General features: G+C 37.2%; 1 long non-coding RNA gene and 1 other non-coding gene across 2 annotated transcripts; one reads left to right on the plus strand and one right to left on the minus strand.

The window, feature by feature from the left end:
* Nucleotides 1-27,653: 27,653 nt before the first annotated feature.
* Nucleotides 27,654-241,807, minus strand: LOC132681970 (uncharacterized). Its single transcript, XR_009611365.3, has 4 exons — nt 241,635-241,807; nt 132,411-132,459; nt 65,192-65,239; nt 27,654-27,715 (listed from the first exon to the last, which is right to left on the minus strand). It is a non-coding gene; the product is annotated as an uncharacterized LOC132681970 (long non-coding RNA).
* LOC132682503 (U6 spliceosomal RNA) lies at nt 59,632-59,738 on the plus strand. The gene has a single exon (XR_009611692.1). It is a non-coding gene; the product is annotated as a U6 spliceosomal RNA (small nuclear RNA).
* Nucleotides 241,808-243,793: the final 1,986 nt, after the last annotated feature.

The following is a 243,793-nucleotide window of genomic DNA, read 5'->3' on the forward strand; positions in this document are numbered from 1 at the left end:
GGTTTACTTTAAATGAAGGGGTTTTTGGTGAGTTGTTCTTTTTAATCTCCTTTTTTTTCCTCAAGGCACTTCATAAACATTAGCTCATTAATCTCACAGCACCTCCATGACAGAGGTTTGATGAAAGAAGCCAGTTATCTTCCCTGGAAGATAACCCAAGATGGGACCCAAGCATTTCTTTTTCATAAGAAAGACTGTCCTGACCACACTAGACCCCAGAGGGAACTGGTATGCCTCTGGGTCTATAAAAACAAGAACAGAGAATTTCATGTTTTCCTCTAGGGAGTAATAGCCTTGAGGAGGAGACAGATGTGGCCTTGACCCCTAGTCCTGTAGCACACTGACTAGAAAATGCCAGGCAGGCAGTTTTAGAGAGTGGGTTGTGCTAAACAATATTCCAGGAGCATCTGATGAGAAGTTATGAGTGGGAGCCTGTGGATTCAGTGAGGACAAGGACACAATTCTTGGCTGTCTTCTTCACCTGTCAAACAGTGAATGAAGAAACAGGAAGGGACTGTGCATCATGTCAGGATGGCTGGGAGGTCATACACCGCACACTAACTCTGAGTGGGAGAAATTCACTTCTCTGAAAGAGTGTGTCAAGGAATTCAGGGGCATTGCCATTAGAAAATGACAATGGAGTCAACATTCAAACTTCCTTTGATTTTCCCAACCGTCTGTTTTAAAGATAGATGAAGGAGCTTGCCCCAGGTCATATAGCTGATGGAATCTGGGTCTGGCATTTTTGCAAATCATTCACTTGAAAATAAGAAATCTATATGTAAAAGAGTAACAGCTTAATTGTGGTTACCGACAAAATACATCAATTGTGCTTGCATAGGACAGAATAAAGCACAAGCAAGGGTCTGCTCTCTTTTACCATTTAGAATGACAGGAGCTGGGTAATAATACTAGGGATAGTAAATACAAATAACACTGTCACTGTTGAAAATAGCAGAGCAACTAATAGCGATATCAATAACGACAACAGTGAGCAACATTTACTAGATAGGTTTGCTGTACAGAATTCTAAGCATTTTACAAAATTATTGTAATAAATAAGGTGCATAAATAAAAGGCATAGTATGTTAAATGGGAATATAGCCTGAGCAGAAAAGTCAGGCAAGGACAGAGTAGTGCTTTTGTGTGTGTGTGCGTGTGTTAGGTATTTTCAATTAAAAAAGGTGGCGTGGGCAGCCATATACTCAGTATTTTGAAATGAGCTACTGTTGAGAAACTATTAGGAACAAGATATTAACACTAAAAGGATGATTAAACCATATGCCTACCATTAAGGACATCACAGTCACATAGGAAACCAGAGACACAACACCATGATAATAATCTGATGTGGAAAGTGCTAAAGGAAGCATTTATAAAATGCAGCCGGAGGCACCTGGATGGCTTAGTTGGTTGAGTGTCTGCCTCTCTATTTCAGCTCTTGTTATTATCCCAGGGTCATGGGATCGAGCCCTGCGTTGGGCTTTGCACTGAGTGTGGAACCTGCTTGAGATTCTCTCTCTCCCTCTCCCTCTCTCTCCCTCGCTCTCTCTCTCTCCTCCCCCGCTCTTCGGGTCTCTCTCCCCCCCCTTCCCTCAGGCCTTCTCCCCCACTCATGTGTTCTCTCTCTCTTTTCCGAATAAAATGTACTTGGGAGCAGGTAGGACAGAGCATTTAATTAAAGGAGTGAGGATGAGTAAGAAGTCTGGAGAAATATTCTGAAGTAAAAGATTTGATCTCAGAGCTGAGATATATACAAGGAAGCAGAAAGTCATTTCAGGCAGATAGAATAGCATGTGCGCATTCTGGAAAGAGCAAGAAGGGCAACATGGCAACACACTGGATGATAGGGGCAAGGGCACATAGAAGACAGAAGACAGAGAAGGTAGGTTGGAGCCAAAGCATAGCTCAGTGTAGTATCTACAATTTTCTGAATACTTAATGACATTTACATTGAAGTACACATGTCAGCCTCATTTAACTTTTGTAACATCCATATGAATTTAGTATTGTTACTATCCTCTTTTTACAGATGAGGAAACTGAGGCACTGGAAGTTAAGTGACTTGCTTAGGGTCACTCTTTAAGGGTGAGGCCTGGATTCAAACTAAGGCTCACTTGTTCCAGAACGCTGTCTTTTCGCTTCTCATGCCATGCCGAATCCCTCTTTGATCCCTGCCACAAAGGAAGTGCAGTATAGAGGTAAGTCTATGGACCAGAAGCTAGAATCCTAGCTCATAACATCAACTTTTCCATAACATATAGGAATCTTTGTGGTACTCAGTCCCACTATGTGTAAGGTAGAAAGATGCTAAGGCTCTTTCCATTCTAGTTTATATGAGCCCTATATCAAAAGTCTCACTTGTTTTTGGCTTCAAAATAAAGAAATACCTTTTCCCATACTTGTATTATTATGACAGGAGCTCTAAGTGGTCAAATAATGAGAATTTGCCCTTCCTGCAAAGTCCCCCCACCAGCCCATGGCTCACCGTGGCTGTGTTTCTGCTCTGTGGCAGTGCCTCAGTCTTCAGTCCCCTCACGTGGCCACAGCTCAGCTGCCCCCAGTGCCTCACTGTCCTCTGCTGGAGACAGCCTCAAAGCCCTGCTCTTGCCTCAGGGAGGAAGCCCTGTTCTCCCTGTTCCCTGAAGCAGAGCAAAAACCAATCTGGGGCTTTTTAAAGACCCTTTACTGGGGGCGCCTGGGTGGCTCAGTCGGTTAAGCGTCCGACTTCAGCTCAGGTCATGATCTCGCGGTCGGTGAGTTCGAGCCCCGCGTCGGGCTCTGTGCTAACAGCTCAGAGCCTGGAGCCTGTTTCAGATTCTGTGTCTCCCTCTCTCTGTGTCTCCCTCTCTCTGTGTCTCCCTCTCTCTGACCCTCCCCCGTTCATGCTCTGTCTCTCTCTGTCTCAAAAATAAAAAATAAACGTTAAAAAAAATTTAAAAAAAAAAAGACCCTTTACTGAAGGGTTCAAGATAAGGAGAGAATAACTGTAATACAGAGTAGCATCCATTGTACAACAGACCCCAAAACCAGTACCTGAATGGGCTGTCGGACCTTCAGTCGAGGTCAGAAACTCCCAACTTGTACCACAGAGCTGTCGGTTTTCTCCTGTCCTGGGTCCTGAGGATATCTTTCCTTTGGAGCTCAAATACATAATTTTTAATTGTTTTACTCTATATCATGTTTTTGGATGGAAGCTTTAGCTCAGCTTGCCATGTTTTGCGATCCGTGAATACAGTTTTAAGTTCAACACACCACACTCCAAGAACTATTTATTATAGTTCAAAGGTTAGCTGTTTTATCTTTATTTCACCTCACCTTCTACTGCATTAAATGTCAATTCCTTCCACATGGATAAAGTTATTCAAAATCTATTGAAATACTTTAAAATTATAGTCAGCAATATTTTTCTTCCTTTTTTTTTGCCCCTTAATTTGAAAACACTCCTGATTTAAAAATAGTCAGAAAAAAAATAAGAAGAGAAACTTAAGGGGGTCTCTCCAAGTCATGATGCCTCCAGCTCTTCTGTCCTCAGCCTCCTGCAAAGTCATCATTATGTGTCAGCGACATCTAGACCTTTTCCACACAATATCCAGGGAGCTGGGTTTCGGGCACTGTCTTACTAAAACGTGACTAAATCTACCTGGTCAACACAGAAGTGTCAGACAATGACCATGAGCTTGGAATGTGCCTTTATGTTGCTGCTTTGGGGTTGGCTGGAAATAAATGACTCATGGGTTAAAAACATGAATATGTAAGTGAAATGGAAGTATTATGTGACCTTGGTCTGAGAGCAGCAGTTTGTGAAAATTTCAGCAGAGTTTTTAGCAGCAGAAGAGTGAAAAAAGGGAAACAATTCTTGTGCCAGCTTGTTGGACCTTCCTCTGTTCCTAACAAGGAAAACCATCTATTTTTTTTTTTTTACATTTATTTTTGAGAGACAGAGAGGGACAGAGCACAAGTTGGGGGAGGGGCATAGAGAGAAGGAGACACAGAATCCAAAGCAGGCTCCAGGCTCTGAGCCATCAGCACAGAGCCTGATGCGGGGCTCAAACTTACAAACCCTGAGATCAGGACCTGAGCTGAAGTCAGATGCTTAACCAACTCAGCCACCCAGGCACCCCAAAAACCATCTATTTATTGTGTTGTGCTCTCAGCCTTTTGTCTGCTCAGAAGATTCAAGCAGCTGAGCTCTGGGCAGAGCTGAGGACAAACAGATACTCGAAACGAATATTTATTAAATAATTGTACTTAGTGAGTTCCCACAGAATGCCTTTTATGCTCTAGACCCTGCGTAAGTCATTGAGAAAACTGTGTTAAGAAAAAAGCCATGATTCCTGCCCTTAGGGAGTTTGAGTCCAGTGTGAGAAACAGATGTATATAAAATGACCACACAGATGTATAACTTACCAACAAGTTAATTCATAAAATTTGGTGCCTATCAGAGGAAAGTATGATCCTATGTTCAGATCCAAAGAAGATTTTCCAATTCTCAAAAGAGAATTTAATTTTAAGTTTTAAATATTAAATTCTGAGTATACAAATACAAATGAAGAAAAAGAGAAAGTCAGAGTAGCACAGAGGGCCTTCTATTAAGTGTGTTGGTTTTTAAAGCACATGTACGAAAGATGAGAAGGAAAGTCCACATCAAGAATAAATAAACAGGAGTATTATACTTCCAAGTTCTGTCTCAGGAATGTTAAAACCCAGAATGAACTAAGACTTGAAAATAATGGCACAGAACTGAAAAGGCTTTATTTTAAATATGTTTGGGCAAGAAGAATAAAAAAGGAATAGCCTCAGTGCTTGGAACAGATGGTCTAACACTAACAGATGATAAAAATAAGACAAAACAATTCAGCTTTTCTCTACCTAAGAGAAAAATCTTCAAATTGGAAACAATAAGCCAAATAAAATAGATTAGAAAACCAAACAGTAAATGGTAAGACTTTCTAGATATTTTAGATGAATTTTTATCAGTAGTCCAATTACATTTCAAACTTTATCTATGGACAATATTAAATATTAAAGTAATTGTGTCAAATATAAGAATATAAGCAAGTGTTATCCTTACTTTGAAAGGAAGAAAGAAAATTTAAGGAAAAATAGTTCATTTGACATTACGTAAAAGTCTGGTTTAGTTATCGGTGATCAAGCAGATGGATTTTGGGTACTAATAAAAAATATATTAATAATTAGGGGTATTAATATCAGTTTTACATGGAAGAAGTTATGTTAAAACAACCACATTATTTTTTCCGCATGCTTATGACACTGATAAATCAGAGAAAGAGATCACCATTCATTCTCCTTGTTAAATATAGAAAGTAAGGAAAAATGGGGCAGGGAGGGAGAAATGAAGAAGGAAAGGAGAGAGAAATGAAGAGAGAAACAAAACCTAATTCGTGGATCCAGAAAGCAGACCTAAAACTAATTAGTAGAAGTTACCATGAGGGACACTTTGGATGAGTAAAGAGAAGGAAACAGCATTTAAGTTTTGAGGCGTTACCAGGTGTTATATGGAGCAATTATATAACTTATTTCAATCAGCCCCAACAACTTTATGATGTAGGCATTTTATCTCTTTTCTAGATGAATGAGTTAAAGTCCTAACCATCTGCCATACATGCCAAGTTTACACAAGTAGAAAGGGACAGAACCAAGATTAATAATCACGTGTCTTCAACTCCACAGTCCAGCCCTTTGCTCTTCATCACTGTGCCTCAGTGCCAAAAAGTCTTCTCACCATAAGAGAAGGCCAGCAGAACCAACAGGATTTTTGTAATTCATTTGATATGAGAAGCAAAGGAGAGGGAGGAACCAAAAAATGATATCACCATCATCTTGTATCATCAAATCAAAACGTTGTATACCTTGGGGCACCTAGCTCACTCAGTCAGTAGAGCAGGAGACTCCTGCTCTCAGGGTCATGAGTTTAAGCACACATTGCATGTGGAGCCCACTTGGGAAAAAAAAAAAACTAAAACAAATAAAAAATCTGTACACCACAAAGTTAACCTATGTGCTATGTGAATTATACCTCAATAAAGCTGAAAAAGGAAAAGAGATGGCCACCAGTGGAATGGTCTGCTCTCTGAGGAGAGGAACTTACTGAGAGCATTTTGCCTGGATGGCCACCAGTCAGAAGAAACAAAGAGGAACTTCATAGGAATTGGGTGAGGAACTGAACTAAATGCCAATGAAACAACTCTTCTAACTCTAAGGTGTTATATTTCTGTGACTGCTTTTATTAAGGTCTGTTAACTTCTTTACCGTCATAGCCCTTCTAGAATATTTAGCTGGTCTCAGATTAACCAAAAGAAGTAATAAAATTTCAGTAGAGATATTTTGGGGTAGGAAAATCTCACCATCAAATTATACCATGTAGGCAGCTACCTACATATTCTTGGTTGAGAAATGTGTGTTTTGATTCCAGCTCTGCTCTGCTTCTCTGTGTGACTAATGGCAACTTGCTGTATGTCTATTTATATACCTTCCTTGCAACATTTATTACTAATAATTTAATTTGCAATTTAAAAAAAGAAGTCTTAGGGCACAATAGGTTTTTTTAAACCTTTCTTCCTACATATAGAATAATATTTACATATAAACTACACCATCTCTTGTATGCTTAATTTATAAGTCAGTATATAAGTTACTGAGTGCTGCAACATAAAGAAAATATCAGAATCTCCTAAAAGACAGAAAAGAAAAATTCAGTAAAAGTTAAGCTGCCACTTTGTCTTAAAAGCCTGAATTTATTTTTTAGCTGTGGGTCATACACATCACTTCTTTTTGTATTAAAATAATAACTAATCTGCAAATGAACTCCACATGTCTTATTTTTCAGCTCACCTCACCAGTTTTCACTGACCATATTAGTTACTTCTGCTTACGCCCTCCTCTTATACCTAGTTACTACAATTCCATTCTCTTTCATTGCAGAAGTTCAGATGGATATAACGCTGGCAAAAATTCTTCTGGAGAGCAGCAAATGGCTAATGTTAAAACAAATTTGAATTAACCCAGTTGGAATCAAACTGGGCTCTAAAGATTTTCCTATTCTAGTTCAAGTTGGAAATCCATACTTATGAGGAGGATTCTCATCCCAAGAAGAAAGTGATACCTCCTCCCCTTTTTCATATCCTAAAATGAAGGAAGGGGAGATAAGTTTTTTTCATACTGGAAAATAAACTGTGTAATCCCTGCTAGGCACCTTTCACATGTGATCATATTTAATTATCACAATAACTCTAGCAGATGAGGACACTGAGGGGAGAGAAGATAGGTTACTTGTTGCAATTATAAATCTAATCAGTGGTAAAATTAGAACCTGGTCAGGATGAGAACTAAACCGGTGTCTTCTTTACTACACAATTCAAAAAGGCTTGCATTCAGGGCGCCTGGGTGGCTCAGTCGGTTGAGCGTCCGACTTCGGCTCAGGTCACGATCTCGCGGTCCGTGAGTTTGAGCCCCGCGTCGGGCTCTCTGCGGACAGCTCAGAGCCTGGAGCCTGTTTCAGATTCTGTGTCTCCCTCTCTCTCTGCCCCTCCCCCATTCATGCTGTGTCTCTCTCTGTCTCAAAAATAAATAAACGTTTAAAAAAAATTTTAAAAAAAAAGGCTTGCATTCTATAAAACTTGGTATATTTTATCCATGGATTCAGCAATACAGTTCTTCTTTTCTTACTGAAAGCCTACAAAACTGACAGAGCAGGAGGGAATTAGGTTCTTGGATAAGACATAAACACTGGAGTTATAATAGCTCAGAAAACAAAACTGGCTCTGGTGGTATTCTGTCAGCAATAGTAACAACCAAAAAAGTAGGCAAGTCAGTGCTGGTGTGGAATATTAGTATAGAGACAGACCACAGCAAAGAGCTGAGGTGGGACTCCCTTATCAGAGTCAAGTGAGAGGCCCTCAGGGTGGTGGAGTCAATGCTCTAATTCCAGGGAAGGAGGGGGACAAAATTAAGTCACTGCTGCAGGGCTCTGTTAACTTACTGGTGGGTTCAGACAGGGTCTCAGGACTAGACAGAGACCCAGAACTAACAGGGAAAGAATGTTACCAGAGCAAGAAGGTTATGTATCAGTTCCACAGTGGCATAAAAAGGTACAATGGAAGGTGAGCTTTTGGGGAATGATCTAGGAGCATGACCTACTTCTGAGGCACATCAATATGAAGATGGGGAGTTAAGATGGAGGTAAACCTTAGTGTGTACCTTTGCAGGGGGCTAGGGGTTAAAGAGAGAGGCGGTGGCTCTAAAATCAGAACTAAGGCCAAAATAAAATCTACTTCAAATCTACTCCTAGGAAGTCCTTTAAATTAGCTATAATATATAGTGATATTTACACACTGTAAGTCTTAGACTCACTAAACTAGAATTGAGGAAGTGAAAGAAAACATTCAACAATCTGAACCAGACAAAAGTGTTCTTGCTCACCTTTACAATTTACTCAAATTTGTTTTAGTTTTAACCTCCTGTGATTTTAAAATATGTTAACAGATTTGCTGGTTGTTGAAAGAATTAAATGTGATTGTGGTATGATAGCTTTCCTCATATTGAAATCTTAAATTTTAAATCACATAGGGAACATGTGGTATTGCATCAATATGTCAAGACTGTCTCAGAGACAGATGTGTTGGTGAATTGTGGGAGCTGTCAGGAATATAGTCTTCAAAGAGCTAGCTGAGGATGACTGAAACAGGGAAAACAAGGTACTTGAAGAAGATGGATGGTAGATCACATTGGTGGTGATAAATTTGGTCATAATCTCTTTGCAGAAAGTAGAGAACCTTTGTAGCTTTGGCAAAAAAGTTCTTGAATCACAAAGCACTCCCCTATAATAATCACAGGATATAACATTCTAGATATATTTGTTCTCTAATAATTGTATCACACCTATCAATTTCTCATCATGAACATATATAAAAATGAGACTATAAAGTAATGGTAATAAGTGGATGAATTAACACGCCAAAATATGCACAATCCAAATAAACATAGTGACTTGACAGATAATGTACAAATTGTTTTTTTAATGTCACATGTCATTAGAGAACTACTTAGCTTTTAGCCAAAATTATTTTAAAGGTGATATAATTCAATATTTTGTTCAGGTGGATTTTGGCCAAGAAAAAAAATCAATCTTCTCTCAAATACTAAGGATACCGTACCAATTGGAATACTCCAAAAAATGTGTGAAGGCATTTTAAAAAACAAAATCCCAAAAATGATCATTAGAATTGGTGTTCCTAAGGAAAATACTTTCACAAAGCCCTGGAACAAAATCCAACTTCTTATCTTCAGAAACAAATACATGATTTTATGAAATGCTTCTATGATGCCAACTAGGAAACTTTCCAAAAGCTATCTCAAGTCAAACCACAATTGAATTATGTTCTCCTCCAATCTACCCCTGCTTCAGGATTTTGAATGCCGGGAATGATAGACTTTCAACCTCTATGAGCAATTGGACTCAACGACTGGCTCAAATCATTAGCCTTGGCCGACTACTATGGGCACACAGAGACACTATTCTATATCATTATTTATATTCACTTGACCTTTACCTTATTCTGCTTTATATTAGAGGTGAATTTCAATTTTCTTTCTACTTGATCATATATCTTAGAGATCAGGATCTACGATTAATAGCAAAAGCAATTATTTGTTGAGTGTCTAGTCATGTTGCAGAGCAGATCACATGAATTTTCTCCTTTAATTTCTTAAGTTGACAAGGTTGTATTATTATTATTCCCTTTTACTTGTGGAAACTGATGCTTGGTTAACTATTTTGTCCAAGTTTACATAGCTGGTCAGGAGGAGCAGAGATTGAAACTAGGACTTCTGTCTAGAATAAATGCATGCATGATAGAAACTTTCCCGCTGTCCTTATCTTGCCTTAGGGAGAGGCTGTGAATATATTAGATAATAAAATGTGATTACTGTAGAAATCTACCTTTCTCTGCTTTTAATGAACAATTTTAGCTAGAATGTGTTATATGATAATGGGACATGTCTGGAGTCTGGATTTTGTCTGACACAGACACCCTCAATAGTCAAGCTCAGTATTTTACAACAATATTTTATTTCCATTTTTTAGGTCTTTTAAATACTTATTTTAAGGCATTTTTTTCTTTTTCACAGAATGCTGCCCTCAATATTTAGTTCTTGGTTCATTTCTTTCTTGCTTTTCCCTCTGAGGATTTTCTAGGCTTTCGGAAATTCTTAAATCCTGGTTTAGCTCTGCTCACACTAGGCCTAATATTATTTTTCTTTCCAATTTGCAAGTGGCAGCTGTGTTGGGGAGTGCACCTGCTGACATCTCCATTCCTACTTTATCGCTCTTGTTAGCATGCCAAAAGCTACCCATCATTCATACAAAGTGATCCCATTTCTACACCCTGCCCCCTCTACACACACTTAAAATTAATTGAGTGAGTTATTTTAAGATAACTGCAATCATGGACTCGGCATTTATCAAAGTCTTAAGATAAATCTTTTAAGATCTAAATGACATAATCCTTATTACTGCTTAGACTTATCAAGGATCAAGTAAAAATACATTACAGCATGTTGTATTCACTGTTTAAGTCATTCGTCCATGTTTCCAATTCCACTTTTTAACTATATTTTATGTGAAGGTCTAAAAAAGATTTTAAATTCGTACTTAGCCATCACATTAATGGCATTCCCCAGGGTAGCATAGTGGCTAAGACTATATAGCCTTTTGTACTTTTCAGCACAGTTGATCTAATTCTCACCCTACTCAATCACAAACTGTAGGTCAAGCTTCCACTTTCCTAAATCTCTATTTTCATCTCAGATGTGAGCACATTGAGGCCTTGTATGAGATAATGAAACCAAAGGGCCCAGTGCCTGGAGTACTCACCGCTATTTTTCCCAAGTCTACACATTTCTCCCAGACCTATGGCATTAATATCATTTGATTTCTGTGGATCCTAGAACTTATGTGTCTTCCCTGAGTTCAAGATTCACATATCCACCCTCTACTTGAGATCTCCACTCTGGTGTTGAAGGGACATCTCAAATTACATATCAAAACAGAACTGATATCCAATCTCCAGTCCCCATTGTGCTAATTTACCTCCTCGATTCAGCAAATTAACATCATTCATTGTTGCTCCAGCCCATGTCCATAATTTCTTTTCCCCTGTATTCCTTATTCACTTCCCCAGTAAGTCCTGTGAGCACTACCTCTAACATATCCCTAATCCTGGTCACTTCCCATTTTTTCTGTCACCACCCTTTGGCTTGGACTGCTATGACACTCACACAACTGTTCTCCCCGCTCCCCCACAGAAGACAGAAGAAAGCTTTAAGATCATTAAGCTGAAGCAAAGAGAATGACAAGCTCAATGCTATGGATTAGGTCAGAGGTTCTCAAAGTGAGAAATGCTATATTTAAAGGTCTGGATTTGGAGTCTCATCTCCTAGGCAACTGAACCTACCCCAGACCTACTGAATGAGAATATCTGAGGGTGAAGACCAGCAGTCTGTGTTAACAAACCTTGCAGGTAATTCTGATGCATGATCCAGTTTGAGAACAGCCAGCTTAGACTGCAAGAGATGGGTCATGCTATTATACTAGAACAATGCCAGAGAGGAGGTGAGAACACCAGAGGTTGTGTTGGCTTCCATGCTGCAGTGAGTGTGCAGTGTAAGGAAGGACCTGTCATGGAGCACATGCCCAGCCCTCTGTCTGTCCTGTGTGGTATAGTGGCCAGGCCACAGGGACAGAGACCACAGAATGGGGAGTGCCTTACACAGGGGACATAGCATCAGCTTCCCATTCTGCATCACAAGCAGTTCCACAGGGGAAGCAGTCTGGCAAGGTAGAAGAGAATCATGTGGAAACAGGAATGATACTCAACTGTCAGCTCACAGCTATGAAGAAAATAGTCAACAGGGTTGACAGCTGCCTGAGGAATAATTCCTGAGCCCCACAAGAACCCTACTGCAGACAAAATTGTCTTGGGGAAGGCAAGAGTTTCACCAATTATTCTGGTTGAGGCTGAAAGAGCAGTTCTTTATCTAAGGAAACAGTTTTGAAATGTTTCCCAAGTGCCCTGCATTTCTAGCTCAAGCACCTGCAACCTTCTTCCCATTCTTTCTTTACCTTTTCTCTTTCCCCCCACCCTCCCCCTTTTGTTTATTGGTCTTTTTCTTTCTCCCTCCCATCCTTTTCTCATAATATTATTAAGTTGAACATCAGGCAAGGAAAACAAATGCTTGACATTAGATGATTCCATTTGGTGTTGCTAGAAGATGACCCCAAACTTCCTCTCCTTGAGGGGGCTCAGGTGGTCTTCCAACATCATGGCCAGCAGGTATCAGTGCCGCTCATGAACCTAGTCTGACCACTCTGCTTATAAATCTGGTCTGTCATCAAGGTGAGATTCTGTCCTCAAGGCCAACAAAATGATGTATCTCTTCTACCAGATCCTCAGTGTTTACATGGATAGAGAAGGGAACACCTGAAGTTGAAAGGGAAAGTTATTCTTCATATTTAAGGGACAGGGGAACCTCAGGATAAACCTGAAACCACAAAACCACAAGGATCATTTACCACAGTTTAATGGGAGAATGTTTAATCTATTTTTTAAAACGGTGGTAAGAACATGTCACCTCGCTTTCTTCAGTATGCCTTCTATCCTAACACTTATTTGTGTGACCTACTGCAATGTTCCCGAAGAAACCTGCAGGCGTTCTAAAGGTGCCTCCACTTGACACCGCATAGATGTGGTTTTCCCCAAATTCTCTCACTCTCCCACCAGAGCCTTCCAGAAAATGGACCTAGCTTTGCTTATCTTTGAATGTTTAGCCCAATTCCTGGCAAATAGTAAATGGTCAATAAATATTTGAACTTAAAGGTCGTTTTTGTGAGGTGTGTTTTTTTAATAAATTCCAAAAGTAATTGATTGTCTGGAGGCAGATTACTTGACTTTGTCCCCATTTTGTACCCTCTACTCTAGACAGGCTGACATTCACCCACTCAGCAAACACGATCCTCTTTTCCACTTCCTGACTATCCCTCATATTTTTTACCCCTATTAAGAGACTGTGCAAGGTATTTTATAATTAATCTGCTAGTCAGCTATTTTACTTACAAAGTAATTTTGCAAAGAAGAATAACTTTATAGATGTGCTTAAATTTAAGTTAATCTATATAATTTTTTGAAACCATTTGAATCTGTTACAACAAAATGGGTAAGATCTTAGTAAGGAGGTGAATTTCACACTGGTTATATTTTATTTAAATTAAGCTCCTATGGCAAAAATAATATGATGTATTATTTATTTTTTGTAATATAAATTAACTCAAAACTTAGCAGATTAAAACAATAAATGTTTGCTATCTGACACAATTTCTGAAAGTAAGGAGTCTGGGAGTGGCTTAGGGGAGTGCTTCTGGTCCAAGGTCTCACATGGAGTTACAGTTAAGATGGCAGCCAAGACTGTGGAAGGCTGAGGGCAGCTGGTGTGCCTACTTCCCCAGAATGCTCTCTCAGCATGGTAGGAGGTTTCATTTCTTTGCTGGCTATCAGAGGGAAGCCTCAGTGCCTTATCAGATGGATTTGTTAGAAGGAGAAGGTAGATATTTTTGCGTGGTAGGGTCTATTTTCTCTGAAATAAGAAACAAAGTTACCAGGTAAGAATCAAAGCAAGGAAAATGTGGTGGAAATTAGAGAGAGGATAAAAGGTATACATGATTGATCTATAAAAGTAGGAGAGTGAATATAATGGGGAAATGGAGAAAATTATTTAGGTAACCCTGGGCAGATGACTTAAGGTGAATTATCGCAGATTTAAAGATCTGTCAGAACAGTTGTGTGATTTTCTGTCTTCATAGTCATCTGCTCAGGTGCAGGTACAGAGTACATGAAAGACCAGATTTAAATGGGTTGTTTTTGCTAGTCCACAGTGAGAGGGAGGGAAGAGCTGGGGGTATACATGAGATGTATTTGTAATGACTGGCCATGGGGATTAAAATGGTTAAGTAGGTGACTGAAAATATGAGAGAGATGAGGAAAAGTGAAAAGTAGGGTAGGATCAGGAGTTTGTGAAAAGGTACTAAGGGCTTTGAGAAATCCCTGGAGTTGGGGCAGTAAAGGAAGAAAGCTAAAAGGATGACAGGTATGTGTTAAAGATTAGAAAGGTCTAGACTGATCATGGGAGTGGATGTCTCAGAGTGGAGAATGAGACATTTGGACAAGAGTCAAGGATCTGGAAGCCAGTTTAAATTTTTTTTTAATGTTTATTTATTTTTGAGAGAAAGAGAGACAGAGCATGAGCTGGTGAAGGGGCAGAGAGAGGGAGACACAGAATCCAAAGCAGGCTCCAGGCTCTGAGCTGTCAGCACAGAGCCTGAAGCGGAGCTTGAACTCACAAGCTGCGAGATCATTACCTGAGCCAAACTCTGATGCTTAACCGACTGAGCCACCCAGGCGCCCCTGGAAGCCAGTTTATTGGAGAAATCATTAGTAAGGATGTCAAAGTCCCAGCATCAAGTTTTGGGAGTGAAGATATCAATGAAGGGAGAAATGGGAATATTGACCAAAGCACTTAGAGTTCAGTGGGTCTCCTTAGTAACCAGACGGTGGGTTCCAGACTGATGGAGAGTTGGCAATACACAGTGGGAGCAGGTACAGAGGGAATAATGTTCTTTTCATTTAACACACAGTCTGATGAGGCACCTGTGAGACATCCAAGTGGAGATGTCTAGGAGGCAGCTGGATAAACAGGACTGGTGTTCAAAGGAGATCATCACAATGGAGTCATATATTTGAATATCCCCAGCATAGAGAAGGCAGTGGCAGTTATGAGAATAAACAAGGTCAACATGGGAAAACACACAGACATGGGAGAGACAAGAAAGAAGGGAAGAATGCTGAAGGACAAGAACATTTCAATGATATGCAAAGGAACAGGGAGAAAAAGTAGGAATAAATGAACAGAGGTAGGAGAAGTCTCAGAAGAGAATGGCTTCATAAAAACTAACACTTGGCTCTCTGTTGGGGGATACCAAACCAAAAGGCTAAGGTGAGTTTGAGGGGATAATAAGGACACTTAAAAAAAAGGTAAGTGAGAAGAAACTGGTTTTAAGCAGTCAGGAGTGACTGAATAAGTAGATGGATAATTTGAGAGTCTCACCATCTTCATTTTTTTTCCTGATCTTTCCTTTGCAAAAGCTAAATCATCAGCCTATATTAGAAAGACGAGTGATGAGGCTGGCTATGACATACTGTTGTAGCCACGACTTGTCACACTTAGCGACCAGGTGGATTTCCACAGTGCTGGTGTCTAGAAATACGGTGCTGAGTTTCATCAGACCATGTCATCTCAGCAAACAGTGATGCTGTCATTTGTTTCGGAGCACTGAGTTCAGTGTGTGTTCCCTTATGAATCCTGCTGAGGTGCTCTGAAATGTCAGCATAAACTGGTGACAGAAGGCCATAGATATCCGTTCCCTGCTGTATTTCTTTAGTATTTCATATGCTATCACATAGTCTGAGTTATGGATTAAAACCCAATAAACTCCAGTTTTCAGATTGTCATGAATACTAATATTCAAACATGGATGCATAACATTCTGAAGAAGGTCTAAGGAGATTATTAGGGGTTAATAGGCAAAGCCAATTTGTTTGGGGTCTGTAAGCTCCATCTTTCTCAGGTGTCAGATTTGGTCTTAAAACTTCACATATTTCAGGGGCACCTGGGTGACTCAGTCGGTTGAGCGTCTGACTTCGGCTCAGGTCATGATCTCACGGTCTGTGAGTTCCAGCCCCATGTCAGGCTCTGTGCTGACAGCTCAGAGCCTGGAGCCTGCTTCAGATTCTGTGTCTCCCTCTCTCCTTGCCCCTCCCCCACTCATGCTCTGTCTCTCTCTGTCTCAGAAATAAATAAACATTAAAAAAAACAACCACATATTTCAGGTTTACTGACACTATTCTCTTGGAACTCTTGTTCAAAGGTACTTTAGGATATATAAACAAATATGGTTTCAATTTGAAGTCAACCTAAAATATCTGGAAAAGTCCTGTGAATTCTCCAGGAAGTCCCCAGACAAACAAACTAGTTCAAGTTAGGACAATAACCACACTAAATTCACTCATAAACCTGAAGTACATAAGAAAACATAGCTTGCAAATTTGTTATGTCATTACCATATGAAACACTGACAATTGCCTTCCAAATAAAAGGTGCACCACAGGATAACATTCTTTAATGAAAGATTAATACCAGACATTAAAGCGTTAATATCATTTAACAGATACACATGTAAAAACTATTTAAGGAGTTAGTGGCCTTTCTAATTAATAAATGTATTTTCAAGTAGTGCAGTCCATGGAAAATATTTCTATTTTAAACCCATGGAAAACAATGTTTTTAAGTATTGGAGAAAACAATTTGACTCACTTTCTTTGACATGTAGAAACTGAACAACACGTCTTTCCTTTTTAAGAAATTACTGTTGTATTTACTCAAGAGAATTATTTGACCCTGAATTTTGCTCAGTTTTTGAGTAGATTCTCAACATATAAGCATTTTCCTTACAATTGCACTGATTTTTCAAGACTAAATTTCTTGGAGTCTGCATATTTTCATCTGCACAGTCATAAGACACACAACTCAGATTCCCTTTTTACTGAATTTTGATGAAAAACAAAACGTTTTTATGTGGAAACTTGAACTAAACTGTCTCTACAATCCAGTTTTACTAAAAACAGTCTGTATCCTACAGAACAATATTATTCTTGATTAACAGATACAGCTGTCTGATTAGGCTGGTTTCTAAAAGTCGGGCTCCTCTCTGATGGGATATGGCAAGTGAGACATTTTCAGAGTGCACTGCACTCTTAAAAGTAGGTAGAAGGAGGATAGACAAGAAGCAGGAAATCCTAAGTGCTGGATCAATATAATGACACCAAAGTGATCTCACACATACATTTTCTACAACAGCTCCAGGAATGTTCTGCTATTTATAGGCTGGAGTTCTAATTACTGTCCATTAACTTGAAGATCCCTACCTTGACCAATCACTGGTCCTATCCTGCACTCCATTATAGTTAATCCTCTTTGTCCTTCAAGTAGCTGACAGAGCTTGAAAGTAGCAAGTCTCATTTTACAATGTATTTATCTGTTTTTATGTCTACCACCCTGACCAAAATGAGATCCCCTACAGCAAAAAGATGGCCTTACTAATTTTGTATCGCCAGAACCTAATAGGGTTTACATTGGGAAAACCTCCATAATGCCTGTATGATAAGACACATATTATGTCTGTGGGGGGAGGGGAGGTGCCTGGGTGGCTCAGTCGGTTAAGCATCTGACTTTGGCTCAGATCATGATCTCACAGTTTGTGAGTTGGAGCTCCGGCGTCAGGCTCAGTGATGACAGCTGCTTCAGATTCTGTGTCTCTCTCTCTCTCTGCCCCACCCCCACTTGTGCTCTGTCTCTCAAAAATAAATAAATGTTGAAAAAAAAAAAAGCAAATTGTGTCTGTGTGTGTATGTGTATGTGAGAGAGAGGGCATATACACACACATATATGCATACACTCAAGCATACACATGTGCACACATTATATAACAATATATGTAAATATATTTATAATGGGATACTAAAATACAGAACTTTCTGACTCAATTTTAACTAAAGCTATAAGACAACAGGTAGCAACAATCTCCTATGCTAAATCACCTTAAAAGGACATTCAGAAACAATCAAAAACTCTAATTTCCCGAGACATGGCCCCTTATAGCCACATTAAGTCTATTTAAGCACTAAAGCAGGAGAGAAGAAGAAGAGAGAAATTAAGGAGAAGTTTACTTTAGAGGGAGTCCTCAGGGTTTTGCGTCCACATAGGGAGGATGATGGAGACTTTTATCTCATCTCACACATTGTGAGGGGACCTTTGAAGAAATCACTCGGAGAAGAGGATATGTGGTGCCTGGATTTTGAGGATGCAATGGAGGGATGTCTGGCTCATGGGTGCGGTGTTGGCTGAAGACTTATGTGGCACTGGAGCAGAGGACACCATTTGGGAATAAGTGCATTTCCACAAGGTCAGGCTAAGGTGTGTGTTCACCAGCTGTATAAATCGCAGGAGGGACATCAGGTGAGGATTGTTTTCAATACTACTCTCCAGGAGGGCTTCCTGTACAGGGCAAGGGGACCTTGGCAAAAAGAGGCATAATATTAAGAGTAGGCATCTTCTGATGTCAGCCAAGGCATGGCACCCTGATATCAAGAGTATTGTAGTCAGAGACATGAAGAGGGAAATCTGAAGAGGCTCACCAAGAAGGCGAGTATCAGCCATGGCCAAAGACATTCAACGCCGGATACATGAGTTTCAGTCAAGTGTAATCTGTTTTGCCAGACTGCAAACAAGAAGGAGCCCAGGGAGGCCAAAAGCTGGGCAAATAAAGTCAGAAGCAACAGGTAGGGATGCAAAGAATTGGAAAAGAAGCTTACCAAGGCCCTTTTTCTCCCCTGCAGGAATACAACTGGAAGCAAGCCCTATAGTTAGGACAGAGAGAACCTTGAACTTGGAATAAAGCTGAGATATTCAATTATCACTCTGAACTGCATATTTTAATTACTAAATGGAGACTTTTTTGACAACACACATGACCAGAGGATTCTGATTTTTCAAGAAGCCCCAAAAGTCATGAAACCACTCCAAAATGTTATATGAGAGGGAAATAAAACAGTCTCCCACAGTAGGTTTTAGCAGTCAAGAGGGGAAAAATAAATTTGCATTCTGATTGTATCCTAGGAGTCCTAACTGCTCAGTGTAAACTCTACACATATGATTCTCACTCAGTGTGGGGAGATACATTCCTGTGTAGTCCTAGAACTTAAGAAATTTACTTAAATTATTTCTCCTCCAAGAAGCTATTCATAATTATGTTTAATCTCTCCACTAGCCCTCTACAGACAAACTACTCTTACATTTGTATGTGCATACTAATAAGTTTTTAGAGCATTACTATCATCTGTAAAATCTACCTGTGTTTATTTTATTCGTGAATCGAATAACATAAATTATTTTAAAATAAAAATTTAATTAACTATTAAGAGGGAGGACCAAGACATTCTCTAACCAAAACCTTGGTCCTCTTGATCCTGAATAAGTGGCTTCAGATAATTATAGGGTGCTCACTACAGGAAATGTTTTGTAGAAAAAAATATTCAGGCTGACACACTTCCTACAATACTGCTTTCCTAGATTCTGAGCTCACACTTTCTTATCACTGCTTACCATCCTGTGTTTGGTTTTTTTCCTCCTAATTCACACATTGTTATCATTTAATGAAACAAATCTATAACCCCAAAACATTTGAGATAAACAAAGCTGATAATTCCAGAACTTAAAAAAAACTTGAATCTTAACATGATTTTAGGATACGAATTTTGATTCCTTTAAAACATTATACACACAATACACACACACACACACACACACACACACACACACACACACTTTGCCAGAGAATGTAACTACAAACATTCTGTTTTAAAGTATTTCTCAAAGGATTTGTTTCATAAAGAAAGCATCTACTTTGCATATAATCTTAGCGCTGAGGCTACATGTCTTCCCTGGGGAAATAATTCTAATACACAATTCACTTCCCAGACATGTTTCTTGTGTTTCATCTTTTAATTCAATCTTTCTGTTTTCTGTCCCATTGTAACAATACGAATCCAGCTCCCCCTGGTTTTTATATCACTTAAGTTAACCTTACAGTTGCTTCATAAAACTTATCATCTCCACAAACTTTCTCCAGCCCAACTACCTCCAATTTCCAACTAAAGTGAAAAACTAGAAATAAACAAAAATTTATCTGCAGGCAGACAGAAATATAGTTTAGCCACAGAACAAATCTCCAAACTAAAGAAATAGGTTAAATATTTTGGGGGAAGAAGCTTATCATGATGCTGAAAGACCACTCTAATTTCTCAGGGGTTCAGGCTTCATGCAATATGGAGTATACTAACACATCTGCCAGACTTATGCCTCTTAAATATTTCTCTGTTAAATGCCCCTAGATTACAATGAATCTCTCTGAGGTTAAACAATCATTATTGCTCATGATTCTCAGTTATTGAAAATGATACATGTTAATGAGGGAAAAATTATATCTGCTCTTGCTTTATTTTGTATATTTAGGGTATAACACAATGCCTGGTATATACTGTTGCATTTTTGAATTATTTTTTTTTTTAATTAAAGGAAAGCAAAACAGCGTAATAAAGAAAACAATGTAATAAAAGCTTTCAAATCCCAATACACAAAATAATCAGTTATATTTTAGAGAATTGCCCCCTAGGCATCTCTTCATGTATTTTTATGATATGTATATTTTATATCACATTTAAGAATGAAATTGCATAAAGTGTATATACATTTATACTGTTTCCACAGTTTCATTTAAACAGGATCTCATTACACAAAGGAGCCACTTTTACTCAACAATGGACGATGGTCAAGTTTTTGGCATCCCTAAGGCAGGGTTGGACCTAGGCAAAACTGTAAATTTCTCCTGAGGTTTTTCAGCTTCTCTCCTTTCCTTCTTTCTCTACTGTCCCATATAAACCTAGTGTCACATAAGGATCTAATATAGACACTGTTTTGTCATTGCTGTTGTTTAAAAAACAGAAGTGATGTCATACCCTTACGTGACAAATAGTAACATGCCTCTTCCAAGCCTTCATTTTTTGGGCCTTCCATACCTCTTAGAGCCTTGCTTATTTTTGTCTTCAATGGCACATACAATATTCTTTCTCAATTAGTCTTTAGAGATGAGGATAACAATTTGTTTAAGCAAATGAACTTTATAAATAGAATATCATTTTAAAAGCAGTTGTCCACATGCCTCATCATTACTAAAAGAAAATAGGTATAGGTCAAATAGCTAATTATATCTACGTCACCTATCCCTTAGATTAAGTAAAATTGTATTCATGTGACTTTGGTCATTCATATTTTCAGCCTTATTTAATTGTAGTGTTAAAGTGTCTAACCATCACCACCCATCCCATTGAGGGCATGTCAGGCAACAGCAGCCTTCGGTCTATTCTTAGGGTACTCGATACATACACTATTACTGCAGACCCACTATGCTGTGTGCTCTTCCATTCTAGTACCTTTCTCTCTTCACTACAGCTTTTTAAAATTTTTTTAAACATTTATTTATTTTTGAGAGACAGAAATAGACAGAGTATGAGCAGAGGAGGAGTAGAGAGAAAGGGAGACACAGAATTCGAAGCAGGCTGCAGGCTCTGAGCTGTCAGCACAGAGCTGGAGGCAGGGCTCAAACTCACAAACTGCGAAATCATGACCTGAGCCAAAGTCAGACGCTTAACCGACTGAGCCACCCAGATGCACCCCTTCACTATAACTTTTGACAGAACTAGTGCTTTATTCTTCTTTGTTTCTCAGCATCTAACACAATGCCAGGTCCAAAATACATACCAGAAATGTTTTTGCTAAATGGATGAAATCACCTCCCAAAGACGTATACATCTCATGTATAAGCTGACTGTTTTCAGTGAAATGCGTATATTCTCTTATTATCTTATTATCTTAAACTGGGACCACTACTATGTAGTATATTCCACTGAGAATACAGCTGTTTTCCTTCTGGCAAACAGGTAAAATGACAAACTAGGCAGAATTCCTGCAATAATTTGAGAGATGATAAATATTCACCAAAAAAGAGAAAAAGCAATGCACTAACAGAGGCAAATATGCCATGATTAAAGTGAAAGCCAAAGGTGTTTTAAGGTGACCTCAAGGGAAACATGAGCCCTCAAAGAGGGAAAATTGATCTTTTCTGCACTGAAGCTGAAAAATCAAAGGGAACTACGGAAAGTTAGATCATTCAAAACCACGGCAATCCTGAAATAATCATGAAGATAGAAATTCTGCAACAGAAAAAAAAAGTGCAGCATTGATTCTTCTGAACCTTAATTAAAGTCAGTGGGGCTGATTTGGGAAAGACATGGTAGCATTTCTGTAGTGGAAGTGTGTCCCTAACTAAGACGCTTCATGAAAATGAAAAGTTGAAGATCAGTTCTGAGAACTGCAAACAAAAAGCTTGACCATTTTAGCTTTGGAAATCTGTTGAGCAAAGAATTGGCCCATGCCCACTAGAAGGCAAAGGTATACCCTATGGAATATTCTCATACCTCAGACCTTCACCTAGTGAGTCTCAATCTGAGATGAAGCAATCGAGGACTCCAGATAGAAATCATTTCTCGCCAATGAAAGGCACTGATTCCACAGTTGAGATTTTGCCCTCAACACATGATGGTCTCTAGATTAGTTCCTTATCTCTTGAGAATTGCCTGCAAGAGCTCTTTTACCTTAGATTTACTATTAGCTATGCAAATCTACATAGGTCAACAAGCTCTAAACCTGACAGAAATTGGATGAGCCCTAATGAAATCAAATTGTGGAAAAATTACTTTATGTCTTAAATGATACCCATGGCACTGGGAATGTATTTTTTCAAAATCCTCTGCTCTCTGCCCAGAATGTACCATGATGTGAATAATGAAAATGAATAATGCGAAGTGAAATGCAATACACCATTTGCACATCAGTAACAGTTTTCTTCCTCAGACTGCTTGAGTTTGGAAATTACAGACAAGGCTGTTTAAAATCCAGACCAACAGTAGCATTAAATTGGAATAGAGGCAAACTGGAATTGGTGCCCATGAGTAATGGTGCTATGTTGAGTCATCAGAAGAGAAACAATAATGAAGATTCATAATGAATGGTGGCAACATACATGGCAAGTGACTAGTTTGAAAGATACCATGACAGACAGCAGTGAAATTTCTTGGTTCACCCCAGGACAACACATTTGGGAGGTGCTGTGAACTTAATATTTGAGCTAGCATTTTCAAAGAGTTTGGAACTAAAAACTTGAAGAGACTTTTTGATTATGAGCAAGACTTTTCCTGACCTGTGAGCCCCTTCATTATAATTTGGTCAACCACTTCAGCAAGGTCATGCTCCTAACGTTCTTTTTATGCTCAGGTGAGAAAAGGGCTTTGATGGCACAGCTTATTTTAATCTTAGTGAGAGAGCCAAGAAATACTGGAGACTGGAGGTTAAGTCCTTCTTTGAACAAAATGAAAACTCCAAAATCTATTTTTACAATTAATGATTTCATTGTCCCATAGACTTATAAAATGATAGCTATCCTCAACTGCTCTTCTCTACATGTCCTTTCAAACATGTAGCATATTCCGTAAAGAACACTGCACATCTGCTCTTAAAAGAAATGACTTTAATTGCTGAGCTGCTAATGGGGCGTTTTCTCCTGTTGAATTTCCATCCATCTGCACACTCTGATTATCACATCCTCTTCAGATCTTGTCTATTTCAACCTCTTTTCCTAAATGACCATCATTAATCCTATCCATGGTCTCTCTAAATATGGGAAATGAGTCTGGAGTAATAGCAGTGCCTGATTATGCTGCCATCATCCCTTAGGGGGAAAAAGATTAAAGTTTCAAACTTCTCCCCCAAACAAACAAACAACTGCCACCACCACCACAACAATAAAACCTCCAAACTGGGCAGACAGACACTGGAACCTGGTGGGGAAAAAAAAGCCTGCAGACAGCTTGAAATTACAAAGACAAGTTTACACTTGGTAGACAATTCTAGACTCTAAGAGAATATGAAACTATTTCCTGGAGTATAGGAACTTCTCTGCAGCTTGTGGCAGAGAATTATACAAATCACATACCCAAGGGAATGCTCTCACTTCTTTTGGAATAGAGAGTGCACAGGTCAAAGCAAAATAAACACTAACGTAAATTTATTATATCCTTACATGCCCTAACCCTTAAGTGTCATGGACAAATTGTGAATCAACTAGAGTTTGTAAAAGTCACAAATAGAAGAGGTTGAGACAGACAGGCAGAAAGAAAGAAAGAAAGAAAGAAAGAAAGAAAGAAAGAAAGAAAGAAAGAAAGAAAGAAAGAAAGAAAGAAAGAAAAGAAAGAAGAAAAAAGAGGGAGGAAGACTTTTATTAGCTGCTCTTTGACATGTAGTTTAGTTTTTATGGTAACTGCTAAAGTGAGTATTTCAGGGGAAATGGCACCCTGTTCATATGCAATTTTTACCTAAGACCTACATTATTTTTCTGTATTGATAATGAAAATAATACATTTACATGACAAAAAAGAACTTTGGACACTTGTACCAGGATTCCAATAAGAAAGTATGTTAATGCAAAACTGTTGGGAAGAACTGTGGGAGCAAATGTTAGTGAAGTTACTTCCACCAATGCTGGATGCCTGCAGCACCAAAGTGGTTGATCCTTACCAGTTCAACGGGAGTTTCTGTGAACTTGACTTCTGCTTTGCACCCGTGAGGTCCTTGGTAATTTGCTGGAGAATTATGACTTCTATGCCACCTTCCAAATCTCATGAGAGTCTGTCTCACTGGCAGACACTAAACCAAAAATTAGGGAAGAGATTCTGGCAAATAGAGATATAGCTTCTTTCCCTGCAATCCAGAAAAGGATACAGGAAAATTTGGAAATAAGTATTTGTTGTATAGAAATGCAGGTGGTTGAGTAAATAATTAAAGAATTCTTGCCTTGTCAGTATAGAGCATTTCCAACCTACATGGAAAATAAAAATGTAAGTAAAACAAGATTTTTTGTTTTAAAAGAAGATTTTGCTGTGTTATTTGAACATTTAGCAGCTCTAAGCTAATGTAGCCTCAATGACTGACTTCATGAAAGGTTCCTACCAGTATGAGCTATGACTGGCTAGACATTTAGCTAGGTTCCAATTTTCTCATCTATATTGATCATAGTCTTTCTCTGAATTCTGTAGTGATTTTGACTTGTCTTTCCCTTAACATATTGAAATTACAATCCAGTTTTGCTTCCTTAAGATTGTTTACCCTAATAAGCTTGATTTTGGGTTCCCAATCTTTTCACTCATGTGTTATACAGATCCTGGGTCTATTCTAAAGATGGTTAATGACACTTCTGAGAATGGGTCTTAGCAATTTAACTCTCAAGCCTGATTCTCCTTATTTCTTAGATTATTGCTTCTTCATGTGCATCAGTATCTTGAAGCATTCTGTTGACTGATTCTGCAACATTCCTAATGTTTCCATATTTTCACTGGTTTTCTTTAATTAGCAATTATGCTCTTAAGACATAAGCAACTGATATAGTCCACAGACTGGAAAAAAAAAAGCTATGTTCTAGTTTCTCAATAAAAGGTAATAAAATTTCTGGAACTGTGATTAAAATATCCTGCCACCAAAAAACAGTGACAGTTCTAAAATATAAATAGTCAATTAATTTTTTGGTGTAAGGAAATATCATTGTTTTAATACTATAATAATTTTCCATGAAAACTCCACTGTATATTTTATTGCTGTATAAATTTCAGCTAATGCAATACTTAGGATAAAATATAAGTGTACCATAACAATTAATTTCAAGTACCTCTGATACTGGAAGTTTCTGTTAAAACTATAACTACTAATAACATACTCCAATAACAATGCTGTTGGCTGGAAAGCACCCTATGGTAAGCATGGCCAAGGACAGACTGATGTTCCTTGGTTTAGAGCTCACAGAGGTCATGACGTCACTCCACATCACTGGTTTTCCTTTGCCTGGCTAAAAAAATCACATCAAAACTCATGAGCATATGGCACCTCAACAGGAATTGTGCTGATGTGCTTTGCACAACAGCCTGGAAGTTCAGCAGGTACAACATTGTGTGGAATTATTTTTTATCAACTACATAAATAGCTGTAACTAGCTAATAACTAGCTGTAGCTAGTACTGATAACTAGCTCCTTCATTTCTCTCATTCAGCACATGGGGCCCCAAGGGGGCTTGTAAAATATAGAATTAGACATGGACTCCATAGCCAGTAATAAAAAATTGGGGTTTATTATTTGTAAAAACCTCATACTTATTTTTATGAATTTTTTAAAAATAGGAACAGCAGCTTTTATAAGTATGAGAAGAAAGGGCATCTGAGAGGTACTCATTCGGAAAATGTAGGCCATAATGTACATCTATGAGATATGTAAATTTCTGCCTACATTTACACTTCTCACCATTTGGTTCACTTCTTTTACTAAGAGCATGCTCTTTAGGCTTCTGTTAAAGAGATTCTCAAGGCCACAGGAGCACAGTTTGCTAGGAATTGGGATCCCTGAGGGAATAAGATTGAGCATGAGTAACTTTTAAAAGTCTGAGCATCTAGGATGTTGGCCTGAGCTCAAGGATATGATGCCTGGGTAGATCCCCAGATTGAAGGCAGCCTGAAAACTGGGGTCACCCAGATGAGCTCATTTAAGGTAAGAATGGAGGGGAAAGGGGCTGAAGAAGAGTTCAATTCACATTTCTGCCTACAGCCAACGCCGAGTGAAGAAAATACTGAAAAAAGGAAAAGTTGAATGTGACAAAGGAGAAGATATAAGAAGAAGGCGATCATGAAAATACCATACCCTATTTTCTAGAGCCCTTAACTTATCCATATTCTATTTGCAGACATCAACTTGTAATTCAATGCTTGTGCCTCTAGCAAGATTTCACAGTAGAATGCTTAATAAGAATCTTATTACTGGGGCACCTGGGTGGTTTAGTAGGTTGACTCTTGATTTCCGCTCAAGTCATGATCTCACAGTTCATGAGTTCGAGCCCCACATCAGGCTCTGTGCTGACAGTGCAGAACTTGCTTGGGATTCTCTCTCTTTCCCCCTCCTCTCTCTGCCCCAACCCTGCTTGCAAGCTCTCTCTCTCTCAAAATAAATAAACTTAAAAAAAATTTAAAAATAATCTTATTACCCAATAGGTACTGTTAACAGCAATTTTAATAAAGTAAATGTCATTATTTATACCTTGAGCACATTGTAATGCATGTTTAGGGACAGAATATTTGATTATGAGCTTATAGCTATGCCTTATACATATGTATTCACATCCAGAATGAAAGTGAGCATTGCCATTGATTAACTAGTTAAAATGCAATTAAGTTTCTATGCTTGCTAATTAACTATATTGATCAATACCTCATTAACAGTTCCAAGTACAGCAAACAGGTACTCTTAGGGAGCTGAGCTGGGAAGGGCATAGAGTGGGCATTTAATGACTAAACATCAAAACCTTGCCCAGATTAAAAAAAAAAAAAGACGATCTGCATCTCCAGTAAAGCAGCTATTATCACTTTAGAGGAAAGGGCTTGAGTCGGGCTGAAAGGGTCAGCCATATTTGAGCTTGACTAGAACACAGAGTAGGTTTTTATTTTTCTTAATGAATATTCTTGTTGATACGTCCAAATTTACAAACAGCAGATTTTAAAAATGAATCTCACTACTTTCAAAGAATCGTGCAAAAGGGCCTCACCCTGTTTGTAGTACTGTGATGAATTGTGCAAGTGTCATTGGAAATAGAAAGGGCACTTGTCCTGGAAATGGAATCACTCATCTCTATTTCATCAGTACAGAGCTCTGAACGTGAGAATAGGAAATCTGAAATATGAAAGGTCTCAGGCTCTCATTGACTGCCAAGGGTCTAGCTACTCTCCTAGCTTCCCAGTCAGGGACACCTAGTTATATTATAGTTACCTCAGGATACTATTTTCACTTAGCTGGAAGAAGCTCAGAGTTCTTACGGGGTTAGGATCTGTAAATATAAACAAATAAGCATCTCATAATACAGGTTGTGTTCCTTTAACTAAATTATTTTAATATATGTCTTTGTGAAATCTAAAGGCAAAAAGAACTTTTTATAGGTTTACTTAAAGACAATCATATTAACCAGGTGAGCTTGATCTGGACATTGAGTCATTATCTTGGTGCCCTAACTAAGTAAGCAAAGTTTTTAAAAATAGCACCCAAACTAGGACACTTTCCATCTTAAGTGACACAGTACTGTTTGATGTGTGTTAAAAAGACAACAATAAAAAAAAACTAATAGGAGCAATAATGGTCCAAATTTACAACTACATTTTAAACAAGTGGGTCACAGTTACCATTGGATATGATTCATTGGCCCTCCAAAAAGGTCTTATGTCTAAACTAATAAACTGACTTGTACCAGCCCAAGCTCATCTGGTTGGTATCTCATAAATTCCTCCTGACTTTCCATGGGTTTTCCACCTTTGCCTGAGACCTGCACACCGACCCTGTTTAGTTACGGCTCTCCACAGTCTGTGCCTGGTCCCGTCCATACTCACTGGCCAGGACTGGGTCCTCTCATAACCTCCTGGCAGGGAATTATTGGCCCATTTCCAAGATTTGGTCAGGCTACTCCCAGTTCAATGCTAGGAATGCCCTCACCCTAATTCACACTCATACTAGAAAATAAATTCTACTTTTGCCAGTCAGGTTTCAAGGGCCACATTGTTTTAGAATCTTACCACATTCTTACGGTTAAAATATTTAATGTTATCATACTCTTGACTTCTCAAGAACTTGGCGAATGCACAGAAAAATGTATATAACTATCAAGGTTCATCTGTCTTTAATTTAACTTTATTAACAAGCTTGAGTGACAGAATTATTATGCTTTTGTGCTAATAAATCCTACCTGGCAATAGCAAAGTACATATTAATTAGACTATAGCATAATATTGATTTAGATAATCTGCCGCTAACAACCCTTATTTTCCCTGCTACTTTGTCAGCATCGGAATTGTTTTGCTAGTCTAACTTCCAACACAACAGATTGCTTTTGTAGTCATTGAAAAAAGACTTTACAATGCATTTATTGCCATCTAAATAACCCCTTTGTGGTCTTTAAAAATTGGATTCAAACAGAAAGAAAATAATAATGTCTCTCTTCTAATTGGCTTCAGGTGCAGCATTTATTTTAAACTTGAACTTCCTTGTACTGAACACAGTAATCGGTTATAAAAAAAGTATAGGATTATTATCCTGGTGGCATCTTTTATTTTTAAATCCTTTTAAAGAATAGCTCATCTTGAATGATGCAGATACACCCAGCGGAGGTAGTCTGAAGCCAAACTCCTATATCTCAAGGAAATCACAGACTAGCACACATTTAATTGCAGGACTAGATCCTCAGGTCACCATCAGAATTCATCTTTCATCCCATCCCAAGCACACATGTTTAGTTAAGAGATTCCTTGAGGGGAGCCTGGGTGGCTCAGTTGACTGAGCGACCAACTCAAGATCTTAGGTCATGATCTTGCAGTTTGAGCCCCATGTTGGGCTTTGCACTGACAGTGCAGAACCTGCTTGGGATTCTCTCTATCCCTCTCTCCCTCTCTGTCCCTCCCCTATTATCTCTGTCTGGCAAAATAAATAAATTAAAAAAAAAAGATTCCTCTATAATTATGAGCCATTTAAATAGACTGATATTCAAAGTGCTTAGGGAATGGTTGACCCAACCTACATGCCTTTCCTCATGCAGACAGGAGCACAGGCAGGGTGAGTGCCATTCTCTTCTCCACTGTTCTTGTCATCAGAACTGGAGATCACCCAGGCACAGATGGGGACAGTGATTTTCACTTTCTTATATTAACCTCTCCTTAACTCCTTACTTTTCAAACACAAAGGAAATATTAATCGTCTCATTCTCTTTCTAAATAATGTGGCTATGAAATTGACATTCTATCTTATGACTATTCAGAAATACCTCCCCCATATGCAAAGAGTATTGTGAAAAATAATACTTGGACATTCTGTAAATGTTTCAGTGAAAAGACTACATTTAGGAAAATAAAAAAGGCAGCATTTCTCATAACAACATTAGAGCGAATACACTACCATATTAAAGGCTCTTTTTAGTATGCTGTTGAAAATCCTATACATGTGCCATGTGGGCGAGTTCACACTGCTAGAGGAACTTTAACAATCATATTTTCTGGACTTGCTTGGTTTGACATTAAGCAAAATCCACAAAAAATCATATGAATTCATTTGGATATATTAGTTTAAATTGTTTACTTCACCAATTGAACCCTTTGGCTCTCTTAAACTTTAGTAAGATTCTCAAGGGAGAGCTTTGCTGTCTCTATGGATTTCAACACGTGATATAATGCTCCATTTGACAAAATGTGTGACCTAGGTCTCCTTTCAAAGTAATGTACAGCATGAATGAAACACCATTTCTGTAAGGACTTACATTAAGTTTTTACTTAAGGACTGTATATTTCAGAAGTAAAATATATATACCCCAGTGATTTCAGTATAAGACAGTATAATCCCTTAGAAAATATAAAATTTTACAGCTGTATCACACAGGATAAAAATCTAAATTCCTTAGCAAAGAATACTAAATTCTTTATGATATTGTATATTTCTACCTCCCTAGTCTTATCAGCATCCACTTTCTGCTTTATCCTACATCAAGCCCTAAAGGGTAACTATTCTAAGTCCCCTTAGAAATTTGGGCTTATCTCTAACACGTGTATGACATGTTTAATAAATATTGTTTGATCATATAAGTAAATGATGTTTAGAGAAGTGATCATTTACATATGGTGTGAGTAGAGAAGAGTTAATGGAGGGTGTGGAATTTAGGCAATAAATGGTAGAATGTTGATATAGATGAGGCTAGAGGGCATTTTGAGATATGTCCCAAAAGGCTGGAAATTTCAGTTGCAAAAATTAGACCAAGTCTGGTTTCTGCAGAAGAACAAAAGCCAGACTGAGAAAACAGATTGGAACCAGAAAGAGATCATTTATTTTGAAATGTTAGAAATCATCATTGTTGGTATAGTTGCAATATGAGATTATTTTTTTAAGTGCAAAAATTGTAAGCTTAGCTCAAGATTTTGAAAGATTGGATTTTCTTGTATCCAAAAGAAATGGATTCACAAAAAATGCTATTGAGTATAAGGAAATGGATTTTATAATTGGAAAAGTTGGTCAGGGGATTTCAGCAGCCAGGCTATGCATTGCTTTATTTGTCTATGAATTTTTCCCTGGATGTTTCATGCATACATCCTGCTTCCCCACAACATGGTTTGTAATTGTTTCAAAGGCAAAGCCTTTAAATTTCCCATGATATTATGTGCCAAATAAGTGTGTGCTTTTAGTAATAATTAGATATATAATAATGTCATAAGAAGCCATGAAATAAGTTCTTGCTTTTTACACAAAACCATAAACTTTCAAAGAAGGCATACATTTTATAACCATTAACATCAGAAAGGATGAATGAATGAAGTAGGATAAAGATACCTCTAGTTTCTCTTTTTGTAAATTTCTTCTTTATGGCTTCTTTCCCAAAGATGGGGCAGAACTGGATGTGACAAGATTCTGTCGGACTAAGGAAATTTGACCAGACTAGGGGACTAAGTTGATTTGGAGAAAGTTGAGGTTTCCATCTTCTGAACTGTCCTGATAGCCTCAAGAAGAATATCATCAATTCGGAAATTGATTTTCACAAATTCTAGAAAGTCCAGCCAAGTATGCAAAATCTACCTTTGTTGTCTGACCACTAACCTTTTTGATTTTTTTTCTAATTTCTTCTTTCTATTGACCCATATGTATTCATGTTCCTTCTGGTTATGGAATGTTCTCCTGTTCAACCACTCCTTCCTTTCCATTCCCAATTATCAATAGGCATTCCTTACTCCAATGAAAAAAAGTTCTACTCTGATTAAAGAGATGGATACTAACATTAAGCAATAATCATTCTTTCCAGAAGACTCTGTATTATAAAAGATTGGCCACTGGTGTAGTCTATGGGGGACAGAGGAGAACAAATAGAACAAGTTTCCCATGGCAGTTCTGTTACCTACTAGAGAGGCAGTTTTTGTTTGTTCACACAAGCATTTTCTCAGATGCTTGGCTACCACACAGTTTTTATGTTTATTTATTATTTCCTGCTTATGTAGCAATAAGTACAAGAATATGAATTTAATATATATATATAATTGTATAAATCATTATGTTAACTACATACACAATTAGAAGAAACATCCATGTTAACTAGCCGCTGCAAAATAAATTATAAACATATCCTATTATATTCACCGTTTTTGTGTATTACAACATTTCCTTTAACACATCATTTGATTTTTATAAATTTTTCAGTTAATAGACTTTTTAAAAGTCAGTTTGTTTATTTCTTTTGAGGGAGAGAGAGAAAGCATGTACATGCAAGTAAGCACAATTGGGGGAGGGGCAGAGAGATTGGGAGAGAGAGTCCCAAGCAGGCTCTGTGCTGTCAACGCAGAGCCCCATGTAGGACTCAATCTCATGAACCGTGACAGCATGACCTAAGCTGAAATCAGGTGTCAGACACTTAACCACCTGAGCCACCCAGGGATTCTTCAGTTAACAGACTTTTCGATTAAAAGCTTTGCATGTTTTGTAAATCAAAAAGTTATTTTTCCCCTAAAACGTATTTGAATATACTTTCTGTTTCACCTTCTCTGTTTCTATACACAAATATTAGTTGTATACCTAAATATAACTTTTTTGGGTCTTTCTTTTTCTTCTGTATTCTGGAGACTTTAGAAAAGATAGGTTTATTGATGTATTGACACAATAAACTGCACTTCTGTAAAGCATATAATTTGATAATCTTCAACATACGTACACACCTGGGAAATCTTAACCATAACCAAAATAATAAACATGCCCTTTACCACCAAAGTTTCTTCGTGTCCCTTGGTAATCCTTTCCTTTCCCTTTCTTCATTTTCCTCTTTTCTTCATGTTCAGACAATCACTGAACTTTTTCCATAATGATAGATTAGTTTACATTTCCTTTTATTGAAATCACATGATATGTTACCTTTTGTTATCAGACTTCTTGGACTCATCATAATCACTTATGAGATCTATGTACACTGTTGTGTATATCAATATACACAAGTCTTTGTGGCTGAGTAATTTTTATTATATGAAGATAGCGTAACTGGTTCCACTTCCTTGTCCTCCGGGACTCATTATTGGCTCTCTTCTCTTTCCACCCACAGTCCTATGTCATACGTATTGATCACTCCCATGTCTGATGTCATGTCCCACGTCATTCTCCCCTAACCTGGCCCACAATTCCCATTGTCTATTCAATACATCTTTCTGAATGTACAATGGGTTGATCAAACTTAACATAACCAGGATGAGTACCTCCCCCAAACTGACTGCTCTCCCTCTGTTCCCTTATACTGGATGGATCATGTCGCTACCTGGCCTAAAACCCTCCAAAGTTTTTCTCATTGTTATTGGAACGAAAACCAAACTCCTTACATTTGACTACAAGGCTGTATGACCAGGTCCCTGTATATGTCCCTAGATTCATCACATCTTATCTTCTCTTCTTCTCACATTAAGCATCCTCAAAGAAATTCCATTTCTAAGCATCCTCAAAGAAATTCCATTTCTGTACCAAGGCATCCATCCTACCCCAGGGCTTTGGTGCTCACTGTTTGCTTTGTCTCAACCCCTCTTCCACTGGGTGTTTGCAGGGCTGAGTTCTTCTCATCACTCAGTTTTGAACTTAAATATTCCCTCCCCAGATAGCTCTTCTTTGTTCCTGCCCTCCAAACTAAAATGATCTCCCCTTTCTCATCCTGTTTATTTCTTTAATGGCACTCACTGCTGTAACCATTATTGAATTATCTGTTTACTTCATTACATGCTGTTTCCAACTTCTCTAGGATGTGAGACCCTAAAGACAGAGACTCTGCCTGGGCTGTTCAGTGTCATATCCCAACACTTCACACAGGGTCTGTCACATGAGCGCACATGATAGATTATCTATTACATATCTGTATGTATGAACGGGTAAGTATCTCCACCATCTACTCAATAATCCTAGACTGCTATCTTTTCCCTATCCCCATATCTGATTTGTCACTGAGAGTCTGAGCCATAAATTCTAGTTATGGAGCATATTCTATTCATCTTCCCTTCTTCCTCTCCACTATCCTGGCCTTAATTCAGACCTCTTCTCTCCAAAGTGCCTTAATTCAAGATTCTGCTAATTGATTTCTCTAATGCCATTGCAACTCCCTGCAGTTCATTCCTCTATGTTTCTAACACACAAAACAGACTGAGCTCTGCCCTATTTAGATTCGTTCAAGGTACGTGCATTTCAGATTAAAATTCAATTTCAGTACCAGTATATACAATTTCCCATCATGGCTATGTTTTCTTGCTGTGTTTTCCCACCAACCTGTAGCTCTCCACTTAATTCATGTGTAATTCCTAACAGACTAAAACCCCAAAAAGTGCCTTAATTCTCTTTTGTCTTTTTCATGAAGCTTTTTCTTCCTGAATTGCACCTGTCACTTACATTATCCAGAAAAAAGGACTTTCTCCTCATGAAGTCTTGCACATATACATATTATCAGGCACTGGAGCCCAATAGCATAAACCTAACCCAGAGGCCCAATAGCCTTGGTTTATCTGCAGTTGTAATAAGCTGTGTGGTGCTCATTAAGATTCATATACTCTCTGTACCTCAGTTTCCTCTTCTGTAAAATATAAATAAAAAGAACACGGGCTTCATGAGCTAACAGCAAGCATTTGACACAGGACAGTTATTATTATAAATGTGACCACTTCCTCTTTGGTGTCCCCTCTACTCTCTTCCATAGCATCTGCCATCTTCTCCCCACATCAACCTGCAAGACAGCAAATGCTTCCAGAACAGGACTCCTGTCTTTGTATCTCATCATGAAGATAGGCTCAATGAATAATCTGTTAGATAGTGGATACAATTAGCAACGAAATTGCTATCTCAATCTAACTGCTTTGGCACAGAAGGAAGGATTCCTCCCCAACATCAAAAGGATTGCCAAAACTTCTGGCTTATTCCAGGTAATCCCAATTACCTTGTCTGGAAATAGAGCCCAATGAATCCATCTTATGGAAACAAATGGAGCATGCCTTTTCTGCAAATACCCTATGGCACTATTAAATCCATGGGATTCAAATATACAGAGCTTCCTCCATATGCTTTATTAATGAATAAATTTGATGAATGAAGTGGGACTAATTGGGGCAGGTGCTATTTGTGTCTCTATTTTCCCCAAATTTCTGTCTTGGCCCCTAGGGGATCCCTCACTTGCCCCGGCTCAGGATGGCTGTTGGAGGAGCACTTTGGGGCCCTTACTAGCTCCTCTCCTCAGGAGTAGTGGTTCCTAAACTAACTGGTTAGACCCAGGCAACAACTGGTTCCATTTAACTGGAGGTCGGAATCACTGTACCTTAATGGCAGAGTCTGAGGTTGAAGCATTGCTCATCTCCAGCATCCAGGTGCAAAAGTGAAACTCATTCAGGCAGAAGCTACCAATGTCTTATTCCTACCCTGGTTTCTGCTTCATGTAAGTGGCAGAATAAACTGAGATAAAATTATGCTTCTCAACATTTGCTTTATATTAGATTCTCCTGGGGAACTTTATAATTCCAAAGCCAGGGCCACTCCACAATTAAGTAATTCACTGTTACTTAGGAACTAAGTCAGTCTCTGCAGGTGGAACATAGGCATCAGTGGTTTTTAAAGGCCCCCAGATGATTCTGATGTGCAGGCAAGTTTGAGAAACACTGCCCTAAGAGAAATTAAGCGATATGGTTCAAACCAGAAGACCATTCAAACGTGGCAAAATTGCTTTGTCATTCAAAGTTCAGGAATTGCTAAACTTGGGGTGCCTTAGCCATAGTCAAAGAGAACTCAGGTTCAAGAAGAGCACTTTCAGCATTCTCTCCAGTTACCTGGTGCCTCCAGGGTCCAGAGAAGCCCTAATAACACTACCTCTGCCTACACTGGAAACAGTGATGTCTTCCCTCGGACTTCTCCTAACACAGCGCAGGCAGAAAGTGATGTGGCATCATGGGGGGGGAGGGCAGAGAGAAAACACTATGGAGGTTCCTCAAAAACTAAAAACAGATCTACCATATGATCCAGCAATCCCTCTCCTGGTAGATATCCAAAAGAACTGAAATTGGGAATCTGAAGCGATATCCGCACCCCCAGACTCACTGCAGCACTATTCACAATAGGATGTGGAAACCACCTAAGGGTCTATCAACAGATGAATGGATAAAGAAGTGTGGTATATACACACAATGGAGTATTATTCAGCCTTAAAAAGGAGGAAACCCTGCCACCTGCAACCGCATGGATGAACCTGGAGGACCTTATGCTCAGTGAGACAAACCAGACACGGAAGGACAAATACTGTATGATTCCACTTGTATGAGGTATCTAATAGTCAAATAAGTAGACATAGACAAACAGACCCAGAGTAGAATGGTGGTTGCCAGACTCTGGCAGAAGGGAGAAAGAAACGGGGGCTGCTGTTCAACCAGTTTCAAGTTTTAGCTATACAGGATGAATAAGCTACACAAAATGAATACATGCTGACATTTGCTGTATAACATTAGTGCCTGTATTAACAATACTATATTATGCACTTAAAAAACTTTGAAAGGGTCAATCTCAAGGTAACTGCTCTTACCATACACAAAAAAATACTTTCTAAAAGATTTTTTTAATGTTTTCTTTATTTTTGACACAGAGAGAGACAGAGCATGAGCAGGGGAGGGGCAGAGAGAGAGAGAGACAGAGAATCCCAAGGCAGGCTCCAGGCTCTGAGCTGTCAGCACAGGCCTGACGCGGGGCTCGAACTCATGAACCATGAGATCATGACCTGAGCCGAAGCCAGACGCTTAACCAACTGAGCCACCCAGGCGCCCCCCCCCCCCCAAAAAATACTTTTTTTAAAGAAAGAAGTGTGTCCATATGCTGTCTACTTGGGTACATGGAGTCTGAATGTGGAGTGTAGAAAATCTGTCTAACAGAGGTTTGCTTTGTTTTATTTTTCCAAAATACTTAAATAAGATGCTGGCCCATTACTAAAAGAAAAAAAAATCTGCTTGTGTCATTTACTCAGAGGGAACAAGCCTGAGAAATAAATGAAGAACAGCTGGGGCAGACATGCTAGGTTATCTGCTTTCTCTTTTAAGAAGCAGTTAGAGCTGCTAGGGAAAAGCAGCAGAGATGTCTGGAGAAAGAGGGATTATATTGGGAGAAACAAAGAATCACTTGAGGGACTTTTGTGCTCAGAGCAGTAGCTGAAACGTGCTAATGATCAATTTAACACCTGCCATTTTAATTAGCACCTAAGGATAAGCTGAAATTGAGAGAGAGGGCTGGAAACAGTAAAATGGCCTGAGAGGTAGCCCAAGGTCAGAGGGAAAATAAAGAACCATGGTTTATAGAAGCAGGTGATTCTAGTTTGTTAGAGGAAGCACAATTTGTATTTAGGTGTTGTTTTGTTTATTAGTATACCTTTATGGTGGAAAATTTGGAATTTGCAACAGAAGCTAATCTGTGAATTGTCTGAAGAAAATTAGATTCCATGTAAACTTTTTCAAAGATTTCCCTTATATAACCAGAGGTTAAAGAATCAAAATAGCAAAGACTGAATGGGACCCAGGCTAGTGTTTCAGGAGTTACACTTCTATGAATTTGAGCTACTATCCAGCTGTGTGGTAGTAGCTAAATATAAACTCCCATTACTTAGAAGCTTGGTGGCTAAAATGTAGCAAAACTCAAATTTAAATAAATCAAATCACATGGAAATAATTATGTGTGTGTGCAGGGGGGTATGTATCACAGTAATTCAAAGTCACATCATAAGCATTCCCAGTGTCACAGACTTTGGGACATATCCTATGTTAAGACTATCAAATGAAGGTCTTAGTTTTGGCTAGTGGGACTGGTCACTTATCTGCTCCAATCTTCCAGGGTCTGTGCAATATTAAACCACCCTGATTGGTACCAAGTCCATTCACACCTCAGTTAAACCGTTCCATGTGGAAATGTGTCTGTCTGAAATCAGGGATCTGTCACCAACTGTGGACCTATACTTAGGAGAGATCATCAAAGCAATATCATGGTCCTCAGGCTTTCCAAGATCATAAGAATGGAATTGAACCCCCAGTGGGGTTTGGAAAGTCCCTGCTACGCAGCACATATAATGTATGATATGTTCATTGATAAAGTTAAAATGAGAGAATGGTATCAGACACTATCTGAGGACCAAATCCTGGGTGGAGTTGTTCTCCATGTACATTCCTAGGAAAACTAAAATAGATTGATAGACATTCATAAATGCAGAGGAAGAAAGTGAGACCTGCGGTCACAAAACCACTGAGGGCAGAGCCAAGACTGAACACTTCTCTCTATGCTCATTTCCTAACTCAGACTCTATAGAAACACATCTGGTAGGGTACACATGGCAAGGTTCCTAAATCTATCAATAATTAAAATACACATTGATCATAAATACCACAGAATTTGAGACATCTAAATAAACCATTACTGTAATCATTTTCTAAGAAGACTATCTAAACAAAAAGCAATTAATAATCAAGGCTAAACCTAGTTCTGTAGAAAAATATATGCTTGAACGTGTGATTAAATGTATCTTAAATATATAATGACTGTGTGTCTGATATTGATTTTAAACTTGTTCTACAGTTGCATTTTAATTCAGGTTTTCAGCGTGTTAATACATAGTCTGATGATGGGATACTGACACATTTACATGTGAGTCATATATTTAAAGTTCAGTAAAGGTTGTAGAAGATTGTTCCTTATGAATTACGCTGATCTTTCCATGTACAAGGTGTCCTGGGGCTTTTGTGTTCATTTGTTTGCTTGCTTGCTTTGCTTGGTCAAAATAAGGCAGAAGGCCATTAAAGAAAAAAATAAATATATGCTGAGCAATAAGAAAAAATAAAAGAGAGAGGTAAGAAAGGAAGGCCCTTGCTTTCTGATCCAGGTAAAAAGCATAGAGCCAAGCACACTAAAGTTAAATTCTGGTCTGTTAACCAAAATAAAATAAAACTCTAAGACCTTTTAATTAATTTTTAAAAACATAACTATCTAGGTAACTTGTACCATTTCCTTTTCTTGAGCTGTTTTAAATATACAGGACATGCTTGGAAGACTCAATACTGCTTCTTGTTCTAGTATCTATGTGATACTCAATAATTGCCACAATTTTCTTTGTAAGAATAAGAATGAGAGCAGTAGGACTCCAGAGTTTACAAAGGCATATCTCATCATATTCTTTGTGAGTGATGCCCTTGTTTGCTTTGGCTCAGATCCAGACATATCAGGAATTTAGAAGAACAATAATAGATCATCTAGTAGAGTTCCTTGTTCTCAATTTATTTTGCTTCTGTTTTATTTTTCAAAGACAATACCTGAAATGAGCAAATAAATCAATATACAGGAATCAAAAAGTTATCTGTTAGTATAATTTTATATAATAAATGTTGCCAAAAAATGGTGATATATATTTGTATATATATTAAAATTTTTAATACTATATATATGTATATACTGTATAATATGTATATACATGTATGTACTGTATAATACTGTATATATATATATATATATATATATATATATAACCTGTTACAATATGAAAGTAAAAGTCCTTTTCCAACCCTATAATTTTGAGAGCTCTTTTCTGTTCTTTGATTCATTTTGACCAGAGAAATTCTTGCTTATAACAAGTAAGTCTAGTGGAAGTGAAAATTCCGTATTTTTGGGTGAATCATTTGTTTAAGAAATTACCTTAAAAAAATAATAATTGTACACAACAAAGACTTACACAGCACATGTTTTACTTAGGTCAAAGTGCAGGTAATTTTTTACTAAAACGAGAAAAAAGAATAAGTGTTTTAAAAATATTGGAAAGAAATGCTTTGGCCCAGCATTTATGTGCTCTGTAAGTAGAAATAACACATCTTCTCTTTCAACAATGGAGGTGCCATATGGATTAGTATATCTAAGAAGATTCTGAAAGCGCCAAAAATATTACAAAACTCTTTATTGCTCTAGGTATTAGTTAATAGGGGATAACTCATTGAAATAATATTCTATACCCATGAGTATTACTTAAAATATATAGGTAAAAATTACTTTTTATTTCAATTTATAACATTCTTACAATAAACATTTTATGATATTATACTTTGAGTCAAGAAGATCTCACTTTAGTGTTCTCTTATTAAAGGTTGTGAAGCTGGCCCAAAGTTACTGGGGATTTTGTAAGGAACAGTTAAATTGTTCTTTAAAAGTTTTATGTAAGTTCAAGAATCCTATTTAAAGTACATAGTGCAAGAAACAAAGATCAATAAGGCATGATCTTTAGCCTAAAAGATTTATAGTCTAGTAATCAAATATATATAACAAAAGGAACCACAAATGTATATGTATATATATGCACACACACATATATAAATGATTATATATTAAATATATAGTATATAAATTATATAGTAATACATAATTTGATAATATATTTATATAATAAATGATATATATACATATACACATATATAATATATACACACACACATATACATATATATAAATGATTATATATTAAATATACAGTATATAAATTATATAGTAATACATAATTTGATAATATATTTAGTATAATAAATAAAAGATAATTAAAATACATTTGATGTATATTTTAATTATCTTTCATTTTAAATACCTTTTATTTTATCTTTTATTTTAATTATCATATAGATAGATAGATAGATAGATAGATATAAAATAAACAGAACCAGAAGAGTGGCATAAACAAAACACGATGAAGTTAGTGCAGAAAGAATGACATCTGGTAGAAAGAAATCAAAGCAGTTCTCACAAAGGCTGTGGGATCTGATAGTGATCTTCAAGACCTTCCAGATGGGTAAATTATCAACAATAGAGATGAGTTCATATTTAAGGTGCAAAAAAAGGAAAAAAATAAGGCACACACTAAGCAGCTAAAATTTTCAAATACAGAAAATGAAAATACACAATAGTCCAAGATAACCATGACAAGACGATGTAGTGTGGTATGGATAAGCCTGGACATAGAGCCTGGTACCAGTGCATGGGGCGCATTTGAAAGCCAGCCTAAGGTTTTATCCATTTGGCTGAAAGCACTGGAAGTTGTTGTAAGGAAATGACAAAATGAGAGCTAAGATATGTGAAGTTTATATTTAATATATATGACTGAAGAGATACAGGAAACAGGATGGCTACTCAGAGAACCTTTGTACAATAGCCCAGAGGAGAAATAATAAGGAGCTAAACTGAAGTGTTGGGAGGGGAAGGGACAGAGAAAAGGGAGAAAAATAAATGCAGGAGATGTTTCATGGGCAGCTGGTGACTGAAGAATGTATGGAGCCAATGGTGAGAAATAACAGACTCTGGGAGCCAAAATCACCATGCAATGAATACAAATGCAACAAAGTCAGCCCAACAAATGTCTTCTGAGCATTTGCTGCACAGAAGGCCCCATGAAGTGTGCTGAGTTCTGGGCCCACAAGATAGGTTAGACAATACAGACAGTGTACTCAGGGGGTTAGTAAGCTCGTGAAAGAGGAAAGCCAAGTAAAGAACTATTCCTGCAATTCAAACTTAATCCAAAGAGTGGTTTTTGTGGACATGTGATGAGGGGTATAAGCCAGAGATATTGAGGTGGAAAAATAGGGAACGTTCCGGAAGTGTGGCACAAAGAAAGAAAATTAGCTCAGCAAGGAGGAATGACCAAACCAGACAGATATGAAAAGTACAGGAAGAGAGGGCAAGTAAGAGGTTTGCACTTGGGTAATGTAGAAGGTGGGATGAGTGACACAGGATGTGGACAGAAGTAGCAGGCTGGAGGCAAAAACTGCCCATATAAAGGAGAAATGCCAAGAAGGCAGAAATGTTGTTACTGAATGAATATGCAACAGAAACCAGCCCAAAGCCAGTTTCACTTGGAATGACCCCTTAAATATGGTCTTTATCTGCCTGTTCTCCTGCCAGATGGTGAAACTGAAGGCTTCCAGTACTTCTAGGGGGTTGGGGGGGTGGGGTGGGGAGGTAAACTACGAACAATGGGAGTCTCTAGTGGATCCCTGTAGTGTGCGCAAATCTAATTAGCTTCTTAATATCAATGGCTGATGTAAAAACATGATTTTATAAGCCTAGCTTGTTGACATCTGAAATATAAGTATTTGGGTGGCATTTAAAACTATTCCTCCCAAGAATAAAGCAAAGTATGATAACCTCAAATTTTTTATCCACACCATGAAACTCAATGCAGTCATTAAAAGGAAAGGATGAGAGGTAAACCATTTGACTTGGACTGATTTCCACAAAGAAATGGTGAGTGGAAAAACGAGATCGAGAAGTATGATTTGCATGAGGCTAGTTTTTGTGTACAATAAACCAGTGCAAAACACCCTGTACAGGTATATTTGTACATATGCAAATTATGATTATATGAGCTTGCAGCAAATAGGGTCTACACATACTAGGTGCTCACAAGGATTAGTTTGAGTATTGGGTTACGTAGGTGGAAGGAAGACTGGGTGGTGGTGAAGTCAACATAAAAAGAACAAGAAAGACAAAGGACTACACTTGAAAAAGCTCATGCAAAAATTACACTTATGAATACATGAAATGTTTCACATTAAATCAATGTAAGTGCACATGGGATATATTTATACAGAAATTAGTTTTCATAAATCGGTAAAAACACAAAGAAATTTAGTAAGGGTGTATACTGAATTTCAAATAAGATGAAGGGGAACCAGAAATCTGGATTCACTTTCAATTTATTACCCCATTAGAGACTATTTCTGTTTCTTCTGGTGTTCAAAGTCAAGTCTTTGGAAACAGCTCCCTGAACACGTCGATTTTGTTTCACATATGAGCTATTCCTGGGATATCTCCTTTATACATCAGCTATGATGGAAGAAAAATAGCTTTTTTTTTTCAACTATCACTCTTTCAGAGTAGCTATTCTCTCTGTCTGGCTAGTTCAACTGTTATTTGCTTTCCTCCAGAAAAACTTTAGCTGTGGTCAGCTTATTACTTAACTGCAGATTTTTAAAGATTTCCTCCAAAACTGGATGCCACACTGATTTGTATTCTAAGCTATGCTTCTGAGATAGGGTAGAGCCTTCATTAATCTGGTTTTTTCTAGCAGTTATCAGGAAAGTAGTTAGAAGCATCAGCCTGCATTAATGAAGAATTCCCCTTGGTCCCTGCTGGCGTTGCCAATCTGGGGCTAATCACTGAGAGAGATGAGTGAAGCAGAGTTAGGACAGAAGAAATGACATGCAGCTTAGCTAAGGCAAACACACAAACGTTGTGCTAGAGTTCCCGAGGTCCTCTGGGTTATGCCTTTGCGAGGGTGTTAGAATCCACTGTCCTCCATCATTGCATATTCCAATCCTTCTCATTCTCTAGGCTCACCTCAGTGGCTTTCCTCATGTCAAGCCCTCCCTGATTCCTCTCCAGCTAGACGGTATCTTTCATCTTCTATTCCCTTTGTATGTGTAATAGATCAATCTGTACCTTTTTTCTGGCATGTATCACCTTCTACCTTATATCACCTTATATACCAATTAAGTAGCTTGTTGTCTCCACTTTTACTTAACTACTGAAAGACTGAGAGTCCCTTCCCAGCAATTATGTTATGCCACCAGCACGTTGCTAACATGATCAATATTTGCTGACTGAATCATCTCTCAGCTGAGAAAGACCCAGGGCCACCATCTTCAAGAAAATCATTAGGATTCCACAAACAACTGGATGTACACTCACAACAATGTTCCCAATCCAGAGAGATTTTGATTGGAACTTTCCTCTTGATCTTTGGTCAATTCTACCCAGGCAGAGACAAGAGGAGGAAAAGCCCACTCCTTCTCATGGAGCAGAAGAAGATTCTGTTCATGCTGTGTCTTTCCCAACCTGGCAGCATAATCAGTGTTGTGTTTTTACAATCTGTTGGTATTCTAAAAATGAGAACAATGACCTTTGTGTTAATTAGTTGAAACAAGAGCCTGCTGAGACTAGAAGAAAAAGACTTAATGGGACTTGAGATTATATATTCCAATCATAATTACGGAGGTAATAACTAATGTTAATGATGAGATCAAATAAACATGCATCCATACAAATGTGCATTTAATCCCCTTCCTATGACTGAGATGTTCTCAGGACTACCTAGCAGTATAATACACACACTTAAGACTGCCCAAAAAGTCTAGAAATATAAAAAAAATTTCATTGTCCTTTTTTAGATGAGCAAGTAGACCATTGCTTTAAATTCAAAAGTACATCACCTGAAAGGTTGTTTAAAATTTGAAGGAAAACATATTGAGCATATTATTTGAAAATATAACTAACATATTTTAAAAATAAGCATAGGCAATGCTTCCCAAATTTTTGAAGACACTTTTTATCTGATAACAATAAGTGTTTCTGAAGAAGAAGTAGTGAAAGGGTAGAGAAACTTAGATTATCCCTGCCTCTAGATTATCCCTGCTCCAATACCACACACACCTCTATCAGAGATACCTGGTATCTCTTGCATTGCTTTTCTTGAGCAAGGATGGCTCCCTCTATCAGGGTTCTTGAGCTGGGGTCCACTGAACCCATCTTCAGCCCATCCAGAGACCTCTGGGAATTGTAGGTGAGATTTTTCCATGACTGTACATGGGAATTTTTCTCAGGAATATAAAAAAAAGTTTAGGAAGCAACAAACTAGATGATAAATACTTATTTTGTATCCCGCTGTATAAAAAAGGGAAAATGATCAGGCAGCACACAAACAAAGCCTTCTAGAACAATATCCCTGGGAACAATCATAGAGACAAGAAGATGTGAGTATCTTCCACTGCCCACTGCATTCCGGAGCAGCAGAGAGGGGTGTCTGGGCTCTCGAGATCAGATACAGTCCATGTGTTGTTGGCTTTCAGCTGCATGATTAGGGAAGTACCAGTACTCCCCAGTAAAATCAGGGTTTGGGATCAAGCCTTATGGTCATAGCTGAGTGCCCTGGTAACTCCTTAGACTCCACTCTGTTCTGCTACTACATTCTTCATTTGTTGGGAGACAACTGATCCTTCTTCTAATGCAGTCAGGGACCTGGGGTCCTTGCCTTCTGGTTGCAGCTACAACAGAATCAGCTATAACAGTAAGGAAGGCTATAGCACAAAAAGGAAAAACTCTGGTTCCCTGTTTCTGACTCTAACATTTAATACCTGGCTGGGAATGAATAGGCTTTGGGGGAAAGCAGGTTGTCCAAGAAATTACCTGACTTATTCTTCATCCCAGGTAAACATTGACTGCCCTCCATTATCATTTTGATGCTGTTAGGATCTAGGCATGTATCAACTTAAGAGAGAAGACCCAGGCTCTGCTCTTTCTACTCGCACAGTCACAGCCACTAATGTCATCACCAAACAGCTGTGGATTATTTATTCATTTGTTTGGTTATGTTTGTTTGTTTATATCCTGATTTAGTTCATGAGGAATTTGTGATGCCCCAAGGGAGCTATTGTGATAAGAGCTCACTTCCTAGCATCTCTGTGTTCAGACAAAAAGAATGAGAAGGGCCGAGGAAGCAGGAGGTGTTTCTGGGGAACTATCATAGGGAGCAGAATCCCGCAGGACCTGCATGCATGGCTCTGGTGGTGCTCTTGCAACTCTGCCCCCAACCTCTTGGATTTGCCCCTCACTTCATTCTCTGCTAACAGGCTAGTTGCAGGCACCCTTTTTAAAAAAAGTATAATTGATTAAGTATCTGGAGGAGGGTTAGAGATTAAGTCATTCTCATTTAGGCATTAATTAATTAGTTAAGTATCTCCCAACTTGCAGCTGGACTCAGATATGTGAGGAAAGAGAGGAGATTTTCAGGTATGGGGACTCTTGAGGGGAGGGCACACCTAAGGAGGGTGGGAAGATTAGAACATCAGCTAGACACTGTTCATCTGGATATCTGTAGAGAGCATGGGAGCTGGGAACTGAATTAATACAGAACGGTGAAAAGTACAAAGATAAACCATGGGTATTTCATAGTATCAATGTGAGGCCAGTACTGCTCCATGGCATCTAAAGGAATCTTCCTTTTCCTTCTCCCTCTTCCTATCCATTTCTTCCTCTTCTCCCGCATCTTCCTCTCCCTCCTCCTCTTCTCCCTTCCCCACTTTCCTGAACCATTTGACCTCTGCTAGATCTCAGAAGAGAACTGTTGATACCATAATCGTTCTACATTATTGATTAAATAAAATCATTAGTGTGTTGGCAATGAAAAGAGGAACCAGAGAGCATCAACTCCTTCAAGTAGCAAATAAGGAACATAAAAATTCCAAGATGGGAAGTCACCTCATTAATCCAAGGTCATTCTGGAATTATAACCCAGGATTCCTGACTCCCAATTAAATGGGGTGGGTTTTTTTGTTTGTCTGTTGTTTTTGGTTTTGTTTTTTTGTTTTGCTCCATAATAGAATTTCCTAGGCAAACAAAGAACCATATACCACATAAAATACTATTTTACTCATGAGACAGACTATTTAACTGCCTGTTTTGCATCACCTTTGTGCTTAAAGCTGGAAATTAAGATGGGCACGACCTTAATTTTAAAAGTACTTTCTAGTGCTTTGTTCATTACACTTAAAATTATGGAATTGGCTGTAATTTTTCCATTTTACAGCTGTGGAAACAAAAGGAGGTCAAAGACATTTTGCGGATGACCCAGAATACAATTTCAGTTTGGATGACCTGCATTTATTTTTCTATTTGAGTTTGCCTGTTCTTCATTCTACTTAAATTTCAGGATGAACCAATCTCACCTGTGAAAATGAAAATTCTAGAGGGAGAGACAGGAATACAAAATAGAAAGCCTATTGTTAATTTCAGGAAATCATACGATTTGACTTAATTATCCAATCTTTCCTTTTTATAAGAGCTCTATGGCCAAAACAGTGGCTGTACATAAAATAACTAAGGATAGACTCAGATAAATAGATATGTAACAGGTGTTTCATAGGCCACAACAGCCCTGGGTGTATATACCATAAAAGCTAACATTCGTAATAGTCAAAAGACAGTAGGTATTTGGCTTCATCCTCATTTGCATTACATTCTACCGGCAACTAAAACTTCTCCCAAATATTTCTAATAAGAGGATGCTGGCTTGGTTGAGTAGGGATAGCTAGGGTTTTACAAATCTTCCGGTTCATATGTGTGCTAACCCCATTTGTTCTTGTCTGCTCAGCTCTTTGTAGTAACGCTGCTGGTGGCCACATTCACAGCCATGTGGCAGCTGGAGCCAAGGCTTCCAGTCTGTAGTGAGAGGACCACGTATCTACGGTACTTTGAGAGCCTAACACCCTCCATTGCCACAGTCTACGGGATAGAAATTAGGGCCTCTGTTTCCAAACTGGGCTTAGAGAGTTTAATAACTCAGCCAACGTCACACAGCTAGTACCACGGAAGGGTTTGAAACCAGCCGCAGTGACTCCAGAGCCTGCATCCTAACTTCACACTAAACGTTTCTGGTTTGTGAGGCAATTGGATATCAGCTGCTGTCTGGAGCCAGTCTTCGTCTAGCAAACTGGCTCTCTGGAGAAGGCCTGCTGGTGCTAGGAAGTTAGGAGAGCTCTGGATACGTGTGAGCCTTGCCAGCCTCACAAAGTTTTCTGACTGAGTGAAGCACTAGTGAAGGGAATCACCCTTTGCAGAAGAAGAGTTAGACAAAGAAAATCTCCTTAATTCACAAGTTGGGAGCAAGAAGAGATGATTCGGCCCCAGTTTTATTGATTTGGCAGGATAATGATGCTTGATTTCAGTAAAAACTTCTTCATTTTAACGAAAAAGAAAGATGTGAAAGATCTCTAACCACACAAAAGATTTCAGTGCAAATTGGGCATGGTGCTGCACCAAATATAGCACCAGAAGAATATGATAGATTACTGTTGTCCCCCTATCCCGGAGGCCACCAGCTTAAGCAGGTAGAAAAGTCCCGCCAGACTTCCTGTGGGAAGCCCCAAATCTAATTCCCCAGCCAGAAGATTCGACAACCTGGCAGGCTATTCACGGTCCGTCTCTGGGGGCAGTATGACCTTTGCCAGGTTCAGGAAGCATACTCCGAGTGCTGAGTCAGTAAGGGGATGCAGGAGCTAGAAGTATTCCCTCACCTCTACCCCACACCCAAACACCTGTGAAAGTGCATCTCGGGGGCGGGGGGATCCTGAAGGCTGAGACATGAAGCTTTGAGCATTCATTTCAGGACGTAAGACTGATTCTTTAAGACATGCCAGATACATGCACGGATGTGATATACAACTGTCCCTATCCAAAAATCAAGGAGGCAAATGTTCAAAATTTCTGACTTTTTCACAACCTGGCTGCCATGTGGCGTCTCATCTCTTTATTGGGAAGCGAGACGACCATAAAAACAAATTCTTAGGTTGCAGTTTCACCTTATAGATTACATTTCCAAGAATGACTTTAGGTTCCCTTTAGAACATTAATGACACTTTCCACATACCCGCTGCTATTCCACTTTGCTTCAGCATTATTTTAATTTATCATCATCATTCCTTTTGCCCCAACTCACTTCCTTCACACGTGTGCCAGGAATCTCATTCCTGCCCAACTGTCACTGGCCTAGGCTTTTGGTTGCATCCTGACAGCAGGTTTCTCCTTAAGTGTGGGTATAAAGTCTCTATAGATAAAAAGAAGAGGAAGCTGAGGCAAAGGACAGAAAGGGATTATAGTTACTGGCTCCTGGCTCTCCCTGAAAGAAAGAATGTCAGCGATTTGCAACAGGAAGGCCAGGTGGGTGGAAACATGAAACCAGTGATTATCTGATGCTGATGAGAAGGCCAGCACTTCTGATAGAGCTGAAGGCCCTCGGTGGGTGAGTGCCCTAAGCAGCCTGGCAGAAGACAGAAGAACACAAAGAATTCTAGCCCTCCCTGAAGGAACTGTTCCTGTTATAAACTTCCATCGTTTTTTCAGCTCACTTCATTAATAAGTACTAATCACACTGAAGTATCTCAATGGAAATACTGTTTTGACACTGAACTACAAAAAGACTTGATGAAATCTGCCTCTTAAGTAAGAGAAACAGAAGTCGTCTTGGTCATTCACTGTCCAATTAGATTAAAATAAAGCTTTGAGAGACACTGAACTGTGGTACCATAGTGTAGTGTAGTTACATGAATTTGGGTTTTGGAGTCAGGCTGACCTGGGTATAAATGATTGTGTGACCTTGGACAGGTAATTTAACCTCTATTTGCCTCAGTTTCCTCATCTGTAAAATGGGACCATAGTACTACTATGTCATGGAATAGTTAAGAAAATTAAATTAGATGGGATTAGTAATATACTTAGCAACATGCATGGTACCTTGCAGAAACTATAAATGCCTACTTGTCTCTCTGTCTTTTGAAGGCTAAAGGTACCTATTGTTTCAACATACATAGTATGTTCCCTAAGTTACTTACAGAGCTTAAAATGTGACCAAGAACCTTGTAAAATTAGAAACTTGGGAACACAGAGGAAAAAAAGAGTAGAAGTAGCTGCAGTGTCATGGGAAGAGCCATGGACCAGAGTCTGAAGTCCTGAATGACAATCCTGGCTTTGCTCCTCACCAGCTATAGGATTATGGGCACATTGCTTAATGTCTTAAAGCCTCAGGTTTCTTATCTACATCAAGGAGATAACAATATCTCCTTTGCAGGTATCTTTCCTATGCACAGACACTGGGCTTATGATTGGGTTTCCCACAATATGAACATGACACATTCAATGCCCTCAAAAGAGCTTGCAACCTAGTGGAGGAATCAGACACTTGTTTTAACAAAAGCACACTAACTGATCCGCTTTTGGACTCCTTCTCAGAAACAGTAGAATATGGTAGGCACAGATTTATGCCAGATAACTTTCAGTCCAGGCTTTTCTACTTCCTAGCTGTGTGAACTCAGACACGTTATTTCACCTAACTTTGGAAATGAGGAAAATAATAGAATTGTTGTGAAGATTAAACAAGATAATGTATGTGGCTCAGTCGGTTAGGCCTCCAACTCTTGATTTTGGCTCAGGTCATGATCTCAAGGTTTGTGACATCAAGCCCAATGTCGGGCTCTGCACTGACATCATGGAGCCTTCTTAGGATACACACTCTCTCTCTCTATATATATATATATATATCCTCTCTGCCCCTCTCCTGATTGCACACACACTCTCTCTCTCAAAAATAAGTAAACTTTAAATAATAAAAAAAAACCCAAGATACTGTATGGAAATGTGAGGAACCCTGTAAATATTCAATAAGATGTTAGTGTTTTTAGTGGCCCTCGGTATCCCCTGTACATGGGATCAAAGGTTTGAGGGGCCCTCTTGTGAATCCTATGTGTCCCCTCACACCAATGATCCATATGAAAATGTTTCCTGGTCTCTGCTCTGAGAAATGCAATTGTTTTGATACTGTTAGTTATGGCTACAATTTCAAAAGTCCAGACTCTAACATCTGAACTTTATTTCTTGAAGAAAAAAAAAATGATAGAATTTACTTTTTCCCCATTTTTTTCATAGAAATTCCATCTTGCATAATTTAACTTGCCACTTTTTATTTTTAAGATGACTTCTACTTTCTGTGACACAGTTTCTATAAATTATGGAGAAAAGCACAAACTTTGCATGTTACCAGGAAATTATGAGATGACAACGAGCCTCAGAGAGAATCATCACACAGAGAATCAATTATGGAAGGAAAATGTTCAGGCTCTCATTCTCAAGGTTCTTGAACAGAAACCCTCTTCCAAAGTAAGAGGAATTATTTTCCCAAATGATAGTTTCAGTCCCTGAATCCTACTCTAAGCTAAACCCCAGCTGTGTTCATTTTACTTAATTTTCCCTCAAAGTGGAGATCAATAAGGATGAAATACTGTGCATATGTAGCACCTTGTTTCGAAAGAGTCCAACAGGCTTTAAGCATATTATGCCATTAATCTTCCCAGCGGTCTGAGAGAAGGAAGTGACAAGTGTAATGTCCCTGTGCTTGCAAATGAGGAAACCAAGGAATGACAAAGGGGATTGAATGTCCAGGAACACAGTGGAATCGGTGGCAAAGCTGGAAGAAAGAAATTGGGTATTGGGAATTGTGATTATTTTAAGGGCGTAAGAATACCCATAAATTAAATAATAAGATAAAACCCAGCTGCTGATTGCTGAGTGTGTTGAAACCAAAGTAGGGAACATGTGGGCCTTCCAATATGCACAATAGACCTAATGCTCCCAAGGTGCCTAGGATGATGCTAACAGATGCCCTGTTGAGTTTCCTCTCCCTTTGGGCCCCACAGTTGCAGTCACTTCTCACACCACGAGAAATCGTCTGACTGTAATTGGCTACAGATTTCCAACCCTAACTTCAGAGTTTTATTTCTTTCATGTTTGTCTCCTCTCATACTCCAAGTCAAATTATCCACCTATTTTCTTTCCTCTCCAAAGTCTACCTATATAAGGGTTGATTAAATTCCTGTCATTTTTCTTGTTTTAAAAAAGTAAATGGCCTAGAAGACCATATTTTCTCAATACAGGCATTGGTGAAATGAAATTTAAATACAGTATAAAGTCTTCTAAAGCTATTCATCAAATGAGGGTAGTTTTTTTTTAATACACTTGAATCATATTTATGGCTGAGAATATTGTTATAACAGCTGTTAGGAAAGCAGGAGTTCAAATTTTTGTAAGTCATCAGCCAATTAAGAATGTCAAAGTATCTCTTAAACACTTTAAGGTTAGTCGATGAGCAAGTTACTTTGATATCAAAATCACGTCTCTTAGGGCGCCTGGGTGCTCAGTCAGTTAAGCATCTGACTTTGGTTCAGGTCATGATATCACCATTCATGAGTTCAAGCGCCACATTGGGCTCTGTGCTGACAGCTCAGAGTCTGGAGCCTGCTTCAGATTCTGTATCTCCCTCTCTATGTGCCCACCCCCTGTTCATGCTCGCTCTCTCTCTCTCTCTCTCTCTCTCTCTCTCAAAAATAAATAAACATTAAAAAAATAAAAAATAATGATAAAAAACATCAAGCCCTGAGAGAAGAGTGGGGTGACTTAGGAGTGAACACCAGAGGCAGCTGCTTACTTAGCATTTTCCCCTCTTCTCATCCTTCCAGAGTTTTGTTTCCAGTTTAATAATTATAAATTTCAATTAATAACCTGGTTCAAAGCAAGCACTTCATAGCATTAATGGGGTTAAAGGAAGAACATGAATTAGTGTATAAGAACTTTTCTAGGAGATCTCATCACCACCTGGGGTGAAGGAGTGAACTTTTGCTGAATACTGACTGTTGCCGTACATGAATGAGCAGTTATATCTCTACTGATTGAGGGGGGGGGGGGGGGGGGGGCGGGGTATGCGTGTGTGTATAGGGTAGAGTGAATAGAAGAAATCAGTGACCTGTGCCTAGTTCAGATAGTTCTTGTAAAATCTGTTATAGTAGTAGGAACAGGAAAGGAGTGTAAAGAACTACTATGAGCTAGTAGTAGTTATTACTAGAGTCCATGGGCATGAACCCTAGAGGCTTTGAATGTGAACTTCAGAAGTATTGTGGTAGGTAGTTGTTTGTTCGTCATGCTAAAATAGTGCCATCCAGGGAACAGCACTGGGGAGCAGAGTCTCCTTCCTGCTGCCTTTGAATTTAGACAAATAAAAGAAGGAGCAGTCTACTTTCTCTTGCCCATTAATGGAGTTTCTCTAGCTTGCATCTCTTTAGGAAAAGCTACCTTGGATGAAATGTTACTGTTTCACTTTCTACAAAGTGATTAGCATCTCCAATACCTACCTATAGTAACTGCTGCAAGTTTCAGGTGTCATGGGCCTATAGTTTCAGAAAGCTTCCACAAGGTAGAGGATTTACACTGTTTCCATGCATAAGATTTGTAAGCCAACTTCTGTATCTGCATAAAACATTAGGAAACACATATCCTTAAAAAAGAGCTTGATTGATAAAACATTGTTATGGGCTGAATTGCAGCCTCTCAAAAAAAGATATGTTGGAAGTCCTAACCTCCAGCACCTCTGTCAGGCAGTTAGTTAGGCAGAAGCGAGGAGATCCTGGCCATCCCCTGGGAGCCACCCTGGAAGGTTAACAGCCACACCTTCAGAGCCACCCGTAAGAGCCTAGCACAGGAAAAGCCTAGCACAGAACTGGCTCAAAAGCCACAGGGGACTTCTAAGAGCTAAGCATGCACACAAAGGGTCCAAATTGTCCTTAACTACCTTTAAGGTCACAACAACAGCTCATTAGACACTCATCAATATACAATACATAAATAACTACAATTATAACAGAATGCATCACGGGTAGGCACATGCGCAGAGGCCAAAATGTTATATAACAAAGAGCTGTCAATCAAACCCAAATTTACATATGCGATAAGCAGGCTTACAAGGATGCAGCTAGAGCTTTTCGGTGCCATTGCCACTCTTGCTCCAGCAGTGGTCCACTTGCACACTTGAAATGCACTATACTTATCTATTCAATAAACTCTATCTCCCCATTCTGGTCTTGGGTCTCCAATTCTTTGGTGTATCTGGGACAAGAACCCAGTGACCTGGTAACACCTCAGAATATAAACGTATTTAAAAATAGAGTCATTACAGACAGAGATAATCAAGTTATAATGGGGTCATGAGGCTGGGCTCTAATCCAATATGACTGGTGTCCTTTTAAAAAGGGGGCATTTGGACACAGAGACAAACATGAGTAAAGAAAGACAATATATGAAAAGACAGAAGAAACACAGGGAGAACACTATGTGAGGTAAAAGTGGAGATAGGAATTACGTGTCTACGAGCCAAAGATTGTCAGTGATCCATCAGAAGCTGCAGGAGAGACACAGAAAAAACTTCCTCGTACAGTTCTCAGAGAGAATCAACCCGCCAGTTTTGAACCTCTAGCATTCAGAAGAGTGAGACAATAAATTTCTGTAATTTTAAGCCACCCAGTTCTTGTTACTTTATTATGCAGCCCAAGGAAACCAATGTGCACATTATTATCTCATTTTATTTTATTTACTTTTAAAAATTTTGTTTTTAAATATTTTCTCCATGCAGCGTAGGGCTCAAACTGACAACTCTGAGATCAAGAGTCATGCACTCCACTGACTGAGCCAGCCACGCATCCCTAATATACCATTTTAATTACTAGTTTCTAATATATAAGAGAAAAGAACTAGACTTGGAGCAAATATTCCAAATAGCGTTTTTATTCCAAATAGAAGCAACTGCTTTTAGTCTCTCAGAGAAAATGTCTTTATGTTTGAGCAAATACCTTCATGTCCATAGGTGATATTCTTAGTTAAGACTCATCACCAAAGTTTTCTAGAGATCATAATCCCTCTCCAACTTATATCTCAGCTTACACCATCATACATTAACTCCTTAATTAGGTTTATAGCCTATATGGATCAGTAATCCTGCTTGCCACAGACCCCAATGCAGCAAGTATGTCAATACCCAATTCAGACTAGAGTGGATTTGATATCCTTATGTTTTAAATTTTCTATGGTTATGAAGGACAAACCTCAGTAAATCTTGCTTCATTTTAATCTGTGACTTTTCTTTTTTTTTTTTCTTTTTTTTTTTAATGTTTATTTATTTTTGAGACAGAGAGAGACAGAGCATGAACAGGGGAGGGGCAGAGAGAGAGGGAGACACAGAATCTGAAATGGGCTCCAGGCTCTGAGCTGTCAGCACAGAGCCCGACGCGGGGCTCGAACTCACAGACCGTGAGATCATGACCTGAGCCGAAGTCGGACGCTTAACCGACTGAGCCACCCAGACGCCCCAATCTGTGACTTCTTTTCGACATTAGTTATTCCCAGTTAGACTCCAATGGAAAGTCACTAATTATGACTCCTATCAAAACTGGAAGCATTTTTGCCACCTAGTAACCAAATGGAATTTCTACTGAAAGAAATGCTTAAACATGTGGTCTATTCTGAGAAAAAAAAAGGTACAGCTTTCACTCTATAACAGTTTACTCATTTTTGTCCTCTTGAGAGTAATAAGAGTATTACCAAAAGTGGTGTCTGAATGTTTCAAATCAGAAGATGAGAAAGCAAATTCTTCTTTTTGAATGGCCTAAATTTGATTGTAAATCTCACTATTGTTTCTCTTCTGCAGGACTAGGAAGAGGAGAAAGTTATTTTGGTCTTAATTCACTCACAAGAGCATCTTTGTTGAGCCAACCAGAGCCAGTTACTGTTGTGTGGGTAGTGTCTGTGGCAGTTGAGTGAAACTGAAGACATTTGACACATCGTGAAGAAGTTTAATCTCTTGCCAACCACAAGTAACTAATTGCCAGAGAGAGTTCCTTCCACAAATTTGAGATTTCAGAGCACTCTCTTTGCAAGAAATCTTGGCTTCAGTGAAAGGACATCTGAGCCTATATTTTCTTTTCATTTTTCTATGGAGGTTGTCTCTGTCTTTGTCTCTACCTTTCATGCATATTTGATCACTCTTTCCATCTGTTAAAAAAGAATTCCTTTTTTCTTTAGAAATAGAATTTCTATTTCTTTCTGGCATATACCGCCAAAAGTTTTGTTTTGTTTTAGTTGACACACACTGTAACTTTAGTTTAGGTGTATGACTTAGTGGTTTGACAAGTTTATCATTTTTTTATGCTCACCACAAGTATAGCTATCATCTGTCCCATTATATCATTATTATAATATCACAAACAGTATTTCTTATGCTCTATTTTTTTTTTATTTTATTTGAATTCCAGTATAGTTAATATACAGTGCTGTATTAGTTTCAGGTATAAACTACAGTGATTCAAAATTCTACGTATTACTCAGTGTTCATCACGATAGTACACTTTTAATCCTTTTCACCTGTCTCCCCCCCACCTCCCATCCGGTAACCATCAGTTTGTTCCCCATAGTGAAGAGCCTATTTTTTTCTGGTTTGTCTCTTTTTCTCTTTGTTCCTTTGGGTTTTTTTCCTTCAAATTTCACATACAAGTGAAATCATATAGTATTTGTCTTTCTTTGACTGACTTATTTCACTTAGCATTATGCCCTCTACATCCCTCCATGTTGTTGCAAATGGCAATATTTCATTCTTTTTTTGTACCTGAATAATATTCCATTATATATAATGGAATTATCCATCTACTGATGGACACTTGGGCTGTTTCCATATCTGGGCTATTGTACATAATGTTGCAATAAACATTTGGGTACACATATCTTTTCCAATTACTGTTTTCATACTCTTTGGGTAAATACCCAGTAATAGAATTACTGGATCATATGGTAACTCTATTTTTAATTTACTGAGAAACCTGCATACTCTCTTCCACAGTAGCTCCACCAACAGTGCACAAGAGTTCCATTTTATCCACCTCCTCACAAACATTTTTTTCGTGTGTTTTTTACTTTACATTCTTACAGGTGTGAGGTGACATCTCATTGTGGTTTTGATTTGCATTTCTCTGATGGTGAGTGATGTTGAGCATGTTTTCGTGTGTCTGTTCGCCATCTGTATGTCTTCTTTGGAGAAATATCTGTTCATGTCTTCTGCCCATTTCTTAATTGTTTATTTTTTGGGGTTGAGTTGCATTTTGGATACTATCCCTTATTGGATATGTCATTTGCAAGTATGTTCTCCCATTCAGTAAACTGTCCGTTAGTTTTGTCGATTATTTCCTTTGCTGGGCAAAGGTTTTTTTTTTTTTTTTAATTTTGATGTAGTCCCAATAGTTTATTTTTGCTTTTGTATCCCTTTCCTTAGGAGACATATCTAGCAAATTGTGGCTGAAATCAAAGAAATTACTGCTTGCAGTCTCTTTTAGAAAATTTTTGGTTTCAGTTCTCACATTTAGATCTTTAATCCATTCTGAGTTTATTTTTGTGTATATAGTAAAAAGTGTTCCAATTTTATTCTTTTGCAGGTAGCTGTCCGGTTTTCCCAACACAGTTTTGTTGAAAAGACTGCCTTTTCCCCATTGCATATTCTTGACTGTGTTGAAGATTAATTGACCATATAATCATGGGTTTACTTCTGGATTTTCTATTCTTTTCTATTAAACTATGTGTCTATTTTTTGTGCTAGTACCATAGTTTTGATTACTATAACTTTGTAGTATATCTTGAAATCTAGAATTATGATACCTCTAGTTTTGTTTTTCGGGGCTATTTGGGGTCTTTTGTGGTTCTATACAGATTTTGGGATTATTCTAGTTTAGTGAAAAATGCTATTGGTAATTTGATGGGTATTGCACTAAATTTGTAGATTGCTTTAGGTAGTATGGACATTTTAATATTTGTCTTCCGTTCCATGAGCATAGAATATCTTTCAATTTGTGTCATCTTCAATTTCTTTCATCAATGTTTTATATTTTTTCAGAGTACAGTTATTTCACCTCCTTTGTTAAGTTTATTCCTAGGTATTTGATCATTTTTGGTACAATTGTAATGGGATTGTTTTCTTAATTTCTCTTTCTGTTACTTCGTTATTAGTGTATAGAAATGCAGCGGAGTTCTGTATATTGATTTTGTATCTTGCAATCTTACTGAAATCATTTATCAGTTTTACTTGTTTTTGTAGAGTCTTTAGGGTTTTCCAAATACAGTATCATGTCATCTGTGAACAGTACAAGTTTTACTTCTTCCTTACCAGTTTGGATGCCTTTTATTCCTTTTTCTTTTCTGAATGCTGTGGCTAACTATTGCAGTACCATGTTGAATAAACCTGGTGAGAATGGACATCCTTGTGTTGTTCCTGACCTTAGGAGAAAAGTTCCCAGTTTTTCACCATCGAATATGATATTATCTGTGGGTGTTTTCATATATGGGCTTAATTTTGTTGAGGTATGTTCCCTCTAAACCTACCTTGCTAAGAATTTTTATCATGAATGGATGTTGTACATCATCAAATGCTCCTCAGCATCTATTGAAATGATAAGATATTTATCCTTTCTCTTGTTGATGTGATGTGGCACCTTGATTGATTTGTGAATACTGAACCACTCTTGCAACCCAGCAATAACTCTCACTTGATCATGGTGATTGATTTTTTTTAAGTTTATTTATTTACTTTGAGAGAGAGAGAAAGAGAGAGTATGGGAGAGGAAAGAGATAGAGGGAGAGACAGAGAGAATCCCAAGCAGGCTCCACACTGTCAGTGTAGGATGATTTTCTCCTGCATTTTGTTGATGTGGTGTATGACAATTGATTAGTGAATACTGAACCATCCCTGCATCCCTGGAATAAATCTCACCTGCTTATGGTGAATATTATTTTTAAAGTATTTTTGTATGTGTTTTGCTAATATTTCATTGAGAATTTTTGCATGTAAGTTCATCAGGGATATTGACCTGTAGTTTTGTGTGTGTGTGTATGGCATGGGGGGGGGGGGGGGTCTTTTTCTGGTTTTGGCAATGTTGTCGTTTTAGAATGTTATCTGGAAGCTTTCCTTCCTCTTCTATGTTTTGGAATAGTTTGTGGAGAATAGGTATTAACTCTTCTTTAAATATCTGATAGAATTCACTTGTGAATCCATCTGATCCTGGACTTTTGGGGCTTTTTTTGTAGTTTTTTTGATTTTTGAATCAATTGTGTTACTTTTAATTGGTCTGTTCAGATTTTCTATTTCTTCCTGCTTCAGTTTTGAAAAATTTTATGTTTCAAATATTTGATCCATCCCTTCTAGGTTGTGCAGTTTGATGTCGTATAGTCAAAATTCTCTACTTCACATCATTTTCTAGACATGCTAACTTGGTTCTAGCATAAGTGAAGTTCTCCAGAGAGAAGAACATGAATGATCAAATACTTAAAAGAGACTTGTCTACATTTAAACATGTTATTAAATCAAATCTGTAGGCTAAGAAAAATGACTAATAGTTCATTTGCAAGCTGAATTACTGCATTTGCATAATTTTTTAAATCCCAAAGTTTTTGTTCTTGATCTGACAAGATATGTGAATAACTGAAAACATAACATACAAATTCCTGTTTTACGTTTTCAGAAAAATATTGTTTCTCCAAGTGTTTCTAAAGTTTCCTAATCCACAAGGCACAACCTTAAGCAAATGCAGATCCATGTATCTGAGAGCTAGAGGAATTTATACAAATTAGGAAGTGGTAAGACGAGCCCCAGACAAAGTATGGTCTCAGGTAGCAATACAAGAATGAGGTGACTGCACATGTCAATCAATCCACTAAAATTAATTAGGCAATGCTATACACGTTTGCAGCATAAGACCTACAAAAGTGATGGTCATTATCCTAAAGGCTCTCATATCAACTTGATATTGAAGTGTTGACTTCTTTGTCCTAGGCTGGTCAAGCTTTTATGACTGTCAGACACTGGGGAGAAGAAAGGTTCTAACGTTTTTCTTTAAAGGAAGAGAAACACTTTAGGATTTACTAAGGTCTTACTAACAGGAGTTAGTGTAAAAATTAATACCCTGAGGTGGCCTGCACTTACTAAGTACATTTCCAAGTGCCTAAATTCTCATGACAGAGAATATTCCATATATCCAACTGTACCGAATGACAGAGAAATACTCAGAAGACACGTGAAAAATACTGCTAAAAACTTTTAATCCCTGGTCAGTTTAGGGATTTGAGAAGAAAGACATAGATGATAAATGTATCCTATAAGTCAAATGGTCTTGTATTCCAAACCTGGCTCCATCATTTATAAATGATATGACCTCAGTAAAAGTGTCCTTATTTCTTTTTGCACCTCAGTTCTGTCACCTATAAAAAGTGGAAAGTATTGTGCTCACTTCAGCAGCAGATATACTAAAATTGGAACAATCCAGGGAAGATTAGCAAGGTCCCTGCACAAGGATGACACACAAATTTATGAACCATTCCATATTTTTTTTAAGTGGCAAATGTACTACTGCATAAGGTATGATCTTTAAATGAGATAACACCTCTTTTAATACTACTTAATTTAGAATTAGGCTCACAGTAAGCATTTGATAAATGTTAACTCTTATGTACTAGCAAATAAATATATGTAATATATATTACTGTGCATATAATATATAGCATGCATATATATAGTGCATATGATTTAAATATATAATTCAGTTCTGTAAGTGAATAGGTACCCTTCAATTAATCTACAAAAGGCAGTTTGCCTGGACATGATGATCATCTACTCTAATCCAGCAAGTATATCTTTCTTTAGAAAAGTCAATCTACAGGGAATATAGTCAATTTTGTATAACTTTGTAAGGTGACAGGTGGTAACTATACTTTTTGTGGTGAGAATTTTGTAATATATATAAATGTCAAATCACTATGTTGAACACCTGAAACTAATACTGTATGTCAACTGTACTGTAATTTAATAAAATCAGGGGCACCTGGGTGGCTCAGTTGGTTGAGCATCCGACTTGATTGTGGCTCAGGTCACTATCTCACCAAACATGAGATGGAGCCTCACGTCAGGCTCTGTGTTGACAGCATGAAGCCCGCTTGGGATCCTCTCTCTCTCTCTCTCTCTCTCTCTCTCTCTCTCCCTCCCTCCCTCCCTCCCTCCCCTGCTCAGCTCTCTCTCTATCAAAATGAATAAACTTCTGTAAAAAAGTATCAATCTTATCATTATTTGTCAAAGAAATAGATAAAATCCTGTGCTTATTTGACTCAGAAAGAGCTAAGTTAGAACCCTGACTCAACCATTTAATATATAAGTGACTTTGGGTGTAATGTTTTTTCTCCCTGTGTCCACAGGGAAAATTAGGATAATAAAAGAGCATTTATCTCATATACATTTTTTAAGAGATAATATATACACAGTGCTTAACTCAGAGCTTGGCATTTATCTAAAACTCGCTATCAGTTACTATTACTGATTGTTATTAGTTTAAAAAGGTCTGTGTCTACCAATTTATTAGGTTGGTGGCATAGGTGTTTCTTTAGTTGCAGCTCTCTTAGCTGAGATCAACAGTCCATGTACATAAGTGGAATTGGTGGACTCTAGTCAACTAAAACACATTACCAATGTCTAGGGGCCAACAGGAAGAAAGTAAGTTATTTTCAAAATGTTCTGCTGCAATGACATATGTTTTATAAGTGAGACAAAAGGATACAGGTTGTTGTATAACACATGCCAGCATTCCCCACTTCCCTTTGTAGCAGAGTAACTAGCAAAACTCCTAATTATTGAGCAGGTACTTTGTAAGTATAGTGCTAACCACTGGAGACAAAAGATTAAGAAATAGATATCCCCTGTTCCCTTGTGGGGTTATAATCTAATAAGGACGGTAAGCACTTAAAAAGTATCTCACAACTAAATATATAATTATAAATTGTGTAGGTGCTGTAAAGAAGAAGTAAAATGTGTAGCTGGAGAGAGGGAAACAGAATCTGAAGCAAGCTCCAGGCTCTGAGCTGTCAGCACAGAGCCCAAGGCGGGGCTTGAACGCATTATCCGTGAGATCATGACCTGAGCTGAAGTCGGACGCTTAATGGATGAAGCCACCCAGGCGCCCCGGGAAAGGTATTTAAAATACAGTTTGGGGGCACCTGGGTGGCTCAGTCAGTTAAGCATCCGACTTTGGCTCAGGTCATGATCTCGGAGCTGGTGGGTTCGAGCCCCGCGTCAGGCTCTGTGCTGACAGCTCAGAGCCTATGTCTCCTTCTCTCTCTGCCCCTCCCCCACTCATGCTCTCTCTGTCTCTCTCTCTCTCTCAAAAATAAATACACATTAAAAATATTCTAATAAGAAATAAATTACAGTTTGAAAGGCAAAGACAAAAAATAAATTTAAAATTTCTAATTACTAGGTAAAATGATTGTTACATGAAAAGAAAAACCATAAAGCAGAGAGTTTCCATGCAAACTCAGAATTCCTTCTAATCCTGTATTTCTGTGATTCCATGAACAGCAAGAGAATTTAAAAAAAAAATTTTACTATAGTTGACACAGTTGACACACAATGATGTTACATTATTTTCATAGTGATTCGACATCTCTACACGTTATGCTAGGATCACCACAAGTGTAGCTACCATCTGTCACCACACAATAATACTGCGATACCATTGACTATATTCTCTACACGGAAAGAGAATTTTAATTGGCAGTTAACTCTTTAGTAATTAGACCCGGATGATTATATCTGAATATTCAAAATCCCAGGCTAAAATTTCTATCTCAATTTTAAAGCCAAAGAAGTACACATGAACAGAAAGATATTATTGAAACTTGATGGGATGAGATTCATGATGTGCAACAGTGAAAGGGCACAGCTTATCAAAAAGAAACAGATGCAATAGAAAAAGGAAGGCACTCTGCACTGTATGGGGATTCAAAGTTGAGAGTAGACATATGGTAGGAAAAAATTTATGTGTCAAAAAGAAAACCAAATGTGAGAGTAACAAGAATCCTTGAAACGTATAGACCAGAGAGAGAATATAGATGACATTTTCCTTAAATAAATAAAATACTTGGAGAGTCAAGCTGTAGTAGTGATGAAGAAGAACTCCAATCATCCTTACAACTCTTAGAGGGCTTAACTCATCAACAGAGTATAAAATATGTTTTCTTGCCTTGATACCAATTTAGTTCTTCAGATGGGAAAAGAAGAACTTGAGAATCTATTACTCTGAGTCTAATTTTGACCACCAGAGAAGTGATTTGTTATGTAATGTATTCCAAATTTTGGGACAGACCATTTTGCTTCAGGGATTTTAATAATGAAGGAATAAAAAAAATATTCACAACATATTCCTTGGAAGAGCACTAACTTTCGGATGTGAACCTTTATGCCATGTAACTCATTACTCTTGGAAGGCTCTTAAAATAATAAAATGTCATCTAGGTCTACTACTATATTCTCATGATGAAGCTGTTTATTCATCCAGGTAAGATGTAGGTCTCATTGATCAGGTACTTTCCATTTAACTGAACTCTAAATGGGTGATTAGTGTGGAGAGCTTCAATTGTTGGCCTCTAAATACCTATGTTAGCCAAGACTTTACTGAAAACGATGGTTCTCAAACGTTAAGATATATTGGAATCAACTGGAAGACTTTTTAAAACACAGTGCTCTATGCTCCATCTCCAGAGTTTTTGTTTTAGAAGGTCTGAAAATTTGCATCGCTAACTAGTTCCCAGACACTGATGTTACCAGTCTTCTGACCACTTTGGGAACCTCCTATCTAACAGAAGAAACAATATCATGTTGAAATGTCTGTAATCAAAACCTTCTCTTAAGGCAGGTGAAATCAGTGGCTCAATTCTCTTCTTTCTGCCAGAAAAGGAGCCACTCCCCAGTTTCTCAATCCTGTCTACACAATAGGAACCGTCCCTGGGAAGTTTTTAAAAAATATTTCTGTCCAGGCTTCCTCTACCTCTGGCTCTGATTAAATGAATCTGCACTTCCAACCCGATCATCCCACCCAGTTAAGTTTCCAGGTGATTCTATTCTGCAATCAGTGTTGAGAATCACTGACTTTCATGTTGACAGGTCTTGAGTATTTAGCTCCTCAACCTGATCCTGTTGGCATCACCAGTTAACAGCTGTCATCTAAGCAACTTACCCTCAAACCTTGAGTTAATTAGGCATCATGCATTAGTGAGGAGCTAAACACAAAAAGGGTTACCACCATCTAGAAACCTTAATTTTGAGTTGACGGGTCAAATACTAAACATTTTTACTACCATGGGCAACAACAAACAAGCATGTCTTGAATAGTTACAGCATACTAGGGGAAAACAACCCTTCGTGTTCATTCCACAAGTAAAGAGGGAGCCCTGGTTCTCACACACAGGAACTTAAGTTGTTAGCTTCCTATCAGCATGTTCAGAGACGATAATCTTACCTATTGCCCTGGAAAATCCCTTTGCAAAAGTCAAGGCTGGGGGGAGGATAAAATTGTTGTAATAGACGGTACACAGTAGCTGCTCAAATGTGACTCACTTAAAGCCTGATAATTTTATGCAAGTGAAATTTTTAGAAATGTAAGCTCTTCTTTCAAATAACAATATTTCCCTTTGTTTTAAAATCATTGACTGTCAATTCTACCTATATTCTTTGTATCCAATACCTAATGCTTTTTTTTTTACCTCTGAAACCAATGACTGAATTGCTGCACATGAAAAAGAATGGGAAGTGAATTTTAATTCTACATTGTTCATTTGAGTTTCATTCCTTATTTATATGTCCTAAAAAACCACTCCCCAAATCAATGGACTAGCATATATGGACACATGTTCATTATATTATTTTTTTTCTCAGGACTGTGTTCAGGAACAAACTGATAGATATGGATAGAAGTTACGGATATTGCTCATATATTATCTATCTTCTAAGCAATGAAAAAAGATTATCTACAAAGTTACGGATATTGCTCATATATTATCTATCTTCTAAGCAATGAAAAAAGATTATCTACATGATAGCTGTATACGTTATCAGTGATAATTTCATCTGCATGCAAGTGAAATATTTAACCATTATCATTATAAGAATATCATATAGTTTACTAAAACAACTGATCATATTTGCCTCTAGATTAAAGAAAACATATTACTTTATATTTGCAAAGGTAAGTAGGCATTTTCATAACTACCATGACGAATATTTAAATATATGTAACTAAATTTTCAACCACAAGTTCTCAATGTTTATTGCTTCTGAACATATTTTCCTCAATTCAATAACTTTTCTAATAACAAATAATTTGTGCAAAAGATTTAGTGTGCTTACTAAACACTAAAGTTCAGTACATGCAACACAGAATCTAGAAGTGCTAAGGAAAGAGTGAAGAAAGATCACCTCAGAAACTCAGAAATTTACTTACAGAATTCAACCCTAGAGTACTTGGTAAGTGTTATGTTTCTTTCTAAAAGCAATGGAGAATTCATCACTTAACTCTGAGCAAGAACCAAAGAAATGCATTTTTGAAGACTGACTAAAATGTGAACCTTAAATGGACAAGAGAACTTTAACAAGGTCTTGTGCAATTTGTGGCAGCAGCAAAACAAAAATCGGTAAGCTACATACTTGTGCATTCATCTCTCAAAAGAGAGAAGAACCTGCACTTTGCATAAATAGCTAACTGAAACATTAAGTATGCACAAGTGCACTCTAATTTGGGAGACTCCATTCGTTTCTTTAAGAACTACATTGGACAGACAGCTTCTTTAGATGTGTGTATATTATGTTCTTGAGATAGCAAATAGAGATGCTAGTTTTTTACTTTCAAGAATTATTTTTCAGTTTTCTTGTTGTCAAAATTACTTATAAGTTTCCAGAAGCAGCATTAAATTTAGATAGTCTGGGCCCTAATAATAAAAGCATGAGATGAAACGTACCTACCTCTTCAACGTTAGCTCAAGCCCAGCAGAATCAGCAGCACCAAGGACTCTGGAGTTGAATTAAAGAAAGATGTTATTTAATAAAAGATAGAAAGAACTGATATATACATTTTTTCAAGTGTAAGGAGAAGATGGCATAGTGAATACTGATTCTACAGCTTAGTGATCCACAGACACAAGACAGACAGCAAGTATGAGTGCGAGTAGGGACAGGGTAGGGTGACAGATGGCAGTTGTAAACGTCTTCACCTTGTACAATTCTTATAGCATATGATCAGTAAAATTTTGCTGAAAGAATAAAGGCCATATGTATGGTATTATGATCTCAACTTTTTAAAGAAACTGAAAACAGGAAATAAGACTCTATGCAGAAACTAAACATAACGTTTAAACGTGAACATTACAAAACAAAAACGTAAGTAATTTTAACGAGATACACAGAACACAGAATTGCCGATGTTTATAATACCCATTGCTCTTACAATCAAACTGTGTTTGTTAAAGTAGAGAAAGATATACTTCCTGACTTATTTCTTCAACAGGGAGTATTCCCTGCACTCTGCCTCACTCTCTAATTCCTGACCTTCTATAAGCTAATCATTTAAATACATTAGATCCTACTACTTTCCTACTTACATTTTCCAACAGTTTCCAACTGTACTTCACAAAACAAACAAACCCTATGTCATGAACTACAAACCCCTGCATCAGTTGGCCTCTCTCTACTCAAACTTCCCACCTCCAACTCGTCTTCCCCTCTTTTCATATCCCATTGCACTAGGACCTTCTTCTCAGTTCCAGAAATACACCAAGCTGTTCCCCACATCAAGGCCTCCAGGAGCACAGCTCACTCTCTTGGAATATCACACTACTTGTTCCTTGCCTGGGTCACTAGTCATTTCTCAGTCTATGAGGAGACTTTCTCCCATAATCGTGAGGGTAATAGGTCCCCCGGTGTTATTTTCTCTCATTGCTCGCTGCCGTTTCCCTGCATAGTACTTATCATAGGTGACAATCATGGAATTTAAGTATTGATATGATCATCACCAGCTTCTTCCTTTCCAGTGGGAACTCCATGAGGGTGGAAACTGTTTCTTTGTAGCCATCACCTGGCAGAAAGCCTGACATACAGCAGGTGCACGGTGCTTCTGAGATGAGTTTATATCTTAAAATAGTGCCAGGATTCTATTTAAATTGCCTAGAAAAACCTCAGTCTTGTAGGTGAAATGGCAATTTAATGACAAAGAAAAATTCAATTCCACCTAATTGTCCATGAAAAGGCAAAGGTGACTCCAAAGAACTAACAAAAATATGGAATTGGAATAGTAAGAACGAATCTATACTGTGTCTATTACATGAAACCTTAAAGACAGTGTGGAGCAAAATATTTTATTCATTTAATTTTTAAAAATTGTATTATGGTAAGAAGAATTAGCATGAGATTTACCCTCTCAACAAATTTGTAGGTGTGTATAACAGTATTGTTGACTCTAGGTATAATGTTGTACAGCAGATCTCTAGGTTTTATTCATCTTGTTCAACTGAAACTTTATGCCGATTGACTAGTAATTCTCCATTCCCCCATCCCCTCAGCCTCTGGCAACCACCATGTCATGCTTTGATTCTATGAATTTGACTATATTAGATATCCTATGTAAATGGAATCATGCAGGGTTTTTCTGTGCCTCGCTTATTTCACTTAGCATAATGTGCTTAAGGTTCATCCATGTTGTTGCATGTTGCAGAATTTCCTTCTTTTTTTAATGGCTGGATGAAATTCCTTTGTATATATCACCTTTTCTTTGTCCATCCATCTGTTGACAGACATTTAGGTTGTTTCTGTGTCATGGCTATTGTAAATAATGCTATGATGAACATAAGAGGGCTAGTGTGTGTTCATGATCCTGTTTTCAATTCTTTTGGATAAATACCCAGAAGTGGGATTGCTGAATGATATGGTAATTATATTTTTAATCTTTTGAGGACCCCCCTTACTGTTTTCTATAATGACTTCACCATTTACATCTCCACCAACAGTGTGAGAGTGTTCTCATTTCTCCACATCTGCATTAACACTTGGCTTTTGTTTTTTGTTAAGCCATTTTTAAATTTTGAACTTCTAAAATCTCCATAAATACTTATTAAAATAATGTTATATAGCTCTTTTTTATGTTTATTCATTTGTGAGAAAGAGACAGAGCATGAGCAGGGAAGGGGCAGAGAGAGAGGGAGACACAGAATCTGAAGCAGGCTCCAGGCTCTGAGCTGTCAGCACAGAGCCCAACATGGGGCTCGAACCCACAGAAGGCAAGATTAGGACCTGAGCCAAAGTTGTATGCTCAATAAACTGAGCCACCCACGCACCCTTATTGTATAACTCTTAAATCAAGCTCTCTTTTTAAATTTGTTGCTAAGGAAATAAATCAAATCATATAGTGAGCCTCCTACTCCAGGGCAACAGGTATAGATAGTGATGATTTAATAATGAAGAGTCAAGTGATAGTTGGCACTTTCAAAAAGCCAGTGTCACATGAAGCAGAGCAATTCAAATGGTTGCTGAGAACACAGTAACAATTTTCATTTTAAATGTTCAATGCAAAATAAGAAGAAAAAACACATTCTGCAGGATTTCTTTTTTCATTTACAAAGACTACTATTTAAGGAGAAAAGCAAAATAGCAATTAAAAACTGTTTAACAAATATGGGCAAATGACAGTACAAAATGTTAACAACCAGAAGCACTGAACCATGTGGATTTGGACTCCCAAAGTGGCCTTTAAATGATTGGAAAATTCAAGTGCTCTTGTCTGCTATTCTGAAGTGCTTTTGTGTAAGTCAGGAATTGCAACAAGAGGACCGTTCTTGGCTTCATAAGTACTTCCTATGAACTTTTGAAATCCAATCTGTATCTTCATGTACACAAATATCACAAGGGTAATAACTGCAGATGGTAAGTGAACTCTAAATCTCCAGCCTCCTGGGATTTTTCATTCCTAATTTTTGTTATCATAAGCTTTTTTTTTTATCAATACACTATATAAACAGATTCCATTTATAGATATTTTTAGAGCAAAGGAAAAGATCCTATATAATCTCTACTGTCACAATATTTTTGGTTTACTTATCTAAGAGAGAAATGTAGTGGTATGTTCATGTATCTAAAACTTTATTTGGGTGAGTTGATTAAAAGAATAAAAAAGAATGGTATGATTCCTCTGAAAGTCTCCATTTTCCTGCTTTGGGGTAGTGTCACAATAACCATAATATATAGATGGATTCGATTTTCTCTTACATTTTCAGCCCCGACATTTATGATAGGATTTCCTAATGACCCCACAGATCAGGGCTTTTCAGGAGATAAATAATGTCACATCTGTAATACTAATTAATCTGTTTTTTTTTTTTAATAAAAGGAGTTTTAGACAGAGCCTGAATGCATAGTGGCAACTAACCCAGCTCCAAGTCTACCTAGAGATGAAGATGAGAGAGATGGGGATGGAAATGGAGATAGGAAGAGGAGGAGGAGGAAGAGAGAGAGATTCTCATGAAGTGAGGGCAAAGCATAGACCAAATATCACTGGCACCTGTCAGAAGTTTTAAAGTGCTAATTTATATAAATATCCGAGATTATGAGTACGTTTTGGACACAGATTGAAATAAATGCTGGTAAGAGACAGGAGCAAAGTGTGACAAAACATCAAAAGACAGTAATAACCAATAACCAAAAACTAATAGATTACACAGTGCTCTTAAATTTTCTTGTCAGAGGATTTGGGAAGCCAAAAATGACATACAAGAGGTATATTTAAAATTAAGTCTTCTATTTCTTGTTATTTAACTGCACAAATCTATAGATCATAGTCCTATCTTTTGGCAAACTAACATTTTATGCATCTTCAATAAGAACATCATTATTTCCCAGCAAAAGAGTTCAATATTGATACTAATGTTAGGAACAAAATGGAAGAATGTAATTCTGATTTCTACATCTACTTCACTTTGTTTTCTTTTGACTCATAGAAGTGTCCCCTCTCCATTTAAGACTAACCCTTGAACATATGATCTTTGTATGATTCTTCCCCAGTTCCATGCACTTGAACCCTTCTGTCTCCCTCTCCATTGTTGCCTCAAAGATGCCCAAATTCCCCCCAATCTTTGAGCAATCATTTTCCTCTCTTCTTTATTTCACTAAGAAATTTCACTGGGTATATTCCTCCTGCTTCAAGTTCCATCCCTGCCACCCACTTCCTGTGAAAATTGGTTTTTGTCTCATTCTCACCTGAGGCTACTCTCCATAAAGTCAACTTCTAATCATAAAATTCGGTTGTTTTCTAAATCCTCATTGTCATCCTACGCATTATTGACAAACTAGTTTTTCATGAAAAAAAATCTGCTTCCTTGACATCATGAAATATTGCCTTTCACTGGATCCTTCTAAATTTTTGAGGGGTGTTTTTTGTTGTTGTTTTTTTCTCCAACTATTCTTCCCATTCCTTTCACTGCTCTTGTCCCTTAATTGCCAGTGCCCCCTCATCTTGATCCATTGATCTTCCTTTCAATACTCTCTTCATGGATTCCTATAATTTTCATTTATTGGCTCAGCGAAAAGTATGCCATAGAAAACTATGTATCTCCAGCAGCTGCTGAATCCTTCTTGGATGTTGCACTGACATATTCAACTCAGTGTTCTCAAACAAGGTATTTTCCCCCAACTATATCAGCTCCTAAAAATTCTCAATTTTTTTTTCAATTCTCTTTGACTTTTCCCTTTCCATAAATCTTTTTTGTTATGTCCAAGCAGCACTCAAATATAGTGGGTTTGTTTTTCACAGTGCTATTCGCATCCACCTTTTCCTATTTACTTCTGCTGCCATGATTCAACCCTAGATCCTTATTAACATGGTCTCTTCCCCCTTCCTTCCCCTTCAATACCTCTGCTGTCTTGTTATCAAAGTTGACATCCTTCAACATAGCTCAGATTATATGTTTCCTTCACCAAAAAGTTTCAATAGTTCAAATAAAGATCAGACTCCACCTGTCATTCATAGACCTGGTTTGTGTACATAACAACTTACCCCAAAACTTAGTGTCATTAAATAACTGGGTTAGGAATCTGGACAAGGCATAACAGGGATATCTTATCTCTGCTCCACAACATTGAGTGCCTAATCTGGAAGATTTCAAAGTTGTGAACTGGATTCATTTGAAGCTCAGTCACTCACAGGTTTAGCAATTGGTGCTAACCACCTCCTTAAGATGACCTTTTCATTGGGTCTTTGCATGGACTAGTTTGGGTTTCATCACAGGTTGATGGATGAATTCCAAGGGCAAGAGTCACAAGCAAAAGAGACAAGCAGAAACTCTTTTCTTTTTTCTTTTTTTTTTTAACGTTTAATTTATTATTGAGAGAGAGTGCATGAGCAGGAAAGGGGCAGACAGAGAGAGAGGGACAGAGGATCTGAAGCGGGCTGTACACTGAGACCACTGAGCCTGATGCCATTGGTCCCATGAGATCATGACCTGAGTCAAAGTCAGATGTTCAACCAACAGAGCCATCCAAGCATGCCAGAGCTCTATTTTTTTATGAACTAGTCTCAGAAATCACATAGCATCACTTGCACAGTTTTCCATTGGCTGGAATAGTTTCAAGCCCACTCAAGTCCAAAAAGAAACAGAATCTACCTCTTGGAGGGGAATGGCAAAGTTCTGGAAGCATGAGCACCACAAATACGGTTGTTGTCATTTTGGAAAAATACAATCTGCCACAGATCTCCACCAGCTGGTGTTAACCTCCATTCTCAGCTGGATACTGCACTAATGCCATATAGGGTTTTCCTTCTCCAGCCTTTGACTCCTCCTACACATGCACCCTCATCTTGAGGTGGGACATATCACCAACCCTTTATGGAATTATGTCCCAAACTAAACTTAGAAAATCAAAGCAGGGGCAGAAAAACAAAGAGAGATTCATTTACCTTACAATAATCTGGAATTCTAGATGTTATACCATTAGAGATTGCCAATCTTAGCAGCAGAAAGAATTTAAGGCTGTAGGCTCTTCATTCTGAGGCTGAAATTATAACGTGCTTCTTTTCTTCACCCCAATCTCCTATTTACTTGACTTGAAATGACCCTTCCCACCCCAACTCCATCTCCTACTCTAAATCCCTCTGCTTCTGGGTGAACCAATCCAAGCCTGATAAAAGAATGAGAGAAAAAAGGACCATCAATCTCGCAGAATAAATCAATCAAAGACCAGTGTAACCATGGTAGGAGACATATAGAATGGAGAAGAAAAGAGAAATTGAGTAAACTGAGATGAGCTCAATTGCACCTTGCAAGGAAAAGCAAAGACGGGTTTGAGACCTGCCTGTAGGGTTGATGGAGTAATAGAATATACTTTCAGTGATATGACATCCCAACCTCTTATAGCTCAAGAAACATAACTAAGGGTTTAAATAAATTTATTTTTCTTCTTGCAAACTCAGCAAATATCCAACACACTTTCACTTTCCTTCCTCTACACCTCAGCCCCAAACATATGCTTCATCTGGAATAAGTGTCTTCCCCAAATAAACATGTTGATCTTTTCAGCTCCCATTGAAATATCATCTTCTTTATAAAATCATCTCAAAAGTGGTATCTCCCTCAGACAAATACACAAACACAGTAATTTCCTATGTCTTTTATTACACTTACTACATGGATACTAGAGAACATTTTCTATACCCTCTGGCAAATGGAAAGATCCTCAGGAGTAACAGATTCTCACTTCTTTCTTCCCACAGCACGTTAGGCAATGCCTCAAATATAGCGAAGTTGGATTAACACATAACAAATTATTCAAATCTGTGAATGGAATTTTGCTGCAATCATACTTGGGATTTTGAGTATCATTCTGGCTGTTCCTTCTCATAAAAAAGCACACCAAAGCTAAAGAAGTTATAATTAAAAGCAATTATAATGATCAAGTTTTTGCCTTCAGAAGGAAGATGAGATTCTTCAAAAAAGAAAAAAAAACTAAATAATAATAAATTAAGATTGTAAAGACAAAGCTTAATCTATAAAAATTCAAGAGATTATATGTTAAGTGAATTCAAGTACATATAACAAATTTTGGTGTACTATTATTTTTGAAAATCCCTCAAAATTTAAAAATAGTAAAATCAAGACGAATAAAATTTTTGATATGTGGTTAAATTTTTTCCACTAAATTATAATGTACAGTTGGCCAAAATGGTATAAATGTTCCACTCATCTTGACAAAACTTTCGAGGGTTTTCTTCCTGACAACAGGCCCCTGACCACCCTTTCCTTAAAGCTTTTACTTTAAAAACATGCAATTTTAAATCCTTTCTCTGCCCCTTTAAGATATAAAGCTTCTCCCAGCTTCATGCCAGTTTTACAACCTACCAGTGCCTTTCCCAAGGACTTGGGAGGGATCCCTTTGAAATGTAATCATCAGAAAACATAAAGCCCTTCTATGCTAGTTTCTGTGGTACAGTAAGTGTCAATTAGCAAACACAGATGGCCTGATCACACTGACCAACCAGTCACCTAACATTCTCATGCTTTTCCATTAGCTCACAAAGCTGTTTAACTCTCTTGTCTTTTGTTTCAAGAGAGTTAGTATCAATTTCTCTCCCTTATTGCAAAAGTCTTGAATTAAGTATTCCCTGCCTGTTTAACTCCATCAGATGCAAGTTTTCTTTGACAACTGTCACCTAAGAGAATTATCAGCCTAACTGACGCATGTCAAATTTAGAGAAAAAGTGTTAAGAAAATCAAAGTATTTTTTTATTTTTTTTAATGTTTATTTATTTTTGAGGGAGAGAGACAAAGCACAAGTGGGGGAGGGGGAGAGAGAGAGGGACAAAGAGAGAAAAAGAGAGAGAGGGAGAGAGAGAGGATCTAAAGCAGGCTCCAGGCTCCAAGCTGTCAGCACAGAGCTGGACACAGGACTCAAACCCACAAACCAGAAGATCATGACCCAAGCTGAAGTCAGACTCTTAACCGACTGAGCCACCCAGGCTCATAAGAAAAACAAAATATTTTTATAAACCATTCTAAACTAGTTTGGCTCATTAAAGACAAATCCATATACTTTCATACCTTGCCCTTTGGTGTTATCATCAAAGACAGAAGACTGGGCAGAAGTGGACAGAATGCTGAATCCAGGATAGAATTTATTTTTTCAGTCATTTTTTTTTTCCATCTATTCCACAAGATATTTTTGGCCACTTCAAAATACTAGGCACTGTGACTGGGAGTTTACTATTAAAAAGATGACAATATCCAGTCTCCTCCCATATGGACCTCACAGTCTAGGCTGAGGCAGCAAAATGTAAACCGTACATTACCGTGCAATGCACTAAGTGCTCCTCTGTGCTCTAATGCCAACAGTTATTCCAGTCTCCTCCCTGTCACATGCCTCAGCTCTGCATGGATAGTTCAGGTTTCCTGTGTACTTGTGAGGCAGCCCAATCCCAACATCAGCAAGGGGCTTTTTTTTAAGTGTTTTATTTATTTTTGAAGACAGAGATATAGCACCAGTGGGGGATGGGCAGAGAGAGGGGGAGACAGAATCTTAAGCAGGCTCCAAGCTCTGAGCTATCAGCACAGAGCCTGATGCAGTGTTTGAACCTATGATCCAGGAAGTCGCTAAACTGAGCCACTCAGGCTCAGCCCCTCAGTGGCCCTCAGCAGGGGGCATCTTAATGAACAGAGAGGCAGAATTCACAACTCCTTGCTGCTTTGCTTCTAGTTTCCAGGAGGTAAATTCTTCATCCAGGTGATCATACTTCTGAGATTTATTCACTGACTACTCAGATGCAAAAACCTTTCTAAAGATACTCTGACCTTTCTATTTGTTAATTTAAATGTCTCTTCCATTTCCTATGCTTCAACCTACATAGATGAAAAGTAATTAACCTTCACTCATACTTACTCTGACCTTGAATAATTTGTATATTAAGGTTAGAAACTGGTATGAATAGATAGTATTGCAATTTACAGCAGTTAAATAATCATCTTCCTCAAAACTAATATTCTATCATCTAACTGTTTCAATTTTTAGGTCAGGAAAAAAATGTCAGAAATTATGAAACTCACAACTGTTAGTCACCTTTGCAATAGAATTATAGATCCGCTTTGAAAGACTTGAGTTTTGTTGATACCTTTCTTGCTTGGAAACAAGAGACAATCTTTCCTTCTGTCCTTGTTTACTGATTTAGTGTGCTTGTTGCCATGGTAACAAATCCATAGCTCCCAGGCGATCAGTGTTTTGAACTCTGAATCTTTTGACCCTCTGAAACCAGCAATATAGAAAAGGTAAGAAAGTAAGTTATATAATCCCTCAAGTGGACCAATTTATGGAAATACATATTCTGCTGCTATGCTCCAAACTATATGCAGTGTAAATCTCTAGTATTTTAGAAGAGAAGAATACAAATAGACACTGTGCCTTGAATTATCAAACTATTGTGAGATTAGCTTTATAAAACATGCTGTTAGAACCTATCCCCAGGCCTGCATGCATAACAACTTTGACCTTAGAAAAGGCTTCATGATCAACTTTTTAGATATTTTGGTACATGCAGAAGTGTGTACAAAACAGGTCTTTTCCTACAATAATCTTACAATTAATTTGCATATTAAAATAAATTTGTAAGTAGAAAATACAGTTGGCTCTTGAACAATGTGGAGGTTAGAGGCCCTAACCCCCCATAGTCAAAAAACCATATATAATTTTTGGCACGCCCAAAAACAACTTCTAATAGCCTACTGTTGACCAGAAGCCTTCCTGATAACAAATAGTCAATTGACACGCATTTTGTATGTTATATATATATATATATTATATACTGTATTCTTACAATAAAAAAAAAACTAAAAAAAGAAAATGTTAAGAAAATCATAAGGAAAATATTTTTACAGTACTATACTGCAAAAAATCTACATATAAGCAGTTCAAACCCATGTCTGAAGGGTCAAATGTGTAGAAGAGAAAAATAAATACTACCTATAAATAATAACTTTGGTTTTCTTAATATAAGGGGTAAGGTCTTTTAAGGTTAAGGTAAAATTAGGGTACAAATGAACTGAGCAAATCTCAGCAGATTTCATTTACACATTTATTTATTAATTCATTAAATATTTATTGATCTCGTACAAACAAAAGGCAAGTGTATTGGGTAAATAGAGTGAGCGAGGGAAAAGGGAAAAAGGGAAGGAAATGAGGCAGGAGCCAGATCCCTGTAGAGCCTTTAAAGGTATTTTAAAGTGTCTGAATTTATTCAAAGTACACTGGAAGTCATTGGAGGGCTTTAAAACAGGAGAGGAAACAAAATCAGATTTGCATTTCTAAAAGTAGCTGCTGGATACTTTATTATTTACAGCTCAAACTTGATTATATTTTTAGAAGAAATTTAATTGTGCACAAATCTGTATGATTTGGACATTAAAATGGGTGGATCATCCATGCATAATCCCAGTGATTGCTGGAACCAATTGTGTCTAGACAGGGCATCGACATGAATCACCTTAATTTTTGTCTGTCCTAAGCTTTGACTACAGTAATCCTGTGGATGACAACAATGATGATTTAATGGTACCACTGCTAACAGTACGTACCATTTATTAAGAATTTAGCATTTTGCAGACACCATACTGAATGCTTTGTATTATATATCACATTTAATCCTTATAAGAACCCCATACAGTGTCCATTTTATAGATGAGTAAACAATCTTAGAGTGATTAAGAGAGACCTTCTTGACTTCAAGCAGAATAGATACTGAATTAGGAGTTCATCCAAGATCTCACTAATTCCATGAAGTAAACTCTTAGCCTTGAAATGTGATTTTAATTGGTTTCTTTTAGAAAATCTGGATGTAACTTTTTTTTAAGGTTACGTTTTCTCCACTAAGTAGATATAACAACAGTATTTGATTCTGAGTAGAAAACATATCTAGAAATGTATTATGTTTTTCTTTTTCAAAGATGCAACAGTACAACAAACAACAACAGTGGCACTGCCATTAAATGTACTGAGTTTTGGCCAAGGCAGCACGTGAAAGTTATACTGATTCACTGAAATTTGTTATCTTTTTTCCTAAACATCAGCAAAACAAATCCATTATTAACTCAATGGCATTTCAACCAATAAGAAAAAAGAAACATTCAAAGAAACCAAACCTGCTATAGTGTTTTCTGTCCTGATTCACGTTGTGACAACCTCCTATAAGTCAGGAAGAGAGTGATTCACATTTTACCCATTCCCCAAATTCTAACAAGTTAAAATTCTAAAGTTACTGAATGTATCTCTCCTTAAGAACTAATTCATCTGGAATCACTGGGTTCCACTCCTGAAGCCAAGACTACACTGTATGTTAACTAACTTGAGGAAAAAAGTAACTAATTCATCCAGGGTCTTTCTCCCAGAAAGACCGGAGCCTAGAATACACCCAAAAATAATTGTTTTTCCCTTAAAAACTAGTGCTAGCTGTTGCTGCTTCAGGACCAGCCTTAAGCATCCTGCTGGCCCTCTAGCCAGCACATCATACATAGAAAATACGTCTTCATTTTTTGGCAGTTTTACTTAGAGTTCTATAAATGTCTTTTAACTACTTTTGCTTTCTATTCTATCTAGAATCTTCTAATATTCACTACCATACAGTCTGTTTTTTTCTTTAATAAACCTAATAATCAAATATTTTTTTTCCAAAATCATTTCCCCCTCTTAGCACTCTAATACCTGACACTCACATCAACACACCTTGACATCACCCATCCACAGACACTGATTTGGGCGGGGGGTGGGGGGAGCAAGAAAATGAAGAAATATCAAATGACTCTTCAGCTTTCTGACTCTCATTAGGTTCTTTCTGATGATTCCTCTAATAGCTGTGTGATTAGTTTAACATTTGGAAAAAAGACAATGAGCTGTTGCCACTCTCATTTTATGATGATGCAAGGTTAGTTGTCAAATAACACAAGTGGAAACTCATGGCTAAACTTTCAAGATGTTTAGTTTGGGCTAAAGAAAAAAGATAAATTATTCCAGGCCTCTCCCTTTCACCCCAGCACACATATACTTGGGAAAGACAGGCTGTCAATCACTCTTGAGTGACTCATTATTCAGTCACTTCTGTGCCTTCACTCAAATATTATTTGAGTGATTTCAATGTGATAAGCAGCAAAAGGATGGCATAGCTCCTTCTTGCAAAACACACAGATTTTAGGAGGAGGGAGATGGCATGACACACATACCACAGTACAGGGCTGAGTATAAGCTCATGAAGACAGGGGCAGAGTTTCATATTAAATCGGAGAAGGAAGAGTTCACTTTAATTAAGATCAGGGAAAGTTTTGATGGAGAAGTAACATCTAGTCCCTTCAGGAAGGGCAGAGTTTTGACAGGAAGATGAGGGAGGGAGGGGTTGTTGGGGAAAGCATCAGAGGCAGAAGAAAGGGCATGAGCAAGGCAGATTTAACGTAGTGGAAATAGCACGGACTGGGAGTCTGGGATGCATGTGTGGGTGCAAGCCCTTCACCTACTAACAATCACATAGTCCTCAGTCCCCTTCTGTATAATGAGGGTTAAACTAGAGGATCTCCAAGTTCGCTTTAAATTCTAAAATTCTATGATGTTTAAAACCCAGAGATGGGAAGCCACACAACATAATTAGAGAACAGCAAGGAGTATCGCTTATCTGAAGACTAACAGATATACACAGGCAGTGAGAAATGAGATTGGAAGAATTGATTAAGGCCATACGGCATTTGAATGCTGGTGTAGGAACTGGGGTTGTACATAGTAGTCCATGGAGATCCAGTGAATATATCCCATACCACCCAACATTTGTTGCAAATCAATCTAATAATAGTTTAGAGGGTAGAATTGAGCCAAGAGGTGTGTGAGTGGCTATTATGAGATCAAGTTATGGGTCCTAGGGGTGAGAACCAGTGCTGTAATGGTAGGAATAGAAATGACGTTATAGACGTGAGAGGCACTGTGAGTAAGCTGTATCTATCCAAGAAGAGCTTAATTTACTAAGTCAGAGATCTACCTCAAGAAAAGTATTTTTTGGTCATCAAAAGAAAGTTAACCCCATTATGAATCTCAAGCCTGGATTATTATAAGTCACTAAGAATTGCCACTCTCTTCTCATAATATCTTTTATTTTTGACTTTCCTCTTGCCTATAGTGCCTGTCTAGGGCCTTAAGAAAAGCATGCTATGTTCCTGACAAGATGGTGACCAAGAGTTGTCTTTGGCTCCTTCCCCCAATTTACTCATGAGGACCAGAGCCACAGCATTTCTCATAAGTGTGATGCTGCCACAACAATAGGCAAATAGAAGACAAAAAGTAGAAGAGAATATGAAGTCCAGAACTAGGCCCAGGAGGAATTCAAATATAGTAGCGATGGCACCTCAACACAATGAGGGGAAATGATGATAATTTGGTAGGCTATATCAGGAAAAGTTGCTCATTCTATGAAGGGAAACACAGTTGTTTCCTTATTGCACACTCTATACAAAGATGGAAAACAAATGGAATAAAGACCTAATGTGAAGGCATAAATACAAACGTAACTGAAGAAAAATATAAGAGAATATCTTTGTGAATTAAACATTGGAAAGATTGCTTAAACACAGAGATTCCAAAAGCACAATACAGAAAGCCAAGTGATACATATTGCATAAATAAAAAATAAGGTTTCCTGTTTAATGAAGGATCCCACAAACAGAGTAAGCAGAAAAACAGTAGCCAGAAAGAGGATATGTTAAAAGTCTAAAATCAACCATAAACCAATCTCTAAGTTATACAAAGAATTCTGATAAAACAATAAAAAAAAACAATAAGCTCATTTTTAAAAATGAGCAAAAGCCACAAATAATCAATTCACAGAAAGCTAAGTCTAAATATCTAGTAATACTCAAATTCATTAGTAACCCAAGATGTGATTAAAAGTACAAAGAAATATCTCTTTACAACTATAAAAATTAGAAAGCCAATAACACCAAATTTTTGGTGAAGATTTGGGGGGAAGAAGATATTTATGCACTGCTGAACAAAATAAAATCTGGGTATAGTCATTTTGGAGATCAATCTGATAAAATTAAGTATCAAATGTAGGCATGATCGCATTCCTGGGTATCCATAGCAGGACATGTCTGAGGATGTTTATTGGGTAATTGTGGGGTAACAGAGAGTTTGAGACCTTGGTATACTTCAGTGCAGGAAAAAAAATTAACTGGACTCAACACTGAAATACCAAGCAAACTATGAATATGAAATATAGCAGTTAGAAGCAATGATATAGACACACACACATTTTACCAACAATGTTAAATGAATAAAGGAATAGAAGAAGCTTTGTAGGACAATATATGTTAATTCCAAACACATATACAAAATCTAAAGTTACCAAACATGGAAACAGAAAGAAGAATGGTAATTATCAGGGGCTAGGGGTAAGGAGAGAAAGGGAGTTGTTTTAAAGGGTATAAAGTTTCAGATTTGCAAGACAAAAGACTTCTGGAGATATGTGTCACAATGGTGTGAATATACTTATACTGAAATGTACACTTAAAAATGATTGAGGAGGTAAATTTTATGTTATGTGGTTTTACTGTAATAAAAACATTAAAATAAATACAAATTAAAACATATATACAGTCAAAACTACTAATGAGTTTATAAGATAAAGGCATATTTAAGAGCCCATATCAACATGTGTTAACCCCACCTATGGTGAGGATTAGATTGAAATGAGAATCAGAGATGGAGAAAATTGAAACAAACAAAAAGTTCTCAACAAGATACTAGCAAATTGAATCCAACAGTAAATTAAAAGAATTATTCACCACAATCAAGTGCGATTTATTCCTGGCTTGCAAGAGTGGTTCAATATTCACAAATCAGTCAACGTAATACACCACATTAATAAAAGAAATGATAAGAAGCATATGATCCTCTGAATAGATGCAGAAAAAGCATTTGACAAAATACAAAAGCCTTTCTTGATAAAAACCTTCAACAAAGTAGAGATTGAGGGAACATACCTCAACATCATAAAGGCCATATACAAAAGACCCACAATTAATATTATCCTCAATGGGGAAAAACTGAAAGCTACTCCTCTACAGTCAAGAACAAGACAGGAAAGTCCACTCTCACCATTGTTATTTAACATAGTACTGGAAGTCTTCGGCCTCAGCAGACAACAAAAAGAAATAAAAGGCATCCAAATTGGTAAGGAAGAAGTCAAACTTTCACTATTCTCAGATGACATGATACTCTATATAGAAAACCCAAAAACTCCACCAAAAAATTGCTAGAACTGATACACGAATTCAGTCACAGAGTATAAAGTCAATGTACAGAAATATGTTGCATTTCTATACACCAATAATGAAGAAGCAGAAAGAGAAATCAAGGAATCTACCCTATTTACAATTTCACCAAAACCAATAAAATACCTAGAATAAACCTAACCAAAGAGGCAAAATATCTGTACTCTGAAAACTATAGAACACTTATGAAAGCAACTGAAGAGAACACAAAGAAATGGAAAAGCATTCCATGCTCATGGATTGGAAGAAAAAATATTGTTAAAATATCTATACTACCCAAAGCAATCAAATATTTAATTCAATCCCTACAAAATACCACCATCATTTTTCACAGTGCTAGAACAAACAATTCTAAAATTTATATGGAACCACAAGACTCCGAATAACCAAAGAAATCTTCAAAAAGAAAAGCAAAGCTGGAGGCAACACAATTCTGGACTTCAAGCAATATTACAAAGCTGTAGTCATCAGGACAGTATGTACTGGCACAAAAACAGACACTCATATCAATGGAACAGAATAGAGAACCCAGAAATGGACTCACAACTATATGGTCAACTAATCTTTGACAAACCAGGAAAGAATATCCAATAGAAAAAAGACAGTCTCTTCAACAAATGGGTTGGGAAAACTGGACAGCAACATGCAGAAGAATGAAACTGGACCACTTTCTTACACCATACACAAAAATATATTCAAAATGGATGAAAGACCTAAATGTAGGATAGGAAACTATCAAAATCCTAGAGGAGAACACAGGTAGCAACCTCCTTGATATTGGCTGTAGCAACTTCTTACTAGACACGTCTCTAGAAGCAAGGGAAACAAAAGCAGAAATGAACTATTGGGACTTCATCAAGATAAAATCTTATGAACAGCAAAGAAAATAATCAACAAAACCAAATGACAGTCTATGGAATGGGAGAAGATATTTACAAGTGACATATCTGACAAAGAGCTAGTATCCAAGATCTATAAAGAGCTGATCAAACTCAGCACCCAAAAAACAAATAATCCAGTTTAGAAGTGGGCAGAAGACATGAATAGGTTTTTTTCCAAAGAAGACATCCAGATGGGCAACAGATACATGAAAAGATGCTCAACATCACTTATCATGAGGGAAATACAAATCAAAACCATGATGAGATGCCACCTCACTCCTGTCAGAATGGCAAAAATTAACAACACAGGAAATGACAGATGTTTATATATATGTACACACACACATACACACACACACACAAATACATATATATGTATATATGGAATACTACTGAGCCATAGAAAAAGATGGCTTGCCATTTGCAAAGATATGGATGGAGCTAGAGTGTATCACGCTAAGTGAAATAAGTCAGATACAAATACCATATTATTTCACTCATATGTGGAATTTAAGAAACAAAATAGATGAACATAGGGGAAGGGGGGAAAGAGAGAGGGAAACAAACCTTTTTTTTAACTTTTTGATGTTTATTTATTTTTGAGAGAGAGTGTGTGAGCAGGGGAGGGGTATAGAGAGAGGGAGACATAGAATCCAAAGCAGGCTCCAGGCTCTGAGATGCCCGCACAAAAGCCCAATGAGGGTCTTGAACTCATGAACCATGAGATCACAACCTAAGCCAGACACCTAAATGACTGAGCCACCCAGGCACCCATGGAGACTCTTAACTATTAAGAACAAATTGAGGGGTGATGGAGGAGAGGTGGGTGGGGAATGGGCTAAATGTGTGATGGGTATTAAGGAGAGCACTTGCAGTGAGCACTGGGGTATGTAAGTGATGAATCACTAAAGTCTACTCCTGAAACCAATATTACACTATATGTTAACTAACAAGAATTTAAATAAAAACTAAAAACAAAAAATAAGTAAATAAATGAAAGTAAATCAATCAAAAGGGCAAATTATAGTGTACTATGAACTAAAGCATACAACTAGGTCAAGTAAAGAAAGTAAGCAAGGGATAAAGGAAAGAAGGGAAAGAGGAGGGAGGGAAGGAAGGAAAGAAGAAAGAGAAGAAGAAAAGTAGGAAAGAAAAGGAAGGAGGAAAGGAAAAACGAAGGAAATAAATGTAAGGGAGAGAAAAAGGAGGTGTATTAGGTTTCTCCAGAGAAACAGAACCAACAGGAATTGGCTCGTGTGGTTATGGAGGCTGAGAAGTCCCAAGATCTAAAGTTAAGTAAACTGGAGTCCCAGGAGACCAATGGTATAGCTCCTTCTGAGTCAGAGTCTGAAAGCAGAAAGCTGATGTCCCAGCTCAACTACAGGCAGAAAGAGAGAGCCAGTTCTCCCTTATTCAGCCTTTTTATTCGATTCAGGCCTTCATGGATTGGATGAGGCCCACCCACATTGGGAAGGGTAATCTGTTTTACTCAGTTTGCCTATTCAAATAATCTCATTCAGGGGCGCCTGGGTGGCTCAGTCCATTAAGCGGCCAACTCTTGATGTCAGCTCAGGTCATGATCTCACATTTTGTGAGTTCAGCCCCATGCTTGGGGCTGCTTGGAATCCTCTCTCTCCCTCTCTCTCTTCCCCTCCCCCATTCACACTCTGTCTCTGTCTCTCAAGGATAAATAAATGTTAAAAAAAAAAATCTTAAAAAAAAATACTAAATATTCTGTCTTTACTAAGGCTTAGTAGTAGGCCAAGGTTTATTTCTTAAAAGGAGAGTAGCTGTCTGGATTGTAGTGCTGTATTCCAAAATCCTAATGGGCTATATTGTGATTTACCTATAGGGGCCTGCCAAAGGCTGCAAAAAGCATTCTTATACGCCACTGATGTTTCAAACACCATTGGATCCACTGGAGCATATGTCTCAAAGGACAGAGCAGCTTGCACAGCAACCTGGATCTTCTGTGTTCTGGGCCCCACCCAAAATTAGCAGCATTTCCCATCACTTGGTAAATGTACTGTAGTAAAACACCTAAATGAAGAATACGTTATCTCCAAAATGTAGAGACCTACTGAGCAATGTGACTGTCTCAGTTGCAGGAGGGGCCAGATGCAACAATTTGTCCTTTATCTTAGAAGGAATATTGCGATATGCACCACACCACTGAACCCCTAGGAATTTCAGGTAGAGGGCCCCTGAGTTTCTGTAGAATTTATTATGCAATCAAAACTGCTACTGCTGAGTTTATAAGGTAAAGGCACATTTAAGAGCCTATATCAAAGACGGTATGTAACCCATGGTGGGGTTTGGATTGGAATGAGAACCAGGATGGAGAAGACTAAAACAAACAAAAAGGAACGAATAATAAAGTACAATGAACTAAAGTGTACAAATAGTTCAAGGAAAGAAACAGAAAAAGGAATGAAGAGAAGGAGAGAGAAGGAAAGGAGAAAAGGAAGAGCAAAGTGCGAACAAGACCATGACTAAGGAACCTGAGACTTCCCACAGAATGGTTCTGTTCTTAGTCACACTGTGTCTTCCCCAGCCACATCACTCCCTTCAGTTTAGACTTCAGTTGTAGCATCTTTGGAGGCAAGTGGTTGCATTCTCAAGCAGCCCATTCCAAAAAATATTGGCATCAGAAAAGCAAGTAGGACCATGACCTAAGAAAGGCAGAGTAAAGGATGTCAGACTCATGTTATCACAGGACAGTGCAACAGGATGGAAAATCATGTTCCTACATGGGCTTTTGTGGAAGGCAGAAGGGCTCTGCATCTGAACTCTCTGACAAGGTCTTAGCAGTCCCCCCACTATTTTTGCCCTGACATGATCTCATTCCAAACTCCTCTGGCTTATAGTCTGTAATCATTTTATATTCAAAGCACATTGAATTCACCTGGCTTCTGGTCCTCCTTTACCTTTGAGGTTTCATTGCTAACAGCTATTTAGTATCTGACAGCAATTCTGTCTGCCTTCCCATCTTCCCTTTTGGTTCATTTTACAGATGCAGTGATTCAAAATCAGATTTTCTTAAAAATTCCACTTTGCCCTCACATTTATTTGTTCCATTTCTCTGCCCATCCTGCAGAGGTTTTGTTTGATCTAAAGCAGGAGTCTTATCTCAGTACTCATGACAGTTGAGGCCAGCCAATTTGTGGCAGGGGCTGTCCTGTGCATGGTAAGATATTTAGCAGCACACCTGGCCTCCACCCACTAGCTGCTATTAGCACTCCTCTCCTTTCTGACAACAGAAAACATCTCTAGATATTGCCACATGTCCCATGGGAGGGAAAATTGTCCTTAGTTCAAACAAGGATCACACAGATTTCAATATTATCTTGGGGATTAATCCTACAGATAATTATCCATAATTAAAAATAATGGGAAATAAGGAATTTTAAGGAATTCTCTTCTCATCCCACCAATTATCATTCAACAGGATAATTTGTCATTAATCATTAATCAGTGCACTTTGTTGATGGTCCTTTTGTAATTTCTCACTCTTCTATGTATGGCCAGGCTATGCTCTCCTAAGACCATAGATAGATGTCTCAAATTTATTGACCTGATGTGTACTCACTTTAACTCATAGAATTTATTAAAGCTGGTGGTTAATCATTTATTATCACACTGGTTATCTGTCCTTGAGTCATCTTAAGTCAATACTTCATGTTGATGAAATGGTTTTGCTGAGTATCCCCTTTTGTTTTAGAATTTTTATCAAATGTTCTAGCAAAATGTGGTATACTTATAATTTCAAAAATTTTTTTCACTTAAAAATTAGCATATTTGTTCTTCATATATGAGCTATGTATTACCATTAGAACAGTTTTCCAAAGTATGACTCCTATGAATTTATACTAAGAACATCAAACATTTTTCTAACTTTACTGATGCATAATTGACAAATAAATATTATATATACATTTAAGGTGAACAATATAATGATTTGATATATGTATACATTGTGAAGTGATTTCTGTAATCAAGTTAATTAATACACTTATCATTTCAGATAGGTACCATTTTTGGTGTGGTTAGAACACTCCAATTCTACTCTCTTAGCAAATTTCAAGTATACAACAGTTGATGGTATTATCAACTATAGTCACTATGCTGTACATAATATCTCCAGAACTTATTCATCTTATAGCTGAGAGTATATAAACTTAGACTAACATCTCCCCGGTTCCTCTACCCTCCAGCCCCTGCCAACCACCAATCTACTCCATGCTTCAATGAAAGAACTTCAATGATTTTTAATATTGAAACCTATGTTCATTTTAGAGGGCCTACATAAATGTTTTATGGAAAATAACAGCAATTTGTGACAGATCACACACATAGACCAAGATGTTATCTATCATTCAGTCTGAGTCAAATGCAAATAAATGTATTATTTGTTCTTAACTTTATTATGTTAATTCATCTTCATAAAATCTCATTTCTAAGTGATAAGTTTATTGTATCAAAACTTGAACGTCACATTGGCATAATTAAGTAAATTCAGCACAAATTGTGATGAGTGATTGATTCTAATCTACTTCACTATAGCTGACTGTGTACTCAGTCATATAGCAAGAAAGTTGTAAGACAATGATGGACTGTTACTTTGTCTTAGCTAATTAGATGAAAAGTAATTACAAAAATATGTTTGTAAAAAATGTCTTTGTTGGAATGGGATTGAGAAATAGTCACTATTTGGCCTCTGGTTTTATTTTTGATGCTGAGACCAACTAACCATTTAACAAAGTTAGTGGGGAACAGATATTCCAAAATTAAAAAACAAAATTTTAACACATTTCCTTATGAGATCAAGTGGGCTTAGGGGGATAAAGTAAAAGAATACATATAACTAGAGCTTCTTCAGACAATCTAGGCTAATGGTATAGGCTACATGTCATCTCCTCAGTGCCTAGATGCTGTACTTAAAATCGGTATCTTCTGGGGCAATGTTGCATTACAAAGTGTTCTCTGGATATTTTATCTTTCTACAAAACAGGACCACTGCCTTCATGAGATGAGTTCAGAGGATACAGAAGACTCCTCCAAATCCTAATTTACCCACTGGTTTTAATTACATTTGTTTAACTTAAAGTTTTCCTTCCAACTAAAGTCAGGGACCACGTAAGTTTGTGAGTTATGTAAAAGCATGTTTGATAGAGCAGAGAGCATTTCAAGGGGCTAGAAAATGTATGAGGACACCACCGAGGACTGAAAAATAACAGAGACTGGGAAAACCAGAGTGCTTAAGACACAATCAGTCCATTTCACAATCCCACTGGGGGTCAGTCAGATAGATGTATCTATCCAAGTATGGAGGACAGGACACACATTTGGTACTAGACTTTTTTGATGGGTTAACTGAATGCAAATAATTTTATCTATCATTTATATTTATAAAAACTTTCAACTCATTTTTATTAGCAGAGATTCACAACAAATGTGGAGCATGTTGGACATCATACCTATAACTTAAACTTGAATAAACAAATTCATAGAGGGTCTTCCCAGTATATTGTAAAATTCCAAATTAATGAACTAACATTGAAACCATCAAGGAAATTTTTAATGTTTGCTTAGTTTTGACTTGTCACTCTCTCTCATTGTCTATGAGCCAGTGGTTTGGCAGGTAGAATAGATGAAGACCCTCCATGACATTCTCTGCCTCCTCTTCAGGTTTTATCTTGAAATGTACAATATCACACTTTTCCCTTCCACATTTTTAAATTACAACTTCTGTATCAAAATCCTGCATAATAAGTTTCACATTCTCTTTAAAAACCAAAACCCTATTATGCACTTTTAGTATGAATTTAACTCATATGAACCATTTGTATAATAAAGAGGACAAGACTATAGTTCCTTATAGAAAATAATGTAATTCTTACCTTTCCTGATGTTAAACTTTGGGAACTGGAGAGAAAGCCAAACTTCAACTTCAACTGTTTTAATGATAGATCTCACACTGATTATATAGCATAATGGTTTCTAGATCTCAAGTGATTTGATTTTGCAAATTAGAAAGGTATTATGTATTAAGTTATCATGATGATCTATGGTTCCTAAGTGAATTCATGAGGAAAAGATCTGCAAAAGTTAAATATTCTAAGACCCTGAGTTTCACTTTCAACCATCTGAAAATCTGCAGGCTGAAAAAAATGCTTTAGCCAGACACAGTCAATAAGCAGCCAATATGCCTGGTAAACATTATAAAGATAACCTACCTAACTAATCTTTGAATCTGACTCTCCCTATTCTTTGAGCAGTCCATCATCATCTAAACAGCTAGTCATTATCGGCATCACATTAATGACAAGAAAATTGGGTCATTAAACACACCCAAATAAAACATTAAAATTTATAATTTGTTTTCTTTTTAAGAATGATAAACACATAAAGAATAGAGATATCATATAGATTATTTTAAATCCAGAATTTTAATATACTTCTAAAAATCATCTAGAAACTAATTAGTAACTATCATAAGATAGAGCAAATGTACCCTTGATATGTTCTTTTTTGTATACAGAACTGCATTTCCCCCCTTTAAGAAGTCTCTCATTACTTACTAGTATGCAATTCTTTTAACTCAGGTTTAAAGGATAGATGTTTTAAGTTTTTTAAAAATTAAAATGTCATTGTTTCTACTAATATAGTTTTTCATTTAAAAAAATTTTTTTATTTTTTATTTTTGAGAGAGAGAGAGAAAGAGAGAGAGTGCAAGCACAGGGAGGCGGGGGGGTGCAGAGAGTCAGAGATACAGAATGTGAAGCAGGCTCTAGGCTCTGAGCTGTTAGCACAGAGCCTGATGCGGGGTTCAAACTCACGGACCGAGATTATGACCTGAGCTGAAGTCAGACACTTAATTGACTGAGCCACCAGGCACCCTATTTTTTCATTTAGGTATATTTTTGTAAGCATGTGTGTAGAGGCATATGAGAGGAGAGATTTTCTTCATTCAAGGAAACTGAAGTGTAAATAAAGCACATTTCAAGTAAAAAAAAAAAAAGTCATCATTTTCTAACAGCTAAAACATGAGTCCAAAATTAATTTAATTTTTCATTTCTCATCCTCTCAGTTTCTAGAGGTTCAACTACTCTGGATACCTCATATAAGTGGAATCACACAGTATTTGTCTTTTGTGACCAGCTTATTTGATTAAGCATAATGTCTTCGAGGTTCCTCCATGTTATAGCATGTGTGAGAATGTTTCCTTTTCAAGGCTAAAAAAAAAAAAAAAGACTCCTTTGTATGCATATACCACATTTCCTTTTTCCATTCATCTGTTTATGGGCCTTTGGGCTGCTTCCACTCCTTGGCTCTTGTGCATAATGCTACAATGAACATGGGTGTGCAAAGATCTCTTTGAGATCCTGCTTTGAATTATTTTGGCTATGTGCCAAGAAACGAGATTTCTGGGCCATAAGATAATTCTATTTTTAACCTTTTGAGGAACTTCATACTGTTTTCCATAATGGTTGCACCATTATGCACCATTTTACATTCCCAGCCACAGTGCCTAAGGATTCCAATTTCTCTGCATCTTCGCCAACACTTACTATTTTCCATTATTTTGATAGTAGCCATCCAAAAGGATGCAAAACAAGATAAACTTTTAAGTAGACAGGGAGAGAGGGGAATGATCCAGTTTTCCAGTACTTCAACTAACACTGTTGATCACAAGCTTCACATGAGCCAACAGTGGAATGGATACTATAATGTTGCTTTAATTTTGAGCTACATGAATAGAATTACAGTGTCCAAATCATGGTAGAGAAGACTCTCACTCTGCTTTTATCTGTTTATATCATATTAGAGCATTCTTGTCAATTCTGAGCATCATTTTATAAGGCACAAGGAAAGTATGTTCTCTCAGAACATTCTATCAGGTTCATGAGGGATACGGAAATCTTTGATTAAGAGAAACAATTGAAGGAGCTAGGAACTCTACTGGGTGAAAGAGGGGGCCACAGGGAGATTAACATAATTATTTCAAATATAGAAGGATACCAAGCAGGAGACCATTTGTTCCTGTTGCTCCAAAAAAATCAAAATGAAAACTAAAATATGTAAGAATCTGAGAACCTTTTATCATTGAGAACTATCCAGTGAAAGGAATGGGTTCATGTGGCATGCTGATTACCCCCTTTTCAGTTGATGGTCCAAGGAAAGAGTCAACAACAGTTCTCCAGGATACTGTCAAGAGGAAGTTACAATAATATGCAATCTAAACCACTTTCACTCAATATACCATAATTAAATTTTTAAATAGTGGAGAAAATTAGTTCCAGATTTCATAAAACTAGCCTATTTCCCATTTCTGCCAAAGAGCACATGTGTGTACACACCCACCCACACAAAGATTTTTTAAAATTTCCTAGTAACTAGTGTCAGTCCCCTCCCCTCCAAATCTCTTTCCCACTCCTCATATTAAATTAATTACCTCAAATTGTTGCCAAAATGATAAGTGGAAAAAAGTCAACATTAGTGCCCATTAGTATTTTCCCACATTCTCAGCTTTTGAAACTTGATTGTTTTTGTCACATTCAAGATGTCTTCATACAAGTTATCTTTGATAAAATGCACTTTCCAAATGCTGCTGACATGTACCATAATGCAATTAAAGTTAGCTGCTGGGAATGGCTGTTTGTGCACACAGATTTGGGCTTTTACAAAACAAAAACATTACCTTCAATTTCTCTGGACATAAGGAAGACATAGGTAATGTTTTGTATTTGACTTACATCACTGAGATTTATTACTAGAAAATATCCTAACAACGTTTACCAATGATGTTGGATAACCACTCATGAGAAATTTAGAAATGGGGTATATTTTATTAAGTGTTTATCTTTGGCATAATCAGAACTGATGTATATGTGGAGGCAGTGACTCAAAAGGAGGGAGAAAAGCATTCATTCTAACTCTTAATACAAAGAATAAAATTAAGTATAAAGTTTTAGGCTCCTCTCCCTACTTCCTTACTAATCACTTTCACCCTAGGTAGACCACAGCTTGCACCAGTCAAAAAGTCAAACATCTGGGGTGCTTGGGTGGCTTAGTGGCTTGAGCACCCAACTCTTGATTTCAGCTCAAGTCATCATCCCCGGGTCATGGGATCAAGCCCTGCACTGGGCTCTGCAATGAGCGTGGACACTGTTTGAGATTCTATTCCTTTCCCTCTGCACCTCTCCCCAACTCAAGCATGCTTTCTCTCTAAAATAAAAAATAGGGGCGCCTGGATGGCTCAGGTGATTAAGCTTTGGCATAGGTCACGATCTCATGGTTTGTGGGTTAGAGCCCCACATCAGGCTCTCTGCTGTCAGTACAGAGTCCACTTCAGATCCTCTGTCTCCCTCTCCCCCCCGTCCTCTCTCTCTCTAAAAATAATAAACATTTAAGATAGTAAAATAAAATAAAAGCTTTAAAAAGTCAAACATCTATTAGTAGATTCCCTGCTATTTCCTTTGTGTGGTCACAGAAGGCGGCCACCATTTCCTTATAATATAGCCCCACATAATATATTAATATTAACCTGTTCTCCCTGTGTCAGGTAGAGGAACTCAATTCCACAGACTGTATGTTTGTGTCAAATAATTTGAGTGATTATTCCTGGCTGGCTTCTATTCTCAAAATATCACCGTAAATTCACCACAACCTAATGAACTTCCAAAGAGAAATATCTATTTTATATCAACATAAAAAAACTGCAATTCATATTTCTCCTACCAGTTAATTTTATGGATTTGAGTAAAAGCAAGACATTTCTCCATATGAATCTCTGCTTTGATATTATGATCTTCTAGGAACTTTGGCCTTGTTTGATTTAGATTTTGTTACCTGGAAGAAATTTTAACCAGACATTTTTATGCTACAACCTTAATTTTTAAAACCACATATATATTTCTTGTTTGTGACCTTTGTTTTCAAAATTCCAGCATGTGGAGCTCCAGGTAGAGACAAAAAATCACACCACTTAAACTTATTGAAGACAGTTAGACCAGAAGACTCACTATGGAAATCCTAAAAAGGACCATCTGAGCAGCCAAAGAAAAAAACTGAAAATAACCAAATATTAAGCAACCAGAAACACCTCATAGGAAAGAAAAATTGACAGGCTTTCCAGGAGAATATGCAAACAAGAGCAAGTTTTTTCCCTAGACTTTGAAAATATATTCTTCAAAAGGATTTTCCTAACTTGACTCTTCCATCTGATGTCTTGGTCTTTTAGGTCCTAGCAATTAAATTCAAAATATCTTAAAATCTCAAATTTTTTTAAAGGAATCCCTTCTGTCCAAGAGTCTGAAAAACATACAGTATTTTTTGGAAAAAAAAAGAGAGAAGTGCTTTTCATCACAGCATATTGATAATTAAGAATGGATTTGGAATATTATGAAATATTATTCAGCCATAAAAAGTAATCAAGTACTGGGGTGCCCGGGTGGCTCAGTTGGTTAAGCATCTGACTTTGGCTCAGGTCATAATCTCATGGTTCATGAGTTCGAGCCTTGCGTTGGGCTCTATGCTGACAGCTCAGAGCCTGGAGCCTGCTTCAGATTCTGTGTCTCCTTCCCTCTCTGACCCTTCCCCTGCTTGCACTTTGTCTCTGTCTCTCAAAAATAAGTAAACATAAAAAATTAAAAAAATTATCAAGTACTGATACATGCTACAACATGGATGAACCTTGAAAATTCTATGCAAAATAAAAGAAGTCAGTCACAAAGGTCATATATTGCATGATTCCATTTATATCAAACACTGGAATGGGTAATCCATAGTGACATAAAGCAGATTAGTGGTTGCCAAGGGTCGGGGAGAAAAAGAATAAAGAGTTACTACTTAATGAATGCAGGGCTTTATTGTACTGAAAATGTTTTGAAACTAGGCAGAAGTAATGGTACAAAATACTGTGAATGTACTAATAGCTTATGACTTTAACTTGATAAATTGTATGTTATATAAATTTCACCTCAGTTAAAAAGAACTAAGAGTGGATTTGTTGGGTAATGAATTCTGGATATGCAATAATATTCCACTATTTTTTCAAGTACCAACTGACCTACAGTCAATCTTCCTTACTTACATATTCCATATTTGGGAATTCACCTCCACGCTAAAATTTATTTGTAATCCCCAAATCAAAACTCATGGTGTTTTCTTGGTCATTAATGGGCATGCACAAGGTGGCAAAAATTTCAGTCACCTCACGTACACATTCCTGGCTGAGGTAGAACAAGGTGACGTTCTGCCTTTTTGTTTCAGCTCTCATATGCTAAACCAACATCCTTTTCTTGGTCTATTTGGTGTCATGTTTTAGCATTTTTGTGCTTTTCTTAGATGAATTGCTATTTGAAATGGCTTCCAAATGTGGCACTGAAGTATATTTAGTGTTCCTAAGTTCAAGAAGACTGATATACTTCATGGAGAAAATGTCTATGTTAGGCACGCTTCATTCAGGAGTGACTTATAATGTTGACCATAAGTTCAGTCTTAATGAATCAACAATATATATTAAAGAATGCGGAAAAAAAGAACCCTTGTGCACTGCTGGTGGGAATGCAAACTGGTGCTGCCACTCTGGAAAACAGTGTAGAGTTTCCTCAGAAACTTAAAAATAGATCTACCCTACAATCCAGCAATTGCACTACCAGGTATTTATCCAAAGGATACAAAAATACTGATTCAAAGGGGGCACATTCTCCCCCAATGTGTATAGCAGCATTATTAACAGTAGCCAAATTATGGAAAGAACCCAAATGTCCATCAACTGATGAATGGATAAAGAAGGTGTGGTATATATATGATGAAATATTACTCCGCCATCAAAAAGAATGAAATCTTGCCATTTGCAATGTCATGGATAGAACTAAAGTGTGTTTTACTAGGCGAAATAAGTCAGAGAAAGAAAAATACCATATGGTTTCATTCACACATGTAATTTAAGAAAAAAACAGATGAACATGGGGGAAGGAAAGGAAAAATAAAATAAGATAAAAACAGAGAGGGAGGCAAAACATAAGAGACTCAACTATAGAGAACAAACCGAGGGTTGCTAGAGGGGAGGTGGCTGGGGGGGATGGGCTAAATGGGGGATGGGTAGTAAGGAGGCACTTGCGATGAGCACTGGGTGTTATATGTAAGTGATGAATCACTAAATTTTACTCCTAAAACCAATACTACACTATGTGTTAACTAACTTGAATTTAAATAAAATATTGGAAAGGAAGGAAAAATAAATGAAATGAAATAGGAAATGAAATAAAATAAGATGAAATTTAAAAAATAAAATAGAATAAAATAAAATAAAATAAAATACAATACAATACAATACAATACAATACAATAAAATAAAATAAAATAAAATAAAACAAAACAAAACTGCCATTTGATCCAGCAATTTCATCTCAGGGTATAAATCTGAAGGAAACAAAATCATTATGTCAAAGAGATAACTTTACCCCATGTTCATTCAGCATTATTCACAACAGCCAAGACATGAAAACAACCTAAGTGTCCAACAACAGAAGAATTGATACAGGAAAAAATAAAAAATAAAAAATGAAATCCTGCCATTCTCAACAACATGAATGAAACTTGAGGCCACTTTGCTAAGTGAAATAAATCAGACAGAGGAAGACAAATACTACATGGACACACTTCTATGTGTAATCAAAAAAACGTCAAACTCATAGAAACAGAGAGTAGGTTGAGGTTATCAATCTACTGGGTGATGGGTGAAACAGGGAGAGGTTGGTCGAAAGGTACAAATTTTCAGTTATAAGATGAAAATTTTCTGGGGGTGTAATATACAGCATGGTGACTATAATGAACAATACTGTATTGTATACTTGAAATTTACTAAAAGAGCAGATCTTAAATGTTCCACACCACATATGCACACACACAAAAGATAACCATGTGAGCAGATGGATGTGTTAACTCATTTTATTGTGGTAATCGTTTCACGATACAGTAAAACCTTGGGTTGTGAGCATAATTCATTCTGGAAACATGCTTGTAATCCAAAGCACTTGTATATCAAAGCGAATTTCAAGAACCATTGACTTAGTTGTGATCATGTGATATCTGGTGTCACATACTACTCACATTGCAAGACATTACTCATTTATTAAGTTAAAATTTATTACAAATCTTTGCTTATCTTGCAGAACACTCACAGGACAAGTTATTCCTAATCCAAGGTTTTACTGTATATACATACATTAAATCATATTGTACACATTAAACTTACACAATGTTATTTTTCAATTATATCCTAATAAAGCTGGAAAAAAACCAATATACGTTAAATAAAGTGTCCTTACACAGAAACATACACAAAGGAAAAACAAATTTATGTACTGATAAGTTGATGAAAATGTGAAAAGAGGCTCACAGCTCCTAAGTCTTTATCTACCCTAGAACCCATTCAGTGTTTGAGCTGATTTTACAGATCAGAACACTATATGAGTCATGAGAATCAATTGTATATAAAAGCAAATACACAGATGTCAGTAAATATTGGCACATAGTAAAAGCGAAACAATACTTTCTTAGAAAAATTCATAACTAGGGTCCTGTAAAACAAAAGAGTACTGAAATTTAGTAAAAAGCAGGTCACGATTTTAATTAATTTCTATTCAGATAACCATAGAACATGCATACAAACAAATGGTTTGGTAAAAATTGTACAAAGCACATATGACATAACAAATGTGTAAGATTTCTAATTCATGCTGCAGCATGCACTAAGAGTAAATATTTTATATTTCTTTTAATATTAATATATGAAAGTCAACACAAAAATACAAATGCATTCTAATAAATACTGCTCTTTTGATAAAATATCACTCTATAGGAAGAAGGAAAAATGTAAAGATGTATCTTACAACGGCTTTACAGCAATCTTCAATCTCAGAACCTAGAAATTGCCATCACCAAAGCCAGGTAACTCGTTATTCCTCAAACCTCATATTCCGATGTCTCTGCTTAAATCTCACCAATTACCTTTATTGTTGGCATCCGCATTATTAGAAACAGAGACATCTCTATTCAAACAATAAAGCCTGTTCAGTGTCAAGAAGGGCATTATTGTTTGCACATTTCTGAGACAACTTCTCCTTGTCCCTGATTTTGCAACATCTCATGAAGTTTTAACTTAGAGATGTAAGGTTTCTCCTTCCTGTCAATGCCACTTAAAACTTTCAAAACCACCAATTCTACAACTTCATCTGAGCCCTTTAAATACAAAGCCTTTATGCTTAAAGGTTGCAGAGACTTATAATCTCCTGGAATCAGAGTGAAGTGACTTTATAGTGGTCCCATGTTCTCATAAAAAGTTCATCCATGAGTCTCCAATGGATGCGGGAACAAGACTGGCAATTTCTTGCTATACTTGTTCTTTTCCATATACATATTAGATTATTTCTTACCATTTAGAGGGTCATGGTGTTGATAAAAGAGAAGAAAGAAAGTCAATATTCTGGTGCTTTGCTTGCAGTCTTAACTGGCAAATTGAAATTGGCAAGATTTTTTAAAAAATTTTAATGTTTATTTTTGAGAGAGAGACAGACAGAATGTGATCAGGAGAGGGGCGGAGAGAGAAGGAGACACCAAATCTGAAGCAGGCTCCAGGCTCTGAGCTGTCAGCACAGAGCCTGAATCAGGGCTCAAACCGAAGAGCTGTGAGATCATGACCTATGCTGAAGTCGGACACTTAACTGACTGACCCACCCAGGTGCCCCGGCAAGATTTTTTAATATCCGCTCTGAAATCTTTTTTCTATTGCAGTCACTTTACGCTCTTGCAGGGAGATCATGTTTAACTTGCAGCTTTCCATTTTCTCAAGTCTTAGTTCTGCAGCCATATTTCCCTGTCTTTTCATGAAGTCTCACCATTTGTTGTGAATCTAATGTTTGGCAATATCTCTGTGGTTTCTAGGCAATGAGTAACAGTAATATTAAATTTAAATGTGCAAAATAAGAAACTAATGAAACTGTACCTCAGATCTGTGAAACCAGTAATTTCTAATTTTTCATAACTAATTATAACTAGTTATTGACTTTTTCTTTTGCTTTTATCTTCCGTTTTTTGGTTGCTGTTCTCCAACGCTAGATGGTAGCATTATTGCTACAAATGAATGCTTTTCATTGTCTCAGCTAAGACTTACATCCATAAAATGTTGCAAAACCATTTTTAACTAAGTTTGGAGAAGAGGATACTGTGCCAGTATATGTAAAATTGGGGCATAATTAACCTATTTAGAGTGTAGTAAGAATAAAATGTGATGATATTGCCTCAAATGTTTAAAAATTGATAAAAATCCCACAAATGAAAAATGTTTCCATAAAATTGTGACTAAGATTTTATCTTATATTAAGCCAGTATCTTCCCCCACAAAAAAGGTGAGAAAAAAGTTCCACAGTGTTCATCTGTCTGGTTTCCTCTTCATTCCACACCTTGGTAGCTCACCAGTGCCAGTTCGTAAGAACAATTTTATCAGGATTCCTGTGTTTGGACCCAAGCACTGGTATTGGAAAAAGCTCTCCTGATTATCAGAGCACACAATGACAACTGAGTGTTGAGTTGAAATATCAATGGTCAGGACCTTCCAGGATAATTTTAGGCAATAGCAGCCACAGCAGAAACCCTCCTCTTCTATGTGAGTTTAATTAGAATGTTTTCAGTGTCTCATTTTACATATAATAATAGTCTATAACTTTAGATATTCTCCAGTTATGAAAGCAGCCTTCTATTTCCAATAAAGAACTTTTCTGTATTTATAAATTGATTTATTTTTTTTAAACAGGACTTCCACTTTAAATGTCTTACTATCCTCTGTCCCATTTGATATGTTTGTCTTGAATTCTACTTTGGTCTATATCTTATTTTTATCTATGTCAATATCTTACATATCCACCCTATTACTCTTTACCATTGTATATTATTTTGTTTTAATTGTTGTTTGTAAAAGGCATGGCTTGCTAGACAATGGTATCCTAAAACAAGCTTTGGGCTTGGGGTCTAGAAAACAAGGTTTGTGTCATTTCTCTCGCAATTCCAATTATAAACAATTTTCACCCTAGGCGAGTAATTTAACCTTTCTAGAATGAGATCACTTATCTTTAAAAGGGGGTGACAGTACCATGCATCTCACAGAGTTGTTATGAGGATTAAATAGAACAGTTTATTTTAAAGCAGTTTGTAAACTGTAGAGTTCTAGGTGAATGATAAAATGATACACACTTTATAAGTGTAAGAATCAGGACTAAAATGAGGTCACCTAATTCCTAGAGCCATGTACTTTCCACTCATGCTTATCATTTTAAAACAACGTGTTAAGTAGGTTTTTGGGAAGCCACAGATGTCTCTATCATCATAGACCAAGTTAATCCTTCTTAACAATGACTAAAAGGAAGAAGAAAAATGATGGGAGAGCAGGAATTCTATCTTATGTATGCATTTAGCCCTCCAAGAATTTGTCTTTCAATCACTTCCCAAAGCCCAAACAAACAAGCTACAGGCAAGTCTCATGTAGCATCAGTGATTAGTTGAACACAGAATATGAAACAAATTAGATAATGTCACCATGACAACCAGTGAAGCTATTTGGTACTCATCTACAGTTTTTACAGTATATGTTTGGTAAAAACTTGACCTGGAAATGTTCATGGAATGCAATTTTTGAATTATAAATGGTACTCCCTTCTTAAATCACTTTCATTATGTTTTCTCTTTTTTACAATTTAAAATTGCACCATAGAGTAGAAAATTTATTTTGTTGTAATACAATTAAGCAAAGCAGAACTATAAAACATAAAAAAGGAACGTTCCTCTCTTCCTGCCCACACCAAGCCACTGCTTTACCAGAGTAGCTGCCATTAATAGTTTCACATATATAACATTCTAGGACTTTTTTTTAGGCGTATGTAAGTACACATGCACACACTCACATTTTTTAATGCATTCACATTATATGCATAAACGTGTGTGTGTTCTTTATTGTCCACTCATTTATTTCTATAAAATAGCTTCCTAAAAGTGAAACTGCTGAGGACAAAGACATATATGTATTATTTTATTTAAAAAACATTAACAGGGATGCCTGGGTGGTTCAGTTGATTAAGCGCCTGACTTCAGCTCAGGTCATGATCTCACAGTTCATGAGTTCAAGCCCTGCATCAGGCTATGTGCTGACAACCCCAGAGTCTGGAGCCTGCTTTAGATTCTGCGTCTCCCTCTCTCCCTCTGGCCCGCCCCCATTCACTTTCTTTCTCTCTCTCAAATATAAATAAATATATACAAAAAATTTAAAAACATTAACATATTATTTTTCAAAAATATAAGGAAATACATGAAGGTAGTGATAAGAATGGAGAGGGTGGAGAGGGGTTGAAAAAAGCAACTTTTTCAGTTACTGGATACAGAGGTCATTCAGAGCTCCCTTGAAGCCAAACACACCTGCCTTTCTGCGTCTGTGTGAAACAATAATATCCCTACTTTTCCTAGAATTAATTCAAGTATAGTTTTACCCCTGCAGTTGAAACATATCTACTAGTAACAATCTACAAAGAAATGAGGTCAAGTCTATGGTTCTAGGACGTCACAGGTGGTCTACTATTTTGCCTCATTTTTTTATTGTCCTTGAGGTTAGGTAAAGGCAGTCTACACTATTGTACTATTTTCCACCTTGATTGCCCCCTTTTAATGTGGGCGACTGCATCTCATGACATTGAAGTTGACTACTGATTTGAGAATTCATTCTACAAATCTCTTCCAGCCACAACACCTTAGGTTTCACCTTTTGTCACAAAGTGCCGCCTTGCACCTCCAATTTTCACAAGGATTATGTATACCAATCACTCTTTCAGCATCTACGCATGGTCTTTCTCTCTCCCCAGGGCTTAGATCCAACTTAATGAAGGAGGACCATCATCAAGACCATGGTCTTGCCTGAGGACCAATCATCAATATATAATTCCGTTCTCCAAAATTTCTCCCATTGTTTTCCCAGGATACCCTTCTTCTACCAAAGCCTTTCTTCCTCTGTCCAGTGATTCATTAACCTCCACACCAGTCTAGCTGACACAAAGTCTAGCTGACGCAAAGACTGTGCATCACTTTGAAGTTTTTGTTGCCTCGATAAATGTCACTAAACATATTTTCTCCAAACGGTGACCTTCAAAAGGAATAAAGCTCATAGATCCATTATGTGTCATTCTCAACAGTAAGACAATGACATTTGCCTAACAACATAAACTTGGATGACAGATCTACTCTGTCATCACAAGCATGGATATACACTAAGTTTATGTACGGATTCCAATTGATAATGGCACAGCTGTGAGTAGGAGACACAGAATCAAAAATAACCATTGGAGAAAATAACCATAAAGGCTACTCTTATAAAAAAAATATGACTCTGACAAATATATTCAGATAAGTTTAGTGGTTTCTCATTTACATATTTGGCATACATTCAAAATACTGAATGCATTTCTTCAGTGTATGATGCATAATATTCAAAAACTATACCAACATTATATTCATTTCTTCAACTTAATTTTATCCAATATCAACAGAAACTTGGGAGAATTTGCTTAAATTATAACATGTCTAATTATACATCATCACCATTGCTTCATTCTAAAACACAGGTGAAACTTTTTGGCTATTTGAAGTCTTTTCAGATTCCGCAGGACTTTCAGGATTGTTTCTTCTATTTCTGTGAAAAATGCCTTTGGAACTGTGATAGGGATTAAGACAGTAGATCTTAAGTGATCTCACCACAAAAAAAGGTAATTATGTGAAGTGATCATTGTGTTAATTAATTAACTTGATTGTGGTAACAATTTTACTATATATATGTGTATGTATATATATATACATACACATATGTATGTATTAAATAATCACATTGTACACCTTTAAAAAATCACATCATGAATCTAAATATATACAATTTTTATTTTCCACACTTTAATAAAGTTCGGAAAAATAAAACATAGGTGAGACTCTACTGCCCATCTCTCCTGACAACAAAATATTTAAAGGAAAAATAATTTAAACTCTTAATTTAAAAATATCTGACTAGCTGCAATGATGGCCACAGGTGTGGTATTTTCCTGGGCACAATCTGTGTCTGACTTTGGTTGCCCATGAATTCTGTGATTGGTTGAATTGCAAAGAAGGTCATCACAAATAAAATTGAGTATCAGAACATTCACCACCTCTGCCAATATAATGCAGGACTGAGAGGTGCATAATGGATGGCCCAACATATCTTTTTCAGTCAACATATTTTGGCTGAGGAAAAATATGAAATGGTATAGAAACAAGCTGATATTGATTACAGACCAATCACAAAAATGACAAAGGAAATGTCTAAGAAAGAATCAGGATCTATAAAAGTACTAGAATCATTAAAGAAAATAAATATTGGGTAGGGTATAGCAATTAGGGTAAATGAAAGTAATTCTGATGAGTAATCTCATGTGGACAATCTCATAACATTGCTCCGATGGGTCCTGAAACTTTTGTGCCTTTATGCCTATTGCCAAGCTCATGTGGAAGAATGCGATTTCGAGGATACTAAGCAAGAGCTCCTAAAGGGACAAGTGTTTCTCTGATGAATGGCTTATTAAATTCACAGAGAGTAAAGTATATATAAAAAGTTGAAAAGAATATAACCCATTTTGGCATTAGAACATAAAATATATCAATAACACAAACATGCACATATCCATAGACAATTATACATCTATCCAAATACACATGTCCACACTAATGTGTTTATTATAGAGCAAGACATAATATGAAATTATCAAAATAAAATCCTTTATAGAATTTCTATTTCTGGCAGAGATAGACCAATTTATGACAGAACAATCCTTACACACACACACACACACACACACACACACACACACACACACACGAATAAAATCAGGCAGGATAGCCTCCTGATGAAAAGAGAAACTCATTGACATAACAACAACCCGCATTATTTTTCTCCTTATTTCAACAGCAGAAACTGAGCTATCAGCAATGTCAAAGATTGGGGGAAAAATAATACTGGTAGAGCCTAATAAGGTAGAATAGCCTCAGTAAATACTCCAGCTTTAAGTTGGAACTCATAAAGAACAGTACCTTAGAGTATTTATAAATCATAAATATACCAAGCCTCACAAATACTGAAAGTCAAGTTGAATTAATTCAATCCAAGTGAGTATGGTGATCCTCTCCTCTACTAAAATCTAAAGGAAATGACCTACAGAAATAGATAGCATCATCCAAAACCTTGACAATTTTTACACATTTGACTGGTATTTAATAAAAAAAATTACCAGAATACCAAGAATATCCAGAATACTGGAAGAGGAGGAAAAAGGGTTTATAGAAAGGGTCTAAGAAGTTTTTCAGTTATGAGAGTTATTGCATTTAAATGCAATAAATATATGCAAGAAAGTAAATGAGAACATAGAAAATTTTACCAAAGAACTGTAATTCTTAAAACAATCAAGTGAAAATTCTTGAACATAAAAATAACCAGCTGAAAATAAGTACTCAATAGGTGAATTTCCCAGCTGATTAAACACAGCTGAAGAGAAGATTGGTGGTGAGCTGGAAGATAAGTCATTAAAAAAAAAAACACCCTTCTGAAATTCAAAGAAAGTGCAAATGCAAAAATAGAAGGAAAAGAGCTTAAAAGACATATGGGATAAGGTAAGTAGGTCTAACATATGTGAAGCTGATATCCAGAAAGAAGAGTGGAGAGAGAGTACAGACCAGAAGCCATATTTGAAGAGTCCATTTCTGAGGATTTTCCAAAAATAAAGACAAAGGGACACAGATGTGAGAAATACTATGAAATACAGAGTGGTAGCAAAGAAAAATACATAATGCAACATCATAATTGAACTGGTGGGAAAAAAATTCAAAGACAAAAATCTTAATAGCAGCCAATGAAAAAAAAGACACATTTCATTCAAAAGAACAATAAAAAAGTCTTACAGCTGACATCTTGACAAAAATTTCTGAAGCCTGAAAACACTAGAATAATTAACTACAAAGTTTTATCTGAAGGGAATTAGTCAGGAATTTCAGCATTTCCCATGGATTTTTGGTTTCAGTCGAGATGGAGTAAGTCTGCTAAATCTAATCTCTTCCAACCATTCAACTAAAAGATCTGGACAGTATAGAAAAAGGAACTACATGGAGGATTGGAAAAGCAAACAATAGCAGTACAATTTGAAAGATAAGTCAAAACTTGAAGAACAACCACTAGTATGCAGTGAGTTCACAGATTGTCTCTCTCTTCCTCCTTTATCTGTTGGAGGGAAAAAAACGTACAACAGGTAAAGACTGTGAAAATTCTGAAAGAAATTCCCCTTTGAGAAAGAGAACCTCTGTGACTCAGAGAGCGTAGGGGCAATCCCCCCACATGTTTTTTCTTTGTTTGTTTTATTTATTCTTTCCCTTTAGCACTGCCTGAAGCCTGCCCCACTCACAAAGCTGCACTGCTACTATAGCAACGTGACACCTAAAAACCCCAAGGACAAAAACATCACTCTGGCCAGAGAAACCAAGCGTCCCTGTGTTCCATAGAGCATGGGGGAAGTTCCTCCTACTTTTCTTTTTCTTGTCATTTTCTCCTAAAAGTAAAGTCATACAAAACTGCGGGAAAGTGCAGGGAACTAAAATTCTGAGTGAAACTTCAGTTTTGTAGCCATAGGATGGTAAAATTGTGTCCCTTGGAACTGGAGAGCACAGAGAAAATTCTAGGGAGGAAAGAGCTGGTGAAGAGGATTGCCTAGGTCTATAAACTGGCACAGGTCCTAGCTCATTGACCAGATACAAAGCAGTAGACCGAAGTCTCTGAAAACTAATTTATAATATAAACCAATGCTCATACCCTGAATTGCAGGACAGACCCAAACAGCAGAGCAAAGACTGTAAGAACTAAATTTATATTGGAAATATTGCCCATGGAAAGCTTGACAAAATGAGTTCTGAAACTAAGTTGATTGCTTAATAAGACACAACACACACACACACACACACATTCCACAGAGGAATTTAGCAGAAGCCAGAGTCACAGCATAATTTTCAACTGTTCAGGATGCAATCCAAATTTACTAAATGTACAAAGATCCAGGAAAACATGACCAGTTCTCCAAGAAAAAGACAATCAAGAGATATCAATACCCAGATGACCCCAATTCTGGAATTGAGACCAAGAATCTAAAGCAGCTACCTACAAATGCCTTGGTTTTATTTTCTCAGACCTTAAAAAATACTGTTTTTTATGTAAAACACTATAAAGAAATAATGCAAAACGTATTTAGATGTAATAATAAGAGACCAGCCTTTGTTTATTTTATTTTCTCTTTCAGGGACGATGCCCTACTTAAGACTACCAACTAAAGAATCCTTTTCCAACTTAAATGTGCTTGCAGAACACCCAGAAACATTGTTAAAGTGTAGACTAATCCAGTAGGTCTGGGGTGTGGCCTGAGATTTTACATTCCTTAGAAGCTCCCATTAGGCTGCTGCTGCTGGTCATTGAATCACACTAGTAGTAATGTCACAAAGAACCAGGATTTGAGGGGCACCTAGGTGGCTCAGTCGGTTAAGCACCTGACTCTTAATTTCAGCTCAGGTCATGATCTCAGGGTCGGGAGATCAAGCCCCTTATTGGGTTCTATGCGGACAGCATGGAGCCTGCTTGGGATTTTCTCTCTCCCTCTCTCTCTCTCTGCTTCTCCCTATGCTCAAAATAAATAAAAAATAAAAAAAGAACTAGGATTTGGAAGTCTCAGTAGAAAATGTCAGAGGTCATGCTGTTATTGATACTTCTCAAATGGCCCAAGGACTTTGTTCCTTAAAGAATTTTTTCAGGGATGCCTGGGTGGCTCACTAGGTTGAGCATCTGACTTCGGCTCAGGTCATGATCTCGCAGTTCAGGAGTTGCGAGTCCCATGTGGGGCTCTGTGCTGACAGCTCAGAGCCTGGAGCCTGCTTTGAATTCTGTGTCTCCCTCGCTCTCTGCCCACCCCACCCCCCCTGCTCATACACTCTCTCTATCTCTCTCTCCCCCTCTCTCAAAAATAAACAAACATTAAAAAAAGAAATTTAAAAAAAAATAATTTTTTAAAACATCAGTATTTCATGATCCAATAATTACTTCTCATTACTGCCTTTGATAGAGCTAATTGAAGGAATATTTATATGTCTCTTTTCTTCACTAAACGTTTAAGAAGCAAACATTCAAAATCTTTTAGGATGGGAAAAAGAAGTCATATGTGATTGTTTTCTAAGATGGTTCCTATTCCCTTTAATACTGTGTTACGTGGGTAACCTGAGATTTAAATTCCTAATCAAAAAATATGTCTATATATACACACATATATATGTAATTACCTGCCAAACTGTGACAGTATTTTACACTAGAATATGAGATGTTTTCTGATGAAAGATGAACACTGGAAGTATGACATATTACAAGTCACTTTCTTTTATATGCAAAATCAGAATTTTGTTAATTTTTATGACAGCTAAATTTCATATAAGGAAATAGCAAAGGGCTTCGTAATTTGGTACTAACAGTTTCTTAAAATTTTCAGAAAAAAATTAACAGAATTCAATATGGATACTTAAAATTATACTAAAACATCTCAAATCGTACATCGTGGGGAAAAATATTAGAAAATGAAAGCAGGTCATAAATGTTTCAACAAAGTGGAAAGCATTTATGGTCTAACACCACAAAGACCAAAAGTGTGATTTAATCCCACTGATTACAGATTCTAGGCAACTATTATAATCACTAAAAGCCAGGAAATCCTAGGGTTCCTTTGCAAATAGTCTATGACTCATTGTGTTTTATTTCAAACTAAAGAATGAATTTAGGGGAAGTGGGAAACCTTCTGCAAAATGACAATCCTAAAGTGAAACACTTTTCAGCTTATTATAAAGGCTTTAGGACTGATATGGTATCCAAGGCAACACAGGTAATGAATAAATGGTAAGATGTGAAATAAACCACCATAGAAAACTGCAGAATCTTAAACTACATGAAAGGGTCTATCTTAGTAAGCAGTTATTTAGCTAACTCTAGAATTTCTAACACATCCAAATTGTCAAAATATATTATAAAAACATCTTTCTATTTCTAAATATTTTACATAATAATCCATTATATAGTTCTACAGCAAACTCAATAATTTGAGTTTGAACCTAGTTATAATGCATGTGGACAGTGCATTACTGGAAGAAAAACGATCTCTAAAATTTTCACTGGATTGGTCTTTCTGGGGAAAAAGCATGCATATATGAACTTTATGATGCAATACGATTATAATTCATAAGTAACAATTAACGTTATTCTGGCATTTTTTAATGTTTATTTATTTATTTTAAGAAAACGTGTGCACAGTGCGATAGGAGCAGAGAGAGATAGAGAATCCCAAGCAGGCTCCACACTGTCAGTGCAGAGCCAGATGCAGGGCTCAATCTCAGAAACTGCGAGATCATGACCTGTGCTGAAACCAAGAGTCAGACACTTAACCAACTGAGCCACCCAGGCTCAGAATAATACCTATTCTGGTATTATTATAACTATTATAGATGTTATGTTCATGTTTCCACCGTACATGGGTTGTGTATTATTGAATTTATGCCATATTTTGATAAAGATATGCTTATTTCTGTGTGCTTTTGATGTGCTTGTTTCTGTCACTCTTTGTGAACACTGAAGGCATGGATCATGTCTTTTTCATCTTTGCATCTCTCCATTAGCATTTGGTCCATGTAAGTTCCCAACAAATATTAAATAAATATGTGATTACTTTAGAGTCCTTTATGGTTAGAAATGGTATTTTGATACCCATTAAAATAATTTTCAAATTATTTTTAATATAATTTGACAAACTGGTTTCCATACAACACCCAGTACTCATCCCAACAGGTGCCCTCCTCAATGCCCATCGCCCACTTTCCCTTCTCCTCCACCTCCCAGCAACCCTCAGTTTATTCTTAGTATCCAAGAGTCTCTTGTGGTTTGCCTCCCACCCTCTCTGTAACTTTTTTTTCCCCTTCCCCTCCCCTATGGTCCTCTGTTAAGTTTCTCAAGATCCACCTATGAGTGAAAACATATGGTATGTCTTTCTCTGACTGACTTATTTAACTTAGCATAATACCTTCCAGTTCCATCCACATTGCTGCAAATGGCCAGATTTCATTCTTCCTCATTGCCAAGTAGTATTCCATTGTATATATAAACCACATCTTCTTTATCCATTTGTCAGTTGATGGACATTTAGGCTCTTTCCATAATTATTAAGAAAAATATCCATTTTGGGGCACGTTGGTGGCTCAGTCGGTTAAGGGTCTGACTCTTGATTTCAGCTCAGATTATGATCTCAGTTCATGAGTTCAAGCTCCGCATCGGACTCTGTGCTCACAGCATAGAGCCTGCTTGGGATTCCCTTTCTCCCTCTCTTTCTGCCCCTCCCCCATGCCTTCTCTCTCTCTCTCTCTCTCTCTCTCTCTCTCTCTCTCTCTCTTGTCCCTGTCTCTCTCTCTCTCTCTCATTCTCTCTCTCTCCCCCTCCCTCTAAACATTTAAAAAAATATATATATATATCCATTTTTATGTGAACATCAGTGAGCATGTCAATGATTTTTCATTTCAGGAATTTGGAGCTCTCTTTCCCTTTCCTTTAGACATATGGATAAATTCTCATAACACCAGACCCACTTAATCTTACAGTTAAGCTATTAAGTAGTTACCTACATGAACATGCCTGCCTTTTTCCTGCTGTCCAGTATCTAATAAAAAAAATTGTATCCTCTAATAAAAAAATTATTTTTCAAGATGTACTCTGACACTGGGAAAATACATGAAGTACATAAATAGAAACATCAACTTTATTTACTATGTAATTGGAAAGAATAGATACACAACTAATTATTAAACAGAGAGCTATTCTATACATTGAAAGTGCTGGAACTATACCCAGGAATCATTTTCTTGGTTTAACTTGCTATTTTTTTCACAGAACTAATAATCTGTAATTTGTAATGACTCATCTTGGAAAATTATCCCAGCAATGCTACCACTGTTCAAATACAATTGAATGTGATCCCTTGCTATTATCTTTATAGAATTTTTCAAACTATACACAGGAGTCAATCTTACTACTTTATAATATTAGTAACTCAAATTCCAGTTCCTTGGGTATCCACAACTCATGCAGTTTCTTCTCTGCAATGTGCACTACTAACCAAAATCAAATTAAGTGAATATCAGTATTAATATTTAATGATTATTTTTATTAAAGTAGCTTGAGACAGGGTGCCTGGGTGGCTCAGTCGTTCAAGCATCTGACTCTTGATTTTGGCTCAGGTAATGATCTTACAGTAGTGAGATTGGGCCCCAGGTCAGGGGAACTTAAGATTCTCTCCCTCTCTCTCCCCCGTCTCTTCCCCAGTGGTGCTCTCTCAAAAAAATAAATAAATAAAAATAAAAATATATGTATGTGTGTATATGTATATATGAATTACAAGTATTTATTGTTGAGGGGTGAAGTAGAAGAATACAATGAACTCAGCTTTCAACTTCAAATTTCATAAAGATACAACGAATCAATCTTAATGGAAACCAGGGGAAAGAATTTCTAAAAACTACAGCAGAAATACACACAGTGGAATTAAAAACTAAGTGCTAGTCCTTTGAAAATTTAATAAAATGCTGAAACTATAGGCAAATCAATCAAGAACAAAAACAAACTCTATGATCTTATAATGGAAGATAAAACATTACAAAAAAACAATGTTTTAAAATTGTCACTATACAGTGAAGGATTTACTAAAAATAAATTGCTAATGCTAAGAATGAAGTAGAAATCAAAAGACAGCTGATGATCCCAACACTGTTTTTCTAAAGAATTAACATAATTCACCCTAGGTTCATGTGGGAGAGCATTGGCTAAAGAACATCTAAGAAAATTTGAAGAAGAACCAAGTGGGAAGACTTTATACTCAACATATCAGAAGTTATGATCACATTATAATAATAAAGACAGTAGGGTACCAATAGCACAGGGACAGATAACAGACCAGTGTAATAAATTAGAGAGCTCAAAAACAACCCACTCAAATATAGAGACTTGAAATAGATCAGAAATGGTCATTCACATTGAGAGAAATGTGGATTCATCAATGAATAATAATTACTAATTAGTTGTCTGTATAGAAAAGTATGGATTCCTAAGTCATAGTCTACACAGAAGTTAATTCCAGGCTATAAAAAAAACCTTAATGCTTAAAGCACTTTTAGAAGAAAATATAGAAGAACATCCTTATAAAGACAATAGTAAGGAAGGATTTCCTAAGCCAGATACTAAAATTACAAAACACAGAGAGAATAGGAAGTTCAATTTGATTCCATTAAACTTTAAAACTTTTGCTCAATGCTATAAAAAAAGGAAAAACACTAGCCATAGATTGGGAAAATACAAAATTAATGTTTATGTCTGAGAAGGAGTCATACCTAAAATTGATAAATAATGCCTGCACGTTGGTAAGAAGACAACATATGGGGAGCAGATACAAATTCACAGAATAAGAGACCTAGATGGCCAATTAATACAGGAAAAGATTCTCAGTTCACTAGTAATCTGATCCATGTAAATTAAGGCACCATTCTTCACCCATTAAACAGACAAAAATGTGTAAGTGGGGCAATACCTACAGTTTTCAAAGACAGGAAGGAGGAAACTCCCATATTCTGCTGGGGAGATCTAAATTGCACAGCCACTTTGAAGAGAAATTTAGCAATATCAAGTGCAGGTGAAGATGCTCACACTTTGCTCCAGTATTCTAGACATACACTCTGGAGAAACTCCCCCATATACATACCATATATATTCACATCAGCATTGATTATAATAGCAAAGAGAGGAAACAAGAGGTTCATCAAGAAGGAGATAAATAAGTAGTATTCCATTGTGTATATAAACCACAATTTCTTTTTTTTTAATGTTTATTTATTTTTGAGAGAGACAGAGACAGAATGAGAGTGGGTCAGGGGCAGAGAGAGAGGGAGACACAGAAGCAGAAGGAGGCTCCACGCTCTGAGCTGTCAGCACAGAGCCCTACGCGGGGCTCAAATCCACAAACTGTGAAATCATGACCTGAGCCGAAGTCGGACGCTCAACTGACTGAGCCACCCAGGCACCCCTACACCACAATTTCTTTATCCATTCATCAGTTGATGGACATTTAGGCTCTTTCCATAATTTAGCTATTGTTGAAAGTGCTTCTATAAACATTGGGGTACAAGTGCCCCTATGCATCAGCACTCCTGTATCCCTTAGGTAAACTCCTAGCAGTGCTATTGCTGGGTCACAGGGTAGATCTGTTTTTAATTTTTTGAGGAACCTTCACACTGTTTTCCAGAGCCGCTGCACCAGTTTGCATTCCCACCAACAGTGCAAGAGGGTTCCTGTTTCTCCACATCCTCTCCAGCATCTATAGTCTCCTGATTTGTTCATTTTAGCCACTCTGACTGGCATGAGGTGGTATCTCAGGGTGGTGAATGAGAAAGAATGAAATATGGCCTTTTTTAGCAACATGGATGGAACTGGAGAGTGTTATGCTAAGTGAAATAAATCATACAGAGAAAGACAGATACCATATGTTTTCACTCTTATGTGGATCCTGAGAAACTTAACAGAAGACCATGGGGGAGGGGAAGGAAAAAAAAAAAAGAGAGGGAGAGAGCCAAACCATAAGAGACTCTTAAAAACTGAGAATAAACTGAGGGTTGATGGGGGGTGGTGGGAGGGAGGGGAAGGTGGGTGATGGGCATTGAGGAGGGCACCTTTTGGGATGAGCACTGGGTGTTGTATGGAAACCAATTTGACAATAAATTTCATATTAAAAAAGGAGATAAATAAGTATTTTGGAAGTATAAAAATATGTAAGAAGTATAGATACCAATTAAAAAGAATAAGCTAGAATTAAATATCATATATATATGTATGATATATCATATATCATGTGTGATATATGATATCATACATATATATACATATATATGTATGATATATAAATATCATATATATATACACATATATATATGTATGATATATAAATATCATATATATATGTATGACACACACATACATACAGAGAGAGAGAGAGAGTCTAGCATCTGCCACAATATGGATGAAAAAAGCAAGCTGCAAACTGACAGGCAGAATCAACCTTGAAAATATGCGTAACAATGCTATCAATAATGTATGGCTACATGAATATGTTGTAAGAGTCTAAGATGACTTAGAAAAGAAAACATCACTTTGAGTAGAGTAGTATCTAGTGTTGTAGGGCAAGGTAGACAGGGCTGCAGGTGTGGCTGAAATGTCTTGCTTAAAAATGTTATGAGACAAATGTGGCAAAACATTAAGATTCCCACTGGATAGTGGGAATATATGTTATTCACTTTACTGTTCTATATGTTGGAAATAGTTCATAATTAAAGAAAACACAGACATACACACAGGCATACAAAAAGACAACTGATGACTAAGCTGAGGGCATTTCAAATATCTCTTCCTAAAATCGTTTCACTACAAACATGGTCATTAAATCCATAAGTAATAATGCTTTGTATCACTATTAATATTGTTTTGAAGCAAGGATCAGTACCATAAGACATGAAGCAAAAATGAAGTTCATGCAGGAAAGAAAAAGACAAAAATACATTTGCCACTGACATGATTGCATTTCTAGAAGACTTGACAGAATCATCCAACGTTATATTAATAATAAAACAGTATGGAAAGTGGGGAGTGTAAGGTAAACTACAACAAGGGAAATCGCACTCTGTTTCCTTGTTTTATTATCCTTCGCTACTGGAATAGTTGACGGTCTACACTCTGTTGCTAAATGAACATACTCAAAATGTTTAGGGTCACCCAAACATGGTGCACAATTCAAATTTCTCTCCTACAATATTCTCTAACAAGAGACTGTTGTATGAAATAAACTGGTGATTGTGTTTTAGAAGCTATACTGTGGAAACATCCCTTCTTACAGTATAATTATTTAATATGATTTTGGGTGAAAACGTAATTATATAAAAAAAGAAGTCATTCAAAAAGTGACATAACTTTCCAAGAGCCCTTATGTGAAAATTCACAAACTGGGCAGCAGAGACGTGAAGCAAGTCCGTGTAGGAAAGCAAATCTGCCTCGTGCCACGAGCCATGTCTTCCTGCCTCTCCCCATTTAGGAACTCATGGTCCATTAGCCTTTAGTCTTTATCATACTGATTTCTACCTTAATTGTATTGCTGTTAAATAATGTTGCTTGTCTAATACAAATTATGTGAAATTCATTGAAACTTGTCCTACATACTGTAGTGTGGTCAGTTTTTGCCAATGTTTCATGTGTACATGGGAAAAATGTATATATTCTCCAATTGTTGGATACAGTGTTTTGTACAGGACTATTAAATCAGGCTCAGTAATTGTGTCAAATTTCTAAAATCACTACTATTCTTCTGCAAATCTGGAGGACTTCTGTTGGTATTTTCTGTTTCATGTTTATTATATCTATGGTCATTTTCATGATTTTAAACTTACTTACTTCATAAGTGATAATCCAAAAGTACCCATTACTTTAAGTTCTTAGTGTTCTATATATGCAACTTGTTGCCTCCAATGCTTATGGCTAATTAATGAGTTTCTTTTTATATATTTAATTTCAGATTATACACTCATGTTTGATGAAATTTCATAAGTGGGCAACTTGAGGGACCTGGATTAGAGTGAATTCCCTAGAGAGATTTTATATTTGCTTCTGCTAGGTATCTTGAGAGTATTGTCAATCAAGAGCCATTTTTAAATATTAGTATTTATTTTTTTGCTAAGATCACATGAGTACATAAATCCAAGTCCAAATCCATGTGAAGACAGAACTAAAGTGACAAATTATCACAGATTTCCTTAAAATCCATCCAAAGGGGGGCGCCTGGGTGGCTCAGTCGGTTAAGAGTCCGACTTTGGCTCAGGTCGTGATCTCACGGTCCGTGAGTTTGAGCCCCGCGTCGGGCTCTGTGCTGACAGCTCAGAGCCTGGAGCCTGCTTCCGATTCTGTGTCTCCCTCTCTCTCTGCCCCCTCCCCTTGCTGATGCTCTGTCTCTGTCTCAAAAATAAACAAAACATTAAAAAAAAATTTTTTTTTAAAAATCCATCCAAAGGAAAAGCCAAGACAGGCAAGTTTGCCTGTCATCTTACTGAGCCAGGAGCAGATGCTTTATGGAAGGATGTAAGCCCTTAAAAAACCTAAAACTTTGGAGGTTATAATTTGAACACCCCTTTTTATAAGAGCCCCAAGTCTTATCTAACCCCCTTCAGATAGCCATTATGGCTCAGGTCTTTTGATTGTTAAGATCTACAATGCTCCCCACAAACCCAGCAGAACAGCCTCTATTCAGAGATTTTTTTTTCCTCTTTTCATTTTCAAGAATGAAATTGACCCCTGTAAACCTCATGTATTTCTTCTGGGCTCAATTTTGCATTTAAAGAATGTAGACTATGTATCATCCAACATTTTCATGTATTTTGTATTAAAGCTATTTTAGGATATTTAATCCACCTGGCATTACTGAAAATATATCAAATATTACTTTCTTATATTGAATCTTCCTTTTTTTAATATTTTTCTTACCCAGAAGAATCTCTGAGGACACCTGACCCTTTGAACATGTGATCAGAACCAGTTGTTCTTGCAGAGAAATCATCTTCTGACTACAAATACACACCTTCATATGAGAGGCTAATCAAGCACAACCAATAACAAAAAAGAGCAGAAAGTGAATAATTTCTTTTATTTCTACTCATTATCCCGCTCTATTATATGAAAAATAAGACATTTTGCTATTTTAAACCAAAGGCAAATCTAAAAATCCTCTTGGCTTCCTCTGATCACCTAGAACTCAAACTCTTTTTCTATTAAGACTTCTTTTCATCAGACTCACTCTAGAGAAATTCTTTGTCTTTATGTACATTGCTATACCACTGTCCTGCTTCTTCCTACTATCTCTAGTGCTCCATTTAGAAATTGAAAAAAAAATACATTACCAACATTTTAAAGTGTGGTACCTTTTCCTTTGACAGGAAACAGTTGTAATTTAATGGCAGGATGTCCCATGGGCATAGCAACAACATGATGTAGCTTGACGACTACTTCCCCCACACCACCTGGGATGTGCTGTGGATATAGTCAGTGTCCAATAATAACTTGTTCAATAATTTATTAAATAATTATTCAACTGGCATAAATTCCCAAACACCTTCCATATGTCAAGTCTTCAGCTAACTAAAACACTATTTATCTTTCAGAAAAATGAAGTCAAGTGTTCACTAACACTGCACATTTGCAAGGTGGTGATAAACCAAATTTGTCATCCTAGTTTTTCCCTGGTGAGTTTCTAGATTGAGTTATCCTTTGGCTTGGCAATTTTATACATTCTATAAACCTCTGTACTTTGTTCTTGAATTATTGATGACTCCATTTGGGGGAAATGTTCATGTGCTTTTAACCTTTTACAAATACAATAAACAAGCCCGCCCTTAGTTTTAGGACCTTTCAAATCACAACGAAAAAAGAATAAAGGAACTCTCTAAAAGTCTACTTTTATTTGAAGAAAAATTACTGAGAATGTCTTCTATTTCCACAATATGTTGAAATATTCTCTTTCCCACTGATCTGAATATATTTTTCAACATTATCAGAAGCCTCTAATAGCCAGTTTTAGCTATCTGAAAACAGGTATCAGGTTTTTCATCATTAAAAGGAAAGTGAATGGCCCTTTCACTTGTTCAGGGATTAGTGTCCACCAGTCTCACATTCCAAAATCAGGAAATCAGCCAAAGAAACTACTGGGTGGCCAAGATAGATGTTACCATGTTCATGTGAGACCTACAGAATACTGATGAGAGAGATGGGAACAAGAAGGAACGGAGAGATTGCTGAAGGCCAGCATAGAGACAGAAGTAGAAAGGACAGCTGGGACTTTGACAGTGAAGAAGGACATAGAAAATTCTGGAAGTGAACACCTCAAACACACAGCAGTCTGAAAAACTTCAGCTCAAGTCATGATCTCATGGCTTGTGGGTTCGAGCCCCATTCTTCCCCCCCTCCCCCCGCCCTCCCCATGCACCTGCTCTCTCTCTCTGTCTCAAAAATAAATAAACAGGGGCGCCTAGGTGGCTTGGTCGGTTAAGCGTCTGACTTCGGCTCAGGTCATGATCTCACGGTCCGTGAGATCTAGCCCCGCGTCGGGCTCTGTGCTGACCGCTCAGAGCCTGGAGCGTGTTTCAGATTCTGTGTCTCCCTCTCTCTCTGGCCCTCCCCTGTTCATGCTCTGTCTCTCTCTGTCTCAAAAATAAATAAACGTTAAAAAAAATTTTTTTTAAATAAACATTAAAAATGTGTAATTGGGGCAAATGAATTGATATATCTAGAAAGAAATAGAGAACATCAACCTATTATGCAGTAATGGATAATTACAATGATATCTGTGGTCAACCAAAAGGTATTGACTATTTGAGAACAGGAGAGAAATTCAAACTATTCAGTTTAACAGATTATATTTAATTAATTTTGGAAACATTTTAATCAAATTTTGTTAATTTCTAATAATCCTCCAAATTTGTTTTACTGCATATAGGGATAGCCCTCCTATGTTCTAAATAAATTAACATGTCACATCTTGATCTTGACAAATAAATAAATAACTGTTCCACAGTTACAGATTAACTCGTTTCAGTCAAGATTGCATTTTTCAAGTGCTATGAGTATAAGAAAGATCTCTGGTGTTAAAAACATCTAACCTCAAAAGCCGAAAACAGAGAAACATTATTGAAATATATAGCAGTAAAATTCCTCTACTTCCAAATAATGAAGAAAAGTTCAGTATGGTATGAACTTTTCAACTGTCCAATATTTCTAAAGAAATTCAGCTTCATTCTTTTTTTTTAATGTTTATTTATTTTTTGAGAGAGAGACAGAGTGTGAGCGGGGGAGGGGCAGAGAGAGAGGGAGACACAGAATTCGATGCAGGCTCCAGGCTCCGAGCTGTCAGCACAGAGCCCGATGTGGGGCTCGAACCCACAAGCTGTGAGACCATGACCTCACGCTTCACTGACTGAACCACCCAGGAGCCCCACAGCTTCATTCTTTTAAACAATTTAAAAGAACTGATATATAAAAGGGTACAAATAAATATCGTAATGCCTCAAAAATGCATTTTAACAATACCTATTATATAATAAATTTTAATAATAATAAACCATTTTAACATAAACTATTCACTGTTTGATATAGGACTTTAAGTCATCCTTAAAGAATGACCTATTTCTTGAGCTCCATTTTTATTCTGAATTTGTTTTTCTTTCCAAGATTTTATTTAAATTCAAATTAGTTAACATACAGTATAATATTGGTTTCAGGACTAGGATTTAGTGATTCATCATTTACATGTATCACCCAGTGCTCATCACAAGTGCCCTCCTTAATATCCATCACACATTTGGTCCATTACCCTCCCCCCCCCCCCGCCCCTTCCCCTCTAGCAACCCTTAGTTTGTTCTCTACAATTAAGAGTTTCTTATGGATTCTTCTTCTTTAAAAGGAACAAGAGAAAAAGGACTTTTAAAGTTATACTTGTAAAGAATACGTATAATATTTTCTAAGCATCATATATACGAAGTTAGCAGGATCATGGTAAAGACCCTAGAATCCAACTCTACTTCAGATGTGTTAGAGCTACTTCAAATTTGATGAACTTTTTCATTGTTGCCTAAATCACAGAAGGTTCTCCTTTTTAAATAGTTCTTCATTTGGGGTAATTTCCATCCATTCTCATATTTGGGCTATTCTCAAGTTCAAGTTTCAGAAGCACAATTCAAACCTGCCTAATGAAGAAAAGTAATGTGCTGATTCACATAACTGGGGAGTCAGATCTAGAACTGGTCTCAGCCAAACCTAGAGTCAGAGGTCAAATAACCAAATGGCCTCTCTGTCTCCATCCATAAGATAAACAGGAGGCAAAATATGGCCACAAACAATCCCAGTTACAAACCCCACAATCAAAAAAAGAAAACTTCTGTTACCTCTTCCTACTTCAGTGGTATGTGTGTAGGGGAGGGGATGATGTATCTATAAAAGGGAACTCAAACTGACCCAGCTTTGACCAGCCCTGGCTATAAGTCCATTCCTTTGGTTGTAAAGACAAGACAGTTTTATTGACCACTTCATTAAAACAATGAGGGAACAGGAATGGGGATAGGGCATTAATGATACCAAAGAGGGGAAAGTCCATTATACACTAAAATATATACATCAAGTACATGGTTTCTCTTATAAAAGTGACTTGTATATCTCCACTTCCTACTACCAATAGACCTCTAAATAAAGAACTCTGTGAAGATTATGGACATTTTAAAATAAGTCTTAGTTGTCTGTAATACTTGCATAAGTGAAAATAGCATGATGCTCCCCATTTGAGGAGACAAGTTCAACCTTTCACCCACAGGACCCTTAAATCCTCAACTTAAAAGGGGTTCAGAAAAGTAGCAAAGGTGTCCAACACCATGGTCTATAGAAAAAAGATCACCTGCTTTAATTCCCAGCTGGGTTAGGGACTGAGGATCACTGTCCAAATATGACAAACTTATTACCAAGAAATAAACTTGAAAAGTATACAAGATACCCAGTCTCTACTTTTCTACAGTTTTATATATGACACCCAGAAATCCCCAAGGCTATTTCCAATTAAAATGGTGGCAGTATCCATGTGCCTTAAGATCCCTGTTGACTCCACAATTTTAATGGGAGAAAAGGGATTAGAGATTTGGAAGGAAGTCATCTGAGAGTGCTGGGAAATGAAGAATTGGGGATGAATTGTCAGTTTTCAGAAAGGTGTTTTCAGGTGCAAGTTATAAACATGCATGCAAAAGAAAGGAAAAAGTGTCATTTTAAGTGGAAATTCTCATGGAGAAAATGGCAGCCAAAGCAAAAAAAATAAGCTCAAGTGGCTTGTGAGAGACCACCAGGTGGTGACAGGAACTAGTGACTCTCGCTGTGTAAGCTTGCATCCATGCCCTAGTGAAGCAGGTAACCACAATAACCGGAATGCAGTTATCTTCACATCCTTGTTCATTAATTTTAATGTCTGGATCTCCTGCGGATCCATGTCTGTTTTCCACAGATTTTGATCATGTAATTTCATTTCTTCCTATGTTTAGTCATTTGTGACTGCGAGCCTGAAACTTCATATAAAAGACCATGGAGCCAAGTCTCTGGATGGGTGCCTCGCAGGCAGTTATGAGGCATAATCCATCTGATAATCGAGATGCTTCAGAGCAAGGCTTCAGGGTCTGTGAAACCTGTTCCTGACATTAAAAAGGGTCACTCTGACTCTGAGGGTATGGTCCCTCACCAATACCAAGTGGAAGACTTGGGTGTATACTAGGCCCTTCCTTCTTGGTAGTCCCTGGACTCTAATTTCTGACCCTAAAGACCCCAAGACCGACAAAAAGGTTTTCTCAGTTTCTAAGAGTCTCACAAACCCCATGAAAATGGGCAAATGCTTTGAAAGGAAAAGCGGCACCAAATGTCTGCTCTCAGCCCCTTGAGTCCTCGCTGACTGGGTAGCCCTCTGAGACTTTCTGACAGATATTTCCCTTTAATTTTGTCTATATTTTCTGGGTAGTCTCTCTGAGAGAGTAGGTTTATAACAAGCTAGCTTATAATGTTAATATCCCCAGAATTAGTGAACTGAGCAATAAAAATATTAGTTTCTATTTGTGCAATACCAATCTGGCAAGTCCCTCATCACCTCTTACCCAGCATTTTCACTCAGAAATGAGTGCTACAAACATATCCACACGTACACACAAAGATACATACACACATGTATATGTGAGTACACTGACCATGCCCACACAACACTAATGTGTGCTAATTTTATCTTTGAAGTATCTTACTGATATGTAATACATAAATATGTGTATATGATGTGTTTGTGTATCATAACCCTTTATGGTAAACAATATGTATGTGTCACTGAATGCGTATTTGTGTTTTTCCCATGCCTTGAGTTCTCAGTCAGTGAGAACTGGTGAGCCATATTCTACAGAGGATCCCAGCCAAAATCCTAAGCGTCGCAGCCAAGAGTACTCTATCATTTTACCCAGTGTCGAGTATATTCCACAACAAGTGTTGTTTACTCAGCTGTGGCCTCTTTTCCTGCCATTTACTTTGTGTTCTGGCAAACAGTATCAACACTACTGGATATCAAAAGTACGCAAGTGATAACGCTGGACCTCCTTCAAAGAGAAAGAAGGAAATGCAACAGGCTGGGTGTGAAAAGGGCAAGGCTTATCATGACTCGAGTGGCCTTCTGGAAATGAAAAAACAGCTGCAGAAGGTAAAGACTAACAGATCATTTGGGATTTGTGAAAGTCCTCTGACAGAAGGAGGGACATCATAAAAATCACTGCAGCCTGGGACAGCTGACCAAATATGTTACGGAATGTATCTGGAAGAAAACAGGACAGCAGACAAGTTATGATTTCAGAGGATGTTCAAAGAAAGGAATAAGGATTGCTAAAATATGAAACAAGAATACATCTCCACAGAGAGTAGGCTTCAAAGCCTCTTCAGGGCTCTGTAGCGTGGAGTTGGCTGCTGCTTCTATTGAACTCATGCTTCTCTGTATCCCGATTCCTCGCAGAGACTGTGTACGCAGGTGTCTACTCTAGCAGGGGATGGCTTCAATAAAAATGGTAATCCTTAAAAAGAACCACGAGCACTTAAAATGTCTATATTAGCAAATATCAAGACATATTTTAAGTAAAAAAATAATTTGGCAGAAAAATAGATATGGTATGATCTCATATTCTTTTAAAATCCTAGAACTATATATAGGTGTATCTATCTCTTCCTCTTTGCCTATATGATATGAAAAAGTTCTAGCACATGTGCTAAATTTTAACAATGGTTACATCTAGAGAAGGAAGTGAATGGAGGTAAGGTAAAAAGTTAAAATACTATATTTTTACTTTATTTGTAAGTATTGTTTGAATATGTTTGACAAATTTGTATTTAAATATAAAAATGCATAGAATAAAAAGGTATCATCTCTATTGTGACTGATGCATACCATATGGAACTATTTAATATTAATGTACATTTCACTTTAATAATCTATCATGATCCTAATCTTAGAATAAAACTCAACAATTTTATAATAACAATTTGTATCATTATATTTGCTTCCATGGAATTGACAACATATGGCAAAGGGCCTACTTTTCAGAATATTAAGGATACATTATTGTTCTGCTTGGACTTCAGCTCTTATCACTGGAAACCTGCTTTTTGGTCTGAATTTCTGAAGAACCAGAGAATCCTTAGAGAGAGAAAGAGACAGACCAAAAAATGGAAAAATAAAATCTATGCTCTACTGAAGAGAACGTTTTTTGTTTGGTTAAATAATCTACAGGATTTTGTGCTAGAAAAGTAAGTAAAAAATACATTATTAATATATTACAGAATTATCCTGCCCTGTGTCATATTAGCCAGTGAAAAAAATATTTCTCTGTTTGTGTCTAAAAAACCACTTTCTCCAAACGTGAGTTTAGATAAACATTTTATATTTGTTTCTCTTTTTTCTGGTCACAGTGTGGGAATGTGGGCAAATGCAATTTCTCTTCAGTCTCAAAAACAGAAAAGAAGAAAAGTGGTTTCTAAAATGCAGTATGTGCACAGTGGTAATAACCAAATGTCAACAGCTAGAAAAGTATATTGTCTCTTTAAATCAGCAACATTACAAAAGAAAGTTCATTTATTTCTTTGAAGTCATAAGGAAACTGATGGCAACAAGAGATATTTCCTCAACCAAAACAAAATAAAAATTAGATATTAAAAACCTGAATATCAAAAGTTATTATTTCATTTCATGCATTACAATTTACTCTCCCAGACTTAATGATGGGCTCCCTATTTGCTGAGTGAATGTTTAACTAGAAATATTCAGAGCCTTGAGATTTCTCATTAATCATGATCATCATTTCATGCCCCTCAACCCTATCCTCCAAAATAACTGTTCAGTGGTTAAAAATCCTTATCAAAATACCAACAACAGTTTTCAAAGAGCTGGAAAAAATCTTAAAATTTGTATAGAACCACAAATGACCCCAAATCACCAAAGCAATCTTTAAAAAAAAAAAAAAAAAAAAAAAAAGCAAATCTGGAGGCATCACAATTCTGGACTTCAAGTTACATTATAAAGCTATAGTAATCAGAACAGTGTGGTACTGGCACAAAAACAGACACATAGATCATGGAATAGCATAGAAAATACAGGGAAAAAAACACAATTATATGGTCAATTTATCTGTGACAAATCAAGAAAGAATATCTGATGGAAAAAAGTGTCTTCAACAAATGGTACTGGGAAAACTGGACAGCAACATGCAAAAGAATGAAACTGGACCACTTCCTTACACCATACACAGAAATAAATTCAAAATGGATTAAAAATCTGAAACCATAAAAATCCTAGAAGAGAACAGAGGCAATAACTTCTTTGACATTGGCCATAGCAACTTCTTTCTAGATTTATCTCCTGAGATACGGGAAACAAAAGCAAAAATAAACTATTGAAACTATATCAAAATAAAAAGCTTCTACAAAGTGAAGGAAACAATCAACAAAACTAAAAGGCAACCTATGGAATGGGAGAAAATATTTGTAAATGACATATCCAGTAAAGAGTTAGTGTGCAAATATATAAATAACTTCTAAAACTCAACAACAAAAAGTCCAAGAAATCCAATTTAAAAAATGGACAGATGAACAAATATTTCTCCAAAGAAGACATACACATGGCCAACAGATACATGAAAAGATGCCCATCATCACTTATTACCAGAGAAACACAACTCAAAACTACAATGATATATCACCTCACACTTGTCAGAATGGCTAAAATTAATAACAAAGGAAAGAACAGTTGTTGGTGAGGATGTAGAGAAAAAGGAATCCTTGTGCACTGTTGGTGGGAAAGCAAACTGTTCCACTGTGTAAAACAGTATGGCATATCCTCAAAAACTTAAAAATAGAAGTACCCTAAGACCTAGAAGTTGCACTACTGGGTATTTACCCAAATGAAAAAACACTAATTCAAAGGGATATGTGCACCCCTATGTTTATAGCAGCATTACTGACAATAGCCAAGATATGGAAGCAACCCAAGTGTCCATCAATTGATGAATGGATAAAAAGGATGCCATTAAAAAAGAAAAAAAAATATATATATATAATGGAATATTATGCAGCCATTAAAAAGAATGAAATCTTGCCATTTGCAATGAAATGGATTCCAAAAAAATATTAAGCAAAAGCATCAACTAATAATCTGCTAAAATCAAACACAAATTGTATATATACATATATACAAAATATAAATTTATACACTTATATATGTGCTATACATTTTAAAAAAAGTTACTAACAAATAATGTAAATTATTATAAGGATTTACTATTTTCAACAAAAAGTGTTAGCAATAATTTTTTTAAATAACAAAGTTGGTGGAGAAGTAGTATGATTGCCACTCTAATATACTCTGACAATATTATAAGTTTTCATAGGCTTTTTGGAAAATAGTGAATCAGTTGTGTTAAACTTTGAAATTTTCTGAGCTTTGAACCATAAAGTCACCTTTTAAAAACTTATTCTAAAATACAAAGAAAAGAACAATGTAAGTGCCAAATTTCATTTCTTAATAATTTATAAAAATAAAAAAACTTATATATTTATTATCAGGGAAATGTCTAATAAAACAAAACACACATAGTATATTATAAACTTTTACATGATAGTGTCACAAAATTTTAATAAAGTGGGAAAATGCTCACTATGTTTTACCGTGAAGAAAGCAAGATACATATCTATTATATAACTATTTATTATATATATAGTGTTATTACCCAAATAGAATTTTCTGTACTACATCTCTTCACTAAACTGTAAGTCACTGGAGGATAGCATGCTTGTAGACACAGACACATACACATTATTCATTCTTTCTCAAATGTGTAGCACATTGTCCATGATCAGGACATGTTTTTTAATCACTTAAATAAAGCAGGCCAACAAGTATATATACATACTTAAAGGATTAAATGAAATTTATCAAAGGGTTAACAATTGCATGACATGGATGTTTTCCCTCTTTCCGGATTTTTACAATAAGCATTCATTTTATAAAATATTAAAGAAACAATTACTAACTGAAAAGATATTTCCTAGCCAACTGTAAAAATTAGAGAAATTTGGGGCACCTAGGTGGCTCAGTCAGTCGTGTCCGACTCTTGATTTCAGCTCAGGTCATGATCTCACAGTTTTGTGAGTTTGAGCCCCATGTCAGGCTCTGTGCTGGCAGCAGGGAGCCTGCTTGGGATTCTCTGGCTCTCCCTCTCTTTCTGCCCCTCCCTCACTCACGCTGTCTCTTTCTCTCTCAAAATAATTCAATGAACTTAAACAAAAAACTAATTCTTTAAAAAAAATTAGAGAAATTTGAGCAGACTGCTTTCTCTTGAATGTGAATAAACCTGACATTGCTGATGCAGTTCTAATTGATTTTTTTTTAAGTGTCTGGGCAGTGTGTAAAAGGCAGGCTACATATTCTCATTGTGTTTGGGCAGCACCAACAGACAGAAGATGAGTATATTCAGTCACAATTCCTTGTTTTAGGGCCAAAAGAAAGCTGTTGAGTAACAACAGACCCACAAAGGGAAGCAAACTAACAAACACTGGGTAGAACAGATAATCCTTAGGTTGAATCCAAGGCTCCCTGACTAACATGACTGTTGCTCATTCACAAAGAGGAACTTGAGTGTTAGTTGGGATAATTTGGTGTGTCAGAAAAGAATTAAGTCAGGAGGCAAGTTTTCATGCCACTCTGCTACAATCTGTGATTTTTGCAAAGAACTCAGTTTGTAGCCTTGGTTCCCTCTCCCCCACCCTACCCCCGCAAAACAGCTTAAACAGAGCCCAAATCTCTTGAAATATCTTCCAGCTACCTTATAGATTTGTTACAACACGTGAGTTCCTTAATAAGCCTGTTAGGCTGAAATATTCACAACCAAAATACAGCAGCTGCTCAAAATGCATTGTTTTTAAAAGCCTTCCAATGAGGTAACATGATGCCTTCACAAGCCAATGCATATTTTATGGATGGTACTGTGTATTGTTTTTGTACTAATATTAATTTAATGAGCACTTCTGTTTGTTACAGATTGGCTAATACATTTTTTATTTCCTATAGTTTGGGTCAAGCCCTTAAGTAATTGGCCTCTAGACAATTTCACATTCAAGGCACAGTTCTTTAATGGAGATCTAAATAAAGTGTGGTATTAAACAGTCTGCTTATGAAAGAAAACTTCTAATCTGATATCTGCGTCAGATGATGTACCCTGGAGGGTTGCCATCTGGTTCATGTATTTTTAATAATTTCAAGATTAGGTCGCTATAGTTCATATCTACAGCGTTCTTTTTTATTTAGTTGTGAGTTAAAATGAGTCACTGTAAAACTGGAAGAAGCAACTTCCTATGATTGAAAGGGATGTGGGGTAAAATCCCCAATCTACTTGTAATGTCTTTAAAAGCAGTATTTACATTTCAAATCTGAGCTTCATTGGAAATCAACACAAAGTGATAAACCTTTCTTTTAAGAATTTACTTGTGAAATTTTACAATGTTGGGGCAGTTTTGATTGAAAACATTAGTTTAAAAATACTTAAAATTTATTTTAATATTTATTTTTAAAAATAAGGAAAAGTTGACAGGCCCCAAGTAATATTGCTGCTCCTCCTAAGAAACTATATGAAGGAATATCAAAGCTTCTTAGTGAGGCACACTGGATACTGCTGTATCTCTTTTTAGATCACTGGACCAGTATTGCACTAAAGGACAATGAAAAGTCATCCCAACTGACTTAGAGAATTAAGGCTGCTGACAAAATAATTCACTCCCAGAGAGAAAACTATACCAGGGAAAATACAGAGAGTATCTTTTTGTCATCTTTTCATTTGTTTTCTGGATAGAAATAGCAATTTTTTTTGTTTACATTTTAAATTTCCTCCTCTCCCCAGAATATCTCCTCTTAATTCTTTATAATTGGTAGTAACAAATCATATTTTGTGCTTGTGCAGTTGGAATTTGGAAATTTTCTGACACAATATGTTCACTGAAATTGTTAGGTATATTATAATTTGACATATTACCAATTTAAAAATTAAAAATTGTATTTAAAAATCCTACATATTACTTTTTACTATATTTTAGTGTTCTTATTGAAGACATACATTTTCATTTCTACACTAAAGAACACAGAATGAAGTTAAAGGAGAAATGTGAAAACATTTCTACATCCATCCCTCAGAGAAAATCACTTAACAGTGATTAATGTTAATATATTATCTTCCATTTATATATATGTTATATATATAATTAAAATAATATGCTTTTGATAGACTCTACTGTAGAGCAATTTTGTTCAGTTAACATTAACTATTCTTTAATGTCATTTCAAATGACCATGTTATATGGTATCCCATTGACACAATTTATTTAACTCTCTGTTGCTGCATATTTATGATGCTTTCAGTATTTCACTCTTACTAATATTTTAACAGAAATATTTATTCAACTTTCTGAATGGATGCTTAATATAAATCTTAAAAGGGGAAAACAATGGGCCCAACAGACCCTTGTTACATATTACTAAATTATTTTCCATACAGATTCTACTAATTTACACTGACTCGCAATATAAATCTCACCCCTATCTCATCAGCATTAAGCATACTATTTTCTTTAAGTAGGCTCCACCCCCAGCAAGGAGCCCAAAGCAGGGCTCGAACTCACAACCCTGAGATCAAGACCTGAGCTGAGATCAAGAGTCAGACACTCAATCAAGTGAGCCACCCAGGAACTCCAGCATTAATCAAACTATTATCTTTTAAAATGTACGTTAGTTTGGTGCTTGAAAAATTATTTTATGAATTGGTATTACCACTGAGCTTCAACATATTCCCACATGTCTGTCCAAGTATATTTATTCTTCTATAAGTTTTTTGTTCATGCCCTTTTCTTAGTCTTTAGAAAATTTGCTTTCTTGTGTTTGTCTTTTCTTTACCTAAGGGTATTCACCTTTTTCTGTACTGCTTAAAGGTGGAAAAAAATAAAAACAATACCAATTCTTTACAATTCTATAAAGAATACAAAGGAAGGGTATGGAGAGGCTTCATACTGTCCCTCGATTTAAAACTTGGCCAATTCTGTGTGGTTCAAAGCTTATGCTCTATTTAATAGAGAGAGCAGGAAAAGGAAGCTAGAAGGAATTCAGAAGTAAAAATTATATATTTAAGATGTTTTTTATAACATTCTTTTATTTTACAGATAAAGTCAGGCACATAAAAGCTGGTTAGTGGCAAGACCAAGACTAAAGACTGAAACTCAGGCCATTGGACCTCTGCTTACTATTAACCCACATTTGGAAAGACAGAATCTTCTAGATCCCTTTGGCACTGTGCCTCAGGCCTCTCCCAGTCAACAGCCAGAGAACATTGTTCATTTGGGATAGAGAGGAAAAGGATGTTGACTCCATGGAGTGGAGAACACTGCCAAACTGCCATTTTTTCCTCTCTTCTTTCTTTGGGTGTAAGACTTCATTGACATGAAAAGTATAAATAATATCCTGAGAGATTGTGGTTGATTTTGTCTTGGGGCTTAAGGTTTGGCCAACTTACTGCTAACTGCATCAGGAGGCAGCGTGACGAAAACAGATTTGAATGGAATGCTGTCGAAAGTGGTGATGATACAAAGCTTATTAAAAAGATTTTGGCAAGGAGCACCTGGGTGGCTCAGTTGGTTGAGCTTCAGCAGTTCATGAGTTTGAGCCCTGCATCCGGCTCACTGCTTTCAGTGCTGAAGCTGTCAGCTCTGAGCCGACTTGGGATCCTCTGTCCCCCGCCTCTCTCTTCCCCTCCCCAACTTGGGCTCTCACTAAAATAATAAAAATAAAAATTGGTAAAATCTTAATGAACTTTCAATTCTAAAGTGCTGATATTTATTTATTTATTTATTTTTTTAACGTTTTATTTATTTTTGAGACAGAGAGAGACAGAGCATGAACGGGGGAGGGGCAGAGAGAGAGGGAGACACAGAATCGGAAGCAGGCTCCAGGCTCTGAGCCATCAGCCCAGAGCCCGACGCGGGGCTCGAACTCACGGACCGTGAGATCGTGACCCGAGCTGAAGTCGGACGCTTAACCGACTGAGCCACCCAGGCGCCCCCCTAAAGTGCTGATATTTAAAAGGAGTACTTAATAGCAGAAAGATAAATTATACAGGGCACCTGGGTGGCTCAGTCGGTTAAGCATCATTATCTCACTGCTTGTGGGTTCGAGACCTGCCTTGGGCTCTGTGCTGACAGCTCAGAGCCTGGAGCCTGCTTCGAATTCTGTGCCTCCTTTCCCTCTGCCCCTCCCCTACTCACACTCTCTCTTTCTCTCAAAAATAAAATAAACATTTTAAATTTTGAAAAAAAAAAGATAAATTACAATAACTGAATCAAGGGCACAATCAGAAAATGCCTGCTCTGGAAACTCATCCAGTTCTCGACTATTCCTGTTTTGGATAAATCCAATTGTGGTTCCCAAATCCACTGGTGTTCTTAATGAGTTTGTGTTTCTTCTTGCACAAAGATATCTACTAGGTTCTGTTATGTGTTTCAATTCAAATCATTGGGACCACTATGTGTAGAAGAATTCTGAGCCAACAGTGGAAAACATCAGAGCTACAATGATCATTAGGCCATGCCTGCCATCTGTCCAGGAGAGAAGAGCCATAGCTACACATTTGTCATATCTCTGTGCCATGTATCAATAATCAGCAAAAGGCATGATGGAAATGGTGTTGGTGGGCACAGAAAGAGTAGAACTACCCATTTCCCTGCACTGTGGGTGGAGAACACTTAATTACACACCTCATCCTCCATCCTGTTCAGGGACACCTTACAGAAAAATAAAAGTCATCTTGGAGCTTCCTGCCCATGAATGTAGGACTTATTTTTAAATCTCCTTTAGAAGAAGTACAATTTCTAATTTAACTTCTCAGTTGTCTCCTTTATAGATTTATACTGAAACTATCCTCCAACATTTTGTACAAATGATACAGAAAAGGCTTTTCTCTCCAGTTCAGTGAGTTGAACTGACAGGAACAATCAGCATAGATATAATTACAGCAGTTAATTCATGCCACTTACCAGAAGCACTAATAGTTTATAGTTATAAACTGTTGACTATTACTATCTGTTCAATGAAACAAAAATAAAACTGCAAAATAAGAGTTACATCTCTCAAGAAAAGTAACTTGTAAATGAAATATAAATATAACCCTGAAATAACTTCCACATTTATCAAGAAAAAGTAATTTATACTTTTTAAAATATGCAATTTACTAATAGCTCCTATAATCACAGTAATTCTCACATGAGCAGAGAGCACATGCTCATAACTTTGTAGCTGGCAGTTCATTGAACCAATCTTTTTTGTTGTTGCTGCTGCAATTTACATCCTGATTTTAACACTCATATATTCTAAAAAGAAATGAGTGAATAAATTGAGTTTTATTCTTTAAAGTGTCTTCATATTCAACTCATGTATCCCTTTTGAAGTAAAATCCATCCATATATTACTATTTCCAGCACACATACTAAAATTTTCAAGGCATGTGTCAGACCCCTGGAAGAAAAGAATTCACCATGGTGCCCATAAAAATGGCTCCTGAATCCATTCAAACAGACCTCTTTGAGTTTCAAATATACATTTCCAACTTTCTGGTAGACCCTACAACAATGCCTAAGGTCCCCATTTTTATTCAAGTATCACCAACCACAGTTAGCCAGAAAAGGTCTGTTTTTCATTCTTCCCTTCCCCATTTATCCCACATGTGGTAAGTCATCAAGTCCTTTTCCATAATATTATTATACCCTTTATTCCTCTCGTTCCTATGAAGAATCACAACACTAACCACCAAATCAGGAGACTGAATCCAGTCACCAGCCCCAGCCTACACCCGTAGAGTACAAAATGCAGACAACAAGTAATAGTATATAAAACCCTGCTAGGCTGCCCTTAGCATCTCAGTTTCAAGACTCCAAGTCCAAGTTGTCTCATGAAGCAGCTCTCATCATCCACTGTCATATCTGGTGAGCCTGCTAAGCTCAGAGGTCAGGGGTGGGAGCAGCTGGTAGAGATCGCAGGGTTACTGTCCTTCCTTTTCTTTCATTTATACACAGTGATGAGAAATTTTAAAAGGCAAGGCATTTCCTCAACACCAGTGGTGCCTCTTTGGGAAAACCTGAAAACTTGTGAGTACATACTTTCCTCCCACCACCAACCTCCATCCTTAACACAAGTGTTGGAAAGACAGTGCTCAACAGAAGGTTTCAAGAGGGAGCCCCCCACACACACCATTTTTAGTCCTAAGTGAAAAATGCTATTTGTCACACCTTGCATCCAGATATTGTGAAATACATCCACATAATCCCATAAAATGAACCAAGGCTCCTTGGAATGAAAGGGAAATAGCAGTTTCATGGACTGAGACAGTAAATATACAAGATGAGCCTGGAGCATCTTATGGTGACAGAGAGTAAGAAAGTGCCCTCCCCCCAAATAATAATAATCACAATGATGGAGATGTGTCAGAGGAACACAGGCAGGCATCAGACATGCAGAGACAAGAGGCGACCAGATGCACAGATTCATGAGACCACATCTGATGTGCAGATCTATGAAATGATGTGGGCATACAACTTCCAGTGAGCTAACCTGATGACTGCTTGCCTGGAATAAGACGGGTACACACACCTGCTGCAGGAACCGTCCTGAAAGTTGTTGGGACACCACCGCTGCTAAGTCAGTTTTAACTACAAAAGGCACAGAGAAGAATCAGAGGCTTTCATTCTACATTGACCTAAGCTTTTGACTTGGAGTGAAAGCTCAGAGTAATAGTAGAGGTGGATTGGGTTCTTGTTTGTTCTGTTAAAAAAATGATCTGCTTAGGACTGACTTTGTGTACAATAGTCTCAGTAACAGCTGATGTGGGAATGTAGGTACAATACATACAGAGGTGATTTATAAACCCCCATTTCCCGAACCTTAATCTGGCCCTTCCGGCCTTCTATACCATACATGAATCTGACCCCAGCAGTAAACTATTTCTACATTATACAAGATTCCCTGAGAAACCCAAAGCAAATATGTACCCATATGTGCATGCTCTGTCTTGAATAAACAACAGATATAATAGTAACAAGAATAATTGTATTAGGTTTCTAAAAATTTCATGAGGAAATGAGTCTCTGGTTCTTAACTAGATGTGTTTGCATCTTCCAATGATGTTTCAGTTCTTGTATCATTTTTTGACAAGATTATGATTTTTTTTTACATTTACAAAGGTAGGGCACAATTCAGACTGTAGAGAGTGATATTCAGGGGCACCCTGAATATTTCATGTCATTGAACCAAAGAAAAGACATAACCTCAAACCAAATATATATTTTGCATGCAGGCAAAATTTGGCCCTGCCTGATCTCCTAATACCTTGTTGGAGTCCATTTATTGATACATTGTCTACGGCTGGTTTCACACTACCACTACAAAGCTGAGCAGTCCCAACAGAGACAGCATGGTCCACAGCCAAACATATTTACTACGACCTGGTCCTTTACAGAAAAAATGTTCCATCCTCTGATGCAGAGAACAAGATGCAAGTATGTTACTATCGAGAAGATTCAAAGTGTTGTTCTGTGATTGTTTTCCTTTTCATTCCTGATTTTTTTCATAATCAATATTAAAACAATATTCTACCATGTCTCAGTTAAGCTATTAGTAAAGTAAGAGCACGGTCATTTCTCTAAATTGGGACCAGAAAGTTGAAGGATAAGCGGGGTCCCTGGAGGCTATAATGGAGACAGCAAATAATCCCAAGGTGTGGTGAAAGCCTCAGAGGGCAGCTCCACCATGAGATTCTCCTCCAGTGCCAACCTCCACAGTCAGTGTTTATTTTTTCTTATTTTTTTCCAAACAACAAAGATGTATTTATTTATTTATTTCCTTTGTTTTTCACTTTATTAATTAGTTGTGATGGGGTAAAATTAACATATAATAAAATTCACTAATTTTATGTGTACAGCCTTAAATGTGCATGGTGTCAAGACCACCACCATCGTAATATCAAACATTTCCATCACCCCAAAAAGTTCACTCATATTCGTTTGTCATCAATCCCTTCCTCCGCTTCCTGGCCTTGGTGGCCAGTGATGTGCTTTCTGTCATTAAACCTTCACCTTTTCTAATTTTTCATATAAAGGGACTCGTAAAATATAGAGTTTTTTAAAATAAGAATTGAGTATGTTTAAGTTGTACAACATGATGAGCATACACACATACACAGTGAAATGATGACTGCAAAGTGAAATGAGCCAGACACAGAAATCTCACTTCTATGTGGAATCTAAAAAAGTTGAATACAGAGAAGCAGAGAGTAGAACCATGGTTACCAGAGAAAGGAAAGACAGAGGAAATGGGGAGATGTTGGTCAAAGTTGCAGTTACACAGGATGAGTTAAGTGTACAGATTAAATATACAGCGTGATGACTATAGTTAATAATACTTATTAAATATTGAAAATTTGCTAAGACAGTAGATTCCAGATGTTCTCATAACACACAAAAAAATAGTAACAAAGTCAGCAGATGGCATGTTAATCAGCTTGACTGTATTTCACTATGTAAAAGGTAGTGTTTCTTTAGTCTTCCTGCATTTTTATGTTATTATTTACAGTATATTTGTAACCTACTTATAAAAAATTAAGTTTACAATAATCAAACACATAAAATCGAGTTGTTTTGACAGAAGACTGTAGGGGGCACCTGGTGGCTCAGTTGGTTGAACTTCAGACTCGATTCTAGCTCAGGTCACGATCCCAAGTCATGGAATCAAGCCCCACTGCTTGAGATTCTCTCTATCTCTCCCTCTGCCCTTCCCCTGCTCTCTCACATACTTTATCTCACTCTCTTTTTTCCTCTCTCTCTCAAAATCAAAAAAATTAGAACGTTAAAAATAAATAAAATAAGACTGTAGAGGAGATCTAAAATCACACGATATCCTTTCACTAAGAATCATATTCCCAGTTGACCACATGTTCAGAACAAGCTCTATCTTCAAACCGCTGTTGCTAAGACTATGTTAACATAATCAGGACACAGTCTGCCAGACGGTAATAGTATTTACAATCTTAGATTCTGTTCTAAAACATGAATGGCCTTCCTGTGTGTTCAGTAGGGCTAGCTCTCATTTGTGTTCCTTATTCACTCACTCGTTCATTCAACAAACATTCACTGATCCTTCCCTGTTCAGAGCACATCTACAGCACAAGGCAAGCTCTTTCTGAAATTTTTCCCAGGGCATGTGGTGGGCTCTGATGCAAGTGCAGAAGTTTTCCAAGTATACACAAGATAAAACTATTTACAAAGTGCTGGTTTTGTCAATCTTGAAGAGCTCCGAGAAAATCCCCCATGTTCTCTGCCATTTAAAAATGAGCTTAGAAAGTAGAGCAACCATGAGCAATCAAAAAAAAAAAAAAAAAAAGGAAAATAGTAGATACTTGACATAGAAAGCTGCTTCCATTTTTGAGAGGGATATTAGAGACAAGCAAAAGGTCTCAGTGAGGAATGCAGAAGAAGTAGGCATTGGCTAAAGGGACAAAAAATATTAGACAAGTTAATGAGAAAATAGTAATGTATCTACTCACTGTGCTTGTGGAAGCATTATACAGACAGTATGAGCTTTTGCTGTATCTCCTAGAAAAGAGGGAGAAATAAATCAGTAAACAAAGACTCTGCCAGCCAAGTATCACCATTCCTTCAACACCTATGAATAAGAGCATCATCATTGCTGTTCTAAAGTGAATTGGCCCCCAACTGATCATTTTCTCCAGAGCCTTGCTTATTCATCCTGGGAACAGCTTTGACTCAGGTGCCCTAACCCGGAGGTGGGTAGTCTGCAGGGTGGCTGAGACCCTCTGGGGCAAACAAGATGATGTTGTTTCTCAAAATGTTCAGTTAACATTTAATAATTCTAAAATGAAATATTTATATTTCACTTTTTAAATCCTGGTGAAATTGAACATGAAAGTCCTTTGCTATGGAAGCAGAATGCATTTGGATGTGCTACGCTAAGGTCCTCAACTACATTCAGCTTTGTAGGGAAAAAGAATCATGAAGTTAGTGAGAGTAAGACCTGGTGTGTTAGCCTGAGTCCCCAAGGTAATCAAAAGAGACAAAGAAAATTGTGACCAGAGTGAATGCTTTTATAAGGAAAGAAAGAGGAATGAATGGCCTTGAAATCATAAAAGCTGATTATTTGTTTAGATAAAAGAAAAGAACTCCAAGTAGATTAATTTTATTTCCTTATTGTTATAACCCATACTTAGCTTTCTATTCAAAGCTTCCAAGTCTATACTTGATCTATAGAATTAAATACATTTAAAGTTAAGTGGTTAGCTTGAATGTAAAATTAGTCACCATGTAATTACTGAAAAGACACGTTCATAACTACAAAAGAAACTACAAAACTCTCTAAAACTCCTTCCATGTTGAGAAAACGTTTATTTCTTCCAGGTTATCATTTTTTTTCAAACTGCTCTCAGGGTTGCTAGATTTTTGTGGAGATTTTCATGAGCAAAGCAAGATTTCAAATGGTTTTGTGAAATTCTGTAATTTGCTACAGGATACATTTCTGATTTGTTCCTTTCTCTTTTTCTGCCTCCAAATTACATTTTCATTTAGCCGGTGTTGCTCTGCAGTTTACCCCCAAAGCAAGTGATGAGTGAACCATTTGTTTAGTAAATATTTATTGAATAGCTAGCCACCAACGTGGGGCCTGACAAATTGTGCTCAATTAAAAAAAACACTGAATGCAACTTGAATATGTGTCTATTCTGAGGGCACCTTGTAGCCTTTTGGGGATTCAAAGTATACAAAATTCAGGTTCTGACTTTGGGTCTAGAAAATAGAAAACATCATGAAAGTGGTATAGAAAATTATCACGTAAATTCAGAAAAGGCAAAACACTTTGGCTGGACATCAGAGAAGCACTCTGATAAAGGAGGCCTTTGAGCTCCAGCTAAAGAGATGTTTAGAATTTAGGTCTGTGGAGACACTGGCTAAGGCCATGAGGGGCTGAGGGGACATGGAAAAGCACAGAGCTGTGAAATGTGTATAGACAGCTCAGTTTCCAGCTGGAGACTAAGAACTACACACTGAGACTGAAGGAAGGAATAACATAAAGACAGAAGAGAAAACTATCAACTCAGTACTCAGCTAAGCATGTCTCTGTCCTGCAACTAGACGGTGTTGAGCACCTACCAGATCCAAGAACTGGTTATGCACAGACAAGTGAAACAAAATTTCTGCCCTTGAGCTTCTCACAGTTCAGTGGTGGAGATCTACACATAATTGAATGGTTTCAGTGTAAGTACTATAATAACAGCAGGCACAGCGATGGAGCAGCTGACTCTGGAGAGGAAAGTCAAGGAAGGCTTCCTGGGAAGACAGAAAGGAAATTCAACCTTGAAGGATAAAAAAGCAGCTATCAGGACAGGAAGGAGGCATGGGTCAGGGAGGCCCTTTGGAGTCAGGCAAGGAGCCACACGTGCAGGCTGTGAAGTGAGGTTTTTTACCATTACATTTCAACACACTCCTCCAACATGATTATTAATTACAGACCCACTTAAATTTTACTTTATTAGCACTAACTTTGGGAATAGAATATTAAATTTTCATTCACTCAGCAAATATTTATTGAGCCAAGCTTTTCCCCCAAGTGTTCTCCACTCTTCTAATTCCTACCCTTTGGCTTTTCTCATGTAGTTTTCTCTGCCTGGCATGTCAGTTTTCACCGTCTTTACTCACCAAACCTCTATTCACCCACAAAGGCCATCTATCCAAAGACCATCATTTTAATGAAGCCTGTGCTAATATCTCAAATTCCTCCCACCTCTTTTAAGTACTCAACACACTTTCTTTGTACTACCTTATTACACCTACCCTACTTGTCTTATGGAATTATGTTTATACCATAATTTTTATAAGAACAAATACTGTGTTTTGTTACTCTTTTAATCCTATACAAGACTAGAACAATGCTTTGCAGCACTAACTTTTGCTGAAATTAGCTGGCAAGACTGTCCCAAGAATAAATCACATACATGGGTGGGTCAGTATTGCCCCATTTCCAGACACACACACACACACACACACGTATATACAGATCCTTACGTAAATGTCTACTGACTTCTGTAAAACCATATCTATCTTCAGCAAAATTTCCTGTAGTATTTGTATTACTGTTCTCCAAGTTATTTATCTGTAAAATAGAGAATGCTAGAGAAATGAAACCTTGGAAACCATGTTAGAAGGCGGGGGGGGGGGGGGGGGTTAGGCAATGCTACACAATTCCAACTGCATGACATTATAGAAAACAAAAAAATATAGTGGAAAAAAAGTAGTTCAGAGGTTCCATGGTTTGTGCATAGAATGCGAACTTTGAAAAGGAAAAAGAGATTACTTTTAGGGATGATGAATGTGTTCTAAATCTTGACTTTGGTGGTAATTGCATTCATGTATTTATCAAAACTCATGTACTCTATTCTTAAAATGTGTGTATTTTACAACCTACATACACTTATGCCTCAATAAAGCTATTTTTAAAATACATATTATACTAAAAAAAACTTCAGCTTTCAGCCAGGTCCCCTGAAAACCAAATATTTTTGTATGTTATATAGATTTTAACAAATTAAGAAATTATAACTTTGATGAGGAAAGATTATATCAGATAACAATTATGCAGAAACAATCCACAGACTCACAAATAAAATAGTAAATATTTAATTGAAGCTGGAACTCTTCCATTATATTTTTCAATTTTGCTGAAATTAAGATGGGACAAAAACTTCAGCCATGACTTAAGGGAGATAATGGAAAGAGGCGAGAATCACTGCAGCAACCCCTTTGGGGAATTAGGTACAAGATAAAAAGAGTGGGGCTGGGAATATTTATATATCAAGAAACTTTCAGCTCCTAAAGAAATAATGGGAACAGAAGAAACAAGGAAAGAAAGGCTAGTGGTCAGGAAACCAGAAAATTTGATCACTGGAATTTAAATTACCCTGAAGTTGACGTCATTTCTGCAGTCCTAAATTCGTGGTGAAAGAACAGACATTTGAGGGAGGGTATAGGCAGCACAGTTAAACAGTGGGGCAGTGATAAAACTGACACACAGGAAATGACTTCAGGATATTAGAAATGCAAATACGCAAGGGAAGGAAGCTCTGGTGCTCCAAGCCATAAAGGTCAGATATTACTCAGGAATATTCTAATATTAGTCTCCAGTTAAAATTCTATTTTCAAATCTCATTACCAAGGAACTCCACAGTACATCCATTTTCTGTTGTCTAGAATTTCATTATCATGAATGTTCTATTCCCAGTCAAGAGATACTGGAAAGAAAAGTCATCTCTAGTTCAACCAGGAGTTGCTGTGAATTAAGAAGCAGAAAAAAAAATCTTCATAATCATCTACTCAGTTTTAAGGGTACCATTAAGTATGCAACTCACCCTTTCTTAGTCACAAAGTCTTATGTGTGTGTTGGAAGACTGGGTAGGTTTCCCTGAGCAAGCAACTGAGACAGGCCTAGAGTTTAAAGTCAATTGTTTACTAGTATTTCTGCTAAGAAGTCCTGCTTTCTTGTCCCTCCTTGCCCACTCCCCCATTTCATTCAGTAACCTTCTCTAGAAGTCTCTAAAATATCAAAATGCAACATTGTCAAGACCCAGCTCTTTTCTTCGTTTGAAGTTTAATTTCTCACTTGTCATATTTACTTCTGTTAACCAACATCCACTAGGTCTAAGACTGAATCAAAGAGAAGGGAGAGAGGGGCACCTGGGTGGCTCAGTTGGTTAATCATCCCATTCTTGATTTGGGCTCAGATCATGACCTCTCGATTGAAAGATTGAGCTCTATGTTAGGCCCTACACTGCTGAGCGTGGAGCCTGCTTGGGATTCTCTCTCTTCCTCAAAATAAATAAGCATTAAAAAAAAGATAAAGAAGAGAAAGGTTGGCTATGGTAGAATAAGCCTTGCACTTGGAACCATACACTTGGTTGAAGTTCCACAGACTTCTGAACAAATTGATATAAATATACATCCCACACATATTCACAGCACCCTGTACATGCATTAAGTATAATTCCACTTACTATAATGTAATTATCTCTTTATTTGTCCTCCCACTCCCCAAGACTGTAAGTTCTCTTAAGGTAGTGATTGTCTCTTCCTACCCAGAAGAATTTCTGGCATGACTGTGAAATAGACAAGTCATTTCACTTCTCTGAGTTTCATTTTCCCATGTACAAATTATAACAAAAAAAAAAAAAGTAGCTTCTTTTGGGATTGTCAGTTTTAAGTGATATATACAAATATAATTTAAAAAAATCATAAAGTAGAAAGCTATATGGCATCTCTTTATTACTTACATTAATCCAACAATTAAAAACAACTTACTCTATCGCAGAATAGCTCATTACAGTGAGTACCACTGTAATGAAATTATGTACAAGAAAATAATTTCAAGCTTTTATTGATAGTCTGTGTATCTAAGCAATAGGTAAGTAGATAAATACAGAAAAAATATAGATTTTGGATGATGCTTTCAAATTTGGAATAACAGGGGCGCCTGGGTGGCGCAGTCGGTTAAGCGTCCGACTTCAGCCAGGTCACGATCTTGCGGTCCGTGAGTTCGAGCCCCGCGTCAGGCTCTGGGCTGATGGCTCGGAGCCTGGAGCCTGTTTCCGATTCTGTGTCTCCCTCTCTCTCTGCCCCTCCCCCGTTCATGCTCTGTCTTTCTCTGTCCCAAAAATAAATAAATAAAAAAAAAACAAACAAATTTGGAATAACAGAAATTGTCTGGCAGTAAGATACAAAAGAGGAAGTTGGCATTTATTTGTAGTCCCATGCTTCTGAAACCTGGGAATAAATGCCAAATACTAAATACACACTTCCCGAAATACTATCAGGCCTTTTTTTTTACATGTCCCCCAAAACACTATCAGGCTTTCTTTTCTAAAGATACATGGTGAAGTATCAAATATCTTACAGAGTGTTGCATATAAATACAGCCATCATTTCATTCATTCGTTCTTCCTTACAGTACATCCACTCAACCAATAACAAAGAATATCCATCCATCCGATAAATAATGCATTCTACAAATATGTTTTGAGCATCCACCAGGTGCCAAGTTGCCAGTGGAAAAAAAAAATGACAGGTGAGACACAATCTGTGCTTAAGGCACTTGCAAGTAGTAGGGGGAAAAGAAATTCATGAATTTGTGTGCACAGGAGCCATGCTATTTATTTTAGTATTTAGTATTCTGCAATGTACCTTGCTGTAGAGAATTTTTAATATTTATTATAATGCCTTATTTGCAAGTGCAGAACTTTTCTCTGACCAGATCATAAAAATATTCTTAATGTAGACCTTCAGCGTTACATAAAAAGTTGTTTTCTTCGACAAATAGTTCCATCAAAAAGTATACATCTGGAGGTGCCTGGGTGGCTCAGTCGGTCAAGCATCCAACACTTGATTTCAGCTCAGGTCATGATCTCACCATTTGTGGGATTGAGCCCCGCATCAGGCTGTGAACTGACAGTGCAGAGCCTGATTGGAATTCTCTTGCCACACCCCTTCCTCTGCCCCACCCAGCTCTCTCTTTCTCTCTGCCTCTCTCTCTCAAAATAAATAAACTCTAAAAAAAAAAAAAAAAAGAAAAGTAAATGTCTGAAAGAGGTTTTTATCTGTTCCTTAAGTCATTAGCCAATTATATGAAAAACAGTGGATATATTTTGTAAATGATTCAAGGATGAAAATATGTACATATTTTATTGCCAGATATAAAGTATTTCAGAGTTATTAAGGGATGCTGGACAGGAAGAACAAGTGTTTCTAGTGAGTTACAGTAAATTACCATGACTTGTTCGACTTTGTAGAACCACGTCTAGCATACTGCAGACACAGAATATTGAATGAATGAATGAATGAATGAATGCATGAATGAATGAGGAATGCTGGAATGGTGGCAGCCAAGATTTATAAGGGGAACTAAATGAAATGGAAAAGATATTAATATCAGTCTCATTAGTCATCTTTTCTCTTGGGGCCCACTGCTTCTCATCTCATCTATAAAAGTATAGCAATATGAAATATATTGGACTCTGGAGCTCACATCCAAACTACTCCAACTGTGTAAGTAATATAACCCTTTGAGATTTCATTTATAAAATGAGGATAAAAATATGTAATGTGTGAAAACATCTATCACACTTAGTTATGACACACAATTACTGTTCTATACATTTTCATTGATATTTTAGAAACAATTTTGGGGGTGTACAAAATTATGCTACTGTGCTAAAGCAATAATGTGCTAACACTCAATGTGAAGTCACTCATCCTGTGGTTGTTTTATATCATTAATCATATTTCCAGACATGTAGTTGTAGAAGAGAATGTCCTCTGCTTCCCTCTCTCAAGTCAGGTAACTGCTCCCAAGTTCTCTTGATGGTACTGGCAGACATGATGAAATATGAGGGATGTGTAAAGCTACTCTTGGCTCAAAACACCTTCTCTATCAGTCTACCTTGGAGACTAGAAATGCCACCTTTGGAAGTACTTGTTTGGGTTAAAACACTGCAGTCAAAGATTATCACCAAAGGTCAATCCTTGACTTCCAATCCTGTGGAAGGACTTCCAATCCTTGACTTCCACATAACTGTGTCTGTGCCTTAACCCAACTCTCCTGCTTGAACAAATGACAAAGACAGATAAAATATTAACAGATAAAAAGGATGAGACAAAATTAGGCTCAGAATCAGTGGATCAAATATAAAACAAAAACAGTGGACCTTAAATCCAAGCTCCATGGACTCCTGGACAGGAAGTAGGTGATAGTAAAGAAGACTGAGTTTCTGGGGGGTTATGGGCTAAGAGATCTCTATATAAGACGGGACAAGACTCATGCGAACTACTTACAACTAAAACTCCATAAAACTCACCTTCGTGAGTAGAGGCTGACCATTCGTCAACCTGGAGCAATTACTTTACTAGAAGTTCTGAACCTCAGGAGGTAGAGTGACAAAGATACAGCCTCAAAACCAGAAACTGAGAGAAGCCAATTGCTAGTTCTGTGACTGGATTCTCAACGTTCACAATATCAGCATGGAAAAAAAATTGAAAGCAACAGAAACTTGTTAAATATAAAAGGAGAAAGAGGGGAAAAAATACAATCCAACCTCACACTAGGTACACAAATTTCAGAGGCCCAGAGACCTAAATTAAAAGGAAAAATTAAAACTTCAAGAGTATAAACTATCTCAATGGATCTGGAATAGTGTTGCACAAAGATGAATAACTGAAATAGGTTGGGTCAAGATATATTTTGAAAGTAGAATCAATAGGTCTTGAAAATATTGGGAAAAAAGGGCAGTCAAGAAAAGGCAGGCCAACAGTTTTGTCCTGAGCAATGGAAAAATAATGTGCTAAATACTGGGTTCAAGAAGACAGAGGAGGAGTAAGCTGGAGAAGAAATATTAGAGATATTAGAGAAGAAATATTATCTGTGGGCCAATTAGAATTGAAGTTCCTAATATAAGTGTGAAATAGCAAGTTGAATACACGAGTGTGAGCTCTGGGGAGAAATGAGATCTAGAGATAAAAATCTGGAAGTCAGAAACTTACGGATATTATCTAAAACCAGGGAAGTTGATGAGATTTCGCCTAAGGAGTAAGAATGGTTAGGGAAGAAAAGGTGAAGGACATACTCAACACTGACCTGAGAAATGTTTTAAGTTCTTATTTTGGAAAATCTTGAATTTTTCAGATATGAATGCAATGTAAGGTCTCTAAGGTAAGTTGATTTAGAAGATATTTCCGGGGTGCCTGGGTGGCTCAGTCAGTTAAGTATCTTACTCTTGATCTCAGCTCAGGTCTTGATCTCAGGGTCTTGAGATCCCTCACTCCACACTAGGCATGAAGCCTACTTAACAAATAAACAAACATTTCTGAGTTTCCAATTCCACATACTTCTCTATCCATTCTTTGTTTGAATTATATATACCTAAAATACATTACTATATTTTGGAATAAAAAAGATCTTTGTGTTTTTTTCTTCAATGTCATGCTCTTCCTTTTACTTTCAGCTGAAAGAACAATTTCTAACAATCTACATCAAAGTGATTGGAAAATTACCAATGCTATAAAAGTACCTTACACAAAACTGAAAAAAAAAAAAGACTAAATTGAAAAATTAATTTATTCTACATTTCTTTGAGGTTTTAGTCTATCTGAGATTTTATTTGAAAGTCAAAAGCTTAACAGTAGCCAGTAATGATCTGTAATTCAGTGTCTATCAATTATTTTTCCTCAGAATTATGAAGATTTGAGGTGTCAGCTGATTCGGTTCCTGATAAGGACTCTCTTCCTTGCTGTATCCTCACATGGCAGAAAGAGAAAAATATGGTCTCTCTTCCTTTTTCATAATCCCATCCCTCATGACCACATTTAAAGCAAATTATCTCCTGAAGACCCCCCTCCAAACACTGCCACGTTGGAGGGTTAGGGCTGCTACCAATTAATTTTGAGGGGACACAAATATTCAACCCGTAACACTCACCTTCCCACGCAATCAGAACTAAGCACTGCATCATTTCTAAGACATGTGAGCTGTCAGATACTACTTTGTCAAGAGCCTTCACTTTGTGCAAATTTTTCTGCACTCGTGCCCAATTGCTAAACTGAGCATTTATAAGCAAAGTATTAGTGCTTGGTCGTAAAAGCCATAGTACTTACTGGACCAATTATCAGACTCCTTACCTAAGGCCAAATACTTCAGGACAGATTGGAGGACTATCTGTTGTGTGAGTGCTGTAATTATACAGTGCTTCCACAAATCTACTGTGTAGCTATTAGTTGCAGTTTTCTTTTCCCCCAACTTAGTTTTCAGATTGGTAGTAAATGAATCCAGTGACTCACCGTTACTTAGTTGGCAACTCAAGTAGTTTTTTTTTTTTAATTGAGCAGAAAGAAAATACTTTCCCATGTACAAATATGGAATTTGGTTTAAGATCTTAAAAAATAAATTTGACCCATCAATGGCTGACTTTTCTTGTCATTCTTTAAAGAGGACATGGGTCCTTATTCCTAGCAATCTAAACTACAATTTTGTTTTCACCCATTTTCCATAGGCCCAAGTCTTTAGACTGAACAGAAGTGAAGTACAGTTTCAATATTAAGGTCTCCATGCAATGTCCAAGTAGAACAAATTACTGACAGGCAATTTCCAGATTTTACACATTGTTCTGGAAAAAGCTGACAAACAGCAGTTTAGCATGCCTCTCCATGGTGTGCATTGCTTTTGTTTTCTTTATGCTTACATTTAGATTGTATAACTAAACAACGGGATGCATGTTTTTGCCTTGATCAGTGAAAAAATCAGAGACTTTATAGGCAGAAGCATTCCCACCCATATAGGTAGATGGTAGGTTCTCCCCACTCAGCAAAAAGATGAAAGGTGCAAGAAAGAACAGGAATAAGAAAGAGGATGAGACTAGATTAGGTTGTAAATAGCATATCAGTGGAATCTAAAGTTATTTCCCACACCATCATCACACCAAACCACATCATTTTTGTGTCCCTGTTATTCTCTCCATGTTGACAGGTCAACCTGGGCTGACATTATTACCCCTGGAATTGTTAAGCATTATTGAACCAGGCTGTGAGAAAGAAAGAAGGTGACACTATTCAGAGCTATAGGTATTGATGAAAATTAAGAGATCAGTCTATCTACAGACTCTTCCTAACAGTAGAGAAATGCAGTGCCCAAGGGATAAGTCTGCAGCAAAACATGGAAACACAAAATATCTATGCCTTCAGAAAATTAGAGTGAGGGAAATTCTGATGAACAGACTAGGTTTTCAGACTGGAATTTGCATCTGGAAGGACAGTGGAAAAGCCCCCACTCATTTTTTTTAATTTATTTATTTAAATTCAACTTAGTTAACTTACAGTGTAGTATTGGTTTCAGGAGTAGAACCCAGTGATTCATCACTTACATACAATACCCAGTGCTCATCCTGACAAGTGCCCTCCTTAATGCCCATCGCCCATTTAGCCCATTCTTCCACCCACCTCCTCTCCAGCGACCCTCAGTTTGTTCTCTGTATTTAAGAGTCTCTTATGGTTTGTCTGCCTCTGTTTTTATCTTATTCTCTGTTCCCTTCCCCTATGTTTATCTGTTTTGTTTCTTAAATTCCACATGAGTGAAATCACATGGTATTTGTCTTTCTCTGACTTATACTTTCTTTAAAAATGTTAATGTTCCTAAATTTCTTTAAATTTGGCACCTCACTTCTAAAGGCTCCAGCCTCAGGACAATTCATCCATTTAGGAGTACTTATTGGACCTATGTCCTGCTCGGTGCTGAGGACAGGTGAGGAAACTTCTCTTGAGGGACTACATTACCAGAGCAAATTCTCCAGAGAGAAGCCAAATTAGCTTGTCCAGCTTAACGCTGAGGAATAAGTAATGATACCTACTGGGGAAGAGCAGAGGGAGACTGACAAATAGAATGTTCATTTCTCAAAATACCAGCTTTCCAACTATCGTAGGCACTCAATGTTTGGTGAATTTTATTAAGTGAAATGTTAAATAAGAATTCCCTTTATCAATAAAGAAGATTCCATCCTCATCTATGAAATTTTCTGACCAACAGGGTGATCCAACACTGGAAGGAACGAGGAGAATCCTTCTCTATAGATTGCTAAGAGGGAAGAAGCTCCTGGTCTGAAAGTCTTGTGATTCTGCAACGTAAAGGCAGGTGGTTCGACCATACTATTTCCCAAGTCTTTCCCCCTTCTTAAATAATATACATTTTTAATTTGTATAAGAAGGTTTGCTTCTGCGCAAGATGGAGTAAGGACACTCCATATTTTCTCTCTCACTGAATGCACCTACAATGTCACAATGTGAACAGGTATTGGGGGCTCTAAAAAGAATAGCAGGTGGATTGAAAAGGAACACGAGAGTTCAAAGCACCACCAAACCTGTGGTGAGCTGATCACTTTTTTTCTCCTCATATCCCCCAGTCAGGATTCAGGGTAGCCAGGGACCCTGAAGTGGGCAACTAACGAGGTCACCCCACACACAGAAGCAGAAGGAGAAGTCCTCTGCTGTTTTTCCTGTAAACCTGGGTGTCCAAGGCCATTTTCAGATGTTGCCCCTTAGCTGCTTAGGAACAAGCTGGCTGTAGTCAGTACCCTGAGCCCTGGCTTTGTGATCAGATAGATTTAGTTTCAAATGACAGCTGTGCCTCTAAGAAGTTCTGTAACCTTGAGAATTATTTAACATCTGTGAGACTCCTTGTCCTAATCAGTGCAATAATAATAGCACATTGCAGTACTGATGTGCACATCACACCACTGGGTTGTTAAAAGTTAAAAATTTTCACTCCAGGAAAAGGCGGTATTTCTGGATTCATATATAAAATGGAATACAAGTTCTTTTATAACTTCCTAATTTAAGGTGTCAATTATGGCAGTTCTTCAGTCAAATTTTATGGACTAAAGTCTTCAGAAAAATGTACATATATAATCCCTACTCATGTTACTCTAAGGTTAATTCTCTAGTTTCCTCTCCTGTGCTCAGAAAAATAAGGTCAAAGACATAAGTTCCTTTGATTAAAAACCTCGGCTTGTCCTTGGCATTCAGATTGGCTTCGACATTTGGTCACTTCAAACCTGCTTAAGTAAAATCAATTAGTATCCTAGATAACTTGTTAATTTATATTTCAAAAAATGCTCTAAAATTTTCCTTCACAATGTTTCAAAGAAACAATTGCCCCAATTGGCACTTCCAGAGGACAGACCTGAACGATTCTTAATGTCCCTTTCCCTTCTGACATTCTGTAATTCCTGATTTGTTGGATTTTCAGAATATAGAAATGTGTAAGAAGTTTTTTATTCCCTAGTAAACCCTAGGTAAATAATTAGTCCCTGATTCAAGGATAGCTCAAGAGCATGTGTATGCAACAATGAGGCAATTTCTCTCAAATTAAATTGTGAGCTTTTTGAGAACAAGGACCATATCTTCTATACCTTTTCTACCTCTCACAGCATATTTCATGCAACTGGGCTCTCGGATGATCACAATATAATTCTAATTCCCAAGTGGCCAAAGCCTGGGCATTCTACGGGTTCAGCAGAATAGGGTTAAACTTCAAAAGGTAGACCTGTGGATTTTAAAGGTTGTTTTTTCCCATGAAAAAGATAGTATACCATAGAAAGTACTATATAAAAATTCCCTTCTTTTTTGTGACTGATTCAGAAGAAATCTAGGTGAACCCATGAGTGAAGTTCTATTCAATATTTTTTTAAAGCCCTTTTGATCAGTAGATAAATAACCAGCTTCAGAACAAGTGATTGTTTTATTCATCTGCTTTCCTTACATTTTTCTTCTCACATCATTATTTTCCAACTTTCCATTTTATCCTATTATCTTTTTTATAATAAAAAAAATGATTATAGCTTTCCATGAACACCATTTAAAAGCTAGCAATCCCACTAAGAGAAGCTTTCAATGGGCAGAAAACATAAGGATCGAGCCAAATTTTGTCACTGTTTGAATGAACCCTTTTTTAAAAAGTGTCTATCATTTCTGCTTCACTTAGTTTTGATTTTCATCCACAATATGTTCCCTTAAGAATGACCACGAGAAAATTTGCACCCTGAATATTCATGATTTTTATACGACATGTAAGAATGTCTCCAGATGACTACGTGAAGCCTGTACTGGTGCTACTTGTATCTGTGGGCCATATGCACACAGCTCAATGAACACAATCAGCAATGTTGGTGAGGCCCATTGAAGATTTAGATGCAGGCTGTGTCAAGCTACGTGCAAGCTATCTTGACAGGATGTCAGTCAACTCAGTGTGTGTGTGTGTTTACTCAGTATATAAAATTGATTTGGTAATACACACACACACACAAAGACATATATACATTCCCAAGCCAATTTGTTTCAAGGATCCACAGACTCCAATTTCTAATATGAAGATGATCATTTCGGAAACTTGATGTACATACAGAAATGACATGACCAAAAAGCTTTTGTTTCACTTACAAATACCTATGAAGAAAAGTTTTATTTTATTCCAGTCTCACTACTTAGATTTATCATATGTGGTCACAGGTAACTATTTATGAACTTGTTCATTCTACTGTTGCTAAATCTAGTGTTTGCTAGAAGTTAACAATGGCATCTTCAAATATTCTTAACTTTGTGTGTGTTATTCTTTTAACGAAGACTATACATGCACTCTTAACGACTTTCAAACAAATCAAGACACTTACAAGGAACCTCATGGAGTCCATAAGAATTCTGACGAGAGTAAGCCTCAAATTTCTTTTCACTTCATTGTATGCACATAACCAAAGTCAACTGGTAATAATCTGGGGCATGGCGACAGTTTAAATTATAATGTGCCAATAGAAGAGAAGGGAAATGTCAATGTTCAAAGCCGCCTAATACCTCACAGCTCTATGTGGATAAGGATAAAGAAAAACAATTTCATGATATGTGTATTTTAGCAAATACTTTCTTTTTTTTAAGTTTATTTATCTTGAGAAAGAGTGAGCAAGACAGGGGTAGAGAGAGAGAGAGAGTGAATCCCAAGCAGGCTCTGATACAGGGCTCAAACTCACAAACTGCGAGATTGTGACATGAGCTGAACTCAGATGCTTAACCCCCCGAGCCACCCAGGTGCCCATAACAAATACTTCTAAGACTGGGGTACTATCACTATGAGAAGTATACAACCTAATAATTGTAGTTAATTTTAAACTTTTATTCTATCTCAAACAACTGTTTTTTATTTGTTTGTACTTCAATGCTTCCAAAGGTCATAGAATAGCTAAAGAAGACAATCCCACTCTTCTACCTAGCTCACCTCTCACATGCCCTGCAGGTTGAATGAAGTTCCCATCTTAATTAGCCAAGGGAACATAAAAACTTCTCAGAAGTGAGTGGAGCACACAGAGCAGAAAGAACCCAGCTCAGTGGGGTCTTCCCCAGCTACTAGTTCTCCAATGGAAAGTACGGCTGCTGGAGATACCTGTATTGTACTTGTACTATAAAGTAAGGATAATATTATCTATGACAAGGAAACATGAAAATGACCTGAGAGAACCCATAAATAAGAGAATCAGCTTTGGTTAGCACTCTCAGTCCTACAACTAATCCCACACGAATTCTGATGTATTTCCTCAAATGTTTCCACTTCCCTCAATATGCAATGACACTTGTCTGATCCAAGAATTTGCCCAATTTTACTGTGCCACAGTCTTTTCCAGTCAGAGCTTACATTATTCTGGGAGACTCTCTGCTAATTATCAAGTACGTCCATTAAAGGAAATGTTGTAACTCAGAATCAGCACAGCCACATCCTTATCTGGAGGAAGGAGAATTAGAGTCTGCACCAGGGTCCCTTAACCACCTCTCTGCCTCTTCCTTGTCAGCCTTCAGGGAAAGCCCACATCCCTGTGCGTACCTTGTATAATTCAACTGAAGGAATGTTTGTTAAGAATGTCATCTGTGCTCAGCGCTGGGGCACTGATAGTTAGAGAGAGACATGTCCCCATCCAGGAGTTTGACAATCAAATAGTAATACAATTAATTAGTTACATAGCTACAAAGAATAAGAAGTAATATGAAGGAAATGCAAAGCATGGTGAGAAAATGTGTGTGTGCATGTATGTGTACACATGTCCCAAAGACCTAAAGTAGAGTGATGAAGAATCTAAGGAATTTTGGAAAGGATCAATTTGGGCTAAGTATACAAAAAAAAAAAAAAAAGAGGGATAAGAATATCCAAGGCAATGATGAGCACTGGGTGTTGTATGTAAGTGTTGAGTCACTAAATTCTACACCTGAAACTCATATTGCACTGTATGCCAGCTGGAATTTAAATAGAAACTTGAAGGAAAAAAAAAAAAAAAAAAAAAAAAAAAAAAAACAATATCCCAGGCAAAGTCTAGGAAGGCCCTGAAACAGAAGAGCTGCTGTAAGGCAAGTTCAGCACTATGCTAGGTGATGATGGAGACGAGGCAGAAGCAGAGCAGTCAGGGTATTTCTGGCCACATTAAGGATTCTGGAATTTTTCCTGGGAGACCTAAGAATTGACAGAAGGGTTTTAAGCAGAGAAATGACAAGATTTCATTTATGGTTGAGATAGTATGAAGTGCACTGTAGCTGCAATGTGGAGAATAGGCGGCAGAGGGCGCAAAAGCAGAAGCACAGGTATACCATTAAACCAGGCCACCGAGAGATAGTAACTGCTTGGACTCTGGTGACCGTGCACATGGAGGAATGGACAGATCGAGATACTTCATGAAAACAAAATCAAGTAGTCAGGGTGATGAGAAGACAAAGAAATCAAGGCAATTTTCTAATTTCTGAGATTCCAACTGAATCTTTATAATTGTATGGTATGGATAATGTTATATACTATCTTACAGATTCATGTGTGCAGTTGACAAATACTTCTGGAACTCCAGGAACAGTGATTTCGAGTGTTGGTGACCTGAATTTGAATACTGGTCCTGCCTTTCATTAACTGTGTGACCTTGAGCAAGGTGCTTAACCTAAGTATGAAGAAACTCACACACCATCCTGAGCCACCCCTGAGGTTCCTGAGATCTAGAGACTGTGGGAAATAGGCAGAATTCATATCTCTAAGGCAAATGCGGCTCCTTTAGAGATTTGATCTTGCATCACTGGAATAGAGTGGCTTCAAATCTTATTCCTAAGAAATACCTTTTCTCTTAGTGAAAGTCACCAGATTACTGGGTATGGTGAGATGCATTTCAGAAGGGCTTCTTGGGTTAGTAAATGACAAGGACTACACAAATCAACCACTTTCCAGAGGTAGAGATTGTTATAACAGAGTCTGCAGACTTTGGTTTCTATAAAGTAACAGGTGGAGTGGAATGGAGTGGACCTCGCACGAGGATTCTAACATTGTAATGTCATCATATTCACTCTTCACCACTGTGAATGAACACTTTAGTCTCAGAGTCAGGAATATAATATGGAGTGATGGAGACGATGGCTGACTGGGAAAAATGTGCCTGAATTAACAGGTGAGTAGATACTCATTTCCAGCTAATTGTTACCTGTGTCCTTATTTTTTTAAATAATCTAGAAATCAGGATTTTATGAGAACTCTCCTAATATTTAAATGCTGGCTCAGTTTTTTAAAAAAAATTGATATGTGGGTGAAATAAAACACATCTGAGGGCCAGATGCACTCCCCTCGGCCCCCAGTTTATAATCTCTGGTTTCAACTACTTCAACTAGGCCCCTGTGGGATAGAGTAATGGAATGAATGAACAGGATGGAATGTAGACTGTGACAACAGAGCAGTGTGGGACTGACACGGAAGCCCTGCCTCACCGAGTAAGTGATTTTTAAACACATGAGCTGGCACAGGACATGAACATAGGAAAAGGGATAGAAATACAGAGCTGAAAGAGATAGAAGTCAATCATTCCTCTTTATAATCAATTACAAGCTTCTGAAAAGGAAGAATTTCTGCTTTTTACATATATTCTAAACTTATCTAGCCCAACTTTTAAGTATGTTAGATCAAAAATAAAAAATCAATTAATTCCATTTCTTTGATCTGCAGAATGAACTCTTCATAAGAAACCAAACCAATTCTCTTACACATTTAAAAAAAAAGTTTTCTCAATAATGTTTCTTCTATTTAGTTCAAGGACTGAGCAAACCCTGCTAGACTAGAAATAACTCTGAATACTCATGTCACACTTAAATAGTTTAGATTATAACCAGCAAGTTCTCTCTGTCCGAATTTCCTCAACTGTTAATAAAAATGCTGATATTGCAAGCATGTTTCTAGGATGGAACTCATCGTATTTCTCATGAAGTCAGTGTTCAAGGAACAGAAGTTACCATAAATTTCACCATATGCGATAGATAGCGCTGAAAGCTCTGAGGCCTATGTTATGGCAGAAAGATATAAAATATTCGATATATAGATGGCAATGAGACCATATTCTTGTTTCCCAACCCTGGGGGCCTCACAGCAGAAGAAAGGAAGGAGAGACATGCAGAAAGAAGGCAAGATCCTTGAAAGAACAGGGAAAAGAATGTAAATGGGAGTGGAGAACATGAAGACAAGTGCAAAGGAGGGGCCTCGAATGAACAGCTGTGAGGAATTTCTCACCTCGGGTACCTCCAGGTTTCAGGAGTGAGGTGTAACACCAAAACAGCTCAGATAGTGTGCATCTCACTATTCTGCTCTCCCGTGGCCCATATCATAGGCCCCTTCACCATGTGAGAGAGCCCCTGAGACTAGTGGCACACTTACCACCAGGTGGCGCCCACAGCTTTTCTTTCCCATCTCCATAAACTAAGGCTGTGTGGCAGAACCATTCCACCTCTAACTTAACAATTTATGGCGCTGATATCACTTTATCTAGTTGCAAAGTCATCTAAGATGGCCCACCTCAATTTTTTTGAGCTTCACCCCAAATTCTAAGATGGTCAAACCAAATTACACACGAAAGTCAGGCATTCTACCTCTGAATAATTTGATCCTGGATTCAAATCCACTCAGCAAATGCTTTTAGAGCACCAACTATGTGCATATCTCTGGGGAAATACATCACCAAAACAAAAGCTAAAAAATACCACCTATCCTAGTGGTGCTTATATTCTAATGGGAAAACAAAGGTTTAGATAGTTACAGATACAAATACATTATACACTAAGAGAAATTCACATTCATTTACATTAAATTAAAAATAGCAAATTAGGAGAGCAGGTGTAAGAACACCTCAGGGTATTTTTTAAGGAGGAGAGAGAGCCTTGATAATGGGGAGAATGTTGTTTTTCAAAGAGATCCTTCCAGGGGCGCCTGGGTGGCTCAGGTGGTTAAGCATCCGGCTTTAGCTAAGGTCATGATCTCACGGTTTGTGGGTTTGAGCCCCACATGTGGATCTGTGCTGACAGCTCAGAGCCTGGAGCCCGCTTTGGATTCCATGTCTCCCACTTTCTCTGCCCCTACCCCCTGCTCACATTCTGTCTGTCTGTCTCTCTCTCTCTCTCAAAAATAAACATCAAAAAAATAAAATAAATATATATAAAATATATATCCAATATATAAAAAGAAGTTTGAGATTATTTTATTTATTTTCATTTTAGTGTTTATTCATTTTGGAGAAAGAGAGACAGAGCATGAATGGGGGAGGGGCAGAGAGAAAGACACAGAATCTGAAGAAGGCTCCAGCCTCTGAGCTGTTAGCACAGAGTCCAGGACTGGAACCTGTAAACCATACCGCAAGATCATGACCTAAGCTGAAGTCAATGCTTAACTGACTGAGCCACCCAGGCGCCCCTGAGATATTTTTAAATCTTACATTCTCTGCTTCCTAATTTTGCCCAAGGACTGCCCTGTTTATCTTCCACTGTGGTGATAAGTAGATGGTACTTCCTGGGATCCCTTATACTATTTATGACTAAGCACAGGTGCAGCTGAGGAAAAACGTTGCTGGTAAATCACTGTTTTCACCTCATTTTACAGTTATAATTTGCATCCAATCTGTAAGAAACCTCTTCAAACCACTGCAAGAAACATTCACTTCTAAAAATAAAGTTGGGGCACCTGGGTGGCTCAGTCGGTTAAGCGTCCAACTTCAGCTCAGGTCATGATCTCACAGTCTGTGAGTTCAAGCCCCACGTCAGGCTCTGCGCTGACAGCTCAGAACCTGGAGCCTGTTTCGGATTCTGTGTCTCCCTCTCTCTCTGCCCCTCCCCTGCTCATGCTCTGTCTCTCTTTGTCTCAAAAATAAATACAAACATTTTTTAAAAATTTTTTTAAATAAAATAAAGTTAATTGTGTTTTTCATACTAGTATTTCAAGTTACCTGAGAATGAAATCAATTACACGGTGATTATCTATTGCTCTCAAAATCCTCATGCAAAATCTAGGAGGGAGCAGACTTTTTTAATTTCACTTTTTCTTTTAGATACTTCATGTTCCACCACAACCAATCACTTTTCAATCTATGAAACTTTCTTTCCTCAAGTCTCACATACATAATGGCTGCTTCTCCACTGAGTTATATCGACCTTGCAGAAATCTGCTGGCTAAGATTAGCAAAGGGTAAGGTTCCCAGAAGTTGATATTCTGGGTCATATAGACTTCTACCAAGGCTAGATGCTTATCTTGACTTATCCCAAATTAACTTTTGCTTTTCCAAAGTTGAAGAAGAAATCTTCATCCACCAAAATTTCTCCAGAGATATTGCTGCAGGTCAGAGCAATGCTGAAGTACCTTTCTTTATCATTTCTGTTTGATGTGCTGCAGAAAGTATAAAAGCACAGGAAACATTCCAAACTCAAAAACCATGATGCTTTGTGACTTCAGCAATAATCCTAAAATAGAGAAAAATGTCTCATTTTATGAGGCATGCCTCACTTCCTGAGAATTTTCCAGCATCTTCAATTGAAGCTAAACTATCCACTGAGAGTATAAATAAAGTGTTTAATTCTTAGTAAACAGTTTTGCTTGAAAAACTCAAGTAAAACTCAATGGCCCTTGAAAACACTTTGAGTTTCTCCTAAGGAAGGTTATGTCAAGGCTGAATGGTTTGGTTCAGTAATCTTAAATAGAAATTGATAAAACAAAATAACAACAGAAAACTGATCACTCAGGTTTAGCCTGAGTTTAACCTGACCATGGCCAGGTAGCTTGGATTATTCTCCTAAGATTATTCAAGCAGGACTGATTTCAGCAGTCTGGTCCTATTTGTGCTTAGATTCTTCCTTTAAAGTCACTGGAATGTCTCACAGTGCAGCTATAGAGTATCTTCCCTTTGAATCAAGCATCTGAGTATTTAAAGTATTTCCTTAAAGGAATCCGTCTAACTTTTCTTAAACTTAGAAAAAAATGAGCATTTTCCTGACTAAAACCTGTTTGGCAGTGTCCTCCTTCAGTAGGTGAATCAGTAAAGATGAATAGTAACTCCTAAACAAGTGGATGTAAGTAGCACGAATCCCAGTAAGAGCCCTTCGGGGCATTTACAGAGCCAATGTGTCACCATGCCACAGCGTGACGACTTGAGAGTCCTCTACAGGAAAATGCCCACAATTCGTAAAACACCTTGAGGGCAGTGCACCCACAGCTAAGAACCACGGATTTTATCCAAACCTCTTATTTTACAGATAAAGAAATAGAGACCAAAGAATTCAAGTGACAGTTTCCATCATTTAAAAAAGTGAGTTAAGATCAGAAGCCAAACCTCCTTGACTTCAAATTCATGCTCTTGCCTAAGTTGGGCAGGTTATTCCTATTGTTATGATATGGTATACACACACATTTTTATTATAATATATAAAGAGAATCTATCAGAGTCTCTTAAATTTCTTTAAATATTTCCTTGAATTATTTTCTAGTTCTACACTTGCTATCAGTCACCAGAATGTCTACCTCGTGAGTCATGGGAGAAGACTGGACACACATCCCTATATCCAGAATCACACATGTGGTACTTGACCAACTTTGCTTCATCTACTTTAAATTCTCATGTTTATTTGGGATGATTATCTTCATCAATAAATGAAATATATGAGAAACAAATCTATAAATTATAAATCAAGATACAGATATTAGGTATGTTATTTTTATATATATAATGCAATATTACTATTAAGTATTACTATCATTATCTTCTATTCTTCCTAAGCCATTTCATAAAGTTCAACATTCAAGATGGCTCTCTACTACCTTTTCCCATTATTTTTCTTTTCTGGAATCTTCTGGAAATAATTATTGATTTATTTTTACCTGAATAATTATTATAGCTTCATAATCCTGAATATTTCTTTCCTTTACCTTATCCTAGATTTGCCTCTTTCCCTAAGACCTATTAAAATGGGAGGCCTGAGTGTATTCTTTGTGTTGTTTTATAGTATTTCTAGTTGTACTGCTCCTTTTTCTACATATAAGGATTTTTAAGGGCACTTATTAGGCGTAAACTTGGGCAAATTTAGTACCTCCCCTGAAAATAGGTCTCCTCCTCTATAAAATGGAAACAAAAATATCTAAAGTTGTTTTGAGAATTAAAAATTGTGATTTTTTTGCCCCTGGTCTTGTTTTCTCAATATTTTTTTTGAGCTTGCAAATAAGTAAAAAATAAATTGGAAAAAAAAACTAGGGGAAAAGACCTATTTCTAATATGCTAATACTATGCTTATGTTTGCATAAATATAACTTAGGTGCAGAAAACTAAAACACTACTAAAATATTTAGGCTTTTTTACTTCCTACCAACAAGAGTCCTTTGAAGTCCTTTGATCTTATAGACAAACAGCAAAAGTAATAACTGCTCATCTGTTTCTAATAACTAAGAAGATAAAGGGTAAGGAGACTAAAAGTTCATAGTATAAATCTCAAGATTAAAGAGGAGGATTGCTTATTCTATGTTAATAATGTTGATGAACAATAACTTCCATTCAGAGATCACTTTGCAGCTGACATACCACCTTGGCTTACATATTTTATGAGAAGTGAGTGTCAGTAGAACCAACAGTATGTGAATGTTCAGGAATGAGGGGTAAAATTAGATGATTATATAAAGCAATCAAAGAGAAAGTTCACAAACAGCTTCAGCATACAAAGCACAAATAGAATACATAGGTGAGAGTTGGGGAGGGCACGTTACAGTTACTACTTAGATGTATTTTCAATTATTAATGATAACGTTTTTATAGGACTAGATTAAGGGTGGATATTACTTTTATTATTGTGTAAAGCAGAGGTTGTCAGAGCTATGCTAGAGCAAAGTCTGCATTTCCTGAGAATCTAGATGGTATGATCATCCAGATAAGATTCCTTCCAACTCCTGTGTTCAATGAATTAATAAGGAAAAGTGGCAAAAGAGTTTAAAAAGAAAAGGAGAAAACATATTTGACCAAGATCATTTATCAAGCAGAGTACTTCATGCTTGGGAAATAAAATTAACCAGAGCACTTTCTTCTGGGATAGAATACTTGAGGGTTTCAGATAGGGTGAATATTGTACAAAGTATACACAACTCCAAGTGCCTTCTAAACACTACTCCAAGAACTCTGTTGTTATAAAATTACTTAAGAAGATAAAGAATTAATAGTTTTTGCAATTGTTCTAGTGACTTCATTATAGCAGCAGCTATGTATCTGCCTAGCAACTAGTGTTTCTTCAAAAACAAAACCACATTTAACCATTTTCCCCCACCCTGGATATCATTCTGCTCTACCAAGCGAGTCTCTGAAATTACATTCTTTGTGCAGAAACTATGTCCTGCAAACACACAAAAGGAGGACTCTGGAGCTCAGATTGTGTGCTTGGGTACGTGTAGCTGAAAATGAGGAGCAAAAATACAGAAGATTGACAGCAATTGGGTAAATATTCTTCACAGTGGAAAATTTGAGACACTTTCCCATTGACACAAAACCAGAAAACAGCAAGACTGTGAACACCCCAGGAATTTTAAAAATGCTTCATGGGTCCCTAATAATTACAAAAACAAAAGTCTTGATTTCTGAGATATGATAAAAGTTCCACAACTGATACTTGGTTCAGCTCTTGGTTTGTCCTCCACTGGCCACAACTTTTTAATGAGGTAACTAAAACTTATGTTAAGAAAAAAATAGCAAAATTTAAAAAAAAAAAAGAAAAAATATCAAAATTATATCAGCATTCTTTTTCTGTTTTTATTTACTCATTTATTCATACAACTCTAGTTGAACTTTAAAATTTTTTTCTACTTCTCAGAATAGTTCTATTCCCTCAAGATTAAACTTCCCCTTTGAAATTCATTACATTCATAATCAGAACTATAATGACCGAAGATAAGCAAGTAATAGTATAAAAAGGTAATTTTGTTATTTAAGAAAAAAGTGTCTTGTACTAATGAATTCCTTCATTTTTAATAATAAGCTTTGTTTTCTTTCAGAAAAGTTTTTCTAATGAGATATTTCTCTAGCTTTTTATTTAACAAACAACTACTGCATAACTATTGTATGCCAGGCATTGTGACCTTCTGGGGACATGCAGATGAATAAAATATAGCCCATGCCCTCAGAGATGATTCTTCAATTAGGGACAGACTTGTACACAATTACTTTAATAATGCACAAGGTGCTGAGACAATCACAAAAGAGGGGAATCAAATTCCAGCCTCAATATATTAGGTGCACTTATGTACATAATTGAGGAACATTTTTAAATACCAGATATGAAGTTCTATTCATCATATAGCATTGCTTCTACAGAAAATCAAAGTCCAAATAATTATTCCTAGTGGAATACTTTTCTAGAAATGTCACTTGCCATGAATAAAAGGCCTTTGTTACTAATAAGTACAAAGTGTTTCTGTTATAAATGACTATCCTATTTCTTATTAAAAGTAAAATGAAATATATATTCAACTATTTCAAGAAGCCCCACTAGCCTCAATGGTTTGATCAACATTCACTTAGTAATCATATAACCCTGCCCATTACCCAAAATCAATGGGCATGAAGTGAGAAGTGAAAAAAAAAATTGAGTTGTTGTAGCCAGGAAAAAAAAATTAATAGTATCACAAACAAAATGTAATCTTTCTCTTGTGTCTGAACAATTCTACATCTGATTCTGATGCAGTATGATGGCCAGTGAGGTGCTAGAAATTCCTTCCCATCCACAGCAACCAAAGTTTTCCATACTGGAGGAGAGGGGTCTCCCGAAGGACTCCCTCTCCCATTCCTTCAAAAGAGAAAAGAAGGGGCGCCTGGATGGCGCAGTCGGTTAAGCGTCCGACTTCAGCCAGGTCACGATCTTGCGGTCCGTGAGTTCGAGCCCCGCGTCAGGCTCTGGGCTGATGGCTCGGAGCCTGGAGCCTGTTTCCGATTCTGTGTCTCCCTCTCTCTCTGCCTCTCCCCCGTTCATGCTCTGTCTCTCTCTGTCCCAAAAATAAATAAAAAACGTTGAAAAAAAAAATTTAAAAAAAAAAAAAAGAGAAAAGAAAAGTGAGCTGCAGTCTGAGTTCTCTCCTACTGAGTCAATATCCTTGAGGAGGACAAATGCAGGTTGGTGGCCATTTATAATAGCAGGGGCATAAATGGATTAAACAAAAGCTTGAGTCAGGCCCACAGAAGGAATGAGTTAAACATATTTTTTAAGTTTACTTATTTTGAGACAGAGAGAGAGAGACTGCATGTGCAGGGGAGGGGCAGAGAGAGAGGGAGAGAAAGAATCCTAAGCAGAAACCTCACTGTTTGCATAGAGCCAGATGCAGGGCTCAAACTTACAAACCGTGAGATCATGACTTGAGCTGAAATCAAGAGTCTGATTCTTAACTGACTGAGCCACACAGATGCCCCAAGGAATGAGTTCACAATTAAAACTAAGGTCACAGTGCAAGCCACTATGAATCACAGTTGACAGAAACAACAAGCAGATCTCCAAGGTCTGCAGAAGGGCTGTGTATGCAATATAAATAAATAAAAGGAACAGTCACAAAACTGAGCACACAAAAGGAGACTCTCCAGAATAAAAAGCAGATTGGAAAAAAAAAAAAAAAAAAAAAAAATATATATATATATATATATATATGTAACTTTAACAAATATGTTAAAGTTATTTTTCCATCTCTTATCTCATTGTCTAGCTCATTTCTCTTTATGGTGTGTATTTTCAGGTTTTTTTTTTCTTTAACCATCACTATTGGGTGCAATAAAGAGGGGTTTTGTTTTTTTTCTGGTTTTGTTTTTAAGATATAAAGAGGCAGCTACAACTTTGCAGAGTGTGGGGAATAAGCTTAGGAATCCCCCAGGCTTACACCAATGGGTTAACAAGGCATAAAGAAGTATAAAGCCATAGGATGCTCACACCCGAGTTTGGGTAAACAAGATCAGGACCCCAATGGGGGGTGGTGCAAAGGCACCCAATACAAAGGTATATGAGGTAAGCAAGATTAGGCGTTCAAGGCAAAAATGCCCCCCAATTTAGTACTATAGCAGAAAGCTGCTTTCACAGGAGGGAAGGATCAAGTTAGGTCAACAGGAAAATAGACTGGTTGGGCTATAGACTGCTGCACTGCACTGTACTGCAGGTGAAACTGCCCTGAGCAGAGATGATTAACAAAAGAAAAGATGCCTTGTCAACCCTGAGGTCATGTGTCCTACCTGTTTCATCCCCTAGGCTAGCTAAAATAAACAGAGGTGGTGCCTCAAGTTCCCTGTAAACAACCTTCCACTCGACTGTCTGGCACCAGGATTTTGTTTTGTATTAACCCAAACACCTAACCCCGAATATCTTCAAGACTCCCATTCCCTCACATCTCCAAGTTAATGTTCACAGATTCCTTGTCTCTTGGTGCACATCCATCACCATGTTTGTAAGCCTTCTGATCCTATAAAAAATGAGGCAAGGACCCTTATTTGGGGCTCTCGTCTTTTCCCAGACATTAGCCATCTCTTGCTTTTCATCCTGCATCCCGCTGTCTTGCTGGCGAAGAGAGAACTTTAGACTTAGAGTCTACGACAGCAGAGCATACTGGATACAGGAAAAAAAATCCCTGAGATTTGATGCTTAAAGATGTTGTTTTGAACAAATGCAGAAGTAAGCCCATGATTTGATAATAAGGGCCCAGAAATAAGAATCTAGCCATCCAGAACAAATAGCTGAAAGGAGGAGCAGAGAAGCATTGGGGATGCACAACTGAAAATCAGATCAAAGACAGTTTTCTCAGCTACACAGATAGTAGTCACTGACTAATTAGTGATACTGAGTTAGAAACTAAATAGAATTACACCACATACCATTTGTAGAAAGTTGTGTATGATTTTGCATTATGGAGCTTGAGCTCAGACATGTGCAGAAATTTTTTTCTGTTGCATTATCTTCCTGAAATGCTAAGTGAGAATCCCCTTCAGATATCATTATACGCTGATACATGGATCTAAAAGAACCATGAGTAACCAGCCTGTTACTTAAGACTCCAGTGAGAGGAGGAAGCCCTAACTGGCCAGCAGCCTCCAATCCCTTTTTATTTCCCATATGTAGGAGGCAGAATTCTAAGAATGATCCCAGTGATCATCATCCTTATATAATTCCTTCCTCTAGTATGTGCAGAATCTATAAATATGATGAAATATCACTCCAGTGATCATGTTTCCAAATTTCACAAAGGGGTCTTGCAGATGTAATTAAGGTTGCTTGCTAATTTGTTAACCTGAAGATAGGGGATTATCTTCATGGGCCTAATTTAACCACATGAACTCTTTAAAAGCAAAAAGATTTTTCTAGTTGGTAGTGGAGGGTGTTCCAGAGAGACTCAAAGCATGAGAAGGATTTGATAGAAGGGAGATTTTCCACTGCTGAGATAAAAGGGACCATGCACCAGGTCTTGAGCTGATACAGGCCTCCTACTGACAGGCAGTAAGAAAATGAGGACCACAGTCCCAACAACCACAAGAAACAGAAGTCAGCCAACAACCCAAAGCTTGGAAGTAGATTTTTCCCTAGGGCCCCCAGGTAAGAAACCAGCCCCATCAACGTCTTCATTTTGGCCTCGTGGGACTCTAGGTGGAGAACCTAACCAGATAGCACACCCAGACTTCTGTCCTACAAAAATGTGTGCTAGTAAATGTATTTTGTTTTAAGCTACTAAGTTTGTGTTACATAGCAATACAAATACATTTTATTTCATTTATTATCAACTTATTTCATTTATTACATAGCAATAAAAACCTAATACACTCTCTTTAAATTTAAATTTAGATTTGTTTAAATCTTTCTAAAATTCTGATTTGATTATATCATTTCCTTGCTTGGACGCTTCACTGTTTCCCTTGTAGAAAGACAGTGAACTATCCTTACCCCTATCATGACACATCAGACCTTTATAACTTGGGTTCATCTGTCTCTCCAGCTTCATCTGTACTGAACTGTTCCCAGGGTCCTAGGCTTCAGCCACAATGGACCACTTGCCTGTCTTGAAACATAACAGTATAGGTACAACAGACTGACTTTCTCAACATCTCTTCCAATCTGTGTATTGCAGAGCCTAGAACACTAAAATCTGCACTAAAAACAACAGTGGGACATGTCTTTGCATCATCTTCTCTTGTTAAGTATAGGGAGAAATTGTGACTTGCTTCTAACCAATAGAGTATGTCAAAGGTCATGGGATGTCACTCTCATGGTTACTTTATATTACGTTAAGACTGTCTTAAAAGACCCAAGACAGACTTTTTTAGTGCTTATCACGGTATATTAAACTGGAATTTTTTAAATGTCTCATTTTTCTACTCTACTATTTCAGCTTAGAAGGGAAAAATGTGTTTTATTTATCTCCGTGCCTTGGACTCCAGAATATCTAATAACTCTTGTTGAATGGAATTGTACAATACTATAAATGCCAAATACCAGTTACACACGACAGTGATCAGAGAAGCATCCCATGTTATGTCAACACTGGATTAACAATGCCTGATTATCTTCCTGAAGGCCAACCCAGCCACGGGAATCATTTATTTTTGAAATCACGTGCACTCGCACGCACACGCGTGCGCGCACGCACACACACACACACACACACACACACACACACAAGCATTAAAAGGAAATATCTACTTTCATGCTCTGTAGAACTATCCTAGGAACCCACTCTTTTTTTAGCTCTTCAAAAATATCCCTGGGCTTGCTTAGATAGTCATTATCTCTCCAGGTCAGGCACTTCTCTGACTCATTTCCCTTGGCTATTCCTACACTTAAGCATTTTGATAGACATTAGAATTCATTACAAAATAAATTTAGAAACTTTAAAAAATGAAAATGATATCAGCCAATTTTGTGTTTATTTTAACCAAACCATAAGACTCAAAGAAAGACAGATGATGTTAACTTTTCAGTAATGCAAATCTAATTTGCCATCCCTTTTACAATTAAAAAACTTAAAAGTAGGCATTTTAAAACTGGGAAAAATACTTCTGAAAAAGGTTCAGGCAGGTCCTGAAATTAGATATAAATAAACTATTAATTACGGCTGGTCGTGACAGGAAGGATTTTAAAGAGTAGCTTTCAAGGAGTCTGGAGCCAATATTAAAGGCTTAAATAATTGTAAGTCTTATTTGACATTTTATTGCACTTATTTTTCTACCTAGGTAGATTGTAAACTACAAAGGTATAGGGCGTGTGAGATATTTATTTGCATTTACCTCCATTAACAGTTGTGTCTTGAAGAAAAGAGATTTGTTGAAAATCCTAAATTCCCAGATCCTAGCTCAACTACTATTACAGCTGTAAGAAAGCTCCGCTATGTCTCGAAAGAAAATATGGGTAAGTTAGACTTCATCAAAATAAAAAGTGTGCATCAAGGACACCATCAGGAAAGTGAAAAGACAGCCCACCCATTAGAGAAAATATTTGCAAACGTGTATCTAACAAGGGACTTGCACTCAGGATACATAAAGAAATTTTACCACTCAATAATAAAAAGACACACATAACCCAATTTAAAAATGGGCAAAGGACCTGAATAGACATTCCTTCAAAGAAGGTATGTAAATGCTCAATAAGCACATGAAAACATGTTACACATCCTTAGCCATCAGAAAAATGCTAAACTGGAAAACTGGCAGTTCTCAGAAATGTAAACATAGAATAAACCATATGATCTTGCAATTCCTCCTTTAGGTATATATACACCGGAAATGAAAACACAAGTCCACATGAAAACTAGTACATAAATGTTCATAAGAGCATTATTCACAACAGCTAAAAAATGTAAACAACCCAAATGTCTGGCAAGTGATGAATAAATGGAATATGGTATAATCACACAATGGAATGTTATTTGGCCAAAAAAAAAAGATGATGAACTAACAATGCTACAACATGGGTGAACCTTGTGATATTATGCTAAGTGAAAGAGATCAGTCTTAAAAGAAACATATTGTGTTCCATGTATTGCATTTAATTGTCCAAAAAGAAAATTGATAGAGAAAGACAGTAGAGTAATTGTTGCTCAAGTTTGCTAGGACTGGGGGGACAAGAGCCGTGACAACTGATAAATACGGGATTTATTTCTAGAGTAATGAAAATAGTTTCAAATTGATTGTGGTGACAGTTGCACAATTCAGTGTTCTATATAAAAACCACTGTACACCTTAAAGAGTGAATTGTATGGTGTGTAAGTTATATCTCAATAAAGCTATTTAAAAATGCATGTTAAACTTTGTACTAAAAATCAGAAATAAAGTGATATCCAAACTAGTATTGATGGGAAAAAAGAGAAAAATAAGAAAAAAAGAAAAAAAGAAAACTACAAATCTTTCAAGAAAAAGTCAGAAGGAGTAAAAGGAGAACTACAAAAGAAGCACACTAAACAATTATAAATAATAGTTAACACAATGGGGCACCTGGGTGGCTCAGTCAGTTAAGCTACCAACTTTAACTCAGGTCATGATCTCACAGTTTGTGAGTTCAAGCCCCACATAGGGCTCTGGGATGACAGCTCAGAGCCTGGAGCCTGCTTCGGATTCTGTGTCTCCCTCTTTCTCTCTCTCTCTACCCCTCCCAGCTTGTGTGCTCTCTCTCTCTCTCTTACTCTCTCTCAAAAATAAACATTTAAAAAAAATCAAAGAAAATCGTTAACACAATAAACATAAGGATTACAACTAACAAGTTGTACTAAAAGTACCAAAAATATATAATTCTAAATTGTATGCATGTAAAAACCTAGCCTCTTTGAAATATGTATTCATTTCTAGCATTCATTTCTAGGTAGAATGAATGTTACAATGTGTAAACGCAAAGAAAAGTTATCAAGTCCACTGTGAAAGTAGAATATTTTTACATTCTTCATTCAATAATCAATGGATAAAGTAGGAAAAAATATTAAAACTAAAATTAATGAGTTTGGTTCAAGAGACATATGAAGAATCCTGCCTTTAAAAACCGGAAAAATCAGGGGTGCCTGGGTTGCTCAGTTGGTTCAGCATCCGACTTCAGCTCAGGTTACGATCTCACAGCTTGTGAGTTCGAACCCCATGTCAGGCTCTGTGCTGTCAGCTCGGAGCCTGGAGCCTGCTTCAGAATCTGTGCCTCCTCCACTCTCTGCCCCACCCCACTCGCATTCTGTCTCTGTCTCTCTCAAAAATAAATAAACATTAAAAAGAAAAAAAATTTTAAATAATAAAAACTGGAAAAATCACATACTTTTCATCATACAAGGGACATTAGGAAAATTCCATGTGCCATAAATCAATTCTCAGGAACATTCCAAAAAGTACTAAAGATTGTTTTCTGACCTCCATGTAGTTAATTTAGATACCAACAAGAAAAACACAAACTCACAAACTCAACACCTCCTACATTTAGAAAAGCAAAGTTTTTTGTTTGTTTGTTTGTTTAGTTTTTATTTACTTATTTTGAGAGAGAGAGAGAGAGAGCAAGCACACATGAGTGGAGGAGGGGCAGAGAGAGAGGGAGACAGAATCCCAAACAGGGTCCATGTTTTAAGCACAGAGCCCAACTTGGGACTGGATCCCATGAACCATGAGATCATGACCTGAGCCAAAATCAAGAGTTCAGTTGCTCAACCAACTGAGCCACTCAGGTGGCCCGAGAGCCACACTTCTAAATACTTTATGGGTCAAAAAACAACTAAAATGGCCACTTGAAAATACTTAGAAATAAAAGGAGACAATACGGACTATAAACTTAAAGGATCTATAAACTTAGAAATTTGGAGCCTTAAATATGTAAATTGGAAAGTGAGAAATGCTAGAAATGAATAAACTAAATATCTAGCTTTAGAAAAATAGAGAACAAAGACAAAATAAACCCAAATAGACTAGACAAAGTTAAGAAAAATTATAAGGGCCAAAATTAATAAAAACAGAAGAAAAAGATTTAAAGACAGTTTCAACCAGGGTGCCTGAGTTGGCTCAGTCAGCTGAGCATCCGACTTCGGCTCAGTCATGATTTCACAGTTCATGGGTGTGAGCCCCACATGGGGCTCTGTGCTGACAGCTCAGAGCCTGGAGCCTTCTTTGGATTCTGCCTCTCCCTCTCTCTCTCTGCCCCTCTCCTGCTTGTGCTCTGTCTCTGTCTCTCAAAAATAAATAAATGTTTAAAAAAAACTTTTTTCATAAAAAAAATAAAGGCTGGTTTAACCATCATAAAAGATAAACAAAGTTTTCAAATCAATAATATTAGAAATGAGAAAGTAAACAGAACTACAGATTTGTCATATTAATTATAAATATTATTAACAATGTATGACTGTGAAAACTTAGATAAAATGGACAAATTCCCAGAAAATATTATAAAAATGTTTCTAGAAAAGTTAAACTCACCTGAAAAGTCCCATATTTATTAAAGTAATTTAATCAGCAACTGCATATCCCCCACAAATAAAATGTGGTTTTGCGGGTGAATTCTATTAAACTTCAATGAAATAAAATCCAATTTATACAAACAATTCCAGAGAAGAGAAAAGAGTAAACGTTCTCCGTAACCTTCAAAGAAGCTAATAGCCTTGATTTTGTAGACAGGTAAGAACTTTGTAAGAAAGAAAATTTTGGGGTCAATCTAAACCATGAATATTAATAATTCTAAAACAAAATATGAACAAATCAAATGCAACCAACTCTCTCTACATAGATAGATAGATAGATGATAGATAGATAGATAGATAGATACACATATACATACACACACACACACACATACAGGATAACATATCACAGCTGAGTTTATATCAAAACATGGAAGCTTGGTTTGACATTAGAAAATCTCTTAATATAATTCACCAACTTAAGAAATTAAAGGGGTATGATCTTAACTATCTCAATGAATTTTTTGAAGCAACTGCTAAAAGTGACTACATATTTGTGATTATATTTATGAAGCTTTAATAAATTAGGGCACCTGCATGACTCAGTCAGTTAAGTGGTCAACTCTTGATTTTGGCTCAGGTCATGATATCAGGGTTCATGGGTTCGGCCCCCATCAGGTTCTGCGCTCACAGCACGAAGCTGCTTTAGATCCTCTGTCTCCCTCTTTCTTTATCTCTCTCTTTCTCTCTCAAATAAATGGTTAAAAAAAATTTTTTAAGCTGTAATACATTTCCAAAAGCAAGTAGCATAGCTATTCTTCATAGGCATATTTGTATATGGTAACATTATTTTTAGAAAAGAATAATCATCAATCCAAAAATAAGACTGAGGCTAGTTTATTTTTTTTTTTTTTTTTTTTTTTTTTTTTTTTTTTTTTTTTTTTTAGTCATGAAGTATTTATTAGGCTGCTACAAAATATTTTGAAGATTTTCCTTGGGTGAGGACATTTGCAGGAAAGGTTATCTGTCAATGAGATACCATATAATTTGGGGTCTCAAATCACTTGTGGCTGTTTGCTTAGTTGTTAGGGCACATTGCTCTGAGGCTCAGTTGGAGATAGAGCTGCTATGGAGGGCAATTGGTGAGCCTTCTACTGCCCTTAACCTTCCCTTATTGCTACTTAGGCGTCATGATGCATCAGTGTCGCTAGACCAATATAGACACCACTCAGTATAATGGAAATAGCTCTCTGACATTCAGTAAAGGTGCTTTTTTCATAAGTATAAAATAGCACACAAACAGTCCACACTGTGGGTTTGGTAATACTATTACTAATATTTGGAGCTTTTACACTGTCCCCTGAGGTGGATGGAGACCTGGGGCACAGAGAATTAAGGTGACTTGCCCAAGACCATTACCACTAGCAGGTGGTCTAAGGCTTGCTTGTGTTCTTAACCATTGCTCTGGGCCGACATATTACTTAGGAAAGCTGGCTTATCCTCCTAAGGAACTTTTTGTGTTTTTTTTTTTTTGTTTTTGTTTTTGTTTTTATTTTTTTTTATTTTTTAATATATGAAATTTACTGTCAAATTGGTTTCCATACAACACCCAGTGCTCATCCCAAAAGGTGCCCTCCTCAATACCCATCACCCACCCTGCCCTCGCTCCCACCCCCCATGAACCCTCAGTTTGTTCTCAGTTTTTAACAGTCTCTTATGCTTTGGCTCTCTCCCACTCTAACCTCTTTTTTTTTTTTTTTTTCTTTTCTTTTTTTTTTTTTTTTTTTTTTCCTTCCCCTCCCCCATGGGTTTCTGTTATGTTTCTCAGGATCCACATAAGAGTGAAACCATATGGTATCTGTCTTTCTCTGTATGGCTTATTTCACTTAGCATCACACTCTCCAGTTCCATCCATGTTGCTACAAAAGGCCATATTTCATTTTTTCTCATTGCCACGTAGTATTCCATTGTGTATATAAACCACAATTTCTTTATCCATTCATCAGTTGATGAACATTTAGGATCTTTCCATAATTTGGCTATTGTTGAGAGTGCCGCTATAAACATTGGGGTACAGGTGCCCCTATGCATCAGTACTCCTGTATCCCTTGGATAAATTCCTAGCAGTGCTATTGCTGGGTCATAGGGTAGGTCTATTTTTAATTTTCTGAGGAACCTCCACACTGCTTTCCAGAGCGGCTGCACCAATTTGCATTCCCACCAACAGTGCAAGAGGGTTCCTGTTTCTCCACATCCTCTCCAGCATCTATAGTCTCCTGATTTCTTCATTTTGGCCACTCTGACTGGCGTGAGGTGGTATCTGAGTGTGGTTTTGATTTGTATTTCCCTGATAAGGAGCGACGTTGAACATCTTTTCATGTGCCTGTTGGCCATCCGGATGTCTTCTTTAGAGAAGTGTCTATTCATGTTTTCTGCCCATTTCTTCACTGGGTTATTTGTTTTTCGGGTGTGGAGTTTGATGAACTCTTTATAGATTTTGGATACTAGCCCTTTGTCCGATGTGTCATTTGCAAATATCTTTTCCCATTCCGTTGGTTGCCTTTTAGTTTTGTTGGTTGTTTCCTTTGCTGTGCAGAAGCTTTTTATCTTCATAAGGTCCCAGTAATTCACTTTTGCTTTTAATTCCCTTGCCTTTGGGGATGTGCCGAGTAAGAGATTGCTACGGCTGAGGTCAGAGAGGTCTTTTCCTGCTTTCTCCTCTAGGGTTTTGATGGTTTCCTGTCTCACATTCAGGTCCTTTATCCATTTTGAGTTTATTTTTGTGAATGGTGTGAGAAAGTGGTCTAGTTTCAACCTTCTGCATGTTGCTGTCCAGTTCTCCCAGCACCATTTGTTAAAGAGACTGTCTTTTTTCCATTGGATGTTCTTTCCTGCTTTGTCAAAGATGAGTTGGCCATACGTTTGTGGGTCTAGTTCTGGGGTTTCTATTCTATTCCATTGGTCTATGTGTCTGTTTTTATGCCAATACCATGCTGTCTTGATGATGACAGCTTTGTAGTAGAGGCTAAAGTCTGGGATTGTGATGCCTCCTGCTTTGGTCTTCTTCTTCAAAATTACTTTGGCTATTCGGGGCCTTTTGTGGTTCCATATGAATTTTAGGATTGCTTGTTCTAGTTTCGAGAAGAATGCTGGTGCAATTTTGATTGGGATTGCATTGAATGTGTAGATAGCTTTGGGTAGTATTGACATTTTGACAATATTTATTCTTCCAATCCATGAGCAGGGAATGTCTTTCCATTTCTTTATATCTTCTTCAATTACCTGGATAAGCTTTCTATAGTTTTCAGCATACAGATCTTTTACATCTTTGGTTAGATTTATTCCTAGGTATTTTATGCTTCTTGGTGCTATTGTGAATGGGATCAGTTTCTTCATTTGTCTTTCTGTTGCTTCATTGTTAGTGTATAAGAATGCAACTGATTTCTGCACATTGATTTTGTATCCTGCAACTTTGCTGAATTCATGTATCAGTTCTAGCAGACTTTTGGTGGAGTCTATCGGATTTTCCATGTATAATATCATGTCATCTGCAAAAAGCGAAAGCTTGACTTCATCTTTGCCAATTTTGATGCCTTTGATTTCCTTTTGTTGTCTGATTGCTGATGCTAGAACTTCCAGCACTATATTAAACAACAGCGGTGACAGTGGGCATCCCTGTCGTGTTCCTGATCTCAGGGAAAAAGCTCTCAGTTTTTCCCCGTTGAGGATGATGTTAGCTGTGGGCTTTTCATAAATGGCCTTTATGATCTTTAAGTATGTTCCTTCTATCCCGACTTTCTCAAGGGTTTTTATTAAGAAAGGGTGCTGGATTTTGTCAAAGGCCTTTTCTGCATCGATTGACAGGATCATATGGTTCTTCTCTTTTTTTTTGTTAATGTGATGTATCACGTTGATCGATTTGCGAATGTTGAACCAGCCCTGCATCCCAGGAATGAATCCCACTTGATCATGGTGAATAATTCTTTTTATATGCTGTTGAATTCGATTTGCTAGTATCTTATTAAGAATTTTTGCATCCATATTCATCAGGGATATTGGCCTGTAGTTCTCTTTTTTTACTGGGTCTCTGTCTGGTTTAGGAATCAAAGTAATACTGGCTTCATAGAATGAGTCTGGAAGTTTTCCTTCCCTTTCTATTTCTTGGAATAGCTTGAGAAGGATAGGTATTATCTCTGCTTTAAATGTCTGGTAGAACTCCCCTGGGAAGCCATCTGGTCCTGGACTCTTATTTGTTGGGAGATTTTTGATAACCGATTCAATTTCTTCGCTGGTGATGGGTCTGTTCAAGCTTTCTATTTCCTCCTGATTGAGTTTTGGAAGAGTGTGGGTGTTTAGAAATTTGTCCATTTCTTCCAGGTTGTCCAATTTGCTGGCATATAATTTTTCATAGTATTCCCTGATAATTGTTTGTATCTCTGAGGGATTGGTTGTAATCATTCCATTTTCATTCATGATTTTATCTATTTGGGTCATCTCCCTTTTCTTTTTGAGAAGCCTGGCTAGAGGTTTGTCAATTTTGTTTATTTTTTCAAAAAACCAACTCTTGGTTTCGTTGATCTGCTCTACAGTTTTTTTAGATTCTATATTGTTTATTTCTGCTCTGATCTTTATGATTTCTCTTCTTCTGCTGGGTTTAGGCTGCCTTTGCTGTTCTGCTTCTATTTCCTTTAGGTGTGCTGTTAGATTTTGTATTTGGGATTTTTCTTGTTTCTTGAGATAGGCCTGGATTGCAATGTATTTTCCTCTCAGGACTGCCTTCGCTGCATCCCAGAGCGTTTGGATTGTTGTATTTTCATTTTCGTTTGTTTCCATATATGTTTTAATTTCTTCTCTAATTGCCTGGTTGACCCACTCATTCGTTAGTAGGGTGTTCTTTAACCTCCATGCTTTTGGAGGTTTTCCAGACTTTTTCCTGTGGTTGATTTCAAGCTTCATAGCATTGTGGTCTGAAAGTATGCATGGTATAATTTCAATTCTTGTAAACTTATGAAGGGCTGTTTTGTGACCCAGTATATGATCTATCTTGGAGAATGTTCCATGTGCACTCGAGAAGAAAGTATATTCTGTTGCTTTGGGATGCAGAGTTCTAAATATATCTGTCAAGTCCATCTGATCCAATGTATCATTCAGGGCCCTTGTTTCTTTATTGACTGTGTGTCTAGATGATCTATCCATTTCTGTAAGTGGGGTGTTAAAGTCCCCTGCAATGACCACATTCTTATCAATGAGGTTGCTTATGTTTATGAGTAATTGTTTTATATATCTGGGGGCTCGGGTATTTGGCGCATAGACATTTATAATAGTTAGCTCTTCCTGGTGGATAGACCCTGTGATTATTATATAATGCCCTTCTTCATCTCTTGTGACAGCCTTTAATTTAAAGTCTAGTTTGTCTTATGTAAGTATGGCTACTCCAGCTTTCTTTTGGCTTCCAGGAGCATGATAAATAGTTCTCCATCCCCTCACTCTCAATCTAAAGGTGTCCTCAGATCTAAAATGTGTCTCTTGTAGACAGCAAATAGATGGGTCTTGTTTTTTTATCCATTCTGATACCCTATGTCTTTTGGTTGGCGCATTTAATCCATTTACATTCAGTGTTATTATAGAAAGATATGGGTTTAGAGTCATTGTGATGTCTGTATGTTTTATGCTTGTAGTGATGTCTCTGGTACTTTGTCTCACAGGATCCCCCTTAGGATCTCTTGTAGGGCTGGTTTCGTGGTGACAAATTCCTTCAGTTTTTGTTTGTTTGGGAAGACCTCTATCTCTCCTTCTATTCTAAATGACAGACTTGCTGGATAAAGGATTCTCGGCTGCATATTTTTTCTGTTTAGCACACTGTAGATATCATGCCAAGACTTTCTGGCCTGCCAAGTTTCAAAGGAGAGATCAGTCACGAGTCTTATAGGTCTCCCTTTATATGTGAGGGCACGTTTATCCCTTGCTGCTTTCAGAATTTTCTCTTTATCCTTGTATTTTGCCAGTTTCACTATGATATGTCGTGCAGAAGATCGATTCAAGTTACGTCTGAAGGGAGTTCTCTGTGCCTCTTGGATTTCAATGCCTTTTTCCTTCCCCAGTTCAGGGAAGTTCTCAGCTATAATTTGTTCAAGTACCCCTTCAGCACCTTTCCCTCTCTCTTCCTCCTCTGGGATACCAATTATGCGTATATTATTTTTTTTTAGTGTATCACTTAGTTCTCTAATTTTCCCCTCATACTCCTGGATTTTTTTATCTCTCTTTCTTTCAGCTTCCTCTTTCTCCATAACTTTATCTTCTAGTTCACCTATTCTCTCCTCTGCCTCTTCAAGCCGAGCCATCGTGGTTTCCATTTTGTTTTGCATTTCGTTTAAAGCGTTTTTCAGCTCCTCGTGACTGTTCCTTAGTCCCTCGATCTTTGTGGCAAGAGATTCTCTGCTGTCCTGTATACTGTTTTCAAGCCCAGCGATTAATTTTATGACTATTATTCTAAATTCACTTTCTGTTATATTATTTAAATCCTTTTTGATCAGTTCATTAGCTGTTGTTATTTCCTGGAGATTCTTCTGAGGGGAATTCTTCCGTTTGGTCATTTTGGAGAGTCCCTGGCATGGTGAGGACCTGCAGGGCACTTCCCCTGTGCTGTGGTGTATAACTGGAGTTAGTGGGTGGGGCCGCAGTCCGACCCGATGTCTGCCCCCAGCCCACTGCTGGGGCCACAGTCAGACTGGTATGTGCCTTCTCTTCCCCTCTCCTAGGGGCGGGATTCACTGTGGGGTGGCGTGTCCCGTCTGGGCTACTTGCACACTGCCAGGCTTGTGTTACTGTGGATCTGGCGTATTAGCTGGGGTGGGTAGGCAAGGTGCACGGGGGCTGGAGGGGCAGGCTTAGCTCGCTTCTCCTTAGGTGATCCACTTCAGGAGGGGCCCTGTGGCAGCGGGAGGGAGTCAGATCCGCTGCCGGAGGTTTGGCTCCACAGAAGCACAGAGTTGGGTGTTTGCGCGGAGCGAGCAAGTTCCCTGGCAGGAACTGGTTCCCTTTGGGATTTTGGCTGGGGGATGGGCGGGGGAGATGGCGCTGGCGCCTTTGTTCCCCGCCAAGCTGAGCTCTGCCGTCCGGGGGCTCAGCAGCTCTCCCTCCCTTTGTCCTCCAGCCTACCCGCTTTCCGAGCAGAGCTGTTAACTTATGACCTCCCAGACGCTAAGTCGCGCTTGCTGTCGGAACACAGTCTGTCCGGCCCCTCCGCTTTTGCCAGCCAGACTCGGGGGCTCTGCTTGGCCGGCGAGCCGCCCCTCCGCCCCGGCTCCCTCCCGCCAGTCCGTGGAGCGCGCACCGCCTCGCCGCCCTTCCTACCCTCTTCGGTGGGCCTCTCGTCTGCGCTTGACTCCGGAGACTCCCTTCTGCTAATCCTCTGGCGGTTTTCTGGGTTCTTTAGGCAGGTGTAGGTGGAATCTAAGTGATCGGCAGGACGCGCTGTGAGCCCCGCGTCCTCCTACGCCGCCATCTTCCGGAACCTCCGAGGCTAGTTTAAAGAATGACAGAGATTGAGGATGAATACAGGGAGCTTCAGGTATATAACTATTGTTTTCTATTTTTTAAGCTCCATGGTAGCTATAAGTGTTTGCTGCATGATCATTCTTTATATTCTTTTATTTGTAAGAGCTATTTCACAAAAATAACCAAACATACATAAAACTTGTAAGCCAATAAAAAAGCAAAGCTTCAGTAACTACTAATACATAAGATCACTTACAAAGATAGCAGAGAAAACTATAAACCAAACATTAAAGGATTTTACACTTGCTAGAACGATACCCATGACTTAGGTCTAAGGGTATCTCAGTCTTCCTGCTTGCTGTCTGAAAGCCCATTCATGGATGTCCCTCATCTGAGTATAGACATGATCATGACTAGAGAGAGTGCAGCTAATAATGAAACTGAAATCCAGGACAAAGATGTAGTAGAGAGACCATTCTGTTTCTCAGCTCTGCACGAGACACACAGAATGTCTAACCTTTGAATGATAAACCTAGGAATTGCTACTAATAATGGTGCACCTGCTTTGTGCCAGCTATTTTACATTTACTACTTTTTTTTGAGAGAGACAGAGAACACAAGCGAGGGAGTGAGGCAGAGGGAGAGAGAGAGAGAATCCTAAGCAGGCTCCACACTGAGTGTGGAGCCCAATGTGGGCTCAATTCCACCACCATGAGATCATGACCTTAGCTGAAATTAAGAGTTGGACACTTCACCGACTGAGGTACTCAGGCACCCCTACATATATACTGATTCTAATTGTGACAGTGATCTTGGGAGGTATGTCTGTTAATTCCCTTTATATTAATGTAGAAAATAAAACTCATGTAAATTAAACAATATACCCAGGTTACACAGGTGATAAATTACAGGGTCAGAATTTTAATACAGATGTAACTGAATCCAGAATCTGGGAATCCAGAACATACTAACCCTTCTATCATTCAGCTACAAAAATTGTTCATATAGTAAACACAAAAATTCTTGACAACATTGGATAATTAACATCTGTGTAACAGACAACCAGCAATAAGTAAAAAGAGAGCTCATGTGAGTTAATGTTATTGTTTTTAGCAATCATATTGCTTGCTCTTACTTTTAACCAAGTCTAGGTTAGATTTTAAACTGGCTTTCAACAAGACTGAGCTGAGTCACTAACAGATTTATTTCCTTTTCTATTCTCCCTGAAAAGACCATCTTGGACTTGATACCATACTATTCAGATTCTAAGCATTTACAAAGTAAATTTTAAATTTCAGAGGCTTGATAGTCTTTCTCCTTAACTTCTAGTAGAAAAGAATCCTCTACACTGAGGGTCAGCAATGTGAAAGCAAGAGACAATTGGCTGTCCACCCTCTGGGAGCCCCACTCTCTCCTCTTTGAATAGACTTCTATTTAGTGACAGAGCAACCATTCGTTTGTGTAGAATATCTTCAGAAATCTCCAGGGCAAACCTGAAATTCAGCAGAACTTAGCACAGCTTCCCTCTCTTCATTTTAAATACCACTGAAAGCATGATTCGCTGGACAGAACCAAGAGTCTGGGAAATAAAAATGAATTGCCTTCACTCAACAGACAATAACACTGCATGATTTAAAGGAAAATATCAGAGGTTAAATGGTGTCGATGATTTTGCTACATTTCCCAACAGTCAGCTACAAAAAAAGGACTGTCAGTATTGCTAACAGCTAAAAATCCTTCCAATGGATAGGCAGCTTAAAAGGTCAGGGGTACGCAAAAGCAGTATATAATCCTTTTTGCATTATTCCAATACTTCCTCTATATAATAAATATCACTTGTTATGAAGCCTTAGTGTAGGTAAGGCTATACAATATCAGAAAATTAGATCTGTTTTTTAATTCATATGAAGCTAAAACAAATACATATATATAACCACTGTCAATCAGGAAAAATAAATTATTTTCTAATGCAAACATGTTAAGTCGTACAATTTTCTTATATCTTTAGACCATGTTGAGTTATTCAAAGATTTTAACAGCTTTCTTCCATTCAATAAATAAAAGTGAATTTGACTCTTCAAGCCATTAATGGTAATGATGGGTCGTATTAGCAATGAGGATTTTGCAGCTATTCTTAGGATAAATTTAGCTAAACTCAGCATGTCAAATTAGAGCAAGAATTTGATATGTTTTCTTCTTCTTCTCACATTATAATGACTTCTCTGCTGTTCTTTACTTTGTGAAAGCATTGATCACAGAAAATTGGGAACTATCTTGGGTGCTATCCTTCCCTTTAAAAAGAGTATCGATGTGTTCAAATGGGCACCCAGCTTTAATGCTGGAAAAATGTTAGAATTATATTTTGCATAACACAGTTCTAAATGTCAAAGGAATTCAAAAGAATAGAAGGAAATATATATGCATATACAACATTATTTTATTATTGCTCAGTGACTTAAACAGCAATTACAACTATCATAAATATCTCTTGCACCAGTATTAGCACCCATAATGAAAGTCTTACTCTACATACTAAATACTACATGGATGTCTGAGCTCAGGTCTTACCTGAAAACAAGACGGGGTTGGTATGCAGGTGGATTACTTCATAGGTGATGCCAGGGAGTAGGAGTGAAGGACTAGAGAAGAGGGCATGGGCATGTCCACGTAAATTTTATGTGTTAACTTGATAGAGCTATGGGATGCCCAGATATCTGGTCAAACATTTTTCTGGGTGTTTTGGGGGGTGCTTTTGGAGGAGGTTAATATTTAAGTCAGTACACTAAGTAATGCAGTTTGCTCTCTCCAATGCGAGCTCATCCAATCAGTTGAAGGCCCAAATAAAACAAAATGGTTGACCCTCCACTAGGTAAGCAAGAATTCCTCTTCCTTAACTGCCTTCAAACTGGGATATCAGCTTTTTGCTGCCTTTGCACTCAAACTGAAGCATCGACTTCTATGTCTTGAGCCTGCCAACTCATGCTAAAGGATCATGTGCACTTACTCCTTGTAATAAATGCAATTGGTTCTGTATCTCTGGAGAACTGGACTAATACAGAAAATAAAAAGAAATGGGAGTCAAGACAATGTAAAGGCATGTTATTAAGTTGTAAACCAGTGTGGATAACTGGTGCTTGATCAAATGTGAAACCTGAGGAATGCATCTCAAAATTGACCACCAGTAGTTGAGTTGGTTACTCTGGGTGTCATGTATGCTCCCACAATCATTCCATTCCCTAAGGCAGAGAACTTCCAGGACAGGAAACAAAAGACCAGCATACACACTTGAATTAGCATGCTGTCTGCATAAAGTTGATCAAATCCTGTGTAGAAATATTGCCTGGAATCAGAGATAAGGCAGAAAGGACACAGGGCAGTGTGCAAGAGGAATTCGGTATAATGTATGCCTTGAACCACTCTGATCAATTTAAGCCCTTAATTTAGCTGAATTGGTCACAAAGTCTTCAAGGTTGTAGCTAGCCATAATAAATACAGAAGACTTAACACATGAGGGTTAGTGACATATAAAAGTTAATTTTCTATGCACCTACAATACTCAACTAGAAAACAAAATTTAAAATTGATTACTCTTGCAGTAAAATCTGCAAAGTATCCAGGAACTAACAAGAATTTATAAAGTCTCTATGGAAAAAAATGCTAAAACTGTATCAATCAACACAGAAGACGATCTGAATTAATGGAAAGATACCCCATGCTCTTGAATAGGATGACTCAAATTAATCTATACAATTAAAGAAATCCTAAGCAAAATTCTAACTGATTATTTTGAGAAAATTGATAAACTTACTATAACATTTATTTGGAACAATAAAGGAACACGAATAGTCATTTTTTTTTTAAGAAAAAGCAATACAGTTTTGGTACAGTAACAGACGGGCAGACCAGTGGAACAAAATACAAGTTACAGACAGACAACACATGAGAAAATGATACACATGAGACTACAAATACTAGTAGAAGATAGAATCGTTCAATAAACGGCTTTGGGGGGCACCTGGGTGGTTCAGTCAGTTGACCATCGGACTCTTGATGTTGGTTCAGATCATGATTTCACAGACTGAGCCATGAGTCAGGCTCCAGGCTGAGCGTAGAGCCTCCTTAAGATTCTCTCCCTTGGAGCTCCTGGGTGGCTCAGTCGGATGGATGTCTGACCTCAGCTCAGGTCATGATCTCACAGTTTGTGAATTTGAGCCCCACTCTGTGCTGACAGCTTGGAGCCTGGAGTCTGCTTCAGATTCTGTGTCTCCCTCTCTCTCTGCCCCTCCCCTGCTCATGCTCTCACTTTGTCTCAAAAATAAATAAATATTTAAAAAAAAAAAAAAAGATTCTATCCTTCCTTTCTCTCTGCCTCTCTCCCAAAAAAGAAGAAAAAAAGATGATATTGGAATAGCTGGCTCACTGGAGAAGATAAAACTGAATACCTGTTTAAAACCATATAAACATTTGAAGTTGGACCCCTGTTGAAATAAATATTGAAATGTATAATGTAAAATAATGTATCTTTGCAAAATTGTCATATATGTAGCTCTCTATAGTTCCAGAACTGTAGGAGTGATTTTGTGACCCAAGAAAAAGTCCCCTTAAAATCTCAATTATACAATCAGTAAGGAAAAACTCAATGATTTGAATATATCAAAATTAAAAGTTTCTATGGGCAAAGTGAGGACATTAAACTAAATGAAATAAGCCAGTCTCACACACAGACACACACACACACACACACACACACACACACACACACTGTATGATTACACTTATATGAAGTACCAAATTCACAGAGTGGGAAAGTAGAATAATGGTTTCCAGGAACTCGGGGAGGGGAGAATTGAGAAGTGTTGTTTATGGGTATAGAATTTCTACTTTTCAAGATGAAAAAGTTCAACAATGTGTGCTTAACACTGCTGAACTATACACCTAAAAATGATTCAGATGGTAAACATTATATGTACTGTACCATAATTTTTTAAATCAAAGTTTCTATTCAATGAAGGAAGTTCATGAAATGGGAGAAAGCATTTGTGATATCAAAGGCTGATGAGAGATTAATATCAAAGTTGTATGAGGAGTTTCCAGCCCAACATATAAGCAGACAGCAAGTTCCCACTCCATCCTAACAAGTAGAAAGCAAAACAAACAGAAAAAGCAACAACTCTTCCTAGATCTGTAGAAGATTACAGAGCAAAGTGCTACCACCAAAATTAAAGATGTATTCACAGGGGAATACAGAGACTCACAAATTACCTGAGCAGAAATCCAGGAACAGCAACCTCCACAGGAACAGTGCAAGGTAAGGAAGCCTGAACTATAACTGATAAATTCCTGGAAGCTTGGAGTGGACAATCTGAGAGATGAAAACTCCAGGGTAACCCAATCATCAGGGATGCTGCATTTTTTGTGAGTTTTAACTCCAGCAGCTCTATCTAACAGTAAACGTTGGAGAAAACTGCCCTGTGCCTCTGGTAGGTGAAGTGAAAAAGGAACCATTTTGAAATACCTTAGAACATCTGTTCTTAATAAGGTCTGCCCTCAGGAGAAACTAACCTGCTAGAGTTTCATCAGAGCCTAATAACTGACTCCAGCTGAGTATAGTTTTCCATTAGGTGAAGGGAAATACCCAACTCCAGCTCCCTCCATCATCCTTTCCCACCTAAGTGGGAGGAGGAACTGAGAATCATGTAAAAGGTCCCCATCTAGAGGTACAAGTGCACAAAAAGAGTGGCACCTAATCACAGGACTATGCTTCTCTTACTCTGACATCTTACCACCATATTACTATTTTAAAGCATCTCCTTTTGCCCAGTTTATCATGCCTGGCTATCAAGAAAAAAATCACAAAACATACTGAAAAGCAAAAGATGGTTTGAAGAGACAACACAGTCATCAAAATCAGACACAGATATGGCAAGGGTGTTGGAATTACCAAAACTAAAATTTAAAACACACAGCTATGATTAATATGCTAAGTGATCTGTTGGATAAAGTAGACAACATACAAGAAGAGACAGGCAATGTAAGCAGAGACATGGAAATCCCAAGAACCAAACAGAAGTGCTACAGTTCAAAAATACTGTAACAAAAGTGAAAAATACCTTTGATGGGCTTATTACTAGACTAGAAATGGCTGAGGAAAGAAACCCCAGGTCTGAGGATCTCTCACTGGAAACATTCAAAACTAAAAAGTAAAGAGAAAAAAGATGGAAAAAAAAAAACACAGAACAGCATATCCAAGAATTGTGGGACAACTACAAAAGATGGAACATACACGTATTGGGAATACCCAAAGGAGAAGAAACAGACAGGAACAGAAGAAACATTTGAAGCACCAATGACAGAGAATTTCCCCAAAATTAATGTCTGATACCAAATCTCAGGTCCATAGAGCTCAAGGAAGACCAAGTAAGATATCACACACACACACACACACACACACACACACACACACACACAAAACTACACTTAAGCATACCATTTTTAACTTCAGAAAATCAAAGATAAAGAAAAAATCCTGAAAAAAAATCAGGGGGAAAACCCTTACCAAAAGAGGAGAAAATATAAGAATTACATCTGACTTCTCATAAATCATGTAGCAAGAAGAAAATGGATTGAAATATTTGAACTATTAAGAGGGTAAAAACATCAATCTAGAATTCTGTACCCTGTGAAATTATCCTTCAAAAATGAAGGAGAAATAAAGACTTTCACAGCAAACAAAAAATTAGAGTTTGTTGCCAGTAGACCTTCCTTGAAAGAAATGTTAAAAGAAGTTCTTGGAGCACGTGGGTGGCTCAGTCAGTTAAGTGTTTGAATTCAGTTCAGGTCATGATCTCATGGTTCATGGGTTCAAGCCCTACACTGGGCTCTGTGCTGACAGCTCAGAGCCTACTCTGGATTCTTTGTCTCCCTCTCTCTCTGCCCAGTGCACGTGCTCTCTCTCTCAAATAAATAAATAAACATTAAAAAAAGTTCTTCAGAGAGGAGGTAAACAATGTAGATCAATTTCTGTTCTTAAGAGAGGAAGAGCATTAGAGAAGGAACAGGTAAAAATAAAATTAAACTTTTCTTTTTCTTAATTACTCTAACATATAACAGTTTGTCCAAAATCATAGCAACAAGTTATTCAATTATGTATATATACATACTGTATATGGTTATCTCATATATATTGTTGACCCTTGAACAACACAGGTTTGAAATGTGCGGGTCCACTTATACACATATTTTTCAATAAATACAGTACAGGGGTGCTTGGGTATGTATCTCAGTAAATGAAGCATCTGACTCTTAATTTCAGCTTAGGTCATGATCTTGCAGTTCATGGGATCAAGCCCTGCGTCTGGCTCTGCACTGACAGCACTGAGTCTGCTTGGGATTCTCTTTCTCCCTCTTCCTCTGTCCCTTCTCCACTTGTGCTTTTTCTCTCTCGCTCTCTCTCAAAATAAACAAATATTTAAAGAACTAAAATAAACACAGTACAGTACAGTACTATAAAAAGATTTTCTCTTCCTTATGACTTTCTTATAACATTTTTTCTCTAGCTTACTTTATTGAAAGAATACAGTATATAATACACATAACATACAAAGCATTGTTAATTGACTATTTATGTTATCAGTAAGACTTCTGTTCAACAGCAGGATATTAGTAGTTAAGTTTTTAAAGTCAAAAGTTATATGTGGATTTTCAAGTGCAAGGGTAGGTGGCACCTTTAACCATGTGTTGTGCAGGGGTCAACTCTATATATGCAGTAATCTAAGTAAAATGAATGACAGTAATGATACAAGAGACAGGAAAGAGGAATTACTATTATTCTGTTATTATAAAGTACTTGTACTACCCATGTAGCAGTACCGTATTATATGAAATTAGACAAGGATTGGTTATGAATGTATATTGTAAACTCTAGGGAAACCATTAAAATAAGTAAAAAAGTAAAACTGATATGCTAAGAAAGGGGAGAAAATGAAATCATACAATATTCTCAATTAAAAGTACAAAAAACTGAAAAAGTATAGAAGTACAAAACAGATTATTAGAGTGAATCAAAAAATAAGATGCAACCTCTTAATCCCAAAAAATACAAAAACACTAATTCAAAGGGATACATGTACCCCTATGTTTATAGCAGCATTATTTACAACAGCCAAATTGTGTACACACACACACACACACACACACACATTACTCAGTCATAAAAAAGAATGAAAATCTTGCCAATTGTGACAACATGGATAGAGCTAGAGAGTATAATGCTAAGTGAAATAATTCAGTCAGAGAAAGACAAATACCATAGGATTTCACTTAGATGTGGAATTTAAGAAAGAAAACAAATAAGCAAAGGCAAAAAACAAGAGAGAGAGAGAGAGAGAGAGAGAGAAACCAAGAAGGTGACACTTAACCATAGAGAACAAACTGAGGGCTACCAGAGGGCAGGTGGGTGGCAGGATGGGTGAAATAGGTGATAGGGATTAAGGAGTGCACTCGTCTTGATAAGCACTGGGTAATATGTGGAATTGTTGAATCACTACACTGTATACTTGAAAGTAATATAACACTCTATGTTAACTATACTGGAATTAAAATTTTTTAAAAGAGAAAAAACAAAAACAAGACACAACCATATATTTTCTACAAGAAAAATTAACTTAAATATGAAGACATATATAGAATAAAAGTAAATGGATGAAAAAAACATATGCCATGCTAACACTAATTAAAAGAAAGTGGGAGTAACTATACTACTTTCAGCAAAGCCAACTTTAATGCAAGGAAATTTATCATGGATAAAGAGTAGCATTATATACGATAAAGGGGTCAATTCCCCAAGAAGATATAATGATCCTGTGTATATGCCTAGCAACAGAGCATCAAAAGCTCCAAGGAGAAATACATGAATCCACTGATAGTTGCAGACTACATCACCCCTTTCAGATATGGAAAGATCGAGCAGACATAAAATCATTAATGACATATTTGAACTCAATAATACCATAAATCAATTGGATATAATGGACATCTACAGACTATGTGATACAGCAGTAGCAGGATACACATTCTTCTCAAAATATTATGGAATACTCACCAAGATAGCCCACATTCTGGGCCATAAAGTACACATTAATAAAGTTAATAGAAATCATACAATGTCTGCTCTCAAATGACAATGGAACTAAACTAGAAATCAGTAACAGATGATAGGTAGAAAACCCCAAAATATTTAGAGCTTAAACAACAGACATCTAAATATTACATGAATCAATGAAAAAATAAGAGAGTTTTAAAATATTTTGAACTAAATGAAAATGGAAACATAATTTATCAAAATTTGTGGGATACAGTGAAATCAATACTAAGTATGAAATTTATAGCAATGAATGAATATATTTTTAAAAAGAAGAAAAGATCTAAAATGAATCATCTAAGCTTCCACCTTAGGAAACTAGAAAATAAAGAGAAAATTAAATCCAAAGGAAGCAAAGAAAAGAAATAATAACATTAAAACACAAAGCAATGAAATTGAAAAACAAAAAATCAATAGAGAAAAACAGCAAAATCAAAATATGATTCTTTGATAAGATCAACCAAATCAATAAGCCTCTAGCCAGGAAAACAGAAAAAAATGGAGAACACAAATTACTAATTTAAAAATTAAAGAGGGGACATTACTCCAATCCCACTGACATTAAGAGGATAATCAAGGAATACTATGAACACTCAATGCCAATAAATCTGATAACCTAGATACCATTCACCACTTCCTTGAAAGAGACAATCTGCCAAAACTCACACAAGAAGAAAGAGACAATCTCAATAGACCTATATCATTAAAGAATTTAAATCAATAAGTTTACTGTTTACTCTGCCTTGCCTTGCCTTGCCTTGCCTTGCCTTGCCTTGCCTTGCCTTGCCTTGCCTTGCCTTCCTGTGGAAAACCCAATATGGTCTCTGGTCTAGACTCTCCCCTGTCACCTGTCTTTTGTCACCTAACCACTCTCTGGTGCTTCCCCTGTGGCTCTGCGTAGCACACAGTGACCCCTACCTCTAGAACCTGTGAATATGGGCTTCCTCCCAAGCCTCCTCTCTTTTTCTTCCTACTGCCATATTGACTTTGCCCTATTATATTCAACATCTACATTTTTAGGACAGTCATACATGTGTTTAATTTATAAAAATTAATCCAATTGCACACTTATAATTTCTGTACTTTTTCAGTTTGCATTTTATAATTCAATGAATAGTTTTATAATTTTTTAAAATCCAAAATTCCATACTAAAATTCAAGCTATTAAAACTCCATGAATAATATTTTCATCAAAGTGTGTGGAGTTAAGACTCTGAGCATACACATCGTTCTCTACAACTAAGTAGATTTATAAATCAGGAACTTCATTTCAATATTTTTAAGCCAGATGAGGACTTAAGAAACCTTGTTGTTTCAATGTTAAAACTCATGTGACTCTGTTTTCTTGGTTTGTTTATTCACAGTGACGAGTAATGGAACTGAAGGAAAGAACACCAGTTTTGAAGGCTGCCATAGATGGCTATCTTTATCTCTAAAGTAGAAATAACACAGGTTATTGTTTGGGTAGAGATGATGTATAGAAAGCACATGAATACAATACCCAGCACATATTAGAGTAATAATAATTGCATCAAATTTCCCACTGTATGTTAGTTGTCATCACTGTGTGACATATATCTGCATTCATCAACTCTACCTCCTCATTTGATAGCCAGTATCTCTTCCTGCATTACAATCAGAATTCTGTCACCCCCCACTAAAACACTCTTCCTACAGTGGCCTTGGCATTGATGTAGTCCCTCGTTTCTGATGTGCTAACATAAAATTATTTTTGCCATTTTCCTCAGGCTATGTTCTTACGGTCTATCACCTCATTAAAATAAAAAAAAAAGTTCTCTCTACAGATTGCTGTTTGCCCATTCCATCTCCAAAACATTTTTCTAAAGATATTATTTCCTGTGCAGTATATTCTCTATCAGTATTCATTTACTTACACAAGTTTTTCATTTAACAATTATAAACTGAGTACCTATTTTGAAACATCCATTGTGCATGCTGAGAAAAGAGTGAACAAGTTTCAGTCTCTCTGCTTTCTAGGAGTTTATTTCTTATGTGAATAACAGAAAAGTAAAAGGGTCAATTCTGACCATATGCAAAGTGCTATTAAAGGCTGAATACAAAGAGTATAGGAACTTATAAAACAACTACCAGATTCAGTCTTAGAACGTCAGCATTGATTTCCACAGAGGAGCTGAAATTTGGTGGGATGCCTGGGGACCAAGTGGAGATAAGTCAGGCACAGGAGAGCAGAGAACATAAGGCATATCAGAGGATACAGCACTGTGCTACAGACCAAAGGAGGGAGAGCAAGTGGCTTATTCAAGAAACTCTGGCAAGCTCAATGCAGCTGAAACCCACAAAGCTGAGTACTGAGAGAAGAAATCAGAGTAGGACCCAGGAACCAGGTAAACAGCAGTCCATTTCTCCCAACACTTTGCCCTAAACAGTAGAGTCTATGAACCAGTCATTTCAGTTAATTTTTCAAACTGATTAATGCATCAACAAATATTTCTTTAAAAGTGATTCGATTCCCTATACTGTACTAGTCTGCAAGAATACAATGACGAACAAGCCGAAGTCCCTGCCCTGATCAAGTTTACATTCTAATGAAGGAGATAGGCAATAGGCAAGTCAATAAATTAATGCATTTATTAAAATGTTTATTATTGCCACAAAGGAATTAAACAAGGAACTATGATAAAGATGAAAAGGGGTGGGAGACTTTTTAGAAAGAGCTCAGAGAGGCTTCTAAGGAAATAACAGTTAACCTATGTTCTGAATGATGAGACACCAGGCATGTAAACATCTAGGGAAAGAGCAACATATACAACGGAAGAGGTCATGCTGCTGAACAGTCAGTTGTGTTCCTGGAATCAGAGATTGCCAGAGTGACATGAAATGTGGGTGGCCAGAGAAGTGGAGTCAAATCATTCAGGAGCCAATATGGAATTTATTTTAAGGTTAAAGAGAAGCAACCAAACGGTTTCAAACAAACGGGTGGCATAATCTCATTAATGTCCTTAATATAGCCTCTCCTGAGAAATTACTGAATGTTTGGTATATGGCTAGTGCTCAAAAGATATTTGTTGGGGGCGCCTGGGTGGCTCAGTCGGTTAAGCGGCCGACTTCAGCTCAGGTCATGATCTCGCGGTCTGTGAGTTCAAGCCCCGCGTCGGGATCTGTGCTGACAGCTCAGAGCCTGGAGCCTGTTTCGGATTCTGTGTCTCCCTCTCTCTGACCCTCCCCCGTTCATGCTCTGTCTCTCTCTGTCTCAAAAATAAATAAACGTTAAAAAAAAATTAAAAAAAAAAAAAGATATTTGTTGGATAAGTGAATGAACGAATAAATGAATGAAAGTTTGTTCCACATTCTATAAACTGAAACTTTCCATTAATGGTCACAGGTTTTTTAGGAAGCTATAAGAGGATGTTCTCCAACAAAACAAGGATGAAAACCACAAAAGAAAGATACATGAGGTCCAGGAAGTAGTGAAAGGGAATACCAGAGTTCTACTGGCCAGCAGACCCAGAGATTTGCCAACCTTCATAGAGGCAAGAGGAGAGCTGGCTCCAGAAGGAAGCCTTCCAAGAAACGAATGCAGCTAATAATTATGCTTGGCCATATCAGGTTTGTTGAGCATTTTGAAAATATATTAATAACAGAGAACACTGAAACATATCCAAATGAAAAATGCAAATATTTATATTAACTCTAAGAAAGAAAAAAAAAGAAAATGGAATATCACAGTGAGTCAATTAGCTCAACAGCATATTGGCTGATCTAGGCATAATTTAAACATTAGCTGCTACTAATTCAACTATATATACATATAACTATATGTATATATGTATATTATATGTATATGTACTATGTATATGTATATATGTATATACATACATATGTACATATGTATATGTATTATATGTATAATTATATGTATATATTATATAATTATATGTATATATAGTTGCTTTGGGGAAGCAGGACTAGTAGTGGAAGGAGGTGAGACAAGGGCCTGTGTCTCTCAGTACTGTATGACATTTGGAAAATCATGTTCATCTATTGCTTTTCCAGGTCAAATCACTGGCCCTCTTGCCTTGCTTCTTTCTTTACTTACTGCTACCACACTCTAGCTCTAGGCCAATTCCCTTGGCTCCTGTGTCCCTTTACCAGACCCAATTCTAGAAGTGATACTATAGAAAATCTGATCAAGATTTTTGCCCATTTGTATGACTTGTGATCCCAAGCTATCCAAATTGGTTCTAAATTCATTTCACTTATCCGCAGGTGTGTTTCATGTCTGTGGCATGCCTTAATTATTTATGTATCTTATAGACCTATGAGTATTACTCTTCATTCATTTTTCTTCCCTAAAGACTGCAAGTACCATATAAGAATATCAGAGTACAACTGATCTGAAAGAAATGTATTTAAGAAACTTCTGAAAGTTTATGCAAATATTTAAAAAGGGAATGTGTCCATATCACTGTTCCATGTTCAGTATTTTGCCCTGTTATGCCCCCAGTAGCAATTATTCCATATATTCTCCCTATTTCCAATCTATATTAGCTATATTACAGAAAAAATGTTTATGTAAAATTTAGTCGCCTTTTAATTTGAGAATTATATAGGTAAAGTTAAGTTGGCATTAATGATTTGCAAATATAGTACAAATTCCCGCAATCACATCTAAGTATAGACCACCTCACAGGGGCCATTCATAAATTATGTGTAGTATCTAATGTTCAAACATGTAACCAATAATTTCATTTTTAAAATTAAGGTTATGGCATTTCAAATATATTTCTGGAATTCTAATTAACACAAGCTAATGAACTGAGCACTGGGGCCAAGGACACCATTAGAAGAAGCTAATGAAAGTCCAATAGAATGTAATTATCTTTCCAAACAGGAACACTTGAAGGGACCATTACTATTTTACAGCATATAACTATGTGATACAGAAATGATTACTTCATCTACTTAGAAAGGCACTGTCAAATGAAAGCTCCCTGAGGGCAGATAGTTTTAGTATACTTGTCAGTGCTCTGTCCCCTATGCCTCAAATAGTATCTGACAATAGTAGGTACTCAAAAATTTTTTAAATTAGTGAATAAAAAGATGATATATCACATTTTATTAATTGACACTTTGTAAAACCAGTTGTACTTCTGTTCTATAGAAAAACTAAATTCAGTTATCAAAATTATAACTGGAGCTTCACCAAACACTAAAGTGTTCCGAATCATCAAAGGTAATAGGGAATTCATATTATATTACAATGTAATAACCAACTGTATTTTATTTCAACCCTTTGATCAGTGTCCAGGCCTCAAACCAGATATCAACTATTAATGATGTGGTTTTTCTGTAGATATTTATTCTTCCCATTGCTTAAAAGAGGCCCACAAATATGTGTCCCTCCAGCTAGATGCAGTTTGCAGATACATTTTCTTTGGTCTTTGCAGTATTGGTGTATATAAATACTCTTTTAAACAGTTGAAATGGTTGACAAATTTCACAGATCAGATCACTTCATATACATTTTTAAATTTGCAGAATCTCTAGGGGCGCTTGTGTGCTAAGTCAGTTAAATGATCTCAGGTCATGATCTCACGATTGGTGGGTTTGAGTCACATCTTGGGCTCTGCACTGACAGTACAGAGCCTGCTTGGGATTCTCACTTTCTTCTCTCTCTCTCTGCCCCTCCCAGACTCATGCTTTCTCTCTCTCTCTCTCTCAAAACAAACACACAAACTTTAAAAAAACAATGAATTAATTTGTGGAATCTGTTGGAAATAAAAAGTATATCTGACAACATTGAATCTTAATTGTACCTCAATTCCCATATGGAATCAACTCAGCAGGAGCTAAGTAACACTGCTGTCTTTCAAAGGAATGCATATTTCTATGTGGCCATATTCCACACCACTCTCCTTTGTCCTCCCAACCAGATGATGTTAATTACAGTGCTCAGACTGTTGATTCTTGGAGTATAATTTTAAAAAATGTGGCAATGAGAAAGAATGAAACATGGCCCTTTGTAGCAACGTGGATGGAACTGGAGAGTGTTATGCTAAGTGAAATAAGCCATACAGAGAAAGACAGATAACCATATGTGTTCACTCTTATGTGGATCCTGAGAAACTTAACAGGAACCCATGGGGGAGAGGAAGGAAAAAAAAAAAGAGGTTAGAGTGGGAGAGAGCCAAAGCATAAGAGACTCTTAAAAACTGAGAACAAACTGAGAGCTGATGGGGGGTGGGAGGGAGGGGAGAGTGGGTGATGGGTATTGAGGAGGGCACCTGTTGGGATGAGCCCTGGGTGTTGTACGGAAACCAATTTGACAATAAATTTCATATGTTTAAAAAATTAATTAATTAATTAATTAATTAAATTCACCTTAAAAAAAAAAAAAAAAAAAGAATGTGAAATTCCCGGGGCGCCTGGTGGCTCAGTCAGTTGAGCATCTAACTTCAGCTCAGGTCATGATCTCACAGTTTGTGAGTTCCAGCCCTGCATCGGGCTCTGTGCTGACAGCTCAGAGCATGGAGCCTGCTTCAGATTCTGTGTCTCCCTCTCTCTCTGCTCCTTCCTGGCTCACGTTCTGTTTCTCTCTCAAAAATAAACATTAAAAAATTTTTAAAAAAAGAATGTGAAATTCCCTTTGTAACTCTTCACTCTTTAATATTATCCATTCGGGGCGCCTGGGTGGCTTGGTCGGTTAAGTGTCTGACTTCGGCTCAGGTCATGATCTCACGGTCTGTGAGTTCAAGCCCCGCATTGGGCTCTGTGCTGACCGCTCAGAGCCTGGAGCCTGTTTCAGATTCTGTGTCTCCCTCTCTCTCTGCCCCTCCCCTGTTCATGCTCTGTCTCTCTCTGTCTCAAAAATAAATAAACGTTTAAAAAAAATAATATTATCCATAGGAATTACAAGTTTGTAAGTTCTGGCCTGAAGGATAAAATACTATTGCTTTAGTATGACAGTACTAAACAGTAGACCTGTTTACTCCAATCTTATTTATTTTTCTTAATAAAATTTTATACTTTATTTCAATAACTTCTGCACATGTCTTATCAGGATTTTTTTAGTTAAGATTTTTCATTGCTATCAGCATAGAAATGTTTACCATTTTATCATGTAGCTGGATATTGCTTCTAAATAGTATAGATGTTGATATTCTTATATTTCTCTATGTCTTTCTATTATCTCTGGCTCCTTTATTATTGGTAAGAGGTTTTAGTTCATTCTCTTGGAATTTCCAATTACATACATTCATGCCAATTGAAATAATAATTTGAATCTTCCTTTCTAAAAGCTATACCCCTTATTTAAATATCTTTGTTTTTAATGGATATATAGATGTGATCAATTACATTAATAGATTTCCTAATAGAAAACTGTCATTGCATTTGGGATAAACCATTTATAGTGAATGATTTTTTAATGTGTCATTAAATTCAGTAGATACTATTTATATGATATCAGTTTAATCTTTCTATTTGGCTAACTTACTCAGTGTCATACTGAACTTGGCTTATATATCACATCCTTATAGAAGCCTTCCATGACTATTCTATATAAGTAGATTTCTTATTATTCTCCAATACTACAACCTGTTCACCTCCTTTGAAGTTTTTCAGATAATTAGTAATTATATATCTGCTTCATTATAAGTGTTTCATTGTTTCGTTCTGAGATACACATACTCTGACATAAATACAGTATACTTATCAAAGTCAGTAAATTAACATTATAATAATATTACCTAATTAATAGTCTTTATTCAAATGTTACCAATTTGGATACTAAAACCAATGGGTAAAAGTTTGATGACAAGCAGAACATTATATAACTTAATGTATACTCTACAAGATACTTAAATTTACATAGAGAAAAGTGGTAACTTTACAGTGAAGAAACCTGATGGACATCACCTTAACCAAGAGACTGAAGTAACATTGTCAGTAGTAGGGCAATTCAACTTCATGTGCCAGTTGATATTCTTCAGTGAGAAAGACAATGTTGTGTATTTCTGTATTATCCCTAGCCCCCAGAAAGTACATAACCTAAATCCAATATTGAGGAAATATCAGACAAACCCAATTTTAGGCAAATGCCACAAAATATCTGTCCTCTGTTCAAAATGTCAAGGTCATGGGGGAAAAAAAGACTAAAGAACTATTCCAGATTGAAAAAACTAAAAAGAAAACATGATAACTAAATACAATAGATGACCTTCAATTGGATGGTTGGTTCAGAATTTTTTTGATTAACTTTATTCTTTTGCTCTTATCTGATTTCCCGGTCACTGATGGTCTGCCCAGGGAGGGGTGGGAAGTGCATAAAACAACCTAAAAGTATTTCAATTCAAAAGAAATTTCATATGTTGGCTATCTGAAAGAATCCCTCATAAATGCTTTCCTCTGAAAAATGGTGCATTAAATATGTGGAAAGAAGGTGAAATTTAGATGAGAAGGTGAATGGCAGGTGAATAAAATAATCTTGAAATAACAGTTTAAAGAGTGACAGAAGAAGATTAAAAGGTGTCACTGCATCACCTGTCAATGTCTTGTCATTTCTAGATTAGACAGTGAAAGCAATAAGAAAAAAATAAGAGAGTAAATATTGCAAAATACAATAAGCAAGAAAATCTCAGCAAGTTTGTGTGGGTTCTTCCATAAGAAACAGACATTGAGGGGCACCTTGGTGGCTCAGTCAGCTGAGCATCTGACTTCAGCTCGGTCATGATGTCACAGTTTGTGGGTATAAGCCCTGTGTCAGACTTTGTGCTGACCACTCAGAGCCTGGAGCCTGCTTCGGATTCTGTGTCTCCTCTCTCTCCCTCTCTCTCTCTCTCTCTCTGCCCTCCCCCACTTGTGTTCTGTCTCTCTCTGTCTCTCTCTCTCTCTAAAATAGATAAACATTAAAAAAAAAGAAGCAGACATTGATTTTCATGACAATTCTGAGCAGTCAGGAAAATGAAGGAGGCTGCTGCTGGGAATCTAACCTGGCCTTGGCTAGACAAGAAACTTGGAATCATGGCCTGTACTCTAGGTCTCATTCAGGAATCTCCTATTCTGCATGCTGCTGACAGCTCTCCTATCCAAATTCACCCTCCATTCAAGTTGCTAGAAACCAGGACAGGAGCATGGAATTACGATTTAAAACTTAGTATGACACTATCAAACAAATGCCTTATTTTTCCTGAAAGACTTCCCAACCCTAAAATTTTCAACCCTGTCATTTCTAAGTCAAAAATTTGCAGGCACAGAATTTCAAATTCTGCAATGAAGAAAGGGAGCTGACATTTTCTATATCTTCCTGGTGTGTCTTTCTTCACATCTTCGCCAGTGAAGACACAGAAGCTCAATAATTTAAATTACGTTTAAAAACCCAATATTTATGGTATTTTTCTTACTAATGAGGAAACAATAGAACAACATTTGTTGAGGTGAATTGAACTGCACACATTTAACCAAGTTTGAAATAAAAATCTTTACAGAATTTGTTTACCAGGAAATTATCAATAACATTAAAACACTGGAAGTTTCCACTTGCAGAAAGAATTAGAATTTGAAAATGAGGGTGGTGGTGGGGAGAGTATGAGGGACCAAGAAATTGGGAGCATTTGGGAGTGAGTGGAGTTGAAGGATTACAAAGAAACAAGTGAATAAAAAATATTTTTAAGTTATGTTGATTATAATGTGCTTTGTTCAGAGACTGAGATATAGATGTGTGTCTGTATATATACATATATGTGTGTATATGTATATATGAATATATTTGAATATGTTTCTATTTGAATATATTTAAATATATTTAAAGACTCATGTAGATATAGATATATAATTTTAAGGTATAGTTTTAGGTATAATTTTAAGATATAAAATTTTAAGATGTAAAAATTTCTAGACCACTGTCTTAATGAAGAAAATTCCACAAAAACTGAATGCTGTAAAGAAAGACAAGGTCAGTGGTTACCTATATCAAACATACCACATATCATGAAGCCAATATATTTACAGATGCGCATGCCAGTTTTCCCTGCTTTTCCACCATGATCACAAGAGAAAAAAATGGACAGAAGACTGAAGGCCAATCACTACTCACTGTAAGCCATTTGGGGAGTTGATGTGAACTGCACTAATCAGAACCACACTATATGCCACGGCACTGAATTGAAGTGAAGTGATTTGAATTAACGTCGCTAGGAATTTAGCAATGCTTTTAAACTCTCAATTTATGAGAACATGATGAGAGATTTTTTTAACAATGTGAAAAGGAAAATGAGATGAGCCAGGGTCACAGCCACCAGCGAGAGAAACATACTGCTCTGGCTGGTAATTTTCACAGTGGAGTAGTGTAGATGGAAATGCAAGCAGAGTCCAGGAAAGGACAAAAGTTTTGGTGATGCTAGAACATAGTGTAGAGACTAACTTTTAAATAAAGACTCTATCCCAAAATATTTATTCTATACCTCTCTCTTTCTCTTAAATTGAACTTCAGAAAAATGAAACTATATTAGATTATCAGCTCACCTATCTAACTTAACCAACAAAATGAGAGCTCAGCCAAGAGTCAATGCCTTATTCAATTTGTAACTACAGTTTCCAACACAGTGTACATAGCAGGTATGTAGATATGAGATACATATTTACTGACGTGCCTTTTATACAATTATTATGCACAACATGCACCTTAACGGGAGAATCTAAATATTTGAAGTTTTCCAGTTAGTTGGCTTCTGGTTGATTAAAATTTTAATACAGTCAAAAATGTCCCTGGAGTTTGTGTGCAAGAACCAATAAACTAATGTGGTTTCTATACTATGAAGCATAGAATTGGCAATAAATATTAAACCCTAGTCTATCCTATAAATATGCATTTATGAAATTTTTGAAAGGTAAATTATGCAAATATGTGTTTAAGGAATTTAGACATCATGGATCACTGACCTGTTGGGCCTTAACAACTTCTTCAAAACCATTAGCATCTACTATGTAAGTTCATATTTATAGAGCTAATAAAATGCACATTAATCACCCAACAGGAGGATAACTTATCTGTGCATTTATATGTCCAGATTTCTTTTGCTTTTAAGAAAAGAAAACAGAATATTATTAATTTGAGAACTAAAACTTCAATATAAGCAGGGAGCTTTTGTCTCTTCCATTTTTAATACCTTTAGACTTTTCAATTTGGCTGACACAATTCAGAGAAATTGATGGGTTTTCTTATAATGTAAACAACAAAAAGTCAGAATATCTAATATAACTGTACTGTTCCTGAAATATGACTTTCAATTTTTTTAATATATAGAACTGATGACTTTAAGATGAACTAGAAGTTATGCAACAAGAGTTCATAGAAACAAATGGAAATGGAGTAAGAATGATCTTACTGTTACAAGCTAACTATAAATTCAATGTCAAATTCAATGCATTTGAATTACATTATCTCTAAATAGTCTATTATTTGCAAAAGAAATTTAGTAGTGGCATCATGTTGTTAAGAGACAGTTTTTATTCTGTTCACATTGTAATGAGCTATTTGATTATTATATATTTAAATACCAAGAAACTTTATTCTTTTTCAATTAAAAAATTCGATTGTGTGGTGCCTGGGTGACTCAGTTAAGCGTCTGACTTCAGCTCAGGTCATGATCTCATGGTCCATGGGTTCGGGCCCCATGTTGGGTTCTGCACTGACAGCTCAGAGCTCTGGATTCTGTGTCTCCCTCTCTCTTTACCCCTCCCCTACTCACGCTCTGTCTCTCTCTCTCAAAAATAAATAATAAAACATTAACAATTAATAAAAAATTAGATTGCATTGTAAGTTTGTAAACCGTATTAGAACTATCAAAGACAGGAGAGAATTTTTTACAGTTTCTTCAATTTGCAAATTATTGAACTCTTAAATATACTAAATCACTACATTAAATGAAATGAGATACTTTACAATATTTTCTTTCAAATATTAAATTTAGCTTAGTATCCTAAAAACCCCTCTCCGGGTTTCTGATTCAACTATCACACCTTCCTCCTAACATCTGTGGCACAACTCCTTTCTCCCTCTTGCTCTCAGATAAAAGTCAGTGCATCCTCCCAGGAGGAGTGTGTTTACTCCAAGGATTCACAAAGCTTAATAATTTTCTTGTAGTCTTAAGTAATCTCTAGGTCCTCTACATATCTAGCACAGTGGCTGGTACATAATTGGAATTCAGTAAATACGTGTGAAATTAAACCAATAACGGAAAGTAATATGGCTTTAATGGCAGACAATGAGTTTTGGTAGGACAGCGAAAAAGATATTTATTTACAACTGGGGACCCCTCAATTTACAAACATAGGCAATGGCTGTTCATAGGCTAGACATGCCTGAAAGGACTAGTATACAAACCTACGTAAATATTTTAGATGATTATTTATTATTAGAATCTCACTGACACTTGAGTAATTTAATATGAAATTTAAACAAGTTGTGTTGACTAAACACTTTTCTAGGGTTCTTTTGAAAGCATTTCTAACTTCATCCTCAATATCTAGCCTTATTATTTATTTAATAGGGGCTCACAAATTCTTGTTTAATACATAAACTCTAAGTTACTAGATGACTTTAACTTAAGATAGTCAAAACATTTTGTTTCATTCAGTCAAAACAATTGATCCAAAAGGTTGATGCAATCTATTTTAGGCTTTTTTTTTGGTGGGGGGAGGGGATAATAACATTTCACTTCCCAATGGAAATTCCAAGTTATTAGACAAGTCAATCCAAATTATTAAATCAAAAACATGCATTTTGTTTATTATTATGTATTATATTTGAACTATATCCCAAGAAATATATTCAATAAATACAGATATGCTATTTAGGCCTTCTAGAAAAAAAATGAATAAAATGAAAAATTAGTTATATGCAAATCTGTCAGTAATCCTAATTTGAGAGTAAACACATTGAGAGTTGGATTTGTGACACAGCTTCTAGCCATAGCACCTTGTATATGGTGTTCCTCACAAAAAGTTGTTTGGCTAAATGAGGGAAAATGGATTCTATAAAACTTTTTCTCAGGGTCTGATTAATTGCACTAATTTTTTCTCAGTTCAATTAGATTTTTATCTAGCTATCACTTAAGATAAAATTCAACAAACCACTGTATCTCCATTTATTGAAATATCTTAACACTCTTTGGGGGAGCTTGGGTGGCTCAGTCGGTTAAGCATCTGACTTCAGCTCAGGTCATGATCTCACCACTCATGGGTTCAAGGCCCACATAGGGCTTTGTGCTGACAGCTCAGAGCCTGGAGCCTGCTTCCAATTCTGTGTCTCCCTCTCTCTCTGCCCCTCTCCCACTCACACTCTGTCTCTGTCTCTCAAAAACAAATGTTAAATAAAGTAAAAAAAAAAAAAAAGAAATATGTAACACTCTCACACACAGCAATATGCTATTCTTGGTGTTTCATTATTGAGTAAAATGAGATGTGTCCATTTTCAAGGTAACTTAAATGGATTTGGAAATGCCCTTTAGCTTATATAAGATTTATTATAAGGTTTATTCTATATGATCTTCTAAAATGCACACCTATTAAAAGATCTACATGTTTATGTCAAAATTCTTGTGCATCCTGGACTAAAAGATGAGAAAACTGTTACTATACCTATGTTCCTTATTGGTAAGCATCACAGATTTCAGAATTTGTTAATACCAAAATAGCATTTAAAAACAAAAGCATATAATCTACCTATCTTTATTGCGCTTATTGGTAAGAATAAACTTTCAATACTTTACCAAAATAAGCACCTGGGAGAACTGGGCAGCAACAGGCAGAAGAATGAAACTACACAACTTTCTTACACCACACACAAAAATAAACTCAAAATGGATGAAAGACCTAAATGTGAGACAGGAAACCATCAAAACCCTAGAGGAGAAAGCAGGTAACAACCTCTTTAACCTCAGCTGCAGCAATTTCTTGCTCGACACATCTCGAAAGGCAAGGTTATTAAAAGCAAAAATAAACTACTGGGACTTCATCAAGATAAACACTTCTGCACTGCAAAGGAAACAATCAACAAAACTAAAAAGCAACCGACAGAATGGGAAAAGATATTTGCAAATGACATATCAGATAGAGGGTTAGTTTCCAAAATCTACAAAGAAATTACCAAACTCAACACCCTAGAAACAAATAATCCAGTGAAGAAATGGCAGAAGACATGAATAGACACTTTTCCAAAGAAGACATCCAGATGGCCAACAGACACATGAAAAGATGCTCAATGTCACTCCTCATCAGGGAAATACAAATCAAAACCACACTGAGATACTAGTATATCTCAGTGTCACTCATACTGGTCAGAGTGGCTAAAATGAACAACTCAGAAAACAACAGATGTTGGCAGGATGTGGAGAAATGGGAACATTCTTGCACTGCTGGTGGGAATGCAAACTGGTGCAGCTGTTCTGGAAAGCAGTGTGGAGGTTCCTCAAAAAATTAAAAATAGAACTACCCTACGATACAGCAATAGCACTGCTAGGAATTTATTCAAAGGATACAGGAGTGCTGATGCATAGGGGCACATGTATCCCAATGTTTATAGCAGCGCTTTCAACAATAGCCAAATTATGGAAAGAGCCTAAATGTCCATCAACTGATGAATGGATAAAGAAGATGTGGTTCATATATACAATGGAATACTACTTGGCAATGAGAAAGAATGAAATCATGCCATTCACAGCAATGTGGATGGAACTGGAAGGTATTGTGCTGAGTGAAATAAGTCAATCACAGAAAGACAGATATCATGTTTTCACTCATATATGGATCTTGAAAAACTTAACAGAAGACCATGGAGGAAGGGAAGGGGGAAAAATAGTTACAAACAGAAAGAGAGGGAGGCAAACGATAAAAGACTCTTAAATACAGAGAACAAACTGAGAACAAACTGAGGTAGATGGGAGGGTTGGGGAGAGGGGAAAATAAGTGATGGGGATTGAGGAGGGCACTTGTTGGGATGAGCACTGAGTGTTGTATGTAAATGATGAACCACAGAAATCTAACCCAAAAACTAAGAGCACACTTTACAACTGTATGTTAGCCAATTTGACAATAAATTGTATTAAATAAATAAATAGTATCATCTATTAAAAAAAAAAATCACCTGAAACATTCTGACTGTAAAAAGGGGAACTGGAAAATTCCTATGTTAAAGTAGAGAAAGTTAGATCAGAATTTTATCCTCAGTGTAATATTTTCAAAACTTTTAAATTTAATAATAAAAATTTAATGTTGCCGCAGTATTTTCTTATCTCCCACACCCCACTTACCCAAGGTCACAAAGCAAAAAGAGAGAAACGGAAGTGCAATTTCCTTCAGAATATCATATCATTTCCTCTCCAATCTTTTCGTACTCCTCTTTTAACGCTTAAGCTAACTTCTGATCTCCTTTGGACCCACTCTCTCAAAGCCCTTCTGTCCTTGCCTGATGTACTTCAAGGTTGACCAATATTAGCCTTGAGGGTCCAGTTGAAATGGAGACAACCATAGAGAAAGTCATGGGAGCTGAAATAGGCCAGTCTCTTGCAGTTCAATCTGGTTTTATTTTTTCTAATCTACTCTTTCTATAAACAAAGGTAGAATGCAGAAAGGTATTAATCCTTCTAAGTTGAGAGGAACATTCTCTTATACGATTGATGCAAAAAAAAAAAAAAAATAAGGTGGGGGTATCCAACTGTGTTCAAGGCAGACTCCATAGTGCCTGAAATCTTGTAAAAAGACAAATTCATCCAAAGATCTACTCAGAGCAAATGGTCTGAGGAGATCTAAGTGTGAAATTTTAAGTTACCAATGGAAGAATTTAAAAAGAAAAAGGCTGAAGGATTATTTTGATGATAATTGACATATAAACTGTTCAATTTCAGCACTAATTTACTTCAGCATTTTGTTTTTCACTCAAACTTGGATATTCTCCAAAACATGCTAAGACAAAACTGGTTCTAAAATAACTTTTTGCTTAGGTTTGCATCTACCCTACATAACCCTCCAAACTGATTCACAGTGGTGTCTAATTTATTCTGATCCTAAACTTGTCAGGATTCAAATGTATTAAAGTTGAAAATGATTTTTCATGATTACTGTTAAAAACAAGATTTATTGTATTGCAGCCAATGCCTAAGAATGCCTGAATCTTTCTCCACAAAATCTCTACTCTCCCTCCTCATGGTTCCTGAGACATGTCGAAACACACACATACACACTGACCAATGTTGGGGAGGGGGAACCCACAATTTTGTCATAATCTGAGTCATACCATAATCCCCTAACACAGAATGACATGGTAAAAAAAGCTTAGTGGCCACAGTTCTGGCCAGAGTCTAAAGCAGGTCCTTTACCTTGTCCTAAATCAGAATCCAAATTACTTGGCCAGTCTCATGATAAACAAACTTAGGATGATGAGCAGTTAAGTCAGGCAGGCTTCAAAAAAGAGAGGAAATTTAAATAATCAGCCTATTGCCAAAAGTTTTGCCTGACTCAATATATACACCTCCAGCTCCCAGAAACAATCACGTTGAAGAGAAGAAGGGCATAGGGTCATGCTTCTGATCACACAGTGACCTCACCCATCAATAAGCAGTCTAATCCAAGTCTTAAGTTAGAATTATTCATTCATTCAACAGATTTTGAGCATCTACCATAGACCATGTACTGCTCTAGATGTAGATACATAAATTATCAATTTCTTCCATGGAGAAATGGAGTTAACATGGAGAACATTGAAGTGATGGCTCCTCTGCCTGCTAAGTGCAAGCTATTCTTTCAATGATGAAGAGGACTCATCTACAAATAAGACTTGGACTTATCATCAAGGAGCATACAGTCTACTTGGAAAGAAAATAAAAATACCAAATAAACAAAAGGGTGAAACTACATTATTCTCTTAGATTTAATTATCCCACTTTTAGATTATTTCTTTTTTTAATGTTTATTTATTTATTTTGAAAGAGAGAGCAAGCATGAGCAGGGGAGGGACAGAGAGAAGAGAGAGAGAGAGAGAGAGAGAGAGAATCCCAAGGAGGCTCCACACTATCAGCACAGAGCCCAATGTAGGGCTCGAACTCACAGAACTGTGAGATCATGACCTGAGCTGAAATTAAGAGTCAGACACTTAACAAGTGATCACCCATGCACCCGAAGGTTATTTCTCTTTTTTTGAATGTTTATTTATTTTTGAGAGAGAGAGAGAGAGAGAAAGAGCACAAGTGAGGGAGGGGCAGAGAGAGAGAGGAAGACACAGAATCTGAAGTGGGCTCCAGGCTCTGAGTTGTCAGCTCAGAGCCCAATGCGGGGCTAGAACCCACAAACCATGAGATCATGACCTGAGCTGAGGTTGGACACTCAACTGACTTAGCCACCCAGGTGCCCCAAGATTATTTCTTAAAGCAATAATCAAAAATATGGAGAGAGGTGATGTCAGCATCATGGTGGTAGAAGACGTCCTTCATTTTTGTTCCCTCTTTAACATCTAAAACTCAGCATCTAGGCATGAATAAAAGTGTCTCTGTGAAAGCTGTGGGATCCAGAACACTAAGGGACCCAGGAGGAGTCCACCTGTGAATTGGGTAATAAGCAGACAGACCCCAGTATGGGCTGGAACCAGCAGCCTGTGAGCTGGCTCTGGACCCTCTCAGCTGTACTCCAGAAGCACCTGGAAACACTGACTTGGGCAGATACCCACAGACAAGAGCATTTGTGGAAATCCAATTTTCTGGAGAAGTTTCAACATTCCATTGGAGCGGTAAGAGAAACTGTGCCTATATCATCCCTCCCTACAAAGGTGGCACAGTTTACAGAAAGAGGCCAGGGTTCCCTCCCATGGGGAAAAAAGGGAAGGATGGTGAGTGAGCACCCAGCCATACAGGATGCTACTAAAGAAACTCATTCTGTTCTTGAAAGGCCCAGAGCATTAAAGTAAGAGCTCTATCACTGGAAGGATGGAGGAGATAGGAAAACGGGTAGATAAGATTATCAGATGACACTAACCGAACATTGGTCCTGCTGAAGTGTTCTAGACTCTGGCAGGAAACCTGCCCATGAGCTGCTAGGAAACTCTCCCCCAAGGATCTCCCCATCTGGTCGTGGAGACACCTAAGGCCCTAAGTGCCAAACCCATACCTCCTTCAACTCTGCAGCCAGGTCTTTATGTGGGCCCCTGAGGGTGTGGTGAGAGTAAGCTCAGATAGACAAGGAGTGCACACAGAAAACAAGCCAAGATCTGTAGGCAAGGGAGAAACCACAATCCTGAGCTGTAACGCCACTTTGGGGAAAACAAAAGAAGTTACCAACAGCCAGCCTGGTGGCTTGTAAAACCGAAAGAAGCTCTGCAAGCTTTAAAATTCCACTGTAAGAGAGAGCAAGAATAGTGTAGCAGGTGTATCCATACAAGGTCAAAGAAAGCCCCAGCACATAAGCAGGACGGACAAAAGGGATCTTTCAGCTGAAGGCAGATAGTAAAGATCAGAGGAGGTGATTGCCACTTGATTTCACATTGCTAAATGTGAAAACAACAATGTAAAACATCAAAGAACATGAAGAATCAAGGAAACATGACATCAACAAAAGATCATAATAATCCTCCAACAACCAAACCCAAAGAAACAGACATCTGTGATTTACCCAATAAAGAACTCAAAATAGCTGTTTTGTGGAAATTCGATGAGCTACAATAAAACATAGAAAGACAATTCAACAAAATCAGGAAAACAATACACAAACAAAATGAGGAATTTAGCAAAGAGATAGAAATAAAGAAAGAACCAAATAGAAATTCTGGAGCTGAAGAATCAATGAATGAAACGAAGAATGTAATAGAAAACGTCAATATCAGAATAGATTAGGCAGAAGACAGAATCAGCAAGTTAGAGAATTGGAACATTGAAATAACCCACTCAGAGGAGAACAGACAAAAAAAAGTGAAAAAGCAAAAACAAAGAAAACAAAACAAAACAAAACCCTGAATAGTCTATGGAACACCATCAAAAGAAACAATATCAGAATCACTGGAGTTCCAGAAGGAGAAGAGAGAAAAGAAGACACAAAGCTTACTTGAAGAAATGATGGCTCAGAACTTGCCAAACCTGGGAAGAGACTTCGACATCCAAGTTTATGAAGCTACTAGAGCACCCATTATTTCAATTCAAAATGATCTTCTCTAAGACACATTAGAATGAAACTGTCAAAAATCAAAGACAGAGAGAATCCTAAAACCAGCAAGAGAAAAAAAGATTGTAACCTATGAAGAAACTCCCCATAGGCGATCAGCACATTTCTCAGCAGAAACCTTACAGGTCAGGAGAGAATGGGATAATATACTCAAAGTATTGAAGGGAAAAAAAATTGCCAGCCAATATTCTACCCAGAAGTTAGGACAAACAAAAGCTGAGGGACTTCATTGGCAGTAACACTGCCTTACAAGAAATACTGAAAGGAATTCTTCAAACTTAAATGAAAAGACACTAATTAATAACATGAAAACATACAAAATTATACAACATGCTCGTAAAAGTAAATACATAGTCAGATTCTATAATATGATGGTGTGTTAACACCTAACTATATTACAAAGGTTAAGGTATTAAATATAGCTATCACTAGTATAATTTCTTAATGAATACACAATATAAAAAGAGGTACATTTTGACATTAAATATATAAGAGGGAGGAGCAAAGAGAGTAAAGTTTTTATATGTGATCAATGTTAAATTGCTATCAGTGTAAAATGGACTGATAAGATATTTTATGTAAGCCTCATGGTAACCACAAAGCAAAAAATAAAGAGAAGGGAATCAGAGGGTATAACCACAGAAAACCACCAATTAACAAAAGTAGGCAGCAAGAGAAACAGAAAAGGACAATGGAACTACAAAACAACCAGAAGGTAGTTAATAAGATAGCATATACACCCACCCATGGGGATGCTAGTTTCCTCTTCCACATTCCATAGTCCTCAGGGTAATTCTCTCCTTTACCTACCATATTATATTGATATCGCCTAATTACTGATAAACCATAGGACTTTAAAGAACAAAGAGCAGAGGTTTTAAAAATTGTATCTTCAATCTCCTAGCATCTATTTAAATGTATGGCATGTAAAAGGCTGTATATCTAGAGGTCTTGAACTTTGGCTTTGAAGTTTTGCAGATAAGGATTAAAATACCATCTCTATCAGTTACCTATTATATGGCCTTGAGCAATATATTTACTCTCTCTAATGCCACTATCCCCAAAAAAGCGTTGTTACCTATTTTCCTATGATCATGATGTTATTAACGAAAAGACAGGCAGAATATGAGTGAACTTCACACTATTGAACAGAGTAGCTGACATCCATCTAGTTCTAAGAAATCACTTCTTGGGCTTCTGAAAAGACATATAGTCCATGGTATAACACAGTCAATCTAAGCCATTAATGTGAGAATTAATGAGAAAAAAAATCTTCAAAATGCCAATGGATATTGGACAGATATTGAAGATCCCAGAATAAATATGCTTCCCTGGGATACTAATTAAGGGTCTCTGGGTTGTAGTCAACAGGCAATAGACACTCTTGCTAGATTAAATACAAAGGAGAATTTATGGGAAGAGTGTTGCTATTTATCAAGATGTTACAGAAGCAGTTGAACAAAAAAGGTCAGGAAAGGAAGAAAAGAAGAAAGAAGGCAGCTCCAAGAATCTCAGCACAGGATTTCAAGGACACATTTATTGCTAGAAAACTACCACTCAAGTGACTCAGCTCTTATCAATCATAAACACTAGGTCTCACTGTTTTTATATTTCAATTTTTTTAAAAAGAGAATGTGTAGCTCAGTTTGTATTAGTACCCTTGACCAAGGACCAGGGTCTTATATTACAAAACTTTCCCAAAGAGAGAAGAAAGCATCATGAGCTTTTTTAAAGGGTCTTATACAATTAGGTTCTCAGCACTAAAACAAGTTTCATTTTTTACAACTAATAAAATAGGACCCCGAATAACTGCTCTATTTATTGAGTTAGAGACAACACAAAGAATTAAAAAGAAAAGAGAAATAAAAACATCTTCCTTGGTTCCAGTCAATGAGAAGACTTTTAAAGACAGAAAGAATTCTGAAATAAACATTTTTCGACTAAAGCTGAAATGAAGAAATAGCAAAATAGCCCAGTGTGGCGGATAATTTATCTCTGCTTCCTCACAAATGTGGTAGAGAGAGGCAACTGTCTACCAAAATTTTTCCTTCCCTTTCCACATTACAGAATTGTTGTGAGGAAGCCAACGCATAACCATATACTATGTTTCCCAGGGGCACTTGCAACTATCTAGAGGGGGCCCATGTCTGTAACTTTTCCCAATAGACAGTGAGTGGAATGTATGTGTTACTATCTATACAGACTTTTGAAAGTCTGTACAGCACATGAGCACATAAGCTTCTCCCTGGGCCCTTTCCTTTCTGTTGGCTGGTTCTGGGAAATGGCAGAACCAATGGAAGGAGCCAAGATTTCTGAAACTGCTTATGGAAGAAAGTCTCCCACCAGCCAGGAGCTGTTACATAAATAAGAAATAAGCTTTTGCTTGTGGTAAGCCATTAAATTTGGGCTTTTATTTATCACAGCAGATATAACTAATCCAGAATTTGATTGTAGAAGAATTTTAAAAATCCAGAATAAGATATTGTTGGGATAATAAATACTAGATTTAGCAAGACATTATAAGAAAGAGATAAGCTCAGGCAAAAGTTAGCTGGTTTATGAGCAAGGCAGAAAAGTTTATAAGGTCTGACCTTATAACAGATGTTTGGTCAAAGACATCACAGCATATCGTCAAAAAGATTTTGACTTTTAAGATTTTCAAACAATTCTAAGGGCTCCCCCTTGCAAACTTAAATAGGCAGATGTTTGCTGGAAAACATAAACAAATACAAAGTATGATATATTCACCAACACCCGCTTCAAGTGTGTCCATGGAAAATAATGGACAAGAAGATAGTTCTGGTGGCTTTGGAAAGCAATGAACAAAAGTTTCTTCCAGAGTTAAATCAATTTCCTAAATAAGGAAATTTCTCTTTAGACAGAATCCTGATGACAGGATTCATCACTGCTCCAAGCCAGTAATTATTGTGTTTATCAGTTCTTCTCTTTCTAGATGGGGTGCCTCTTCTCCATCATTGTACAGTGTACATGTGTGTGCATAGAAAGGTGTCAGGAAATAAAGGAATTTGTCTTTTAGTCTGTAAGTTGTTAAACTTTCAAGAGCCATATCTAGATCTGATACAAGTGATTGACATATTCTGGATACACTGGATTTTGAAATGTTTCAAGGAATAAAATTGGGAATTTAGGCTATCTCTATTGAGGACAGAGTAAAATGGTTCTATATATATAGAAAAATAGAGGGTAGAGGGGCATCTGGGTGGCTCAGTAAGTTGAATGTCCGACTCTTGATTTGGGCGCAGGTCATGATCCCAGGATCATGGGATAAGTCCCAGGTCAGGTTCTGTGCTGAGTACGGAGCCTGCTTAAGATTCTCTTTTTCTCTTTCTCATTCTTGTTCTCATTCTTGTTCTCTTTCTTTCTCTTTCTCTTTCTCCTCTCTCTCTCTCTCTCAAAAAAAAAAAGAATAAAAAGGGTACAAATGGACATTTGGTAGCCAGACTCTAGCAGAGATGGTTATCTGGCAAGCAAAATATTGTGTTTCCCCAGCAGCCAATACCTCCTGTTCCCTCCATTTTATGTGGCCATGTGGCAATTTCTTATTAATGGAATGAGGAAAAAAAAAATAATGCCTATGACTTGCAGACCAAGGTTTTGAAGAAGCAGGTATATATTCTCAAAGCTTTCTTTTGGTTTAGCCAGCTTGATTCAAAGACAAAGCGCTCCCAGGGGATAGATGAGTTATAAAATGGGAGCTGCCTGGTCCCTGGATTATCACACAGAGGAAAGATACACAACCATCAAGAACACACACCTGAGCAATTTACATAAGAGAAAAATCAACTTCTACTGTTTTAATCACTAAATCTAGAGAATAGAAGGTTAGTTTGTTTTATTATATAGAATTTGCTAACCATAATTTATATTTCTATATGAAAAAATATATACAGATTCACTCTGTTACCCCCAAAAAATAAATACAACTAAAATGACAGGAAAAGGAAAAGTAAACATAAACACATAGAGAACAAAATAAATGACAGAAGTAAAGTGATATCAGTGATATTTGGAAAACCATAAAATATCTAACTTAGGAAAGCTAATGAATCATCAGGAAAATTAATGCCATAGAACATTAGATAGATTTAGGAATTGGAGACCAAAGATTGTAAATGCTGATGGATATAGAAGACTGACAACAGAAGAGTTTACCTAAATCTTTAAAGAGCAGTTGGACCTCTTGAGCCCCACACAGTCCACCTGCTGCTCTCTAACTTAGGCAGAAACCATGCATCAACGCTAAGGATTCAGAAGACACACACATCGAGGTATGTGAAGGGGAGATGCCATTCTTAAAACAGAATTAAACAGTGATACCCCCTCCTGCCACCTAAGCTCCTTTCTCTGACTCAGTTTCTGAGGAACAAGTGGTGGCCACGTTTGCCTCCATGTACCTGACCCCATGAGAATTAGAAGTCAAAGAGAGGGAGCTGGTCACTGGTCAAGAGAGGGTCCTCAAATGTACTAACAATTGTGGGTTCCTCAGGGGAATATTCAGGTTTGAAGCAACCACAAAACAACTCTCAATAAGTCCTACCAATAAATGAATAGCTTCCAATTGGTTTTTAAGGCCTCTATCTTAAATATGAGTTGACATCCAAGGTTTACTGGACATTTTAGGAAAGTCTCCAGTATAAATGAGAAGGACCAAGACAAACTAATAGCAATAAGGAACTCAAAAGAAAAGGAAAAGTCAAAGAAAAATCCCAGTAAAACAAAAAATTAAATTATGGTCTCCAGAAAGACAAAAAGGACAGGATAGTCCAAGAGAGAACTTTCATGGAACAAAATAGAACTCTTGGATATGAGCAATTTGATGACAAAAATAAAGAATTTAATGCCATGATTAGAAGAGTTGAGGATAACATCTCATAAAGTAAAACAAACAGAGAAGGAAAATGGGAGACAAAATATAAGAAAATTAGAAAATCAATCATCTAATTGATAGGTATTCCAGAAAGAGAGATTAGGGAGAACAGGGGATAAAAGTTGTAAAGTTCAAAATAAAATAAAAAGAACGGAAGAGAATGAACATCCAGTTCAACAGGTACAATTAAAAAAATAAATCAATAAATGTTTAAAAACACCCCACAGCACATTTTTCAGAACTCAGTAAATAAGGAGAAGATCTCAAAAACTTTCAGAGAGAAAAATGCTGATACACAAAGACACAACGATCAGAATGGCACTTGGAGTATCAGTAGCACCATAGGCCCTAAAGGACGATAGAAGCATTGCTTTCAAAATTCTGAGAGACCAATGCATTTCAACCCAGAACTGTGAAACCAGTCGATCAGTTAAGAGTGAGGACACAGAGTCATTTTCATATATGCAGGAACTCAATTGTCACCTCCCCTGCATTTTTTTGTTCATCAGGGCCTCCTGGAGATTATGTTCCAACAAAATGAGGGACTAGGCCAAGGAAAAGAACAACAGAAGAGAATGTGGAGTAAAGGACACAGAGAATCCAATACAAGGGAAAATAAAGAAGAAAATTAAAATGTCAAGTAGTCCTAGAGAACAATTTTGTTAGTAGTTTGCAGCAAAAATACTTGAAGCCCACCCTCCTAAAATTGGCGTTTAAGGTTGGATGACATTAAAACTGGAAACATGAAGTATTCTTTTTTAAAGAGTTGGAAAGGAATTTAGAGATCTTTTGCTTTCTCATTTTATGGATGACAGAACTGAGATTCAAAATGGTTAAGTCACTTACTTTCTTGGCAGACACAGTCTGCTTCTACTCACCACAAAGTAAGTTGGATCCATATAGTTAGGAAGGAATAAGGCTGCAGTCTGGAGTGAAGGAAACTTCTTAAAGCATGCCTTACCCCCTTTTTTTTATATGTAGTTCAGCTTGGATAGAGGCCAAAACTGATCCCCATTTTTATAAGCAAAATATACTTTGTAGTTTATTTCTGTCCATTTACTCTGGCATCAGATGATTTACTTTTAGCTAAACTACTGTATAATCACATTGCTTTTATTGTATAGCTTTTGCAGCAGTAGCTATAAACTTTGGGCAAATTTTTGTTGTCCTTTCAAAAATAATAATTGGCTTCTCTCATTTTACAATGCATCCTATTTTTATCCTGATGAATTGTATCACCCATAACATATATGCAGCTTTGGAGAGAATGCAAAATTTGTTGCAGACCAATAAACCCTTTCATTTGCCTTTTGTTTGTGATTGTTGAACACGTGCTGCATAAATCTGTTTCTCTTAAAGGGCCATGATTTCAACTTTTTATATTTTAAAACTGATATTTTTCTCATTCTTCAGTTCTACCTGAATTACTGTCTTTGTGAATCTTCCTCCTCAAGAAAGTGCTGGTGATTAATGATAAGATGCCAGTCTTCACGCTGAGATTCTGTGTATGTGACACCTTCCTATATACTGTTGGACGGATGGAAATTTTAATCTTTTGTTAATAAACTAATTTCATATTTCACCTGCTCAGAAAGACCTATTCAAACAACAGATAAGATGACTGAGTAGTCTGCTACTTCCTTTTGTCAAGTGTTTAAAATTTTGTGTAACTTTTGCTAGTGTTTTTTTTTTTTAGGTTAAGAGCACACTTAGAATGCATAAGACCATCCAACAAATTATGCCTATTTCTATTTTTTTACTTCTCTTTGTGAAATAATCACATAATTTATTAACATCCTATGGTTTTGCTCTTACTTTGAAAAGATATATTTCCATTAGTACTTAGTCTCTTAAAAATAATTGACTTGCATTCAAAGGGAAGCATTACTTTTGGGAGAAGATGATAATTAAGACCTAAGGATAAAATATTCAGGATGAAGCAGAAGCGATCTCAACCTAAATTACCACTCACATTCTGTAGCGATTTATAGTTTTCCAGGCATTTTCAGATACATTATTTCTTTTGATCTTCACAACTGCTCCATCAAGTATAAAGAAAAGAGACTGATATCCCCATTTTGCAAACACAAATCCTGATTCAAGTTACCTACCTCATTCATAATCAGTGAAAAACTGACAGTGAAAAACTGACAGAGCTGGGCCTTGAAATCAAACCCCTTGATTTTGCATTCTAGTACAAGGTTGTTGCAGTAAAACAGAACTCTTAGGGTAGAAGTCTGTGAGAGCTTATTTATAAATAGCCATTAAAAATATTTGTAAACTCGGGGTGTCTGGGTGGCTCAGTTGGTTGTGTCTGACTCTTGATTTCAGCTCAGGTCATGATCTCATGGTTCATGGGATCGAGCCCTGGGTCCTGCTCTGGCTGATAGCTCAGAGCCTAGAGCCTGGAGCCTGCCTCGAATTCTGTGTCTTCTTCTCTCTCTCTGCCCCTCCCTGCTCTCTCTCTCTCTCTCTCAAAAATAAATAAACATTAAAAACCCTTTGTGAACTTAAATAACGAATTGTTTTCACCACTTGATAAAAGTAAATGCCTTCCAGAAAAAAAAAAAATGTATAAAAGGATACAGCTATTGTATAAATTAAAGAGATGACACTGGGGCACCTGGATGGCTCAGTCCGTTAAGTTTCCAAGTTCGGCTCAGGTCATGATCTCGTGGTTTGTGGGTTCGAGCTCGCATTGGGCTCTGTGTTGACAGCTCAGAGCCTGGAACCTGCTTCAGATTCTGTCTCCCTCTTTCTCTGCCCTACCCTTGCTTGCACGCTATCTCCTTGTCTGTCAAAAATGAATAAATGTTCAAAAATTGTTTAAAAAAAGAGGACACTAAATTACATTTTTTATCATATTTCCCTTTTATAAATATAAAAATATTTCAAAACAAGAGTTCCAGATCAGGATGGAAGTGCAGAAGTTCTTGAACTCACCTCCTCCCATTGGCACACTGAGTTTACAGCGACACGTGGAATAATTTCCTCTCACAACAACCTACAGGCCTGCTGGGTGGTGACTACACATCAGAAAATGAGAAGAAAAGCACATGGATCGCTTGGGATACAATCTCACTATAAACTTTACCCCCAGTGTAGCAATCCACAACCAGAAGACTTAGCACCTGGAACTCCTCCCCAAGGAGTGAAGGGCACAACAAGAACCAAGACTTGTAGGACCTGCATCTGAGACACAAGCCTCCAAAACATCTAACTATAAAAACCAAGGAGACCCACAAGATTGTAAAGACCTAGAGGACTGCTCTTACAGGGCCCGGTACTCAGATTCACTTGCCCCAGACCAAGATCCAGGGAAGCCAAAGGGGTCCAGACCTAAAGTGACGGAGACTCACCTGGTTATATTAAAGTGTCAGCCCGAGAGTCAGACATCTAATTTAACACACACATCTGAGAGCCTCCTGGAACACTCTCCAGGGATGGAGACTGGTGGGCAACATCCTCACACTCCTCCTTTGCTGTTCTTCAGAGCACCACTGTCTACAGGAAAGGAGCATTTACATGCATCTTATCCCCCAGTTTTTGTGGCTGCCACCCAAGGAACATCTCTTGACTACCTAGCTCTGGAGGCCAAGGAGCTTGAATTCCTGGTCCCATGGGGCTATAATAATTGGTATCACAGAGAAAGGAGCTCATACCCCTGTCTGGTGCCCCAATTTTTGTGACTGCTGTGAGGGAATACCTCTATGTAGCCTGACTCTGGTGGCCAGTGGGATTTTTGCTCATGGGCCCACAGGACTGTAAGCGATGGAGAAAGAGCTCTTAAATAGCTACCACAGCCAGAGCACAATAAGAGGCAATATACTTTGGAGCTTACTCTTTCTGTAAAGGAGACCTACTAGTTAATCGCCATGGCAGTGGCACATTTTCGAATTCAACACACATCTAGGAGCTGACTATAATCCTTAGAGAGACTTTGGAGGGAGGGCACTATCTTTTTCCTCTCCCTTTGCCACACCCCAGAACACCAGTGTCTGGGTGAGATTTACATCACGGCTGGTGCCTTGGTTTTTACATCTGATGCCCCTGTTTTGGCAGCTGCTGCCCAGGGGATGCCCCTTGATCACTTGGCTCCGGTAACTAGGCAGCCTTATATTCTTGGGGACCACAGGACTATGGCAATTAGAGAGACAGTTTTTGGCAGACTGCCTCCCTCAACCCAGGGCCCTGTGCAGACAGCAGAAGGAGACACACACTCCAGTCTTTCTGTGAAGGAGGTCTCTTTTCCAGTTCTGCTGCTTCAGCCTGAAGGCTGGCTTTAGGTTTGACACACATCTGGTAGACTATAAGGCTACTCTCAAAGAACATAGGCTGTGGACACCATTTTGGCACTCTCTCTCTACCTTGCTCCAGCTTGTATCTCCCAGAAAAAAGTCTATATACTCATCTAGAGCTCCAATTTTTGTGACTACAGCTTGAGGAACAACACCAGAACCTCTGGCCAACAGGCTAGGTGCTGAGATCCTCCTTTCTGGGACACCAACAGGGCCTGGCACATCTTCACAAAGTGGGAGATTTTATTTATTTTTTTTCAATATATGAAATTTATTGTCAAATTGGTTTCCATACAACACCCAGTGCTCATCCCAAAAGGTGCCCTCCTCAATACCCATCACCCACCCTCCCCTCCCTCCCACCCCCCATCAACCCTCAGTTTGTTCTCAGTTTTTAAGAGTCTCTTATGCTTTGGCTCAATCCCACTCTAACCTCTTTTTTTTTTTCCTTCCCCTCCTCCATGGGTTTCTGTTAAGTTTCTCAGGATCCACATAAGAGTGAAAACATATGGTATCTGTCTTTCTCTGTATGGCTTATTTCACTTAGCATCACACTCTCCAGTTCCATCCACGTTGCTACAAAGGGCCATATTTCGTTCTTTCTCATTGCCATGTAGTACTCCATTGTGTATATAAACCACAATTCAAAGTGGGAGATTTTAAAAAATATGATAGACTACTTGGATGAGCACAATGGTTTGGGAGATGACAAAGAGCTGGGGCAGGGTTGAACAACAAGATTCACCTCCTTCAAGAACTTGGAAAAGTAGTTGTTTCATCTACTATATAGGCATCAACACAAAGATCCAAGCAAAATGAAGAAACTGAGGAATATGTCCCAAATGAAACAATAAAACTTCAGAAAAAAAAAACTTCAATGAAAGAGAAGTAGTTTAGCTGATAAAGAGTTCAATGTAATAAATCATAAAGATGCTTACTGAACTGGGGAGAAGAATGGATGAACATAGTAAGACTCTCAGCAAACAGATGAAAAATATAATAGATTACCAAATACAAGCAACAGAGCTAAAGAATACAACGCTGAACTGAAAAACACACTAGAGGGGTTCATTAGCAGAACAGTCGAAAAAGAAACAACATCTAGATCCAGGAAGCCAAGAGAGTTGCAAACAAGATGAGTCCAAGAGACATTATAATTAAAATGTCAAAAGTTAAAGATGAAGAAAGAATGTTAAAAGCAGCAAGTGGAAAACAACTTGTTATGTACAGGTGAATCTCCATAACACTCTCAGCAAATTTTTTTGGCAGAAACTTTGCCAGCCAGAAAGAAATGGTACAAATATATACACAAAGTGCTAAAGAAAAAAAAAAAATGCCAACCAAGAATACTCTATCTGGTAAAGTTGTCATTCATAATTGAAGGAGGAAAAAAAAAGAATTGAAGGAGAGATGGAAACAAGCAAAAGCTAAAGCTCATGATAACCACAATGCAAAAATTTATAGCAAATACACAAAAGATAAAGAGAAAGGAGTATAAGTATACCATCAAAGAAAGTGATTAAAACACAAAGGAAGGAACCAAGTAAAGAAAGGAATAGAGAGGAACTATAAAAACAGCCAGTAAACAGGGGCGCCTGGGTGGCTCAGTCGGTTAAGCGTCCGACTTCAGCTCAGGTCACGATCTCACGGTCCGTGAGTTCGAGCCCCACGTCGGGCTCTGGGCTGATGGCTCAGAACCTGGAGCCTGCTTCCGATTCTGTGTCTCCCTCTCTCTCTGCCCCTCCCCCGTTCATGCTCTGTCTCTCTCTGTCTCAAAAATAAATAAACGTTAAAAAAAATTAAAAAAAAAAACAGCTAGTAAACAACTAACAAAATGGCAATAAGTACTGCCTATTGATAATTACTTTAAATATAAATGAACTAAGTTCTCCAATCAGGAGATATAGAGTGGCTGAATGGATTTTTTTTTAAAAAAAAAGATCCATCGATATGCTGCCTATTATAGACTCACCTTAGATATAGGGACATACACAGGCTTAAAGTGAAATAACAAAAAAATATGCTAACAAATGGAAATTAAAAGAAAATTAGAATAGTTATACTTAGAAAAAATAAATCTTAAAACATAGACTCCAATAAGAGACCAAAAAAGGTGTTACATAATGATAAAGGGATCAATCCAACAAGAGAATATAACATTTGTAAATATTTATGTGCCCATTATAGAACCACCGATATATATACATAGCAATTGTTAACAGACCTAAAGGGAGAAACAGATAGCAATACAATATTAGGGAATTTTAATATCCCACTTACACCAATGGATTAGTCATCCAGATAGAAATTCAATTTTAAAAATAAGCCTTCCAAACAGACATATGAAAAGCTGCTCAACGTCACTCATTATCAGGGAAATACAAATCAAAACCACGATGAGATACCACCTTACACCGTCAGAGTGGCTAAAATTAACTACTCAGGAAATAACAGATGTTGGCAAGGATGTGGAGAAAGGGGAACCCTCTTGCACTGTTGGTGGAAATGCAAACTTGTGCAGCCACTCTGGAAAACAGTGTGGAAATTCCTCAAAAAATTAAAAATAAAACTACCCTACAACCCAGCAATTACACTAGTAGGAATTTATCCAAAGGATACAAAAATGTTGATTTGAAGGGGCACATATACCCCAATGTTTATAGCAGCACCAATAACAATAGCCAAATTGTGGGAAGAGCCCAAATATTCATCAACTGACAAATGGATTAAGAAGATGTGGTATGTAGATATGATGGAATATCACTTGGTGATGAAAAAGAATGAAAAGTTGCCATTTGCAACAACGTGGATGGAACTGGAGGGTATTGTGCTAAGCAAAATAAGTCATTCAGAGAAAGACAGATACCACATGATTTCACTCATATGTGGAATTTGAGAAACTTAAGAGATGATTATAGGGGAAGGGAAGGAAAAATAAGATATCAGAGAGGGAGGCATACCATAAGAGATTTTTAAATACAGAGAACAAACTGAGGGTTGATGGGGGTAAGGAGAGGGGAAAATGTGTGATGGGCATTAGGAGGACACTTGTTGATGAGCACTGGGTGTTATATGTAAGTGATGAATCACTGGATTCTCCTCCTGAAGCCAAAACTCCACTGTATGTTAACTATTGAGAATTTTAGATATAAATATTTATATGTATATATGTATACATATGCAATATATTATAAAAATAAAATATAAAAAATAAAAATAAGCCTTCAATAACAGATTAGACCAGATGGACTTATTAGATATACACAGAAAAGTCCATCTAAAAGTAGCAGAATATACATTCTTCCCGGGTGCACATGGAAAATTCCAGGAAAAATCATAGGCCACAAACAAGTCATAATAAATTTAAAAGTACTGAAATCATAACAAAGACTAGAGCAGAAATAAATAAAATAGAGCTAAAAAGACAATAAGAAGATCAATGATACTAAGAGCTGGTTCTTTGGAAAGATAAATGAAACTGACATAATTCACCAAGGAGGTGGGGGGAGATGAGAGAGGATTCAAATAAATAAAATTGGAAATGAAGAAGATGTGACAACTGATACCACAGAAATGCAAAGGATCATAAAAGATTATAATGATATGCCAACAAATTGAACAACCCATTGAAATGGATAAATTCCTAGAAATAAACAACCTACCAAGACTGAGTCATGTTGAAATAGAAAACCTGAACAGAACCATACTAGTAAGGAGACTGACTAGTAAGTGTCCATCAATGGATGAATGGTTAAAGAATATGATGTATGTATGTAGAGAAGGGACTAGTATAGCCACAAAAAAGAATAAAATGTTGCCATTTGTGACAATGTGGATGGACCTCAAGGGCATAAAGCTAAGTGAAAAAAAAAAAGTCAGAGAAAGACAAATTCCATATAATTCCTCTTATATGTGGAAGATTTAAAACAAAAAACAATAAGAAAAAAAATAAGCTCATAGATACAAGAAACAGATTTGTGATTCCCAGAGGCAACAGGTAAGGGCAGGGGAAATGGATGAAGAAGGTTAAAAGGTAAAAAATAAATAAAAAATAAACAAATAATAGTCTGAAGGCCAGTGTGCCAGGGACAGTTAAGAAAAAGGAAAGAGTAGGAGTTCAGTCTTCAGAGACTGCATCATGTAGGGTCTTATGAACTACTGTAGAGATTCTGGCTTTTACTCTCAGTAAGATGAAAGCTATTGTAGGGTTTTGAGCAGAGGAGTGATGTGATTTGATATTATTTTTAAAGTACCATTGTATAGATAATAAACTACAGAGAGTCAGAAGCAGGGAGATGAATTTAAAAGGTACCATGGTAATTCAAGCAAGAGACGATAGTGACTTGGACAGTAGCAACAGTGAAGGTGATGAGAAATTATTTTAGTAATATTTTTTTACAAGGGAGAGGCAACAGGATTTGCTGATGGATTACAGATAAACTGTGACAAAGCAAAATCCTAGATTACTGGCCTCAACCATTATGAATATACAGAATGCAAACACACACATCATAAAGACTAAAACAGCCAACTTTGGTCTTAGTTATGAATCTGCCAAATAAACAAAAAGGCAAACAGAAAACAGTAAGAATATTTGAACTTAAAACGAATACCTCATTTTCTCACTGGTCTAGCATAATTAACTGATTTATTACTGGAAATTCTGATTTTGATTTATCCACTTCCATTAATATTATATAGTATTCTATTAGTGAACATATCATATCATGTTTTCACTTAATGTTATATTGTACATATTTTCCATGTTATTTTTGTACCACTGTAAATGATATTATAATAACCATTTTTATACGCAGAGCCTTTTCCTTTTATTGAAAAAATCAAGATAGGACCAGTGGTTCAAAAAGTATGAATATAAAAGGCTTACAAGTTGCCATATGGCTTTTCAAAAAATGAAAATTTTTAGAGTTATTTGTAGTGTAGAAGCCCCCTTCTTTCACCAAACTCCATGCACTCAATTGCTCAAGGCAAAAACCTCGAAGGCATTCTGACTCTCTAATCAACAAATCCTATTGGATCAACCTTCAACATGTATCCAGAATCTGACCACTTCTCACCACCTCTACTGCAAACTTCTCTTCAGCTTTCCTGCTTTCACACTAGTACCTCATAGAGTCTATTCTCATTTTGTCCACTGTCCACTATGCTGACAAAGTGTATAGGAGGTCTGAATCCGAAAGACCAATTATGAGGCCACTGTGATAATTCAGTAGGAAATAATGGTGACTATACATCAGGGTGACAGTAACAGAATTAATGGTAAGTGATCAGATTCTAAGTATACTGAATATATTTTCAAGATACAGAGACAGTAATATTCTAATGAATGGAAGTGAGATGTAAGAGAATAGTCTTTGTTGGAGATATAAATTTGGGAGTTGTTGATATATGAGTATTTAGAACCATGAGACTAGGTAAGATCCAAGAAAATGAGTGTCAATAAAACAAAGAAACAAGAGCTAAGCCTCTGGGCACCCCATTATTAGGATGCAGGGAACAGTGAAGGAGTCAGCCAAGGAGTCTGAGGAGGAGCCACAAATAAGGTGAAAAGAAAACCAGGTGAGTTTGGCGTCCTGGAAGCCAGTGAAGAAAGGAGTGAGGGACTGACTGTTAACAAATACTGTCGATAGGCACTCCTGGGTGGCTCAGTCAGTTAAGCGTCCAACTTCAGCTCGGGTCATGATCTCACGGTTTGTGGGTTCGAGCCCCACATCGGGCTCTGTGCTGACAGCTCAGAAACTAAAGCCTACTTCATATTCTGTGTCTCCCTCTCTCTCTGTCCCTCCCCCACTCTCTCTCTCTCTCACTCTCCCTCTCTCAAAAATAAATAAACGTTAAAAAATTAAGATAAACAAAAAAACAAATACTGTTGATAGATCAAGTAATGTAAGACTAAGAATTGAGCAGGGGATTTGGAAAGGTGACCTTGAGACCTTGACAACAACAATTTTAGTGGTTATGGTCAAGATGAAACCCTGATGGAGATAAATGTAAGAGAGAATTAAAAGAGAATACAATCAATGAGCAGAGACATTTCTGCAGAATTTTGCTCTAATGCAAAGCAAAGAATGGATTGGTGAGGGAACTAGGGTTGAAGGAGATGTTTTCACTGTTCTTTTTTTATTTTTGTTATTGTTGTTTTAATGAAAGGAACACCCACATATTAATGAGTGTGTTCCAGAAGGGAGTAAAAGAATTGATACTGTGGGATGAAAGGAGTGATGTGCTTAAGTAAACAGTGAAAAATGGGATCCAGTGCACAAGGTAGAGAAATAAGCTTTGGACAGTAGCATTAAAGTTTATTTCTTGTTGCAGGCAAGAAAGCACAAGGTATCAGGCAGATACTGATGATGGTAGATAGGTGTGAAAGTCTGTGGAAGGTTTCTTCTGATTTTCTTTTCTTGTTGTTGTTTATTTATTTACTTTTGAGAGAAAGAGAGAGGAAGAGTGAGCAAGGCAAAGGCAGAGAGAGAGGGAGCAAGAGAATCCCAAGCAGGCTCTGCACTATCGGCGCAGAGCCTGATGTGAGGCTCAAACCTACAAAATGTGGGATCATGACCTAAGCTGAAATCAAGAGTTGGAGGCTTAACCAACTGAGGTACTCAGGCACCCCTCTTCTGATTTTCTAATTATTTTAGTAAGACAGAAAGCAAGATGGGAAAGATGAAGAGAATGTGTTGCAGGTTTCAGGCAGGACAAGGAAGTGATAAATCATCTTGTAGGGTGGGAGTATGAATGGGGATGTAAAGCCTGGCATGATTTCTTGGAGACATTCAGAGTGTATCTGAGGTTTATGGTCTTGAATTCAAAGTAAGACCAGTCCTGGAGATGTGATTCCCCTCCTGCCTCATTTAGCTGCACCAGTTGAGGTGTAAAATATGGGGAGCCAAATTTAACCAGGGTTATGATTTTACCAAACAACTACAAAATAAAGAAAGAAGAGCAAGGGAATTACGGGTGCAGTCAATGGCATGATCAGAATGACTGCCTGACCATAGGATTTCACCAGGCTGAGAAGTAGGGAGAAGATATCAAGGGATAAAGGAGAAGAGAAAGGAGCTGTTACCAATGGACTGGAGGTTCTGGCAGGATAAAAGAATCACTGAAGCTGGGTTTCTAGAGAAAGTAAAATGAAAAGGTAAGAGGTGGTAATGACAGAGTAGGCTGCATGAAACTGAGTTTGTGGAAGGTTATATAGTTAGTTGGCAATGACAAGATCTTCATCATATCTCACATCTGATCAACAGCCTCCCGTGCTTGCCTCTGCAAATAAAATAAAGGCTACATCCCTAATGTTAGCTTCAGACACTCTACTCCCAGCCTGCTTCTCACTGTTTGTCCCTACACCCCACCTCATTACCTTTCCATCCTCATCTCTTAAAACACCCTCTAATTCATTCCACTTGAGCCATCCTGACCTCTGTGCTGCTCTTTGGAATGCATTCATGCCTTGAGGTCTGCAGGCTGATGGTCCCCCCAGATTCTCCCCTCCCGTCCTTTCAAGTCTTTACCTAATTGTCTATTTTTCAATAATACCTTTCCTGGCCATCCTAATGAAATTGATCTAACCAGACCCTAACACTTCCTACCCACCTTTCCTGCTTTCTCTGATCCATCTCATTTGCCATTTTCCAATACTATACAACATACTTATTTTGTTAATTGTCCGTCTTTCTTCCACTGGAATATGAGTTTGTGAAGACAGAGATTTTTGTCTGTTTTAATTGCAACTGTTTTCCCAACATCTAGCATGTAATAGACTCAATTAATATGCATTGAATGAATGGATTACTTTCATTCATTGTCATTATTTAACTTTTGCTATACTAATAGGTATAAATGTCAAGGTGTTCTTATTTTAATTTTCTGATGGAATTTTAAAGAACTGCTTGTGTATCCTTCGGATTTGAAAAATTACCACTAAATATGAAGTTGGAAAAAAAATCAGTCTTGGAGGTTATAAATTGTGCAAAAACCTGTAGGAAGGTACATTATATAGAGAGATATAGACACACAGACATAATATGGATTAATATCCACTATTTTGAAATCCTCTGAACAAGCTAAGTTCTGTTCAATAGGACAGTTGCATGGAGCATTTGAGTCTTTTTGATTTGTTAATACCACAACTGAAATCAAAACTTTGTGTGATGGAATGGGCTTCCCCTCTTAATTTAATTTAGCATGTTGCTCTGAGACGTCACAGAAATATTGATGTTTGAGCTGATACTAGGAAAATGGTAAAGTTATACCAAAGTGTCTACTTCTAATTATGAAATAAGCAAACTTAGGTGAATTTTTTTTTCTTTTAGATTACAAGTATCTCTGTTATCTTCAAACAGTTTGCACATTGCTGTGCACTAGTGATAACCTGTACCACCAAAAATCTATTTGAGTGATAAGTATCTCCCTGTAGCTCATATTGAAGAAGGTCACCTTGAAAACTAAATTTACGGAAATAAAATGTATTATCAAAATAAACCTAGATCCTAAAGACAAAAAAAAACCCTATATATAAGTACAGTATTCTAGTCAGTAAATGTGTTTCTCACAGAAGCATGAGTTAGCAATTCTGAAACCACCTTATATGCATACTAGGATTGAACAAATAAATAAATATATTGTCAATAATGGAAGCCAAGGTTCTTACCATTAGGAGAGGCAGTTACAAAAAAGAAAAAACCGAATGATTTCCTTGTGTTGGATTAGAATGAGAGTAACAGTATAACCTGAATTTTAATATTTTTTCAAATAGGTATGGAAATAATTATAGATGCATATATATATATATATATATATATATATATATATATATATGCATGAGTGGATACGCATACATATAGTTCCTAGTTTTGTCCACTGAAAGGGCCTAGAAGCAATGACATCATAATAGCAACTAACCTATCTGGCTCCCAAATGTTGGTTTTTAAATATCATTCTCCAGTAAAGGAAACCAGGACCCCTTACAGAAGCAGTAGATTGGAAAGGGAAAATATAAGCCTAGGTGCAAAATAGAAAATTCTGAGCAATAAAATAAATAATAATAAAACTGGATTAAAACCCATATGATAAAATAAATATCCATAAATTTATATTTATAGCTTAAATTTTTAATAAATAAATAAATGGGAAAAAGATACATCTCTTCCTTGCTTCACATACAACCACTGTCACTTTCATTTCTTTCTTTCCTGAGACGGTACGCAATATCTTGAGGTACTGTCAACTCACACATTTCTTAAAATTCTGCTATAGAATTCTGGAGAGGCAACAGAAAAATTTATTTTAGCTCTGCTCCTAGAATCCTGCCTTCTCTCCTTATGATGGGTATGAGCTCTGCTTCTCAAACTGTGCAAGGTCTTCCGGGGAACCACAGGCTGGTTTTATCTCTTTATCTCTATCCTATTCAAGCAGCATGAGCAGAATTTAGGGAGATGATCCAGGATGTGGCAGGAATGGGACAAGTTAAAGAAAGAAGAGGAGAAACCTGAGGCTCCCACTGTTAACTGTTTGCATGTTGTCATTCTCCCTCATGCATTGTTTTCTACCAAGGCTGGAAAAGTGCTCCAGTATCCATTTGGTTTTCTCTTATGCTTCTCTGTATTCTAGCCATGCCCAATGGACAGTAAAAGATGCCATTTTCCCATTGTTTCACTGTTCCTATAGCAGAATCAAGGATTGCCCTTATTGGATCCCTCCTTTTGCTCCCCACCCCCTCCAGGACCAAAATCTGCCACAGTTTGAGATTCTCACAGAGGTATTCTCTACCCAGATCCCCTCTGAGGGAGCTGTCATTAGAACAGCATGTCATTAGGACAACTCAGGATGCACATAATTTACCAGAACAGACACAGAAAACAACAGTATGGTGTCCAATCAAGTGGGTTAATGGTATAAAGACAGATGGCTGTAAACTGACTAACGAGCTTGAGCACGTACAGAGAATATGAGCTGCAGGCCCTAAACTCCCGCAAGGCCAAGGGGCAGAAAGGCAGTCTTTTTTGCTTGTGCTGCAAAAAAATGGCAAGCTGATCAGTTGGAAGCAGAAAACCATCATTCCACGTGAATATAGATTTTAGTGAGCATCTGAATAGCTGGCATTAACCCACCCCCAGAGCAATAGCCAGCAATAACAGATTGTCCCAACAGCCAGCCAAGACTTTTAGCCAAAAATGAGAATCAGAGGCTCATTTCTCATATTGTCTCTAATCAGGCAGCATATTAAAATACTTCAGCAAAAGTGAGAGGCTCATCTCTGAAAAAAGAATCATTGTTATTAATTTTCATTTTACAACCAATGCCCTGTCAAGTATTATAAAATTCTTCTGCCTTGGGAGGAAGTGTTTTGGAACATGTTTCTGCTTCCCAGTGCCCAGGTTTCCAGAGCATTCCCTATCCGGACACAGGATGCAAACGGCTCACACTTCAGTTCCTGATCCACTGCATTACACTTAACATTAAATTCATGATTTCCCAAGAAAAGAAGCATTGAACTTATTTCAAAACTCAAGAATATAGCATTTTTAACGTACTGGCCATAGTTAGTGTAACACACCAAACAGCTACATTTTGCCTATTCTGCAATGCCATTATTTTTCTAAGGTAGCTCATAAAATTGCTAATCTGAACATTTAAGCTTGATCCTAAATTTTAAAGATGAAATTCTAAAATGCCATGGCGCTTCCGATTCCTGACAGCTGGTTCGTTCGCCTATTACCTAACGTCTACCCTCTGGATAGACAATGGGGTGGAGCTCTCCCTACTATCAGTCATGTCATAAGGCATCTGGTCTTCAAGAATATAAAGGGATTTGGGTCTTCATTTTATGCTTCTCTGACCATGTTGTACAGAGGTAGGCAGATGGTCTTTTACAGCAAAATGACCGTGTATCTATATGGTGTCTTCTGTTATCAGACATTTTATTCCATATTCTATGATGAAAATAATAAAAACTGTTACAGATGGATGTTCTCATGCCTTAAATATGTGGTCAGATCAGAATTACATTGCTTTTTGACAAACTTCCAAATCAGAGAACAGATAACATATAGACTTCCAAATTAGTATGAAGTTAGATTATGTTTCCAAGCATGAAAATGGCATTTCTAGTCCGGTTGCATTTATGGCTTTTTCAGACAAATATACCTCCACGGTAATGCACTGTTGGGTATAAAATGACTTTTTTTTATGTGCTCCTTCAGAGCAGATGCTATGTCCTCCTCTGCATTAAGAGGCCAAGCCTTAGCATCCATAGTGCAAATGTTTGACACATTTTTTTGTTCCGTTTGTGCAAAATAAGAAACTACTGCATTTACAAATATAGTTGTGTCAAAAAATATCTTCAAGAATGTTATTTCTTAGCTTCTTTTGGGAAATCTTCTTTTTTCAAAGTGCATTTTCAAGCCATCTCTTTTTTGCCAGGGGTCATTTCTTACATCCACCATTTCACATTTGTAACAGTAGAATAATCTTGCACATCCCTAGGTACTTTCTGGCAACAGACTTCCAGTTCTTTATCACTATAATCTTCCTCCTGGGACATTAATTATCTGCAAGACATTAAAGTTCACAAATTCTATCTCTGACTCAAGATCCCATCACAATATTCTGACATACTATTTCTCATAAATTATCTAGTAAATATCGAAATATTGTTCTCATCTTCCAAAATGGCTTCCTTCATACAATTCCTTCCTTTTCCCTACTCCTTACCCTGAAGTACTTCAACAATGATGACTGGCATTCCTCTTTTCCTCTTAGAAAATCAAATTTTAGGGGCGACTGGGTGGCTCAGTTGGTTGAGCGTCTGACTTCAGCTCAGGTCATAATCTTGCTGTTCATGAGTTCAAGCCCTGCACTGGGTTCTCTGCTGTCAGAGTGGAGCCCACTTCAGATCCTCTGTCCACCTCTCTCTGTCCCTCCCCTGTCATGCTCACTCTTTCCTTCTCTCAAAAAAACATTTAAAAATATTTTTTTAAAATGTATAAACAACAAGAGCAAATTTTAGGGAAGTCTCTATGTGAATAATTAATTATTATTGCTGTTGTTGAATGCCAACTATGTGCCAGATAATAAATCATACACTTTTCATATATTATTTAATATAATACAAAGAAAGTCTTAATATTATTCCAACTTTGCTAATAAAGAAACTAAGGCTTACCGAATTGAACTGCTTTGCAAAGATAAGAGAGGTAGAAAGAAGCAGTAGCATGGCTCAGATGTGCCTAACTGCAGAGCCCCCCAACACAGCACACTACCATTCTCTAGCCCTCCTCCTGCCAGTTTCCCTCCTGCTGCTCCTGGCACCCAGGCTATGGTGGCACCAAAAAGCTGCTGTCATGATCTTGGTGAACTCTTCAGTTCTTCCTCCTAAACCTGCCATGATTGTATCATTGTCTGACTTCTTCGTCTCTAGGGTTGAGACTCTGTAAGTTCTAGGCACCTTTTTTTTTTCTTTTTACCATTCTGGGCTATCTAGCACTAACATAGCTTCTTTCTGAGGTGAAAGAAGAGAAATCCCCAATTTTACCTGCAGGTTGACTATAATCATGTAGAGTCCTATATGAACATTGTCTATCACTGGTAATAAAATCAGGATTTGAGAAGATTAGGTATGGGCTCAAGAAAACCAATAGGTTCTTTTACCACATCCCAGAAAGAGTATTTCCTGAATGGACCGCAGTCCCTTGACTCTGCAGATAAGCCATTCCAGTGGTGTTTGGTCACTTGCTGTGACCCCACACTCACTGAAAGACCAAAATGAATATATAAACAGCTGTGCAATTTCTTTCCAAAAGGACTGTATAAATGTCTTAGTTCATAAAATAATTTTTACCAATATACATTTTACTCAGAAGAAATGGCATCTTTGTAGTAAGAATTATCTACTTCTCTTTGTGAAAATTCTAAATGCCATCCACCTTCATAAACAACAGCTCATGGATATTAGAGAAACTAGTTTCTGTAGACAGATCAAAATTCACAGTTTAATTGTCTATATTCAACGTATTTTCTGGAGTTAAAGGTAAAGAGTTTTTCAGGAGGATAAATATATTTTTAATATTCTGCACTACAAAGGGCTCAAGGTTCTTTAGCCAGTGTTCAGACATATTCCGAATCACCACTTACTTGGTTTTCAAGAAGTCCTGATTTTTCCAAGGATTAACTTCCCCTGGATCTGAATGTCCTCAGGGTTACTTATCTATGTAATACAAATGTCCTTCATGCTCTGCCTATTCAGAAATCCTCATTAAAGACCCTTAGTAGTCTTAAAAGTGACATTAAGGATTCTCACCTTTTAAATAACAGAATCTCCATCCCCCCCTTTTTAATATTTATTTATTTTGAGAGAAAGAGAGCATGAGCCGGGGAGGGGCAGAAAGACAGGGAGAGAGAGAATCCCAAGCAGACTCTACACTGTCAGCACAGAGCCAGATGCAGGGCTCAATCTCATGAACCATGAAGTCGAAATCAAGAGTCAGTCCCTTAACCAACTGAGCTACCCAGGCGCCCCCTTCTTTTTAAGTCATACTAAGAGTCCCCATGTTAGTTAGTTCTGACTGCTATTACAGAATACCACAGACTGGGTGGCTTATAAACAACCGACACTTATTTCTTACAGTTCTGGAGGCTGGAAGTCTGAGAGCAGGTACCAGCAGGGTTGGGTTCTGGTGTGACCCTCTTCTGGGTTGCAGACTGCTGATTTTTCATTACGTCCTCACAGAGCAGAGAGCAGAGAGAGGATGAAACCTCTCTTGTGACTCTTACAAGGGCACTAATCTCATTCACGAAGGCCCTACCTTCATGAACTCATATAATCTTAATTACCTCCACAGGCCCCACTTCCTAACACCATCACACTGAGGGTAGAGTTCAACATATAAATTTGGAGGTGCACAAGCACTCACTCTATAACAGTCCCCAATAGTTGAGAAATGAAGTATCTTACATAGAATATAGTCCCCAAACTGTGGTTCCTCAGTTCCTCTCTTTTGACGAAAATTATCCCTGTGTATCTGTCCCATTTTCTAACCTTTACTCTACTCAGCAATGCCTCTCTCTGTCAAAGGCTCTGCTCTTCCCCGAACCACTAATGTCCCTCGGGAAATAAATTATCTTCACTCTCCAATGCTAATACGTTGGACTTTCCACCATCTTTTGCCAAGTCTTCGGTTTTCACTTGGTGCTCAGGCATAAAGAACCACCTTTGGCAGATATTCAGCCTTGGGAAGGGAGAATCCCACCGCAGAGAAACATGGATGCCTGTCCAAAGATCTTCTTTATCATACTACCACGAGGAATAGCAATCTGGTAGTGCTGTACTGCAGGGTGGCCAAAGGACAGCCTTCCACTGCATTTGGAATCAAGTTTGTTCTGGCCCACCGTATTTGGATTCCTTGTACATTCATATGATTTTTCTCTCAAGATCTCAAGAACTAACTGTGTTGGCCATCCTTGCACATGGCTTTTGGTGGACCATCTCAGTCTTTCAACCATGTTTATATATTTCTAAACTCTAATTAAATTCAGGGCCCTAGTAAATCAAGGAATGGCTAGAGCCTTTCCTATGAGAACTTCTTGACAGTTCAAGGTCTTGTCTTCCCAGAGGAAACAGAGATGCTCTGGGGGAGTGTGATAAGAAACTTCATGTGCCTCTATGAGTATCAGCCAAAACACCCTCCTACACTTCCAGTTACTAACAGTGCTTAGGCAGAACATTTTAATTCATAAGTATTACTTTGAGACAAAATTTTGTAACTAAATAATTAAAAAATTTTTGATTAGGATTAGGATTAGAAATACAGTTTTCTCAGGAAAAACATATATAGCAAGAAGAGTACTTAAGAGAATGGAAAAATATAGTAACCCATGTTCATATACACAACTTGCCAAATGGAAAATCAGAATTACTAGTCTAACTCTATAAATTGTTGGCAAATAACTGGATTGAGAGCGGAGCCAGGAATAATCTACATATATTTCTTTATGGCCCCTCTTCACCAAGAATAAGAGACGTTTGTGTTCTCCACTTTGGAGGATTTGATGTAATTTTCCCAGGGTATTAAAAGTATTAAAATTACTTATTCATACTTCCACCTCTGGTAATCATGGACCAAACACCATATGTTATATATATATATATATATATATATATATATATATATATTTGAAATCATTAGAGTACTAAGTCAGTAAAGACTATCGAGCAGTAGAAATAAACCCAGGCTGGTGAGACTGGCATTTGAGACATTTCCAACAAAAGAGGAGCTGAGAATCATGTTGCTAAATCCTCCTCTCAGACATACATATATATTATTTCTGGTAGGTAATAACATCATCCTAGATTTCAAAATTGGTTACATATTTTATATACACCATCCAGTATTCCATCAAAAAATAGCATGATCCATGAGTACACACAGTACCGTGGGAAAGGCACATGGACAAGAAACAATCTGGAGTGTGAGTAAACTGCATGCCGAGAGGCATGAGTAGAGCAAAGGATTACAGCAGGGTAAGGCAGGAGACAGTGAAAAGCCAGGATGTGGAAGGCCATGTCTGTACAACAAAAAGACTGCTTTCTACAGGATGTGTAGGTGAATGCCACCTTTAGATATGTGGCCAAATTAGTTCAGGCAATGAGAAACCATTAGCTTTGTGTTCCACAAAGATTTCCCAGCAATACAAATGAAGCACTGCAGGGATGTAAGGCTGGAGCTAGATGTATATCAATTAGGAGATATTAGAAGAGTTTCAGTGAGAGATCAGGAAGAACTATGGAGGGAGAGTCCAAACTGCTTTGAATCCTTTGTTGAAAGAGTTGCGTGCGCGCGCACACACACACACACACACACAGTACCACTAAAATATGGGAGCACTAGGGGATTACAACACTTACAGCTCCCAGGAGGTAAGGTGACCATTCACAAAAACCACCACAGGATCTTTAGCCTCGCCTTCAATAGAAATCCACAGGTGGCCCATGAAAATCCCCCAGTTTAACACACAGCATTAACTCTGCAGAGACATCTACAACATGCAGTTTGCAGCAGTGCTAATAATGAGCTTAGCTCAAATCCCATTTTCATGATACTAATTCTGCATATTTCCACCATTCCATATCAACAAGGTCTTCTACTTCTAGCTCCCCACTCAGCCCACTTCTACCTTGTTATTGTTTGAAGAGGCTGTTGGCCACCAAACACAATACAGTATGTGATCTAGAATCCAAAGAGCAGAGCCAAGAGGCCTCATTTGGGAGACAATCCAAATTAGTGACACCATCTGCCTCTCCTTCTAATAATGTCATACCGCCCACCCTACTTTGAAAAAAAATGAAAAAAATACATTTTAAAGCCATTTAAAGATACAGAGCTAATTGGTCCCATTGGATTTCCACTTCCACTTCTCCCACCCAGCAATTCCATCCCATCTACCTTTCACTAGTCCTGCCAGCCCAAGACAGAAACTCATAAACTTTGGCTAGAAATCAAAGTTGATTTCCCAAAATGCATTATCAATTTCCTTCAGCTTTGCTTGTTTCCAATTCACTTGGTCATTAATCCAACAAGATTTAAGCTCTGGGTCAACTCCTATTTCAGTTTCTTTCTCTGACTTCCCCAGTTTTGCTGTTCACGAATTCTACCTCTGCTCACATCTTTGGGTCCTGGATTTCTAACCTCCTGCCCTACCAAACTCCTTTGGAGAAAAAAAAAATCAACATGACAGAGGCCAAGGGGAGCCTAGCCCACCCATGTTCAGTTTTGGCAGTCATGAATAATAAAGTTGAATAATTTGAGGCAAAACATAATAATTCTACAAGATACATGATTTGGGGGGAATTTTTCCCTTCCTGGGAAGGCAGAAGAATGAAATATCACGTTTGGCTGCAGGTATCAGGTTTCATGGAGTTGGTGGCATATGTCTGGAAGAATAGGAAATGTTATAGACAGAGGTTCCTGGGTGGCTCATTCAGTGAAGCATTCGACTTTGCCTCAGGTCATGATCTCGCGGTTCATGGGTTCGAGCCCCACATCAGGCTCTTTACTGACAGCTTGGAGCCCGGAGCCTGCTTCGGTTTCTGTATCTTTCTCTCTCTGCCCCTCCCCTGCTCACACTCTGTCTCCCTCTCTCAAAAATAAATAAACATTAAATTTTTAAAGAAAATATAATAGAGAGACAGGTGAGAAAAGAGCTATGTGAACCAAAGCTACTGAGCAAGAGAGTGACTTGATTGAGTTCTGTGCAGCGATGTGTAGGAGGATTCAGGAAGTGACCTGGGAAAGGCAGGAGAGAAGAGCACTTGGACTAGAGTAATGGGGAAATCTGCTACAGTCGTCGGGCTACAGTTACAGACTAGGCATCAATAATTGTATTGCTGAGTGAACAATGATTTCAAAATAAAATACATTACCCTGTTTAAGAATAAGACTATTTAAAAATGTTGCAGATTACAGCCAGGTCACAAACACTATTGGGATACATATATTCAATCAACTTTTTAAAAAGTTTGTTTTTAAAGGATCCCTGAAAAGAAAAAGATGGAGTGTGAGATTTGGCAGAAGTGTTTGACTGAATGTCTGAAATTTAATCAGGTGGTTGCTGAAATTGTCTGGAAAACATTCTGTTTCACAGTTTTAGGTTTGCATAAAGAAAGCCTAGGGCAAAAAATAATCAGAATAATCCTCCAGGTGTGGTAAATATTATAGAAGATATTAGAAAACCTGGGTACGAGAGGCTCCACTGCCAAAGAAGACAGTATAAAAGATGATGCCAGAAAATTATTTTGAGAAATACGGCACATCAACATGTACAGATCGGTCACCGCAAGCCTGTGACTTAATATGTCCTATAAATTTGGGCACCTTGAGTTTAAATGTAAACATAAATATGCCAAATATAAAATTTTGGTATAAACATAAAAATGACTTAGCTGAAAAGAGTATGACTGGCAGGTTACTATTTAGTAAATCATTGTATCAGCGTATCGTGTCTGGCGGCATTTATTCTAAGATCTCTCTCTCAGATAAAACTATGCAATATGATAATATCAAGGGAAGCTACCTTTTATGGAGCACTTGCCACTGGACTCCATGCATCTGGTTTTTCATAGGCATTATCTCATTTGTTTCTGTCAATAAACTTATGTGGTCCCCATTTAACAATGAAAAAACTGAGGAAAAGAGATGCACAGCTATATAGAAAGCAGAGACCCACACAAGAATATTCCAGAGCCTGTGCTGCTAAGCCTTCCACTACATGGCTTACGTTATGTTTATCAGTCTCCTGTGAGATTAATAACAATAGTGAGGAGAGCAAGAAACACAGCAGCAGACATGTATTAATCAGGATTAGATCAGAGTCATGTAAGAGAGAACCCAAAATAGTGGTGTTTTTTGAAAGAAAGTTTTCTCTCACATGAAAGAAATTCAGAGTTAAGCAGTCCAGACGTGGGAGAGCAGCTTCACACTGGCAGACCCCCATTCTGTTTCCTGATACTCCGCTATGCTTGGTATTGTTGCCTCATGTTTCAAAAGGGCTGCTTGCAGCCCTAGGAAACGATTATGGATGCTTACCTAACACCATGCATAAAAATTAACTCAAAATGGATTGTAGACCTAAATAAGAGCTAAAGGTATAAAAATTGTAGGAAAAATAAACATAAAAAATTTTGTGACCTTGGTTATCCTGTCTGCAACTAGATAGGACACCAAAAGAAAAATCCATTAAGCAAAAGAAATGGAAAAATTGACCTTCAAAATTAAAAACTTCTCTTTAAAGGAAAAAAAAAAAAGACTGCCTCAGCTCCAGCCAGGGAGCATACAGACAAAAAGTAATATGACAAATGGCACACATATTGTCTCTTACGAAGCTTCCTAGAAGTTGCTGCACAGCATTACTACCTATCTCGTTTGTCAGGGTAGAGACAGAGAAACACGTCCAGCTGTTAAGGAAATACTGGGAGATGTAGTCTTTATTTTGCACATCCATTAAAGGCTATTAAAACCTAGAGGTAATAGAAGAGAACACACTTGGGAAAGGCAACATGGCAAGACATAATTGGACCAGTAAGTAGATCTACAGGTAAAAGAAGGGGTGAAGCCAAAAAGGGCCCCAGTATTCAAATTCTTGCTGAGTACAGGAAGGGTGCTGAATGCCTTGATCAGAGACAGGGTAGAAAGTAGGAGGACAAACAGACTGGGAGAAGAGCATACAAAAAAGATGATGAATGACTTCAGGATTATACTATTGCTGAATTATGAAGAGAAATCAAACAAATCATTATAACAATGGTTTTTCCACCACCATAAGTGTAGAAATATGATAGTAATTCTGAATCTCTTTAAACATGTAAATATTAAGCATGCAGATGAATTTAAGTATTTTTCCCAATGGAGCACATTTTATAAAGGTAAGTATTCAAACATCAATATATATTCCCACCATTATTCTTCAGACTTCATGATCACTGCAGTAAAGTAACATTCGAGTTGTTTGGTGAATATAGGGAAAGGGGTAATGAGAGCAAGACTTGAATGATCAGTTAAGTGACATTCCATGTGTTTTGCTCCAGTTTCACCTGGATAGAGAAAACAGCCTTTTGCCAGATGTACCGGATGCTGTTGTCATCCAACAGATGCAGGAAATATAAAGATATTAAGTCTGATCTTTTTCCACCTTCATCCAAGAAGCTTTTCCAGGGCAGGAGTCATGTCTTTCTCATCTTGTTTCCCCTCTGCTTGGCTCAGCAGCTATTACAGAACAGTTTTCTCAGTATGTGTGTGTTGACAAATACTGTTGGCGTATGCTGCTCCCTTCAGAATTGTGCTTTAAGGGCCTGAATAGCATCACATCAGCCTCTGAATTCCTGGACTTGAAAGTAAAGATGTAAAGTTCCTCAGGTCTTGCCTGTTCTGACACATCCATCCTTCTGTGCCACCTTTGCATCAAAGGCTTCTCGGCCTGTATCAATCTCTCCATCTTCCAAATGCCTTAAGATGAATGCAACTTGGATCACACAAGGAATTCTCTCATTCAGTTGCTGCAACCCGGGGTCAGTGACATACTAGCTGAGCAATCCATTGTGAGAAGACAGGGGTTTTCCGGTACCCCAAGAACCAAATGTAGACTGAAGACTATGTGATCTCTGATGATAACATGTCTTTAGTCCCCTGTTAACAATATGAACAGCCACTCCTCTGACAGTTTTGCACTGAGTTCTCTGTTTCCCATTTGTTAGTCTTATTTCATCACTTAAACTGCAAGCTCCCTAAGGCCCAGCATAAGTCTCAATCTTTTGGCTTCCCTCATACAGCACCAAGCCTAGTGTCATATGCAAGGAAACCTCTGTGAATACAAGAGCTATGGGAGGCAGTCACTCCAGCAGAAATTATCACTGTGGAGTTTCCTAGTAAAGGGCTAAAGATCTGGCGAGTCCCAGAGAGGAAAATGGCCAGACACCAGCCCATCTTCAATTTCTCTTCCCATATGCATTCAATCCTGGCCAGATTCCTTACCAATAAAGTCCACAAGACAGCACGGAGAATTTAGAGGAAGAGAAAGCTATCTCCATATGATTCCTGGAGCAGTGCTGCCTAGAAGAAGCTTATGAATCACTTAGCCTTCAGAGCCCTTGTTTGTACTCTCCGGTTCCCTTTATTTAAAAAGACAAGGGCAATGCTGATCAAATGACTGAGTTGCACAGCAATGAGTTGCTAATTAAACCCACTTTAAACCTGCCCTAAACCATTAGGTAAATTGTTTCACACTCTTCACAATTACAGTGAACTACAGTCATATTTATACTCTACATTTAGACATTTAGCTTTCCCTGGCCAAAAAGGATCTGCTTTAGGAGGGCTGCCTCACTAATTAATTAATGTTTAAGTCAATAGTGCTTCCAGGCCTTATGGTATTTCAAAAAGGCACATTAGCCTCAATAGCTGGCAGGCAGCTCAAGAAAGAGAAACCTGGCAGAAGGGAAATAGACAAAACCCATGACAGGGAAGGATGGTGTGAAATACCCTGGGAGTAGCCAAAACATCTTGTGAGGTGGGTGGCATACATATAACCTCTGCAGATACCTGTAGGTTCTCTCCTGCCTACTCTCTCCTTCACATTCCACTCCCAATACCTTTGTTCTGGATCACATCATTCTTGGTGTGAACACACGATACCCTAGGAGCCTCTAGTCTCTTTCTCCAGGTCATCCTTCATCCTGCCATCAAACTTATCATTCCAGAACACATGTCTGATCTTACTCCATCACTCTTCAAAACCCTTGACTAGTTCTCTATTGCTTAGTTGTGTTTAGTTGTAGGATACAGTCAAAACTCGTTAGCAAGCAGTATATTGTCCTATACAGCCAAACCTTGGTTTGTGAACATAATTTGTTCTGGAAACATGCTTGCAATCCAAAGCACTTGTATATCAAAGCAGATTTCCCCGTAAGAAATAACGGAAACTCAGATGATTCATTCCACAACCCAAAAATATTCATATAAAAATGATTACAATACTGCAATATAATACCAAATAATAAAGAAAATACAAAATATAAGGGAAAATGAACTAATTAACCTGTACTTTCCTTTGAAAACCTTCGTGGGCTAGTGTGAGGGAGACCAGAGAGAGGACTGTGTAGGATGCCTTTCACTATCACTAACGGAATCACTGCTATCTATTGGTTCAATGGAATCTTTTTCTTTTCATGCAACTTTAACAAGGAACCTATCCAATGACACTTGCTTTTGCCTCCTTTTGAGGATTTCGCGGAAATGTGACATTACATTGTCATTAAACAGATACATCCCTCACACTGCTACGGCCTGATTCGGGCAGGGCTCTTCTACAAAATTTTGCACTGTTTCCCACATTTTATACATCTCCCTAACCTCATTTGAAGTGAGGGATTCTCTGCCTTTGTCTCCTCCTCCTCTGTGGAAGAGATGCAGACATAAACTTCTTAAAAAATCATGCAATTTCAGCCACTCACACACCTCATTCACACTTCTTGACGATTTCCTTCTTAACCTCCATGGTAATCAGCACCTTCCTCTTACCACCTTTCTTTTCAACCTTTTTCTACATGGGGGTCATTGTATACACTCGCACGGATGTTGACTACGGTATTAATAAACTCTTTTCATATACTGTATTAAATGCAACTGGCAATAAAGCAGCAGAAGAAAGAGATATTTGCAGTCAGCCTGACCTAGAGAGAAGCCAAGCATTCCTAAGCTTACTCTTGTATGGAAGAGCAAAGTCCATAGGTGCTTTGAAGTGACAAAAATACACTAGTGCCAGTTGTGGGCACCTTCCAAAGTTTTGAAAAGTCACTGGTTTTTGCCAAACACTGCAGCCTGAGACTGAGCATCCGAGTATGGGAAGCAATCACCCACAATCCCGCAGAGAGAGAGACAGAGAGAGAGAGAGAGAAAAGAACCAGTGACTCAATTGTAACATGTGACATTCAGTATCATGTACTACTCACTACTCATATTGCAAGACATCACTCATTTATCAAGTTAAAATTTATTAGAAATGTTTGCTCGTCTGAGGAACACTCGCAGAACAGGTCACTCACAATCCAAGGTTTTAAGTATTTATTCTAACCCCAATTCTTTGATGTGAAAAAGGAGGAACAATAAAATCCTATTCTTTTCAGAATCAAGTCAAATATCCTCTGGGACCCCTTCCCCTATTCTACCTCCCCTAAATTAGAATTAATTGCACCTCCGTGTGGACCTCCATAGTATATTTTCTACCTACTATGTAATACTTACCTCAGTCAGACCAGTGTAGATTATTTTCTGAAAACCTTTAAGCCCTCTTTCCTGGGCTACCCAGAAAGTTTTCTTTGCATCTGGTAGCTCTAGTCTCTCATTTTACCATATGAATATTTTTATTTTTAAAAGCATGTTATAAATAGTTTTAAGTCTTCCAGACTTACTTCTAAGCATATGAAAAATATACATGTTCAAGAAAGAGAGAGAGGGAAATATGCATTCTAAAATTTGGTAATATCCTATATAATAGTCTTTGCTTTATTTATAAATAATTCTGTAAGGCAATTATTTAATTATATTATAAATTTATAAGATGCATGGTATCTATTTACAAGTAATACTCTTTCTTTTTTACTTCAGTGTACATTGAGGGTATTTGCCCATACTGGAACATACAGAGTTACTTCATTGTACTAATGGCTATGTAGTATTTCTGTTACACATGTACATATGTTGTACATATTTTGTTACACATGTACATAAGTATGTGCACATATATACACCCTATATATATGCCATAATTAAATCCACTACAGATAGACATTTGTACTGTTTCCGTTTGTAGTGAATTATAAATAGTCCTGAAATTAATCTTTTACATACAAGTACATCTTTATGTAGGGTGGCATTGCCCAGTCAAGAAGTAAGCATGTGTCAAGGAGCCTGGGTGGCTCAGTCCACTGGACATCAGATCCCAGGGTTGTTGGGTAGAGCCTGCCTTGGGCTCCCTGCACTCAGCTTGCAGTCTGCTTAAGATTCTCTCCCTCTCTCCCTCCACCCCTTTCCCCCACATGTCCCTTTCCCCCCTCTTTCTCTCTAAAATAAAAAAATAAATAAATTAAATTTTTTTAAAAGAGGTCAGCATGCAGCTCAGAGCCTGGAGCCTGTTTCAGATTCTGTGTCTCCCTCTCTCTCTCTCTGACCCTCCCCCATTCATGCTCTGTCTCTCTCTGTCTCAAAAATAAATAAACGTTAAAAAAAATTTTAAAAAAAATTAAAAAAAAATAAAAGAGGTCAGCATGTTTTAAATTTTTATATGCTTGCCAAATTTCTCACCAAACATATGGCAGCCATCTCTATTCCATTTAATAGTATGGAGAAAGCCTGATGTCTATTCATTCTTAAACTTTGACAGTATGACAGGTAAAAAAATCATATCTCAATGTTGTTTTAATTTCATTTTTTTAACTAAAGAAATTGACCATCTACTCATAAGTTGGATAGTCATGGCATTCTTTCTTCTTTGAATTGACCTTTGATATACTCTATTCACTTCCCTACTGAAGCTTTACTTTTTTTTTTTTTTAATTAATCTTCAGGAGTTCTTTAAATAGTCCTTTTGTCAATAGGTTACAAAATTCTCCCAGTTGTCATCTATCATTTATTCTCTTTATATTTTTCTTACAGAAAAGTTTCCTTTTTGATGTAGTATTATTTGCTTTATTTTTCTTCATGGCTTCAGAATATTTTATCGTTTTTCATAGACTTTTCCAACGAGAAAAAAAAATTAAATGGCCTCCTGAAAAAATCCACTTCTGCCCACTTATTTGAATTGCCATCTTTATCCTATACTAGATTATTGTATATCTGTTTTTGGAGTTGCACTGTTCAATAGAACTCTTTGTGCTAAAGGAAATGTTCTATGTCTGTGCTGTCTGATGCAGTAGCCACATGTGGCTACTGAACACTGGAAATGTGGTATAGTTAAAAACTAAATTTTTCGGGGCGCCTGGGTGGCTCAGTCGGTTAAGCGGCCGACTTCGGCTCAGGTCACAATCTCACAGTCCATGAGTTCGAGCCCCACATCGGGCTCTGTGCTGACAGCTCAGAGCCTGGAGCCTGCTTCCGATTCTGTGTCTCCCTCTCTCTCTGACCCTCCCCTGTTCATGCTCTGTCTCTCTCTGTCTCAAAAATAAAAATAAACGTTAAAAAAAAATAAAAAAAAAAACTAAATTTTTCATCTTTTTTAGTTTTAATTAATTTGTATGTAAATAGCCATGTCTAGTTAACGGCTACCATATTTCATAGTGTACTAGATACCAGCACTAGACCACTTCCATCACTAGAGCTGTATTTTTGTTAGATTTACAGTAAAGCAAACAGCATCATTATTCTCCTTTTATTTTTAATTTGTTTTTTCTTTTCTGGTGCAGTTAGTCTTCCAATAAAAGTTTAAAATGAACTTGCTAAGTTAGGAAAAACGTGCAGAGAGAGTTTATTACACTGGAATTAAGTGTATAAATTAGTTTGGGAAGAATTGACACATCCATAATATTGAATCTCATCTGAGATATAGCATGTCTCTCCATTAGAAGGTTTTTACAGTTTTATGAAACCATCGGGGAGGTTTTATAGTTTCGTAAGGTAGGAAGACAGAATGCACATTCAGGAGAACATGCCTAAATCCTCTGAAACTTGGAGTCTGACCCATCTTTGCCATGTAAGCATCTATCATTTTCCTGTTAACATTTTGGAAATGAAATTCACTTCATTATAACTGTTAAGGCAGGGCCTTAAAGGGGAACTAAGTTCTGTAGGACCACACAGTGGATGATGTCAAGCAGGATACACAGTGATGATCCTAGTGGGAACTCACACTTGTGTGGCAACTATATGTGCCAGATGCTGCTTTATATGTAGTAACTCACTGAATATTCACAACCCTATTACATAGAGTTATTAGCCCCATTTAACAGATGAAACAATTAGGACCAGTCCTTGCCAGTGATATGCCTATTACATCTTGATGTAGCTGGGTTTCAAATCTAGGCAGCCTCCCTCTGGACTATGTTCTCACCACCAAACTTGCCTGTCTATGGTTGCACTCTGAAGTGGGATCCTAGAGCTATTGAGGCTTGGTACCAAGGAGCAGCTTCCGCAGCAAGGGGCCTTTATCTGGTCTCAAAGTAAAGGGGGCAGATGACATCAAATTCAAAGCCTGCTGGGTCTTATTATTTATTATTATTTATTATTCCCAAGCTTTTTCTATCATGGGTTAGAATTTTTTATTATATTTTCTAATAAGTTACTTCTGGTATAAGGAAATGCTATTGGTTTTTATACGTTAATCTTATATTTACTAAGATTTACCTTTTATATTTATAAATATATTTATATATTTACTATATTTACTATATTTATATATTTACTATATTTACTAAGATTTACCTTTTATATCTATAAATATATTTATAAATACGATCTTATATTTACAATATTTACCTTTTTATTTCTAATGGTTTTTATACCATCTGTAATAAAATAGTTATTAACTCATAAAAATAGTTAATTCTCATGTCATTAAAAAGTTATCTCCTTTGTTACAATACGTATAGCTTATCACTTTTTCTTTTTTTTTAATTTTGTTAACATTTATTTATTTTTGAGAGACAGAGAGAAACAGAGTGTGAGCAGGGAAGGGCAGAGAGAGACAGAGACACAGAATCCGAAGCAGGCTCCAGGCTCTGCCCTGTGCTCAAACTCACGAACTGTGAGATCATGACCTGAGCCAAAGTAGGTAGCTTAACTGACTGAGCCACCCAGGCGCCCCAGCTTATCACTTTTTCCTCCCATTTTATGTTGACTAGAACTGCCAGAAAGATACTGAATACTAGTCATCCTATTTAACAGAGTGGAAGGTAATTTTAAATTTTTCATACAAATAATTTTGTTCCTTAAGTATGTTTGCTTTGTGAATGTACATACAGTTTCCTTCCAGGAGCCCCAGTGGACAAACTTGGCAGACCCAATACAGCATCACCATCAGCATGCAAAGCTCCACAGATAATGGGGCTTCCAGTCCAGCTCCCACTATTCTTTTCACCAGAGACTATGATGGAACTTTTCTGCAAGGATCATGCACAAAATAAACAGAGCTCCATCCCAGGAGCCCTTAGCCACCACACAAAATCAGGAAGGAGCATTTCTACCTCTTCCCTGGGAATTCCCAATGGCCATCAATTGTGTGCTTTCCACTGCTTGCAACAAACACACAGTGAGTACTAACGCATGACCCGTGTGTTGGTTGGCGCTGCAGAAAACGGAGCTAAGCTATGACTCTTGTCTTCAAGTGACTCACCATCTACTAATAGCCAACATAATGCCAGGGATACTAACGCTATATTGATAGTACACTATCCTATTTTACAAGTTATTCTCATTTGATTCTCAAAACAGAATGATTTATTATTAAATGTATTCTTCCATGCATTACCTTTCTGTCAGTACTGTAAATGGGATTTTTATCCCAGTATAACTTCTAACTAGCTACTCATGTACATGTCTGCTATCGATTTTTGCATATTAATTTTATATCTTGCTACTAGGCTGAATTTTTTTATTGTTTGAGTTAGCTTTACTTTGATTCTCTAGAATTTTTCAAGTATGCTATTATGTCATCTGCAAATAAAAGACATGAGGAGAAATTCAGATTCATTGCACCACAATATGTACCAGACCCAGAAGACACAAATGTGTGCGGTCTGGACAATTTTCTAGAAACAACAGAGTAGTATTCTGAATGTTATTTAAAACACACACACACACACACACACACACATATTTCCTAGAGAAAAAGTCGTTCTCAAAATAAAAGGCCAATAATAGTGCTGTTAATAGAATTTTAAGGTTAAGAAAGTGATGGTTCACATACTCAATATAGCTTAACATAGAATTCTGCAATAAATTAAAAAATGTCTATTTCAGCAGTGTTCATAGCTATAAAGTGAATAAATCCATAATAAAGAAATGGAAAGAAAGCAACATATGACAATGTTCTGGCTAGTGTTCCAACTGGTGGGAAAATTACCATCACCCAGGAGATAAAATTAAAGATTGTTTGAGTAGCTTCATCAACGCATTTACCACCAAGTCCTTCACAGAAAAGTTGGCAAACTGCTTCTTTATCAAACTGCTCATCCTAATATCAGCAACCAACCAATCATCCACTGTCATAGTCTGGTATCAGTTTATAATGTAAGGATTCATTAACAGTCTAGAAGAAACACACATATATTTCAGTATATTTTCTTCAGTTTTATTTGAGATATTTTATACTTCATTGATATTTATAATTTGAAAGACTCTTGAAAAATCTCAGGATAGATCCCTTAAATGTCAGTTACCTGACATTTTTTCTGTATCTTATATCTACCATTTCTAAGTTTCACAGAAAAAATCTTATATTAGACTTTGGTGATGACCTGTTTTATCTTTACCCTCTTCATATATTTCATGTGCTTTGATTACAATCTCCTCAAGACTTTATTTTCCCAAACTGGACATATCTCCTTTGTAGACCTTCTCAAAAAAATAATAAGCTGAAATTAGAAGGGGTCAGAGTTAAGTTACTTAAAAAATTGAAGGATAGTATATCAGAGAGAAAAACACAAAGACATAAAGAAAAGTGAGGAAGAGAATCAAAGTGGGAGAATTAGGACAGAAAGGTTTTTTCATTGAAGGAGAGGGGTTTCCCTGCTAGTTTCTTCGTCATTTGTATGACTTTCTTTATTTCCTCCTCATTTCTAGAACTATAGTGCCATTCTCACGCGTGTACTTTAGTATTTACGTTCCTAAAATGATGACTGAGACAGAGAGAAATTACTCACACATTACTGATGAAAACTCTGGAAGTTTAGCCTCTGGTGAGGTGCTTTTGCCGACCTGCCTTACCCCCACCTGTTCTGAACATGGTCACATTATTACATCCCCAACTGGCATTTTTGCAGAAGGACATTTTTTGGCAATTTGACTGATGTATATGTTGTACTGCCATCTCTCCCACCACAATAAAGTTCATAGTACAACCCTCTCAGTTCATTACAACCTGTCACTGAAAATGGATTGCCTCATTGCTATAAAACTCATGTTCCATGCATTAGCATAAGAGTAACAGCAACAGCTGATATAAAACCATCGTGGAAAGTCAGAGACTACATGAAAGTGGAATGGATGGCTGAGGAATCAGAATAAACTAGGTAGGTTCTTAAATAAGTAATATCCTTTTAGGAAATCTGATGAGTATATGAGATGGTTTCAGACCTTCTTAAACAGAAATGACATTCTACTCTGGTTATGCCCTCATTCCATGACCAATCTTTGCACATTATCATCACCCATTCTGATCCATTCTGAAACCAAGTGCAAATGGCCAGTCTCTTACAGCCAGGTACCATAACTTAACATCTTTCTGCTTTTTCATTTCTTACTTATTAGGGCACCAATTCCTTCATGTCATGAAGTGTTCTAGGCTTTTAAAACTGACATTTAACTCGCTTCTAATACTATCTAGCTAAAATATAATAAAATTATTTTGCATTATTGAATTTATTTCATAATCACCTTTTGTTTATGACACGGGATGTGATACTGATTTATATTTAAAATAATGGCAGACAATTTCTAAACAAATTGACATAAGTGAAAAAGTTATTTAAGCAAACATAAAGAAAAGTATTAAGCAAGTAATACCAGGGTTTTATGTTCATATGGAAAAATTTTGAAGATCGTATTCAATAACACACATTTTGAAACACCTGTCTATTGGAAAGAGTGCCGTACTGATGTTAGTAAACCTGACATTCTGTCATTTACTATCAGAAAGATATCAGAGAAGTCATGTAATTTCCATATGCTTCAGTTGCTTCATGAAAAAAAAGAAGTTGACCTTCAATAAACTTTCACTGAATAATAATAGCCACCATTATATAACTACTTTTATGGTTTGGACTATGTTAAGTGCACTACATAGGAACTCTCACTTGATTTAATCACACTACAATCTTGCAAAGGAGATTGTCACCTTCATTTTACAAATCAGGAAAGAGACTCAGAGAGATGAAGTAACATTCTCAAGACTGCACAGCTTGTTACTGATAGAGTGTGGATGGACTCAGGCCCAGCTTTGTCTGACTCTCAACCTGTGTTTCCAGCTTTCTGAGGGTCGCCCACATCTCGGACCCTATTGCAACACCAATGGCAAATATCATCCTGCAAAATCTCTCCAAAGGACTCAATTCAAAGGTTCCTGGAGCTGGGTTAACAGGAAGAAAAATTACAAAGGGCAGCATAGTTCTATATTATTCCTTAAATGTAAATTTTAGGATTAAAAAAGTAACTCATCTTTATGGTATAAAATGCAGAAAGCACAGAAAAGTATAAGGAAGAAAAAAAATAGCACTTCTTATTCTACCACGCATGAAATACAACTTAGCCGTATTTCCTTCCTGTCTTTGTCCCATATATGTATGTTCAACTGCCTAACTCAGTTCCTGGAGCAGTGGAACCTCATTTAAGGACGAATAAAATTTTAGCTGATTATCTTCAGTCTTCCTATTATACCCCTCTGCCCCTTTAGCTAATACAGGAATGACACGAGTACTTTTTCTTGAGCACCTATTATATCAAAGTATATTGCTAGATAATTCCACCCTCATGACCTCTTTATGAAGCAAATACTGTTTTATCATTATTGTTATTTTGTAGATGAGGAGACCGAGGCTTAAAGGGTAAGGCAATCACCTTGCCCAAGGTCACACTAGTTACAGTTACACACATGATCAATATCATGATCAAGCCTCTGCCTAGAGTCACTAGGAAGTATTGCTTGCATGGCAGTGACTCGGTTTAGAGTGAGCATTTGTAGTCCCTAGAAAGCACCGCCAGCATTGCATGGACAACAGAGAAGTGTCCAAACGCAGCGATTCAGAGCCTTGGCAAAAGTTCCAAATTGTTTTCCTCTAAATTTTCACTAAAGAATACTAAGGCCCTCTGATACATCAATGGTATCTTAAGGAATAACCCTAGGAAACCAAAGATTCTCATGTTAAGCAAGGAAACTAGACTGATAAATGTGACATTGAATTCGCTTTCCATAAAAAAGATCTAGAAAAAAATTACGTAACAGAAAAAAACCTAGGAAAATTACACATCATAAAAGGGGTCCCCTGCAAATGTCAGAATATAGTTGCAGTTTTAATGTCAGCATCCTGATTTGCTTTTTGTTACTCTTCAGCTGTAGAATATCACTGCTGAAACAGAAAGGTGTATCTCTCCATTAAATTGGCCCTCTGTCTACAAGTAGACTGAATCAAAACCCAGACACAGAAAACCCCTCACAATGGAGTAATGGCTGATAAATTCTTTAGTATAAAGAGGTGCTATGACACTGCCTCTGATGGCATTGAAGTTGACTGTTAAAAACAATGTATTAGATATGTTCTGTCAATCCAGCATATGTGGACAGCAGGTTGCTAAAACAACCAATAATATCAACACACATCCTAAAAGTTAAGTCATTACAATTTTAAAGAAAAAATTATATAGGCTTTTTATATTGGGCTTTTTAACTACATAAAGTACAAATTAGATTAATCACTTACTCCAATGTTGAATTCATTTTGGGTTTTAGTATGTGTTGAAATTGGGAGGAAAACAGATTTTTGTCAATATCCTGGGAAGTGATTTAATGCTAGCCTGATTCTATAGATGAATAAATTATTTAAGATGACTTGACTCTGGAAAATGAAAAGCCACTCTGAATATTTCATTAGATAGCACATGTGAAAGTAAACATAATTCAGATACATTGATATTTGGACACAAACAATTCTCAGTGAATTGATTGTCTTTCCTCATTCAAAATAAAGGCTCTGAATATTTCTGGGGATTAAATTTACTTTAAAGCCATTCAATGAATAATTTAAAGAAAATCTTCCAATATCCTCCAATCTAAGTATACAGAGAAGTCAATAATTCAATGGTTAGTGTACAAAGATTTTCCATCACACATCTCTTTTAATAAGAGATTTCTATTTATTTTTTCAAATGAGACCAAAGAAATTTGCTCAATATAAAACATTCTGATAAAGTTCCTAACCCAGCCTTCTTTCTGAAAAGAAAAAATGTTTGTCTCTAAGATTTAACTGCAAAAAAAATGTGGTCTTTACATGTAATAATAAAGTGCAGGGGAAAAAAATTGGAGGCTGTTGTGTGTGGGTTTTTTTCCAAACTCTCCCATTATATGTCATTGTGATTCGAAGGTGGGTTTAACTTCTCAAAAGTCTGATCACTGTTAAACCAATTAGATTGTCTGTCAGGTCCTGAAACCTGTCACCTAATAGCACAGAGCCGTCATCACTCAAGGATTTCAACTACACGTCTCATCAGGGTACCTGAGCAAACGCTGACAGGGAAGAAACCCTATGAGTACATGTTTTAAAAGTCAAGTAAATTATTTAAATGCTCTGTCAGAATAGGCAGATGTGATGTGAATTGGGAATCAAGGGAATGTGGACCGCACTGAAGTTTCAATGTAAAAGAAATATATAGCAGTCCCCCGTTATCCACAGATTTGTTCCACCCCCAACCCCCACCATGGATGCCTGAAACCGCGGATAGTACTGAACCCTATATATACTATGCTTTTTTCCTATACATATGTACATACTTACAATAAACTTAATTTATAAATTAGGCACAGTAAGAGATTAATAATAAGAACAACTAATAATAAAATAGAGCAATTATAACAATGTACTATAATACTACACTTGATCTTAGCCAAGAGGCCGGGAAGCCATCACAAAAATGTACTGTAATAAAAGTTACGTGAATGTAGTCTCTCTCTTTCTCTCTAAATATCTTATTGCACTATACTCACCCCTTTTCTTATGACGATGTGAGACGGTAAAATACCTATGTGATGAGATGAAGCTTAGAAAATGACGCAGGCACTGTGACGCAGCGCTAGGCTACTGTTGACCCTCTGATGATTCGTCAGGAGAATCGTCTGCGTCCTGTCGGAAGTAACGAAACTGCGGATGAGGGAGGACTACTGGATGCCTTTTCATTCAAATTACACTATCCTCCAAGTCGCCTGAGTCCAGGCTGGGTTTGACCTTCCTGGTGTATCATCACCTTGTAGACCATTCCTTGGTTAACATTAACAAATGTTAATTTTAACATTAACAAATGCTTGCTTTGGGGACGATGTGCAGTAAAATAGCAAAGGTGTGTGTTTTGTCTTAGGTTCAAATCCTCTGTTGCGTTACTCAACCCTCTTAAGCTTCTCTTTTAAGTCTTTGTCCACGGGTTTTTGAAATAGCAATTTTAGAAATCTACTTTATAATGTGGTTATGAGGATTCTGAGATTAAATCTACAATATGGATGTTAATTTTTATTATTAATTTGCATTGGTTTATGAAAATACAACTGGATGTTAGAAATCACAATCTCTGGGTCTAATAATACCACTTCCATTTACTGCCTGTATGACCCTAAGCAAAACATGTCATCTCTACATGTCTTTTTTAAAATGAGAGTAATAATATCTGTCCTGCTTGTATCTCAAAAATGTTGTGTGAATCAACTGAATAATATAAATGAAAGAGCTTTATGGATAATAAGGTAAAACTCTAAGGCATTTTTAGTAACAGATAAGCTAAAAATAAAGTAAATCGAGTAACCAAATGAAAGAGAGAATAGTTACTGGGGCTTCTCCTTTCCAGACTTTTCTCTCAACCATGCCAAAAGGTTTTGGGTCACTTTAGAAGCTTTTCAAAACATTTCCTCAGAGCATGAAGCCAAGGAATCTTTGATTTTTGCTCTTTGTTTCAGCCAAGAATAGTTTTTTAACCAAATTATAACTTGAAGGAAAGGCAGACACAGCATATTTGTGTCCTAATAGTTAGACACACATCTCCTTGAATTGCAAGCTTCAGAGAAGTTGTTTTGACCTATTCTCTTCCTCAGAGACATAAACAAATAATAATCAAGTTTCTCCTGAGCTGATTCTTTACTTTACTAGTGACTAAAATCTATTTAAAGAAGGAAAGTGAGTAGTAATAATGAGAACAGAGGATGCTAGAAGAATTAAAAATGTAATGGAATATGGGGGGGGGGGGAGGGAAATAACAATGACTTCATCCTGTTAAAAAATGAAGCTAGAACACTATATATAGAATATAATCCTCAAATGTTAAATCAGTAAAAGAAAATGATCATACTGCTTCCGTGGATGGCAGAAAAGCATAGTGATTCAAAGTACTGGTTTTGGAGTTGATCCATTTGGATCCATTTCAAGATCCACCTCTTACTAGAATGTATTCAACTTCACCAATACTCAGTCTCTTAATCTGTATATCAGGAAAAATAAATCGAGGGGCTATGAGGATTCAATCAGATATGACATGCTTACACTTAGCCCATTTCCAGGAACACATTGATGCCCAGTATATTGACATTATTACAACTAAGGTGAGGATGATGATAAATCAGGAAATGGTTTAGTCCCTGTATTGGTTTCATAGGCTGCCATAACAAATTACTACAAACCTTGTGCCTTAAAATAACAGAAATTTGTTGTCTCACAGTTCTGGAGACCAAAAGTCTGAAATCAAGGAGTTGGTATGGCCATGCTCTTTCTGAAGGCTCTGGAAGGGAGAATCTATTCCATACCTTCCTCTTAACTTTTGGAATCGCCATCAATCCCTCCTGCTCCTTGGCTTGTAGACACATCACTCCGATCTCTGTCTCTGTTATCACAGGGCATTCCTGCTACGTGTTTTTCTCTGTGTGTCTTCTCTTCACATAAGAATACCAATCACATTGGATAAAAGGCCTATCCTTATTTAACTATGATATCATCTTAATTAAATCTGCAAATGCCATATTACCAAATAAGGTCACATTTATAGGTACTGAGGGTTAGGACTTTAACATAGCTTTTTGTGGGACACAATTCATTCACAAAAATCCCTAAAGAAGACGTTAGACATGGTGAACTCACACTTAGGCTTTTCCCCCAGGCACATTCTGCA

The sequence above is a fragment of the Panthera onca genome, chromosome A1 (assembly GCF_046562875.1).
Source record: "Panthera onca isolate mPanOnc1 chromosome A1, mPanOnc1 haplotype 2, whole genome shotgun sequence".
Classification (NCBI taxonomy): Eukaryota; Metazoa; Chordata; class Mammalia; order Carnivora; family Felidae; genus Panthera; species Panthera onca.